The 269,873-nt window shown below is 37.2% G+C and overlaps 21 protein-coding genes, 1 long non-coding RNA gene, 3 other non-coding genes and 1 pseudogene across 41 annotated transcripts; 15 read left to right on the top strand and 11 right to left on the bottom strand.

The window, feature by feature from the left end:
- Positions 1–12,125, top strand: part of LOC113741776 (lysine--tRNA ligase, chloroplastic/mitochondrial-like) — a 12,526-nt pseudogene extending 401 nt beyond the window's left edge.
- A 1,963-nt stretch (positions 12,126–14,088) lies between these two features.
- Positions 14,089–18,367, top strand: LOC113732313 (uncharacterized). 2 transcript variants are annotated; one of them, XM_072083527.1, is made up of 2 exons: positions 14,089–15,775; positions 17,604–18,367. In XM_072083527.1, exons 1-2 carry the CDS (start codon positions 15,402–15,404, stop codon positions 17,719–17,721), a joined length of 492 nt encoding a protein of 163 aa, XP_071939628.1. In that variant the 5' UTR covers positions 14,089–15,401; the 3' UTR covers positions 17,722–18,367. The 2 variants fall into 2 exon arrangements, with proteins under 2 accessions (XP_071939628.1, XP_071939908.1); XM_072083807.1 differs by having other exon boundaries at positions 14,122–15,775; positions 17,661–18,367.
- A 552-nt stretch (positions 18,368–18,919) lies between these two features.
- On the bottom strand, positions 18,920–21,821 carry LOC113741638 (uncharacterized). The gene has a single exon (XM_027269256.2). It carries the CDS (start codon positions 21,622–21,624, stop codon positions 19,132–19,134), a length of 2,493 nt encoding a protein of 830 aa, XP_027125057.2. The 5' UTR covers positions 21,625–21,821; the 3' UTR covers positions 18,920–19,131.
- A 4,601-nt stretch (positions 21,822–26,422) lies between these two features.
- On the top strand, positions 26,423–29,831 carry LOC113732232 (beta-amyrin 28-monooxygenase-like). Its single transcript, XM_072082732.1, has 4 exons — positions 26,423–27,529; positions 28,256–28,711; positions 28,822–29,021; positions 29,221–29,831. The coding sequence occupies exons 1-4, from the start codon at positions 26,950–26,952 to the stop codon at positions 29,536–29,538; spliced, it is 1,554 nt and encodes a 517-aa protein (XP_071938833.1). The 5' UTR covers positions 26,423–26,949; the 3' UTR covers positions 29,539–29,831.
- A 4,707-nt stretch (positions 29,832–34,538) lies between these two features.
- On the top strand, positions 34,539–37,277 carry LOC113741420 (beta-amyrin 28-monooxygenase-like). The gene is made up of 4 exons (XM_072081378.1): positions 34,539–35,319; positions 35,722–36,177; positions 36,464–36,651; positions 36,837–37,277. The coding sequence occupies exons 1-4, from the start codon at positions 34,794–34,796 to the stop codon at positions 37,134–37,136; spliced, it is 1,470 nt and encodes a 489-aa protein (XP_071937479.1). The 5' UTR covers positions 34,539–34,793; the 3' UTR covers positions 37,137–37,277.
- A 230-nt stretch (positions 37,278–37,507) lies between these two features.
- LOC113741513 (protein MET1, chloroplastic) lies at positions 37,508–40,932 on the bottom strand. 2 transcript variants are annotated; one of them, XM_027269147.2, is made up of 8 exons: positions 39,997–40,228; positions 39,839–39,869; positions 39,542–39,648; positions 39,233–39,327; positions 39,075–39,151; positions 38,324–38,444; positions 38,000–38,059; positions 37,686–37,915 (listed from the first exon to the last, which is right to left on the bottom strand). In XM_027269147.2, exons 1-8 carry the CDS (start codon positions 40,085–40,087, stop codon positions 37,772–37,774), a joined length of 726 nt encoding a protein of 241 aa, XP_027124948.1. In that variant the 5' UTR covers positions 40,088–40,228; the 3' UTR covers positions 37,686–37,771. The 2 variants fall into 2 exon arrangements, with proteins under 2 accessions (XP_027124879.1, XP_027124948.1); XM_027269078.2 differs by lacking the exon at positions 39,839–39,869 and having other exon boundaries at positions 37,508–37,915; positions 39,997–40,932.
- Positions 40,933–42,047: 1,115 nt separating this feature from the next.
- Positions 42,048–47,088, bottom strand: LOC113741337 (ruBisCO large subunit-binding protein subunit beta, chloroplastic-like). Of its 2 annotated transcripts, none has more exons than XM_072080902.1 (15): positions 46,651–47,088; positions 45,722–45,979; positions 45,498–45,623; positions 45,056–45,193; positions 44,854–44,949; positions 44,470–44,712; positions 44,138–44,372; positions 43,860–44,029; positions 43,696–43,773; positions 43,462–43,533; positions 43,255–43,359; positions 43,006–43,098; positions 42,746–42,838; positions 42,480–42,603; positions 42,048–42,357 (listed from the first exon to the last, which is right to left on the bottom strand). In XM_072080902.1, the coding sequence occupies exons 2-15, from the start codon at positions 45,962–45,964 to the stop codon at positions 42,344–42,346; spliced, it is 1,830 nt and encodes a 609-aa protein (XP_071937003.1). In that variant the 5' UTR covers positions 45,965–45,979; positions 46,651–47,088; the 3' UTR covers positions 42,048–42,343. The 2 variants fall into 2 exon arrangements, with proteins under 2 accessions (XP_071937003.1, XP_071936637.1); XM_072080536.1 differs by having other exon boundaries at positions 42,203–42,357; positions 46,657–46,834.
- Positions 47,089–49,278: 2,190 nt separating this feature from the next.
- Positions 49,279–54,132, bottom strand: LOC113741252 (probable serine/threonine-protein kinase PBL16). Of its 3 annotated transcripts, none has more exons than XM_072079176.1 (6): positions 53,489–54,132; positions 52,154–52,458; positions 51,924–52,059; positions 50,907–51,043; positions 50,204–50,327; positions 49,279–49,959 (listed from the first exon to the last, which is right to left on the bottom strand). In XM_072079176.1, the coding sequence occupies exons 1-6, from the start codon at positions 53,559–53,561 to the stop codon at positions 49,559–49,561; spliced, it is 1,176 nt and encodes a 391-aa protein (XP_071935277.1). In that variant the 5' UTR covers positions 53,562–54,132; the 3' UTR covers positions 49,279–49,558. The 3 variants fall into 3 exon arrangements, with proteins under 3 accessions (XP_071935277.1, XP_071935663.1, XP_071936109.1); XM_072079562.1 differs by lacking the exon at positions 53,489–54,132 and adding an exon at positions 52,961–53,437; XM_072080008.1 differs by lacking the exon at positions 53,489–54,132 and adding an exon at positions 53,007–53,436.
- A 1,282-nt stretch (positions 54,133–55,414) lies between these two features.
- LOC113732143 (subtilisin-like protease SBT3.18) lies at positions 55,415–63,803 on the top strand. Its single transcript, XM_072078601.1, has 10 exons — positions 55,415–55,738; positions 58,675–58,766; positions 58,889–58,986; positions 59,091–59,255; positions 59,851–60,524; positions 61,674–61,741; positions 61,949–62,197; positions 62,383–62,500; positions 62,602–62,815; positions 62,962–63,803. Exons 1-10 carry the CDS (start codon positions 55,733–55,735, stop codon positions 63,603–63,605), a joined length of 2,328 nt encoding a protein of 775 aa, XP_071934702.1. The 5' UTR covers positions 55,415–55,732; the 3' UTR covers positions 63,606–63,803.
- Positions 63,804–64,422: 619 nt separating this feature from the next.
- LOC113732076 (2-oxoisovalerate dehydrogenase subunit beta 1, mitochondrial-like) lies at positions 64,423–70,394 on the top strand. 2 transcript variants are annotated; one of them, XM_072077643.1, is made up of 13 exons: positions 64,423–65,081; positions 65,536–65,647; positions 65,835–65,870; positions 66,004–66,063; positions 66,140–66,197; positions 66,269–66,366; positions 67,691–67,780; positions 67,879–67,947; positions 68,024–68,110; positions 68,375–68,470; positions 68,558–68,635; positions 69,866–69,965; positions 70,050–70,394. In XM_072077643.1, exons 1-12 carry the CDS (start codon positions 64,795–64,797, stop codon positions 69,962–69,964), a joined length of 1,170 nt encoding a protein of 389 aa, XP_071933744.1. In that variant the 5' UTR covers positions 64,423–64,794; the 3' UTR covers position 69,965; positions 70,050–70,394. The 2 variants fall into 2 exon arrangements, with proteins under 2 accessions (XP_071933744.1, XP_071933472.1); XM_072077371.1 differs by having other exon boundaries at positions 64,427–65,081; positions 69,879–69,965.
- Positions 70,395–70,572: 178 nt separating this feature from the next.
- LOC113741167 (TATA-box-binding protein-like) lies at positions 70,573–76,012 on the bottom strand. Its single transcript, XM_072078058.1, has 9 exons — positions 75,333–76,012; positions 74,715–74,802; positions 73,769–73,840; positions 73,453–73,503; positions 73,227–73,271; positions 72,896–72,988; positions 71,791–71,892; positions 71,582–71,655; positions 70,573–70,742 (listed from the first exon to the last, which is right to left on the bottom strand). Coding segments are annotated over exons 1-9 (612 nt in total). The 5' UTR covers positions 75,419–76,012; the 3' UTR covers positions 70,573–70,741.
- A 7,462-nt stretch (positions 76,013–83,474) lies between these two features.
- On the bottom strand, positions 83,475–89,868 carry LOC113741032 (RGS1-HXK1-interacting protein 1-like). Of its 2 annotated transcripts, XM_027268543.2 has the most exons (8): positions 89,451–89,868; positions 88,649–88,715; positions 88,084–88,161; positions 86,229–86,281; positions 85,898–86,034; positions 85,753–85,817; positions 83,975–84,033; positions 83,475–83,863 (listed from the first exon to the last, which is right to left on the bottom strand). In XM_027268543.2, exons 1-8 carry the CDS (start codon positions 89,682–89,684, stop codon positions 83,774–83,776), a joined length of 783 nt encoding a protein of 260 aa, XP_027124344.1. In that variant the 5' UTR covers positions 89,685–89,868; the 3' UTR covers positions 83,475–83,773. The 2 variants fall into 2 exon arrangements, with proteins under 2 accessions (XP_027124344.1, XP_027124389.1); XM_027268588.2 differs by lacking the exons at positions 83,475–83,863; positions 83,975–84,033 and adding an exon at positions 85,405–85,609.
- A 2,716-nt stretch (positions 89,869–92,584) lies between these two features.
- LOC140035160 (uncharacterized) lies at positions 92,585–102,408 on the top strand. 4 transcript variants are annotated; one of them, XM_072075543.1, is made up of 5 exons: positions 92,586–93,368; positions 93,691–93,884; positions 95,405–95,726; positions 96,569–96,664; positions 102,129–102,408. In XM_072075543.1, exons 1-5 carry the CDS (start codon positions 93,267–93,269, stop codon positions 102,162–102,164), a joined length of 750 nt encoding a protein of 249 aa, XP_071931644.1. In that variant the 5' UTR covers positions 92,586–93,266; the 3' UTR covers positions 102,165–102,408. The 4 variants fall into 4 exon arrangements, with proteins under 4 accessions (XP_071932446.1, XP_071931644.1, XP_071931247.1 ...); XM_072075146.1 differs by having other exon boundaries at positions 93,673–93,884; XM_072076345.1 differs by lacking the exon at positions 96,569–96,664 and having other exon boundaries at positions 92,585–93,368.
- A 7,234-nt stretch (positions 102,409–109,642) lies between these two features.
- Positions 109,643–111,779, top strand: LOC113740601 (E3 ubiquitin-protein ligase SIRP1-like). Its single transcript, XM_072074529.1, has 2 exons — positions 109,643–109,791; positions 110,391–111,779. Exon 2 carries the CDS (start codon positions 110,454–110,456, stop codon positions 111,606–111,608), a length of 1,155 nt encoding a protein of 384 aa, XP_071930630.1. The 5' UTR covers positions 109,643–109,791; positions 110,391–110,453; the 3' UTR covers positions 111,609–111,779.
- A 2,094-nt stretch (positions 111,780–113,873) lies between these two features.
- LOC113740479 (pyruvate kinase, cytosolic isozyme) lies at positions 113,874–118,609 on the bottom strand. Its single transcript, XM_027268097.2, has 3 exons — positions 118,084–118,609; positions 115,514–115,975; positions 113,874–114,959 (listed from the first exon to the last, which is right to left on the bottom strand). Exons 1-3 carry the CDS (start codon positions 118,336–118,338, stop codon positions 114,147–114,149), a joined length of 1,530 nt encoding a protein of 509 aa, XP_027123898.2. The 5' UTR covers positions 118,339–118,609; the 3' UTR covers positions 113,874–114,146.
- Positions 118,610–120,795: 2,186 nt separating this feature from the next.
- LOC113740387 (glucosidase 2 subunit beta-like) lies at positions 120,796–130,327 on the bottom strand. Of its 5 annotated transcripts, none has more exons than XR_011828555.1 (16): positions 129,785–130,277; positions 129,490–129,621; positions 129,274–129,369; positions 128,743–128,982; positions 127,865–128,124; positions 127,284–127,397; positions 127,119–127,184; positions 125,278–125,596; positions 125,062–125,151; positions 124,879–124,980; positions 124,665–124,722; positions 124,517–124,585; positions 121,951–122,067; positions 121,733–121,794; positions 121,563–121,614; positions 120,796–121,448 (listed from the first exon to the last, which is right to left on the bottom strand). XR_011828555.1 is itself a non-coding variant. In XM_027268038.2 (16 exons), the coding sequence occupies exons 1-16, from the start codon at positions 129,936–129,938 to the stop codon at positions 121,386–121,388; spliced, it is 1,965 nt and encodes a 654-aa protein (XP_027123839.2). In that variant the 5' UTR covers positions 129,939–130,292; the 3' UTR covers positions 121,010–121,385. The 5 variants fall into 5 exon arrangements, 2 of the variants coding, with proteins under 2 accessions (XP_027123839.2, XP_071927629.1); XR_011833423.1 differs by having other exon boundaries at positions 121,010–121,448; positions 125,062–125,148; positions 129,785–130,327; XM_027268038.2 differs by having other exon boundaries at positions 121,010–121,448; positions 121,951–122,038; positions 129,785–130,292.
- Positions 130,328–131,534: 1,207 nt separating this feature from the next.
- On the bottom strand, positions 131,535–135,107 carry LOC113740311 (signal peptidase complex subunit 3B). The gene is made up of 6 exons (XM_027267929.2): positions 134,897–135,107; positions 134,690–134,737; positions 133,633–133,695; positions 132,789–132,842; positions 131,899–131,985; positions 131,535–131,812 (listed from the first exon to the last, which is right to left on the bottom strand). The coding sequence occupies exons 1-6, from the start codon at positions 135,020–135,022 to the stop codon at positions 131,687–131,689; spliced, it is 504 nt and encodes a 167-aa protein (XP_027123730.1). The 5' UTR covers positions 135,023–135,107; the 3' UTR covers positions 131,535–131,686.
- A 1,753-nt stretch (positions 135,108–136,860) lies between these two features.
- On the top strand, positions 136,861–138,819 carry LOC140006059 (uncharacterized). The gene is made up of 2 exons (XR_011813640.1): positions 136,861–137,025; positions 138,209–138,819. It is a non-coding gene; the product is annotated as an uncharacterized lncRNA (long non-coding RNA).
- A 2,950-nt stretch (positions 138,820–141,769) lies between these two features.
- LOC113740232 (uncharacterized) lies at positions 141,770–147,517 on the top strand. Its single transcript, XM_027267814.2, has 7 exons — positions 141,770–142,310; positions 142,482–142,558; positions 142,704–142,838; positions 145,047–145,101; positions 145,180–145,267; positions 146,444–146,542; positions 146,854–147,517. The coding sequence occupies exons 1-7, from the start codon at positions 141,919–141,921 to the stop codon at positions 146,968–146,970; spliced, it is 963 nt and encodes a 320-aa protein (XP_027123615.2). The 5' UTR covers positions 141,770–141,918; the 3' UTR covers positions 146,971–147,517.
- A 994-nt stretch (positions 147,518–148,511) lies between these two features.
- LOC113687256 (small nucleolar RNA R12) lies at positions 148,512–148,596 on the top strand. The gene has a single exon (XR_003447728.1). It is a non-coding gene; the product is annotated as a small nucleolar RNA R12 (small nucleolar RNA).
- Positions 148,597–148,729: 133 nt separating this feature from the next.
- On the top strand, positions 148,730–148,822 carry LOC113687412 (small nucleolar RNA SNORD24). The gene has a single exon (XR_003447753.1). It is a non-coding gene; the product is annotated as a small nucleolar RNA SNORD24 (small nucleolar RNA).
- A 2,613-nt stretch (positions 148,823–151,435) lies between these two features.
- On the bottom strand, positions 151,436–170,906 carry LOC140008913 (nuclear pore complex protein NUP214-like). The gene is made up of 17 exons (XM_072055483.1): positions 170,387–170,906; positions 170,014–170,222; positions 168,933–169,101; positions 168,563–168,679; positions 167,995–168,119; positions 165,427–165,539; positions 163,245–163,384; positions 161,045–161,207; positions 159,938–160,934; positions 159,358–159,510; positions 158,479–158,536; positions 156,514–156,647; positions 156,316–156,440; positions 155,748–156,093; positions 153,812–154,013; positions 151,872–153,707; positions 151,436–151,787 (listed from the first exon to the last, which is right to left on the bottom strand). Exons 1-17 carry the CDS (start codon positions 170,616–170,618, stop codon positions 151,675–151,677), a joined length of 5,232 nt encoding a protein of 1,743 aa, XP_071911584.1. The 5' UTR covers positions 170,619–170,906; the 3' UTR covers positions 151,436–151,674.
- Positions 170,907–180,172: 9,266 nt separating this feature from the next.
- On the top strand, positions 180,173–187,922 carry LOC140003795 (transcription factor Pur-alpha 1-like). Of its 2 annotated transcripts, none has more exons than XM_072050579.1 (5): positions 180,173–180,962; positions 181,066–181,113; positions 186,934–187,074; positions 187,175–187,414; positions 187,522–187,922. In XM_072050579.1, exons 1-5 carry the CDS (start codon positions 180,690–180,692, stop codon positions 187,672–187,674), a joined length of 855 nt encoding a protein of 284 aa, XP_071906680.1. In that variant the 5' UTR covers positions 180,173–180,689; the 3' UTR covers positions 187,675–187,922. The 2 variants fall into 2 exon arrangements, with proteins under 2 accessions (XP_071906680.1, XP_071903705.1); XM_072047604.1 differs by having other exon boundaries at positions 180,257–180,962; positions 187,172–187,414.
- A 1,952-nt stretch (positions 187,923–189,874) lies between these two features.
- LOC113688401 (L-ascorbate oxidase homolog) lies at positions 189,875–191,791 on the top strand. The gene has a single exon (XM_027206212.2). It carries the CDS (start codon positions 189,965–189,967, stop codon positions 191,636–191,638), a length of 1,674 nt encoding a protein of 557 aa, XP_027062013.2. The 5' UTR covers positions 189,875–189,964; the 3' UTR covers positions 191,639–191,791.
- Positions 191,792–194,994: 3,203 nt separating this feature from the next.
- Positions 194,995–214,792, top strand: LOC113696942 (uncharacterized). Of its 2 annotated transcripts, none has more exons than XM_027216322.2 (3): positions 194,995–195,364; positions 212,427–212,728; positions 213,210–214,276. In XM_027216322.2, the coding sequence occupies exons 2-3, from the start codon at positions 212,437–212,439 to the stop codon at positions 213,329–213,331; spliced, it is 414 nt and encodes a 137-aa protein (XP_027072123.1). In that variant the 5' UTR covers positions 194,995–195,364; positions 212,427–212,436; the 3' UTR covers positions 213,332–214,276. The 2 variants fall into 2 exon arrangements, 1 of the variants encoding a protein (XP_027072123.1); XR_011840570.1 differs by lacking the exon at positions 213,210–214,276 and adding an exon at positions 214,473–214,792 and having other exon boundaries at positions 195,177–195,364.
- Positions 214,793–227,072: 12,280 nt separating this feature from the next.
- LOC113687214 (small nucleolar RNA R71) lies at positions 227,073–227,179 on the bottom strand. The gene has a single exon (XR_003447720.2). It is a non-coding gene; the product is annotated as a small nucleolar RNA R71 (small nucleolar RNA).
- Positions 227,180–269,873: the final 42,694 nt, after the last annotated feature.

Genomic DNA, 269,873 nt, shown 5'->3' with positions numbered 1-269,873 from the left:
CGCTAACACTTCTGACAGAGATGCCATTCGCGCTATCCGTATAAACAAGGCAATAAAGAGATTCTTTTTTCTTGCCCCCAACAATTGCATTTTCAATATGTTCTTTGACTTGGCTTTGTTGATAGTTTCTGTTTAACTACTTGTATTGAATTGGTGATTTGCTAACTTTAATGGTGTTATTTTGTAAAGGGGTCTGAGTATCTTCCTAATTTTGTTGCACTTCATCAGTCAGTCACTGTGGAACCAGAACCAAAAAAGAAAAGAACTCATAACACAACTATATAAAACAAAGTGATTCTCATGCTATTTACACAAAGCAATAATATTTCGTCTTTGTGGAAAATGCTAGGCCTCTACTAATGGTAAAAGAATTAAAAAAGGAAAAAAAAAGTTAAAACGTTGTGATACTTTCAACTGTGGCGAGTGATTGACGTACTGATATAAACAAAGATACTACTTTTCATTCTTGTGTTCTTAAAAAGGCCCCTTTGAAGTAGTTTCCTTGCTGCTGGAGTAATGAAAAGTTTAGCCTTATATTGGTTGGTCATGCAGCTAATTAATACCTTCAGTACCGGGCAAAGCATTACATGCCCCAAATGCAAAAACATTAAGCAACATCTGAGGTTTTGAGATCCCAGTCCTTGTAAACGAGATGAGTAATCATCCTTTTTTCTCATGGTGGTTTGCCTAAACTTAGTCTATTTTTGATTAACTGAATGTGAGAGAGGGAGACAGAACGAAGTTTGGTGGTAACATAGTGTTTGGATAGCACATTGATTCCAAATAATATTTCGCTTGCATGATAAACACATTTCCCAACCCACTTTTTTATATTCCCAACTACCTTTTTATCTCACATATATCACATCACAAAAAGTACTACAGCAATTATTTCAAATAATACTCTATCTAAACACACTTGCCCGCCTGCCTGCAGGTACAAGAGTTGAGGAGCAAGGGCTTTGAGCCGTATGCTTACCAGTGGGATAGGACTCATACAGCTAATCAGTTACAAGAAACCTATAAAGATCTGGGAAATGGTGAAGAGTCAAATTATGAGGGTGATAATGTCTCAGTGGCTGGAAGAATTGTAGCTCGCAGAACCTTTGGAAAGCTTGCTTTTTTGACTTTGAGGGATGATTCAGGGACAATCCAGGTATGTGTTACTGCAAGGCTCTGGTTAATTTCTCTTAGGACATTTTTTTCCATAGTTTTATAGTCCACAAGAAATATGTCAATGAAATTTTAATCACCAGCCAAGTTTTGAGCCTCCTACACAAGTTGCCCACTTAGTGAGAGTTAAACTCTGTCCTGTGACAAAATCCTGTATGTCTACTGTACGGAAAAAGAGACAACTTCTGAAGCCTTTTTCAAAGCTTAAAGTTTTGTTATGCAAGATGGTCTAGGGACAGTGATGTGAATGAATTATTTCTATATATATATATATATATATATATATATATATATATGATACTTGATAGCACACCTATATCATTGTGACAGCAATTATAGTTTTGTTTTGTCGATTACAGCGGAAACCTTGTCTCTTTGTTCCGCTTGTGCTGACAATTCACTTTCTATTTATTGTTTTCCCGATAGATAGTACATTCTATGAGATCCGTGGGTTTGAAATTGTTAAAATAAAGACTAAGTTTTACTTTGAGGATAATTTTACTGAGAGTTTCTAATAGAGAACCTTGATTTGTGCTCTGGACATTTTAGTCTACTCTTCTTTTTTTCAAGATATTCCTTTTCTTAACAAGTCTTTTTTTGAACATATCTCAAGTTACATTATGTAAACAATTTATTGTTGTTTTAGCTTTACTGTGAGAAGGAAAGACTTGCAAATGAGCAGTTTGAGCAGTTGAAGACAGTTCTTGATATAGGTGATATAGTAGGCGCTAGTGGCTCAATCAAGCGCACAGAAAAGGGTAAGTTTTCACTGATATTCCTCTCTGTTTTTCTTTGCATCATCTTCCAAATTGTTTGTGAATTGTACGCTATGTTCTTTAGGTGTTTAATATTGGCAGAAAACCTTAATCTGTTAGCATAACTCTTTTGGCGATGCTTGTGGTGAGCGAGGGTACTATTGGTAGTCATTTAGCAGTTTCGCATTTCATATGATGTTAAGCAACTAGATAGATGGTATGCTATTAATTTTGTGACCCTAAAGCTTCTAGATTGTTTATATAATCAGAGCTTTCGCCTGCTTACTTGGGAAAGATGTTAAACTGCACTTGCGGTTCATCACCCTACTGGAGAACTCTGGGTATTGATTGAGAGTCTCCAGTAATCCATAGTTTGGAGGGTAACAATGATAAATGAAGAACAATCTTGTTAAATTTAATCTTATTCTGGGTGATGACCTCTGTGGACTATAATTTTTCTAGTTTCCAAGTTATTGTTGAATTCCTTACTATTGATGTACCTATCATTTGGATTCTATGATTCTCAAATTGTTAAAGTCTGAAAGATTTGCTTTTAACACTGTCTTTGGTTTTTCAAATAGTAGTTAGTTAGGATAAGTTATGGCTATAGTTTTTGTTAATGGTATGACATAGGATTACTCAAGGTGCGAGTATCACTCAACTTAGATTACTAAGTTGCTTTATATGCATTGGATTGTGTCCAGTAAATTGTAAAGTTACCTTGCAATTTTATAGTTATCATCCTTATGAAATTTCGAGTTGCTTGGAGCTCCTTTGGAAATACACGCATATATCAAAATGGTGACCTAGCATAAACTCTTACAGATGTGTTTTTTCACATATGATGAACTGCTTTGATTTTTATTATCTGAAATTCAATAGGTATGATCCACTCTAAAATTTAACAACTAATGTTAATTTAGTAAACCCATAGTCTAGTAAGTTACTTGGTGTGGAAAATATGTTGTTTATTTGCTGAATACGGGTTCATCCTTTCTTGTCATTGTTGTTTTTTGTACTAAACAAGCATGTATTTCAAGATTCTTTGCTGTTTCTAGTGATTTCTCTGCCTTTCATAACTTTTTCTTTTCTTTTCTATAGGGGAGTTATCAGTGCGTGTGATCTCATTTTCAATTCTCACCAAGTCGCTGCTGCCACTGCCCGACAAATATCACGGTCTAACTGATGTTGATAAGCGTTACCGCCAACGGTAAGAGTCTTTCCCAAACCCATGTTGAACAATGTAGATATATATATATATTTACGTGGTCATGCATCTATTAAACATTTCCCATTCTGCTGGCGCATGAACATGTTTCGAGATTTTAGTGACAGTTGCATGGTTGGAAAGGACCTGGTGTTGAAGTTCATTCTTCTACCTAAATGTGATGTCATCTGGATGCATGGATATACAGTCTTGCGAGGAAGATATAACAAATTTCCCTCTTAGCATTTGGTTCATTGAACGTCACTCTCTCCCTCACAATATCTGGCAAACACATACATATATAGACACCATTCTCTCTGTCAGTCTGACAAACAGACAAAGAAAGACACATAGAATATTCACACTCTGAGTACATAATCAGTTACATTTGTTGCTACTTCATTCAGTATCTGGTTGTTTACATTATATTTAAGGTGAAAAGTTTTAGTTTCTTGAACTCAACTCGAACATGCTATTTTGTCTCATGTTAAAGTACATTAGGTATGGCAAGGATTAGGATCCAGAAAAAAAAGAGCTCTTTTGATTTAATTTTAAGAAGTTCTAGGGAAATTGAAAGATTAGGAATCAGTTGTTTAAGAAAGTTATGTAGAAATGTTGTTTGGTGAATTTAGTTGGATGTCCATCTCCCTGCAGCCAGGGACATGCTGAAGTTAGACAAGTCAATATTACGTGTTAAGTCCCAAAAATGGCTAGTACTTTCAGAGACCGATATATTGACATAGATTATAGCTTAATATTGCTATATTCATTAACTCAATAGGAGTAAAGGATGTACAGATAGGATGGGGAGATGAACTGCATAACTGCAAGTTCAAAGCTTTCTGCACTCAGTTTAGTCTGTGTGGGGTGTGCAAAAGAATGAACAACTGAGATGTCTCATCTCTAAGGGTTCTTCTTGATGACTTTTGGCCCGTTCAGTTTTTGCTTTTTGGATGCAGGCCAAGTTTTTAGTTTTGGTTAATATTAGTTCTAGTTGAGTAACATCCTTAAAGCTTCTTTAATGGCATGAGGAATGAGATATGTGGCTTCTTTTCTTCTTTATTTGAATAGTGGCTGATGCAGATCTGAACTTTTTGTATAAAGCAATTTATGTTTGTAGAATCAGACACTGTAATTTTCCACAGGTTTGTCAAACAGAGAAGAAAGAGCATGTACATTTATGTTTCCAGGCCCTAAACATATGCTTTGGTCCTATTTACACTGCCATGGGACTGTGTTTGATTGACGCCCAACTCTTTTTATGCTTAGGTATGTGGATATGATAGCAAATCCTGAGGTAGCTGATATATTTCGCAAAAGAGCAAAGGTCAGTTTATCATGAGCTGTTTTCTAATGTCTTAACTGGGTCAATTGGCTTATGGTATTCCTTGCATAATCCAGTATGCCTTTTTTTCTTGTTAGATTGCCCCATCTCCCTTTCCTTTACGTTCTTCATGCTGGCTTTTATTTTATTTTATTTTATATATCTTTCTTTTCAATTTAGTTATCAAAAGTGATATCTTTCCTGTCGCTAAATGATCTGCATTATCTTGGTTAATCATTATTTAGTTGACTTTGAATAATTTGAAAAAAATGATGAACAATATCGATTCGCTTTTTTTTGATTGGAAAGCTTTCAGACAAAATAATAAAAGTGGTGCTCTTACTTCAGAACATGCATTACCATCTTTCTTACTTTTCTCGATATTTTACTTTCTTTATGAAGCAATTTGGCTTCCTAAAATGAGGTTAATCAATTTTTGAACTTCTTCTGGTGAGTTGTTTATTGTTAGCTCTTTCCTTATGGAAAATGGAATGATGCCGGAAATTTGATGCTTTTTGGCACTTGTTAATATGCATATTATTGAGCTGCAAATAATTTGTATTTTTTGGATGCTTCTATTTGAAACATTACATTCTTTTCTTGTTAAACTCTAGCATGCTTTTATGGTTATGATGCTGATATTTACTTTCCTTCAGTAGATTGTCTCAGAGATACGCAACACAGTGGAATCTCTAGGGTTCATTTCAGTTGAAACACCAGTGCTTCAGGTTGATATATTTCTCTCAATGTATCATGGTTTTAAATTAAGAGAAACTTGACTTTCATATGCGCTGGATTTGTTTTCATAGTACGAATTTGATGGATGAGAATTAGTTAACATTCTAGTTATCTTTTGAAGCTTCTTTGGCTTTAATTTCTTGTAAGAATTTTTAATTGCTAAGAGATTCCAATTTTCATCTACTGGAATTGCCTGGTGTAAGTAGTGAGCATAATATATGGCAGGTCACAAACATTGATAATACGATAAATGAACCAGGCACCAATTTATGGTCTGAGTGCAAGTCACAAATTAAGAAATTAATTTGTCTGTTCTGATGGTCGGATGCAATATTCTTGAATAAAAGGTGAATGTAGGACTGCTTTTAGATTGATTAAGCATCATAGATGCTGGAAAATAAGGATAAAAGTTTTTGATGTGTGGATATCAAGTTCTAGTTGAGCACGAAAGGCTGAATTACGAAAATAATAGGCAAAAAGAAAGAGAAATTGTCATACTAGAAGTGCTGGAAGAAAGAGAAATAAAATGGTATTGTTTTTGGTTTCATAATGGGAAATACCTGGTATTATTACAGAGAGAAAAGAAAAGAAGAGAAAGCCAAGAAACTCTATAAAAAGACAGACTGGAGCTAAAAAGAAATATCCTGAGGGACATATAGGGAGGAAATAGGATCTAATTTGATTGACCTGACTTGACTGCATAAGATTTGTGGTTTATGAATGACCTGTTTCCTGCAGTAATGATTACCCTGTGCATTTGACTTGCAGATTTTTCAAGATTCATGTCAAATTATATGACTTCCAAATGTAGTCCATAAAGTGCAATGTTTGGTCTTCAAATTTCCTTTGGGTAAACATGTCCTTTTGTGAATGTGTAGCCATATACTTTGAATGTTGGGCTTCAACAAATATAATCTAGTATGTAATGGGCACACAAGAAATGCATTGAATTCACTCTTTTTTAACGGATCAATGCAATGTAACTTCCACATATTATGTATGAGTTGCATAGGAGACATCTCTATTCCCTGCACCCCTGGAACCTTGAATTCCAATTGCTTAGCTCTCAATTTGCCTCCCAACCATTGAATGAAATGTGAACAATCCATCCTCAGCTCTTTGAAAGAAGGTGCCGCTTCCGGCTATATTGGTGCTTGAAACAATTCTGTCTTCTCCATATAACTATATCTCTAGAGTCAATAATTTTGTAGCAGGAAATAATGAACTTGTCCAAATGGCTAATGTAATGAAATAGGGCATCCTTAATAAAGTTATGGTATCCGAGAAATAAAAACTACTCAGTGTCCACAATACAGAAACCAAGATATAGTTTGAGGATAAGAGAGGCTATTCAAAACTATTTGAGGTACGTGAAGTAGTCAAACGTCTTAAGTTCCTTAAATTTTCATTTTTTGGTACGAAAGTTTCAGAGCGCAGGTTGATATCCAGCTCTTCTGGAGCCATATAATGCTCTATAGGAACACAGCGAGTGGTTGAGGAAGACTGAATTGGGAGGAAACCCTCATACATATGCCCATCATATCCACTGGCAAGTAGTTTTCATGCCATTGTTTCAGTTGCACTCAGTGCATTGCATTTACCTTTTGATTACCTCTATTTGGATTTTACTCTATATTTTCTGCATCAATCTGACATTTGAAGCATTTCGTTGTGTAGAATTACAATTATTAATTCAGCTCTCTAGCAATTTTCTGATGGAGCACCTTTTGTATCCTCTCTCTCAACCAAAGAAATGGTTTACATGTGCCTGCATATAGATAGTATATTCTAATCCTATTATCCAATTTGCATTCGCAATCCATTAAGTAAGAACCAGACAATTATTTGTGCATTTGGATTTTAATTGGTTTCATCTACTAGGGAGCAGCTGGAGGAGCAGAAGCTAGGCCATTCATTACATATCATAACTCTCTTGGAAGGGATCTTTATCTGAGGATTGCGACTGAGCTCCATCTGAAGAGAATGCTAGTAAGCTGTCCATTTTTCTTTACATTTTGTTGTCTGGAAAGCTAGTAGTGTGACAGTTTTTATATTTGACTTGCAATGCAAGAAAGAGAAGTAATGTTTTATTGCTTAAGTCAGAAATTTAACCAGTCAACTAACTTCTAGCGATAGTACAACTTCTCGTACTGTTTGGTTTTGTAATGGATCTCCCAGATTCTTACCTCTTTGCCCTTTTCCAGTTAACCTCATCCAGCACTCTGCTCTCTGCATCTGTCTGTTATTTATGCATGCCACCACTCTTAGCCACTAAATGCATCTTAAATATGCTTTATGAACCCTTTGTACGCTTCTTGCTAGTTTTTCTGCAAGGTAACAGGTTGAGCATGAAATGTTGCTTGGGGCCTTTCATACTTTCTTTTACAGTCTTCTTTCTCTTCCAGATTCTATGTGTTCCTGATAATTGATATAAATCCCCTATAAACTTCTTGTTATGATAAGATATTAATTACCAATGACAGGTAGGGGGGTTTGAAAAAGTATACGAGATTGGTCGTATATTCAGGAATGAAGGCATTTCCACCCGCCATAACCCTGAATTTACCACCATAGAAGTAAGTCTCTCTGTAGCTTGTTTTGATCTCATCTTGTCCCACTTGGTAATGGTCAAGTGGATTTTGTCTATGTACCTATGGGCTTGTTCTGGGTTGATTAATTTTACTGATTATACATTCTGATTTTGGATAATCAGTTTTCGTTATGTTCTCGGTTGCTCTTGTATTTTGATTATAGATTTTTTGATGACCAAAAAGCTAAAATCTATAATCACCCAAAAGGTAGCTTTTGCTGTTTCTGATTATTCTCTATAATCAGATTTTGCAAAATCTAAAGCAATTGAGAACAAGGCCTATGTGCTATTGCCTCCATCATTTAATATTAATCTCCATGAACCTTCATTTTAATTTTGTTGTAGCTTTTGAATGTAGATGTATGAAGCATATTCAGACTACCAAAGTATGATGAATATGACAGAAGAGATCGTGACACGATGTGCTCTTGCAGTTCATGGCACACTTAACATTGAATATCAGGTAAGTACAGTTTGCTGTTGTCTTTTTCCCTCTGATTCAACCTCTTGGTTTTGGGGGGGTTAAAAAGTATATTTTGCTCTTAGCATATGGCTGGATGATGAAAATGGATGAGTTGCCTTCGTTCCTTTTCATCCATGTCAAATACTTTGTGAAGTTTCATTTATTGGGTCATATTTGCTCAAGATGATTCTGACCTGTTAATTTTGGAAACAAAATTGATTGTCGGAGTAGCTTCAAATTAATTGTCAGTTGTGCTCTGGTATTATTGAATCTATTGGGGTTATTGCACTTAGACCAATCCGTGTTGTTTGAAATTGGTGATAGATTAATAACTTTCTTTGCAGGGGATAGGAATATGCTTAGAGAGGCCTTGGAGGCGGGAAACAATGCACAATCTTGTCAAAGAAGCCACTGGGATTGATTTCTTGAAGTTTGGTGATGATCTCAAAGCTGCAAAAGAAGCTACCCTTAAAGCACTTGATTATAGTCATGATAATCATAGACACATTTTCAATTGAAGCATGCCCATCTGTGGGCCATGTGCTAAATGAGGTAGATCTGAAACATCTGTTGGATATTCACTATGAATTTGTGGAGGCATATATTGAAGAATTATTTTATTTTTGTAGTGGGAAATTTCTGACGGAAGCCACTAGAATACTTGACTTGAGTTATGTCAGCATGCTTCTTTCCTTTTTTCTGTGCCATCTTGAGACTTTACAAGTTACTTGTTTCTTCATCTTTTCCAGGTTTTCGAAATTGTGGTAGAACCACAGCTAATACAACCCACTTTTGTTTTGGATTATCCTATTGAAAAATCACCACTAGCCAAACCGCACAGAAGGTACTAAAGCTTTGTTTTGGAAGTGGTATGCTTCAATTACTCAGCAGTGCATTAGGAACAGTTCCTCATTTAATATTTAATGTGGGTTATCTTGCATGGATATGTTATGATTGGTACCTAACGTGTCAGAATTTTGAGGAAGTTCTTTCTATTTTTTCTTCATAGCCTTTTTGTCAGTCTCTGATTTGAGACAAAGTGCAATCTGTTTCTAATCAAGAACCATTATCAACAATGAATATGAAATAGGAATTGTATTCTGTTATGGTGGATGGAGGAGTTAGTCAATATTGTTTTGTTGTCTGGTCATGACTTAATCCACTTTTATACTGTGTTGGACCTTTTCTTAGCAGATGTTTGGTACTTCTTTGGTTTGCACCTTGTGTAACATAAGTCGTGTCCTCCCCTTAGTACCCTATACTAGTATGTCTTCTACATGAAAATACAGTCACGTATCTTAATTTAGCTTCTTTTCTTCTCAGGCATGCTGGCTTGACCGAGAGATTTGAACTCTTCATATGTGGTCGTGAACTGGCAAATGCCTTTTCTGAACTAACTGATCCTTTGGACCAGGTATCCTTGGTAATCCCTTTTTTTTTTTGGGGGGGGGGGGGGGGTGGGAGAATGCAGTAGGCTTTACACCCTTCATCTCCTAGGAAGGAAGCTTTCCGTCTCAGATTGCTATCTATAATTTAATGCCTAATCACGCTTGGAATAGAAATCTTCATTTTCCTTGGACGGTGTAATTGTTTAATTGGTAATGCAAGTGGAGGTGATTGTAAGTTGATTTTTTTTTGAAGTGAATGCATCTTGTTTTTGTTGTATTTTAGCGTCTGGATGTAGAAATATTTGACTGAATGATGTAAGTTCTTTCCTTTTGTTTCATGTCTTTTAAGTTATATTGCATGTTTTGCCATTAAAGAAACTGTCAGAATGAGAATGAGTTTAAAAAGTTTGTAAAACACAGATATGACTGTCCATTGGATCAAGTTATCAACTAAGACACTGCACTATTGTATTGTTATGAGATTGACCATTTCTAAGATTGTCGTTTTCTTTAAACTGATATTCTAAATTCTTTCAGAACAAGTTTTTGATTAGTCATGGAAAGCTGTGCAATTGGGGATGTTCATGTTTCCATTGATGCTTAAGTCTAATGGTTTTGTTTTGCAATGGCCCTGCATTTGAAACACCGACATAAGTATGTGGGTGCCTATGTTGTTGAAGCTGCATTAAATTTATTGATTGTTATCCATGGATTTAGAGAGCACGTCTGGAAGCTCAAGTGAGGCAGCATAATGAGAAGAAAACAGCAATTGATGCAGAATTAGTTGATTGTGAAGAAAATAAAAACAAAAGTGATGATGACTCATATGAAGTAACTCTTGATGAAGACTTTCTGACAGCTCTAGAATATGGGATGCCTCCTGCTTCTGGAATGGTATGCATATCTGATCCCTATTTATAATAGACAATCAAGGGGTAATATTCTAATGCAAAATTCCAGTTCTTGGAATTCTTTGAACATCCACTGGTTCCTCTATGAATTGACCAAGAGGAACTTTCTGACTCCTAAAGTGGGCCACAAGTTGCATGGTCTATAGACAATTAATTTATCCTTGTTAAAACGTGTGAATAGGTATTTCTTTTTGAACTAAAAGCATGCACTTTCTATACTACCATTTTTGAAATATAGCCCCCGTCTTGCTTTGGTTATCTCATGTCAGCTCCTCAATGCCTGGTAGTTCTGACTTCTGACTGATCTGTGACCTGTCAAATGGTTTACTTTCGCCTTTCACTTTCTTTGATTGGGAGAAGAGTCGATGTAAGTATTTTAGGTCTTATTTTGGCTAGTTTGTATACTGTGATTTAATTTAGACCATGTATCAAATTTGTCTTAAGATAAGATGTTCTAAGGCTTGGACGGTACACGAAAGGTTTACAGTAGCATTTCTTTACTTTTTCTGGTTTCTTTTCTTCTTTTGCTGCTACTAGGTAAGCCATATATTCACATTATGAAAATAAAATTATTGTCTACCTTTTTTTTTATTTTTATTTTGTCTGAGTGAGTCTGCTGTCTACCTACAATAAGAAGTTAAATGAGCGCAATTTTCATTTCGTCATTTAGCTCTGCATTACCATTCCATCGTAACTAAGGTACCCTTTGTTAACATGATGTAACAGTAGACATGCTAGTAAAACTTTACTGACCAGTAGTTAGCCTAACACTCAATTCATAAATTTGGTATTCCATACAGAGTAATATATCCAATATATACTCGGTATGCATCTTTAGTCACTATTTACTCAAGCTTGACTGCGTCATAGAAGTTGAGGTTAAGTGAATCAAAGATTAGTTAATTATGTCTTAGCTTTTTACCAGCTGTGCTTTTTAGTAATCATGGTATCTAATGCACATAGACCATTGTTCTTTTCAGGGGCTTGGCATTGATCGGCTAGTGATGCTTCTTACTGACTCTGCAAGTATTCGTGATGTTATTGCTTTTCCTGTCCTTAAGAATCAGCAGTAGTTTATGCAGTTGCTGGCCAATTTGGTTTCTGGCTGTTTGGCTACCTTGTTGATGAAGGTTTCTACTCTAGGATGCTAGCTGTTCTGAAATGAAGTGAAGGTTTGATGCCTTGGCTGTTTGCTATCATTTTCTTCCACAAAATGCTGCAAAAGAAGTGTTTTTTGCCTGCACGGTTAGGCAAGAGCTCTAGTTCTTCATACTCACCTTTGGTGGTCTATACTGCCCTGGCTGCTTGAAACACTCATGTTATGTGTTTCTGTTATATTCTCGATTTCATCCATAAACCCCATTGTACATGTATTAGAGAAGTCTGATGAATCTGTTGACACTGTATACGCGGATTAATATTCTATCCATCATATGGGCAGAATCTTACTTATACAAGTAAATCTAGGTTAATGCCAAGTCATTCTTGATCTGTACTTGACGGTAATGGGTTCAGTTCTGACATTTGAGATATTGATTAGTAGTGTATGATTTTTGGAAAAAGTGATTCTGCTGCATATGTGCTACTAGTGTTGTCTTTTGTTTATTTGGTGATTGGAGACTAGGGAACTATTGTTCCCAACTCGTGAAGGCTGCGGGTGCCCTATTTGATCTTTAAGGTTTGTTGGGGGCTTTTTGCACTTGCCTGTGACAAAATCAACTGGTATGATATCCAGAAGGAAGTTATTCCATTATTGTAATTTATCAATTTTATACATTACCATTTTTTCCTGTTGTGGATAAAGATATATCTTAAACATTGAAGCGTGTAAACCAAATTCTACAGTTCCAGACTAACTGAAGTGGAAGTCTAGCTCTTATGATACCTGTTTGATACTCTTGATAAAGAAAGTAAGGGGTTATAAGTTTTTAGTTCATCTGAACTTCTATTGCATGTATGCAGTTGGAAATTAGACATTTTCTTGACCAGATAATTTTCCCCTGCCTAGCTAAAGGAATTGGGATTGAGTTCTAGTAATCAAGTGACTCGTTGATTGCTCAGTTCGGACAGAGTATATGTTGGAAGATTTGGGAAAGGAACTGATGACATTAGCTTCATGACAGATGCAGTGGGAGGAAGTAGGAATGTAACATGCGGATTGATGTGGGGATAAGGGAAGACAGAGTCAGGAGAGGCAAGGGACACTGCAACCGCAATCAAATACACTAATGCATGCGTCTGTCCCAGCAGTGGGAGGAAAAGGATTTGTAGTAATAGATTGATTGACAAAAACCCTTTTCATAACCAATGATGGTCCTCGCTTTCCTCCTCCACCTGTTTGCATTTGCATAACCATAAACATCAGCTTTGCTTTTCTGCCTTCTGCAATTATTATCTTCGGACGCATCCCAAAGCACTGCATTGCCCTTTGCCAGTCCTACCACAGGACAGGACAGGACCGGCCCTCTTTCTACTCACAATCCAATTCCCATAAAGAAAGTAAATCCACGAACAAGCGCCCTTAACTATCAGCAATAGTTAAGAAGCAAGCGCCCCTTGGTTGGTTCGGAGGGTTTCGAGGAAGACTAGTTAGGTCCGAGGTTGTGTTCGAATTACCTTTTCGTCGCTTGTGTATCTTTGGGGGTGGAGTGTACAGGCACAAGAAAATTAATCTGGCAAAACTGGAATACTCCTTGTGTTTAAAAAAAAAAAGTTAAGAAGCAAGCAGAGACAAATAGGGTAGAGAACCAAGTTTGAAAATGTGCAGATGTTTAAGCCAGAGCATGTTCAAGAGTTAATATAGCATGGAATTGGGGTACCATCAAATCATATCATATGGTAGCACATGACTGAATCACCCTCTCAGAAAAAGTGCTACACATTATAGTGGCAATGGAAAAAGCTCTTTGGCTTCTCTGATGAGCATCAATCAAGTTTTTGTCCGTCTGTTTAGGAAAAGTGCACTACAGCTTCACTTTCACATTTATTTTTTTTATAGTTGAGGAACGAGACACAGACAAACCAACTGGGACTGCTATTGTCTAACGTTGCTTCAAAAGCCACTGAGGGGGGAAAGGAGGTCAAATTCATTTAGGATTTATTTTGCATACCATGACTTGGTAAGAACCAAGAAAAAAAAAAACAAAGGAATAAATGGAAAATTCAAGAAACTTGTTTCTTTAGACTTGGAACTGGATTCTCCTAGGTAATTACTTCCCTAGCTCTCTCCTCCTGAAAATTCATTTATTTTCCTTGGCTTATGCTTGCCAACTTCGAAAGTCAATACTGCAAACTTCTTGTTGAGGATGTGAATAGAATAAAGCACACATGGAAGGCAAATTCGAAGGTCTGATGGCTAATCATTAGAATAATGGCAACCAACGGCACCTCTTCAACTAAGGTTATAACCTACCTACTAAACATTTCCTATGGCTATACCCAAATTGGACGACATTCCACCAAGAGAAAGATTTTTTTTTTTTCAATCTATATAAAAAAAAAAGGGATCTGTAAATACCAAAGCACAAGAGATGTACTACCATAGAAAGCAGAGAAAATCTTCTGCAAGTCCTAACGCAGTAGTTTATTATTTGTTGCTGGTATTGCGTATGTTCCTTCCCTTGTTATACTATATAGCATTATCATCATGCTTGCCAAATCTTCCCACACATTGATCCTGGAAGATCTTATCCTAATTCTCACCTACGTGCACAAATGCATTATTTATACGCCAGATTCCCGATTAGTTGTATGACACATCGTAATGGGTTTTGGTGTTGGCTTCATACTGGCAAGATACATACTGGTATGGGAGCGCAACATGAAGATTTTGCAAGTCGGTTGTTAAATCAGAGCTGAACTTTTAAAAGTTGAAAAAGTTGCTTTTTTTTTTTTCCTTTCACAGCACAATAAAGCCACTTAAATGATTTGCGGTAAAAGTAGAACCTTTTTCTTTTAGTCAAGTAGAACAACTGGATAGTTGCCATGCCATGTTATGGGATGTCGGAGAGTCGGGTAGTTGGTTGAAATTTGTCCATCTTCTCCATGGGCTGCAGCTGAACTTTCCTATCAGCCAAGCTTCCCCTTTTCTTTGTTCTTTACTTGTCCCTGTCCCGCTATTATGCAAGTAATTTACTTGTACGAGTCTTGTTGCTTCCTGTGCCTTCGCATATTCCCGTTCCTATTTTATGAATTACTAACTTACCGGTATGATCAATCATGAGGAATTGAGATTGGTGAGTGGTGGGGAAAAAGCAGTCCAATCATTAGCAACCTGGAAGAGGGTGTAATTGTCATTTCAGATGACCAAGTTACTAATATGCAGTAGGTGCCGGTAAGAAATTTGTCTTGTCTTTCATTAAAATACAAGTCTTAAAAAGGAGAGCAGAGGTTTCTGGATAATTTGTGAGTTTTGTTTTAGAGGTGCCCATTTGCTGTTGATGGTGCACTGCGCTTCCACAAGCCTCCAAAACCCAGAATTATGCTACCTTCCACAGATTGATGGATACGGATTCTTTATTAGTATTTTCTGTAATACTCGTAGATTGAATGTCAAAGCAGTAGTACCGTTTTTCTAAATTGTATGTAAGTGGTGTTGGGGATGCCATATTTTTGGTGGTTAGTTAATATTGGGTGATGAGTACTTTTGCTGCCAACTTTCCAATTTTAGCACTAATGTTCTTCCAAGGTGATTAAAAGGGCATTAAATTCATTAATCATCTATTGAATTGAACCCTTTCTTGACACTCTCCATTCTATGAAGGAGAGGGTGTGGGAGTCAAAAGTTTGAATCTTTACTACTAGGATGGTGTTTGTCAATGGGTTGGTCATAGATAGTTGAGATGTACCGTTGATGAAGCAAAGCATTTTCATGAGGGTTTTGTTCTGCAAGATTCATTGTCCATTCATATGCTTCTGCAAACCTTCAGCTGCTGCTCATCTCTATAATTCTGGGCCATTGAAATTGGAAAGTACCCCACCACAAGCCCCTTACAGAGTTGTTTCCGTTTCTGATAGCTCTGATCAGTCGTCCACCGAAGCCCCTAAGATAAAGAAAGAAGAAGACATTCCAGACGGGAAGGAACAGGGTGAGAATGTCCTTAAGAGCTGTATGAAGAAGGCCCCTACAAGACCTTCTGATCCTTTAAAAGAGGTTGAAAAGAAGAGAGTGCAATGGATGGATAACTTAGGAAAAGAACTTGTTGAGATCAAGGAATTTGAATCCAGGTTAACTCCCTTTGTCTTATTCTGTCTCTCCTCCTCTCTAATGTTTGTTTACCTGATTTAACTATGGATAGAATTTCTGTATATTGTTGTACATGAGATGGCGATGGTTTCTTGTAATTCTGTTTTAATTTCCTTGACTTTGCTGTTTTGAGGAAATAATGATGAACTAGGAAAAGTTTGATTCAAGCGTTTAAAAAACTAGAAGTGGCTTCAGTATGTGAGAATTTAATGAGATCCTGGGATGAATTCTGAAAATTTTTAAATTTCTGATTATTATGCTGTTCAAGCAGATATGGATCAATTATGTTTGATTGCCATTTGTCTGACCAGAAAGATGTGCGAGTTAATTGGAACCTGACCATTGGAAAGAATCAGGAAGTGTAGAGACCAATTAGCAGCTGTGCGCTATAAGTTGCTGATTTGTTCTTGAATTTTAAGCAGAATATCCAAGTCTGTTCGAACATTAGCTTGACATTCCAAAAATGAGTAAAAGTAGTAGTATTTACAAAACTGAGAGTCCTAAGAAAGAGCTATAAGTGTGATAGGTGCTTATATACTGTAAACTTCAGTGGCATTACCGTTATTGCTGCTTTACTCAAAACTGAGAATTTAGGAAGCAAATCTTGCACGGGGTGTCTCAACAGTATAGTGCTTCATTGAGATACTATTATTAAATGTCAAGTTCCTCCATTGCAACCAAAAGTGTGTCTATTGTAGCTCAATTTTTTTAGCATATCGCAAGGACACATAGCTCACAAGTCTTAACTTGATGAGGACTTTGAAAACAAATTATGCCTTTCTACATTCTTGATTCTACAACCTGTGGTGGTATCAAAGAATTGGGCACCTAGAAGTGTGAATGGGAAGCAAATAGTGAACATTGCTAAACATGGATAAATTTTCTTTAAATTTACAGCATTCCTGACGGGACATTAGCCCGAAGCAACATGATACAGAGTTCAGCTTAGACTCACTGGACATATTTTGTACTGAGCAAAGACTTATGATAGAATATTGCAGTAAGCATGGCCTATGTTACCAAAGGGCTTGTCCTGTAAGCATCCTAACACATCTGTTAGGAACTTGGAGTTAGGAGAAAAGAAAGAGGAATGCCATAACCTTAGGAACTAGAAAAGGATTGTCACTGGTGCTTATTTTGGCTGCATCACAGTGGAATCTATGCTCAAACACATAAGGCATGTTGATCATTAACTAATGCAGAACCTTCGATTAACTATTTGATAATAGCTAGCTTTTCTTATAGCAGAATGTTTCATCTTTTTGGTCAATTTAGTACAGCTGAATGTAGTGAAAACAGTTCTGAGTTTTTATATTCTTGTTTTGAAACTAGCAACGGCTATAGAAAATGTCCGACTTATTTCCAGCCACTAGTTTTTGTGACATTGTGCCCTGTCAGTGCGTGCTTGTGCATTGAACCTTCTCCGACGTAACATAATTACGATGCTGAAGAGATAGTTTTGCTTCACCATTTTTATGAGCCTGTGTACTAGTTGACATTGAAGGACACAATATCTCTCTGTTGCAGCATAGATGTTTGCATTGATGTAGTAATCAAATAGCCTGCCCCTCAATCTTAATTACGGATATTATGCTTTTTCTCATCCTTCTTTCACTTTCAAATTCGGATTTGAGCCGCATATTGTTTTGACTTTCCTGATGAATTTTGTAAAATTTGTCCAATTCTCTAATCTTTTTACAGGATGGTAAATAAATAGATAGACTTGATTCAAATAAATAAATAAATAGATGGCGATCCCTTGCAATGTCTTTAATAATGCCTCCACCTCTTTTCCAACTACTGTTTCAGAAAGAAAGAAATTCCAAAATCTCTGAATATGGGGTGTTTTGATGTCATTGGCTGCAGTGAGACAGGGGAAAATGATTTTGAGGAGGAAAACAGAGGTTGTGTCTGTGTCATCCTCTGATGCTGCTTAGCAAACGTCATCCTTAAACCCTCTCTTAGCCAGCTTTTTGGTGCAATTTGGAGGGAAGGGCTGCATCCTGCACGATCAACTCGAAGACGAAGATGAGCTTGAGTTGGTTATTCTAGGACTAGCTTTGAATTAAATCAGAGAAGAGCTATGTCATATCTGTGTTTCATCATCTGAATACAATTTATTTGTCTACTCCTCAATCCTCTGTTCATCTTAAATCAACATTCCATTACTTCTCCAACTTCCGCCTGGGCGCAGTTGCAATTTGCAAATGAATAAGGAATCTCATTTGAGCACCCAGTTGTATTCGCAATTAGCCATTCTTCCAAACAAGCTTTCTCTGTAGTTAGTATGCTTGATTCCCTTGATGACAATGAATATGGAATCCCAGAAAGAAATGTTCATCTTTCTATCTGTTATGACTGACCTGCCTTTCTTTCTTTTGTCGAATTGATTCTTTATTTTATCCTTTCTCGTCCTCCATGTTCCTTCTTGTTTGTCAGTTCCACAGTTGATTGCCTGAATATTAATATGTACAACCCTAACATTTTATTAGTCTAGAAAAGATGATTGTCTCTTCAATCAGCAATTCAGCTTTGAAACGCATCTCCATGTAACCATTCTATTATTCTTCTTCTCTTGCGTTGTTTTACTTGTCTTTTTCTTCTCTTTTTTGTACCCTTTTTTGGCTTCGAATGCTTTCCTGATTCCCAACATCAGGCTATAATTATTATACCAAACTGCAAGGATAAACCTCTTCTTATGTCTACTGGCACAAAAGATAATCTCTGCTGCCGGAATACAAGTAAGCAACGTTTTAATTTACATATAATTGTGCTTAATTGTACTGTATTTTTATGTTTAAGCTTTCCAGAAGGAAACGCTATGGTGAACGTGATTCTGAGTCATTTGTGACGCGACAGCCCATTAACTGAATCAATGGTTTGGTCGAGCTACTTTGGTAACACAAGGAACAGGAGTAGTGGAGCAAAGCATTTGCAGGCAGCTAGCCCCTTGGTAGAAATAAAAAGTCCCCATCATGAATCCTGATTATCAATTGATGTTTAATCACCAAAATATTGGAGGTTGATTTTCATTGCATGTCATCATCCACTTTTTTGACTCGTAGCCAAGAACGAAAATGACAGGCACAATGCGACTAACTTGGGACCATGATCTTGGTCCTTGCTTGCTGAAATCTGCTATCAGAATTGTTATTCCAGAAGGACTGCACTACTTTATTCATGATATCATGTACAGTGCTGCTTTTATTTGATTTTTACTGTCTTTCTTTAGCAGCGGTTTATACTGATGGAGGAACAATACAGAGAAAGAGGCCTCTTAGTCTAAACTTGCTGCGTTGGTTTTGGGGGGTTTTTTTTTTTTTTTTTTGGAAGAATTTTATGATCCTATCCGCCTAACGCTGATCCTGCTTGGTGCGTGCCTTCTCGGGCGGCCGCGGCGAGCCGGGGACGACGCTCGCGCTGGAAACCAGCCAGTTAGAAGTATGACAATAACTGATAAACAAAAACCAAGTGGGAATCCAAACCAGGCTCCTTCCCATGCAAACCTTAGCTCGTTAGTCTCATCACTATTGTCTTCTGAAGTTGGTGCTGATGGCTTTACTGGCTCCGTTGGACATGGCAACCCAATCTGCACTCCGCATAAACCACTGTTGTTAGCAAAATATTTTGGATCGTTCATTGTGTCCATTTGGCCACCTTTTGGAACTGGACCCTCGAGGTGGTTGTTGCTCACATCCAAAATTGCGAGCTGTTGCAGCTTCTCAAAAGATTGTGGGATTTTACCTGAGAGATTGTTGTGTGACAAGTCTAGACTTTCTACATTCTCCAGGCCACAGAAACTGTCTGGTATATTGCCGGACAGGCTATTAGAGGAGATGTTTAATATCTTTAGGCCTTTCAGGTTACCTAATGAAGCTGGAATTTTGCCTGAAAGTTGGTTCTTTGACAAGTCCAGCAAAGAGTAGAGATCGATGCTTGGGTTTGATGACAGCCCTTGTACTGATCTCTTCCAGTTTACAATTAAATCAATATACTGGACTGGAAAGGTGAAGACACTTGAAATTGATGAAAATTTAGTTGGCGTGTCAATCATCCCAACGAGATTTCCAAACCCTGGCGGGATGTTTCCGGTGAGGCTGTTTCCTGACAAATCGAGAATTTGGAGAGCTTTGAGATTGGACATGCTGTTTGGTATAGGACCTTGCAGGGAAGTGTTTCTCAGATTCAAAATCTGCATGCTAGACATTTCAGTGATGAATTCTGGGAATTCCCCCCCAATTTCATTGCCGTGGACATCTAGGTGCTCGAGTTTGATCAAGTTTGTAAGGTTCCGAGGCAATTTCCCTGAGAACTTGTTGTTTCCCAAAGCAAGAATCCTGGTTTCTTGCGAGAAGGACACGGGAATTTCACCGGAGAAGTCATTGTCCGAGAAATCAACGTATGCAAGAAAGGCATCAGGGTCAAATACCGGAAACGTGTCTCCAGACAATCTGTTGTTTGCCAAGTCCAACAGTAACAGCCGATAAATATCAGAGATGGAACTTGGAATTGTCCCAGAAAAACTGTTTCCAGCCAACATGAGAACCATGATCCCATTAGCATCGCCAATATTTTTTGGTAGCTCACCAGAGAAATTGTTTCGTGAAAGGTCAAGGATGGATAAACTCCAGGACTGGAAGAGACGATGGGGGATAGGACCAGTCAGCTCATTATCTGACAGAATAATGGTTCCAAGATCCATCTCTGCTAGCCAGAGCGGGAAGGTTCCTCGAAGCTCATTTTTACTCAAATCCAGATAGACAAGAGCTTTTTGGGCTGAAATCCAGAGTGGAATTTCTCCAGCTAGACCACAAGATTGGAGAGAGAGTTGAGAAAGCATGCATTTGGGAGCTGTCACGGAATTGTTGCTCCAGGCCAACATATTGCCATTCCCTCCAAGAAACAAGATATTGAGGGGCTTGATATCGAAAATCCAGGATGGTATCTCTCCAGCGAGCAAGTTGTTCTCCAGCATAAGAGTTTCCAACTTGCTCAGGTTTTGCATCGAGCGGGGGATTCCACCAGAGAACTTGTTCTTGCCCAAGGCCAGAGTAGAGAGGTTGGACAAGCCCCCAATCTCAGAGGGAATCTGCTCTGACAGAAGATTTTCTCTCAAATCTAAGACCTGAAGCTGTCTTAGATTTGAAACTGACGCCGGGATTCTACCAGAGAAGGAGTTGCTGCTGAGAGACAATTCCTGGAGCTCAGTGAGGTTCCCGATCTCCTCAGGGATGCTTCCGCCAAGAAAATTGTCATCCAATTTCAGCGTTCTCAGGTCTCGAAGATATCCAACTTGCTGACTTAAACCCCCCAAAAGCATGTTCTCGCTCAAGTCGAGATATTGCAGGTATCTCAAGCGAAAGAGCTGCGGAGGAATGCTGCCGCTGAAGTTATTCTGCGTCATGTCGAGATGAACCAGTTTGGTGAGACTAGCCAGGCCGTCACCTGGAATTCCGCCCTGTATGTGATTGGAGGAGACGTCGAGCAGCATCAGGGTAGTCAGGCGAAAGAGGGGAGCGAGGACAGCGGAGGGAACCACAACCGGCTGATCCGTAGATACGAGGGAATCGAGAAGCAATGCGACCACCACGGGTGCTGTTGAGGAGGAGCTGGATTTACAGGTGACCCTGTCCCAGAGGCAACAATCGGACGTTGAATTCCATGATTCTAAGCCAAATGCGGATGAGGAGGAGGAGTCATTGGTGGTGCGAGTGATGTTAAGCAAGGTTGATTTGAACAGGAGAAGGGATTGCTTTTGATGATCAGGACAAGTGGAGGACGACAAAACGAAGAGGCTCAAGAATCCCAGTAGCAACCATAGCGCCGCCATTGCAGTCTCCCTCCGAATGGGAATCAGTTCAATTAAAGCTAATGTGGGTCAGGAGAAATAGAAAGCGCTTTGAGATTTATTAAAAGAGACAGAACTCAGAAGAAGAAGAAGAACAGCAACTGTACAAGTCCACTCTTAAGTCAATGAGTGGGTTGGTGGGTGGAGTAATCTGAGTGATTTTCTACCTTACAGTGTCAACTGCGGTGCGTAAGTTGAAAGCCTGCGACTTTGAGTCTCTTTTTTTTTTAAGCGAAAAGGGTCGGTTTCACCAGAAGTAACATTCCTCAATTAATTAAAAATGGCTCTAAAGACAAAAAAGAAATTACCTAGAAAAAGTCTATCCCAGCAGACTAGTGGAAACTGCAATTCCCCTTGGAAGTTATTACAACTCGGATCCCTGCGCAAAAGAGAAAAATGCAGTTTTGGTACTCAAATTTTGACGGATGAGCGGCTTTAGCCCTCAAACTTGGGACGAAAACAAATTTGGCATTCAAACTTTTACTTTTGAGCACATTTAGTACTCTTGACGAATTTTTTTCCAAATTGTTACTTGAAAGAGTCACATGATAGTCACATGTCTTGCAGCTATTAATAAAAAGTGCCAAAAATGTAAAATATCCTTTTGATAAAATTATTAGTTTTTAAATTTAGTACTTAGTTTCATAAGGTTATTTTACTTGATAAAATTATTCGTCCTTAAACTTAGTATTTAGTGTCAAAAGAATATTTTACATGACACTCACTGTCAGAAGATAATTTTACATTTCTTTCGGCCTTTTTCTTATACAATAGTTACTGGATATATGACTATCACATAATTTTTTTGGGTAGTAATTTGGAAAAAATCCGTCAAGGGTACTAAATATACTCAATAGTTGAAAATTTGGATACTAGATTTGTTTTTGTTTAAAATTTGGAAATTAAAACCACTCATGTGTCAAAATTTGAATATCAAAGCTACATTTTTTTCTCCTGCACAAAATATTGAGCACCCGTGACAAATATTATCCTGTCCCCCAAGAACAAGAACAGCTTCAGCAGGAGGAGGAGGAGAGGTCTGAGCTGCTGAATCACATTCACTGGCAGCAAGTAGCATGCAATTTCGCCCCTCGGGGTCAGCTCAGCGGGTTGTCGGGTGGCCCTCTGGGTCATGTGACGCAGGTTCGAGTCTGGCCTCTCCTATCGCTTGGGTGCTCTTGGGGAGCAGGGTACTCCAAGTCCAAAGAGATTAATCTGGCTAAACTGGATACTCCCTGGAATGACAAAAAAAAAAAAAAAAAAAAAAAGTAGCATGCAATTTCGCTTCGCAGTCTTATTTGACTCAATGTGTGGCTGTTCTGAGGGATGGATTGGAGGCACACTAGACGCACCAAGCCATGGATTGGAGATTGGGACGAGAAGGGACCAGAGAGAAAACCTACCAGGCTTACCTACTAAAAAATGCTTGGTTTAATAGAGGTAACCTTTCCAGGATGCTGATTGTCGTTGCTGAGTCAAATTTTAGATGGTGGATTTTGACTATGACCCCTTTTAGTCCTGTTTCGGGGGATTCACGCTTGTTTTCAATAGTACAACAAATTTCAAATGAATTTGGTGTTAGTTTCAAAAATACCCTACTTCAATTTCTATACATTAACACGCATGCACGACTCTTCTGTACAATTTCTATATATTTAGGGGCATGAGATAGAAATGGGGAAAAAAAATTTTTTTTTGCCAATTTTGATGAGTGATAATAATTTTGAAACAGAAAAAAAAAATGTACGACACTTTCAATGGAACGTAATGAATAATGCTATAGTTCTATTGGGCGGACAAAAAGACTCTCAAATGGAGCAGACAAGGATTCTAACCAAAGTTAAATCATCAAGAGTCAACAATAAATGGATTTAGCAAATCATTTCATGCGAATTTCACCATTCTCTTTTCAAATTTTGTAATGAAGTACTAATTGACTAAGCACTGCATTGGCACTTATAATGCAGCAGCAGTCCCTCACAAATGGAATTAATTAAATAATTGCACTTTGGACCCTAAACTGATGGGCTTTTGCAATTTAATCTGCCAAAAAATTGTCTACTGGAACGTAATGAGTAACATTAAAATTAGTTCCAAAGATTAGTCACAAATGGTATTCCTTTGGTAGCCAGTCCATAGTGCTGCATTGTGTCCCGGTATCACGCAGAAAGATCGGGTTCTATTTCTAATCAGTTGAACAAAGAACAAGGCCGCCTTTGACTACAATTCGTTGGTCTCGATAAACGGAAAGATTTAGTGAAATTGCAGGTCATTTCCTGATGTAATGTGGATTTGATGTCCTGCTCGTGTTTTCACATATAAATAGTTCTTGTGGTTATGAATTTTCTAAGAGGCAGATCATCCAAATCACTTATGACCTCGCCTCTTAGTTAGATTAGACAGCTTAATTTTATCTTAGGGTGTGCGTTGATAAAACTGAATCCTGAAAATTGAAGTTTGAAATCTGAAATCTGAACTTTGAATCCGTTAATTTATTGAACTGTCAAGTATTAAATCTGATACAGTCGAGTATATGTCACGTTCCAGTGACAAGTGAATAGCTTATCACTTAAATTATGGGAGCAAGTTTTGATTAAAAAATTCAGTGCCACTTGATTAATTCGTATATTCAATTTTTGATTATGAAACGGTTGGATTATATTAAGGCCCGATTCCATTAAATTTACAGGTTGAATTGGATTATCAAACACTGGCTTAGCTGTTACGTCAAAAACAAAGAACTTCACTTGGAGAAGGACGTCTTTCATTAAGTAGGATTAGTATCGAGACATTCATACTAGTATTATTTTTGTCTTTTGTACGAGCATATACGTCAATGTCAGTACACTACTGTCCCCCTCTTTCTTGTTAAAATATTTTGTGCCTCCATTAGGGGAACTGTAGCATTTATTACTAATTCATTAATGAGGCATTTCTTTTTCAAAAAGTCTAACTAAAGAATTAGAATTTCCGTCCAACCCCCGCACCCAACCTTTCCATTCTAGGAGCCACCACCGGGCGTATCGCGATTTTAGGCAAGGATCCGTTTGAGTAGAAGAAAAGTTGTACGGCGGGAATGTGAAATGAAGAAATTTCTCCAACCACCAGTATTTAGTTAGGCGGGTGATCACCGTTGATGCATTAAAATTTGATAGAGTGAGTTAATTTGTCATATTAAAGTGGCTTTGCTCAAAAAATTCAGATGGACGCATAATACATCCGTCTGATTTGGGATGATTCAGTTCCTTTCGAGTTATTTTGAGACCTCTTCAGGTCCTCCCTTCCTTCTTATAGTCTAAGATACTCCCTCCATCCCACTTTGATAGTCCTGTATTCCTTTTTCATCCGTCCCAAATTATAGTCCACTTTTCAATGGAAGAATGTAGTTATATTTTAATTTTCCTAAAATACCCTTATTCAATGTAAGTAGTTATTACTATAAACCTACCCCATTTAATGAGAGTTGATTCTTTTTTTACCATCAATTCAAGTTCCCATAAAATTGTACCATATTTAATGTGAGGGTATTTTAGAAAAATAGCAATCTAAATTTACTTTTCCAACAAAGTTAACTACTTTTTTTTAAACTTTGTGAAAAAAGAAACAGGACTATCAAAGTGGGACAAAGTGAGTAATATTTTGTATCGAAAAAAGAAAAAAAGAGAAAAAAAAGACGGAAATATCTCTAAATTTGTGGCGTCATCAGCCCGGGTATGCCACGCGTCCCAAGTACGTTGTTTATGCTCTTTTCTTGATTGGCGTGCAAAATTGCAGATTTCATAATTACCTTCAAATAAATAGATAGGTAAACCTAAGGTTTGTTTCAAGTTTCAACATTGGGTGCTGCTGTCTAAAGTAGTTTGTTCTCACTTTCATGAGTTTCGTCCTATGGTTTACAGTACACCTACCACATCACAACAACAATTCGCTTAGGTCCCTCCCCTCTTTGCTTTCAATTAATGTAACTTTTCTTGTAAATAAAACAAATTCATTCGCTATTAACATAAGCAAATGAAATTACTAGAATGGGTTATCTCCATTCCACCAAATACTCATCATCAATAGAAACTGTGACTTGGGTTTAATCAAATATTGAAGTAAAGCTAAATTCCAATTTAGTAACTTCTTATCCTGTCAATTTTAGCAAATGTAGGTAGCGTTAGGTGTATATGAACTCCTATGCAATGAACTATTAATGCTAAAAATCGCAACGAATCTTTTGTCCCGCTCACTTGACATTTTCTGCCCCACTTTTTATTATATTAATATTTCTCCTTCATAAATATCGTATTTCAATTCTTTTTTATTTCCTCCAAATCCAATAACTATTAATTGAGTAAAAAATAATAATAATAGTCTCAAAAAAGCAATATACAATAGAAAATTAAAAATATAGCAAAAAATGTCATCTTTTGTGTATTTTGATTTTTTGAATTTGTTAAATTTTGTGTATTACTACTACTTAGTTAATAGCTGTTAAATTTTTAAAAAAGTAATAAAAAATAAAATACAATATTTATGAAAAAAAATACCATCAATATAATTAAAAAAAAAGTATAACAGAAGATCCAAGATCTAAGCCACGTGCAAGAAGCCTAACACCACAGAGCTCTGGATGTGAGGTTGAGTCCAAATGTGATGAAGCCATCCTTTTGCCCCAAATGGACACTTGGGGTTGGGGTCTTGTCTGCTGATGCGTTCGCCCAACAGCCAACGGCACATGCATTAGCATGTATTAGAATGTTGCACGTAATACATTACCATAATTAGACCCCTCACTTTCCAAACCAAATGAGCCTAATTTGCAACAAATTCGCTATCATTCACTTTCCTTTGGTTGTTGCTACATCCCTCCCTCTCATCAATTTCCAGAGGCTCAGCAGAGTAAATGAGGCCCTTACTCGTTAGGGTCTCCCCTTGTCTTACTGTTTCTGTTGTCTTTCTTGTTTATCATCATGTCAAGCTAGTTCTCCTTATCCTTTTCCACCATGCATCTCACGCAAGAAAAGCAAAGAGAGGGACCCCTCCTCTTGGCTCCATATGTCAAAATCCCAAAACGCAACACACGATTTTTGTAGTGGAACATGCAAATGCACAGTCGATTACTGCTGCTGCTGCTAGTCTAGTTCTACTACGTGCCTGGTCACAGCTCACAACTCGCTCGCATGTGTTCATACAACATCCATAACTTCTTCCTCCCCCATGTCCATGCATGTATATATATATATATGTGCAGCCGTACTTGAAAACCAAAACCCGGATTCATCGATATAGCTAGAGCTAGAAGTTTATTGCAATTAAGGTCCCATGGCCATCAACAATGATGTCCTCCCCTCCTCCTCCTCCTCCTCCTCCTCCTCCTCCTCTTTCTTTATATTCGCCTCCTCATCAGCTTTCACAGCTCTGGTTGTCCTCCTCCTCCTCCTTTTTCTTTATAGTAATAAAGTTGTCAAGCCCGGGAGACGCGACGTTAAGTCTCGTTTGAAGTTTCCTCCTGGAAGCTATGGATGGCCGATAGTGGGCGAAACGGCGGAATTCTTCCGGAGGTGCATGGAAGGAGCGCCGGAGACATTCATCAATGACAGGGTCGAAAGATACCAGTGTGATCGTGTCTTCAAGACTTCGCTTTTCGGAGAGCGTGTGGCCATACTCTGCGGAGCCTCCGGTAACAAGTTCCTGTTTAGCAATGAGAATAAGCTGGTCCACGTCTGGTGGCCGGCCTCCGTGAGAAGGTTGCTCGGACCTTGTCTGGCCACCAGCGTAGGGGATGAAGCAAAGATGATGAGAAAGATGCTGTCATATTTCGTTAATCCTGATGCATTCATGCGTCTTTACTCTAACACCATTGATTCCGTCACGCGCCAACATATCACCACTCATTGGCAAGGTAAGTACGCCCGCACATGCATATATATATATATATATATATGAGAGTACTAGTACTAACTGATTAACCTATCTGGCTAGGTTACCATCACATCCACCATATCATGTACTTGCTAGTATATATACAGTACAAACATCAATTCAATTCAATGACGTTAGGCTCTATCAGCGGTGCGTTGGAGTCTAGTCAAGCTCGAGTCGTTGTAAAATAATTAAGCTTGAGATCGAGTTGGACCTCGAACTCAATTTCAATTTACATTACTTGATTTTGTATTTGAATTCAAATTTAATTAAATTCAAATTAAACTCAATCGAGTCTGTTCGATCCCACGTAATAAAAATTAATATTTTATATATAATTTTAAATTAAGAATATTATTGATATTTCATAATAATAAATATAAAAAAATTAAAATATATATTATAAAAAATTCGATTAAACTCGCCGAGCCTTTGAATACAAAATATTGAAACTCGAGCTCGAATTTAGCTGCTAACCAAGTAGCTTGTGGCCTTGAGCTCTAAGCTCTCTCTCTCTCTCTCTCTCTATATATATATATATATATATATATATATATATATAGTAGTTTGTCTAGGCTTAATTAGACTCTTCATCAGCTCAATCATGCATTAGCAGTACAGTACAAATACTGCCCATTTTCATTCAACATCGTACAGTACTACTGCTCATTTCTTACACGTACGTATGTGATTTGTGATGATCAAGGCAAAGAGGAGGTTACTGTGTTTCCGGCCGCCAAGTTGTACCTGTTCGAACTTGCTTGTCGCCTATTTTTGAGCCTCGAAGAACCCCAGTGTATTGCAAAATTGGCAGCCGACTTCAATATTTTCCTCAAGGGGCTCGTATCCAACCCCATCAACTTCCCGGGGACTAGATTCTACAAGGCCCGCAGAGCAACAGCTGCTATCAAGAAACAACTTCTAACCCTAGTTAGACAGAGGAAGGTAGCCTTGCAAATGGGTGGAGCTTCGCCTTCCCAGGATCTTCTGTCGCACTTGCTGGTCACTCCCAACCAGAATGGGGCGTTCATGAGTGAAGCCATGATAGTAAACAACATATTGATGCTACTCTTCGCGGGCCACGATACTTCCGCAGCTGCAATAACATCCCTCGTCAAGGCTCTGGGAGAACATCCTCAAGTGTACCACAAAGTATTTCAAGGTTTCCTTAATTTTTCTACGTACCCTCCTTCAATTTAGCTGTCATAGATCCAGTGATTCAATTTAACATGTGTTTTTTTTCCTCTTTTTCTTTTTTGCGTGAATAAACAGAGCAAAGTGAGATTGCGTCATCAAAAGTGGGAGCAGCTGGAGATGATGAGTTGCTTCAATGGGAGGATATACAGAAGATGAAGTACTCGTGGAACGTGGTTTCTGAAGTGATGAGATTGACACCTTCTGGGATCGGGGTTTTTCGAGAAGCCCTGACAGACCTCAAGTACGAAGGTTATGACATCCCCAAAGGATGGAAGGTACATTAATTCATTCACTACTCGCCACTTAGTTTTTTGCATCACATGTTAATTTCTCCCTACCCCACAACAACCAAAAAGAAAAAAAAAAAAAACAAAGAAAAAAGAAGAAGAATTCATATCAATTAATTGATGGCATGAACTTAAATATGTCATTTGTTGTTGGCTTGACGAACCAACGTTGATGGCCCCGAAACAGTTGTATTGGAGTGCTTCTTTCACGCATAGGGATGCAAATTTGTTCCCAGAGCCCACAAAATTCGATCCATCGAGATTTGACGAGGGAGGAGACCATACTTTGATCCCATTTTCTTACGTATCTTTTGGAGGAGGGCCTCGGATGTGCATCGGGAAAGAGTTCGCAAAGATTATCATACTCACATTTTTGCACCACTTGGTTAACAGGTTCAGGTGGGATCTGGTTATTCCTGATGAGAAAGTGGAATATGATCCCACTCCTATCCCTGTCAAAGGACTTCCAGTTCGCGTTTTACCTCACATCCCCAGTGTCCCATAATTCCATTGCTCTGCACTGCACTGCAGCTATATTAGTCCAGCAGCTAGACAAGGAGCTAGCTTGTCACCATATCTACCCGGCCAACACTATCATTTCGTATTAGTTTGGCGTTCGTAATTCCACAGTAAAAGCCACACTTTTCCTTCGAGTAATCTTATGTGCTACTGTTTAGTTTATATGCTGGTTGGCCCCTTACTCCTTGTGTCAATCTAGAATAAAAATTCTCACGCTGCTGGCTGGCTCTTAAATGAGGATACTGTTTGGATTTAGAAAAAAAAAAACAAGAACAAAAAGAGCAGTTGGAAATTGATGCAATTTGCACCTTTTGTGATGTAATGTATATAAAATAAAAAAAAAATTGTAATAAAAGTGTGTTTGGATTGTAAATTATTTGAAATAATTTTATAAAAAAGTACTGTAATACTTTTTTGATGTGATATATGTGAGATAAAAATATGATTGAAAAGTGTGTTGATCATATAAGCAAATCAGTGTGTGTAAATAAGGTGTAAATAAAGTGAACTAGAAGACAATCCAAACACACTCAACAACAAGTGTTTATGATGCAACTTGAATAATATTTAAAAACAAATAATGCTAATTACCAGACGGAATTAGATGGAGACTAAATGGAGAATTTGGCTGGTAGGCAAGTTTCCACGACAGCTTCTAGTCTTGGCTTCTCTTCGATTGGTTTTATAACGTTATTTACTTTCCTTAAATGCAGAATATAAGAGAATATCGAAATTACTCTTTCTTTTTACATATTAACTACTTTGTATTCTCTAAGTAGGGCTGCAAACGAATCGAGCCGTTCGCGAGCGGCTCGAGTCGAAATCGAGCTCAAAATATTAAGCTCGTTAGGCTCGCGAGCTCGAATATATATATATATATATATATATATATATATATATATATATATATATATATATATATATATATATATATATTTTTTATTTTTTATTTTAAGTATATATATATTTTATTTTAAGTGTATATATATATATTTTTTATTTTCTTATTTTAATAGTAAAATTACATATATATCCTTAATATTTTATTATTTATTAAGAAAAAATATTATTTTATTTATTTTTTAAAAAATAAAAATAATTATTTTTATTTTTTTTAAGCTCGAGCTTTAAATTGCCGGCTCGTCGAGCTCGAGCTCGAGTTCGTGCTTGGTAAAATTTAGTCGAGACTTGGCTCGATTAGCCCAAAACTCGACTCGACTCGACTCGTTTGTAGCCCTGTCTCTAAGTGCGAATTTTCCAATTTTTTTTTTCTCAGCCGTTAGTAGGCCTGTATTATAAATGTCAAAAAAGTGGTTTTCAACTGTTTTAAAACGAGTAAATAAAAAAAAATAAGGCCAATGTTTATAATAAATTTGATCTCATCTCTATCAGCCTATCAACGTTGGATAGTTCGGATTTGACAAACCCAATCCCAACCAATCGATTGTTGTTTGTGGTCCAAAATCCATCCAGCCCACTCCGAGCACCCCCAACCCTAATCTCGGCCGAATAATTTATAAATATAATTTTTGTTTTTTAACAACTATAAATCTGTAATTAACAAATACGAAATTAATTCATAAAATTTGGAAATTTTCAATGTGATAAGTATCAAGGTATGAATTCTTTTGATATAATTATCAAGGTCAATCCTCATTCAGGTTGAGCCTAAATTTGGTCTAAACTTTTAACTGCACTCAAAATTTAAATTTAAGCTCTAACTTAAGTAAGACTGTAAACGAATCGAACCGACTCACCAACAGTTCGAATCGAGATCGAACTGATCAAATCGAATTCAAATTCAAAGATATTTATTTCGTTAATTCGTAAAAGTCAGCTCGATTATATATATATACATATATATATATTTAATACTAAAATTACATAGATATCCCTAATATTTTATTATTTGTTAAGAAAATTTATTATTTTATTTATTTTAAAAAATTAAATAATTATTTTTTTATTTTTTAAATTTGAACTCAAATTCGGACCAAACATGCTTGTTTTAAAATGGTATTACGTACAAAACACAAGAAGTATAAGCAGAACACATTAGTTTTCGACGTACCACATACTTGTTTTCACATGTAAACACAACATACATATACATACATACATATATATATATATATATATATATATAAACAAAAAAAAAAACAAGACAAGGGAAATAATAATAATGTGATGGTATCCCACTTTCAACATTTAAAGTGATTGATTACCCAACAAAAGATAATGAATTTGATCCGGCCTGTCGGGGACTCCACATTTTCAAATAACAACAACAACAACAACAACAATACGAGGCTCTAATTTCTCCACGCTGCTCCTAACTATAGTGTCAATATTGGATTTCCACTACATTTTGTTGCATTATACTTTGGCATCTCATCATTGAGGTCTCTTATGATAAAGACATCTTGTTTGCCGCTCGTCCAACTGATGATTCCATCCCAACCACATTTGGCTCTCTAGTCTAGTCTAGCTATGTAATTGGTTTACCTACACAACGACGACGCTCGTCCAATTGATGATTCCAGTAGATTGAAAAAAAAAAAATTTACTGTGTTTATATGAACACTATTGATGATCATTGATATCTTTATGATATGGTTACACAAAATTGATCATATGCAATTGATAATTTACCAATAATGTAGGAGATATGTTTCCATTAAGGAAAAACAGTGGGAAAGGGAGGGGAAGGGTGTAACTATTAACGATGATTCTCATCAGACTTGAATATGTTTCGAGTGAAAGCCAGGTTGTAGATATTCCTCGTAACAAATCGCGTCCATCGTCGAGTGCCCAGTAGCCTTTTTAGTTGAAATCTAATCCTATGGGCCATACAATATAGGGGATATTTCACTCTCCCCATTTTTTTTCATAGAACTTTGCTATCTCATAAAATTAGTCCATTTCCTTTTCCTTTTCCTTTTCTACTCGACTAGGGTTGCAAACGAATCGAGCCGCTCGAGTCAAACTCGAGTCGAGTTCGAGTTGGCTCGAGCTCGAACTCGAGTTCAAAATATTAAACTCGTTAGCTCACGAGCTCGAGTATATATATATATAATATTTTTTATTTTTTTAATTTTAAGTATATATATTTTTTATTTTAAGTATATATATATTTTTATTTTCTTATTTTAATAGTAAAATTACATATATATCCTTAATATTTTATTATTTGCAAGAACAAAAATATTATTTTATTTATTTTTTAAAAAATAAATAATTATTTTTTTTCGAGCTCGAGCTCGAGTTTGAGTTTGGTAAAATTTAGTTGAGACTCGGCTCGATTAGCCAAAAATTCGACTCGACTCGACTCGTTTGCAGCCCTATATCCGACGGACAGACATTATATACCCTTTCCTTTTCCTTCTCTGTCCTGCTATGAGACATTTCACGCTTTCCATTTTTTTAGAACTTTGCTGCCTCTTAAAATGGGGTGCGTTGCAATCCAATTGTTCATTTAGTCATGCACAGATTTTATAGGTGGTTCATATGGAATTCATCTAATATAGACTACAATTGTCTACTTTTTTGCATAGTCGGAACCATAACATCACCCCCATGCAGAGAGATATGGGCTCTAATGATAGCCTCTTGTAGGCTCTAGAGGTGGCCTCCTGCAGAGATCACGAGTTGGTTCAATAAACTTTTGAGTTGAAATCACAAGTTCAAAATGATTAATTCAAAGTTATTAATAACTCGATGGACCGAACATTATATACCCTTTCTTTTTCGTTCTCTACTTGATGGGCAGGGCATTATATACACTTTCCTTTTTCTTCTCTATCCCGATGTAGAACATTTCAATCTCTCTATTTTTTCAGAACTTTCACTCCTTGTAATACTCTCACCATTTTTTTTTAGAACTTTGAGTCCTTTAAAATCTATAGCAATCCAATTGTCCATTCAGTTGATAAGTAAGTTCTAAAACTATCCGGCCATTCAATTAATGGGGAACTTTGAGTCCTTGTAAAATTTGTTGCAATCCAACTGTCCATTTGGATTGCAACAAATGGGTGGCCTCTATGAGAGTTTAGGTGGCCTCCCACAGAGATCGCGAGACTTATTTTGATACCATTTGTAATGTTTCGCATCCAATGGATTGGTATAATAACCTTTTGAACTGAAATCATGGATTCAAAATAGGTAACCCAAAATTATTTCTGCTCGATGTTATATACCCTTTTATTTTCCTTCTCTGTCCCGATGTGGGACATTTCATTTGTGGTTTGATTTTTAATCCGTAACGGATCTTCTGTCTCACATCCTGTGTCATTCTCTGTTTCATTTTTTATTATATTGCTATTTCTTCAGTATAAACACCATGATTTAGTTTTTTTTTTATTTCTTCAAGATCCAATAACTATTAACTGAATAAAAAATAAATACAACAATTTCAAAAAAGCAATATATAATAGCATATTTAAAAATACAGCAGAAAATTCATAAAAAATATCATTTTTTATGCAATTTGATTTTTTGCATTTGTTAAATTTTGTATATTATTCAGTTAATAGTTATTGGATCTTAAGAAAATAAAAAAAAAACTAAAACATGGTGTTTATGTAGGAGAAATGACAATATAATAAAAAATGAGACAGAGAATGGCACAGAGTGTGGGACAGAAGATCCGTTGCGTTTTTAATCTTCCTCCTTTTTCCTCTTTTCCTTTAAAAGGATTGGAGTCTCCTTTGGATTAAAAAAAAATGTATCATTTTGAATTAATCATTGATTACTAATTTTTTTGGAAATTATGCTTTGAGTCTATTTTGTCTTTGACCCAAATAAAGATAACTTTCAGGTGGGAACTTGAAACTTCAAAATTTAAAGCTTAATGTGCAGAAACAAAGCTCCTAAAACACATCGTGTTTGATACAATAAAGTCAATAGTGAGAATAATTTTATCCTTGCAAAATATGAAGAAAAAAAAATGCATTACGGACTTTGCATGGCCTATAGTCAATTAGATAGGAAAAGTCGAGAAGTTGGAAAAGTCGGGAGCAAGAGAGAATGGAAAAGTCGGAAGCACGAAAGAAACCAAGAAGGCACGGCACGGGCACGGGCACGGGCACAGACTGTGTATGCTTTTAAGGTAGAGAGCAACAACAGACTGATTGTTTAGTTGATTCGTTAACTGCAGTTGATGCTACAAAAGCAACTGAAAAACTGGTTCACGCCTGCTGGAACAAACTCAGCTGCAGGCAGTTGTATTGCAGTGATTATTAAATGATGGCGGCAATAGATATATTCGGTGTCTTTGTTAATATTATTGCACCTCTTCTGGTTACTGCTGTTTTCCTCCGATATTTGATCGCCAGAATAAGAAACAAGAAAAAGCAGTCGGGTTTGCGTCTTCCTCCGGGGAGCTTTGGGTGGCCGATTCTCGGGGAAACACTGGAGTTTCTTCAGAGCGGATGGGATGGGGAACCGGGAAGGTTTCTGAAACAAAGAATGGAGAAGCATCAGAATCCTCCAGTCTTCAAGACTTCATTGACCGGTGAGCCTATGGCCGTCTTGTCCGGCCCTGCAGCTCATAAGTTCTTGTTTGGCAACGAAAACAAGCTGGTCCAGGTCTGGTGGCCTCCCTCAGCAAAGAAGCTGCTGGGGAATGGGCTGTCTAACTCCGTTGGGGAGGAAGCCAAGCATACCAGGAAGATGCTGTCTTACTTCCTCACCCCAGATGCCCTGATGCGACTCTACATCAAAACGGTGGATCAGGTCACTCAGCACCACATCGCCATTCACTGGCAAGGTATATGTAATCTAACTTACAAAGCATGCATGCGCAGGCTGCAGCTGCTGCTGTGCCCACCACGAGTACATCATTTCTTGCTTCATCAATTGCCTCCGTGGACATAGGTTAAATTTGTTTTGTTTTACTCCAACAAACGGGGATATATGATGATCTTATCACAATCCAAAAAAGAATCGTGCATGATTCATCTTCAGGAGTAGGAAGCCTTTATTTCTTGATCACTTTGTTTTTTTTTTCCCAGTCACGAACATGATAGTCGATCCTTTTCTCCATTAGTTGCAATACTCAACGGAGCACAACAACCGCTTGACCCGCTAATTTAAGTTTCCTGCATATGCATATATATGATTAGGAAATTAAAACTGAGTTCCAAAATTGCTTCTGAGTTTCTCTTTGAAGGTAAAGAGGAGGTGAAGACATTTCCAGTGGTTAAGTTGTACACCTTTGAACTAGCGTGTCGACTGTTTATGAGCCTAGAAGACCCTCGGCACATTGAAAAGCTTGCTGCCCTCTTCAATGTTTTCTTGAAAGGCGTCATATCCATCCCCCTCAACTTCCCAGGGACAAGATTCTATCGCGCTATCAGAGCTACAGGAGCTGTTAGGAAGGAACTGATGGTGATTCTCAAAGACAGGAGACTCGCCTTGGAACAGAAAACTGCTTCCCCTTCACAAGATCTTTTGTCGCACTTGCTTGCATCTCCGGATGACAACGGAAAGTTCATGTCTGAATCGGAGATCATAAACAACATTTTACTGCTACTCTTCGCTGGCCATGACACTTCGAGTGTTGCCATAACACTAGTCATGAAGGTACTAGGGGAACTTCCACAAGTTTATCAAAAGGTCTTGAGAGGTCAGTTTTCCCAATTGCTTAATTAATTGGTTGACTGCGTGATATGATGTTGATGGTGTTCCTAATGAAGACATATTCTTAAACCTTAAGTGGAAAAAAAATCATGTATGAGCTAACCTTAAGTGGAAAAAAAAAATCATTTTGCATTTGACTGGCCTCCACGAAAGTGAGAAAACACTTTAATGTTATGTTTTGGAGTATGATAGTGACTATATAAAATTGATGCTTGTTTGAATACCTTACTTAGTGCTAATCATGATCACTGATGGCTTGGCTCCAAAAACAGAGCAAACTGAGATTGCTTCATCAAAAGGAGCGGAGGGATTCCTGCAATGGGAGGATATACAGAAGATGAAGTACTCATGGGATGTAGTCTGTGAAGTCATGAGACTCTGGCCACCAATAATGGGAGCTTTTAGAGAAGCACTCGTTGATTTAAATTATGCTGGTTATGACATCCCCAAAGGATGGAAGGTATTCTCATCTTCTGCTAAATTATTTCCGTTAATATCCATTCATTCCCACAAACCAGGCAACTTTTGGCCAAGTTGCACAAAAATGGGAAAAAAATGCAACAGCTTCTTCAGATCACAGTTGATTGCACTGGGTAACATTATTTTCTCCATGAACTGATTAAACATTATTTGCTGCTACAACAGCTATACTGGACTCCCGCTTCGACGCATACAGATCCCAGTTTCTTTCGGGACGCCATGAACTTTGATCCGTCAAGATTCGAAGGAGCAGGACCTACACCTTTTTCTTATGTTCCTTTTGGAGGAGGACCTCGCATGTGCTTAGGGAAGGAGTACGCTCGGGTGGAGATACTGGTCTTTCTCCACAATGTGGTAAACAAATTTAGATGGAACTTATTGGTTCCTGATGAGAAGATAATCTATGATCCCATGCCCACCCCTGTTGAAGGACTTCCAATCTGCCTTCACCCTCACAATCCTTAAATGGGTTTACTTGTATATTACAGTGAGACAATCCGGGCACGTCGTTTAACTACAGTTTGTACCCTGTAAGTGTAAGCTACACTGCTACTGATATCTCCTTCTTGGCATCGGAGAAAAGCAAACGGTGTTTACAGTTTCTGAGTTTTCCATCGCAGATGGCATGAACCAATATTCCACATAACCATGATACAGTCAAATCAAAATAGGAGGAAAAGGAGGAAGTAGGGCGGGAGGGGGGGGGGGCGGCATAATGTTCTTCATCGTCTATATTTCATATATCAGTCTCCATCCATCAGCAGAGTGTTGCTTGTTATGCAAAGTAGTAGGAAATCGTTGGGTCTATGCATGCAAAATAGCAAAGTTGAATAGGGTTATCCCGAGTTCAATATCCAAAGAATTCATTTCTTTCTCCAGATGTTTCCGTACAGATAAATACATATTATGTTTACTCTGAATATAAAATTTTAAAAAAAAAAGTGAAAATTGAATCAGCAGTTAAAGTATCTGAAATATCTGCAATTACCTAGGCTAAATGATGCTATAGACAGATTTTACTAGTAGGAACCTCCTTTCTGCAGATCCAAATTCTTGGTACATGGAGAGCCAGCTTTCAGCAGTTAAACAAATCCATGATTCTATTCCTTCTTGAATATGCCAAATATCGATTTAATGGCATTGAGAGCATTCTCATTTATAAATGATTCGTCAAACCTTTTTAACAGAGACTCAAATTCCTCAGACGTCCTTAAGTTGGCCAAGTCAGGATCTGTCCGGATTCTCTGCAGACATAGGACAACAGTACACTGTATGAACCCAAAACTATGACTCAGTATTCCATGGTGAAATTATTTTCTTTTCTTTACCTTAAAATCCTCAAATCCTGCTTCGAGAGAATCCTCTAGGGCAGATAGTCCAGCTTGTACCTGTCACGGTGAGTCATCAGGTCAAAAGAATTAGAAGGACAGCAAAACATTGGCTCGTGCTGCATACACATTCAAGGCTAAAATATCATAACTGAACTGATGCAGCAGCACCTGTGCCATGTCAAATAGAATAACTAGCACAAGATTTCCATATACAAGTCCCCATCCTCTGGTGGGTTAAGGAAGGGCGATGTGTGATCTAGACGATGCCTAGTATGTTTTCAATCATAGTAGAATGCTGTTTTGTTTAATCTGCTACTCTACCTGATTAAGTTTGGAGTAACAGCATGCAACATTGTAACTTGCAACAGCAGCTTCATTATATTCTGGCCTCGATCCCAGTACCGCCTCAAATTTCTCCAATGCTTCTTCATATTTGCCACTCCTTTATCAGTTAAAAGATCATATGTTAGGCAAGAAATATTTTGCACAAAAATCAACTCTCTAAATTGGTCGGACATTCTCTCTCTCTCTCTCTAACGTACAAATACAAAAAAAAAAAAAAAAAAAGTACTTGTAAGTGCATGACAAGCATAAAAGAAAAACGGATAAAAATGACAAATATGGACAAGATTATTGCAAGTGTTCTCCTTGTTCTAGAATGCAACATTTTAAACCTCATAGTGGGTGTGAATACACAATTGACAGTGAAAAGAACAAGATAAAAAAGTAATTTGGCTAATAAAAAACGAATAATTAAACAAACATCATGAAGCATAACACCCAACAAAAAGCAGATGTAAGTAAATATGATAAGCATAGACTGTAAGAATGGCGGCTACGGAGGTCCGGTTGGTGGTAGCTGTAGTAGTATCTCTAATGTCATTTATTATTAACTACACGATCTTAGCAAATTGAAAAGCAAAGGTCAATAAGCCTTTGTTGAACTGCACAACAGAATTATCGAACATAAAAACAAAAGGCATTGAATTAAAGGAGAAAATAAAAATATATGAACATGGAACTTATTTTCAAAAAGAAAAAAGTACAATTCAGACGGATGGGCTGGCCTTACCTGTAAAGCAGCAAGCCTTCGCGAAGGTCCTTTTCTCTTCGCTCTTTCTGTTCCTTCTTTTTCATGGCATTTGCCAGCTGCATGAATTGTGCGAAGTCATCAGCATGATTTTACTCATACTACAACGAGGAGCAAATTAGTTGTATGCACGCACTTACCTGAATCTCTCTGACTCTGTTACTAATTACACCAGAGTTTCTCTCAGCTTTGATTATTTCTTTTTCAGTTAAATCACCCATATCGGGCACCTTCCCTGCAACATAAGGAGATATTTTGCCAGTGGAGTTAAGGCAAACCTTGAAAATGGAATTACGGGGCAGTGTTTCAGGAAGTTTAGACTTCAAAAATGAACACCATTCGAACTCTTTACAACACAAATGCAGAGCCATTGACTCTAATAAACCAAAATGCTACCGAGGAAGCAGCAGCCAGAAGAAATTAGTGTTGATAAGAATAGAACAACTGACCATATCTCTTCTGCATTTTCATTAATAATGGGCCTATCCTCTGTCGGATGGTATACATTGTTCTTCCATATTCTGCTGCCGGCCAAATCTCATCTCCAAATACTGCACTGCATAAATTTTAGATGATGGGGTTCACAATCTTAATCTTAGTCTTGGTCCTGGTGGTGTGATTGTAACAAATGCCAGCGAATAAAAACTTTCTTCACCTCTTGAAATAATAAATATAAGGAAGACGAAAGACAGCTAGAAGGTACGATTTCAGAAACAGGACAATATTGTAAATAAGCATTCACTCACCGCTGCATCCATCTCAGGCTGAATATAATCCCTGCAATCAATAGGAATACCACTAACTAACTTACTTACTTTGGATGTTGTCGATGTGGTCAAGTATTATGTGGAAGACAATGAAATATGACATCCACTCAGATAATCAGAGAGAGAAAAATTCGCACCTGGTGGCAAGCACCTTATCCCCAACAGAGAACAAGCCGGTCCTGTCAGCCGAGGCACCGGGTGCAATAGCATCAATGTAAGTTCCACCATCTCTGCCCTTGGTAAACCTCAACCCGAATGGCTGGTCCAAGACGACCTCGTACTCTTCATACTCCTCGTCGTCGTCTGCTGGTGGTGCTTCTTCTTCTTCTTCTTCTTGTGTCTTTTTACCCGCCGCAGTCTTGGCTTCGGTTTCGGATGCTTTAGCAGCAAAGAAATTATTATTTGAGTGGTTTGAGCTGTGAAAGAGGGGATCGGAGAAAGTGAGGGAAGCGGAGAGAAAGAGGTGATTCTTGGCCTGACTATGCTTTTTGAGGGATGATGGGCCTTGCTTGGTTAATAATGTTGGGAAAGCTGGTGGTGAGGGGCACAGAGAAGTACAGCCACTGGAAGCGAGCGACATGATGGTTAGTTGATGATTATTCGCGTGGCTCTGCGACGGCGGGTGTTAGTATGATTGCGGAGGGAGGGAAGGAGGGAGAATGGGCGGTGGAGCAACCGCTGCAGCTGCAAATATGCTTCGCGGAAAGGAAGAGATTACGAAGGAAGGAAGGGGAGACTGACACTAGTGGCTCTAATAGGCCGTTGAGTTGAGCTGAGCTAGCATTCAAATCTGTGGTGCCACGTGTCTCGATGATGGCGGCTGGGCTGGAATCGGAATTGCGGGCTAACTCATCGCATCAATGATCAAACTCACAGCGGCGGAAATGGAAAAACTCCCCTCCGCATCCTTCATTCATTCAGGCTGCTTTGGTACGAACCATCCCCTGCCCGCCCCAGTAGCGTAGGACAACAGAAAAGGTTCCCGTTTCTCTCTGGTCTCCACAACCAACCCATTAAAAAAAAAAAAAATTTCCCACCGAGAAGAGAGAGCCCACCCACCACGCTCTCCGGTCCGGTCTTCACTTTTTTTTCCCCCCCCTTTGAATACGACGCCTATTAACCAGCCCGCAAAATTGAAACCGCACCGAGTCGAATCAAGTTGAATTTTAATTTAATTGAGTTAAATCTTAATTTACTTTTATCGAACTCAAACGAAAACTCTGATAATTTCAAACTCGAACTCGAAAAAATAAAGATAATTATTTTAAAATAAATAAAATAATATTTTTTAATAAATAATAAAATATTTATATATAAATATATATATATATATATTCTTATACTATATAAAAATGAGTTTAAGACAAAGATTTCAATCGCAAGGATATGGCTATTTTAAAAATATGAGAGTATTTGAAGTGCAATTAAAGTATTGAATATGAACCATTATAGTTAATTTGATTTTTTTATAATTACTTAAATGTTCTATCAGACATTTAAAGCTATGAGTAAATTTAACATGTGACAATATGCGATATCCAATTAAACATTGGGTACAATTGAATTCAACTTGTGTTTTAGTGAAATTATATAAAAATCCTTTTAATCATTTAATTGAATTAACATCCAAGTCTCTTAATTTCTTAAAGCCTTTCTCATCAATTATTTGCAAACTATTAATACTGATTAGTAAAGAAATTTGATTTCTTGACAGTTACCATAGTAACCTCCATCTATTCAAATTCATTTCATTTATAATAACTAATTTAATATTTTCAACTCCAACTCGAGCTTGGGCTAGCAGCATGAGTTGGCTGAACAAATATGGATTTTTTGTCAAATAGATGTGGTTGTGATCAACGTTAATTGGACGAAGATAACTATGTAAAATTAAAATTTTGAATTCAATTCAATTTTTCTACGTATATCATAAATCACAAATCAAACGATAACAGTATATACACTGTCAGTGTACAGACACGCACTAGCAAATTCAAGCATCGCTGTGCCGTGCCCAGTAGCAGCACGCTAATGGCAATTAGGAACACTTATATACAATGAAACCAGAACAATAAGGAACTAGGCCGCACGGGTCTGGAAATATATTTATCAGCACAAACATTAAACATACGGGCACCGATGGAATGCATTACCATTACCACAAGACAAGTAAAATAGTAGGCAGTAGTAGTATCAATCAAATGTTTTCACCACTCAAATCAAGAATGCAATCCATACATTGAATTTCAACAGATGCCGCATCCCATCCCGGCAGGCCTCTCCAGGATATTAACTTCCTCGTTCAAACAACTAAAACTCAATTTACAAAAAATAAAATTTCACTTGGACTAATTACCATCATTACTTGTGGGTGGGGGGAGGGGGGGGGGGGACTGAGAGGCAGGATTAAACTGCCTTATGCTGTTATGCACCACCAACCGACCTCCTCCTCCTCCTAAGGCTGCACCTCGGCATATTACCTACTTAGTAGCCGTATCCTGGCATAAAAAAAAAAACCCAAGACGGGATTTCAATGCCTCATCTATACTTCATCTGTTCAAATAAATTCAATATATATATATACATATGCATATACAGAGAGAGAGAGCACAGCAGGTACCTGAATTATCCATCGGGTTTCCAGCAGCAACTGGTTCAGGCACTTTAATTTCAACTACTACACAATCTGACATCAAAAATGTCTTTGCAACAGATGCTGCATGCTCTATGCAACATCTAACCACCTGAAACATAACAACAAGTATACAAGCTATTACACCCCAAAAATACTACTGACATCAACACCTTAAAATCATATCAATCTTCTATATAGTACTACTTTTATGATCATTTCCCATTAGCAGGGGGTGGTAAGGAGGAATGTACCTTGGTCGGATCAATTATTCCGGCGGCCATCAAGTCTTCATAATTTCCTGTCGCAGCATTATATCCATATTTAAGGTTGTCACTGGACAGTACCTGAATCAAGCAATCAAAATGAAATCCACAAATTCATGATTTCCAACTCACTCACAACAAGCATCAACAGAACTAGCTGATAATATGAAAGGGGAAAAAAAAAAAATTGAAGCAACAACATATTTCATGTCATTTTTTTTTCTTCCCCAAGTTACGCTGCAACATACCTTCTCGCTGACGACACTTCCATTAACACCAGCGTTTTTAGCAATCAACTTCAAGGGGTAACTCAAAGCTCTCTTTACTATGTCTGCTCCAACCTGTAATCAAAGCAAACATCTTTCTTTCAGCAACATCATCAAACCATTCATTTGTGCTAGAAAAACCCAAAAAAGTCAATCACAACGGAATAATTTTCAAAGTGACCCATCACCAACATGCACAAGTATTCAACCCCAGCACACATTTACATTTACCTTCTCTTCATCATTATCTAGAGTCTCCTTAATATCATCAACCTTAGAAGCAAGCCTCAGAAGAGCGCATCCACCCCCAACAACTATACCTTCCTCAACAGCGGCCTACAAGTCAAACAAAAAAGATTATTCGGTACAAGCTCCAACAATACAGCTAGCATCCCAAGGAATAAAAAGCTTCCCAGCAAATGACTGCTGGCAGCTTACCTTTGTTGCATTTAGAGCATCTTCAACTCTAAGTTTCTTCTCTTTCAACTCAGTTTCTGTTTGTGCACCAACCTTCCAAGAAACATTAAATCAGTAACAAATTTCCACATTATTATTATTATTATTATTCCAACCTGTAACTTGAAAAGGTGTATATATAGATATATATTCAGGAAGTCTTTCTTTCTCCCAAGCGGGGTTCAACAAGTGCAGACGATTCCACAGAAAAATTACCTGAATCACAGCAACCCCTCCTGATAATTTTGCAATTCTTTCATTTAGCTTTTCCTTCTCATATTCTTGTTCTGCAGCCTGTTTGGAGTGTAAAAAAAAATCACAATAATCATTACTGACTGATTAACCAAAAAGACAACACACTAAGCATGAAAGTTACCCACATCTATGAGGTTTCTAATCTGTGCAACACGCTTGTTTACGGCTTCCTGAGTGCTCCCATCACCAACAATTGTTGTTGCATCCTTAGTAAGCACCACCTTAGCAGCATGCCCCAACACTTCCTTATCAGCCCTGTCCAAGGTAAGCCCAACCTCTTCCCTAATCACAGTTCCTGAATGTCAATCGAAGAAGTCTATTAACTATCAAATTGATGATGAGGTACAGAAAATCATAAAAAAAAAAATGGTGTTGGAACAAAGAAGAATGCCGACAAGATTACCTCCAGTCAGAATTGCAATGTCATCAAGATACTGGCTTTTTCGTTCACCAAATCCAGGAGCTTTCAAAGCAGCAACTTTCAGTGCCCCCCTAAGCCTGTTCACCACAAGTGTGGCCAAAGCTTCTTGCTCAATATCTTCAGCTATAATCAACACTGGAAAACCACTTCTAATGGCATCTTCCAAGATGTTAACAAGATCCCTTGCATTCGTTATTTTCTTTTCAACCAATAGCAACTACAGCAACAAAATTAACAGATGAAAATAACATATCGAGTTTCAGAAACATCACATACATATCAATCACCAATATACAGATTTAAAAAGATGATACCTTGCAGTTCTCATACTCAACAGCCATCTTTTCACTGTCAGTGACAAAGTAAGGCGATATGTAACCGCGGTCAAATTGCATTCCTTCAACAACTCTAAGACTATTTTCAGAACTTTTTCCCTCCTCAAGCGTCACAACACCCTTCCGACCAACTTTGCTCAAAGCTTCAGCTATCATGTTTCCCACTTCATAGTTGTTCCCGGCACTTACTGTAGCCACATCAGCTAACTCGCTATCTTCAACCTGCAGATTTTTTCCACATTCAAGCAGGTAACGCACACTGAACACCATAATACATCTCATGTCTCAACACGAATAAAAATGCTACATAAAGGTGACGTTAAAACAATCAAAATGATTTTCAGTTATAAATCGCACTATTACCTCTTTCGACATTTTCTTGAGCTCAGACACCAAGACCTTTGTTGTTTTCTCAATGCCACGCGTAATCAGGACAGGGTTTGCACCAGCTGCCACCACCTACACATAGAATATCAGGAATGTGTCACTCGGCTGAAATCATTAAAATTCCGCACTAGGGAAAGAATATACAAGATCGTGCAGGATGTTAATGACCAAAACACACCTTGACACCTTCAGCAATTAGACCTTGTGCAAGAACAACAGATGTTGTCGTTCCATCTCCAGCCAAGTCATTGGTCTTGGCAGCTGCTTGTCTCACCAATTTAGCACCAATATTCTCTACCGGGTCCTCCAACTCTACCTGAAAGAATATATTGGAAAAGAAATTCATAAAGATTGAACTTCATCATCCATGGGAAACAAGAAACTCAGAAATTAATTTCATGCCAATTAGTTGCAAACTCTGTGCTACTGAAACACATAGAAAAGATACTAGAGGACCCAAATTGCATCCTAAGCCGCTGTATTTCAAAATTTCAAAATTTTGGCACAGAAGAATAGAGACAAAGGAAATACGCACAAGAAACATTGTAACTAGTGACCATATGCCATTGGTAATGAAGGGAAAGATTAGAACTTGAAAAAATTGCAAGTTTTTGCTCTACCTCTCTGGCCACAGTAACACCATCATTCACAATTTTTGGGGAACCATACTTGCTCTCAAGAACAACATTTCTACCCTTTGGACCAAGGGTGACCCCAACTAAATCCGTAAGTTTGTTTACACCAATCTGCCGGCAAAACAATAATTAATTAGAAAATATGACATAAGAACGAGAACAAGTAGAAAGCAGAAAACTTCTTTTTGACACAAAAAAAAACCCCCCACCTGCAGCTTTTTAATGGCTGAGCCATCCTTATTGAAATACAGCTCTTTGGCAGAAGCTGTAATCTGGGAAGAGCGTGCTTTGCGTAGCACAACATTTCTTTTCCTGCCAAACGAAGACAATGATATGCAAGCAAAAGATGACAACTTGTTAGAAGAAGCTGCGAGTTTATTATTGTCGATGATGCAGGTGGAGGGAGCAGCCAAGGAACCGACTGAGGACATGCCAGCAAAAGTTGATGCCATTCCTTGACCCGGAACCTGACAGGAAACAACATTTTAGCTATCAAGCATCCGAAAGAAATCTGGAATCGGATTGTTCGTTAATTTAGCAATCAGACACTGGCAAGCAAGTTTGCAAGTCCGACTATTTGACCGATTTGATTGCTACCGCAATGCAATTCTCAAACACAAATCTTTGTGTTCTGAATCCGGCATATGACAAAGCTAGCAAAATGGATTAGCATCTGTAATTAGGTGGAGCTATAAAACCCAAAAAGTAAATTGCCACTAGCAACGAGGAGCAATATGAGAATAAAGAACAAGTGCTAGTGATAGTATTTTGGACAAGAAACAAGGGGACTGAAAGCAAAAGAAATTAGAGGAAGATAACTGAAAGGCACAAAGTAGTAAGTTAAGTAGTATTACTAGTTTTTCCCATGTTGAATTAATAACTAAGAACCATTATACATACTTATGCAGCAGAAAAGGAAAAGGCAAAAAAAAAAAAAAAATCGTGGTGTACTGTAGAGCAGGTAGACAGCAGCAGATATATTATGCATAAGAATGATAAAAGACTCGAGCTTTCATCCATCCAAATCCCAATGTCCAAATATATAATTAGAGAAACAAAGAAAGAGACCATTTCAGAAAGAAAATAAAGGCACACAGACAACAAGGAGGTAGCGAGAGAGAAAAAGGGTGAAACTCACACTTACAGAGAAAAAGGAGAGACGGCGGGGTGAGGAAAATACTGGGGCCTTTTGGGTCTGCTCTGGGGTTTAGAGATTGCAGGAGAGAAGGGAAGACTGGAAGGCGAAGGGGGTTTATCTCTTTCCTTTGCCTGTCTATCACTGTGTGTGTGGGTAGGTAGTGAGGCTCACCAACAGCGGCAGCAGCTACCCAAATAGACACAATAAATAATAGGACCCCAAGCAATAAATAAAAGAAAGAGGATAGGAGAGTAGGAGTATGAAAGAAAAGGAGTGAAGGGTTTAGGATATCCGGTCGAGTTGGGTCTTGAATCTTCCGCTAAATTACAAGGGAGTGGTATTTTCTTGGTTTCATTTCATCAATTTGGCTCTTGTCCTTGCAGTATCTTTACTAGAACACTCTGGAACTTTTCTCATCTGCCCCCCGCTGTCTTTTGCATTTTCTGCTCCGAGACCCATTGCTCTATAAATGCATCCACCTCTACTCGCAACCGAATCAAGTTCGAATTGATTAAATTGAATTTGAATTTAAAAATATTAAATTCATTAATTTGTGAGTTTATTTGCGAGGTCGAGTATATATGTATATATATATATATATAATTATTTTTATTTTAATAACAAAATTACATATTTTTATTATTATTATATTATTTATTATTTTTTCGGGTTCGAGCTCTACTCGAATTTAAATCAATTTCAAACTGAATAAAACTAAGTCAAGACTCGACTCGACTTGGTTCGTTTGCAATCCTAACCTGTCCAATTTGCTCTTCAATTCAATCCTCCTTTTGTTGGCTTCGAAGGCTAGCTAGCATCAATTCTTTTTTTCCTTTGTTGTGTTTTGTTAATTGTTGGGTCCTGCACAATTACTCCAATTGTGTTTTGGAAAAAAAAAATATAGGTTAAAATAACTTTTTATTAAATGTTACATGCTAGCAAATATTAAATTATTCTGCTTTCTCAAATCATGAATCTTTCATTCAATCTTGCCATTAGATTTATTATTAGTTTCATTTAGTTTTAATAATCTTCAAAATAATTCACAAAAACTTCAGTATATAATTTAGAATTTTTTGTCAAAACTTATGAATCAAAATATATCAAAGAAACTCTTATATATATTCTAAATTTTGTTTTTTTATTAATTGAAAAATCTAAAACACCTTTAAAAAATGTGGAAAACATTGAGAACATAATTAAAGGTTTTGAGCAATGCACAATCTCTTTTATACCTAGATCAGCTAATGTAAAAAGTCATAGGCTAGCACATTTTACGACAAAACTAATTAATGACATAGATTGGGAAAACTAATTAATTTGTCACATTATGTGGCTGGTTTTAGTTGACCATCTCCCCTTACCCCTTTAGGCTAAATTAACTTATAGGACATCTACCGTTGCGAAAAAAAAAAAAAAAAAGACATAGATTGGGAAAACAACTTCTCAACTTGGTTAGTAGAAGCAGCCTACAATTGACTAGAGGACGCCTCTCCAAGACAGCCAAGTTGGTCTCACTAAGGGTTAGTACCACCAGAGATTCAATGTTCGAGCCTTATCATACAAATAGGGAATAACCCAACAACCCGAATAAGGGTTGGGCCTGAAGTGGGTAAGTCCTTTTTTTGAATAGACTGGGGGCTAATAAATATTTGATGGAATGGACGATTTGAAACAAAAAGATCTTTTAATAGCAAAAAATGTACAATTTGAATAGACTAATGGCTAATAAATATCTGACAAAATGACCACTCTTATACTGATTTAAGAGTTTAGTGATTATATCGAAACAAAAAAAAAAATACTTGAATGGCCAAAAGTGTAGGATTTGAACAAATAATTTAGTGGCTGTAGGAATTTTTAAGCCCAGTAAATACTTTTTTCCCCTCTGTGTCGTCAGAAGAATCATCAGGCTATTCTCCTCTCAAAATCGCTACGGGCACTGAGTGGAAATGCACCCCGATACATTATATCTCCTCCTTCCAATCATATCAAATTTTCATTAGCAACAAAAATACTTGAATGCTACTACTAAAGTAAACAACAGTCTGATCACAACTCAACGAGTTAACCCTCCTGTCAAAAGCCTATTTAGTTGCTCAAGGATAGGGCTGCAACGAGCCAAGTCGAACCGAATCGAATTTTGACCTAATCGAACCGAATCTTGACTTATGTTGTGTTTGAATTGCATTTTTCTAGATTTTTTATAAAAAATTACTTTAGCGATTTGATATATGCGAAGTAAAAAGGTGATTTTGAAAAAATTGTTGTCCAAACAAGGCCTTTGTTTTATCGAACTCGAAATCAAATTTGATGAACTAACAATTTTGAAACTCGAACTCGAGTTCGAACTCGAAAAAATAAAAATAATTATTTTATTTTTTTAAAAAGATAAATAAAATAATATTTTTTCTTAATAAATAATAAAATATTAAGAATATATATGTAATTTTACTATTAAAATAAAACATATATATACACACACACATATATATATATATATATATATATATATATACATACTCGAGTTCGCAAATCGGCTTGCGAGCTAACGAGCTTAATATTTTGAGCTCGAGTCGAGTTTGGCGCGCAAGTGGCTCAATTCGTTTGCACACCTTCTTAAAGGGATATGCCAAATCACTTCACTTGGTATGCATTTTTTACTCAAATAACCTGCATTACAAGCTACATCAGGTTTTCGTATTGATACACACTGCAGCCTGCTGCAAAAGCACTAGTCTTACCAAACACAAAACGAGCAGGTGATATGTTAAACCTGCCATCTTATGATTTGAAAACATATAAAACAATTTAAACTAATCTTTGCTTTAAACCTGCATACAACAGTGCAATTCTACATGTCAAAAAACTTCTGATTTCAAATTGCAAAACACTATAGCAAAGAATGTCATGTTAGCAGCGTATCTTTCCTCTGGATCCCTCCATCGGGGTTCTCACAAATCACTGTCAAAGTAGGCTTTTCATTTGGAGGAGTTTGCTCCAAATGGTCCTGGAGAGGCTCCAGGGAATCTACAATGTCTCGCATCAAAGGGCGTGCTTTTGGGTTGCGATTTAAGCAGTGATAAGCCAACATAGCTGCCTTGTGAACACCTTTTACTGGATATTCTCCTTCTAATCTTGGATCTACAATGCTAAGCAACTTTTTCTTCTCGCGGAGCAAGGGCACTGCCCAATCAGTCAGGTTCTGCTCCCGGGCTGGTCTAGATTTGTCCAGAGATTTTCTACCTGTTAGAAGCTCCAGAAGGACTACCCCGAAGCTGTAAACATCACTTCTGGGAGTCAGATGACCTAATACAAAGTCAGAATCAGGGTATAAGCAACAAAAGGAAGGAGGGAAAAAAAAAACCCAGAGATCTCACTAACAGTCTAGTAGGAATATCAAATGAAACCAACCAAAACCTGATGATGCTATCCTACAACTACAGCAAGTAGTGATCTCGCTGATTACACATTTAAAATGACGTACTTTCTTTAAAGTACATTGCTGGCAAGCATCAGATGAGTTCCACCAGGATAGGAATAAGAAACTAACCTGTCATAATATATTCTGGTGCAGCATAACCATACGTGCCCATTATGCGAGTAGAAACATGAGATTTATCGCCAACTGGTCCATCTTTTGCCAGGCCAAAATCAGACAGTTTTGCATTGTAGTCCTGTTTGTAAACACGACAAAGTACACTCGTAAGCCAAACCAGTCATTAAGACATCAAAAGGTGAACAAGATTTGTATCATCTTCTTGCGAATACTAAATTTTGATGACCCCTTTGAAGCATGCATCATCTAATTTCAAACAAATGAGGTCACCAGCTTGGCAGGCCAAAGTATTGCATTCACACAAGCCATTTCGTGATGATTCTGTTTCAGCAATCCTCAATCAGATTATTCTCAAAAGTGGAAAATTATACGTCCTTGGCTGTAACAATTTCCACGTAAAAAAGCTACTTCTCTGACCTCTACTTGGATAGGGTGGCAGCAATGATAGTCAACTGCCGCAGAATTGGCAAACAAGGACAACCAACAATAACTGACACTGATCCAAATAGTGATCAATCGAGAAGCACCAGATTACATCTTTTTGTTGACTTCTCAAGAAATGAATCAATGCAGTTACATTACTCTATACAATTGGCCTAACTTAGCTGCGTCATAACATTTGTATTTTCGCCGTGAACAAGCACATGCTTAATTCAAGAAAAGTTGAGAAACAAGTGAAGGTATTTTGATAACTAACCAGATCTAATAGAATATTAGATGTTTTAAAGTCGCGGTAGATGACAGGTTTCTCAGCTTCATGCAGGAAAGCAAGTCCTTTTGCTGCACCAAATGTAATCTTCATTCTAGTAGACCAAGAAAGAGGAAGCAAGACTCCTGTAACAGTAGGAAACTATAATAGGTATTTGAGCAGCAGAATGTGCAGGAAGAGAAATGCAAATCAAAGGAAACTTGAATCAGGCATATCAACTCTGAAACTTTCAAGTACATATTTGAGCAGACAACTTCGTAGAACCTGCTTGTTTAATCACGGCATACTGCTTACCCAAAATGATCAGACAACAGTTGGAGAATTCATTACTCATCATCATGACAACCAGAAAATACTCATCTAAGGATCAATCCTCCCATTTTCTTATATCCTCCAGAGGCCTGGAGACAGACTGCTGGATATATAAACTTGAGTCATTGAATGCGTTAAATCTATTCTGCTGTAATCGGAACTGTATTAATGAAAAGTTTGTTGCATTAGGGTGTCAGTAACCTAGGAATTTGAAAGTGTTTCAGAATTATGCTAAAATTTCTCTAGAGGTATCAAACGAAGAGAATGTAACCCACAACAAAAAGTCTAAATTAACTCTTTTATTTTTGTATGAATTATCTATATTTAACAATCATTCTCCAAAAACATCATTTTCTTTCAGAAAGGCTATGATATGCCAGGGGAACCAGCACGCTAAAGGAGCACCATATGATTTAATTGGTACCACAATGGGTGGACATACTTTACTTCAAAATGGCTGTGCAACTGAGGCCCTCTCCGATCAATAATCAGGAGTAGCTCACTCAAACTTGAGACTAGTTCCCCTATAACAAGAATGTGGCATTGGGGATATGATATCATAAAGCTACCAAAGGTGATGGCAAAGAAGGCAGGGAGCGTCAATGCACAATAGCATGTCTAAACTTCTTATTCAGCATTTTGAAGAATCTTTCCTTCTTTTTGCTTTGGACAAGACTATTATGAAATACTTACTGGAGAATAGATTATTTTCTACACTTCCCCGAGCCATATACTCATACACTAGCACCCTGTGCTCATCTTCGCAGCAGTAGCCAATAAGTTTCACCAAATTTGGATGAGAAAGCTGCCCCAAGAATACGACTTCAGCCTGAAAAGCACAAACCACTCCAATAATTATTGGAAATGTTACTTGCACATATAAAGAGGTAGAGTAAATCACTATTGACAATTTGAAGAGTTACCAGCCATTCCCTGTGACCTTGAAAACTGTTATCCCCGTCATGAACCTTAACAGCAACTGGAATTGGCCGAAGTCCTTTCTTTAGATCTTCAGCTATGAAACCTTTGAACACACTTCCAAATCCACCTCCACCCAGCATGTGATCTTGTCTAAAGTTGTCAGTGATGGTTTTTAGTTCATTGAATGTGAATACAATCAATGGGTTTGCAGATGAACTACGACGCAGGTCTTCTACTTCTTCAGGATTTGATGGTAGCTTTCTGTCATCCTTCCTTACCATTCCTGATGGGCTATCCTTGGAAGACTCTGAAGAGGAGCATGAAAAGACAAATCTGTTTACCAATATGTCCAATACTACAAGGAGAAGACTTGAGAAAAACTAAAATGACCTCAACAATACACTTGGAGAAGTGTACAAGCTAAGTTTAAATTGGTCAGTCAGTGTAATAGATAAAACAGAATGCATAATATAACGTTGTACTACATGATGGGGCTAAAACTTGCTGTGTAGAAAAATGGAGCGTGTGCAAGGCGACTGGAACAAATTTAGATGCCTAGAGGTCGTTTTCTTTAACTCATACCAGCAATTCATTGGGACAATAGGCAATTAATATAAGGGCTTTCCTGCGTAAAGGAGGAATTTTGGGGTACAACTATTGGAAAACATGTAATTTGCCTATAAAAGGATATACATCCAGACAAGATTCTTTCCTGGCTCAGTACTTAAATCTTGACTGACCCAAATTTGTTACCATATTGTGGTTGAAATTAGTTGCAAAAAGAGAAAGTGACTCCTAAAATTACTTACCGGCATTTGCCATGTTACAAGACCGAAGAAAGAAGACTTCACTTACAAATTTCGACATCCAACCACAGGTGCAGTGCAGCAATTTTGGAATACAGGAAACTCTTATGTAGCTAATTTGGGTGAGGAAAGAACGACCAATCCAGACACTGATGAACAAATGGCCATTCTTTAGTTTTTAAATGGGAAGCTGGAACAATTTGAAAAAACCTCTCTTTCTGAAAAGGACCCCAGATCATGGGAAAATAAGAAGATCTGTTGCAAACTAAAAGGATTAGCACCCTGCAACTTTATCAAGAACCTCCACCTTCTCATTCAGAGAACTTTTAGCATATCCTTTATTTCTCCATTATGTCTTTCCAACTCATGAGTCGTTTACTATGAAAAAGAACACACAACTTCCCAACCTAAAGCAGCAAGTGGAAAACCTGAGTTGAATCCTGGAAAAGTTTTTCTACATTTTCTAGGAAATATTATAGCTAAAGAACATAATCCAAATATCAGCAACGACGGAGAAGAAGAAAGCCAAACCTGACTTTGCATTAGAAGAAACTCTGTAGATTGAAGGCTCCCACCTTCTGCCAAACCACCAGCAGTTTCCCATATTACGATGTGATGATACACCCACTAAATGCCAAGCAGAAGCCACCACCCAACCACCCAACAAAACGCCGCTCTCCACTTACTCACTCATGCAAGGAAACAAAACAACAACAACAACAACACCCGCTCACCAAAAGTACTCCAGAGTTATTATCAGACCCGCCCCAAAAAAATTTTTAAAAAAAAAGACTGAACAAAAAAAGCACTAAAACAAACAAGACATCCTCAAAATGAGAAATTAGGAGTAATGGCCAAAAGTTAAGAAGGTCTTGCTGAATGCTGTTTGTGTTTGTGATGACTGTGCAGTGATAATCGTCTCTAGTTATTCCATTTGGGCTGAAGGCAATGATGCTGATGGGGTCTGAATTGTTGAGGTGGGTTGGACTTGGTTGCCTGCCTGGCTTAGGCTAGAGTGATTACTGTATTCTTGTTTTGAAGCCGTTGGTGCGCTGAGTACTTTTCAATTTTCAGTTGGACTCCTCTACTGGGAGTGGGAGGTTAGTGCGCCCCTGCAGCATTTTCCATCCCCACCAATCACTCCTTTTCCATCATTCTCCTCCTACTCTTCTTTTTCTTGCTCTTTCTCTCTCTCTTCTTTTCACTTGTTAGCGTGCGCCCTGTCCCTTTTATCCTCGTTGTCACGCCTCTTTGACTCCCCAAAGTTGCCATCTCTACTGGTACTATTATAGGTACTTTGTACTTTTTAGCATATGCAGCCACCTGACCTGCCATTTCATACTTCTTCTTCTTCTCATGTATTAATCATTAATGATGAGTCTAGGTACACATACCATCTTCTCATGTATTAGGTAATTGCAGTAATAGTTTCCATTATTACTGCTATTCAAGGGGCCATCTTTAAATAGCTCTGCAGGTGCATGAACATGCTACCATTATTTAGGGATGTAATGTTGGAGGATAACATCTTCGAAAGTCTCCAAAGATTATCAAGCAAGTATATCAAAGATTTGACCACTTGAGAATGTGACAAAGGGCGTCCCTGGAGTCTTCTGGCAGGTTGAAATTGACAAAACATTTGTTTATGTTTTTCTTAAATCAAAACTTTTGGTACACCTCTTGGTTGAAATTGACAGCGCTCAAGATTCACACCCCTGATCTGCTATGAACAGGGGGAAACAAGCCCAGAAAACTATTAAATTTCACTAGCATGTTTAAATATTTAATATGACCATGTGTAGCGTTGACTAGCGTCTGGTGTGATGTTTACCCTGAACCTGGAGGGACAAAGATTGATACTTTGATTGATTAATGGTCCATTATCTCCTTGATAATATATACCATTTCCTGCAGTAACAAGTATTGTGTGTGCACTGGATTGATTGGTTGCCAAAAATTAATGGTCCATTATCTCTTTGATACTTGATTTTCAATTGAATATGTCCACCCACTTCCCTGATGAATCCCAGTCAAGGAGTAATACGTTCACATTGTCACTCATCACTGACATGACTCATTAAACAATCATCCTCAGGACTGGCAACTGAGTGAACAGGGTCCGCGGTAATTAACCACGTCTTGAAGATAAATGCAACTTGGAGCTTCTTCGGATATAATTGGCTACAAGAAATCAAAGTTCATCATTTGTGTGAACAGGGAAGAGCAGCATTGAGTAGAATTTCAGGCGGTCTGCGTTGATAAGTAAGAGGAAGTGGCATACAAAACATAGTGTATGCTCCTTTTAAGTTGGCCGACTTCTTAATCACAAAAAACGTGCAACAAAGTTCGTTTTATATTATTAACATCATTCATTCTTAGGTCTTAGCTGAAAAACTTGCTAATGTATATAGAGAATGCCAAATCACAACACGTATGGCACAAAGACTTTCTACTTCTTCAACCTTTAACTTCAAATGGAAATCGTTTTTTAGTGCAACTGCATAAATCATGTTGCTTTGCATAGGCAGCCCTGGGGGCCTATTTAGCAGCCCCCTCCTTTTCTAGGTCCAGTTTGATTGGAATAAAGTTGTGGCTTATCCCAAAGATGGCTACAAATAGAGAGTGTGCACAGTGGAAACCTGAGCTCAGTGTCCCACTTGATGACTGATAAGCTTCTAATTCTCTTTCTTCCGACAGGCTCTAGGAAGTATCCCAGGTTAAGATTCAATTCGAGAAATCCATGGTGCAAGATGTGTGTGTGGTGGGGCTTTGCTGATGCAGGTAAGGTCCCCTCTTGTTTTACATTCTAGCCCTGGAAAGACCCACAGACAGCCTAATTCCCAACTTACAATTTATCATATGCCAAATACAAAACGTAAGTAAAGACACTGAAATTCTCTAGTTTTATCTTGAGGCAATAGTTTTTGCCATACTCAAAGTTTCACTGACAAATTCCAATCTTGGTGTAAACTAGTGCAACGACTTGTGTTGTCAGCAAATAGGCATATGTCTCCTCAACAACTACCTTGCGAATGTGGATAATCCATCATAAACAGCAAATTTCTCGCCAAAACGGTCAACCTATATTAACAGTTCATACTACACAAAGTTGGCCATTTTCATACCATGTATGACATGGCAGCTTAACCAATACGTTAGGACTGAATGCAAAACAGATGAAGTGCTTACAGATTTTGCTCCAAAGTACTCGTAGGTGACCAAGAAGACTTAGAAATGCAAGATAAAGTCGCTAATTAGATGCCCATGAGAAGGATGATGTTTTGGCATCTCTCATTCCGTTCATGCTGAATGTACCTACATTTCATCACTCAAGTGTATTTCCTGTCCTTTAACTAGGTCTGATAACTCAAGTTGTATCACAGCTGCTGGCAACATTTACTTCTTTATAAAGAAGGCCTTCAGTAACTCTTGTGATTAGTTGATTGTCTAGAGCGATGTTTTTCCTTACCAACAGTTTGAATATCTGGAAAAAGACGAGAGGAACAAATATAAGCAAAAAATTTTAGCTTTTAACCGGTAACTGTTAGCTCTGTTGAACACAGCAAGCAACAAATACAACATTGAGAAATGAAAATAAAAGAACGAACACAGTGGAATATCATTCGAAATTCAAGAATGGCTATGCCAGTAACCAAACATTGGATTCTCGCATGAGGCAGTTTTTTCCATATATTCAGATAGTGGGATACTACTCGTACAAATGCATGCAAAGCTACTGTTTTGTATCATTAGCAAATTGGCAAGAGTTCCAAATTTCCAAGGAGCTTCATGCTTTGGTCCAACACTTGTAGAGATTTGTCTTTCTTTCTGCTAACTATCCAGATTGGCCATACATGCATATTTGGAACTCAATATATTCAATTAGTTCTGCATCTACAGTGTAATATACCATCCTGAAGTATGAATTAAATTTCATTGTCCATCCCAACCATGAATGATATGCTGATTACTACCAGAAACCCTAGATGATGCACTTGAAATCACCACTGATCCAAGCAAACTTACTGCTTCAGTACAATTAAATTTCAGTGAAATTGAAGTCATGAAGCACAAATATGCAATCATATTGAGATGAAAGGAATCAAATACCTTACTAAGCTTGTATCAAAAGTTCATTTGCAAGGTTTAATGATGGGAAGTTTGTTTGGAAGGTAGAATTTTACGTGATTCGAAAGGCTAATGTCCTTATGATAATTCTGCAATTACACAACAGAATTGAGCTCAATTTACGTAACGTATAGAAGAAAGATCATACTAGCTAGGCAATGATTAACCTAGTATGAATTAAAAGAATTGTCGCATCAATTCCTGTATATGTGGTGTAGTTGCAATAGGTACTACATGAGTTACCTATGCCTACGAAGGTTGAGACCTTCCCTGATACTTGTAGTTTAGAAGTATCTTCAAAGATCAATGCTAAATTCACAAGACGTCTAGGGGTAGCTCTACGAATGTATAAATATTAAGTGAAAGGAATAAGTTATTCATCAAATGAGATTCTTTTGATTGCTTATTGACACCGAAAGCTTGTATAGCTTGGACAGCTATAGGTTTTCAGGCATTCATCACTTGATTGATAGATGTGTTTATGCAGGCTAACATAGAACTCTGTGTAATTGGTGTATGCCTAGAAGTTGTTTCTTTGTCTAGCATTCCCCAGTAGAATGTATTGGAAGGTAGGTAATAGACTACTTAACATCCCCATGGCCTCAACCAGGTAGATACCGCATGTATATGCATGGTGGTTGCAAAAGAAAATAAAGCATTACTAAGTCCTTTTTTCCTTGACACAGTCATTTACATGTTATTTCCAATCCATTGTTGAGTAACATTTACTATGGAAATTAGCTAACAAACAAATTAGGTAGCAGTAACTGAATTATGTCACCTCACAGTCAGTATTCTTAATCGTATGTGATTTCTAATGTCTTGCACCCCGCCTGAACAAATTGTGTGACAGATATTGAAAAAAGAGTCCATATCTATGCATGAAAAAAACCTAGCATCAGAAAGCATTCTATTGACCTGATGATTAAGATCTTCCAAAACCATGTAGTCCATCTATGTACTTAATAATGGACCAAAGTTAGCCAAGTTATCAAGTTTATAAGCAAAACAATACCGAAAAATTTTTTTACAGTAAAGAATGATGAGGCTCACATGGTACTTCCTTTTACGGTATTCATATTGTCCATAGTGGAGCTCTATGAAATTGTGCTCTTTTCTGAAATACGGTGAGGCTAGGCTCTATAATACCATGTCTATAGATGCAAGAAGAGAGAGAACCAAAAGGAGGGAAAGGACATTTCCATCTTTTTAACTATATATCTTAAGAAAAAAAAATATCATAATACTACAATAGAGGTGCATCAGTATTCCTGCAGCCTTGAAAATCCTTCAAAGGCACGCACTGACATAACAATCTTTCCTTTAGCAACCATGTATACGAGTCATAGTCTCATAGAGATGAACCTTTTCTACCCTATTTATTCCCAACCTCAAATGTGATTCTCCACTAGGAACAATGTCTCATGCTTTTCAGCACTCTTGGGGCCTATCCCTCTTACTTTCACTCTATTTAATTTCTTCAGTGTCTACTTCTCATGTAACATTCATTATAAAAAGTTTTTAACTTTTTCCAAGCCTCTTCCTGCAATGATCAGTCTCATCCTTATTTTTCCTTCTTGTTGTCACAGGTTTACATAGTCTATTTAGGGCACAATCAGAATAAAGCTCCTGATCTCACTTCAAAACATCATCTCCAACTTCTTAGCACTGTGTTTACAAGGTAAATGAGTATATATATCATCAGCAATATTTCTCCTGGGAGAATTAATACATTGTTCTTCTAGTTGTAGATCGTAGTTTTTCACCCATCTATGTTTGCTTTATAAATTTTACCATGCACAGCAAAAAAGACGCGAAGCAAGCCATGCTGTATAGCTACAAGCATGGATTCTCAGGTTTTTCAGCAACACTAAATTCAACACAAGCACAGGTCTTATCAAGTAAGTAGCTTGCAGCTAAGTGGCTGCTTCAGTGAGGATCGTGGCTGTAAAAGCCTTAGGGAGGTTCAATACATTAGTAACTAATTCCAAAGAAATCATTGCAGATACAAAGGGAGTGATATCAATTTTCAAAAGCAAGACAGTACATTTGCATACGACCAGGAGCTGGGATTTTCTTGGTCTTAGCATGGACTACAGTACTGAAAAGGCAACTCCAATGTGGCAGCAAGCCTATGGTGGTGACGTAATCGTTGGAGTTTTTGATACAGGTGGTCCTTAAATTTGATTACACGACCCACTTAAATCAGAGAGATTCTCAGGATATTCATTTCAGACCTACTTAATTCTGAGTATGCGAACATAATGCAATAATGTTTCAGGTGGGTGGAACCAGGTAAAGAAGATTGACGCATGTAAAAGGAAAACAGGCCTATAAATGTAATTGGAAAATATGCAACACAATTACAGTTAGTTATTAATTGACACTGGAGGAGACTTAGCAAATTCATTAACGAAAAGAAAATTTGTCAGTCTCCTTTTGAGGGGCCGGTTTTACTAATCAATTATTAGGATCGAAAACAGTCAAGGATAGTATAAACCCAAATGTATTGGTTGATTGATGTGGAACATCAGTCTGTCAAATTCTTCAACTTTTGCAACAAAATGTTCATGTAGAAAAGAATAGCAACATTAAACGAGTACAGGAGTATGGTGAAGTAGTGGATTTTGGTAGAATTAGTGGTCCTACTCTAGTTTATCCAAACAGGATACAACCATGCACTAACTGGGCATTAAAAATCCATTCATGCATGGTTCATGATTTATAATTGCCAATGCGGCGGCGGCTGCGGCTGCGGCATGCAGGTATATGGGCAGAGTCACATAGTTTCCGGGAAGAACCTGGGATGGGCCCTGTTCCTGCATCGTGGAAAGGTCAATGTGTATCCGGCGAGCACTTCGACCCGGCCACAGCTTGTAACCGCAAGCTCATTGGGGCAACCTACTACCTCGGAGGATTCGAGCGCCGTTATGGGAAATTGAACAAGACCCGCAACCTGGAATACGAATCCCCTCTGGACGCGGTTGGCCACGGCACCCACGTAGCTTCCACCGCAGTGGGGTCGGTGGTGAAAAACGCCAGCTTCTTGGGTGGTTTTGGACAGGGAACGGCGAGGGGTGGCGCCCCCAGGGCGCGGCTGGCAGTCTACAAAGTCTGCTGGAACGTGAATTTGGAGGGGAGGTGCACAGAAGCGGATATTATGGCGGCCTTCGACCAGGCATTGCGCGATGGGGTGAACGTGATATCGGGATCGTTCGGGCTAAGGCCACCCCTGAGAGCCTTCTTCGCAACGGCGGCTTCAATCGGATCCTTCCACGCCATGCAAATGGGAGTGAGCGTGGTGTTCTCGGCGGGCAACAGCGGTCCGGACCCGTCTCTGGTAGAGAACGTGTTCCCCTGGTCCATCTCCGTAGCTGCTTCAACTATTGATCGAAGTTTTCCAACTCGGATTGTTTTGGACTGCGCTCTTTCTTTTCTGGTAATTTATTCGTTCTCCTGACAAACGATTTCTAACTTTACTGCTCAGAGCTTTCCAGTTTCCTCCTCCATATTCTTTTCACAAAAAAAAAAATCCCATTTTGTAGACAAACGTACTTAGCCCAGGACGATGAGGATCTAGTGGTCTCACTGTTCAGAAGAACAGTTACAACCAAGATTCTATCATACTGCTATTACAACCCCGTAGTGGGAACTTAAATGAATGTCTGTCCAGACTCTAGAATCTTAGGGTAGTGATGGATAGTGATATAAAAAGGATAGATTCGGGGCTCCTCCAAGTGTAACAGACCTTTTCTTTCTTTCTTTTTTTCTTTCACTAATTTTTAGTAGCAGTGAAACTACAAATTTTTTCTTTTTTGTGTAAGAAAAAGTTTGAGCGAGTTGAGTTGGCTCCTATCACCACCACCACGGATTATAGATTGATTTCAAAAATTCTTACAGATCGACACCATTATAGATCGCGATTTTCACACTTTGACAATGATATCAAAGGCTGGTGACCAAAGACTTGGTGGGGTGAGAAGCAAGGGTTCAGATCTTGTCTTCCATCAATTGCCATATTATATGGTTTTCTAAAAAATTCAGATAGATGTGTAATGTACCTGTCTGATCCGATGATGATTCAATTCTCATCGACGCTTCTATTGGTCTAATTGAGCCCTCTTAGAATAGATTAGAGTAAGGAATAAGAATAGGTGTAGGTGTAAAGTAGATTATTATTGCCTGTCAAAAAAAAAAGACAATGATATTCAAATACACACGATCTTTTATAAGAAAAAGTGATTGGTTCTTACTAATTGAACCAACTTGCATTGGCCAGTTGCAAGTGTTTAATGTTGGCTCTCATTGTCCTACTGCCCTGCCCAACCGAGTTATTTCAGTTCGGACTTGTTAATGTAATCCTTTTTTTTTTAAACAAATTATACGAATATATTATGCAAAATCTTTTTTAATGTTAAAAATTATACGAATATACTATGCAAAATCTTGTAAAAATAACACAATTCTACATTGGAAAGACAGAGACCCTTATGCCATATCCGTGTTGAGGAGGAGGAGGTTGCCTATTTATTCCATCATCATTTAATTTATGAGCCTAATTTTTATTAATATATGTATGTATGTGCAGGGTGAAGGCTTCGTGGCCCATCCAATAACAGCAATACTGTCCAACGCCAGCAATTATTTTTCCAGTGGGTAGGGTAACACATACGATATATCCATCCCTCCCTCCTGCAAAAGCCTAAAACTTGGAGCTTACCAGCTTGCTAGTTTTTTTTTTTTTTTTTTGCTTTCTGCAGGAACCTCAAACACAATTTTCTCACGTTGCCCTCATTGTCTAGTTGTATTCTTCCAGCATGGTGAATTTATTGGCATTATTATTATGGTTGGTTTCAATGACAGGGTTTGCAGAACAGAGAGCGTTAAAAATGTAACAGCAAAAGCAGATGGAAAGATAATCCTATGCTTCTCGAGCATGGGATCAGTAAGGAGGGATGAGGCGGAGGCAGCAGCAAGAAACAGAAGTGCAGCAGGGCTCATCTTTGTGGAGCCTTTGAGTAGGCCGTTCCCTGATATTACCATTCTCCCTCTGCTGCTCCTTGACATCATTCAAGGCACCAAAATGGCTCAATATCTGTCTCGGTCTATAGAGTGAGCTCCTGTTAATTATCTCCATCTTATACTAATGATTTACTACTACTACTAGTACATTATCTATATCTTTCTTGAGCACTAATATTTGGTAATTACGAAGCATCTATACATACCATGGTATTAAGATTAATTTCTGGACCTGACTGCGTATGGTGTTTTCCATCGACATGCATGCGAAGTAGTCGTCCTCCCACAATACAGATATTTCCCAGTAAAACGGTTCTGAAAAGGGCTCCAGCACCCATAGTCGCGGACTTCTCTTCTAGAGGGCCAAGTTCTATCTCCCCTGATTTTCTTAAGGTACTAGCAACCTCCAAATCCACCCAACTGTATATAATATACGTACTACTCTGATCATGAGCGTGTAATTGTTACAATTCATGTATCGGCCAATAAAACAGCCAGACATAAGCGCTCCGGGAATCAACATATTGGCAGCATGGCCTCCAATGTCTCCTCCAACTCCGACTCTAGATGACCGGCGTTCCGTTGATTGGAATTTCCAATCTGGGACTTCTATGTCATGTCCTCACGTGTCAGGTGTTGTTGCTCTTCTTAAATCTGCTCATCCTGACTGGTCTCCTGCTGCAATTCGATCTGCTCTCATGACTACTGGTATTTACACTTATCACTTAATAACATGCTATGATGCTACAGGATAAATAACTAAATTTTTGCTTATTCAGTTGAATCATATTTTGTGGTGTTATTTTTCTTGTTTATATGGATCAGTAACTCTTGATAATGCATTGCACTCGTAGCATACACCACTGACACATCAAATGATCAAATTCTTGCCGTTGGATCAATCAAAGCATCTGATCCTTTCGACATTGGTGCTGGCCACATAAATCCACTCAGAGCAATGGATCCGGGACTGGTTTACGAAATGAAGCCAGAAGACTACCTCGTCTTTCTTTGTAACATTGGCTACACCGAGGATCAGATCAGGAGCTTGGTTCTTCATGACATGAATCGTACAAAGACATTCTGCTTCCCCAGTTCCAGTTCAACAACAGGAGGAGGCAGAGGTAGAGGTAGAACAAGCAATGCCAACCTAAACTACCCATCCATCACAGTTCTGAATCTACAGAGGACCACCACGATTACAAGGAAAGTCCGTAACGTGGGTGGTTGGGGGAAGATAGCAGTTTACTTTGTGAGGGTTGTGAATCCTCAGGGGGTGGATGTGGTGGTGTGGCCTAAGCTCTTGATTTTCTCACCTTTTAAGCAAGAACGTACATTTTATGTCACCCTCATACCCAACAAGATATCCCAAGGCAGATATGATTTCGGGGAGATTGTTTGGTCCGACGGATTTCATCACGTTAGGAGCCCGCTGGTTGTCCTTGTTAACACTGCTGCTGTTGGAGGCCATGGATTTCAAGCTATTGCCAACATTTAGACTCCTTTCACATTCATTATTTGTTGTTGCTGTTGTTGTTGTTGTTGTATATCCAACCACATTAATGTTGTTGTTGTTGTTGAATTCCATAAAGACATGCTCTGGATTTCCGATATCATGTACCTTGTTGGGATAAAAGAACAGAATGACGTGCTGCTTAATTAATGAAAGAAGTACTCCAGCAGTAGGTTACAACCATGGTTCAAAGTCTGCGGTTTGGCCCGGACCGATCCACATCGGTCTTAGCATATTGATCACGATTTCGACAAAACGTAAATTTTGAAACATTTAATATTCTAAAATTGTGAATAATATTCAAAAATATGCTTAACAAAAATAATAAAAAAATTAGCAAAAGAAAATCTATAAAATATAAATTTGCAAGTGGATTCGGGATAATTCAAGTCGACTTGACCGAAACCATCCGTATCAGCGACTTCTTGTCCGAGTTCTCGGCGAGTCAAGTATTTCGGAATCATCTTGTCTCGGTATCGTATCAGAGGGATCCGTTCCAGCAATGATTTGGTCGAGTCGTCTCGGTCTCGGCCGAGACTTTGAACCATGTTACCAACCTAACAACTCTTATTTGTTTAGAGAGAGGTTATAAAATGGACAAAGTGATCAAAGAACTTGACGTGCAAATCATGGTAAAACTTGCCAATCAACTTGACGTGCAAATGACGGTTTCATAGCCTAAAATCCAACCCTATTCCGGTAGTAATATTCACTAATTCCATGACAACTTTTTTATGAAATGTATGCATTTTTACGTCCAAAGATAATTGGGTGGGTCTTGATCTGCAATTTTCCTTTAAGGTTCAACATCCTCTTTTTATTTTTTGGGGTGACAAGAACTGACGCAGTTTTCATTTCAGCAGGATCAACTCTTCCTTATCTCCCTCCCCCAGGTGTCCCCACTACAGCACCGATCCTCTTATCCAAAACAAATTACTTAGTACTAGGAAATTGCTGCGGTCAGTCTGGAAAGTGATTGGAGACGAAAGTGAGCAGCAAAGCAATCCACGTCTGCTAATCCGATCCCGTTGAATGAATCACCCAAACCCAACCTACAATCCAAAAATCCGTGCATGAATGATCCCAATTCCCCAGCTTCATTCACAGTTGAGCTAGGAGTAACAAAAAAGGGAGACCCTTTACTTTTTAATTACAAGCTCCCATAATAGAAGGAATGGCAGATGGTTCCCTGAGGAAAATTGGAAGGTTTTGTTTGATTTTTTGCAAGCAGAAGAAGAACCGTACTGAAGGCTGCTGTGTTTGCACTGCCACTAAAATAGGGAGAAGGGGCAGTGGCGGGGGAAGGGAAAGGGGATTCTCAACCACCACAGCCACCACTGAGGAAAAGAGGAGCCCGCAGCAGCAGCACAGCCAAGGGAACGACAACAAGAAGTCGTCTAATATCAACCTCTTCACTGCAATCAATCAAGCCCTCCGCATTGCCTTAGAAACTGATCCTCGGTAAGACCCACAACAATTCGTTCATTCATTGGGGGACTCCCTCTTCTCTCAAATTTTGCATACTTAACTTCTTTTTTTGTGGGTGGGAAAAAAAAGATCAAAAAGGGTTGGTTTGACCCATTTTCAGCTCAGCTTACTAGCATTTTTAGACTGGTGGGATAAAATTTACAATTTTTTTTTAAAAGAAAGATAATATGAAGTACCACTAGGATGTAAGCGGAAAAGTTGTAGAACGATGAAGCGGTCTTTTGTTGATTCATATACTACTAACGGGTGGCTATCTTGATACTAGCATTTGATATATAACATGCATTTCGACTTGTGTGGCAGCACTAGATGTATGAGATTGAGATTGATGCTTGATGTGATTCTTTTATTCTTTCCCTGTCGGCCTGTCTATCTATATTGTACTTGGATGAGGTGCAGTCATTAAAACTCTTACGATCTGTTTCAGTGCTTATGTATTTGGGGAAGATGTCAGCTTTGGTGGTGTCTTTCGTTGCACCACCGGTTTAGCTGATCAATTTGGCAAAAACAGGGTTTTCAACACCCCTCTCTGTGAACAGGTAACCCAGCACCACCTACACTTCTGTCAATGTCCCTTTTTTGGGATCTGCTACTGGAGAACAGAAGAAAAGCAAAGGAAAAATGGTTGTAGCACTAGGATTTCAGATAACTATTATATTTTCAAATACACGTTCTCTTGTTTATGTTGGCTGGCTGACTTTGGTTATACACAAATTTTACTAACAGGGAATTGTTGGATTTGGTATCGGTCTAGCAGCAATGGTAAGTTCAAAGTTTCAAGCTTTTTGGATGTAATATTGAACACGAATTCTATAGAGCATTAACATCCTCTCTTTTTTTTTTTTGTTTTTTTTGGCTTCTTCTCTTTGCCTTGCATTGCCATTTTGAATTCCAGGGAAATCGGGCCATTGCAGAAATTCAATTTGCAGATTATATTTTCCCTGCTTTTGATCAGGTCTGCATCCTCCCTAGAGTCAACACTAGTATATCCTTACAAATAAGTAACTGGGAATTGGTATTTTGCTTCGCAGATTGTGAATGAGGCTGCTAAGTTCAGATATCGAAGTGGTAACCAGTTCAACTGTGGAGGTAATTTACAATTTCTCTTCCTAGTTATTCAAGGTGTACAAGGTTCATCACATTTTTCTTTTCCTTTCCAGGCTTGACTATAAGAGCACCTTATGGAGCTGTAGGTCATGGTGGGCATTACCACTCACAATCTCCTGAAGCTTTTTTCTGTCACGTCCCTGGTATAAAGGTAAACCTTTGGTTGGCATTGCATTGGTGTTTTCAGCCTCTTTTCATGCATCCTTGGTTGATGTAAACAGCATCAGAATAAATGCAAGACTGTATACATTTGCTGCTTTTTCTTCTAATCAGTTTGGATTCCTAATATCTTGTTCAGTATGTGGGACTAAAATATTATTGGTTTCAAATGATTATTCTGAAGATCAATAAATAAATAACTAAGACACAACTGAAGTGAGAAAGAAAAAGTTAATTGGAGGGAGAAATCCTTGTGATGTATCATCACTATTGGTGACATCTGTGATGACAATGTTTTCAGAATTGTCAGATTTGTTGACATGTACATCTTTCCTGAGACAATATAATAACAACTTTATGTACTTCAAAACCTGAAAAGAAGAATTATTTTGACTGATTCTTTGCTCTCTAGTTCTTAAGTTGTCTCAGCTTTATCCTTAATCCATACATAATTTTGTTTTGAGTTGGGAGACACAATTTATATCGTTTCTTGTGCCTCCCAGCTTAAACTTATCGGCAACATTTGATAATGTAAACTTATAGGTCAATAAAGGTAGTATAGGGAAATCATCACAGGTTGCAGTGAGGTTTTTTATGTTACCATGTTGTTCATCATTTTAACAAACTTTAAATAAATAAGATGTGAAGAAATGGTGGTTCACCGGAAACAATGATATTGATATTCTTTTAAGAAGTATAATGAATAGAATACATGTTGGTTTTGTTAAATTTTGTAACTTCATAGACATAATGAACATATAACTCATTATATATATGTTCACTTCGTGAAAGGTCAACTTGCATGAGAATTCGTTAATTGATTGCAATGAGTAAATGTATCTGTTAAGAGAATATAAGTATTATTGTAGATAATAAATTAGTAAGGGTATTTTTGTAAATAGTTTGTTAGGGTTGTACTCCTATAAATACTAGTTGGTCACTCATAATATAGTGACTAGATGTTTTCCTTCCAAGATACCTGTTGACAGTATCATTTACCATCTGAAGTGAGTAAATTTCATGCGATGTAGATATATTTCACTAGGATCATTTCATTAGTACAGTTCTTTGCATCACTGAGCAATCATATTAACTTCCATATACAACATATTACACAGGTCTAGTGCTTCATTTCATGAAAAGTTTCAAGCATGTGATTTATGTTTGGTCTTGAAGGGGAAATAATGGAGGGGAGGTGTATACTTTATGGTTCCTCTTTGTTTCGAAAATTTTTGTCCACTAAACTGGATGAGTTTTTTTTTTTCCCCTAACTGATTGTACCATACTTATCAATTTCTATGTACACACCGCTCTAGGTGGTAGTTCCACGGAGTCCACAGCAAGCAAAAGGGTTGTTGTTATCCTGCATACGAGACCCAAATCCAGTTGTTTTTTTCGAACCAAAGGTATGTGGTATATGCCCGTATTTGATTTCCTTTACAGTCATTAGCATAAAAAATCAATATGGGTTTCAGTACTTACTGTTTCTCTTATCATATTTTAGTGGCTTTACCGTTTAGCTGTGGAAGAGGTTCCAGAAAATGATTACATGTTGCCTCTGTCACAAGCTGAGGTATGTTAATGCCATTTATGTACAGTTTTTTTTTATCTCAGAACTTAATCCAAAGAATCACATGCTTAAAATTCAGGTGATTCGAGAAGGAGCTGATATAACGCTTGTTGGTTGGGGAGCACAGCTAGCAATTATGGAACAGGCCTGCGTTGATGCTGAAAAGGTTAATTCTTCTAATAGTTTCTATTTGGCTTCAAGAAATCGTGACAAGGTGTACTAAGCACTTATTATTGACAACTTTTCAGCTTTCAAGTTGGTAGGGTGGCGACGTACTGTCTATCGTATCTCTGTTGCCCCTTCCATGGCCCTCTTAGTTCATTGGTCAACATGTGCAGTTCTCTCTTGTTTTGAGTCATTTTTTAGCACTAACGTTCTCCCCTAGATTCACTTTTTATTGACCTAATCTGTATGCCATCTGGTGTTTTAGGATGGCATTTCTTGTGAACTAATAGACTTAAAGACGCTGATACCATGGGATAAGGACACTGTAGTAGCCTCTGTTAGGAAGACTGGGAGGCTTCTGGTAAGCATAATCATTACCTTCAACATGCACTCTCCAATACTGGTTATGGTATCCTTGACAAACTATGCGTGGTTTTCTTATATCTAGATAAGCCATGAAGCCCCAATTACAGGTGGATTTGGTGCTGAAATTTCTGCCTCTATTGTTGAACGCTGCTTCTTGAGGGTAGGCTGTTAATTTTTATAACTCTTTCTTCACACCTATTTCTTTTATTTTCAAGAAAAGTGTTGGTTTTCCTTTTCACTCTAAGCTTCTTTATGAAGTGAGATTGGACTCTGAACCACACTTCAGGTTCTTAAGATTTTAGTTTACTCATGAAGGAAATGGAATGGAAAGTTTGTTACATATATACTTCTAGATGTGCTTGAAGATAGAAGTTTACGAGAACCAGTGACAGGAACATCTTTGGGGAGCAGATTGCAAATAACTCTAGATCATGAGAATTTGTGTTGATAATTTCCTGGGGAAGGTATTTTGTGTTAATTTAAGTGACTAAAGTACACTAAATTAGGAATGTCAACTAAGATCTGTTCACATCTGGAGTGCATTTGTAGCGTTACAGGTTCGTTTTTACTTCTCCAGGATTTGTTGCTTTGCCAGTCAAGGTTTTTCTGACATGTCAAAACTGCTACTGATGTTTTTAACATATGTAAGGAACTTCATGCTTGCCTAAAAAAATGTTTGTGTTTGTCTCCATGCTTTGATGAGAATTCTATGGACTTAGAAGACAGTTTTAGGAATTTTGTTTAAATGGACAAATGAGAAAGGATAACCAAGGAGATACTATGAGTGGCATCATGGTAGGTATGACCTAGGAATGCGGAAGTAACTTGTATATTTGGGTGTATCCTTCAGTACTGATTCTGGCATTTTTAACCCCAAAAGCTGTTTTCAGGTGTTCTTGTTTTCTTTTGGTCCAAGTTTTTACTGTTTTCCAAGCTTCAAAAAGTGATTTTGAGTAGTAGTGCTTGATGTCCTTTTGAATATTTGATAGCTTGTGAAAATAAACAAGCTTTCAGTTTCTTAAATAGCTTTTTCAGTAAATAACAGCTTTGAGAAAGTTGAAGTCTACAGGTAAAGAACTCAAACATGACTATGGTTTTTGATGTTTTTGATATGGTGATATTTCATCCCCTTTTGTTGTAAATTCCAGCAGTCCTAGTGACACAAAACTATTATCCTTACAGTGTATTAGGCATATTCTCTATAAGCTTTTCTGGACCTCTTTCATAGAGCAAGGGTAAAGTTTAGCTGCACGGATGTTGCATGTTGTAACTTAACTATTTTGCATTGGTTGAACTGCACGAATGTGCGGATGTGCATTGATCATGCTACAGGGGGCACTAAAGAATTTTACCAGATCATAATATGTGACCCAAGTATTTGATTGACTAGATGGGTTTTGCAGTTGGAAGCACCTGTTACACGAGTATGTGGCCTGGACACCCCTTTTCCTCTTGTTTTCGAACCCTTCTACTTGCCTACAAAGAATAAGGTTTGGCACTTCAGATCTTCCATCAGTTTGAAATGGCATTTTAGGCCTTGTCTAATGAGCTCCTTTTTTTCCTTTGAATTGCAGGTATTGGATGCAATCAAATCCACTGTAAACTATTAGAGAATATGCAGCTCTACTTTATTTAGAAGAGCTGTCAAGTCAGAGCAGTGAACTGCTTGATTTGAATACAATCGGCACCTCACCTGCTGAGATGGGAAGAGCACGTCTACCCCTTTCAATGTAGTTGTGCATTGCAGTCTATTATGGCTCACCCAAGAATGGTTTCTGTTGCTCGCCTCCAATTCAGAGGGTGCAAGATAAGACGCAGAATCACAAGTCTACATGAACATGCATGCTGTTTGTATCCATTTGTTGAAAGAGGAAAATATGCATTGAAAATTTATAGAACATAGCAACCAATTCCTTCCATTCATCATTCCTAACTCTGCACTCCTACCCCACCCCACCCCACCCCAATACTTTGAACTGTGAATAGGGGATATTGAAGCTAATTTCGCACAGTGAAGTAGTTTTGAGTCTAGGCTCAAAATAAAACATCCGGATTCACCAGTTGGTAACTTCCCCTAGTCCGGTTCAAAGACTATCATTTTCTAAGCAGTCTATTATTTTCTAGTCCTGGAACGGTCTTCTTATCACAATTTTATCCATATGTGACATAACGTACTTGAAGGATCTCTCAAATATTTACAGTTACACAGCACATTGGAAGTAAGTCCGTTGTCAACTTGATCAAGAGCACCAATCTCCCAACTGAATCTGCGAGAAAGCATATAAAATTGACAAATATGAATTAACCAATTCACTAAGAATTGACGCAAGAAGCAGAATATGGTGTGGGGGAGCTGCATGACAAATATGGATCAAAGTATATATTGACCATCTGATAAACTACAAAAGCATCCTTGATCTAACATAATCTTTTCCAAGCTTAGAATGGTTCAATCCCAAGACACCCCAGTTCCCTATTTCTTTCTTTTTTTTTTTAATTTCCCCCTTTTTTTTGTAAATGCTTCTCAAAGGAAATTAAAGAATCAGGAGCGAAATGGGTTTGGTTTCACGCTAGCTAACTTAACAAATGCAAAAAGGAAAAAAAGTTGTGCTTGACTTCTACTGAAAAATTTTTCTTTTAGGTTACTGCAGAATTAATTTCTCTACTGTTCCAACAGAGAAAAAAAAAAAAAGAAAAACCCCTCTGTCGACGGGCTATCTTGGATTTCAACTTGTCACCTGTTTCAAATTTTCCTTGTTCAACCATAATCAACATGTCTACATCATCTTCTATGGCATGCAAAACTAACCACAGCCATTTCAGCCCAAACTCGCATTAATTAAAATGTCTGAGTGAAGTTACTAATTTGTCAACCAACCACACAGAAACTTTATGAGTACACAATCAATACTTCAAGCACTCACATCCCCAATCAAATACCATGATTAATGATATTTATCATCTCTTTTTATTTCACAACAAGCTTATCTCAACCATCTAGGGTTTACCACAACAATAATTCATGGCAAAAGCACTTCAGAAACAAATTTAAAGCATTAAAATCTTAAGCTAATAAAGCATAATCGACAAACATCATTGATCATACCATTGCTGATTCTTTCTGAACTCAGTAAGAACAGGATATATGTTCTCAAAGGCAGTGTAAGTCTCATCCCTAACCTGAAAACGAAATGCAGATATCAAATTTAAGAGAGAGAGAGAGAGAGAGGAAGAAGAAGAAGAGGACAGCCAGAATAGAACACCAAAAATGAATGATACCATACGAAAAACATTTTCAAGTAGAGAATACCATACCTTTGCACCAGTGAGAACAATCTTTCCAGAAACAAAGATAAGCAAAACAATTTTTGGTTGTTTCATCCGATAGATTAATCCCGGGAACAGTTCGGGTTCATACTGCAAGAATCAAAACTAGCGCTGCTCAGTACAACAAGTACATAATCAAGATTCTTCCTTTTACGTCTAGATATTCTCAGTGACATTGGATAGACAAGCTTTAAATTCTAATTTCTTTTCAGCAACCAAATTGTAATTATATTAATTTTTTCTACAATATATTTTTTTCCTGCACACATGCTACAATTTGCCAGTGATGAGGTTGTCAAAGTTCAAGTAATCAGTAAAATATCTATGAGCCCGGAAAAATCTTAACTCATGCATGATAAAGACATGATAAAACAATCTCTATTACATACTTTTACCACCACAGGTATGCCATTCAAATTATGTCAATTAGATGATGTCTTGAACGTTTCTGATATAGATTGAAAAGTTCCAAACAAACTTTTCCACCCGAAGTCATACATAGTTTGAAAAGTTCCATAGTTTCCTTGCAAAGACCACAGCAAGTCAGTATCCAGTGAAATGCACAAACTCTTGCCAAAGTTATCAATTTAACCCTTCATATACCATAGAGACCATCCCTTATATCATGTGGGTTGAACAGCTGGGCAAAGCATGGTTAACACAATCCAGGGCCACTATTAACAAACATCTAATCTAGCATTTTTTATGTTCTCAAGCTAATAAACCATTTGAAGGATTTACTAGAATAGGCCAGTAAAGAGTTGCATGCATAATAACCAAAAGTTTCTTTAAACCAAGTATGCTTAAGCACATCTCAGCACTAACATCCCATATCACATTGCCCGTTACAAAGAGCTAAAGATAACTAAGAAGATTATTGACACTAAATTCTCACTTACCTTTCAGCAAGAGAAGTAACGAATCCATACAAAAAAAAAATCCATTAAGATGAACTTATGAGATCCATGTTACTGTTCCTTTTTCCTTTTTCTTCTGGACATGGGGTATAACTAGTTATCCTCGACAAGGTCCCTAAAGCAGCACAAAGAAAATGTGTAAATCATTAGATAAACAAAGGAATCTAGTAACTTACACTTGAAAAAGCACCATGGGCATAGGCAAGGCCTTCAAGTCTAATAGGAAATTTCGCGTCACATGAGCCAACTATGTTCTGAATCTTGAAATCCTAAAAATCAACCACTTTCCAATAAGACAAAGTAGAATAGTACAAACATTGAACTTTCAAAAGCGAAAAGACTCGAAAACATGTACCCAAAGTGCAAAATATTCTCTTTCCATGTCTAGGAATTAGAGAATACCCTTTCAGGTTTTTTTTTCTTTTCCTTTATTTCTTTTTGTGTTTGGTGGGTTGCAAGTGGTGGGGATGGGGGGTTGCAAGAGGGTGCAGAGGAAAATGTCAATACCTTAAACTTTGCTGGAAATCCAAGCTTTTGGATAATTCTAGCATACTGAAAAGAACAACAATAAGAAAGACATATCCTTAAGTATAAACACGGACTGAACGTTTGAAAACAAAGCTCGAGAATGTAACAAAATGCTCAAGGTACCAAATACATTCCAAAGTGCACGGAAATCATCATATTGCCCCCCCCCCCCAAAAAAACAAATGTAATTAGATATTGCATCTACCTTCCGAGCTGCCAATTTTGACTGCTGCTCACTCTTTGCTCCTGTACAGACCTGAGTCAGTGTGACAAGAAATTAATAGTGATGGCCAAAGGACGTGCCGAGCAGAACTTAAGAAGCAGAAAACACAAGAAGAGACTAGACAGGTGTTGTGAAACAAAGGTTTGCAAGCAAATTGACTTGAATCCTAAGAAGGAGAAGAAGAGATTTCACAACAAAAAAAGAACATATCTTGTAATCCAAAATCACTAAATAGGCTGTTTTTAAAATTAAAAGGCAGAAAATGCCATACATGCCTCAACAGCTATTTAGTACTCACCATCTTTCCAGAAGCAAAAATGAGTGCTGTCGTTTTGGGTTCTCTAATCCTCATGATAACAGCAGCAAAACGCTGAAAGCATGTTAAATAGTAAAATATCAGTATATAGAAACATTGTCGATTGCTTCATTGCATAATAAGATAAATATGTTACAATCGAATATCTTTGCAGAAATTAGTATGGAGGATTATTCAAGAAATGCTACCTTGCAGTATAAGCATTTTCCTTTAACTTGAAAAAGACACCTTTACTTTGACAGATTGAAAAAAACAGTAATATCCTATAAGAAACTCCTACTACTCAAAATACTTAACCGTATAAAATAACAGTAATCGAACATACCAAATTAAATACTCAACATTGAGACATTTGTAGAAGTTCCTCATTTGCCAACTTTTTAAAAAGTTGAAACTCGAAACAGGTAGTATAATGATTTATAATGATTTATTCTTCAATGAAATGCTAAGAATCAGCTTCCAAGCAAGTTAGAACTGTGAACCTACAGGTACAGAAAAAAAAATGTTGGAGAGACCGCACATTTTGAATTGGTTAACATGCAACAAAGTCTAGATTTGGTTGGCAGAAAGGAGATACAGCAAAACAAACCAAATAAATATGGCTCTGATGAAGTCGGAAAAAAAGGAAGAAAAGATAAAGCCTGTGGCTGGCACAGAAGATTGAATTGGAGATCTAAAGATATTTTCCAGGGAGACACAGCCTTTTAAAATTACAAAAAGGCAGTAACATAAGGATTTTGTTGGCAGAAAAAGGCAAATAAATTAAAATTTCCTGAACCTAAATTTGTCACATGTAACAAAAGATTTCAACAGGGGATGCATAACATTTGTTTCACTCATCTTACATGAACAAACATCCCAACCCATAAAGCATACTGCTACAAATCTCAACCCGCAAAGTAGAAAGACAGCACAGATTATTACCTACCTTTGGGTTGTACTCTGCATTTCGAGCCTGCAGAGCAATTGCTTTGAGATCCAATTTGCAGTCCAGGTTGACAGTTGACACAATGTTCCTAAATATGTGAAGAATTTGAATCAAAAAGGCATACCAGTGAAAAAATAGCAAGTCTCATTTTGACAAGTAACATATCCAACTAAAAGACCACTGGCAAATGACGAAATAGAGCTCAAAGATATTCATAACATGCAAGGGAATGAAGAGGCAGATATGAATTGTTCAGCTTTTCACCAAATATTAGCTAAAGAAGGGCAATTGGAGAACAATGACGAGTAATTATTACCTACAAGAATCACACCAACTCACAAGATTGATTTTTTATTTTTAATTTCCCACGCATAAAGCACCGACATACACTTACCATATTAAAAAAAAGAAGGAAAAAAATAGAGCTAAAGAAGGGGGGCAATTGGAGAACAATGACGAGTACTTAGTACCCACAAGAATCACACCAACTCACAAGGTTGATTTAAAAATATATATATTTCCCACGCATAAAGCACCTACATACACTTACCATATTAAAAAAAAATATAGAGCTAAAGAAGGGCAAATGGAGAACAGTGACGAGTAATTAGTACTTACTGGAGAGTAGGGACAATTCCAGAAGGGTGCTTGGAGAGATCCACCGGTTGGCTCCCTTCAAAGCCGCCACCCTGAGGATCTGCCATTACCCCCAGCACACAACCCCCCCCCCTCCCTTTCTCTCTATGCGTCGAGTTCCAAACTCACCCCCCCCCCCACGACAAACCAGGGCCCGGTGGCCAGCTACTCCTACCCACCTTTTCCTGGTATAGTAACTGCCTCTTTCTTCTTCTTAGAATGTGAGAATTACAACCTAGAAAAGCTCTGAATTGTATGAATATCAATTCAGTGTTGAAAATTTTTAGTAGTTGGTCAGTAATAATTCAATGATAAAACAAACCCTGGTTCTACACGGTTCAACAGCGGCTTTCCGATTTCAGTATAGAATAGAAAAGAAAACAGTGCGCATATGAGAGAACGCAGCTTTTGGAAGCAAAATGTTAAATTAGGGTTTCAATTACTTTTGCGGGGCAAGAGAGAGGGCTTCCAAAAGAAAGAGAAGAGCGTCTGAATGCTTCGGTTATTGAGAGATTTCAGACGAAAAGAGAGATTCTATACTCCGCAGATAGAAAAGCGGTAAGAATTTGAAAGGAGTCGTCTTTTATATGAAAGATTGAAAGAAGAAAATGACCTTTGTCAGCATCTACGCTTATCAACAATGGATTTATACGAGACGTGAGACTTGAGAGAGGGGGAGAGTTACACCTGTCCTCGAAACATCTGGAAATCGAAAACAGGCCCTCCCCGTTCAGATCATCAATATTTGGGCCTATCTTTTTTTTTACTAGCATTTAAGCCCAACCAGAAAACTCATCAAATTTATCCGAGTCCACCCATTTCAAGCATGTTTCAGGTATAAAACTCCCTCCTTTGTGAGTGTTTCTCTCTTTGGGTACGAGTGCCCATCTCTCAACTTTGGAGTTATCCAAAAGATCTCATAACCATAGAACTAGGACCAAACTTGTTCCAATTCTATATACCACCTCTTGAAGATAGAGAGAGGAATTTAGGGATTGATAACCAATGCTTGTGATGAGTGGATGGTTTGAATGGATTGAGGAGAATGAAACAGTATTCAATTTGGCCTCCTTTGTGGGTTCAAAAATGTAACTTGCCAGTGCACTGAATATCCAATAAGGCAAGAAGAAAAATTGGTGTTGTGTTCCATGAAGTTAAAGATGTTATAGTGCCCCAAATGGTGGGTAAGGAAGGTAGACACCTAAATCTAATAATAGTGGTGGATATCTTTTAACACATGCTAAGGGATACTACTGTCAAGCTGAATGGTGCAATAAAATGGTTGAACTTCAAACATGAAAAATGCAGGATTCGAGTGAAGGTCTAGTTGGGAAAGATTTGTGAAATTAAAAAGAGTCGAAGGAATTGTCTCGCTGAAGTGGTTATTGCTGAGGTCAAAGGAGTGTAGATTGGACAATTGGCCAAGAGTTGGAGGGATGCTGCTAGAAAATCCATTGTAACTCAAGTCTAATTCAAGTAATCTATTCAAATTTCTTATTTCTTCTAAGAGAAATCCTCCAATTTTGGGATTCCATTGAATATGTAGCCGGGGAAGATTTGTCAAATTAAAAAGAGTTGAAAGAATTGTTCCGCTGAATTGGTTATTATTGAAGTCAAGGGAATCTAGATTGGATAATTGGCCAAGAGTGGGAAGGATGGGACCCCCAAAAGATTTGTGACTCAAATATAGAGTAACCAAATTTATCAAGTTTCCGATACCTGGAGGAATTAAGCTTTCAATCAAATTCCAAGAAACATCAAGTTATGCTAGTTGCGTAAGGTTACAAATGTCGAGTGATTGCGCATAGTGAAGATCCTATAAGGCCGTAGTCTCAGCAAGCAAAGGAAAACTAGAAAACCAATATGGGCCTTGGCTCAGGGCAAATTTAGGAAAAGCTTTCTCCAAAGGAAAAGCAAAACAAGTACACAATATAGAGGAGTTATTAGGGCTTTAGGAATGGAGTGCTGATTCTAATTAACTCTAAAAACAAGGATACTCTGTCATAAAATAAGGAAATAAAAGGAAGGAAAGAAGCAACTATGCACAGAGTTGAATAGAAAAGAGGTGAAAAAGAGAATTCAAGAGATTTTGGAACCAATGAGACACAAAACCAAGGATCAGAGGTAGGAAGCCTGATGATCCTGCTCAAGGGAGAATAGAAAATACCAGAATATGAGAAAAATATGTCATTCATCATACTCCTACTCCAGTATCTTTATGAGGGGAATGAGAACTCAGAACTTAGATCAAGAATTCTGAACAAGCAAGGCAACATAAATCAACATAAGATTTTAATGGACTCAGCACATGGAAGAAAGGTCTAGTGATTGCGCCTCAATGTAGATTGATACAAACAATCTAGAAAATGATAAAAACAGCCCAGAAGCATGATAGGAAAATGAAGAAACACTTGAATCTCCAAAGGTTAATAGGCAACCACTGCGGAAGATAAATAGGAATAAAAAACCAGCAACCCAGCAAGAAGAAAAAAAGATAGGACTAGTTGACAAGGAAATGGAAGATATTTTGACGGGTTACTTGGAGCATAAGAGAAATAAATTAGATGATGTTAGGGAAGATTGCAAAAGTGATGAAAAGTGGGTAGGCCAGCCTTAACTAGTCCCTCTATAAAAAAATGTGGTTATTGGTGTGAAACTGTCAAGAAACAGGGAGCCCTTTGATAGTTTCCTAGTTGAGAGAAGCTAATAACCTTCTCTCCCCAAATGTGATATTCTTAATTGAAACTAAAAAACAAACTCAAGTATATAGAAAATGTTTTTTAAAAAAAAATTCTCAAATTCAAGGAGAGCATGATGGTGAAGGCCATGGATAGAGTTGGAGGGATGACCATAATTTGGAACCAGGATATAGTGGTGACAAAAGTGGTCACTATAGCATTTACTATTAAAGCTCAGTGAAGGAGCTGAACAATCACCTAGACTAGCAGTTTATAGGAGTGTACGTTAACTATGATACTCAGGTTAGAAAGGAAACAATGGAAGGTTTTGTCAGAGAGAATAAGGTTGTGGGGAGAAAGATGGCTCTTAGCAGGGGACGTTAACGATATAATATCTAATGAGAAAAAATGGAGTGGCAGAGTGAGGGAGGAATGGAGTTTCAGGGATTTTAGAAACTTCATTGATGACAATAGTTTGGTGGATATAAGGTTTAGTGGCAATCCCTGGACTTGGAGTAATAACTAGGAAGAAAATGAAGAGATAAGGCAGAGATTAGATAAAGGCTAAGCAACTTGGTATGGATTCAAAGCTTTGACAAGGCTAGATGTGAACATATAGAAACTTTTGGGTTATGATCACAATATGTTGCTCATAGACACTTGTCCCTAAAGGGAGAAGGTAAACATTCTTTTTTGATAAAAAGTGGCTTCAAAGGGAGGAAATCACTTAGATTATTGAGAAATCAAGGAAAGAAGAAGGAAAAACAAAATGCTTAATGTTCAAAGAATTAATGGAACATGGATAGCAAGTGAAGAAGAATTGGGTGAGAAAATGGTTGATTATTATATGCATTTTTTTTCTAGATCAGCTCATGGGGGTCTATAAGAGATACTGGATGGCATACCTCTTACAATCATTGCTAAGATGACTGAAAATTTAATTGAAGCTGTAAGGGAAGATAAGATTAAATCAGCCTTATTCTCAATGAACCCCAGTAAATTTCCAAGTAATAATGGCATAGCTTAGCAAAGAAGGGCCAATAGTCGTTCACCTATTCTTTGCTGATGATACACTTATCTTCTACAAAGCCAGTAGGGAAGAGGTAAACAACTTAAAGGAAATTTGAACCAGTATGAAAAAGGGTCTGGCCAGATGATTAACTTGAAGAAATCGTCAATCTTCTTCAGCAAGAATACCTAGGAAAGTTCAAAGGAGGAAACCTGTGCATTATTGGCTGGAGTGCAGGCAGTAAGCCAGGGTAACTACTTGGGCCTTCTTATGGTGATCACTAAAACAAAAGGGTATGCTTTTGAGTTCATAAAAGACAACATCAGTAACAGGTTAAATAGCTAGAAGAACAAATTTCTAAGTGTTGCAGGCAAGAAAGCGATGTTAAAAGCAGGCAGTTACCATGGCCATGCCAATCTTTGCTATGCCATGTTTCAAATTACCAGCTAAGCTATGCAAAGAAATAGTAGGGATGATGGCCAGATACTGATGGGGAGAAACAGATGGGAGAAATAAGATACACTGGTGTTCTTGGGCAAAAATGTCTAAGGAAAAGAAAAATGGAGGATTGGCGTTTAGGGACCTTCAATGCTTTAATACAGTCTTGCTGGGGAAACAAGTTTGGAGGATGATAAGGTTTCCTAATCAGTTGGTAAGCAGAATCCTAAAGGCTAAATATTATCCCAAGGACTTCTTGCTGAGTTGTGAAGTTCCTAAAACTCATCTTGGTTTTTGCAAAGCATTATGGCTACGAGGGATGTAGTTAAGGGGGGAATACTGAGAAGAGTAGGTACAAGGAAGAGCATCAACATCTAGAAGGATAACTGAATTCCAGACAACCCAAATGGAAGACCAACAACCATGAGACCAGAGAATTGGGAGGAGCAAAAAGTGGAAGAACTGATAACTAATTTCAGATGGAATAGGTATGCTATATTCAAGAAATTCAACAAGGCTGATGCTGAGAATATACTGAAAATTTCAATTAGCATTTCAAGAAGGGGTGACAAACACTTCTAGATTCACAGCAGGCAAGAGAAATATACTATGAAGTCATATTACAAAGTACTGATGAAGGAGGAGAGGAGAAGGGAAATAGAAAGAAAAGAGAGGCTGGATCAAGCTATGATGACTCCAATACATAAATCTGGAAGACTCTATGGGGACTAAACATTAAACACAAAATTAAACTTTTCATATGGAAGTGCATTACCAACACACTGATCCCAAAGACTCCTTGCTGGGTTGTGAAGTTCCTAAAAACTCATCTTGATTTTGGCAAAGCATTATGGCTACGAGGGATGTAGTTAAGGGGGGAATACTGAGGAGAGTAAGTACAAGAAAGAGCATCAACATCTAGAAGGATAACTGAATTCCAAACAACCCAAATGGGAGACCAACAACCATGAGACCAAAGAATTGGGAGGAACAGAAAGTGGAAGAACTAATAACTAATTCAGATGGAATAGGAATGCTATATCAAGAAATTCAACATGGCTGATACTGAGAATATACTAAAATTTTCAATTAGCATTTCAAGAAGGGCTGACAAACACTTCTAGATTCATAGCAGGCAAAGGGAGTATACTGTAAAGTCATGTTACAAAGTACTAATGAAGGAGGAAAGGAGACGGGAAATAGAAGGAAAATGAGAGGCCGGATCAAGCTATGATGACTCCAATACACAAATCTGGAAGACTCTATGGGGACTAAACATTAAACACAAAATTAAGCTTTTCATATGGAAGTGCATTACCAACACACTGACAGCCAGAGAAGCAATATTCAAAAGAACCAAGCAAGGCTCTCCAATATGCTCAAGGTGTGGTGATCAAATGGAAACAATAGAACACATATTATTTCATTGTCACTAGACAAAATAGGTTTGGCAGCTAGCACTTGTTCAGTGGGATGGAATCCAGAACCAAACAGGGTGTTTCAAGAAGTGATGGGTAGCATTAGTTCAAGCTAGAAACAGGAAGGCAAGCAACACATAGCCTTGACTGCTAATATCCTTTGGCAATGACGAAAGGACAGGAATGAAATGGAGTTTGAGGGAAAGGATAATGAAAGAATAAGAATAGTTCAGAAAGCTAGCATAGAATGGATGGAGTATGAGGACTCTGGTAAAGGAGAGGGAACTAGAAGTATACTAGAAACAAGTGAAGCAGATGCAAGGGTGAGGGAGGAAGGAAATGGGGAAGGGGAATATGTGGAACTCCAGATAGCTACAAAAAGCTCTAAAAAAGATTATAAGCTAGGAATTGGTATTATAGCCAAGCTAAATGAAGCTCTACCTAGAGCTGAATGAGCTTTGGTGAAGAGAAGCTCACAACAAGAAACTCAACATGAAGGTGAAGCTGTGAGACTGGCCCTGATGAAAGCAAGAGAGATGAGATGGTTACAGATCAAAATTTCAAGTGTGAACAAACATCCCATTGCTTTGATAAAGTCGGGCATAGGAGATGATACCTATATGGTCATACTAGTAGAAGACATTATAGCACTAGCTAACTTGTTTCAATTGTACTCTTTTTGTGTAGGAAATTCCAATAGTATAAATCATTGTAATAGGTTTAGCCTTTATGCATTAAGCATACTTAGAGATGAGGAGAGAACTTTTGCTACTCCTTAAGTGTCATGGTACACTTTGTATAGTTGATTGAGCTATTGCTCAAAAATTGTAAAGCCTAGTTTATCAATAAAATTAGGGTTAAATACAAAAAAATTTCCTGTGGTATACTAAATACATAAAAAAAACACCTCGTAGTTTCAAAACATATAAAACGACACCTCATGTTTTGAACTAAATTGTAAACTGATAGAATTCGTTAAAGTTAACGAAAATGATAGTTTCGGCTGTTAAACTTACCAAATTCTGTTAAATTTACCGGATTTCGTTAAATTTTTAGTTAAATTTACTGGATTTCATTAAATTTAACAAATTTTGTTAGTTTGCAATTTAGTTTAAAACATGAGATATCGTTTTGTATGTTTTGAAACCATGAGAGGCTTTTCTGTATATTATGTATACCACAGGGGACTTTTTGTTTTTAACCCATAAAATTATCTTCCGTTTCTAAAAAAAAGGAACAACAATTGAATGAAGTGCATCTGATAATCGGGGAGCCAATTCAGCAATCGACCTTTGATTAGGACAACTTTGATGAATATTTTATGAAAATGAAGATTTTGGAACCCCATAAATATGAATTATTAGATTATCTTGATACGCTTACTAACCAATTAGGCCTAGTTCAAAATCATTTAACTTTTTAAAGGGGTGAAAAGTCAACAGCATCTCATACCTAATGCTTTCTCTGATGACCCATTATATCTTGGCTATTTCTATTATTACAATAGCATCTAAGGCCACCCTCAATGTTGGGAATAGAATTATTAATCCATATCGAGCTTCAGTGGCTCCAGAAATAGTTCAAGACTTGATGTACATTGGAGATTAGTGTAGAAATCTTTATGGCATCAAGGAGAAAATAAAAGTGAGTTTTACATGGCTAAATTTCACTATTTATTAATAAGTTTTGACTTTCTAATTTTCTAAAATTTTAAATTATGTATATCTGATTCTAGTATATGCATTGAACAATGAAAGAAATTGAGCTTCCAAAAGTTTGATATCCTACATCAAATGTGATTAGATCTACCAAATTTGAAAGGGTAAATTACATTTTACCCTCTGTGATTTACCCTTTTTTTACATAACCCCCTATAGTTTCAAAAGTTATACATAACCCCCTCATGGTTTGAATTAAAGTGTCAAAGTAACGGAAATAGTCACTCGTAACGGAACTTCTAAAAATGTCGAAATTACCCTTATAAATACATGACACATTAACCCCGTATGATTTTTATATTTTACCATATAACCCCCTTATGATTTAATACTTTACCATATAACCACCTTATGATTTTTAAAATATACACTTAACCCCCATTGGTTAATACATAAATTTCAATTTTACATAAGACTATTTTTTACATTTTAGGTGACACCGTTATGAATGATCATTCCCGTCACTTTGACACTTTAATCCAAACCATAAGGGGATTACATATAGCTTTTGAAACCATAGGAGGTTATGTGAAAAAACACTAAATCACAAGGGGGTAAAGTGAAATTTGCCCAATTTGAAATTTTGAGTTGCTTAATGATCTAATTTTGTCTTAATATGTGCTTTGAATTGATACGGATTTGTCATTTTTAGTTATCGAACTTGCTCATGGTTGAATTGGATGGATGTTGGTTTCTATCTTATTGGCATTTTTAGAGCAACTTCTCTTGTCGCTTCTTTTATTCTTGCATCTTCATCCACGGTTGTATTGGTGATGTTGGAGTACTAAGCAATATTGCCATTGTCAAGTTTTGTCTGTCAATTAATAACTGATAAAACTCTCCAAGTAATATTAGAAATTAACTACTAGAAAAAGTGATATAGTACTTTTTTTCACAAAATTATCTTAAATAATTTACAATCCAAACACACTCAAATTTAACCAACCCGAAATATTTGAATGAAATTCAGAGGGGCGAAGTAGCCTCATATTTTACCCCCATTTTGGGGCTAGAGAATGCCAGATGTAAAATAATCAACCCGATCTTCTCTCCTTGTAAGTACAAGGAAATTAGAAGAATATTTCTAAGCTTCTAATATTTTTTTTCCTTTTTTGGTTTTCGGGGAAGAGGGAGGTGGGGATTGTTGGATTAGGATGCAACCTCAGACAGGAAGCCCTGAATCAGAAATTTTCATTATCTTCTTTTCCATGGCGATCCTTTGTTCTCGGAGATGCGATGCCACTGAAGCAACCTAATCCAGGAACAAAAATGAAGAAATATTCACCCCAATCAACTTAGGGATCAGCATCCAATAGGTATACCAACCAGAATAAGGTTGAAAATGCAGTGCAAAATGACTTACTTCTGCTCGAAGTTTCAGAGCCTCCCTTCCAGGAAGTTCCCGCAGTAGATCCATCAAATCTATCAGTCGCGTGTAGAAATTGGATAAGCAATCACATAAAACACATAGCAGAGATCATGCATTTTAAAGGATAAATTATCAATCCATTCACAGCCATAAGGTCCAAGACCATGCCGCGTACTATAAAGGAAGAGGAGAGCGAGGAGATAAAGAAATATGAATCTAATCAGCAGTTTGGTACACATCGAGAACAATAATGCTAATGACTATTAAAGTTCCCCTTAATGACAATGGGTTTACCAACATTCTTGAAATCTTACGTTTGGCATTTGTAGTGTACTGGGAATCAACTTTTTTCTTAATTGTTACTTTTCCTCCTTTTACTTTTTGTCCTTTTCTTTCTCTTTTCTCTTACCTTCCACTTCATGGCTCTTGCTTCCTTCCTCACCCATTTCTCTCAGCACTGCTACCCCCACTGCCACCTCTTGCAGATTACCACCCCTGAACCCCATACTCCAATAAAGGAAAAGCAGAATACCAAATGCATTTCTTGAAACTACAAAACAAATCTCTCATAGCAAATAATTACACAATAAACAAAGGTTCAAACTCAACATAATAGATCCATCAATCTTAATTCAAACTACAACCACCAGTATACCCCAAATTCTGTAAACCAAAATACTATTTAAAAATGGGGGTCGCAAATCTTCTTTAACCTTGGTTTAAGTCGAGCAATATATGGACAACCACCATCTGAGATTAAGGGCTAAGGCCTAGTTTGTGAGTTTAGAAAAGCCAAAAAAAAAAATAATAATAATAAAGGAAGGATAACTTCAATGAGGGGAGACAGGAACAGAAGGGAAGAGAAGTAAGAGGAGAGTTTCTCTCTAAGCTATTTGGCAGTTTTGGAGGGAAATGTCGTTGATATTGAACTACTTCCAATCTGCCATTGTTGTTACCTTTATGCATCATGTTGAAGTTTTCCTTCCATTTCATCCCACTTTTGAAAGGGACAAAAAAGTGGGATTTTATGGGGTTTAAAATCCTTCGATTCCCTTCCCTTCTCTTCCCAAACAGGTGATATATAAATTCTTTCTTGTCCTCCCTTTCCCTTCAATCCAAAAGCACCCTGGGGAGTAAATGGGGTAGGCAGCCTGGGGAGGGGGTGCAGGTGGAGTGATGGCTCTCATGTCTTTCTGCAATACCCTTTTTTTTCTTTTAAGTAAACATGAAAAATGTAATCAAGCTAAACATATCCACTTCATTCGGCAATGACTAAAAGAATAGGATGGGGCAATGAAACCCATAGATTTATCCCCTTGATGCCTCTTCCAAACACCAACAATCACTATGATTCAGGTTGAAAAACTCATTCCTTAGTCCCATAAGCCCCACAATTTGTTGCAGGGCTTGTATACCCAACATACTTTTGCCGCTTCATAGCCCTAGTGTCGGAGTTGCAGCTACAAATGGGGAATCAAGTTATATGCACACACACACACACACATGTACATATATATATATAAATATATACACTTAAGAGCTTTTTTTCTTTTAAAGAGTAAGGAGACTCTTGGCCTTTGCATTTTGACTTCATAAAATTCAGGGTGTAGGCCTAGGGCTTATTCCAATCTGAAGATAGTCATAAATCATAAAAGCGAGCAGAATAAATGAATATACTGTGAGAAATAAATAACCAAAGCAAAGATATACAAAGATTAATATTAGAAATCAGAGACCCCAGAACAAGAAGAAAACAATTCAATGGGACATACCAGTAGCTTTAGTTTCTGCCTTGTGAACAGATCTTGCAAGAGTTTGAATCTGAACTCCAGCATTCCTAACATAATTTTCAATAATCAATGCAGGAAAGAGACTAATCATAGGTATGGACATCTAAACAATCATAACAACTTCTACATGAGGTCAATTTGGCCATGTTTCATTTCCTTTTCAGCAAGAGCTGCCCTTTCAAGTAGCTTTCCACTCTCCTTCTTCATCAAGTCAACAGAAAGGTTCAACTCCTTAACATTCTTTTCAGCTCTAATGAACTGCGCCTATAGAAGAACAGAAACCTAATTAGCCAGTCAAATCTCACTCTGAAGGACTTCAAATAAACTTTCATATGAAGAAAGCAGTTATCCTTCTGCCAATTCAGTTTAAAACTAACAAAAAATGTAAACACTCATTAATTCATTCTAACAGTTTAAAAATATATATCTATTTAAGATTGTCCAGAAAAGAAAAATACCTCCTCACTTTGAAATCGGCCCAATGTATGACGGAAAAGAAACCTTCTCGGTCCTGCAGATAAGACCTATTAGATTTCAAGAACTAAGAATTGTGTAGAAATTTACAGGTAGCATCGTACACTTCACTAACTAGTTAAACTTTATTCTTTTTCCTGCTTGCAGTGAATACTTGACAGGAATGATAATACAGGGTACAGTGATATGATTGTTCAACCAGAGAGTTGACATCTATAAAGAAATATCGAGAAGTGACTCCCAGGGCTCCCCCGTATGCTTGACTCAGGACAGCAAGGATGTGAGCACTTAATGCTAAAATGCCTGTCCTGAGGAGGTTTTCATGCACTACCGTGGCAATACCTTCCTAAAGTAACTAAGACATTAAACTGCTACAGTGACTCATGAATCTTACCTGTCAAGAGTGATTCTTTTTCTCTGTTCATTTTCTCAGATCACTAGCTGTAGAGGAAATCACTAGTTATTCTCCTACTAAATGTTTCTATTAACCAACTTACCATGACCTAAACCCCTTTTGTGTTAGGCCAACTGGAAAACCCAACTAAACCAATAAGCTCCCAGTACAAAAGTTGGTAATGTGACCACAATATGTGGCTTATCAAATGAAACCTGGTTGGCACAACAGGCTTTATATTTCGAAAGCCACGTTAAACAAAAAAAGGAACTTATCTACAAGAAACATTTGATACACTGAAATTGCAGAAAAATAAATAGGGCTGCAAAAAATCAAGCTACTTATGAGTAGCTTGATCAGAAGATGACTTGAGCTCAGTCAGTATTGAGCTCAAACAGTTTGTTAAGCTTGATGAGCCAATCTTAGGCATTCTTGTATTCTGCTAGGGAGCTTGTCAAGCTTTTCAAGCATGCATATGTATACATAGTTTATTTTTAATATACAAGTAAAATTTCCTAAAAGACCCGCCTTCCTTGGATAAATTACTTCTTTGACCTCTCTAGCCTTATATGGCAGGTGGGTAATTTTCTCTAATTATATTAATGCAAAAAAGATTCAGTCTAAAAATTGACAAATTATCACATTGCACATTCCATCACTTCGTTGACCAGAATATCAGGCTTCATATTTCAAATTCCAACCAGAGAAACCCATCTCCCCAGATTACACAGCACCTGGAACCCACTGGAGAACCCTCCCTCTCCACCTCTCACCACTTCTGCTTGAAAAATCCTTGCTTGCCCCTCGCCTCTTTCTTACTCAACCTCATATGACCAGATCTAAGTTGGCCAACAAAAGATCTGAATGGCACGGCGACTACTAGCACCTCTGCTACCACCAAACATTGATCAAACATCCTACTTCCTGATCTAGCAGAGAACGCAATATGAGACGCTCTTTCACTCTCTCGTGCTCAAAAAGAAATTCTATGCTGGCACAGTGAAGTTTAAAATCTGCAATGGCTTTCAATGAGGATCCAGAAAGAACAAAAAGAATTGCAAAGGGCCCTCCTATAAACCAAAGAGAACACAATGCACAACTCTACTGTTATTCACTTTTATTGTATTCTCATTGTTGTGTTAAATCTTTGGTGTTTTTGGAAAGTATGTAAGGTGCATTTGTTGAGAAATCAGAGATGGGGTCAAAATTTCTTCATGTACAGCTTATGTTTGATGAAATTCCTTAATCGGTTGTTTGCAATTTTTTTCTTTAGTCAACTTTACATTACTGAGTTTGAACTCTCTAAAGATTCAAAACATCAAGCACAAGTTCAAGCAGTTTTGTTTTCTGACGAGCTCAAGCTTCTGACTGCTAACTAATAACAAAAGCCAGAAAAACAAAACAAACAACACATGCATAAATACATGTCAAATCCAAATTTTTACCTCTGAATAATAGGAGACCAACAGCAACAGCAATTCCACCAGTCACAGCTGGATTTTCTCTAACTTTAGTCAATTCATCTAATTTACAATAAGAGAAAAAATAAGTTGTCACGAAAAAGGAGAACACACTAACAGAAAATATCTTTTGGTTTAGAAAACCGGCTGAATACCCAGAACCCAATAACTGGCCTTGAGTGATGAAATGAGCCTTGACAGGGCATCTATCCAATTCCAGAAACAATTAATGGACATTAGCTAGCCTTCTACATAGCTGGGAATAGTACAAAGGTAGAACTATGGGCATATTGGCATAGAGCGAGACTGAGAGAGCTTGTGCCCCAGCTCAATAAGTAAGTGTAAAGGAATCTTCAATTTTACATGGGGAAAATCATGTGTATAAAGGACGGTCATTCCTCAATAAAGCATTAAACTAATCACCATGAAGTGCCATACACTTATCTGGATAACATTTATGATAAAACTGTAATGACCCTTTTAGAGTAGTAAGTTATAAAATAAAATTCCAAAGTATATATAGAAATTATATTTAGTTAATCAAATTCACCTTTAATTTTCAGGAAGAATGCATCTTCATAGGTTCTATACTGGCTTCCCAGTTGTGGCATGAAATCCTGCAGAATCAAAGTATTAAGAACATTAATTAAAGAACTAAAATAAATAAATAAGGAAATGCAATAATAAGAAGATGGCAGAAAACAACACCTTAGACAAACAAATATGGAATTCATATCCAAGTATATGTACATCAAAGCCAAAAAAGCACTGACTAAAAATTCACCATCCAATCAGAACATCAATGGTGGTACTTGAAGCAATAGAAGCTGGCAAGAGGACCAAATTAATTGGAGCAAAAATAATAAGACAAACATCACAAAGACCAATCAAGGTCTTACTCAACAAGAACGGAGTTAATTTGTTTTTTTTTCCAACAAATGATGAAATCCATTAGAATCAATTGAAGACCACAGCTTAGTTCCTCCAGCAACCTTTGCAAGGTTTGTCACAATAGAGGCCAACTGTGGCGCAATTGTCACTAACCAGAAATGATACCCAACATACACCTCCAGAAAGAAATATGTACACTAAAAGTAGAATATAGACTCGGAATTAATCAATATCGGGCTAGTTGCATCAGTTTCGGCCAACGGAATTCCTAGACTTCGTTGTCGAATTGTCGAATTTTGACATTGCTAAAATTTAAATCTATGTCAATCCTCACTGCCAATGAAGGTTATGAAAGGCGTGAATCTTGGAATCCTAAAGAGAAACAAGAAACAGGGATGCTAATATCCAGAGCGTTGGGCAGAGTCACGAACAAACAGAGGAGAAAAAAGAAAATCCTATACCCGAAGAGTACGGAAATGGGTAGAAGAGGAGTGGTGGAAGGAACGGGCGGAGCGGAGGGCGGAGTCTGTAGACTGCTGGACTGTACGAGGAAGATCCTCTGAAATGTACGAGTGCCATGTCTTGTCTGCCTTGTCCGACTTGTCCTTGGACGGTGACGCTGAGGTAATTGATGACTCCGGTACTTGTCCCGTCTTCGTCGTCGGTGGCGTCAACGTCTTCTCGTCCTCTGACATCCCTTGAATCCTAATGTCGTCCTTCCCAACCTACCACTGGCTCAGAATCTCCGAACAAAATTGTGCCAGAAGACTGTCTTTGCCACCGTCGGGAGATGGGGGAATTTTGCGACAAATGCCTGCCAGTTACTACTCAGTAAGAACAACAAAGTAGAAGCGTAGGGAGGAGGGGAGGACTAGGCCAAAAAATTGCAAATGCTGAGATCCTACTTAAAAAAAAAAAAAAAAAAAGGATTTTTTCTTCGCTCACTTTTAAAATTATATTTTTATGTACCTTACAAATTCACATTAATTAAATTTGATCCCTACCTACTAGATAGTACCTAGGTTTTGGACTAGTTTTTTGTCGGAATTCATCACGTGTCTTGCGTATGATCATTTTTAATGGCAAAATTATCCAATTAAAATTTACATAATTCCATATATAGTTCCTTACATTTCACAAAATAAATTATTTTATCCCTCATATTTTATAAAATAAATTTTTTAATCTTTTACATTTTACAAAATAAAATTTTTCATCATTTATTGACCATGTGTATGAATAGATTTTTTTTTTTTAAATTCATGTATATAACTATTTGATTTCACATGAAACAGTACGAACAGTATGTAACATATCTCTATTTAATTTTATCTAAACAAACTAATTGTAATTGTATACATGCTATTCAATAGATATATACATAGGTTTTAATCTAACAATTTTGTTATAAACCTATGTATATATATATATATATATTTAATTTTACCATATAAATCTATTCAATATTAACCTTTCTCATTTGATAATAACTCACTTATTGAGTTGTGTAATAAGGCCATCTAATTAATTGGTCTTAATTCGAATTCTATAATCATGCTAACAAATTGCAGTATAAATCTAAAATTTTCACTCGCCACCTTTAAGACCAATAGTTGAATTTTTTGTCTTGTGATTATTTTAAAATTTGAAAGTGTCAATTACTTATTTCTTTTTATCATATTTTCCTTTGTTTATTTTTCTGTCCAAATTTAATTTGACAGAAAAATATATTTGATTTTACCATATGAATCTATTCAATATTAACCTTTCTCAATTGGTAATAATTCACTTATTGAGTTGTGTAATAAGGCCATCTAATTAATCTGTCTTAATTCGAATTCTATAATCATGCTAACAAATTGCAGTTTAAATCTAAAATTTTCACTTGCCACCTTTAAGACCAATAGTTGAATTTTTTGCCTTTTGATTGTTTTAAAATTTGAAAATGTCAATTACTTATTTCTTTTTGTCATATTTTCCTTTGTTTATTTTTTTTTCCAAATTTAATTTGATATAAACACTTGATAATGTTTAGGATTAAGTTTCTTCTTTATTTTCAATTTTCAAGTAAAAGGAAATGGACATGAATGAAAAACTTTTAATAATTGTTTTGAACCCCTATATATGTCTATTTAATTTCACCTAAACAGTACGTTCAAACGAAATCAAATAATGATACATTGCATGCTATTCGTATTATTCAGATAGAATCAAATAGATATATACATGAGTTTAAAAAAAAATTATTCGTACACATGATCAATGAGGGATGAAAAATTTATTTTGTAAAACATGAAGAATGAAAAAATTCATTTTGTGTAATGTGAGGGATGAAACAATTCATTTTATGAAATGTGAGGGACAATAAAATTTATTTTTTGAAATGTGAGAGACTATGAATCGAATTATGTAAATTTTAATTTGATAAATTTGCCCTTAAAAAATGATCACGTGCAATGGCACATGGTGGATTCTCATAAAAAATTAGTCAAAAACCTAGATAGGGACTAAAATTGACCGATGTGAATTTATAAGGGATGTAAAAGTATACTTTTAAAAGTGAAAGACGAAAAAAGTTATTTGTAAAATATGAGGGACGTTTTGAACGATTATTTTTTTAAAAAAGTAAACAACAAATAAACAAGTAAACATTTTCCTTGCGTATTCAAAGTAAACAAATAAATGTAGCAAATGCAATCCTAACCAACCGAAAAAAAAGAGTGAAGCTCTGCAATTAAAATCTATAATTTTCAATATTATATGCTGATGGATAAAAGTGTATGTCAAGGAGTTATTTTATTTTTTGGCAAAAAAAGTTGAAAAATAGATATCATTAATCTAAATTTGTGGAATGTAAGATTTTGAATTTCAAATTAGTAACACAAAAAATTCTAGTAATTTAATTATAATTTTACATAATCTAGAGTCTTACAGTATATTTATAAATATGAATTGTGGAATTGTAAGGTCATAAGAACAGAAACATGAGTTTAATAACTATGAAATTAAACTTTGTGAAGAGTTCAAATAGCCTACTTAAAGTGGACTCGAACTGCATTTGATATAGCTATTAGGTCAATCAAATTCAAATGACATGAGTCAAATATTTATATAATTTAAATAAAAGATATACATTTCACACTAATAAATTGAATTACTTAAACTTGACTAATACGAATTTAAATTAAAGCATTGTTGGATCAAGCTTGCAATTAACTTGATTGGGTTTGAGTCATTTGCACCTTGTTAGAGACTCTTTCCCCCCCCCCCCCCCCCCCCCGAAATGATAGGTTTATAATTGATACACGCGCACGCACACACACATATATAGATATATAGTATTTGGACAAAGATCCTATAAAATAAAAAAAATATGTATAGTGTTTGGACAAAGGTCCAACAGCATAGCACATCAGCACAAAAATACTATTGTCTCTTCTTTTTTTTTTTGACAGATTAATTTTATGCATTAAATTCAATTTTGAAATTAGGCCATTTGTTAGATAATTTTTTTTATTTGACAGATTAATTCTTGTTAAGAGTTGCAACTTGCAAAACATTTACTATAAGAAACTCGAAGGGTCGATGCACAAGCAAGGGATCGATCGATCTTCGATCCCCTGAATTTATGCAAAAGAAAGGTTACGCAGCTTTTAAAAGAAAAAGGGGCAAAAAAGAAAGAAAGAAACAGAACGAGGAAAAGAGCCAAAAAAAGAAAGAGGAAAATGTTGTGAGAGACTGCACAGAAGATGCAGCGAGAGAGAGAGAGAGAGAGAGAGAGTTGTTTCTCTAATTGAACTGATTTGTTGGTTCTGTTAGCCGTCAAACTGACTTAAACGAAGTAGTTTTGCTGCGACTGGAAAAAAACGCCGCCGGCCGGCGATGTTATGAGAGAAAAGGATTCAGAAGAAGATTAATCGGTTTCTTTCAACTTTGAAAAAGGCAAATTCGTTTCAATGTAGGCCGCCTCTGCTTATGCATATGCCTATGCCTGTGTCCTAGTTCTACTGTTCCCTTTTCCCGCGCTTAATCCAATTATCTGTCACTTTCTATTACCTACCGCCTACCATATCCATTATCCCTCCGCCCTTCACCTCCACCCAGGGAAGAGAAAGGAAGGCAGGACAGGGTTTTCCTGTTGGTTCGATTCTGTTTGACCTGTCCGCCCGCGGCCTCGCCTGTTTGAATCAAATCCCATCCAATAGACGAGCTTCTCCATAAATAGGGAAATCCGGTGCTGGAGAGGGGGGGCCGATTGCCTTTGGAGTCCAGAATTTATGATGCGTTGTTGTTGCCCTGCATTGAGAACTCAGATACAGACGTGGCTTCGCGATTATGATAAGATTCAGTCTTCCGCTGTTATTCTCATCTACATTCAAGTATGTAAACTTCTCTTCTAAACTAACTGTTCTCAGATTATCAACCTTGAATTCAATTGATTTTCCTTGCGTATTCTTTCATCTCAATGTTTTGATAGACTGTTATGTATGTTTGTATTGACCCTCGCTAGCAATATTTACATGTATGTGCAGTGTTCTCTCCAATAATGTGCGTGTATATATGTATGCATAGTGTATACGATTAATGTCACATATGAATTGTTCGATTTCTTGGACGGATAGATGATAGTAACAAATTTACTGCTGCTATTGCTCATTAGAGAAGAATAATATCGATGCTCAGTGTTTAGCTGTCTGTCAGATTGGTTGCTCATTGATTGGCTCACTCGGGGCACTCTACAACGGAGTCTTGCTGATCGATTTGGGAATTGCCTTGTTCGCCCTGGTTGCCATTGAGAGTAGCAGTCAGAGCCTTGGGAGAACATATGCCGTGCTTCTTTTCTGTTCCATTTTGCTTGACATCACCTGGTTCATTCTCTTTGCCCGTGAAATCTGGTCCTTTTCTCTCCTTTTTTCCATCTTTTCCCATTTATCTGGTTCCCCCCCCCCCCCCCCCCCACAAAAAAAACAAAAAAAAATCTCCTTTCTTATCATAATAATAGCTTGTTTGAGTTCCTTACCTTCATTTTTTTCATTTTGTTTTCTGAATTTTCATTTTCTGAATTCCGATATTCAGCAAACTTGATCTATTATAATTATGATCATGCATACATTTTTGACCAACTTATATTGCCAACATGTTGAACATATGAGCTATGTGACACTCTTATTTGTGAATCTCTTAATGTGTTCAATTTAGGCAAATCATTTGATTAGATAATGTGGCTCATGCTATCTGTTATTAGTTGTTAGATGCTAATGCTATGTAACACTCATAGATCACAAGTATTACTTTGATGTAAAGCAAGGAATTCTTCTTATAGAGATTGCGAGTCAATGCTGAAGGGCAGACAGTGGCTCTTGTTTTCGTTTCTATAATTCCAGAAGTTTGTAGATTTTGGAATTTGGTATCAAGTGAATGTGAATTTTGTACCAAATTAGTCTTGATTTGGTAAACGATATCTCGGACTTATTAATGGGTTTATTGGCTATCTTACTCTGTGAACGATAAATGTCAATAAATTCTTATTTGTTGGTTGAAATTTCAGCGAGTTGGAACTGCAAGACTAAAGCCTGGTATGTCTAGACATGTTTCTGGATTGAATAGGGAGAGGAGATAAAAATGTTTTGATTACCTTTTTTTTTAAATCTTAAATAATGAATGCTGTGATTACCTTTTTTTTTTTAAAAATCTTAAATAATGAATGCTGTGACTCAGTTTCCCTTAGATTAAGCATGGATATAAAAATTACAGTGCAGGTAATGTATGTGTCACAACTAAATTTACTGGTTAGAAGAGCCAAATGACTCTAAGGCTTTATAATGCTCCGGAAATGCGACTGAAAATATTTTTTTCTCTTCTCATTGTTATAAAACTGTTTCTGGTTTATACATTTTCCTATTAAGTGATTGCTTGGTGGTTTTCTGTTTACTGATTGCCTTGTGAAGTGGTTCATAAATGGTGTCTATGTTGACCTAAATACTTAGTTGATCTTCTATGCTATCCATAACTAAAAATTACTTCTTGAAATATAAGCGATATATTTATTTTACGTCAGAAGGTAGTATGAGGATAGGTTGTAATTTAAGTGTCTACTGATATAATTTAATTATTTTTACTGCACATCTATAGTCAAGTCGACTTTGTTTGCTTATTCTGCAAGTTTCTGCCTGAGCCTGGATATTAGTGCAGTTATCATCCTTGGCCTTACTTTGAGTGCATGATGGGTTTTTTGGTTGAATGTCCTTGTTTAGGATTTACAGAGTTACTTTGTTTGGGTTACCCTTTTGTCATTCTCATGTCTTACTCCTATCCTATTATTGTTGATTTCTTTCTATGCTCTCTCTTTTTGCAGAAAACTAAGACATGAATGTCTAGCACTTTTTTGAATAAAACCATTTTGTGGTATGTGCAGGCACATTTCGTCGGATATATATGGGACTTTTGTTATATTCTCGGTTAAACTCACTCTGTCCATGCAGATTATTGGGTTTTTTGTGAGGTTATCTTCTTCATTCTTATGGATTCAGATGTATAGACTTGGCGTTTCTTATTTAGAGACTTCAGTTCCTCGAGAATCAGATGCTGATTTGAGAAACAGTTTCCTCAATCCGGCAACCCCTTCTATAGATAGACATCCATCTGGCTCTGATGATGTTTTAGGAGGCTCCATATATGATCCTGCTTATTATTCATCTTTATTTGAAGAGGGTAAAGATGATGCACATTTACATGGGGTAAGTTATCCTTCGCTCACTTGTGTTCTGTCAATATACTATTCATGCTTCCCTTTTAGCTTCTAGGTGCATAATTCTTTGGATGTGATCTATTCTTCCAGCTGCTTCAAGTGGTCTGAGAATGCCATTTATGAAAAGACTTAGTTTGTCTTAGTTTTGACTCTGTGGACTTGGTATCTTGCAGAAGACATTTATCGTTATTAATTAGATAATTCTCGAAACTCAGAAAAGTAACTACTTACTATGCACAAGCTGTAGTATTAGCTCACATGAAAAAGAATTATGAAGCACCGGGAGATAACTTCCTGATTGGTATGAAGTTCATAGAAGTGATAAGTTAAGGGAGAGTTTTGATATTCCGGACAATATGGCATCAACTTCCACATGATGCTGATACAGCAATTGTTTGAGAGAATTCTCTTTGCTCTTGAGCTGCATATTTTGAGACATTTGGAGGTCATTTGAGTTCTTTTTTTCTTCTGGTCTTTTTTGGGTTAATTTTTGAGATAATGTATGTGTCAAAGGAGATGCAAACTAAAGGATTGGAAAAAAGTATAGAACTTTCTGCTGTATTCTTCATGAAGCTAGATAAAGAAGAGAAGATGAAGCAGCCAACTATTAGCAAGACAATCACCTATGCTATGGGAATCTTGGGTTAGTTTGGATGAATTTTTGGGGGTGTTTTTGTGAAATTTCTAATGTAGCACCTTTATTGGTAAATGCATCTGCAAGTTCACGTGGCATAAATAATACAAACTTCTAGCAGTTTGTTGGATGCACCATGTGTGCAACTTCTACATATACTATTTTCATTGAGTCATGGTTCTCATATCTTTATGTAGGGTGGTCAAAACCATGGCTTAATCATGGAGTCTACTGCTACTGCTGAGACTTCTCAACTGAAGCAATGCATGAACAAAACTCTCCCCAACAAAGATGTAAGTTGTCAGTGGAACCAATGGTCTTCTAGGTGGTCTGATTGATTTTAACCTGTGAGATTTGTGGATATTCTCTCTAACCTTCACATGAATTAGGTAGAGAATTTAGTGTCACTGGTATGTGATTACACGATGTGATACACTTAGTAGAAAATTTGCGGGCATAAATGTAATGGAGTCAATTTTTGGCGTCTTAATATACAAATTTGCAGGCAAAAATGTAAAGGTCTCATTTTTTGGCATCTTTGTGTCTGTGTCCTCTTATTTTGAACAGATTGAATTATTTAGTGAGAGTAAGAGGTTTTCTCAACTGCTGCTGATTTTACAGAACTGATTCTTGAAAATCCGATTTCTCATAATAACTCTCATGTTCTTGTTTGCTGTTAAACTAGGAATGCATGAATTTTATATAAAAAAAAGGCAAAATCTGATTTTGACTAATTAATGACCAAATTACTCTTATATCTGGCATACATGGGCTTGTGTGCTAATTAAACAATCTTTAGATGTAGCTAATTGCTTTACTCATGGTAGAGGGAAGAGAAGCCTACACATTTGAAAGTGGGATGACAATAGATGAAGAGGGAAAGGCATATGGCAAAATATGTTTTCTGGCCTTTACGTGGTAATTATCTTAAGAGGCACAAAAAGTAGCCCATAGTCGGAATACAAAAGCAACATAAGATCTGCTTCTAATCAGCTTTTTTTGGACCCAAAAAAAATACATTTAAAATATGGAAAGCATTTCACAACACAATAAAATATCTTTTCAAAATGATAAGATAAATTTAGCTCTGCAAAGTCAATTTGGAATAAGGCCTAATACTCCCATATGCAACCTATAGGGTATGAATAGGTTTTGTAAAGGAAGAGTTTTGCAAGGGAACAGTGACAATGTATTTGGTGAACCCAAAACAATCAGGCCATATTGTATTTGAAGGGTTCTTTTTCCAGGCATGGGAAATCCCAGGACATATGGGGTGATAGGAATTAGAATCTTAGGATTTTAGTTTCAACTTTTCTTCTTTAAAGAAAATGTTGTATGAGATTTTCAAAAGCAAATTGAAAAATATGTTAGAAACTGATATTAAGAACGTGGATCTTAATAATTAACAACTTTTGGTGATTTTGAAGCCTCGCATATTGAAAGCTTTAGCATTCCAAGAACTTTCAGAGCTTAAAAAATTGATGCCAAAAGGCATTGGAATTTTAAATGTCCAAGACATTTTCTATTTCTTCCATCAATTGCTGTGTGATGAAGACAAAATGAAATAATGCAAATTTTTTCTTTACGAGGAGAAAAAAGAAATTAAGTGCATCAGGAATCCTGGTGAATAGTAGTATTGTTTCTTTATTGAAGTCTGCATTTGAACAAAATAAATCTGGAAGCTTTATCACCAATTCAAGAACACATCAAACGCTTAGTATGGCAATAAGCAAATAAATGAGTTGGTGCTCTCTGCTACCGGTTTGTGGACAGTTGTTTTAGAAAACAACACTCAGAGTAAAGACCTCTACAACTATTGTCACCGCAGCCCCCGGCATAATAGTTACTCTAAGCTTGGTTGATTTTTAATTGGAATGCATTGGTAGTCTTCGACTCTGTGTGTGTGTGAAGACCATGGAGTGAAGGTAGAACCACACCCTTCAGGATGTCAATTTTCTTCTGCTTCGCCACCATTACTGTTTGTGTGGGTTATAGATACATGTGTGACAGGGGAGTTCCATTGCCAACGGGTAAAGGATCATCTCTGACATTGATGCTCTGCCATTTGCTTTCACTAAGTTCCCTGAGCTGAGGATTGGGATATTTTCCCTGTAGTTGAATGTTAATTTCTTAGATTTGAAGAATCATATTTCTATCCACTATCAATTAAGCAGACCAAACACTGAAATCTGTTTGTCCCAGGTAATCAGACTACTTTTGTTGTGCTGATCCCTTGCCAACCAAACCAATCCTCATTTTTTTTTAATTAAAGAACTCAAAATAACTCAAGATCATTTTAACATTAGAATTTCAAGTAGATGAATAAAAATGTTGACAAAGTCTTTGATTCTTCTATCATTATGGACAATCCGTAAAATGTTTTACGAAGGGGGGTCAGGGCTGATTTGGCTCAGATTTCAGGTTGGATAAATGAGGAAAGAGCTGGTTTTACAGGTATAGTACTCACTAACTGAATTTCAGGATTTAAGAATTGTTCTAGAGCTATACACTGTTGGAAAATATTTTAGACAGTTTTGATTGTGATTTTTCATATTTTCCCCTGATTTGAACTCGCCATTTTGGAAGAGCATAAAGTTATACCTGTGAATGAGATAAAACTCTATTTGCAACGGGAATATGCACAAGAAAATCAGGCAACGGAAGCTTAATCCAAAATGTGGTTAGGCTTGGAATTTGATGATGTCATCTTGAGAACTTTGAATGGGTTTATCACTTGTACACAATCATACCAGTTGAAAGATTTTCTTGTCAGTTTGGAAACTAATGTTGTTCATATTTAGCAATCAAAGAAGATATTGAGTATTTGCAGACATGAAAGAAGATGAAGACTGTGTCTTGCATGTCAGTAAAGGTCCATATTTCTTCGCTTCACCACTTTACAATTGTCGGGCCTTCAGTTCTGGGACTGGACTTGAAATGGGGACTTCAGAAAAAATTTATGCTAAGAAGCTGCTAAATAAGCACCTAGGACGGTAAAGTAGGATCAGAAATGTATTGGTTGAGATGTCTTGATGAAGTAAGTGGAGTGTGGACAGAAATCTCGTCAGTATAATTCTATTACGGGAGTTTCCATAGTCTAGCCCTTGTTGACTTTACTTCTAGCCAATAAATTAAGCCTGGGATTTTTTTGAAGCTTCAGCCACTGACCAATATCAAGAGTATTGTGGTGTTTATGATGGACAAGCTTCAGAATTGTATTACTGCATGAGCTTGACGTATGATTTTATGCTCAGCTGAATTAACATGGTTACTGATTTGAGAATGCTAAGTAGCAAATATATATTTATGTCTTTTGGATTCTCTTTCTATTTGCTTTCTTGCCCTATCCTATTTCAAGTGATAATAATTGATGGCATTTTGATTCCAATGGGGTGTTCCTTTTTTATAATTTTGCAATTTGACTGTTGGTTTAGCTGTGTAAGATTTGCCTATCCATTTGTTAGATTTAGGGAAAATAAGGATAGTGAGTTGAATCCATCTGTTGAATGGGCCGATTTAGATCAAAGTTAAAGAAGAATGGATAGCTGTCATCTAATTTGGCATGTTACCTTACACATGGAGTAGTGGTTCCTTGATGTGCCCTTTCATATGTGCTTGCCTGATCTCAATTTATCATCTATGACAAGTGACGGGATTGTAAATTACTCTAGCAGTAATTTTTTCCCCTCCCCAGTCTCAAATAGACAACATCCAGAAAGTATTTTTGTGCATTGGGGAGGGTTTAGGTCTGTAGGTCAGATGGTGTTCGGGTGATATTACACAAGCAACAACTTGATTTGAGGTGGAAATTGTGAGAAAAGAGACAAAGCAATCTTGAATAGGGAGGGATAATGCTATTATTCTTTAAAAGAAAGGGTACTCTGAAGTGTGTTGAATAAGCTTCTAACTTGGGTGGGTAAAGTTGGCATTTTGGGAACCATGGTGACTTCAGCCATGTACCTGTAGGACATGTTGTTGCTAAATTAGGAATAAACATTATTCAAAAGATAATATATAATATCCTATCAAAACTGATGGCGCAGACGGTTGTCTGCCAACAATATCTCTCTCCTATAAGAAAGGATAGGATTGCCTCTCCTCTTGGCACCCCCCCTCCCCAAAAAAAAAATAAAAATTCCCAGCACACAAATCCCAAAGCTTGTTGGAGTTAAGAATGCCTCCTAGGATGGATCTCTAATGTCTCAAAACTTGTCATGATATGCAACAATATATAAGATTCATATGTAACCATGGGGTTGCTAAATGTAATTTGTTTCAAGTCGCAGCCGGGAGCTGGAGACAAAGATATCTATATCCAGGTTTTGCTAAACAGTAAATTTGATATACACTGACAGTGTATCCAATTTGCTTAAACTTCATGAGTTTGCTATATTGCTTTGCTTATCTTTTATTTAATGTACCAGCTTAGTAGCAGGTAGTCAAACCTAATATACTTGGTCATTACAAAGTTGCTAAAACATCTTAAATTTTCTTTAATTTTGATAAATCTGCATAGACATACCTCTGCTTTGTTTGTCATACTTATGACAGTCTCTCTGCTTGGTTTGAAAGTAACAACATATGAATTAGTTTAAGATTTTATTTATTTGGTATGTTTTGTATGATAAGCTGAGATGCTAACAAATTGTACAGGTTAACGTTATACTTCAATCCTCCACTTGGTTTTTATTCTTTGCATGAGTTTGTTTTCAGGCTTCTTTATTTGAGTAAAGTTGCATTTCGCCTTGCACTTTCAAATTTTGAAGTGATGGTGCTTTGATGTTGAAACATCTGTGCATAGCAATCCAAAAAAAAAAAAAGATTTATTACCTTTCTTTGTTACTCATTTCACAGTAAATTGTGTGAATTTGGATGGGGGATGGGGATATTGCAGTGGATATTAGTGCATGGTCAAAAAAGGCTGAGACTTCTCCCAACACTACTATGGATGATAATCTAGTGTTTTTTTTCCATCAAAGTTCAAAAAGGAAATTGTTCAGAATTGAGTCAAGGTGGAATTCAGGGTGCCACATTGAAGACAAGTAGCAAATGACCAATGCTTGGCACTGACTTCAGAACATGGAATAACTTGTCGTACATTAGTTTTTGTTGCTAATTAAGATAAGTGAAAAGGTAGGAAAAGTATGATAGGAAAATGGAATTGTCCTATTACAGATTAGGGGTATTTACAGGATGGATGTTTTAATTCATAAGTTTAAAAAAAATGCAGAGGTTTTTATTTGGCTTACCAACATTTTTTTTGTTTTGGTGTGTGGGTGCGTTATGCACAAGCTTGCACACACTCACGCACACACAAAATATATTAAAACTGCATGAGCTTGCACATGCTCAGGCACACACAAAAATATATTAAAACAGCATTGCTGAACGAAGTTCTAATCTCTGAAGCTGCAGTTGTTATGGTAAGAGAAAATTACCTCTAGGACTAAAAGGTAACAAAGAAAAAGATGCAAGTTTGTTTTACAACATATAGTGTTCTTTGATGAGATTCTAGTTTTGATGGTTTTGTAGAATCTTTCATGTGTGAGTTTGGTTTGGACCTCTTCATACCATTTCTGAGTACTAATCTATCCACATACTTTGATTGACTTGTCCTCCCTTTGTCGTTGGGATCAATTTGTCTCTCATGAAATCTCAGTATTTGAAATCCTCCGTAATGGATCATCAATAAGCATGGGTGTTTTAGAGAATCAATTCTTGGTACTTAACTTAGCCACTGATTAATCCCATTTGCAGGATGAGAATGGTACGAGAAAGCTCCTGAATGTTTGAATACAAGGACTCTGGTTTGGCAGCATCTATTCCCCCTTGGTTTTTGATCGAGAGTTCTTAATACCCAACTGGTTGTATGCAGCAGCAACATTTGTACAGTAATCATTGATGGCATTCTTTTCCAGGATAAAGTTTTCTGAGATAGTAGCTTCCGAGATTCATTGTGTAAAGCAGAACTCTGATGTCAAAAGTTTTGAGGCTATAGTAAAAGCTCTATTTGGGCTGCGGATGTGGATTTGTCAAAGATGTTCTTAAAATGTTTGTCAGCTCCTTGGCTTGCCCTTATGATTCCTTCCAACTACTTCGGAATTAGATTTGCCTTGGTACATTAGGTTCTGCTACTCTAAACAAATGGTAGTTTAGAGGCAAACACTTTGGTGGATCCGGTCTATGTCAACTCTGTGGCTCCAATTTTTCTACATTATCTCACCAACTCAAGACTTGATGGTGCGATAAAATTTGGACCATAAGGTGTACAAGATCAGATCAGGTCTACCAAGATTTTGCCAAAGATATTTAGATGGTCATTCAAGGCCAATTCTGATTTTGTATTCGGTGAAGGAAATTGCGAAAAAGAATAACAAATTCTCCGTGTTTTACTATCAGCACTAGGGAGCTGTTTTCTCCTTTCTCCTAACAGCCAAGCAAACGAAATTGAAATTTAAAAGAAAGAAAAAGGTGTGATTAAGACGTTTTAGAGAAAGGCAAGGGGCAGGTGAGCAGAAAATAGAGGAGAGGAGGACATGCGCACGTAGTAGTACTTTTCTTTGAGAGGAGAGGGGGGGGGGGGGGGGGGTTGGGGGCTGGTAAAATTGACAATTAATCAAATTCTCTCTCTCTCTGTTAAAAATTCAAAAATCCTTATGAAATTGAAGTACACCTCCATTGTCTAAATCTTTGTTAAACAAACCTAAGAGAGTTAAAAAAAGAAAAACAAAACCTTGATTATAAAAAAAATCTCATGAAATTCATAATATTTCCCATAAATTTTTAGAATCTAAACAAACCCAGTTTAGATTATATCAATCTATCAATCAAAATTTAAAATGGGTAGAAATGGCAAGTTTAGAATATCTCCATTTACAAATCATCTTCGTCTTTCTTTATCTTCTTCCTTTAAACTTTCTTCATCATCCCTCATCTTCTTCTCCAAAATCCCAGAAGTCATGAAGATGTGAGTTAATGATGGCTAGTGAGGATACTTTTGAAGTAGGCAATTTTGATAAGACTTGTATAGTCAAATTAGCTGATAGACATTATTGTGATTGTGGTGAATAACAAGCATGCTGCATTAGAAGTGATGTACAAGAAGGAGACACTTGACAGCTACTGTGAGAAGGCTTTCTCAAAGGATCAGTACTTGAGGACCTACTCCTCAATGATCCATCCAATTCCACATATTCAGCAATGGTTGTCTATGCCTGATGTGCTTCCAAAAACTGTTTTACCACCACCTCTTAGAAAAGCACTGGGTAGACCAAGAACAAATAGCAAAAGGGAAGTTGATAAAGGTGTTCCTTTTTCTCAGACAAAGAGATCAACTACTTTCAAGTGTTCCAACTGTAAGGCATTTGGTCATGACAGAAGGACATGCCAAGGAGCACCTGTGAATGCAAAGAATGGTAGCTCTACTTCTAGAAATCAGGTTAAAAGTAAACAATATTTATACAGATTACCATAGTTTTTAACGTAGAACTAATTTTACTATTATGGCATTACTAGCATTGGTTTAGCGGGATCTGTGCTTTGGGTAAGCGAGGTCAATATTGCATTTAAGTAAAGATTATGGCATTTTAAGTTTTTCTATCTCTCGAATTTTATTCATCCTAGGACCATGCACAAGGAAATGTTCCTGTTGTGGTTTCAAGTCAAGGAAGTAATCAAACTCCGCCAACTAATGTTACTGCTGTGAATGTTCGAGTGAATGTCAAGGCTACTGGAAGTGCTTCCAAGAGAAAGGTAAGTGGTATACAAAGCAATACAAATTATACTGAATTTCTTGTGCTATAGGATATAAGTTTCTTTTGTGTTTTCCAGAGAGGAAAAACTTCTCAAATGGCTAGTCCTTCTACTGCTAAAAGTTCCAAAAAGGAAAGGGAAATGCTTTTGCGAGTGCACAACCAGTTTCTGCAACTAATACCAATTAGAATTCCCAGACTCAAGTCTCTATAAGCATTGAAGCGGCTGCCAATATGGACAGACAAAGCCTTACCAATAGTTTCAGCATGAGATCTGAGTAATCTTGAAAGCTACCTTTTCCAGCTGATCGAATTATTACATATGATAGCGCTTACTAAAACTCAATGTAACTCTTTGTTGAGTGGTGCTTCGTGGATGTCATCTCAAATTTGCTGCCCACTCATTACTTTTGGACATGCATTTGGAACTATGTTAGCAGTTTGCAATCCTCACCATCTAATTGTAGTAGTAAACTTAGATGGTGTTTTGTGCAAGTTTGGATTGCAACAGCTAGTACTTATAATATGATGTTGCATTTTGGATTTGCACTAAATATGCTGTAGCTTCTTATTTACTTTTGACCAATGTTTTGAAACTCGAACCGACCATCGACTAGGTCGAAGTTAGGGGTTAGGGTCGAACCCATCGAAGAACCAGATAACGTCATCATGATGTTGTAATTATATTTAATTTTAAAAATTAATATATTATGTAAATTTTCTAAAAGCATATTAATACTAAGAAATGTATGTTCAATGTATGTTTGATGTTTCTAAAATACTTTATAAGAAAATACAAATAAGGTAGTATAATTAAGTAGCAATTTATGTAATTTACAAATTAATGCATATTCAACAACTTTAGAACTAAATTGGAGGGCTTGTTTGAAAAATACTACAAGAATTTAGGGCTATAGATATACGTTCTAAAATGTTTGTAGGTGTAATAATAGTTTTCTAGTAGTCTAGGGATCAAATAATAAAATTGATAAAATATTTCTAGGTGAATTTTTTACTTTCTTTTTTTTTTTTTTTAATGTTTTATCCCTTTTTTAACTTAGATCTTCCATTAGAGTTGTTTGAGAGAGATTTATCGTAGGATATGTGAAGAGATTTGAGAGTAGTTAAAAGAAAGAATAAAAAAAGGTAAAAAAAGAAAATGCGAAAAAAAAAAACCTGTTCCAAGCTATACTTCCGGTTTTCGGTCAAACCCGATTTTCGACCAAGTTTGACCGAATTTTTGTTTCACGGTTTTTTAAGACAACTCAGATCGGATGTCTACTCGATTTTCGATTTAATCGATTGAACCGATCGGATCGATTCGAGTTTCAAAACAAAGCTTTTGACTACTTCTAGTTTTGTTGATATTTAAATTCGTCATGCATTACTCATTTTGCATTGAATTACATTCTTGGATGACAATGGTAATAGCTGCGTTGAATCACCATTCTTGGAGCGGTACAAATTTTTGGATGACAAATTTCACATACTTCTTCAATTTTCACAAACACCCACACTTTTCGCTCCCTACCACCCAATTACTTAAACATTTATTAAAATAACATTTTGTAGGAAATAAAAAGGGTATTTCTGCCATTAAAATTCTTTCTCTCTCTCTTGATACTAGTATTTTAATCCACCTTTTTCTGATTTGGGCTGACAAGTTACTTAAGTTTCTCAAATAAGAGAGGTAAGTGATATTTCCAGATGTTGAGGGGAGGCAAGTGCAATTGACAAAAACCTCAGGGGAGGTTTTATGAAATTATCCCTTCTTTTTAACTAAAAAACTTGATATTTGCACATGAGTTACTCATAAAAACAGGATAAAAAAATGTTTGAACATGTGATGTGTCTGTCGCTATTTTGGGCAAAAATACGATTAAAAATGTGATTGACCGAAGGAGTAGATTTTAGATTTATGAGGGACTAAAATGCTTTATTTTATATGCAAATGACTAAAATTTACTATCAGTAGAATATGGGGATAATTGGTGTCATCTCCTCTCTATCTTTATAATTAACCATAATCTAACTCCACACTCAGTGATACTCATATTCTATATGTTTATATATACACACACACACACACGAGAGAATTGTAATTTTGGTTCTAGATATTTAAGGCACGAGAGGTTTTTATCCATAAAGTTTGGATGAAAGTAAATGTTATCTCAAATGTTTTCACTAATTTTTGCTAATTGCTACGTGTGATATCATAATAAAAAAAATTGATTGATAAAAAAAAATTCTAGGTTACATAGCAAGTGGGTAATTAGTCCTCTTTTTTAAAAAAAAAAAATTTTCAAAAAATTACTTGCCAACACTAATGTTACATTATAAATTCTAATAGCAATTGGCAAAAATTAGTCAATGAGATTAAATGTACTTAGAAATTGAAAATTTTGAAACTACATTTGTCTCATCCAAATTTTTGGGATTAAAACTTTTTATGCTTTCAACATTTGAGACAAAAACTGCAATTCTCTCACTTGTAACTCCGTTTATATAGTAAAGCTTCTATAAATCAGTATTTGATAAATTAATAATTTGTCAGGTTCCGACTTGGGCTAACAAGCTAAGTTAATAATTTTAATAAAATAACAATATAATAAATTTTTTTGAAAACCTTACCTAACCCGTTGGTTCCCTTCAAATATTAAAGCAATAATTCATTAAAATTACATATATATTTTTTCTAAATTATGAATCTATTATCATTTGTTTTTCAAAATCCATTGCTGCAATTATTTTTGAGTGCATATGTGATGCTCTCTATTATACTCACATAATGCCTTGTGCATTTGAGCATTATACACGTAGTCAATCATGGTCGATTTATGAGCAAATTTTAAATGAGAAGCCATAATTGTTACCAATGAGATTTTAAATAGGAAGTCATAATTGTTAGTGCAATGAGATATGTAAGAAAACTTTCTTTTCATTTATAAACATAATATTGTTAATTTGATTCATTGTACTCCCTCCGTCCCGTTTTGTTAGTCTTGGTTTTTTTTTTCACACAGATTAAGAAAGTGTAATTAATTTAGTTGGAAACATAAATTTAGATTAATAATTTCCTAAAATACCCTTATGCTAATCACGAAGAGTGCCAATTAATATCAGTTACAGCTAATGGGTTAGTATTGGAAAAGCTCAATATATTCAATGTAGTGGGTTAGTATTTAATAACAATGTATTAATAACAAGATATTTAATAAGGGTATTTTAGACAATTTGGAAGATTACTACATTTCTTAATGGGAAAGTGGACTACAATTTGAGACAGACGAAAAAGGAAAACAAAACTATCAAAGTGGGACGAAGGGAGTATGTTTTTTTTCCGGAATCGGAATGAAACACACACACCCAACACGCAGCAGGCATCAGCAAACCGACCCAAAGACAACTTAAGCGGGACTCACGTAGCACACACGTCCAGCCAATTTGATTCATTGTATGTATTTATTAAAATAGAAGCAAACATTTATTATTTGTTATTTCTAAATAGAGGAAATTGCAGCTTATCACTTTAGCAGCCAGCTCACGATCAAATGAAGAGCAAAGCGCCGGCGCACAAAGCACCAGACAATAAAGTAAAATCACACCATGACGCCTGCTATATGCCTAATACAATCCAAGCAATTTCACCCAACACGCTAAACGCGTGCAAGCTACCAATCCACCCCGCACACTTAACGCGTCCATAGTTGATTCTCAAGATTTCAACTTTTTTTTTTTTGACCGGGCCGGTGCGGGCGGAGTTGGGGTCCCCCTCCTGTTGTTGATTATACGTATTCAAACAATGGGCCTATTTGGAAGTGGGTTTTTTGACCAAGTTTTTTACCTATTAGTTTTTTAACAACTTTTGCTACAGGAACCCCAAAAAACTTCTTAAAGTTTTTTCCCTACACATTTCAAAAATCTAATAAACAAAAAATTTTCCAAAAATTTTCTTCTTTTTCTTCCCTCATCCAACCCACCATGCCAGCCACCATCTCCACCACCTGTACCAGCGCCGGTCACCTCAAAAAAAAATTTTTCTGTACCTCACCCTCACCCCCTCTCCACTGCAGAAAAAGGAGTAACACTATCGTTTATGCCGGGGTTGGGCCGACTGTCTCTCTTTATTTTTTTTTTATTTTTATTTTTTTACAAATCACCCAAAGTGGAGTTAGGGTTGGGGGGATCCGTTATTTTCATGGCGGGCATGGAAGGAATTGCAGCGGCGGGAGGAACTGGAATTAGAAGTGGAAGTGGAATAGGGGGAGGAGGAGGAGGTGTCTCAGTCTCAGAGGGTGGGAGAGGAGAAAAGCAAAAAAAAAAAAAGAACAGAGCCAAGCAGGGGCATGGAGGTCGAACGACTGCACGCACATACGACTGGAGTGCGCGGTGGAGAAGGCGCACTAGGAGCTGGGCTGGCTGATGCGCGTGCGGAGGAGGTCGGCGGCGCTGGCGCTCTGGTGCACCTGCGTTTTTGGTCGAAGAGGCGTCGGAGGTGGTGGTCGGCGCTCCAAGAAACAAGGGGAGGGAGAGGGGAGAGGGGGGAAGGGGCAGTGGGGGAGGGGGTGGCAGGGCAGAGGAGGTGGCGGGACAGCGGGGGAAGGGGTTGCGTGCAGAGGGGAGGGGAAGGCGGGGCAGCGGGGGAATGGGTGGCGTGCAGAGGGGAGGGGGAAGAGGGGGAGGGGGTGGCGGAGCAGCGAGGGAATGGGCAGCGGGGAGAGGGGTTGGCGTGCAGAGGGGAGGGGAAAGACAGAGGAGAGGAGAAGGGGAAAGGGAGGAGAAGGGGAAAGGGAGGAGAGGGGTGGCGGGAGGGGGAAGGAAGAAGAAGAAGAAGAAAGAGAGGAAAGAAAAGAAAAAAGAAAGAAAGAAAAAGAAAAAGAAAGAGAAAGAAAAAAAGAAAAGGGAAAAAAATTTCACCTTACAAAAATATCTACAAAAATTTTTATCTTACAAAAACTTCTACAAAAAAATTTTTCACCTTTCAAAAACTTCTACAAAATTTTTTCAAAAACTTCTACAAAATTTTTTCAAAAACTTCTACAGTGCACTACAGTAAAGTTTTAGACAAACTCTCAAAAAACTCAGGTTCCAAACAGGCCCAATGTTTGGTGGGGTTGGACTTGGCTTGGGTCATTTAGTTCCGTAAGCTTCCAGATCCTTACCTTTTTTTTTTCTTTTCTTTTCCTTTTTTTGATAACTAGTAACATTTGTTAAATCAACTGGCTTTGTTTGAATTGCTATTTTTCGTCGAAAAATTACGTCATTTTTCATAATTACAGTTCTCTATTATCTTTTTTTCTCACATACATCAAATTATTATAATAATTTTTTCATGAAAAATGTAATTCAAACACAATCTTAATAAACGCCGAACGTCACATCCCCTCTCTATGGAGTATTTATATTCTACCTCCATTTATTATAATATGCATAATATGGTACTAATAATATTTTTATTAATCATACTACGCGTATATATGTGTGTATACATATATATTTATTTATTTATATCTATAAAGCCCCCACCATTCAACCCTTCAACTCTTTTTTTTTTTTTTTGGGGATCCACAACAACAACCAGAAGAAGAAGAAGAGGAGGAGAAAGCAGCAAGAATTCATCCTTCTTGGGAGTTGGATTTGGATCTTCAACTGCCGCTGAAAGTCTTGAGGTTATCTCCTTTGGTTGCTGTTATTCTCCATTTTGTTTTCTTGTTTTTGCATTTTTTATTGGCCTGAGTCGTGACGAGAAAAGTAAGCAGATGAACGCCCCCAATCCCCGTACCTTCCTCCAACTAATAACTTAGTCATCGCTGAATCTATCTTCTACTTGATCTGTTTACCTTTTTCCCAGATTTCCTGTCTGGTTTTCCTTTGCCAAAAAAGAGAATATTTTGATACGCATTACGTAACCCTTTTTTTTTTTTTTGAAAATAATTCACAGTTTTCTTCTTGATTGTATGCATGTATGTTTTTGTCATTTGGGATCGTCATTTGTATCCGCTTGCTAAGCATGTCAGCATGATTTTGCAGGTTTCTGAAAAATGCATAAGCTTTTGGTATTAGATTTGCGAATTTGACAATTCCCACAGCTAAATTACCTAATGGATTGATTGTTGTTTATTGTTAACCAGGCCCAGTGCTAGGCAATCGATCGTTTTGTTTCGCTGATTCTTTTTGTGTGTGTGTGTGTGTGTGTGTGTTTTTTTTTGGGGTCAATTTTGGTTCTGCCAACACATTCTTATTGAAGATGCTGTTGTTATCGTGACAGATACACAGGGAGAAGCGCAAAAGCCCAAGACTCGATTATTCAAAACGATAATAGGACTACAAAATGGATGAAGCAGAAATGTCAAGATATTGGTGTCACGCCTGCTCTCGAGTTGTGAGTCCGATCATGGAGATTGAGACAATTAAATGCCCCATCTGTCAAGGTGGATTTGTCGAGGAAATGTCCACCGCGGGAAACGAAGCCCCACTTGATTTTGGAGGCTCTGCCTCGGATTCAGATCGCGCTCTCTCCCTCTGGGCTCCAATATTACTTGGCATGATGAGCAACCCACGTCGTCGCCGCAGATTCAGACGTCTAGAGTTTGAGGACGATGATCACGATGACGATTATGATCATGATGGTGAATTAAATAGCAATAACCATCACCATCACCATCACCATCGCAATGAGGGGGAGGAGACAGAGCTGGATCGTGAACTAGAATCAATCATTCGGAGGAGGAGGAGTAGCTCGGCCACTGTTCTGCAGCTTCTCCAGGGTATTCGAGCTGGCATGTTATCCGAGTCAGACAACTCTAGAAATGATGCCAGGCCCCCTAGAGATAGAGAAATCAGGGATGGGGAGCGCGTGATTCTGATCAACCCCTTCAATCAGACCATCATTGTACAGGGTTCATATGATTCCAACAGTAGTGACTCTCAGAACCAACCGTTTGGCTCCTTGGGTGATTATTTTGTTGGTCCTGGTTTAGACTTGTTGCTGCAGCACCTGGCGGAGAACGATCCAAACAGATATGGGACGCCACCAGCTCAGAAAGAGGCTGTGGAAGCCATGCCATCCGTGACAGTTGAGGAAACTTCACAATGTTCTGTTTGTTTGGAAGACTTTGAGATTGGTGCTGAAGCAAAAGAGATGCCTTGTAAGCATAGGTTCCATGTTGGGTGTATTCTACCGTGGTTGGAACTTCATAGCTCGTGCCCTGTTTGTCGCTATCAGTTACCTTCAGATGAATCAAAACTGGAGTCAAGGGTGTCTAGGAATGGTAGCAATAACAATGATGCAGGAGGCAATAATGCTGCCGCTAGTGGAAGTGAAGGTGGAGAAGGGGGTGGAAGGAGTGAAAATACAAGACGCTTCTCTCTACCACTTCCGTGGCCTTTTAGCAGTTTGTTTTCATCCGGCAATGGTAATTCATCTTCAACACCTGAGTCATCCAATAATACATCCCAACGTAGTTCTGAGACAAATGGTAACTAAGTTTGTAATTATAATCTTTATTATCAGATGTATGTCCTATATGTTGCTTGGATTTCTTTGTGTTTTTCCTTTTTGTACATAAACCGCCACCCTGTTAATTAATTGTGAACATGCGCGTATATTTCGTTTTTATATGCTATAGTAATTTATGTGGAGGATTTTTCTTGAGAAGTTCAACCATTTTTTTTTTTTTGGGGTTTGGGTTCTTTTTTGTATCTGTGGTGGAATATTATCTCCAATTTCGTGGATGCGAGATTTCTTCAACTTGATTGATGGATCTTGTGAATTATCTAAAGTTCCGTACGTAAAAATGGATGTCCCATTTGAAGCTAGCTGACAGTGTTCTGTGAAATTTGACATTTATGATTAAAGTAAGTTTTCTTCGTTCCAATTTATGGTTGCTGTAGTTTTATTTTCAGTTGGAAGTTGAACTTCAAGTCATTCTTTTTTGGCTGAAGAAAGGGTACATATTTCGTTTTCAAATTGTCTAATTTCTTTTGTTTCTTTTATTTGCTTTACTTGCACCGTTGTCTTCATTTCGTGTCTGAGAGTAAGTTGCCAAGCAAGTCAGGTACTGATTAAATACCAGACGGAATCTTGTATCTATTATATCTGTCCATTTTTTCTATCCAATGCAAAATTACGTAGTTTCACTTATTAATACTGCCGATATGACACATAACATTGAATGCATATTCAGGACGAGATCCTTGAGTTTGTCAGCGTTGTAGTTACGTGCAGTCATGTTGATTCAGAAAATAGGCCGTTTATGCTAAAATTGAATTTGAAACCCATATGTGTGATATCAGCAGAATTAGTAAGTGGAATTATATAGTTTTGCATTAGAGAGAAAAATAGACAGATATAATGATCAGAGAATGCCGTCTGGATCAAAGCAAGGGAGCAGCAGTGGCAGAAAATTAGAGTTGGTTCTGGAAACAAAGGCTCATCTGGTGAATAGCAAGCCCTTTGCTGTTCCTTTCCTTCTACCCTTTATTTGGCTACTGGTGAATTTGAGTTTCTGCCAGAGGACTAAACGTGGGGCTTATGTTGGTTTAAATTCTGAGAAGTGAGAAGCGATTTTGATACGAGCCTTTAATGCTATGCTTCTTCCGGACACAAACTGACATGCGATATGTTCTGGTTATTCACTACTTACGCAATGGGCGTGTACATAAATACAAAATATTGGCCGCTTACTCCAGCCATTTGCTAGCTGACGAGGATTCTCCAGTTTTGCATCTTCTGAGACCTTTCTTCTTCTTCTTCTTTTTCTTTGTTTTTCATGGACCCAGTTTTGAGTTGCGAAAGAAATTCTGATTGAAGTATAACCGCAGTTGTCAACAAAATACAATTGTATGGTTTGTAGGAACCGCTTAAAAAAGGTGTGGTTCAACCTAGGCCAGCAGGACGAAGGTGATAAATACCAGTCTGCTTAAATGCTATAGCGCAGAGAGAAGGAACGCCATGCATTTCCCCATGCAGATGATACCACGAGGAGATATTACACTTCTATTAGTTTGGCTAATTAAGACGAAATCCTAAAAAATATAATCCTAACAAAAATAGAAAACAATGAGTTTGTTTGGATAAGAGTTTATTTGGATGATTTATTTGAGATATTTACTGTAGCACTTTTTGTGATGTGATGTATGTGAGATAAAAAGGTGATTGGGAAGATAAAAAGGTGATTGGGATTTGTGAAAACAAATTTTGCAAACCAAATTTGGCTTGTCCAAACAAACAATGTGGTTTCATTCACCAGTATATCATAGCTTTAGTGATGTAGAATTCAAACCGGACAGCTCCCAAGCATGGTTCAAAGACTCGGCCAAGCCTCGGCTGAGTCGTCACTTGGAACAGAGCTCTCCGATACGATATCAGAATGAGATGACTTCGAAATAATGGATTCTGATATCTTCGAAATAATGGATCGCCTAAAACTCGATCGAGTCATTAAAAACTCAACTAAGACATCTTCGAAATAGATAAAAATGATCGAATCATCTTGAGTCAACTCGAATTTTTATTATTTTTACTAATTTTTTATTATTTTATTTATCAAATTTTTTAAATTTATTCACAATTTTTAGAATATTAAATATTTTAAAATTTTGCATCTCACTATGACTGCGATTGATATACCAAAATCGATATGGAATGGTTCGAACCATGGCCGCGACTTTGAACTATGCTCCCAAGTGTATTCTCTGACCATACCGTACAGTTCCCAATCTCATAAAGCAAAGATGATTAAATCCTGCATTTGCCACTGGAAAAGACCACAACTCGGTCTCACTTTTATGTCATTTATGTATCAAATAGCCAAAAATTGCGAGGTCCACCTCGTTGGGCTGGCAAAAGTTTTGCTGGACAATGCTTAACAAAGTACTAAAGCAAACATCAGAAAGGATATAACCATCGTCAATAACCCTATTAGAGATGGAGTGGGAAAAAAAAAAGCAGACTCAGAATGGTTTTATTCCTTGACCTTCCAACAGCCAACCCATGAGTTGACACTCGAACGGGATATAAAAATCACTTCACAGTCACAATCTTGATGACCGAAGCAGTTCCAACACGATGCAAGGCCACAACAGGATCTCCTTCCTTGCACAGTCCTTTTATTTTAGCATGTTGAAGTGCAAAGTCCAACGCCTCCTCAGTTGACTCCTCATGAGAAGCTCTAGCAGATCCTGCACACAGAACAGGGATCAACCCCCTGAAGATCAAGCTATGCCTGGCTGGAGATTCATCACTGCATGACCAATCAAAAGAATCAGTCTTAATTTCTGGAACAACCACCGATAGTATTGGCATGCCAGGCCTATACTTGGCAACCAACTTTGCTGTACTCCCTCCTCTGGTTAAAACCAAAATAAGAGCTGCTTTTGCTGAGTTAGCTGTTCGAACAGCTGAAGATGCAAGGCTCTCTAATGGGCTCATAGGGACTGGTGCATTTGCCATTATCCGCTTAAAGACATCCCCATAATCAATTGTGCTTTCAGCTTCTATGCAAATTTTGGCCATAGTCCTGACTGCAAGATCTGGATAAGCTCCAGCAGCCGTCTCACCACTAAGCATCACACAGTCAGTTCCATCAAGTACTGCATTGGCAACATCTGTAGCTTCTGCCCGTGTAGGCCTAGGAGATTTAATCATCGACTCTAACATCTGTGTTGCAGTAACAACTGGCTTCCCTTGGATGTTGCACTTATAAACCATTACTTTTTGAGCCAAAAATATCTTTTCAATAGGAATCTCCATTCCAAGGTCACCTCGTGCTACCATAAACGCGTCAGAATTAGCCAGAATCTCATCAAAATTTGCCACCCCTTCCTGATTTTCCACCTACAAAAGCAGCCAAATGCAAAACATTAGGAAGAATAGGACACTTGTGCCCGTGTTAGAAGCAGTGAACAAAAATCTTGATATGGACTTAAGACCCTTCACTTATCCATGCCTGATGTCCAATTATAACTTCCATCATTTCCAGCTGACTGCTGGATCATATGAAAGTCAAATTCTCTCTTGTTTTATGAAATAAACCCGATTTGTTTACGGCCCACATTGTTAAAACTCAAAGGAGGCCTCACGGAAAAGAAAAAAATGTACACGATAAGACCTCATTCAAGAGCAGCTCAGAGAATAATTATTGGAGAGATAACCACAACTTCCTCTCATTCTTCATTTCTTCTTCTAGATGTTTTACGTGTGCATTCAACTGTTCCTCAAACTAAGCAGACAATATAAAATTGCTTTGGGTCATTCACGTGTGTATAAGTGAGAAGCACAGGTGATAAAAATTGCCAAGTTCCTGTGACACTGGCAAAAATACTCTTAACCTACCTTCTTGAATAAAAATTTATAATGTAACCTTTGCAATGAGTTTAGTCCCGACAAACCTTTGACATAAGAAGGATAGTTTTTGCATGTTCGCCAAGCAACTTTCGGACTTCAATGAGATCTGAACCTTTCCGGACAAATGAAAGAGCAATCATGTCGATTTTATTAGGAACTCCCCATTTCAAGATGTCTTCCTTGTCTTTTTCTGTCATAGTTGGCAAGTCCACGATTACACCAGGGAGATTGACATTCTTTCTCTCACCAAGAACAGCAGTATTTTCACAGCGGCATCGAACAATTCCCTGCTCTTTGTCACAGGACAAAACAGTAAATGAGATTGTGCCATCTGCGCAGAGTATTACACTTCCTGGTTTTACATCCTCAGCCAGCTTTTTGTAGCTCATGCAGATCATATTCTCATCTCCCTTGATGCTGTAATCAGTAGAAATAGTGATCTCCTGGCCCTGTTTCAGTTGGATAGGCTTCCCATCTTTTAAAAACCCAGTTCGAATTTCCGGACCCTGGCCAAGCAAAATATACAAAATTAAACAGTCAAGATCCTTGTCCCAACATTGCGGCATATTACCAAATTATATACGATACTCATAATCAGAATCAAATAATTCTTAGCCCGCATGCAAACTGTCAACTTGCCACTATGCTTGCCAAATACCCAAAAAACTTCCCCAAAAAACTTCTTGAATGTGATTCCTTTTTTTTTTTTAACCCAAAAGCTCATCACATGCTCTCTAGTTATAAGTTTTTCAGAGGTGCGTCAAGCTCTATTATAGACTGACATCACAAATAAGTCCTATAGGGCCACGGTTTGGGAAAGGACAAATGAATGCATCTAACTAAAACTAGAAAAAATTGAATAGTAATGGCAATAGTCAATTTATTATAAATTCCTATCATCCAAAAGGCACAATTCACAATCCTTACAAGCAAATGATTTATTTATGCTTGATGGTTGAAATTTAGATCTGTATACTATCACAAGCCAATAACTTTTCTCCAAACAAGATCTTTTGCAAGCACAAAAAGAAAGGAAGGGAATGATGATGAAATTACTACCCACACTGACAACTCATATTCTCCTGTGAAACAGGTACATCTGTTAAGAGGAATCAAACAATCCATTATCTGGGTTGACACTATTCTCAAACAATGCCTGCATTAGTTCAGCAGTTCAACACAACCAATATGTAAATAAGCTGGACATGCAGAAAAACCAAATTTCAGATTTAACTGAACCATGACATGGGGATTACCATTTTTTTCCCCGTGAAGAATAACAAGAAGAAGAAAATCTCTCATTTTACCATTCTGTAAAACAAACATATACTTACTTTGCCTATTGCAAGTGACATAATACCTCTAAAACAATCTCAGCCTCATAGATAATAACTAAGCCCCTGTTTGATAATCCAATTCAACACTTAAACTTAACGGATTCAGATCTTAACATATTCAGAATGTTTGATAACGAATAATTGAACATTTGAATTAATTAAGTGGCACTGAATTTCCTAGGCAAAACTTGCTCCTAAAATTAAGTGATAAGCTATTCATTTATCATTGAATGTGATATGCACTCAAATGTATTATATTTGATACTTAACAATTCAATAACTAAATGGATTCAGACTTCAGTTTTATCAAACGCACCCTAAGACTCCAGACATCAGTTTGAAGAATGTTAAGTGAAGCAGCAAACCAATTTATGTTGAACAAATTTGATTACGATAGTGGCATCTTCCAATTAACTTTCAGGATGGACGTTCATTAAAAATTGGGACAAGCAATTGTGGATGGATATGATAGAACTACAGGTTGAAGGTCAGCACCACCTTATAAAGTGTCGTTCAGACTTATGGCATGAAAAACAAAGTTTCTGTCAGATATTCTGAATCTGATACGTAAATGTGGAAGGTGGGAGAATGAAGAGTCAAGTCTGAGTAGTAGTAGCTCAACGTAGATACGGTAGACATGGATGACCTGGAAGGTGCATCCTAGTGTGTTTGAAAGAAGCATGAAAACGAGTGGACAGGAAACACCAACGATCCAATCACAGGCATAATAGTGGCTGAATGAATTTCAAGTGCTGGCTTTTTTCTTCTTTATTTTTGGGTCAAAAAATGAAATTGAAAACAACCGAGAACGACAGGGAAAAGGCAAGCAGATACACATAGAGAGAGAGAAGGAAGGAAACAACAATACTAGGGTATATGGTTAAGCAGCTATTGAAGAAGAAAACGCGAAGGGAAAGGGAAACAAAAAAAGGTCGGAGATGGTACTAGTAATTAGTACTAAGCACCACCATCATGAAAAGCGACACAATTCTTCCACGAATTTGTACTTCCTCAAATGTCCATATACAGCAGAGCATGCAGTGAGGAAACGGAAATGGAAGGAAAAGCCTTATAAGTTCCAACAGATCCAAAAAAGGAGAAACACGGTAATGGTAAGAAACCAACCAACCAACCAAACAACCAATCCGATACAAAGAGAAATTCCATGTGCAAGTTTGTGCGGCTATGGTTGTGAGGGTGTGTGCGCGTAGACACAGATTTTTTTTAAAAAAAAAAAAGGGAAGGGAGAAAGGGGAAGGAGGGAGGGAGGGATGGACCTTGGTGTCGAGCATGACGGCACAGAGGATGCCAGTGTTGTCCATGGCGGAGCGGAGATTGTCGAGGGTCTCCTGATGGTAGTCGTGGGATCCATGGGAGAAATTGAAGCGGGCGACGTTCATGCCGGCGAGAAGGAGCTTTTCGATCATGGGAACGGAGCGGGAAGCGGGACCCAGAGTGCAGACGATCTTGGTTTTAGGCCTGTGGTCAGCGGCGGTAACAGCTCCTCCTCCTCCATTGTGGTGGTTATCCATGGTGGGGGTCCGTCCGTCGTCCGTCCCTAAATAGTAATGTTATAAGAGAGGAGTATTGTATTGTATAGTATTGTATGAGTTTTCAACGGGAGAGATTCTAATGATGGTGGGTGGTGATCAAATGTAGAAAAAGAAGGAAAAATGAAGCAGCAGCAGCAATAGCTATGACAATATAATAACGATAATTGGAAACCGAAATCGCCCCCCGCACACACGGCACTGTTAAGCGCCGTTGGAATTGGTGAAATGGAAAGATAGATATTCAAATGGGGCGATGACGCAGGGGGTAAAAGACAAGGAACGAAGGCAGTTAATAATAGTACTACAGATGACCGCCCGAGCCCAGGGACGAGGGAAGGTCAACGGAACCCAAACAAACAATTGTCTTCTCGAATTAGCCTGTAACTTTTTTTTAGAAGCTGTGTCTTTAATTAGTGAATTGAAGTAAATGAAATTAAACGAAGAGTGCGTATATTAATTTCCTTTATCTATTATCTCTTAGCCTAATTTCCCCCACTCCCCCAAAGGCAACACTTCTCCATCCATCTATCCATCTGAGTATACAGCAGTAGCAGCCACGAACATTAAGAGAGATTTAAGACTTTACTTAAGCATAGATCAAATGTTTTCTGAAATATTTTGTCAGTAAATGCATAAACACCAATATGAATCGATAATGGTTCAGTTTCCATCAAATTTTCATTTGATTCCTTTAAATTTCCTACTCCCCCAATATAGAGTAATTTCTGTCTGATTTCCACTTGACCCTTTTAAATCCACTCTTCCCCTAATATAAAGTAGAAATAGCGGTAGGATAAAATATATTCTACAGCACATGGGAGGGAACTCTAATTGTCCCTGCCCCGCTCCTCCTGTTGTGTACTAGTAGTTCTTTTATTCCGCCATGATTCCCTAAGCAACATATATTCCAATTCCATTCTTACTACCCTACTACCAATAATAATACTAATCATCCATCAATCCCATAAAAAGCAGCGGATGATGAGGCTCCCGTCAAGAAAATGGGAGAATATATAGATTAGATGATAAGAAAATTGACACTTAGGCTCCGTTTGATAACACTGAATCTGAATTCTGAATTCTGAATACTGAAATAATTAATTTGCTGAATTTTAAACACTGAAAAGAGATATATGAATATCTGAATTTTAATGCTGAATCTATTTATACTGTGTGATAAATATTCATAACTTAATGCTTAATAAGCTAAATTGTACAATTTTGCCCTTCTATCTTTTAATCCAAAAAGGAAATAGAGCCTATGATTTAATTAACTTAAAATTGTTAGGTATGAAAATGACAATGATTGTGAAGAGCAATGCATACAATGACAATGTTTCTTTGTGTGGGAAAAGGGTATGGTTTCATCGTTTTGAGAATGGAAAAACGAGCTTTTAATACTCCAAAAGCACATTCAATTACATTTCTCAATCTTGCATGTGCTTGGTTAAAGCGTTTTTCTTTTGATCTTGGACGAGAAGCATTTCAAAAATCAGACAATCAATATCTAATATTTCGATAGGGTGTCATAAAGCCAAGTGTGTGTGGATAAACTGCATCACATAAATAATATTTATCTGCACAAAAAAAATATCAAAAATATAAATGTTTGTGGATGAAAATTACTGCAAAAAAATATTATTGTTAAAAAAAATTTTGAATATAGAATATCAGGTTGTTTTGTTTAATTAAATAGGGATTTTGAATAGGGAATATTAGGTTGTTTAATTAAATAAGAATTTTGAATGTAATTAACAAACATGGATATATTTGGTAGATAAGATAAAGTAGTTGAAGTAAATCTTTTGACTCTTATCAAATTAAGCATTCACCTACGATTCTTGTGCTGAAAAAAATACATACAAATTCAGCACCATTTAATAAGTTCAGCAGGTGAATTTTTATTTATCAAACACCCACAACATCTGAATGTCTGAATGAATTCAGTTTCAGCACTTTTTTGTGTTATCAAACAGGCACTTAGCATGCTTCCCCACGGTTTTTTTTTTGCGCATTTTTTTGCAGTCCAAACAGGACGTAAAGGTGGGGTTACCAAGCGTACATCCATTTGACGGGCTAGCCTACGACTGAGAGACGGCGTCTGGACTCGCACAACACTTTTTCATTAAAATTGATTCGCTTTCCAATTCCTCCTGTTTGATACTAATTAAGAATTTAAGATGGCCGCACCGTGGAAGACAAACACCTGCTCGAGCCCCAGACTGACCGACTACAAGAGACGGAAACACAGATCCAACCAACATCTCGTCTCCAAGAACCTCATTCGCATAGAACATGAATACGCCCTTGATCATTAGTTAGCCCTCCAAATGCTTCTACCAATGCAGTTTCATCGCATGACGATTTACCATCCCATTCTAAAAATACTAAAAAATGTAACGTAATCGCCTACTAGTGTACTGATGCACGTGATACTAGCTCCTAAAAATATCCCATTCCATAAGTTACGGATATTTATGCCCGTGATACAATCTGAGTCTGCCTAAAGATGTCCACACAAACTCCACAATCATCTGTTTCTCATTCAGATATTGGATTTGTGGACATCATTAGCAGCTTAAGATGCATCTTCTTTTTAATGTATCCAAAGTTCAAATCATCAACAGTTCCATAACCCAATCTAGAGACATTTTCATCCTGATATTTTTCTTCTAGGTCAATCTTGAAAGACAAGATTGAGACATGGATATACGAAACTGCTACAATATTCAACCTACTCTATTTCCTCCTCCTGTTTATAGCCTCAGTTCATATTTCTCAAAATAAAGACCTGTCTAGTTTAAAAAGGAGCTGCATAACCACCGAAAAAAACAAAAGCCCACTTCAAATCTTTGCTTGGGAATTTGTTTCCCCGGAAACCTGCAATTCAGTGATATCATGTCCCTCCAGACCAACCAAAATCATTATTTCCAAAGAGGAGTAATTACTTCAGATAGGAAGCAAAAGTTCCCGTATCAGCAAAATTTATGAACGTCCAGTATTAGCAAAAATATCATGCAGACGGTTCAGAGTTCATCATGACTTGTTGGTTGTTCCTTGTTCATCATATCTAGTTTATCTTGTAGTTCCTATCACAATTGACAAAAAAAAAAAGGGTTACCACTTTCTCAAAATTAGCAAAATAGCATTAATTAAATGTGAAAAAGCTAACGAGAAACAAAACAAACATAGTGAAAGGGCACCTTAAGTTTTTCTTCTACACACACAGCCGGAGTAGACAACAAAGCCAAGTACCTGTTTTAGACTGTAAATCAGATACAAGGGAGATGGATTCCGAAAAAGGCAAATGGAAAGCACTTCAACAACAGGATAGACAGCTTAAACGAACAATTAAAATAACAGATATTCTTACTCGCAGCGGCTTGGTTCATCCACATCAGTAACTTCGTTGTTTAATCCACATCTTAGTTTGACCTGTAAGACAAAGGTAACACAAAATAAAACAAAATGAAGAAAACCACCCAGTTAGCTCAGAAAGATCAACAAACTTTTACTTATGCAAGGTTACCAGTCTTGAAATAGTTGGTCATCCCAAGAGAAGTCTATTACAATTACCAACAAAATACTTGCCTTCATACTTCTATCTGGCCCATTCCAGCATTTATCACCATTTAAAAATTGCATGACCTTGTATGAATCCTCAAACTTTTCCCAACTCCTGCAAAAGTAGTCCAAAAAATGCTAGAGCTGAAAAGTTACCCATGATAAAGCATTAGGATAAGACAAAACCGATGGTAGATTCATTAACTAACATGATGGTAGTGATACCAAATATACCAATGCCATCCTCAATGAGGTAAAAAATACTTGACAAAATCCTCATCTTGTTCAATTTGATTCCCCACAATCTTAAGTCAAGTGCTTCCATTACAGGGTTTTGACACTGAAATGAACCTAAGCAGAAAATCCACTCTAAAATTATTGAGATCAATACTAACCCAGATTTGTAAATCAATTAAATAAATAAATAAATAAAGAGTATGTCTTACAAACTTCGTACGTTTATTTGCTTAATTTCATCTATGTCAAGAGAAGTATCTTCACCTTTTCTTTTCAAGTCTTATCCATATAAAACAGATATTTTTGTCTTCTTTATCTTAAGTTTTATCCATGGTAAGCCACGTATTTTCGTCTTGCTTTTGTGCTTGCATAGGGGTGCAAATGACCGAACAACAATCAACTTACATAATCACCAAAGGAGAAATGACTTCCCCCAAAAAACTGTCAGTCTACATGGAGGTATCAAGACCAAATTCGACGTATTCCTTTGAATCAGCTAAACTGCGAACCTAACAGAATGAGGCTTCCAAGTATATGCATTCATTTACTGTGAAGGACATGATGCGGTACATCTAACGGAACAAGAAAGAAACGAGTAACCATCACCGCCCGTGTCCATCTGTTTTAATGTGTTTTCTACCACAATCTCTTAAGTTATGGGTATGGGACTTAAGGCACAGCATATGGCTATGAGAAATAATCCTTTTGTCTCAGTTTAATTTGTGGGGAGCGTGAATTTTATGAATAGTGCAGATAACTAAGCTACTTCTGCTGTTTATATATATCTCTACCCTTCAAAATCTTGGTGGGATATGTTTGCAAGGTCGAACTTCATTTCCTTGGCTGATGAACTTGAGCTCAAAAGATCATGGTTGTATTCAAATAATGCCTCGTTTTATTGATTTGTGCATGAGCTAGTGAATTTAATGCTCATATGCATAATATTTGACTTATTGGGCCTGTACAAGTTTATTTCATTTGACAAAATGGAGGGTAAATTTATAAATGGGCTGAAAAGTTATATGGCATTCGAGGTAAGTGACACATATTCTGAGACAAACCAAAAAGAGAAGTCGAAAAGTATCAATGGAGTGGAAGGAGTACCAAAACCAATCATTTTTTTTCCTCAAATTGCATCTTAGACTATTCACAGCTTAAAACTTAGACCTAGTAGGGGCGATCACACCTACTAGGGCTAAGTGGAGGAATGAGAGGATCTTGGGGCTGTTGTAAAGCTGTGAATAGTCTCTGTGAACAGTAACGAGGGGGGTGAAGAAGAGCAAATCAAACAAACAAACGACTCGATCTTATTTATCAATTTCCACATAAAATAACCCAGCAACAAGAGAATTTAAAGGATATAGAGTTGAAAGATAGAATTCTATTTTGAATATAATTCCCATTTCCTATTATGAATGCATAAGCAAAAATACTCGTAGAGCTTGCCTATAAGAACCACGACTCCAATCAAATCACTCAATAAAACAGGACAACACAATTATTGAGACTTTCTTGCATACAAGCAAAGGACCAAAATATCCCAAGACCAAAAACTATTAAATACAAAAACTCCAAGGACAAGTTTCCAACAAGAATAATACTTAATTAACATATGTCACCTGCCAATAGGTTGTAATCGTCGAAGGGTGCCTAATTAAATCTAGGGAAAATTCATGAAAATCTTTGCTGTAAATTTTCTTTAGCTCCTAGTTGACTGTATAAATTATCTTGAATAGATATTATGAGAAGTTTCTGCTGCTTCACCACGTATGTCTTTTTGTTACATCCTCTACAAGAGGAAACAGACACCACCTAAAAATGGGAGTTACATTTATAGAACATTAATGCTACATTCCCCATTTTGAATATTCAGAGGGCTTTTGGAGCCCAGATTCCTAAAGAACCAAATAAGGCACAGCAGGATTTGATATGTAATTCATGACATGAGATGCATGTCATTCCACACAAAAACGATAGTAAAATAAAAATAAAAACTCAGCCCATTTACTAACAGACAACACATAGTAACTATTCATCACGCAAACTTTCTAATGGGTAGAAAGATGGGCTAGACCATATGAGCCTCTGAAGTATGTATGTTCTAAGATAACATTCTACAAGATAAACTTCAACACCTCTTCGGTCCATTTACTTATAGCACAACTTAGAGCCATCTGCAACCAATGTAATTAATGTCATCATCCAGTTTAGTCAAAACGTTCTACCAACAGCTTCAATAAGAGATTACCATCCTAAATATGGCACATTCACCGAACACGTACACACAGAGAGGGATAATCATTGACTGACTGAGTGAGAGACTATATGGAAGTTCTACATATGGGAAAATAATTACCCCAAACGAGTTGTGCTGTGACCCTCCACCTGTGATGCTTGTTTAAACGGGCAGATTTTGTAGACATACCTAAAGCCATATGTTATCAAAGCACAAAAGTCAGAATAGAGTGACACGAGTTAAGCTAAGAAGTAAAAAAGAAGATTACTTGTTTTGCTTGTTCTCAAAACATTGACCATAAAATGAATAGAACTCTTTCTCTCGCCCTGCAAAAAAGAATTCAAAAGTGAGCCCCTTCGACAATGAATGCACATACACCTCTCTTACGAAGATGAAATAATTGACAGCAAAGTAACATGTTTTGTTAGCACTACAAGAAAGCAAACATTAACCCGTATTTGGAATTTTTAAAGCAGACCTACCAAAATCATGTTTTAGCTTGTGCGTCAAACTTGATATCCTTGACTGTAATTTAGAGAGCTTTGCACTAGATTCATCATATTCTTTGCGAACACGTGCAGCCTCTGTAAAGCAAAATACAGCAATATAGTTTCCATTTCCTTCATCCACAAGAGTACAAAAAATGCAAAAAGAGCGCAACTTACCAGATTTGTCAACTGGAGTTTGAAAAAAGGTAACAGCCTGAAAAATTCTACGTACAGACTTTTGTATCTTCTCCAACCATGATGGTTCTGCTGTAATTTTCAATCAGGTTTGAGTTAATGTAACCTATATAAGGTAACTCTAATGCCAGCTGCAATTAGAGAGATAACTGACATATTTTACTTGCTAAGTGAAAAATGAAAGGACTATCTATAAACCTGGTAAGTCCGGTTCATCATCTGACTCAGATTTATATGAAGGGCTTGAATCATCATGATCCTCACCCCCAAAATCATCCATCTGGTCTTCATTATCACCATCATCATTATTATCATACCTATGCTCATCCTCCTCTGAATCATAACCGCTGTATTCTTCTCCATAAGCATCCTCCTCTTCTGTTCCATGATTTTTATCTTTGGCAGAACTAACCTCTTGAGTTTGCGGCTCAGTCTTTTCTCCTGTCCAACGAGAGGCAACAAGACGACCTAACTCTTCCTTAGATAATGATTCGCTATTGTCCTCTTCTACTTCTGCCTGAAAATAGCACACAGAGTTCAAATCTGCTACTTGTACACACAAGTTACACAAGGTACCAAATTCACAACGATGTCAACTTCAATACTCAAAAATCACAAAGTCATCAAGTTCAAGAGTACAACTGGAATGTACCATATTCACAACCTTTCATCTGTTTGGGATGTTATAATTGCTTCAGTTCATCATCTAATGCTTTACCGAAATCTTTTCTTTTACCTTTGGTCAGGGAAAATGTTGTTATTGATACAAACTGCAAAGCATGAGGCTGAGTCAAGTAATTAGCACTTTTAGGCAGTAGAATTAGGATTTCTACAAGTCTAAATAAGCTCAAGTTGCACTTCTGAGTAATGCATGTTTAAAAAGTTCTCTCTAGATTATATGCTTTGTGTAGAACTATGTGATTAATGTGTAATGCCCGATTCCTAAAGTACATAACAATTTCACCTTGATTTCATTACCCTAAAGCACCTAAATAACAGCCCCACATAACCCTAATTCTACTGTTTACGAAATTATTGACCAGCTGCAAAAAGTTCCCTCATTGTGTTCCTTAGTCTTCACCCATTTTGGTGAACTTATCCACATACAAGGCCCGAAATATGCACAAGTTTCTTCCAAGAAAACCACTCAGGTTTGCCACATCAGTCAGGTAGTAGAGCTGTAGACAGGCCATAAACATGGACTTTCCAAGTACTAACAGTGTCCAAAATTGTAGATCATTCAGCAGTTGCCTCGATCACTTGTTGGTTAAATTGATTGTCATAATTTGTCAGATGTTACACAATCAGATTTGCATAGATAAATCCAATTATGCTGGCTAAAACTGGTGGCTTCTTGGAAAGAGATGAAAGAGACGACCTATCAATACTTGGAAAGAGATGAAAGATAAGTTTCTGCAGAAGTATCTCCCTTCATATTACTATGACAAGATAGTGGATCATCTTCATGGTCTAGAACAAGGAAATCTACCAGCTGAAGGCTATCTGTTGAGGTTTAACAAAACAGGATTTGCAAAATCAAGTCGTTCAAGAACATTATCAAAAGATGAATCTGGACATGATCCTGAGACTAAATTGTAGTGTAGTTGCTAATCCTGAGCGTTTTTAAATTCTTTAAGGGTACCAAATGTTAGAATTAAAGCCAATGAAAGGGTAAATATGTGGCCAGCTCCATTTTTACAGGTTTTCCAACAAGGACCATCAAGTTTAAATATTATCAACATTGAAGAATGTCATAATGCTATGCTTCAGTTTGCAGCAAGAGGAGGATCAAAAATTGTGCAAGTACACAATCTACTAATTCCTCTTACAACAAGCAAAAATTCTGAAAAATAAAGGTGCTTTGAAAACCATAGTAAAATTCAAACCTGAACTTTATGCATCAAAACGATCAAGGTGAGCATTTTAAGGCCAAAACACAATCCATTCCTTTTGAACATGGTAAGAAAATGTATCTCGGTAGAATAATTTTCTGACTGAAGAATAATCAGAAGAGCAAAACTCAAGCACAGTGGCCATACCTGATTTCCAGTATCAAGACCGGGTTGACCATCAACTGTCAACTGTTCCTCTTTCTCTGTGGCATGCTATACATTGTGAAAGGACACATCCAGAATAAAGTCAAGCCCTTTATATTCAAGTTTCCAGAAACCCTTAAAGTAATATGTCGTTGGAATAAACTATACCAGCAAAGAATCCTCTTGCAGCGGTTTTACATCACCAATTGGAGATTCTTCCTTAACATCAAATTCACCGTGCTGAGCTTCACTCTCAGAATCTCCATGGCCCTCCATTACATCCTATGAGAAGCCCAAAATGTGAGGGATACAAAAAACTCTCCAATAAACAACATACAAATACCCAAGTCATCATATGCAGTACAAACTGCATCACTTCTCACAAAATAATGACCACAACAAACACCCGTTTAAAAACACATCCATTAATATGCAACACAAACTAGTGCACTTGCAACAAAGATATCACCACCCCAGAGAAAAATAATAACTTCACAGAAAATAATTCCACCAAGAGAATTACTGTTCAAAGGTACAGATATCTAGCATATAACTTGTACTTTATCAACATCTTCTAGACATGACATTATTCATGTCTACCATGTCATGCCTGCTGTAGTTTATCACATAGAAAACAAAAATCGGTTTTCATTGCACAATGTCAATCATTAATGAACTTATTTATGTTTCTCTCTCCACCATGTAACATAATTAATCCATTTAGAGCACAATAGGTTGTTCCTTATGACCTGAGATGAAGAAGAGTCTCCCAATAGGCCAATCTTATCATGCATCTCATTCTTTAGAGCATCTGCTTCCGAACTTTCAACTTGTTCGCCAATCTTATCATGGATGTCATTCTTTAGAGCATCTGCTTCTGAACTTTCAACTTGTTCGCCATTTTGTTTCTCTTTCAGATTAGCCTCCTCAGTTTCTTTTCTTTCTTTGTCCTCTTTTTCCTTTTGTAACCGTTCCTTCTCCTCCGCCTTCTCTATCTGTTCTTTACGCTCTACAGGAAGAGAAGCAAAACTAAATAATCCAAAGCTAGTCCTCCAAAACAGTGAGAAGCAATCTATAAAGTACCGTTATCATTAATTGTGAGATGATAGAAGCTTAATTGAAGATTCCACATGCATACAGGTGATTTCATCTGCCTCTCAGGAAATGAGTGACAAGGGGCTCTTTTTCTCATTCACAATACTTGAAAATATCATGCAGGACCGAATTCAACCCAAAAGGAGTTGCTCAAAAGTCCAAATGTACAAAGAAGCCATACAGCTAAACAAGCGTACTAAAAAATCCAGTAACCATGCATATCCAGTATCTTTGGCTTTGATGTCAATTGTTTCAACTGAGAGGTCTTCATCAAATTGGTTGTAGTGAAAAAATTTTCAAGTTGGACATCCATCGCTCTTTAACTTCAAAGGGGAAAACGCTACAGGTTCCTTAAAGACATGCTTGATTCAATAAATCATGTTTCAAGACTTCAACAAGTAATTACAAGATCAACTACAAAAATGGACGTAACTAGCAGACTCGGTTGAGTATTAGGGGATGTGACTGATAAGAAAGGATAAGTGGATGGGATGATGATAAGCGTATCAGGCGAAAAGGAGAGCATTCATACCCTGAAGTTGTTCAACCAGACCCTTGAGTATCTTCTCTTCGTTTTTTAGTTTGGATAACTCGGCCTCCTCTTTGGCTATTGCTAATTTGGCTTGTTCAACTAGCCGGTTACGTACGGTGACACCTTGCTGATAGGTAGCAATCTTCATCTTCAGCCTTTCTCTAGCTACTTTGCCAGCCTCCCAACAAGTGTTTGGGCACTTAACTTTACCATCATACTCATCACTGCCGTCACAGCAATCTGCTCTAAGGTGGCAATCGTTAGGAGTTGAAACAAGGAATTTAATAGAGTCGTAGGCAAGGATAATGAGGTAGCACAGCAATCATATGGCAGCGACTATGACTGGTAATAACACACTATGGAGATTTTTACATGCCGAATCCATGAGACCTTTCTCACATGGCATCATCCACCATACAACTTACAGAAAATATTGGGTACAACACTGCACTTGGGAACAAATATAACAAGTAGAAAAATCATACTAGTGCAGCATAAACAAGGATAAGAAAAGATAGATAGTCAACTAACCGCAGATGCCATCGTTGACTCTGGAAGAGTACAAAGAGAAAGGAATATGTCCAGCATTCTTACAGTAGAATTTGCCGTTCGGACAAGCAGATGTACCTACAGTTGTGAAAAGCAGCACAGATATTGGTTGTAGTAGCAGTAAGGAAGGAATAAGGGGTGAGATATGAATAATGCAGTAGAACATGTGAAGGAGGAGAAAGGCAAGTAGAGAAAGACCAGGTTCGTCGGAGGCATCAGGACAGTCGCAGAAATCGTCATTGAGCTGAGAGGTGGAGAATTTGAAGGATCCGTCTTTGCATTTGATGGTAGAGGAAGGGGAAGACAACAATCCCTTGTAATAATCCTCATCTGCAACAAACACACGCATCGACACGTTCATACACACACACACACACAGAAAGCCGGGAAATGATAACGTACTAACACAGATGGACAAGTAGTAATTAATTAATCAATCAATCAATCAATTGCGGAAAAGGAAAGGAGGCAGATGAAGTAGAAGACGGCGGACCTTGTGGGGAAACTCCGAGGAGGAGTAGGAATTGGTCGTCCTTGGCGGCGGCAGCAGCAGCGGATCTGGTGATCGCACATATACACCCAATAATTATAACAATACTAATCTCAAACAATCTTCTTAATCCTCCTATCTTCTTCTTCTTGTTCATGTTATTTAATTCGTCACTCCCACTGCGCTGCCCTCACTCACTCACTCTCTCTCTTACTTGTACTATATATATATACACAGAGAGGGATGCTAATCCGGCCAATGGCAGCGCCTAAATTTGGACCGATCCAATTCGCTCTTCGACTAATTACTCGAAAGTACAGATATCACTAGCAGTAGTATTATGTTGCTGTTCCCGTCAACTACTGCAAAGCAGCATACAGTTTGAATTGAAAGGATTTAATTGAAGAATGAAACCTTTCGAGTTCCCGCTCCAAACTCCCTCTGCCTCTCGCGACTGGCCACGACGGTCAAAAACCCCAAGCCACCGTGCACTGTCCGCTCTATTGGTTGTAGCATTTGTCTTGTCTTATAGATTACATAGTATATACTCTACCGGACCCCTCCTTCCCTTCGGATTAGTTATTTTTAGAGTGTTTTTAAAAAATTTTATTGTGGCAGAGTTTTTAGAGTATATTTTAAAATATTTTTAAAAATATTTTAAAAATATTTTAAAATATTTAAGAGTAGAAGAATTTTTAAAATATATTTTGAGATATTTTTTGAAAATTCTCACTTACCACTCTTACTCTAACTTTTTTTGTTTCATTTACAACCCAATTTAAACATAATTTTAAAACGTGAGTATATTAATAACAAATGAAGGTTTATTCTAAGTGGACAGAATATAGTGTATTTTCAAAATACCAAGAGTTAATATTTGAAAGTTTATGTGAAATTTTTGCAAGTTACAAAGATAATATTTTATTTACTGTAAAGTGTTTTGAGTTAATATAAGAAATTTTATAAATTAGTTATATAAATAAGTTACATATTTTTGAATTTTCAAAAGATACAACATGCTAAAAATTATGTATAATCTTGTTTTTATTATTTTTAAGTTGGTGCGAAAAGGTATTCTCATGATTGTAGATTATCGCAAGTTATTTTTTTTTTAAAAAAAAAAAAGTATTGTGAATCATTCAATAATTTTAAGTAATTTAACACTTCTTATCCTAACCAAAGATACAAAGCAACAAATAATTTTTTTTTCATTTTCTTGTAAAGTTGAGATGCTTTCAAGATGAAAATAATTTCAGTGCAACAAAGCAACCAAATTAACTCATTCCCTGTCTCCTCTATCATGGAGCAAACTAGTTTACATCCGGCATGATTTTCCTTCTTGAATTGTTACTACTTCACTTCGCAAGCCCCCCTTTAAAATGCCGTTCGCTCTTTATGGCTTAACCTTGCTATTTAGCAGCCGTTCCAAGATTTGGCTTTTATTGGGTCATGCAATTCGTATCTCATTCATGCTAAGCAGTGAACTCTTTTTTTCTTTTTCTTTTTTTGGCTTTGTTGGTAAGATGGTAATAATCTCTGGTCGAATGTTCGGAATTCGAGATTTTATTTACTTTGATGCTACGGTGCAGAGACTGATCTTAGCATTCTAGCAATGATGTAATACGTCACGTCCTTTTTTTATTTTAATTCTCCCCATAGCCTTACAATTTACTTTTCATTTTCCTTTTTTTTTTTTTACTTTAACAAATAACAAGACCTAAATTGGGTTGCTTACAAGACTATAGAAATCAAATTAAGTCTAACAATCTAGTTTCGATGAAATCAAATTCTAGAAGATTTGTGTTCAAAATCGACCCTGTTTCCCTTTTGTTGATTTGTTTTGGGCACTTGTACCTCCCAATAAGGGAGAGCTAAAGGTACAGCAAGTCAAATAGGAGTAACTCCTCATCTATAAGCCTCCGGCAACCGGTACCCCGACATCACAATTTTTTCAGCAAACATCTTGCCCGTCTTTGGCATCACATGCCAATGCAATGTCAAATTGAAATCCCTACCCCGGAGATTGCTTCCCTAAACATACAAATACGAACAACATTCAGTTAACAAATGATCCGGGAAATAAACTCAAATATCCAATAAAAGTAGCACAACAATACCTGATCAACGAAACGATACTTGTTTGTGGTATGAATCCAGAATTTTGCATGCTCTTTGGAAGGTATGATACCATCCCACAAAGATACCTTCGGTTGTAGCATTCAAATCAGTCATCATCATTCATCATATATATATATATATATATATATATATATATATATATATAAATTTCCAAGCCGGTTAAAGGATTCATATAAGCAAGAATAGTTAAAACACGAAGGCCAGACCCTGTCAGTTTCCAAGAAACAACAGTGGAGATGACTGAGACAAGTTTACATTGAGCCCTGGGGGAAGTGGATGGGTTTATTCATACTCAGGAAAAAGGTGCAGCGGGACAAGAGGCTATATCAGAATACGCACTCACCAGTAGCAAATTTTCGATTTGATGGTTGCAGCAAAACGATTAAGACAATCAAAGTTTAATATTTTTATGGTGCTAATTAGCTCAAAGCAGATAACATGAGAGAGCATGAAAGAGAACTACCACCATCAGTCACAAGGGGCAGCTTTTAAAGTTTTCAGGTTGAACATATAATGCTTGGACGAGCAATGAAGCAGTAGTTTCATCCCATTAAGCTAGATATAGGGTAAGACAAAGAATACTCACAGGAAAGAGTGAAGATAGCAAAAAGATTACTAAAGCAGAAGAATTAGGTGAGGAGATGCACTAAATGGCATTATGACAGATGCAAGAAGCCAGAAATTAACTTATCTTTATGATCATAACACAAATTTGTGGCATTCAAAATTGCTAAAACCAGTTTTGCATGGATATTACTGTTACACGAATTTGTTACAAACATGCAAGGCATACTCCAGATGCCAAATTGCAAGCGCAAGAGAAACATATCGGTACTATTTTGCTTAACATATATATAAACATGGGTACCTGATTCAATGCATTTTTTGAAGTTTCATATTCAGCTGCCACAAACACAAAAACCTGCATATAAACAATAAAGTTTCTTTTTATTTAGGCAATAAAAATCACATGTAGCTGCAGTGTGAAAACACCATCCTGATATATATATACAAGAAACAGGAACTTAACTCAGTATCCATGATGCTAACAGCAACTAAAGATTTTCAAAAATTGCTCAAGCATCTAACTCACAGTGCACTTGATCATAATATAAGAGGCCTTGCTGAAGTCTATTTGAGTAGAAACTTAGCTTTATCATTTTTTAGTCATATTTAAGGAATTCAGTGCACAGACACCTGTTTGATTGCAGTGCTAACTATGTCGTACCTTGTCTGAGAGTCACAGCATGAATCATCTTATGCTTCGAAAAATCTAACTTTTCACAGTAAGAGGAGATTCTAGACAACAATGGAAAACATTTTAAGAAATATGTACATCTTCAAATAGAGATATGTGAATCTGATAAAAGTTGTGAAGGGTTTTTGAGTGCTTTTGAGGTTGGGTCAGATCCACCATTGTGGGTATCCATTAAGTTTACTAAAAGAAATTCCTAGAATTAGTTTTTTTTTTTTTGTCAATATTCCCCCATTCTACTGTGGCTATCCATCCTTTCTACCCCTGATAAATACCTTATTGCAGTCCTCAAGCACAATCCTAACTAAATTATTTTCTCCTCCAAAAATTAGAACCCTTATAATATACTGAAAAAGGCAGAAAAGACACAAGATATGTTGAGAAATAATGCTTGTTGGCTCAATGATGCTAACACCAGATTAAAATTATGGATCTAGAACAAAAAGAGCTGGCAAACCTGCTTTGTATTCCATGTAAACAATGACTGTAAATTTGAAGAGATGTTCAATGTCAAGCTGACCTGCAGAATATGAAAGTGCAAACACATTAGACAGCAGGAACCTAAAGGATTGCCTTCCTTCACATAAGTTTGTTCTGTTAATGATCTCAACAGCTTCCTTAAGATTTATGCTACACCCAAGATCAGATACTTGATGAGACAGGCAACACTGAAGATGTTCTATCTTTTACTTCCATCAGTCATCAATAATGTTAATTCTATTTGCTATTCTCTATTTCATAGGGCTCAAAACTAGTGGCCCATTTAATTTGTCCGACAGAAAAGAAATTTTACTCATCTATGCAACTGTCACTGAATTGTGAAATTGGCTAGTAGCAAACAAAACTTTTCATCGTAAGAAAATAATCAGAAAAAATAACCCGACAATTTTTTCTTTTTGGTTCAAATTTGTATGTAACCTGACAGACAACTCTGTTAAGCATTTATAGGAGCTAGGAGTGAGGACAGGGAAGACGAGTGAGATCACGGTTAACATGTGATCAATTTGGTTTAAACGAAACAATCATTTCCAAGATGATCACCTTAGGGTATTGCTGAAAGATAGAACGAACATTAGATAATATATGGGTTCACAAGCTTGTCTGCACATGTAACCTGCCCACCCCACGTTTATCGATAAATAAAGATATAGATTAAACGTTCATGAAATCCAGTTCAAATGTTCCACAAATTCATTGCCCTGAGAAAAGAGGCCCTCTAAGATAAGATAGCGTTCAATTAGTGTAGTCCAAAACCCTAGCCAAAATTAAAAACCCATCCAATCAGAAAACAAGTTGATGGTAGGAATAGAATACAAGTGGACACTCAAATAAACAAACGAAGTATATTTACGATAATTAATTAAGCAATCGAAAAGATTCAGGTCATTAGGTGACTAGAAATTTAGAACTAAATCCTCAAAAGAATAGAATAGATTTTCCCAATCGACTTGCGCAAACACATATGTAGGGTGAAGAGAACAAGACGAGAGAGGGAAAAATACAAAGAAGAATACCTCGTCATCCCCGTCGGGTTTCTTCTGAAACCAATTAATATTCAATACCTAAAACGCCACAGAATAATCAGATAATCAGAAACGGTGAAATTCGAGGAAAAAAATTATCAATTGCCGTCTTATAACTACAGGATAGATCAGATCTACCCCAAAAAAAACGGCAAAGGTAGAAGTAAAAATCGGAATGATTTGGTAAGCCACAATTACTTGAACTTGGGCGGTGGGAGAGGGAGAGTTGAGATTGTCGGAGAGAGAGACGATAGCGCACATTAGCGCCAGAATGGTGACGGCGAACGTAAGCAGCGCATTGGCCCTATACCCGATTGAATGCATATTTTCCCCACTCTCTCTCTCTCTATCTCTCTCAGTTTCTTCTTCTTCGGTGGTGAATTCTGATGTTACTTCTTTCTCCTTCGTGGGTTTTAGCTGTGGGACCAGCTATTAATCCCAGCGTATTAGCCTGTAGGCGTGCGTACACAGTATCACTGCTTCTTACACTGTTGGTGCAGTGGTGCAACAATTTGGACGAAGCAAACGAAAAACTCTGCTCCCCTTTAATAAGCACAATCTATTACTCTAAAAGGTACTTCAAAAACTAATTTTTCAATTTTTCAATTACTCTAAAAGGTACTACAATTTGGATTCTTCAATTTTTCAAAAACTATTTTTTTAAATATTAAAATTTTTAAAAAGTACTCCAAAAGATACTCTAAAAAATAGTTTAAAATTTTTTTAATATTTAAAAAATATTTCAAAATTATTTTAAAAACTCTATTACTCTTAAATATTTCGAAATATTTTGTAAAAAATATCCCAAAATATACTCTAAAAACTCTGTTATAATAAAATTTTTTAAAAATACCTCAAAAACAACTAATCCAAACGAAAATATTTTATTATAATAATATAGTTGAAAAATTTTTACTGTATATATTTTTAATGATATTTTTGAAATATATTTAAAATTTTATAAAATCTTACAACCATCCACCGTTACCCCAGCACCCATTCCCTCCCCCTCTCTCTCTTTCTTCCTCCTCCCTCATTCCCTCCTCTTACTGCTCTCTTTCTTCCTTTCTCTTCTCTCTCCTCCCTCTTCCTCTCCTAACCATCCCTTCTCTTACTCCTTTCTTCCCACCCTCTCCCGCTACCCTTCTCCCCTTCCTCTCTCTCTAGTCGTGAGTCACGACCAGAAAATGATCCTTGCTCGTGACCAAAATTGGTCGCGATGGGAAAAGGCATCGCTAGGGCGAGGGAGGCAACAAAAGAGGCATGGGAAGGAAGGAGGATGGGAGGGGAGGAAGATGAGGAAAAGGGGAATGGAGGAGGAAGGAGGGAGAGGGAAGGAGCGGTGGGCTGTGAGGACTTGTAAAGTCTCTCATATTTTCTTAAAATTCTCTTTTATTTTAATTTTATTCCTTTAGGGAAAAGGCATCGCTAGGGCGAGGGAGGCAACAAAAGAGGCATGGGAAGGAAGGAGGATGGGAGGGGAGGAAGATGAGGAAAAGGGGAATGGAGGAGGAAGGAGGGAGAGGGAAGGAGCGGTGGGCTGTGAGGACTTGTAAAGTCTCTCATATTTTCTTAAAATTCTCTTTTATTTTAATTTTATTCCTTTATAATAGCCTTACTATTCATTCACTCTCTCAATAATTGCAATCAAACATAAAATCAAGGGTTTTTCCTTTCGTTTTCTTGTTATCGTACATTAGGGTTTTGCGTCTTTTGATAGAGTGAATAATCGGTGTAGAGTGTGTACTCAATTTGGTGATTAAGAGTGGGTTTTAGATAAGAGAAAATGTATGTTTAGAAGTAATAATCATAAATGAGTGAATCATAAGTTAAAACTCTAGTACACGCAATTTAAGAAAAATCAGTTTGAACCGACATGTACCGTTCGCTACCGATTGAATACACCACTTGACCACCACTTTATTACCTTAATATCCTTATTATTATTTCATAAATATCAGCCCCTTAATCAGCGTTGAGAGGGCCGAAATTGTTGACTAAAAATAAAGGAAAAAGAAGACAACTTTAAGACTTAATCTTAGAGTGACAAGTGGCAACCATCCAAGGGTTGTTTGACCAACCAATTTCCTTCATTTTTATCACCAAATTCACTTCATTTCCTCTTCATTTTTGCACATTTTGGCCGAGCTTGAGGAGAGAATAAATCAAGTGAGAAAACTCCAACTTCCACCTTGAATCATCTTAGTTTGAGAGAAATCACCCAATCCAAACCTATTAAACTTTCATTTTAGTACTTATAAAGTTTTGTATGGTAAAAATTGTGGAAGAAAGGGGTGTGATTCTCACCTACAAGCATTTTTTGGAAGGTATCTTAGCTGTCTTTCCTTTTTCTCTTCTTAATCTTGCTAAAGTTTGGATAGAAACTCTTAATCTTGGTTTATAACGGTTAATTATTAAGTTTTGTATGATACGGTGTAATGTTTAGCTAGGGTTTTGATATTTTCAGTTGTGATTATTATTTTTATCTAGTATATGATGTTGATGAGTTTGGATAGGGACTTGGGATAGTGATTCAAGACATAAATGTAATTTTCAAGTATTGAATTATCAAATTCCAGAAATTGTAGGCCAATCTGTCCTGTTTCTGACCTGTATATTCGAGTATGATAGAGGCTGAATCAGATCTAGGTCAAAACATGAAAGTTGTAGGAAATGGAGTTATATAGATGCCTATAAAATTTCAGCTCAATCGAAACACTATAACATGTGAAATGATAGAACTACCCCTAACTGCCAAATGCCCTTTTTGCACACGTAGTGTTCTGTTTTCTCTGAAATTGCATATTTTGACCTTGAAAATAAATGAATTGGCTATCGATGTTTTCATAAGACTTGTAGGTCTATGTCTTAGCTTCGAAATGGCATAAAGTGTATGCCAACCTGATAAGTGTAGCTTCATTTGTGAACAAAATGCTATAAGACTTCAAATCTGCTGTTTAGCTATTTGCCTTTAAAATTGGTTTTCGATCGCATTACTAGACTTGTCTTGTAATTGTATGACATTAAACCTATTTGAAGGGCTATTGTGTTAAGATTGTTTATATGTGAAGTTGGGGTTGAATTGAGGAAATAATGAAGTCATAAAGGGCTGAAAAATAGTGAAATACAAATGATGTACCCAAATTTTCACTCGAGAGTTAGGTGTGTGTACCCGCGACTTGGGCGAAGATTTGAGGACAAATTGAACTTGATTTATTTAGGGTATTCGAGTCTACTTTCGTAGAAATATATAAGTTGAAATTTGGCCGAAACTCGTACCCTTGGAAAAAATGAAAGTAATGACCAATAAAAATATGTTATTCTCGTATTTTCGACTCAAATGGAAATTTCAAAGTTTTACTCACTTTATTATCAAAACTAAAAGAGCGAGCATGAGTTTTCTAGGACATGAAACCAAATGAGTTTCAATTACTTGTTGTTCGTTAAACGAGAAGCTTAAGTTTTGAACTTTAGTTGATTTCAAAGCTCTTAAACGATGTTTTATTGCAGATTTGGACTCCAAACTAGGAGTAACACCTGAACGTAATTCGAAGAAGTACTAAATCTTTGGTGAGTGCTTCCAAATACCTGATTGAACTTAATACTTATTTTCAATATTTGACCAATGTGATCGAATGATATTGCGATTGGTTTGATCGGGTAAGAGTGTACTTTATCGCACTTGTCCTAATGTGCCATATTCTTGTTCATTGATTGAAAGTGACTTGATGTATATGCATATGATTCGTATTTTGTCTGGAATTCCAGAAACCCTGTGGCTAGTTAATCGAGTCGAGCCGGCAAGGGTTTGATCGATTCGATAACGAACCCTGGGTCTTTAATTTTTGTCGAGTGAAGTGTTATCTTCTCGATTAATCGGTATACTCGAGTATTACCACCAGTGTTTATTTTGACGTTCGGCCCTGGTAAGGGATTTGGTTGGTGGATGGAGATTGGAGTTAAATGGTGTACTACTGGACTAGTTACCTTATTTGAAAGTTGACGGAGTGTCAACTACTATATAATCAAGCTATGGTGGACCTAGTTTACAAGAGCAACTGTATCATTTTACATGAAATGCTGAATATTTAATGTTTGATCATCCGAAGTGTTATTGCTCATTTTCTTGATTTGTTAACGCTCGCTACTTTACTATTACGATATTGTCACTTGTACTTATTGGTCAACTTGCTATTTGGGATCTCACTGAGTTTTACTTCACTCTATTAGTTTTATTTTCCTTACAAGGGGTACGAGTTAGGCGTGAGACTTGTACAGACTAACATAGTCTAGTTTTTTAAAATTTTGTAATTGTACTCACACTAGTCGTTCAATCTTTTGATGTATTTGGGATTGTATGAAAATTTGAGACAGAAATAAATGTATTTGTATGTTTCAAATTTGACAACTGTTGATTTATTTATGTTAAGAAGTTGTGAATAATATTATCCCAAATAATGAGTGAGTCCTAACGAGAGTTAGACAGGCGGTCCGTTAAACCCTAGGGTACGCCCTAGGGAAAGGTGGGATCGTCACATGGTGTGTTTTTGGTACTTGGTGATAGTGGTGGTGGTGGTGGTGTATCTTTTTGTATATTTAAAATTATTTTTGATATATTGTATAGATATGTGTTTTTAGGATTGAAAAGTATATAACACCATTGTTCAAAATTTCAGTGTACGTCTCCTATTTGTTCCATTCTTGTTGATATTATAAATTATTTGTTCTTATAAGTTAATTGTTTTGATAGAAAATTCCATATTATGTAAGTTTCAAGTTACAAGAATCCAAGATACCATCTATAGTATTAATAAGCGGAAACGAGATATACAACATTGGAATGACAAAAAAAAAATTTCATCAAAATTGGAATGCTTTGTTGTTGATCATGACCTTCAAGAATGAGGAATCTTTTTCTTCATACCTCAATCTTGTAATTCACTTACTGTTTTGATCTTCGGAACAAATGGGCGTGAAGTCATATATTTGAGGCACCATAAGTTCCACTTTTAATTTATTTATTGTTATAACATATGGAATTTTCTTCCTTTGTTAACCTTTGGAAGAAATGGACTTGAAATGACGTATCAATGGCATCATAGCTTCCGTATTTTGCTTATTTATTGTTATAACATTGCAATTTTCTTTAATTGCCATTATTTCTTTTATTCCCACTTATTACATCCAATAACATCAATTTTTTATTTTTCAAATTATGTATTCACTATATATTTTTTATGGGAATTCATGATAAATTGTTCATAGTTTTAGTTACATTCTTTGTTGTCGTAGTAGACCAGAAGTCCATGTCACGGTAGTAGTTGAACTCAATTTCCATCAAGCCCAATAGCACCCTTGCATACGAGAGTGTCTCGTGTAGGGCTGGAACTGAACCAAGTAGCTCGCCTCGAACTCGCGAACTACTTGGTCAGCAGCTCGAGCTCGAGCTCGGTTGACCAAGCTCGATCTCGAGCTCGAGCTGCTCGTTAGAGCTATCGAGTCGAGCTCGATTTTGGAAATATAATACTCGAGAGCTCGACGAGCTCTATCGAGTTTTTTATAATATATATTTTAATTTTTATTATTGTGAAATGTCAATAATATCATTTATTTAAAATTATATATAAAATATTAATTTTTATTACCTGAGCTTGATTAGACTTGATTGAGTTCGAATAAACTCGATTGATCTTGATTTGAATTAATTACATTTAATTAAATTCGAACTTGAGTTCCATAAATTGAGGTCGAGCTCGAGCTCGAGCTCGAATTTTAAAAGTTTGACGAGCTCGAGCTTAGTTTTTAGCTCGAGTAGTGCACTACTCGAGCTCGACTTGACTCGACAGCACCTCTAGTCTCGTGTTTGCTTCAAGTATATCGATGGAAATGTCATTTTTGCCTCGGGTTTGAGGGATAAAATTGTCTAGTCAATTTTTGTTTTGAAGTTGTTAGAGCCTTTGAGCGGCTGAATTGCAGAATTTGTTTTCTGCAACTCTTAAAAGTTGAAAAATAATTAGCTAAAATATAAAGTTACCAATTTATTTTATTTTTATCTTTAGTAATTTAGTGCAAATAGTTTAAATAATGTGAACGAAATTGAAGCAAAAATTTTAAATACAGCAAAAATAAAACTAAAGAGAGCAAAGTGTGAAAGGGGAAAAACAATGAAACTAATTAAAATTTGCAAAAAAAAAAAATATGCAATTTTGATAAAAGTTAAATTTTTGGTAAACAACACTTATTTCCAATAAGAGGATGCATGGTAACCAAAAGTCATAGTATTATATTACGTGCATTTCCCCTTCAAATTTATTGTGTTCAAGCAAGAGCAAATATCTTTTTCGCCCAGATAGTTCTTCAAAAAAAAAAAAAAGAAGCTCCATTGCAACTCTTAGTGATTGAACCGTTCGAACCATTTACGGGTTTAATAATTGAATTGGCCTAGAAAAACACAGATTTGAGGCAGGCATGGTTGCAGGAAGCAACCGTCCCAAAGGTTGATGGCAAAAATTTGACAAAAAAAAAAAAATGCAAGGTCCAAATTTCATCTTATACATTGTTTCTCATATCATGTGTGAGGTCCATATCATTTTATTTTATACTTATATGTTATGCAAAATAAATTACATCGTATATAAACTAAATTACATATTGTACAAAATGCACAAAATCGATCCCAACAAAGCGTTCATATGCTTCTTGCCTGCTTATTTAGCCAATCAAAAAAATTCAGGACAAAAAATTTCATGAACCAACAATATAATGCTGAATTAGAGAAAATTGTCCGTTCATATACTTCTTGAGTGCTTATTTAGCCAATCAGAAAAAAGGCAGGACAAAAATTTCATGAACCAACAATATAACGCTGAATTAGAGAAAATCGTTCAAAACATTTTTTCATCCTTCACTTTTAAAATTATTGTTTATGTATTTCATTTTAGTAAATTTTCTACACATTTACTATTACAACATAAAACTAATTCTCTTGAAAATGATTTCAAATATTGTCAAAAATTTTGGCATAAATATCTTTTATTAGTTGCACGCACTTGAACACTACCCAATTCCGGCAGAGCCTGTGTCCTGGTTGCAGCGCTTGCACATTTTTAATTTTTTTTAACGGTCCGTTAAGTGTATCCTGCTCAGTCCACACTGTCGAATTCAGGGGAAGAAAACTGAACAAGGAAGCAAGGATAAGGAGGGAAATCGGAGAAATAGAAATGGTGTTAAGCTCCTTCCTGCTCGGCACCTCTGCCACTCCATACTTGTCTTGCTACTCGCCTCCATCCCTCACTACAAATTCCTCCTCCTTCACCCCTATATCATTTCTTAAACCTCATCCCACCTTCAACTACTGCTACTTTCCAGAACTAGTCCGTCTCATCTCCTCAAGCCCCGCCTGCTCCCGAACCCCCAATCCACTTCTTGCGCTTCGCTCCCCTTCCGCCCTCGCTATCGACTTCGACGACCACCAACTCATTCAGGAATCTTCCAACACCTCGCTTTCTCCTTCTGGTACTGCCACCAGTCCCAGGGATACCCATAATATGCTGCCCAAAATTGACAAGAGCGGAAGGTTCTGCAGCCCCAGAGCCGCCAGAGAGCTAGCTCTGTATGCATTTCCTTTTTCATTATTCTTTATCTTCTACAACATTCGTGGTCTTTGTGTTGCAAGCCCCTTTTATTCATTTATTATTTTTTTGTTGCTGTTATTCAAGATTAGGGATATACTACTATGTAGCATACTTGTAGATTAAGTCAATTGTACATTGATTATGCATAGGTTGATCCTTTATGCTTCCTGTTTAGAAGGGTCCGACCCTGTTCGTCTTTTTGAGAAGAGAATTAACGCCAGAAGGGGTAAATCATACGTGCTTTCTTATCTTCAACTCTTTTCGCTACTAATTCCAACTACTTCCCGTAAAATGCTGCTGGCTTTCCTTTGCTTGTTAATTGCCTTTCCTTGATTTATCAACTCCAATTTTGTTACTGTGTTGGTGTTCAGAGCCGGGTTATGATTTTGACAAGGAGTCGTTGGTAGAATACAACCACATGAGCTTTGCAGGGCCACCTGTTACCGCAAACACTCTTGAAGAAGCTGATGAGCTTCTCCTCCACGATCAAAAGGAATCTGAAATTGGTAAGCTCCCCACTTGTCTGATTCTTTGAAAATATAGCTATACTTATTTCATTCTATCCCTTAGCGCTCAGCTGGCTGTCTTTCATCTTGCATTCACAATTTTGGAATGATTTGACTGGTAGTTCCTTTATGTGTGCATTGCACCTACTTGACTATGGGCAACTCCAAATGTCGGATTCATGGCTTCTTCGAGGCCTTTTTCCATGTCTAGTTATTGTGATTCTTCTTCTTTTCTCTCACTTGGGAGTTGTGCACAATTTTGTTTTTCTGGCATTGATGGCTGAGCACATAGTAAACATTTTTCAAACCTGTTTCATCATCACATTTGGGAAGTGGGCATCTAGGACAGTTAGTTTCAAATATCTGACCTTCGTTTCTCGCATTTACTGAGAGATAAAAATGTCAAAAACTATGAAATTAGCGAGAGCAGAAAGATTGGGGAATTTGAAATGTTGAATACATGGATATTATTCTAGATTCATGTAGGTAAATGAGTTTGGTGTGGCACTAGATTTTCGACAAGGATCTTGATCTTGCATGCTTTTGATACGAATTCTCCTATGGGAAAGCCCCAGTTCGTAAGGAGACAGGTTTGAATGAAATTTGGATGGAACTTGGGTGAATATGAAATTGATACAATACTCAATTCACTCAAGAATACGCTCGCTCAAAGTGAATCAAGATTTGAAAGACAAGAGTCTCCACTAGCCCATAGAAAACCTCAAAGGTTCAATGTCATAAAATCATTCAACTGTAGAACTATCATTTTTTACAATGTTATTTAAAGAAGACAGCAACCTAGACTAAGCCCCATGGGCCGGACCCTAACAAACCAAACAAACCACTGACTCAATCATTTGGGCCATTAAGCTCAAAGGCTTAACACAAAATTGGCCTTTTATTAACTAAAACAACTATCTAAATAATTAAGTAGAAAACCAAACAATAAATAAAGGACAGGAAAAAACTGTGGACGTTTAGATTTAAATGCCACTGGTTAAGTCCAGAAATTTAATCTTCTTTCTCAAGATACGCCAATGTCTTCCATGCTCCTTAATCCATTTAGCACGAGCTTTCTTTGACTTGAACGGCTTATCCAACAAGTTCTTGAGTTTGAATTTGAACTTGAACTTGAAGCGAGTTGGCTCTATGATCCTCGAGTCCATCGTGACCTTGATGTCCACATCAGGTTTCTTCTACTCATGAGTCATGACACCTGCAACTTAGTTAGAAGTACTTTGCATAAGGTTTGGCATTAAAAAAAAAAAAAGAAGGTTTGGCATTCAGATCTTTTTAAGTTCTCGGTTCTGGCTTTGTTTAGTAGTTTTTTTTTTTTTTTTTAAAGTCACAGTCGCAAATAAGATGGGGATAGGAGTTTGTAGGCAGTGAATACAGGGCTCAAAATTTCAATTGGTCATACCCTTCAGCAATGTTTTCACCTGTTTAGGTTAATTTTAATTACAGTCATAGGGTAACTGAGTTCATATAAACTTGATCTGAATTGTTGGATTGTATGATAATAGCATTATGTGTTGAGAAACAGATGAAAAGAAAACTTAGTGGTCTCATTCTGATCCTCTGTATGTCATATCTATAATGGGTGGCACGTAAACAGCTCCCAAATTTCCTTGCATGGGCTGAAAAAGTTGTTATCCAGATGCAATAGAGAAACTAAGAGTATTTACCAGGGAAACCTGCAGATACATCTTAAGATCATTATTTTGTATCTCACAACATGTGTATATACTAACATAGCCTGCTCAAAGCTACATTGGCATGAAGTTACCATTTAGTCAACCTCCTAAAGAAAGAAATTACATGGCAGATTTATAGCTTTCCAGTTTAGTCTGAGAAAAATGAACCTGTATCTCAAAGGCTCGAACCTTTAAACTCAGAAGATTGGGTTGAAATCAGGCTATAGCCAAAGCATCAACATCCCTGGTTTTCCTTTTTCTCAAGTTTCTCAAAAAAGATTACTATGACAAGATGAAATCTGTTACACCTCTTAACCATGCAGGCTTCCTTATGAATTAATGTCACTGTTGCAGGATTGTAGTTACATGATACTACCACAAGTTTACTGATGCATTAATTTCATTCTGTTGATGACTATCCCATTTTGTTCCCCTCTTTACCATTCTTCTCACTTTCTGTTTGGCATGAAATTCTTTCCTGGTGCATTGGCTAATCCTGCTCATTATTTCTCAGAAGCAGAAGTTCTTTCAGCACCTCCAAAGTTGGTGTACAGTAAACTAATTCTGCGGTATGCCTCTTAATTTTCTCCTTCTTTAAGTAATCCAGGTAGTTTAAGTTTTCTCTTAATGTGAAAATTCTGTTCCAGCTTCACAAGGAAACTTTTGGTGGCAGTTGCAGAGAAGTGGGATAGTCATGTTTTTGTTATTGATAAAGTTGCACCTCCTAATTGGAAGGTTAGATATACCATTTGTTAGATGATCTTGGAGCTAGCAAGTAGATTGGTGTTTATAAATTCTAAATTCTTTACGAGTTTTCTCCACAGGCAAAAGGGAGCGGTTTTAATTTGCTTAACAATGACTTTTATTGCTGATAGGGCAAGATTGTATTTTATTTGCACAATGAAACTGTACACAGAGAAAGAAAGAGCTGGATAACTGTCATCACTCGAATAAGAAACTTAAAGTTCTAAGATCCCTAAACTCCTGTGAGACGTTGATGTTTGTGTTGCTTGTAAACTGTTATTTCCCAATCCCAATAAAATGCTGGGAGTCAGTTTAAACTGTTTAAATAGATAAGATACTGATCACCTTTTGCAATAACATTCTTTTCCTTTCCCACCTTAAAAGATCAGTCTTTCTTCCCTTATTTTCTCCTAGTTATGGTAGGAGTATCTTGATGACCTTGGAAGATCATGTTTATCTATCCTAGGGACTGTGCAGCAGGGCTGTTGGGTGCCCTGAAAATTAATGGGCCCCCTTAGAGCATCCAACGCTCTGAATAATGCATACTCCCCAGGATATCCGATCCCATGTTGGCCCTCTCCCTCTCTCCGTGCGTTGTTCTTGATGAGTTCTTCCAGTATTGTGATCTCAAATTTCAGCTCATTTAAGCTGTATGTAGTTAATGATCTTCTGCATTTTGTTTTATATCCACTCTCACTGATTAATTTTACAAACTATGTTTGGGTAATAAAAATTTTCAAGGTCCTTTCCTCTAAGCCGTTACTCTTTCCCTTCATAGCCCTGCACTGAAAGAAAACAAACGAGAATAAGTAAGCGTTGTTCCTGGGAGTTGCTTATATCTAGACCCCGTAGGCTTGATGATAAAATTTAGATTCTGGAGACTGATAGGGAATTATGAGATATCACTGTTTATTGAAGCTTGCTTTGGTTTTTTGGGATGGAGGAAGCATGATGATGCCTCTTTAATTTTCCTTATCAGTCCTTATTTAGAAATCTACCTGTTCCTATATTTTAGTTGATTGACATAACTATAGCTTCTCAGAACAGTCAATGTTTATCATCATAATTGTCTTTTGGAATTAGATGCATTTAAATTGATGTTTGACATACTGAGCTGATGGTATTCTCTGTGGCAATGCCATTATATACTTATTCTGTTTTCTCCAGAATGAACCGGCAGCAAGAATTTTGGAGCTTTCAATTCTTCACTTAGCTATGTCAGAAATAGCAGTTCTAGGGACAAGGCATCAGATCGTCATCAACGAGGTATATTCTTGCTCCTTCCGTTGTGGATTAGATATGTATTTCACAGGAAGTAGGTATCTAAACTAAACTGTAGAAGAGATAAGGTGATCTGCTGATTGCCGACTCTCAGAATGATGTATGATACACCTGAGAAAAAAGGGTGGTAAAAGCTATCTAAATGGTTCTCACATCTGAACAATATCCAAAAGTATCTGATGGTTACAGATCTTTCACATTGCTTGTGTGCACTCCTCCTGTAGGATCATTCTTCCTTTAATCTTTTTCTCTGCATCAGTTGCATGAACTCCAGTAATATGTAGCTATTCTTGAAGGCTGTCGATCTAGCAAAACGGTTCTGTGATGGAGCAGCTCCCCGTATCATCAATGGTTGCCTCAGGACTTTCATCAAGGATCTCCAGGGGACTAGTGCAGTGAAACGCAGTAGTTGACGCATTAAAGACGGTCTGCTGCTAGAATGACCATCTTTTCGCCTTCTGCGAGCTGTAAGAACAGTAGTGATAACTGCAGAATCCCAAAGAGGAGAACTTCTCTGTGCCCAAACCATCTGCATTGGAAAGCCATATGGAGAGTATAACTGCCACACAAAATGATCACAACCGGTGGCGAGTTCCACGGACACACAATGTAGTTGAACGGGAGAGCAGACCGACGATTGATGTGTATGTTGTTTTCCGCAGTTGTACCAATATACCACTGCCGTAAGTTGGCATTTGTGCTGTCAAGTCAAGACTATACATTTACACACGCGCGTATATTGGTGGCTTGTCCAGCCATAAAACTTGCTGCCCATCAGAGTTAATCTTTCCTACATTGTTAGTATATGCATCAACGGGGTTAGATAAATGTCAGATCATCTGAATTTGAATTTGAACATCAGATTTTACATATGTGTCATATATCTAGACTCGTTTATGCATACACTGTCAATGTATAAAAAAAATTATCCAAAAAATATATCCTTATGGTTCATGAGAATTGTATTTTTTATTTTATTTGGTAGAAATGAGGACTTCATTTGAATTAGAGTATTAAGACGTAAAATGTGGTATCGCATCATGTTGGGGGGCACATTAAACTAACACTTCAAATTTAATTTGACATTCAATTGTTTACTCAATAATATCAAATGAAACTCAAAAAGCAAAACATTTTTTTAATTTAGAATAAGGAATAGGAACCCAAGTCTTCCATTGGACTCAAAGGTTGGGACTTGGGGGGGAAGAAAAGGAAAAATCCAAAGTACCGGTAGAATTTTGGAAAGTAGAGAGGAGTTACGTTCAAGATGCCTAAAATAAAGGGAGTAAAATGTAATTTAGCATTCGTTGACAGAGTATTTAGCGTGCGGAGAAGGCGTCCTTTAGGCAAATTAGGGTTTTGGGGGAACGGGTTGCCGCTGCGTCTGCCTTTATAAGAGTAATAATAATAGACGACAGACACTCAAAAAAGAGGTTAGGGACTGAGGAGCCGCGGGTTTTGACTGCTTTCTGAGTTTGTTTGTTTGTTTGTTTGTAGATAGACTATTCTCTTCTGGATGATAGATCAGATGCTGAGCCTGAAAGTTTGAAACTATTTATATGTTTGCTGGAAAGTAGTTCTTTGGGATTCAAAGAGCTTCCTATGGCTTCTCTGCCTAATATTGCAATTCCTCGTTCCTCCGACTGCTCTGTGGTATCTCAAGTGAATTGAGGAATCTATCGTTAGGCAAAACTCAACGTTTTTGGCGCACGTAAGTGTGTTGTCTACCTTTAGCTCCGAATCATTCCTCTGATCTTTTAGGATTTTTTGGTGACAAGGTAGATACATTTTTTTTTGGAAAAAAAGTTTTTCTATCTACTAATTTTTGTATCTTTTGATCTGTAGTTTTGAAAAATAACACGTACAAAGCTATCTCTTCCTACTAAAATTGATTTGCAACCATGTGTTGCTTCGGCAAAGATTTGAGTCCGTGGTTGGGTGATGGTAGTGATTTGTGGGAATGATGAAAAAATCAGACGGATTCCCATTGATTACCTTCCGTAAGAATGATAAAAAACAACCACCTATTTCTGACCTCCAAATCACCACCATCGTCTTCTGCGCTTTTTTTTACTTTTTTTTTTTTAATCCCCACTCTATATTAGCGTTGAACAGATGACATGATGCATCTGAGTAGAATATTCTGGCAAATTTTCAGAAATTAAAAGACAAGGCCTGTGATGTGAGAAATAGATATTTGCTACTCTTGATGGGTAATTTATCTACCCACCTGATGATTTTCTATCCACCAAGATCTCTGAGGCCTACTGCTCTTTTAAAATTTGTTTCCCAAAACTTCTGCACCTCAATTAGCTCCTGTTACACTCCTCTTCTGGAAATGTCCTTTATGATGCTGCGGAAAATTTAGGGTGAATGGCTGCCCTTTTTGCAGCTGGTAAGCATCACCCACGTATTGCAAAGCATTCCCTTCAACAGAGTAATTGTGAAACTAGTTCATCTTTGCCAATCAGAAAGAGTGCAAAATATATTTGAGGCAAGAGAAAAACAGGTAACTTGGGTGAATAAAAGCCCTGTAAAACAAATATACCCAAGTTTGATGGCAAGAAAATGTGGGAGGAAATATAAGTTCAAGAAAGAAGAAAAGGAAAAAAGGGTAGAAAAGCATTAGAGAAGATAGAAAGGAGAAGGCAAATTTAGATAACACATTTATCACGGTTAAGAAAATTTAGATTTATGGATTGGGGTACTTTTCCCATAATACAGGAAAATTGGAGCTTGGCGCTGGAGTGTGAGTTTTCCTCTTTTGGATGCTACAGTAAAGTATGGTTTCTTGCAAATTGATAGTGCATGATTATTGTGTAGATATGAGACTTATTCTTTGCGTACAAAGCTTTAGTGCCAGTTCTTAATAAAATCTCAAATTTTGCTAAAAAAAACAAAAAAATCATGTACCAGCAATCCTGGTGGATACAAGCAGAGTTTAGCTAATTTCCCAGGTAATACATTTGTTTATTGGTGAAAAAAATTCACACAAATGCCGATAGGGGAATGTTTAAGCACGGCAGGTTGGCAATTTTTTTTTTTCTTAAAAAAATTGGCCGTCGAGCTAAGTCACCTCAGCAGCCTGCTGGTTTTTTTTTTTTTTTTTTTTTATAAAAAAAATGGAAGACTTTCAGGCTAACTAAGCTCGATAGCAATGATACGAAAAAATGCTATTGTCCTTGTCGGACTGACTAAGCTCGTCAAGGGTGATTGTTTTTTTGAAAAAAAAAAAAGAAATTGTGCTAAGGACATTTAATGCTGTGCTAAACAAAGTATTTTACCCAGCTTTTATATCATCAAAATTAGAACCATGAGGAAATTTTATAGCAATTCTTTCGCATTTTATTCCTCAAACGTTTAGCAGGTAGATTATGTAATTGGTTCAAAACATTCCTTTTTCTTCAATTGGTTCAAAACACTACCCTTGGAATTAACACTGAATTTGGACGGAATTGCCACTAATGTATACATTTGTAAGTTGAGTGGCCATTTTGAATCAACAAAATAATTGAGAGGCTTAAAGTATATGAATATAATAGTTTAATGGTTGTTGGAACTTTTTACCTTCAAGTTGAGAAGTTTAGTGGGCGTGTTTATTCTTGGATTTTGACAAGTGAGTAGCATGTGTGTGATTTATTTTGTAAATTGAGAGCAAAATTTGATCAAATGACTAGGGGTCTACTGATTAGTTAATTGAATAACTTAATTAGAACAAAAAATAGTTTGATGGTCAAGAAATAGCTCAATGGTAAATTTGGTGGTTTACACTATATAATTTTTGCTCTATATAATTTGTGGTTTACACTATAACTTTGGCAAACCAATAAAGAGTAAATTTAATTTCTATTAACAGGTCATAAAGATGCCTTCAAGGCCTTAACCACTACTAACTTACTTTCCTCACCATTGAAGTAGACGATTCCGAATGATTATTTGTGATGACAAACCCCAACATTAAGGTCTTATTTGGCAAAGGAGTTTTTGATCTAGTTTGTCTCCCACTAATTTTTTTACAATTTTAATTACAATAATCTCAAAAAACTATTCAAAAATTTTAAATTACACATTTCAAAATACCCAAAATACATTAAAAAAATTCCCTTTATTCCTTTTTCTTCCACCACAGCCGCCGACCACCTCTTTTTTTTTTTTTTTTTTTCCTTTTTCTTCATTTCTCTTCTCCCTCTCTCTCTCCTTCTCCCCTCCCCTCTCTCCTGCCACCCTCCCCCTCCCTCTCTACCGGATTTGGTCTCGCAACCAGATAGTGCCAACCGGGCGGGGAGGGAGAGTGGGGGAGAGAGAGAGAGAGGAGAAGATGGAGAGAGAGAAAACAGCAAAAAAAATGATTCTATTGCTACTTGGTTCCGACAGGAAGGGAGAAGTGGCAGTGGAGGAAGAAGGGGAGGGGGAAGGGAGAAGAAGAAGAAGATAGGAAAGAAAAGAAAAAAGAAAGAAACAAAAAGAAAAAGAAAAGAAACAAAATTTTCCTACAACTTTTACAATAAAATTTTAAACGAATATCCAAAAAATTCTTTTGCCAAACAGGACCTAGGTACTGATGCTAGATTAATAGCCATAACTTTGTTCCACCTTTCTGCAGCCAAAGCTACAGCCAAGAAAATTTGAGGATCTCCACCTATCTATAATTAGAGCTGTCCAGGTTTCGGTGCGACGTCGAGATATTGATTTAGAACTTACGGTTATCACAGCTTTGCTTTTTCCTGTTAAGAGGAATGCCACTTAAAACACATTCCGAGAACTTTCTTCGTCTGAATTTTGATCGACTGCATGATTATTTAACATCTCAAACTTTGGATTGATCTCTATGCCTCGCTTTGGCTCTGAGTAAATAATTGACACCTTAAAACACTACCCTGAATATGCAAGACCTCTCCTTTTCAACCAAAGGGCCTCAACAATGATTAGTTACAACTCTCTTGCACAAACCGCAACCGCGCACACACACATTCATCAGCAGAGGCTGTTGCGAAAAGTAGGAGCAAAAGAAAATTAACCAATAATACTATATGCAACGCATCCCCATGTCACAGTATCTAAAATGAAAAAGCAGACACCGGCCAGAGAAACTGGACCTAGTACGACCTTTGTAACAGTTATTTTCTCATTTGCGTGAAGAGTTCAGACGGAGGTCTTCCAGCTCCAGAACTAGTAGCAAATGTAGAAAAGCCTCCACCGCCTTGGGTACTAAAAGCTCCAAACCCTCCACCTGAAAATTTTGCTTAAAAAAATCATAAAGGTCCTGGGAGAACCACGCAAACCAGTGAAAACTATATGTAGTTAGGTAACTTACTTGCAAAACCAGAACCAGCTGGGGCAGCTGCAGCAAATCCACCTCCAGCTGTAGCAGCAGCGGCAAACCCACCCCCACCCCCAGTCATTGCAGCAGCTGCAAATCCACCACCTGTGGCCAGACTAGCAAATCCACCGCCAGCTGAGGCAACGCTTGAAAAACCACCTCCAAAACCACCGGTGGACATGCCAGTTAAACCACTTGGAGGTGGAATACCACTTCTAGGTGGGCTAGCACCCAACTGTCTTGACTGTCCAAAGGCACCAAGCACCGATCCTAGAGCTTGCTGACCTGACCCAAATTGTCCTGGCTGGCCAAATCCACTTGCTGTAGCACCTTGACTGGTGTTTCCAGTATTAAATGCACTCGAGAAAGCACCAATATTTGCTGACTGAGATGGCTGGGAATATAATGGAGACTGGAAGTTAAAGGATGCGGGTCGGAACAACTCACCACTTGGAGTTGGCAATGTAAATGGTGAACTTGGCGAAGTTGCAGCTTTATGCAGCATTTCCCCACCAAATGGATTTGGTCTCCCGAGAGTTGAATTTGGAGTTGATCCGATACCAAACCCACCTAGATTTCCCAGTGCCAGTTCAGTTGTCAGACTACCCTCAGGGGCTTCCTCCTCCATCTCATCCTCATCACTAACAGCAGAACTCCCATTTTTCCCATCATTTGGCATCCCAGAAACTGTGGCAGCTGGTGAATTTGTTGTGGAGGGCCAAGGCTGTTGAAGTTTACCATATGGTGCCATTTCTGTGGTAGCATCTGACATGCTACTGATACTGGGCTGATTCTCAGATTTTAAACTGGGAGACAATTCAGTAACTGGTGTTGATTGTGTGGTACGTTCAGTACCAAAATTGGATGTGTCATTAGCAAGCCCAAGCTGAGAAACTGAAACCGGTAATTCAAAAGCTTCTCCTATTGCTGAACTAGAATTGGATAGCCTAGTTCCCTTAGTGGAATCTCCATCTCTTTTTGAACCAAATACAGAAACAAGAGGCTGAGATCCAGTTTCTAGAGTACCAGCATTCCCATTTTTAAAAAGCAGGGTAGTAGATGAAAATCCGTCCAGTTTTGGAATTGAAAAAGGCAGGGAAGATGCGGATGTTAGAGAGGAAGAAACTATAAGGTTAGATGCGTTCTGATGTGTTTCGGTTCTGAATTCAGATGGTGAAAATTTACCAGATAACATGGCAGATGATGAGGTAGCTGCGCTTGCTTTAGACAATGAAGATGAGGTTGTTGATGATAAGTTAACTTGAGGAGTCAAACTTGCAGGAGAAAGCAATGTTGTTTCACCAGGACTACTTTTGCTTTTTGCAATTTCAGTGTCTACACTCTTTTGAGAGAAACTGGGGGATAAAGCAATGGGCTCTGCTGGGGATACTGAACCTTTATAACTGCTATTGGAATCAGATAGTGAGCTTTTGGTGGTGGTTAAAGTATTTTTCACTTCTTTTCTTGGAACTTCATTGTTAGGAATCTCAACATCATTCTTACTTGATGTCATAGACACACCAGGAAGCCTCTCAGGGATGGATGGAGCATCAAAGCAGGGTAATTTAGACTGCTGAATGCATCTAGAATCACTTCCTGACAGTGACTCTGAAGTTCTAACCAATGGTAAGCCACTTTTAGATTTCCACAATGAAGTATGATTTTCCCTTGTACCATTTAGATTTGCAGAAGCTGTTGATGCAGACAGTTGCCACACTGCAGGCGAACCTTCTCTTGATACTTGCTTTGCAGGGTCTGCAAGAGCATCAGCTGACTGAGATGGAGCCATGGAATATTCAATAGATTGCTTTACGTGTTTTTCAGCAACAACTGCAAAAATTTGGTCCAAGAAAAGCCATCACTAATTGAATTGAATAACTGAAACTGAAAAAATGCTGCTGAGAAAATTCTTTTCAATCATCTAAGGTTCATACTTGGGCTTTTGGATTGGAGGGTGGATGTTGCAGAGCTATCAGAAAGTATTGAATGAGCAGCTGCGGATCCCTTTGGTGGACGTAGTTTGAGATGTTTCTCTTCCGCTTTACTGGGCAATCTATTTGTACTACTATTTTCATGTTCTCCTTGCACGATTATCCTTTTCAGAGTTGTTTTTGGAGCCTCGGAGCTAGACCATTTCTGCATTAGCCCATGCAAATTGGTGGGACTCAGGCACACTGAATAAACAGATAAACCCAGAAAGAGCCTTTCATACACATTTCTTCACAATATGTTTTCTAGTCTCGGAGGAGCATTTGATAAAAGCATTAGCTCCTCTTAATGTTCCAGATTACTTCACATAGATGTGTCTGCCTCCACCTATGTTGGCTATCATCTAATTTACATACACATGGAAACAGTGTATTGGAAAGTTTAGTTGCTGCCAGTGCAAAAGGGAAAAAACCGGAAGAAGAATGCAAACTCTAACTCTGCAATGCCAGTCAACCCGCTGGCTGTTGCTGCCTACTAAGCTATCATATCAACCTACCTTTTTCATGTTTTTTAGTAGCTCCAATCCTTTAAACTACACTGTATTGCTTCTCTGGTTGTTTATATTGAACATAGCACAATAGCACATTCAAAAATTCCTCCACATTCAGAACAGTTCACAAGAAATTGGAGCTGTAGTATACTCAAGTGCAATATTTCTACTAGAAAGAAACCAAAAATAGAATGATCCACTGGCATTGACGCCCTACAGCTCTCAATCTCTCTCTATTGGATAGTGAAAATAGAGAGGGAAAATATAATGCATGAAATAGCTGCCGATCTCCTCAAAGAAGCATGACAGCATACATACCTTGCATGAATGAAATTCACAATGAACACAAGAGGAAGGAGATTGATTATGGCCCATTGTCAGCAACAAGACATTTGGGTAAAGTAAATGCATGATTGAATTTAGGACAGTGTTTTGGACCTTTTACTCTGCTATGTAAGATTGAAAACAAAAGCAGTGAAGAAATTCAGACGTACAAATAGTTTGACTAAAAATAAAAAAAAATGGTGTCAAATTCAATAAAGATATGCACTCTCTTCGCAGATCTATAACCAAGGCATCAGAATAAAGCATCAGCTGGTATCCTCAGATACCCAAAATGCATTATTTACAAGGATCGTGAGTAAACAACAATTGTTACATATACCTAAATAAATATGTTCTCAATTACTACACTCCTATTGCCTAGCCAGACAGACAAATATATGCAAATGCACACTGGCACAAGGACATTTGATAAAGAACACTACTATGTTATTGCAAAGTAAGTGGTTGGCAGCAATATAACAAGTACTGTGAGAGCTAAAAATTTTGCAAACGATGCAGCAGAAAACTCCATATAAATTGTTAGCACATGAGTAAATACACAATACTACTAATAATAAAAGCCAATATACTGTGCATTTAAAAACCAGTTTGTGAACTTCAGCTTTTTAGAGGCCAGCTTTCAACTCCAAATACACTTCTGAATTCCCAATTCCTTCAACCATTGCATATGCATGTTAAACTAACTTCAGGCCATATGGATAGAGCTCCTACTCAGGTAAATTACCCATACTACAACAACTATTTGTGAGATTGAGGTGGTAAAGAGCACAAATTTGTAAAAAATTCCTTTTCTTCCCTAAATGATATACAGAATGTTGAAACAGAAACTCAATTCTTCCACTATGCACATCTTCACGTCACATTTTACCTTTCATACTGCACATCGTTCTTACTGTCCATGTCACCACACTTACTACCACCTTCTATCGAAAAAAAAAAAAAAAAGCAAACGAAAAGGAGAGCCTCAAGACAAAAGTGGAAGAAACATATCAGCAGGGCCCTGCAAGCATTATGCTCAGACACATCCAAAGGCACAAGGTTATTACCTGGTCCAATGAGTCTCGACGCCGCCTCAAACTTTCTGATTCAGAAGCCTTCACAGGAGTATATTGATTTCTACAAGACAGTTCCTTAGCAGAGACAGAAGAACATGACGTTTTCAGAAGTTGCTTTGTTAGGGTGTCTGATGCCTTTTGGTTACTTGGAGAGTTGTAAGAGGCACCATCATATGTAAGCCCAAGTGTTTCAAACAGCTCCCTTCTTAGATTCTGTTTTTTAGCTGGGCACTGCACATTAAGTGCAGCCATCTGTTTCCGGAGGCATTCTGAGAGCTTCTCTGCAGCAGCTAACTGTGCACCCATTGTATTCTGTAAGCTATAAAAAGACTGTTGCCTGCAGCACCGAACAATTTGACATTATAGATCACTCTATCTTCAATAACAAATCCATGGTAATCACTACTACAACTAAACAGTTAAATTACCAGAGGTTGGCTTCCACATAACAAACTTTCATGTGGCACAGTTGGGAGTTTGCATGAACAGTATAAGCAGAAACAAAAAGGAACAAATTACTCTGGCTTAAAAAAAAAAAAATTATAGCCATTCAGAATACCTTGATTTCCCATGACTCCTTTGAATAGCCCTTGGATTTGTTTGAGCTACTTCACTTTTACCAAACCTATTAAACTCGATGGTATTGAAATGTCTTTCCAGTTCAACCAGCTGACTGGTTAAATCCTGAAAATAGAAATAAAATCCAGGTAACTTGCAAGAGTAAAAGAGAGAATTCATGAACCCAATAGGTGCTAACCTGATCAACTTCTATTATATGCTTTCTCTTCAACTCCAATTCAGAACTCAGCTTCTGACAATTCCAAAGATCCCAATACCATTTATCAGTAGCTTGCTGGAAAATGCCCTGCATACATATTCTCTTTGCCGAAACTGAAATATCATCGCAAAAACTGTCTCAATAAGACTGCATCAAATGATGATGAGGAACTGATAACAGATATTGCTCAAACATCAGGAGTGCTTAGCTCTGTGAACATGGACATTCAAGGGCACTTAAAGTAGTTAAGGTTTGGTAGATACCAAGAAAATAGTAAAATGTTTCTTTCTGCATTTTAGGGTCTGAAAGCTGACGTCTGAAAACTGAAAACTGAAAATTAAGTGTCGAACTCTTGATTTGCTGAGCTCATAAAAGTCATGTGATTGATAATCAGCTGATTTTGAGCACTGAACTGAAATATTCTAATTTTATGTGTATCATATAGTTTAATAGCAATACTTATGTTTTATTTTCCTATGAAATTAGTTTTTTAAGTATCACCTTTTAACATTGATAAACTACTAAGATGGAAAGTGTGCTTGTGTATGTGTGAGAGAGTGCGTTTTGTGCAATACTCCATGTTTGAGCAAAGAAAGATGTAGTTCTTGTGTTTGTACAAGAGAGATTATGTTTTAAGTGTGTGTTAGTGAAAAATATGTATTTCTGTGCAAGAGAGGGAGAGGGAGAGAGAGACAAATAGCGAAAGAGAGAGAGAGAGAGAGAGAGAGAGAGATGTGTATGTTTGAAACTGTGTGTGTATATGTATGTAAAGTGTGTACATGAAAGTGTAAGTTTATAAAAATTCAACAAATTAAGTTATAAAACTTTCACTCAAAATTTTGTACACAAACTAAGTGGCTCTCAATGTACTCAGAGATAGGAGAATTCTGTAACCAAACAAACTTAATAGTATAAGCACTTGATTCGTCAAGTACTTCATGGGGTTATCAAACACCCAAGTTTACGAGGTACCTGATGGACTGGGAAATTGATGAGATGCAAAAAATTAATGCAGTGCAGTTTCCTGACTTCGTAATTTATTCTACTAATCATAAAACATGTTCTTTTCTCAGTCAAAAGAGAGAACAAAAACATTGTGAGTGCAAATGTGAAGCTGGAGTTGGCACTCTTGTAGGGGTATAAGTGCTGTTCTGAGGGAGCAATCAGAAAGAGAAGTTTCTAGTGAAGACCGCTAGTATATAATGAGGAAACAAAATCAAGGCCCATTCCTTAGAAGCAGAGCTGCAAGATGTTGAACCTAAATACCGTTATACATAAAAAGGAGCACATGAATCTGAACAAGAGGAGGAAAGTATAGGTAAACTATCCCATCTCTAACATTGCAACTCAAAGCCCTTTATCTCCATCCTATCATTCTTTAATTGTCCGACTTCCAACATCCATTACTGAATCTACATGTCCATCCTGGTCGGGAACCTTGTACCCATTGTCTTAGAAAAAACTGTTATAGGTCATTGATTGGTGTATACAGCAACCCTCTTTGATCTTGTACCATAACTATTGATATAGGAAAGTTACCCAAATCAGTTAGAATGAGATTTCCTTCCTAGTCCGTTGAAAAATACATCAGAAACAGTAGTTGTCCAATGCAAGTTGTGCCTGGAGTATCTTAGTTTCAATAAATTGGATGGTTCATTAAACAATCAAGTTGTATGCAAAATATTCAAAAAGGAATAGGGTTGCTGAGGAGTTTGCATCCCAAAGGAAGGTAACAATCAACTCAAAAGCAACATGGGTGGTACTTTGTCTTTCAACTCATTTGACAAAGACAAGAAAAATGTCCGGGTAACATGATATAAATGACACAGATAATCCAAGATTGATCAGAAACTTACTATAAACCGATGGATGAGAGTTTGACTCATGGGTTAACAGCAATTTCCAAGTTCTCAATTATAGCAACAGTATAAAATCAAAATATACCTTGCACTGTTTTATCCAGGAGCAGCTGGATCTCCCTCAATCGCTCTTCCAGTACTCCCTAGAAAGAATATGAAAATGGAGATTTATTCCAGGGTACATGTGGTAAAAGGAACCAGCAAACCAAAGCTTTCAACGTTTTAATGGTCAATAATGTAAAGAATGCACTAAAGACCAGAGTAAGCACTGCTGCTAAAAGATAACAAAGCAAGAATGAGATAGTTCCCTCTCCCCACTTTCCCTCATTCGAAAAGTTATTTAATAAAAATTACCTTTAGATAAGAACATGAAGTGTTTGCATGATATGCTATTTCATGAATCAAAATAACATCACCCTAGATGCACATTTTTAAAGGAATAAATAAGATCTAGGAAGCCCATATATTAAAAACAATCTTTAAAATTAGGACCCAAATATTGGTCGTAGCATTCTCCTGGGCAGAGAACACCACTAGACCTTAAAAATTCACAAAAACTCAAAAGAAAAGATATAAAAATGTCAAGTTCTCATAAAATGCCAAGTCAGCTCACTGAAACAAACCAAATGAAGGGCTTCGATAAGGCAAGTACATGAAAGCATAGCATCTTCTTTCAATATTGAACCATACCTCCTCCAGTTCACCTCCAAGGTATACTACTATCCTTAAATCTACATGTCAATGTACCACATCCATCTGACACCAATACTTCAATTAAAAAAATTTTTAAATCAAGGCAAGACTTTGGTAGGCCTAAATACAGCCAAGGAGCTGTAAGATAAAGACGCTTCATACAGCAAAAACGATAAGCTCGCCAAACAAGATGTGTGGATCCAGACAAGTGCATAGGTATACAAAATAGAGAGAGAGAGAGAGAGAGATGTGACCGATTACAAAGGCTTACCCTCCACATTCTGCATCTTTCTGAAATTGTCCATAAGCCTTCCTCCAATGCTACTACTGAGTCTTCCTGTGAAGTAGTTGAAGCATCTCTGAAACCGCCTGCTCCTCCAATAGCTTCTAGAAGGCTATCCATTTTTCTGGCCATTACTTCAACCTGTAGGACATTATACACTTAGATCTCCATTTACATGATAACTACAAAGCTGCAAGAGAAATTTTTCTATTTTTTCTTCAAGGACACAGAACAAAAAAAAATGTCCAATTAGGATTTAGTATTAGACTAAAGCACTTTCCTAATACATGAGAATAATTTGACAGCACTTGGAGTCTAAACCGTATGGTCAATGTGAATAATTTTAAACCATCAGAAAACAAGCGTAAAAGCACTTATGCGAGCCATCCCTCTGCCCGTTATCTAGGGTGTTCATGCATTTCGTGAAGCATAATTTTGAAAGTTTTCAAACCATTCCAAGAAAAGTATGTGACTATAAATATGAATCATCTTACAACAGAAAAGGTGTGCAAGAACCTTTGCAAAAAGGAAAAAGGAAAACTATGCAGTATTTAATAAAAAGATTTACATTGCAGATCTGTTTTGATAACTTTTGCTCATTATTGGGCCATTGGGAGGAAGCAGACAAATGTTCTTCATAGATTCGAGGCACCGAAGACAATCCTGAAGCAAAGCTTTCCTGCAAAATAACTTGTGAGTTGCCAAAGGCAGATACCGAGCCTATATCTCCCATCTTGGCCATAGGTCTCTGTCCTGAAGAATCTATTGTAACTGCAGGGGCAGCAGTCTCCTTTGACTTTGGAGGAGATTGAAATAGACATCCAGTAGAATGTAACGTGTTTCTATCTGGAATTCCGGGTGATTTCTTATCGATAATGCCAATAGATGATAATAATGACTTTTCATCAGAAGTTTCCAACAGAGTCGATTTAGCAATTGAGAAGGAAGGTGATGCAGTCCTTAGATCAGTTAGTACATAATTTTCTCGGAATTCCAGACTGCCAGATGCTTGTAGATTTTTGCTAATAGACTGGCTGGACAAATCAGTTGAAACCGAAAAGGAATTTACATGAGGTTTGGCTACAGAAAATGCTTCTGTCTTGCAGAAATCTCTATCCCTAATTCCAGGAGCCTCAAGGTGGCAAGTCTTGGAAGGCAAATCTTCTGATTTAGGACCTGGCTTTTCTGCTGATAAAAGCTCCTGGTTACCTCCATCTTGGTTTGGCATTGGAATAGTAAATGTCTCCTCATTGTCACCATTTAGTTTCTCAAAACTTATAGGAGGTTTCTGCTCCAGGTTGTCAAAACTACTTTGTTTATCAGGCTTTTTGCTCTCCCAGGATGCAGATAGTTTGCTGTTTCCTGTAACAACATCATCAACTGTATGAGGTTCAACCATCCCAGAATCATCAGGTTCCAAGCGAAGAGATACATGCTGCACATTTTGCTCCCTGACTTCCGAAGAAATCTCAGACAAGCCATGTTCTGGAAGCATGACGGCATAACCATCCTCTTTTCCATCTGAGTCAGCAATAACCTCAGGAGAACCCAAAGCACCTGTAGCACTACATGACAAATTGTTCAAATTCTTGAATGCCCCTTGGGAATATGGTAGGTATCAGCAGTAAATAAGTGGATGCCTCTTGGGAGATCACACAATATAAAATCAAGATACCTGAAAAAGTGGAATAGGGAAAGCTTCCCATCAATGGTGAGGCAAAGAAGAATGCAACAAGGAGAGAGTTCAGTCTCTGCTTCTCCAACAATGCATCTAATTTCATGATTCTGGGAAACCTTGTCAACATACGATGCCAAGATCAAATTATCATCACCATTCCCTGAAGCAAAATGATCAATGCTGTCAGACGAACCACTGTCAGGATGTTACAAACAAAAACACAAATATTTAAGTAAATAAATTTTCTGTCTTCCCTAACAATAATGGTTACTGACAAGTTTAATACAAAACTCCAAAAGTGTATATTTGTATTCACAGGAAACCATTTAGAACTCCACTTGCAAGGAGAAGTGGAGCTGGTCCTCTTTATTTTTCTTTGGATCATTTTATACTTCATTCTTCATTCTGTTGAGAAAGATAAGCCTTCGAACAAGAAAGACAGTCCCATAGTTACTCTTAGTACAGCTTGGTCTATAAATCTAGAATAGCTAGTTACCACTTGGAAACAGGGCTTCAATGGTTGCTATACTGCTCAAAATAAAATGAAACCCTTTCAAAACTTATACTCTCCCGCACAACCGTTTTACACCTTTGTCCATGAGATTTGACACTTGTCCACTTCTAAGCAAAACCAGTACAACACATGGGAAACTGAAGGAATTCAAACACTTAATGATCTCAAACAATCACAGGATCACAGTATGTGCTTGTTGAGGTCCCTGTTACAGAGAAGCCATCTTACAACCAATCTTGACCCTGGCTTTTCAAGCCTTAGAACCATCAGCCTCAGCCATCAAATAATCCTCACCAGCTGAAATACCAATTCCATCTTAAACTGTACTAACGTGATCTCATTCCCTTGTCTTAACTCTAAACGCCAGGACCATTTAACAAAAAAGAAATAATAGCCAAAGACTCATGGAACAACAGCAGTAAGAATTTAATACTAACAATAGTGATATGTTGGTAAGTACATGCATCAAAACATACATACAGTAGTGATCAGAATTTTTGAAAAATGCCATCATATCTTTCTATATATAAAGCAAGAGGAGGGGTTTGTGTTAAAATTCTGTGTCACTTTTTAGATTTTCCAATTTCACCCCTATAAAAAGTAAAAATTTACTAAGGATAACTACTTAAGTTAGTAACTTCTAATAAGTTCCACACCCAATAACTTCTATTCGTTTTTATTTATTTGTCAAAAAAAGTCATAACTTTTCTTTTTTTTTTGTGAAAAAAATAATAATTTCTATTGATTTTAATTAAAACAACATTCTTTCTTAATTTGCACCCCCTTTCTTCCGACTAGTGTATATAATGCAAAAGGAAAGCATCGGAAGACTCTTTCACTTTTTGTTGGTACTATAAATGAAATTAGAGCACCAACAACAGCGAATCAAAATAAAAAAGACACAGAAGATTGATTTTTCCTTTCCACAATACAATTGAAGATGCAGAATCAATTATTTGTATCTCTATATCAACCTCCTATGTAACATCTATATTATGCCAAGCAATTAGGCAAAGGGCTAATGGTAAGCAACTCAATAGGTATGGAACCTCTAATCCCAGACCCAAAAAAATTAAATTTACTTAGATCCAGATTTATTAGTTAATACAGTAAAATAAGAAAAATATTTCTAAACACAAGCAAACCTTATTAAGTATAATTACACTAAACTGGTTTTGCAGTGTTCTAGATTATATAGACCAGGCCTTAACCAGATCCATACTGCTCTTGCATGGTCTGGTCTCAGCAGGGTCTGGGTCCCCAACAATGAAGCCAAACCCACATATATGAGGACTCTGGGTAAAACCAGCCCATTCACATTTCCTAGATAAAGAGATATACACTGTAGCCTGAAACTATTAGATCCTTATAAATTTTAGCGCTTCTAAATACAACAAATTGTCACAGCATGAATGTTAAAATTTACTCTTACTCTCCCCTAGGTCTCCAAGAATGAAGTTCTGGCTAACTCAAATATCTACTTAGATGGCAAACAGAAATAAATGGGTTTGTTGTACATATACACGTCTGCAGAAAGATAAGAAACGCATAACCCATATATCAGCACAGGATACATGCATAGAAAAACTGAAAAAACAAATTCATACATGCAAATAGGAAGCAGGCAAAAAGTAAAGCGGAAAATCATGGCACAATTGTAATGTAAATGAGAAATTTGTGCACCTTGAGATTCAATGTATGCACGCCAAGCATCATTTAATAGCTCAACTATTGCAGGTTCATTTTTATTGCCATCTTGTGACCAATCAAGTATCACAATGTGTTGAGAGAGATTCTTCCTGTTAGCAATGAACGCAAGCTTCCTGGAAACAAAAACAAATAAAACTTGATCAGTAAGACCATCCAATGCCACCATCTAGATGCATCAAGCAATTCAGAAAGTAAAAGTCAATAATACAGTTGCCACAAGTTTGATTTAAAATATAAAATTAAATGAGTAACATGGGAAAGTCAATAATATAAAATAAAATAGTAAAAGTCAATACTAATTACTGAACTTTCTTTGGAAAGAATAGAATGCATGGGATGTCCAATGCCATGGAAGATTAAAATGACTGCATTAGTTAAAGAATATCATATCAATTACTACATAGAGGAAAAGAGAGGGGTTTTTCTCAACAGTTACAAAATTAGTGTGTATTAGTTCAGGCGTAAGGCTATATAACACATTTATCAGCAGCAAAACTTACAAACTCTGATAATAGATTGATTGGATGCAAACAGGCTTATCATCTATAAGTGGACAGCTACAAGCAAATATCATGAGCATTTTGGCAAAGGACAAGGATGCTAATGCGCTAAAAGTAAATTCTCTATCAGGAATAGAATTCATGTCAATTCCAAAAGAATAGACTGGATGCATTTGGTTCCCGATGTAGAAGAAATGAGAGGGACTTTCTCTTCAATGGATAAAAAATGAGAGTTTACTAATGGAAGCCAAAACTTGAACCTATATTGCGAGGCTTAACATGTTGTGCAAAGAGATCCTCTCCATATTCCTTCTGATAGACAGAAATTTATGAAGCCCTTAACTCCACTCCTGGTAACAATGCTCTGGGTCCAGATATATACAAAGTGCCAGTCTTATAGAAACCATGGGGTATAAGAATAAGATGAGGTGTTGACTGATGAGGTGATGATAGCGATGCATTAGTTTCAATACAACAACACAATTATAAAGAAAATGATCTTTGGTCATCCCAGTTATCAGATCCAGGCACTTGTTCCCAAATTAAATTACTAAATAACATTGGTTTGAGAATTTAGAAGGCATTTGTACTAGGCAGACAAAATTTTCAATGCTGCTCTTCCAGGAAAATAAACAGATGTTCGAAAGAGTGGTCTAATTGCTTCTGCGGCCATACAGCACTAAAAGAGCTTGGGCATTGCTTAAAATGCAGAAGTAGCATCCTAATCAAGCACCTGGCACCTAACTTCTTTTTTTGGCTTTGCAATCTTCAATGCCCCAGAAGCAATTGTGGGAAAGAGTGAACACATTCAAATATATGCTTTTGGTAAGGAGACAAGAAAAAATGACTAAAAAATTGTTTAATTGTCTGGATTTTTATGCATGTCGGTTAAGAGGAAGTCACATAACAGGAAATAATGGAAATCTAACAAGAAATGAAGCAAAAATAGTTGTATACCAAAGAGGTGCAGAGAAACAGTAAATAGCAAGTGTGGCTGCTAAGGACGATCAATCACTAATAGGTTATAGATACCTTTGCGTTGGTACGCTGAGAAGCCACCAAAATATTGGAATGATTTTGGGAAAAAACGAGTTTTGATTTGCAAAATCTCTTCGGTGGGATACATAATGCAACATTTCCTATTAAATATAATTACTTCTGGGACTTTATGATTACGGAAATGCAAGAATCAAATGATATTCTGGAGTAATTGCAAATAGTGAGCCCGCAATAATCTAGTATCTGACAGAAAGAAGAATGATAAAGAGTTAAGTAAGCAGAGAGCTACAACTGGCAATAACTCTATGAAAATACTATATAACACCTTCAATCCTGCTTCAAATGGACTTCCCTTGATAACAAATGTGGCAAGCTGGGATTTTTTAAATAAAAGATAAAAGTTAATGTCAATCACACTGCTTAAGAGAAGGCTGAAGAAATCACAAACCATTTCAATTCACATTCCCAACTGGCAAAACATTTCACGGAGCGATAAATTTCAAATCCATGGGTTACACAATACTGCAAAGCACTTATTCTCAGTTTGGAGTTTGTAAAGGTAACCAGGACAAAAACACAAACAGCCATAGCATGTACATCAAACCAAACTGATCAATAAGGGCGGAACCACTTGTAATGCAGTTAAAGGCACATACTGATGATCTAGATAACTCACGAACAGATTTGGTCCAGTCGCACCGGGCACAACGTTGTCCTGGTAATCTAGAAATGCATCACTGAATGACAGCACAACTGGCTTTGAACAGGCCTAAGCGACATAAAAGGAGATAACAGCATTCAAGATCAGTCGATGACACTAGAAACAATTAAAATACAATATTACAATTCAATGACTTCTATAGATTTTATATCACTAGAATTCAAAATCATGGAAACGCCAAACCACGTGATAATTGGAGAACATCTACAAGAAAGTTAAAATGCTTGTAAAACCTTTATCTACAAAGTCATATTTCAACCTAATGAAGATAAAACTTGTTACTTTTCTAAACTCCCAATACAGGGATAAAAGGCACAAGCTGTTAGAAATTTGAGAATTTTCCATCAAGCTTCCTCCAATCACTCTCAGATCTGAATTAAGTTCAGTGCGTATGCCAACACAGAATCCAATGCATAATGAGATGAACACCTTTTTTTCACTTATCACAAGAAAAATAAATCAAGCACTAACTTGATCAACTAGTCAAACTAGAAATATTAACCTCAATCACTATGGAACTTAAACAAGATACTTGAGCAAAATATTGGCAAGCATCAGATAGCCATCAAGGGTGGTTTTGAAACAGTAAAGAGACAGAGCACCCTAGATATTTTCCATTTCCCCACATGAACCCCTTTCACTTAATCGTCAGATGAAAGAAGAAGTAGACCTCAAGATGTTTGCACAAATCTCAACATCAATGTAACAGACACAGCCACAACTCAAAGACTGACTATCAAATCAATGACCAACTTGGTAAGACCATTTAGGAGCCATGCTGCATAAAAAGGAGTATGTATTAAGGTGATATCACAAACTTGCAGAGTGGGGAGGAAGTGAATATGCAGATTAAACTGCTCACTGGTCTTTGACATGAGGAGATTCAGCCTCATACTATATTGTACGAAGCCTCAATTAGAGAGAAACTTCTTCTTAGAATTGGGACATGGCATGATTCCCAGTCTAATTGTTTGTGCTCACATGTTACAGAAACAAAAGCAACCCCATCACATGTAAATCTACTCACCCAAATGTAACTCCAAATGAAATTCTTGCAATAGTTGCATAAATATTGATTGTCCCCCCTCCCGCTTTTCATTTTCACCATCTTTAATTACCAGATTCTTCATACCTCCTCTTTTTATTTATTATGGCTTTTTTTCAAGATTCAAGAATGGAAGACTATAAGATATCTTGATTCAAATTTAAATAGAACTGAAACGAAACATACTAACCTAATCATCCTTTGAAGACAATGAAAAGGCTAGATGAGTAAATGAAAAGTCAAAACAAATTACTTCATAGAAAAGAGGAAATAGACATTCTGGTGTCGCATGATACTCATCCAAGTTCATGAAATATGGACACACCTGTAACAAACTATCATTGTTGTACTTATTTGCATTTTCTTTTCCCAGCTTACTCATAGTGATTATAAATGTTATGCTTTCAAAATAATGCCAAACCGATGACATGAGATGATCTCTCACCATATGCTTGAAATAATCAGTCATACGAATGACCTCCCAAAAGTGTGTGATGTATCTTGAATAACTCATCAGACATATCTTCTTTTCAGTCTCAGAAAGATAAATCGTCCTCCGCTACTTATGAACCATACTTCATAAACTTGAGGAGAATTTCATAATCATGGTTCAGTTTCTGCATTAAAATATATTCACCACGTTTTCAAAATAACTATCCTCTATCAGATTAATGGCCTCTTAAAAACAAAGCACAAGGCTTTGGAAAAAATTATAGGTGATGGCAATCCACGTCTCAAAAAGTTAAAAGAATTAATCCCCAAATTAATAAATCAATGGCTCAAGACGAGACACTCCAATGGTACAACACAAAGCACCATTACAGAATAAATGAAGAACAACTAACCACCCAAAGTTGAACCTACACTCTGTGTTGTCAGGGAACAGCCAATGTAACCAAAATACCATGCACATACACTTGGCATCAAAGGAACTCTAATAATAGATATTGGGCTTAAGGTAGATGAAACAAGACTGCTGTTAGCAAGACATTAAAGACGAAGGCAAGTTTGACAATAGAAATTAATATCTCAGGACCCAGTGACCTAGGGAAGATTTGATGGTAGATCCTGACTCTAATAGGATACAAGATCTTACAAGCTTTTAGGGATTATATGCACCTTTGGGTATGAAGAGAAGAAAATTTACTTCTTGTAGTCCCTCTGAATGATAAAGCAGCTAATTAACAACAGCACCTAACAATGTTAACAAGGTAAAAGTATCTTCCATATGTCGAGTATGGCACTTTGAATCCATTTTATTTTACCAAAATGATAGAAACCAGTTATGACAAATATAAAGTTTGGGACCACAAGTTAGTAAAAATGAGAAAGAGTAAAAAAGGCACAGCTCACAACCCAAGCAACAATTTGTACTAAAATGTGCATCAACAAGAAAATATCCACAAAATAAGAGCATAAGAAAAGTTCAAGTCAACTGTATGGAAATTGTTTACTGACATCTGTAATTTCCAAGCTCTGGGTCGCGATGACTTGAATAAAGTAACTTCCCTGCTCAGACTCATCACCTCCTTCCAAGCATCCTAAAACGATACTATCTGTACGAAGCCATCTGATAGAATCCACTGATAGGAAAATATCCAGCAAAAGGAGATAATAGAGATATAGATTAGTTTTGCATTCTTCCAACCCTAAATCAGCAAATTTATCTCCTACTATTGCACATAAACATAAACATGTAAGACGCCACTAACTGCAGTAACTGACTAAATTTGTTAAAATGTTTTTCATGCCAGATCAAGTAATGTCATGATAATACAAACCGAAGATCTTAACTAATGAATAGTTAAAAAAGCACATTCAAGAACAATCACCCAATGAAACACAAACTATTAGTTCATCGATATTAAAAGCCAAACCTTAGTATTGAAAAGGTCAATGACTCAAAAATATTGAACTGACAATGAATAAGACTCCAAAGTATAGATCTGCTTAGCCTTGCTGATTGTCTAGTATATCTTCTACATTAATCAAGTCAGTTAAGACAGAATAAAGTTATACAAAGTACCTATAATCGATGTGGAAGATAGTGAAAAGCTGAGCTTTTCAGTGAACTGGGATGACATGATACCCAGAACATTCTTTCTTGCCACAGCCACAAAAGCACCGTCCGGGCTCCATTCCACTATGTCAGAAAACAAAGTCTTTATATAGATTGTAAAAGCAATAAATGGAGGGACTACTCCAACTCCAGAATTAAGATAGGTTTAGCAGACAACATAATATTCAATCTATTCATAGGAATAAAAAAGATGCCAAGGACCAAGAAAACAGCATAGTTTCTTCTGCAAATTAGCAGACATACTGAATCTTTGTGAGATCAAGCAATTATAAGTGGAATAGAAGATGAAAGGATACTCTGAAGAACAGAATCATACCAGCATCAACATTGTCCATCACATTCATAGGAGAACCTTGACCAATTCCCTGGTGTAACTTTCCATCACTTGATAGAACAACATAATTCTTTTCCGCTTTTCTAGCCCATTTCATGTCCTTGATGCAACTGAAGTCATCGAGGCAAACTGAAAAAGCTGGTTTTTGTTCCTGTTAAAGTGCATGTGTGATAGAGTGAGGGAGAGTTGAAACACCTCAAAACTCATGCTGTTAATCAGAGGGGAAAAAAATGAAGTTTCATATGGTAAAACTGCAAGTGATTTAACAGCTTAAAGAACTCACAGACCATATGATGCAGCCGACAAATAGTAAAAGAAGCAGGAACTCGAGCAGAGGTATTAAGCTTCCCGAAATTTTAGCTATGGCAGGTACTCAGTTAATTTAAGCTTGTTCCGTGCAACTATATGACATAAGGAATAAAGAGACGAAGCAACAAAGGTAGAAGTGGAAATGTGTGGAATATGAGCAAGCTGGGTCACACCATGGCAAAAGGTCCTTAAAAATCTATTATAAAAAAATTCAAAAGATATTTTAGTTTGGAAAAGGAAAAACGGGGATTGTGACAACCCCTTTTGCCATGTTTCAAAAGCAATTCACTCTTAAAGTGACGTCACTTGGTAAAATGAATTCTGCTGAAAGTGAGCCTAAATTCTCAGCAAACCTAAATTCCACTTAAACGAGAATTGTGAGCCCGCTAGGAATAAGGTTCTACAATTTTACCTACTTCACTTATTGCCCTCATAAACAAAGCTCCCATTACCCCTACACCATTGGAATTACCCCAATTTCCATCTTCCATCAAGTTCCCCTTGGTAAGAATTCTATTAGAAGCAAAAACTTTAAAGTTCATCTTCATGTGAAAAATCATGACGGAGGTCTAAGACTGTGCTTAGGTACATGATAAGAGCCACACACGGTTCACAAGTAACAAATAAATATATTTTTCATATATAATATCACGCACGAAGTGTGCAATGTGGTAGTATGCTACATCAAAAGCATTAAGACCGAAATAAGAACAATGCCATAATGACTATACAGAATGAATGCTACAGCTTTTACCTTATGAAGTAGAGCGCTAATGGAAAAGAAATGGAGTTGGTTTGCTACAGAAGCAGCGAGCAAGGAATCACCCGAAGACAGTGCCAATATGGAAACTCTTCCAATAGATAGGTTCAGGATGCTCAACTCGTCAATCGATTGGCTACTCCCGTTGTCTTTGATTTCCTCTGCCAAACCCATGACTTCCTTTGTCCTTGCTACATAAAAACCTAACCGACCACCCATATGAGAGAGAGAGAGAGAGAGAATCGTGATGAGTAAACATGCACCAAAAATTAAATAAGTAATTGCCAATACGAGTACTGGTCGACCAAAAAATAATACTAGTGAAAGAGCAATTGAAAAATAAAAGAAAATTAAAAAAAAAATAGACCATTAGAGTGCGCGATGAAGAGTAGGCGAAATCGTTCCGAGACAGCCAAAGGCTTCGACGGAGGATTATGGGAATCGTACAGGGAATCATCTTTTCCAGGAGGTTTAATCGGCACAGATTCTCCAACTTTCACGAAGCGGTAGTTTCTGGAGCCAATAGTGTCTCCTTCGATTTCTTGGTCCAACTGAATAGCTGGCTTTCCCGGACCTTCCGAATTCTTCTCCGTCGTCATCTCTAAAGCAGAAGACACTGGAGGTACGCCACCCTATCTCCACAGCTCCGAAGTAAATAAACGAATGATCCTCTCCTCTTGATGATGAGTAGCTTAGAGACTATTTTGGGGCTCTTATTTGAGTCTGGGTTGAAGACGGCGAAATTTTTGGGCGGGAATGTTCCCCAGAGAGCAGAGTATCACTTCCCAGATGACAAGCAAAATATGTACCCGCTGTGTTAAGAGAAATGGTGGCTCTGTTTGAATTCCCCGTTTTCTGGGCGGCGACGGTGGCGGGTGTCGGTGGGTGATAGTGTGTGAATTTTTAAAAAATATATTAAAAATTTTAAAAATACACTAAAATATATTTTTAAAATATCATCAAAAATATATACAATAAAAGTTTTTTATATATATTATTACAGTAAAATATTTTTAAAACAGCTAATTCAAACGGAACCGGTGTTTGTTTAGTATTTTCAATTTTACTTAGTGTCAGAATTTGTAATAAAACTTTTTAGGAGAGCAAATTGCGCGAAATGTCATTCAACTATTGCGAGGTGCCGGTTTTGATCACTAAATCTTTTTATTAGTCAAAAATATCACTAAACTAGTAAATATGTACCGTTTTGGTTACTCCGTGATTTTGTGTCGTTAGGAGAGACGAAAAACAACTTTTTGAGGGACAATTTCATCTGCACAGCTTTTGTGGAAAAAATTTCGTCTGGTAAATGAAGGGACAATATTGCAACTTTTGAGGGTGTTTTCTTCGTTTAGGAGGATCATTTCGACAAGTTGAAGGGAGAATTAGAAGTAGTGAGAAAATTTTTTCTGACTACAAGGAAATTGGAGAATTCCTTTAAAAGAATTGTATATTTTGTTCATGAAATAGGGGAGACTTTACTCTTCTTCTGAATTAGATCAGGCAACGTCCAGCTTCGACTCAATTTCGAAGATATTTTGTAAATTCTCTAAAACCTCCAAAACAAATGGAAGTTTTGAGACACCGCAACATGGGCATCTGTATTCCGTCGCTATTATCACCGTCACTGTTGCCGCTACTGATCACCAGAAAGCTCCCAAAACTCAATGCTATCAGCGGTAGCACCAACACCAGCAGTATCCCAAATAGCTTCTCCTCCGCCACCAATAAATGGGCCGAACGACTTTTCGCCGACTTCCAATTTCTCCTTTCCACCATCGTCACTGCCGACCATTCCGACAACAATTCTGCCACCGCCACTCTCACTCCTCCATTTACTATTCCTACATTGGCCCCGACCGAGCGCTCCGTAAAAATGCCCATTGATTTTTACAGGATTCTCGGCATTGAGGCTCATTTCCTCGGCGATGGAATCAGAAGAGCTTACGAAGCTAAGGTTTCCAGACCGCCCCATTATGGCTATAGCCAAGATGCTTTAGTCAGCCGAAGGATGATCCTTCAAGTTGCTTGTCAAACCCTAGCAAATGCTAGTTCTCAAAGAGAGTATAATCAAGGGCTTGCAGATGATGAATTTGGTACTATTATCACTCAAGTACCTTGGGATAAGGTGAACTTTCCCTTCATTTACCAGACGAAATTTTTCACACAAAAGTTGTTAGACGAAATTGCCTTTCAAAAAGTTATTTTCCGCCTCTCCTAATGGAATAAGATCACGGAGTGACCAAAACGGTATAGATTTACTAGTTCAGTGACATTTTTTGCTAATAAAAAGTTTAGTGATCAAAATCGGTATCTCGCAATAGTTTAATGATATTTCGCACAATTTGCTCAACTTTTTAGGATGGGTTAAACTTTTTCTTTTTATTTATTTCTTTTTCTTTTTCCTTTTCTTTTTTGTTCTCTTATTTTCTTCCACTCAACTACTTATTTTCATCATCGCTCCCTTCCTACTACTGGCTGCTGGTCTCGGCACCTCCATCGACGACCATTTTTGATAATACTCGTTTTTTCCTTTTTTTCTCTATCTTTCCCATGTCCTCTTCTCCTTCCTTTCTCTCTTTCCCTTACCCTCTCTCTTGCTACCTCTTTCTTTCACTTCTTCCCCATGTGTGATTTGGTTGTAGAGATGGTAAGAGCAAAAAGAGGAGAATGAGAGAGAAGAGGGGAAGAGGAGATAGAGAGACAATAAAGAATGAAAGGAAAAAAAAGGAGGCTGGCATTGGCACCGATAAAGGTACTAACCAGTGATGGTTAGTGGTAGTGGGTAGAGATAGAGAGAGGAAGAAGAAGAAAAGAAAGAACAGAAAATTTTTTGTATGTTTTTTAGTATTTGGAAGTGTATATTTTAAATATTTTGAGAACTTTTGAAGCTAGTATAATTAAAGTTGTTAAAAAACTTAGAAAAGAAAAATTTGGCAGAACAACCATTTGCAAACAGACCAATAATCACAATTAGTAACTCAAGGACAATTTTAGACAGCTAGTTAGATTTTAAGGGGAAAAGCGTATCGACTTGTCTGGTAAATTTTGCAACCCTAACCTTGTACTGAATAAAGGTAATGAGGGAAGAATGGAGGGCATGAAAGTGGAAAGACTAAAAAATAGGGGTTTTGTTCCAATGAAGTATGTGACAAATTTCTTTTTTCTCTCACCCTTCTCTATGAAACTGGTTGGAGAGAATAAATGTGACAATTTATGAGGCCATTTGGTAAAAAGGTATGAGTCTAACTAAGGAATGGGTTACATTCTTAATCACTATGAATAGGCTTTGTCACTTTTTGTAGGATGTCACGTATGTGAGATAAAAATGTAATTAGAAGATGTGTAGAAGAAACAATCTAAATAAGGCCTTATTAGAGAGTGTCTCAAAAATTTTTTTAAGGAATGCTAGTATCTTTAAAATTAAACTTATATACACTAACAGTTTATACACTATCACCATTAATTGCATAATACCTAATTTGAATTTGAACTTGAAATTCAAATTTTACAAATATGTTATATATCTAATCGTGATAGTGTATATATTATTAGTATACAAGATTAATTCATATATCTGACCTTATTTATCTACTAAGGTTGGGGCTTGTTTGATAACTGTACTTAATGCTGAAAACTAATTCATTTACAACTTTATGAATTCAACATGTGATAAGTGTTTATTTTACATCTTTTTAATGTGTTTTATTATTTAGTTTTTAGTGTGTTTTAGTCATTATAGGAACTAAATAACTAGGTTTCAAGTTGAATTTTGCATTTTTATGGTTAAGTATGGAATGTTGCTTTTCAATGGACTAAAGTGTAGAAACTTCATATTTTTATCGGTTTTAATAATTTAATCATCAATTAAAGTGAAGTGCGAAGGTACTTGCATGATTGTTGATGATTTCAAGTGGATTTCATGTGACATGAAAGGATCAAAGAATAAAATGCAATCAAGAAACAAGGCAGAAAAGTATTGGTAGCAATGACACATTTCGAATTTTTGGCTATAACTTGAGTTACACAGTTTGGATTGAAATGATTCTTGAACAGTTTCAAAGCTAATAGAGGCATTAAAGTCTAATTCTCACATTTTCATAGCAAAATATCTAAATTATTGAAACGTTTTTCTACTGCAATGATCTTTTGACCAGTTATCAGTATTTTAACCATAATTTTGCACTTGACTAGTTATCATGTTTTGCACGAAAAGCTGATTCGAACATCTTTCAAAGTACGGCTTGCAAGTAACCAATCCAAGGTTGCATTATGCGCCGGATTGCAATCAAAAAGTACGGCTCAACTTGTGTAATTTGCTCAATTATTTTACTTCTTTTGAGGGACGAGTTGTAGAACTTATGGCTGAAGATTGGAAACTCTATAATTCTCTTTTGGATCATTTTCTCTCTATATAAATACAATTTGCTTTAAGAATCAAAGAGAGAAGAGGAGATGGGAAGAATCAAAGAGAGAAGAGAATAGGGGAAGAAGCACCACTAAAAATATAGAACCAAACCAGCTTCCTAGTTCTTTAATTTAGGTTAGTGTAGAACAGTTTAAATTAGTTAGATTCATCGTCTCTTATTTATAGCTAAACTTAGATGAAAATTGAGGAGCAAAGAGGAAGATTTTGAACTAATGTAACAATGGTGATATTGCTACTACCACTTTCTTTCTTGTATTGGATTTCATATTTAGAGAATTTTATGTTCATTATGTGTTTCTAAAGTTTTATGCGCAGAATTATGAATGAACTTTTTATATTTTATTTGTGATGTTTACTCTATTATTTGATATTATTATTTTAAGCAATATATCTAGCAGTTTTGCTTTTATAATTATGATTAACTGATCATTAATTATAATAATCTCAAAGTGTTAAATTTGCAATGAAAATTAAAATTTAACATTTGTTTAAAGAAGTACTAAATCTAGAGAATACACTCAGAGAGTAAATATGCACATATGTGGCTTTGGTAGCTTGTTGCATATAATTTTATAGAATTTAATAAACTTATAGTTAATTTTATAATCACGAGAGTAGATATGGACTAGATATAGGCATGGTGGTATGGTTGGTACAATGGCGAGAACGGGTATTAGATATATTAGAAAATTACGTCATAAATTAACTAAGATAATAATATTCAATTAATTCATAATTTTACTTGTAAGAGTAGTTAGGAATTTCATAATCATAAGACCTTTTTATTGTCATTTTTCCTTCATCTTATTTCATGTTTGCAGTTTAGATACACTTGCTTTAGCTTGTGGTTGTCTAAATAATGAAGAAATTAAAAATTCACTAATAATTGACAATTTTCTTTATGGGATCGACACATAATATCTCATATACTCAATAAATGATCTGTGTAATTGTAAAAAAAATAGAGAATTAGGTTTTTAAAATTTGGTACGAAAGAAAAACCTTGTCAGAATGTTTGATAATAGGAACGTATTACTACGTGATATATTAATCACTACTTAATTTGTGTATAAACTATTAAGCGAAAATTTTTCATATAACTATGGCTCTTACATATATAGTACATTATGATACATGCTCTTGCACACAATACACATTAGTTCTCTTTTTGTCCACACCTATACACACACACACATGCAAATATACATTGTCACATATAAATATGCACACCTAATCACCACCTCTAATTTGTTTCATTATTCTCTATCACAAACATACAAACACATACACAAACTTTCAACCTGTTAACGCATTTAGTATCCTTGATGATTTTTCCGAAATTACTACCAGAAAGAGTTACGTAATAGTCACATGTTTGGCAATTATTATATAAAAAAATGTCAAAAAATGTAAAATATGCTTTTTGTTAAAATTAGTCTTTACACTTAGTGATAGAAAGATATTTTACTTGATAAAATTATTAGTCCTTAAATTTAATACTTAGTGTCAGAAGGATATTTATGTTTTTTTGACATTTTTTTTTATACAATAGTTGTTAGACATGTGACTGTCACGTGACTTTTTTCGATAGTAATTTAGGAAAAATCAATCAAAGGTACTAAATGTGAGAACTCGAAAATTTTCACATTTTCTAAGTATTATTTTATTTCCTTGCCTACATTTTTATATTGTCATTTAAAATATTAAAATTTCTATACATTTTTATAAGTAAATACAATTTTAAATTATTTTTCTAGTATAAATTAGTGTACGTTAAATTTGAAGTGCATTATAGATGTGGGACCCGCTAATGCTATAAAATTTTGGTGACTAAGTGATTTTTGTATTAAGTGATATTATTATACAAGATGCTAGAGGATAATTAGAGGTTTGTTATATGATGTAACCATTGGAAGACAAAAAATTTGAGAAAACACTAGAAAGGCCAAGTGTCACTACATCATTGGAGGTTGGATTTTGACCTAATTTTCTTCACTTTACTAAAACAAATTTTGATCCAAAATTCCTTCATTTTTCCTTTTCTTGGCTGGTTGTTTTGAGGAGAAAAACAAGAGAGAGTTCTTTAATTTTTATCTTCCAAATTTGTTCAAATCTTGAGTTTTAGCCAACCAAATTTGAAACTATTCCATACAAGTGTTCACTAAGGAAGTTTAAAGGTTTTGGTGGAATTATTTTGGAGGGGGAAAAACTAAGCTACCATCTTTCTTGAGGTTACAAGGTATATTTGGCTAGTAACTTTTCCCTCATTTCAATATGTGCAAACTAGTAGCTTATGGTTGAGATTTTGATAATTTTATGCAATATTTCATGAGTTTAGATAGTGATATGAAAATTTTCAGTTTTATGGTGTAATTTCTGCTCACATGTGAAGTGTAACGGTTGGCCATGATTTACTAGATTTGATGTATAGAAAATCTTGTATTTAGGTACTAGTGTACTTTGCCTAAAGAAATTTCTGGTTGGTGTGCATAAATTTCAGTTTAGGGTTTCCATTTGGTAGTAATATACCCTGTTCTGACTAGTTTCATTCGGCTATTATGGAAGACGAATTGGGCTTAGTTTAAAGCATGAAAGTTGTAGAAAATTATGTTTTATAGTTGCTTGTAAAATTTCAACTCAATCCGAGTATTGCATCACGTGAAATGATAAAAATACCCTTGACTGCCATAGGTAGAGTTTTGCAGACAGTTTTGACATTTCATCATTCTTGTTTCATTTTTCACCTTGATCCGTATTAAATTAGCAGTTGGCCAAAACATAAAAGTTGTATTCTTATGTTTTAGCTTTCCAACGCATCTGAAAATGCCTCAATCGGACTTGTGTAGCCTGAATTGTTGTCATTTGAACCCAGTGCTGTTATCCAGTTTGACAGTGAAATTTTGGTTCTGTAATCCGTAAATTCGACCTGGATAAACTGTGAATCAGGCTGAGTTGTCTTCATGAAAGTTGTAGCCTTTTGACTTAGTTTCGAAACGGTATAAATTTTACCCCAATTCTATAAGCGTAGTTTCGGTTGTGACCGATACGCTAAGAAACGTCAAACCTGTCATTTTGTTATTTATCTTAAACCTTATTTCCAGTCACTTTTCTAGCTTGATTTTGTAATGGAATGACTTTTAACCTATTGAGTGGCTATTGTAATGAGATTATTTATGTGTGATTTTCGGGGCTGATTGAGAAAAATAATAAAGTTATAAATGGTTGGAAAATAGGTAAATACAAAGGACTGCCCAAATTTGCACTCGAGGGTTAGGTAGATGTACTCGCGACTTGAGTAAGGGTTGATGATGAAACTAACTTGAATCATCTAAGATATTCAAGTTTTCTTTCTTAGAGGTATATAAGTTAGAATCTGACCGAAACTTGTATCCTTAGAAAAATGAAATTTACGACTAATAGAAATACGTTTTCTTCGTTTCTTCGACTCAAATGGAGATTTCAAAGTTTTACGAGTGAGCATAAGTTTTACAAATATTTTACTCATGTCCTTTGGTTTAAATGTATTCTTTTCACTTCCAAAACTATGCTTATACTTTGTACTAGTAGTTATTCAGATTTTCTTTGATTCACCTAAATTTTTGATGGTTTAATTGTAATATTTTCTCTTGGTTATTATTAGGGTTCTTTGGTGATTAAAGGTATTATTCGGAAAGAAACTTTGGACGTTATTTTATTTAAATAGGTGAGTGTTCTTTGTACGTTATGTTTTCAATAACTATGTGGATTGTTGTGACTATATGACTATTTGTGCATATTTGATTAAATGTTAAATATTTTTAAAGATTTCTAAAATGAATTTTGCTAGGTGAGTGTGTATTTTATCGCACTCGACCTAAATTAACGTGGAATTTATAATGATTAAATGATTAAATGCTACTTTTACATGAATGTAAGCCGTTTGGCTGAACTGGACCCTTGCCCTTCATTGCCGGTTGACTTGAGTCAGAAGCGGACTCGGTCGGGCAATTGGTAACCTTGAAAAAAATGTTTGGTATACTCGAGTATGACCACGAAAATTGGTGAAGACTGGCCAATGTCCAGTAGGAGGAAATGAAATGAATAAATTAATGGCAGGAACAGTGGAGGGGTTTTTACTAACAAATGAAATTATTTTAATGCTGGAGGAATAAGAAAATTATTGGTGGAATGAATGAACGAAGGGATCCATATGAGCATGTATTCTTTTAATGAGTGTGTTATCATTGCTTTATATTGTAAATATTTTCTGGATTACTTGTTATTACATGATTAATGTCTTTGTTTAATTACTTGGCTATGTGTATGGAACCTCACTGGATTTTTAATTCATTCTATTAGTTTTGTTTTCCTTACAGGGGTTGCGAGCGAGGGCGTGAGATTTGTACAGACTAACCTAGACTAGTTCTTTTGAATTTTGTTTTTTCAAATTTTCTCGCGCTAGTGCTCGGATAGGATTGGATGTATTGAGAATTTAAAACTTTTGTTATATCTGGGACTGTATATTTGGTTAAAATTGAAATGAATGTAAGTATATGTTTCAAGTTTGGGAATTGTTATTTCACTTTTTCTCGAGATTATATCTTATTTCACTTGATGAGAGCGATCGAGTCCTAGCGAGAGTTGGGCAGGCGGTCCGCCAAACCCTTTGGTTCGCCTTAGGGGAAGGTGGGGTTGTCACACTAAATATGTTCAAAAGTTGAAAGATAGGATACCAGATTTATTATTGTCCAAAAGTTGGGGATTTAAATCGTACACATGTCAAAGCTTGAATACCAAAACTGCAATTTTCTCTTTTATATATTTTAAAGGGAAAGTGATCTGTTTCATCCCTCACATTTTGCAAAAATATTCTTTTCACCTCTCACTTTTAAAATGGAGCAAATTCGATCATGACATTTAGAAATTAAAATTATTATATCCCTGAACCTAATTTTCAATCTGAATCAAACCATCCAATAATTCAGTAATAAATTTCGAAAATAGAATTGATAGATCATTCGATCAACTTCATCATAATTCACATGACATTTATTAAACCAAAAAAAATAAAAATTATAACATAAAAGGTCATTCTTTGTATTGGAATAGTAGAGTTTTTTTTTTTGTTTTGATAAATCTTTTCATGCATTGTTAGTATATCCGCTTGTGAATCTAGATGTGTATCATAAATATAAAATTTGGTGTTTAAATTAAAATTAAAATGATATGGCGGTACATAAAACTGTCAGTGTATACAATGATAATGTAGAAAAGATTAATTTTTCTTTTTTTATGTTATAATTTTTTTTTCTTTTTAGATTCATTAAATTTCACATGAATATCAAGTTATTAACTAAGTAATCTACCAATTATACCCCCAAAATTTGTAATTAAGTTAATTAGTGATTTGATTTAGATTGAAATTTGGGTTCAGAGATATAATAATTTCAATTTTTAAATATGAAGGATGAAATTTCTTCATTTTAAAAGTGAGGGACGAAAAGAATATTTTTGTGAAATGTGAATAATGAAACGATCATTTTTCCTATTTGAAAAAAAAGAAACTTACCATTCGAACGGGCCTACGGGGGGAGAGTTGTAGAATTTCGAGTCGCGTTCCGGCCTTATGGAGAGTGCTAATGGGCTCGACTGGACTTGGATGGAATCCCTCGGCGACACGAGTCCATTGGCGATTAGGTCCGGTGTGGGATTTTAAAAATTAGAAGGCTGGGCGAGGAGGAGAGTAACGTAAAAATGATGACAGGACTTGGTCAAAGTACTGATTATGTACTTACTGTAGTAGTTCTTCCTTACCCGACGACCTCTTCTCTCGTCATGCCCTAAGTTGCAGAAGCGCAGAACCGCTTCCTGCTGTGCTACCCATCGCACTATTTCATCTTTTGTACCCTAAACATCTTCTATACGCTTGCCTACCATTCCTTGCAATTACCAGATAACATTCCTCGGTTACGATTGCCAGCAATTTCAGTTGACTCGTCGGTAGCAATTTGATAATTCTTGTTGCTAACACTAGTATTTGGTACATAATTGCTAGTGCATAGTGGTGGTGTATCATACCACAGCGTTCACTACAGGCAGTGGGACGCCCTTCATTTTCTTTCTCACTCGCATTCCCCCCGCCCCCTCTCTCCAAAAAACCCCTGGGGCCAAAAACAGGCCCTTTTTCTGCAAATTAAGGTAGTAATTTTGTTGGTGAGATAAAAGTAAAACAAAATTCAGGTGCCAAAGTGAGGTCAGGTTGATGGAAGGCAATTCAGGCGGCACCGGCGGCGGCGGTGGTAATGATGTTGAGCTTCTCTGCAAGACTTTACAGGTGGAGCACAAGCTGTTCTACTTTGATCTCAAGGAGAATCCACGGGGACGCTACCTCAAGATCTCTGAAAAGACGTCAGCCACTAGGTCCACTATTATCGTCCCCTTCGACGGCATCTCTTGGTTCCTCGATCTTTTTAATTACTACGTCAATTCTGACAAACAGGACGTCTTCAGCAAAGAGCTCCAGCTCGATTCCAAGGCAGATACACCGTTCTTTAATAACTCTTTCTCTTTTCTTTGTTATTTTATGTCTCATTTTCCCTATTTTATCTTTCCGGATTCTTTGCAATGTTTGTTTGTAGGTGTTTTACTTCGATGTTGGAGAAAACAGGAGGGGACGCTTTCTCAAGGTTACTTTCTTTCTTCTGGACCTCCATTTTTGTTTCTTTTACATGTCATTTTCCTCTCCTCGCATCCTCTCTTCCTTTTTTCAAGGGGATAGCAATGAATTTAGAGGTGCGGCTGGTTTACCTGCCTTGTTTAGCCTGTCTCTACTACTTCCTTGAATTCTCTTTTTTGTTGCAAGCATGAGCTTTGGCAGTTACATTATTCTTTTGCCTTTGAACATGAATCTTTAGTATATCCGAATTAGAATTGGGATTGCTGATGCCTTTGTTTGCCTAGAAGTCACCTTTGATAATCATTATGTAGCTTTATATATTATAGCACCATGAGTGGTTCGAAAATCATTTTCCGTCCATAAAGAGTTGCTGCAAGTCTTTCCTGATAATTACTACTCTAACTAGCTGTATGTATAGCAATTGCTAAGCAAGGATCTTCAGCAATTCAGCTTTGTTTTTATATGTTTTCTTGGAGTAGGCAGATTCTTCTTACCTGCATAGCACCCTGGATGAACTTTTTATGTGGACTTAAGCTCTAAATGTACATCTCTTCTAAAAGGAATCAGCCTTTTGTTAATCCTACTCTTATGTTACTTGTCCCAAAATTATAAAACCCAGCTAAAACAGCAAACTAGATGAAATTGTGATAGTGGAGATTGCTACATTGTGGAATGTTGCCAAATTCAGGTTTCTTCCCCTGTTTTGTTTGATAATTTTCAAGCAGCAAATGGTTTATTTTGCTCTCTCACTGTTTAACTGCAATAGATTCAATCCTCCAGCTTGAATTTTTTTCACTAAATTGGTACTTATACTTCTAGTCCTTCTACAGTTGTGCTGTCCGGAAAATTAACATCGCCACCATTGTCAAATGATTTCTCAATTCAAAAGGAGAAAAATGGACCTTCACAATTCATTTGTTCTCTCCGCTTTCTTGGGTCCTCTTAGACCCCTCCTCTGTGCCTTCTTCCCCAATGGGCCCAAATGATTTCATGCTCCCATCAGCGACCACACAACCCCATTATTTACTCTTCTTCCGTATTAAATAGCAATCATATAGACATGGGTCGTAAATGTGCACAGCTATTTCAGCATACATGGTGAAAGATTTAGAGATTTAAAGTTATCTAGAGCTCTGCTTCTCCTCGAAAATTCATCATATGGTGAGCCTTTCTTAATTACAAAAGCAAAAGCATATACATCATATTGCAGAACACTTTTTCCCTAATCTGGAAACCAAGGGTTGTTCTATTAAGTATTCACTCATGCACTTTGCAGGTGATAGGAAATGGGAGGCAAAGGGGTTTAAGATTGTGGCAATGATGGAGGGTGAAAGTTAGGGAAGAGAGCATTTAGTGTTTGATTAATGCATTTTGTGCGTTTTGAAAATGTGAGTTATGTGTTTGTGGAGTGAATGGGATGGCAAAGGGAGGTGATTGTGATTGTGCTGAAAAGAATAACGGGCATTGGAAATGTTTGAATTTGTGAATCTGGATTGCAATTTTGTAACAAAATGGGTTAACACAATCAGGAAAAAGAATATCAAATTATATTTTTGAACAGCACAACCCCATAATGACAAAGTAAGTGCTAAAACATAAGTATGAGGATCAATTTGTTGAAAAAAAATTGTGGGATTAACTGTCTTTTAGTAATTAATCCTTTTTGCCATTTTCAGGTTTAAACTGTAGACCTCCAAAACTTTTTGCTTTTCAAAGCTCTTACTGTAGATCTCCAAAATTTGACATCTCAAGTTTGGTTAGAGCCACTATTTTCTTGTTAGCCAACAAACATGAGTCCAGTCACCCCTGAGAAACCTCTTTGTTGTTGCCTGCATGTGCTTCTGGATCAGCTCTCTTGCAGTATTTTCTTTCAGTGTGTACTCCTCTCATATACCATTTCATAATTGAAGTGAGAGTTTATCTTTCTGATGTGGAGCAGAACTGTTCATTTAGGTGTTTTTGCTCAGAAGTGTGTAATGCATTCATGAAGAACAGTCATGATTGATTCTCATTTTAAATCAGTTCATCAGCATCGATAATCAAGTAATAAATTTTAAACTAATATCATCAAGATTCAACTTCCGAGGTACTTAAATGTAAGCCATGAACTAGATCATTTTTCGAATGCGTCCTAAAGAATTGATCCCATTTTTTTATTTTATCTGCTGATGCTTGGATGTAATGCGAAAAAAAAATATCTGTTTATTTTTAATTGAAAAGCTGAGTAGTTGAGGAGTTGTTATAAAACTTCCACATTCTTTGACTAGTTTGGTAGGCAGTTGGAATCTAATGTATTATTAGGTTTTGATTATCTGGGGCCTTGGTTAAATCTAGAAGCCGCTCCAACACAAAAAATTTCTAGGCGCCTGCAAACTTTTGGAGATTGATTGAGATAGGAAGATGACTACAAATTGATTGTGGTCATAAGTTTACCGTATTAGCAAAATCCTCCAAGGTGTCTGTGGTTAGATAGTGACAAAAGCAGTTCAAAATTGTGAAATCAAGCTTTTAGTTCTTCCTACATGACAAATGAGCCAAGCTCGAAAAAATTTAATGCAATTCAAGAAACCTTTTACCTTTCAAGCTTTGCTGATGCTTGCAAAAGAAGCTGATGAGTTCCAAACTTTCTAAGTTCGACTTCAGTTTATCTCTTAAGAATTGACTTGAGATTGACTCCATGATGTAGGACAACATAGGGGTGATTTTGCCTAAACTAGTGGAAGGAATTAAATGAGCCGAGGTCTGAAACATGTTGAAAGGAGGACCGAAACCCTAAAACTGCTCTTGCTGTTCACACGACAGAGCAACAAGTACAGCTGGGACTTCATAGGTTGAATATTGCGAAGCTGTCTATGTACAATGTAATTCTGAGCCAAATAGAATAGATTGCCATCCTTGGCTTCTCCTGAAGTCGCTCAATCGTTCATGCTACCACCACCTCTTTCCTGTGTTCTGTTCCATCAATTTCATCCTCCTTTGCTGAAACAAGGCCTTTTGCTGGCGTAGTTTCCCTTCGCTAAAGGATCCTATTCTTTGTTGAAATTTTTGAAATCCACTTCAGTGTTACCCTTGCAGATTTGGGAAATTCCACAATCAATTCTGAAAGTTCAGGCTTTCATTATTGATTCAAAACCAGCAGCCAAAAGTTTAGAATTCTCAGCTTCTACAGGAGGATCATTAACCAAATTTGCACAGTCTGCCCTTTCTGCTTGTTGAATGATTGGGAAAAGTGCTCTTGTTGTTATGTTAATGGCATCACAACCTAGTTTGGCACAATGGACTGCAAAACTGCGAGCTTGATGACATTCCTGAACAACTTGGGTTGAGTGTAGTAGTGGAGTAAACCTTGGTACATAGCTTTTTAGTCAGCATATTCTGTCCTGTGAGATCATAAAACTCTTCTGATAGATTTCGATGAGGATGAGAAGGCAGATACTCTCTGAGAGTAGTTTTTCTTAGTACATGTATGATTATATTGTCTGCTTTGCATTACATCTTGTTTGATGGCAAACCACCAGATCTTAGCCCTTCCAACCAGTTTTGTATTAGCAATTAGTTGTCATAATCTGTGAGATTATCGCATTTGAAGTAATATTCCAGAAAAGTGAGCCACTTAATAGAATGTTTTAGGATGACTTAATTCATCAAAAGATGAAAAAATCATGATGATGTGCTAGAAGAAAAATCAGGATATTCACAAGCATATTTGTATAGGAAGAAGAAATATGGTGGATGAAGAGGAAGAAATTTTGGGCTGTCGGTACAAACTGATGTAGGACAAGATAGGGGTGAGAAGATATTCAGAAGATGTTGGGGCTATTTCAGGGCTGTTAACAGTGCCCTTGGATAGTAATATGCATGTAATGTTGGGGGTGGGGACACTGGAAGTAAGGAATGTAAGGGAATCTCAAGGAAGAAAAACAAATCAAACTTCTAAGCAAACAACTGAATTCTTATTGACTTGTCTGTCTGCAAACTTAGTAACAAGAGTATATAAGCTATAAGCTTCCCTACAATATATAATGCTGTTATGTATAAATTTTTACCTCCTACTCTAAATACATAGCAAAGTACTTTTTGAATTTTGCTAACAATTAAAAAACCTAAATAACCTTTTAGACCTAAAATTCTAGAAGGTAATAATTTCAACTTCTCTCGCTTTGAGTATCCATTCACTTGAAATTGATCTGTGTCCATTTCCACTTTCTGTAAGCAGGCCCAGGCTTTTTTCCAACCGTCCAATGGCCCCTATTTCTTGATCTCTTTGTTGACTGCATCACTTAAATCTCACATCAGACAAACCAAGTCAAGCTTGAACTGGATGTATGGTTTCTCTAAGATTGCAATTACTTTATGAAAGGATGATGTCCACTGTATCATTTGTCAGTGATGTATGTGCAGAAGAGTAGAAGGGCTAGTGGTAGAACTATTAAGAGGATGCATGGTAATTGGGTATCGAAATAGAACATTACCGATGCCTTTCATTTGTTTGTGCCTGTAAGTGACATATGGCAATCAGTTGTCATTTGGTAGAGCTCAGGGATCCCCAGCTTTTAGTTGGGTCCCAAATTGTATTCACTTTTATGGCTAATTTTATGTGACAAGGAAAAGGAATGAATTTTTCAAAGTAAGAGACAAGGAAATCAACTTTCTTGTCCTTCTCCTCCTCAGTTTTCTCCCCGAAGTTGTGGGGATTTGGCGGTTGTCACAGTGTTGTGTGTTGGGTTCGATTTTGAATGAATCAAAGGGGAAAATTATCAGGTTCATGAAGGGCTTAACACTATGAATACTCTGACATGTTTGAGATGAGTTTTCTGGTTGAAAATTCAATATTCATGAATTCTTATTAGTTTTAAGCAAATCTGAAGTTGCAAGAAATTCAGGACATTAAGGCGCGCGTTATAATATGAATTTTCTTATTGATTTAATTAAGGGATTCAGTTAAGGTGCAGTTAAGGGGAATGTGGAAGAAGGAAGAAAGAAAAATTAACTTAACCCCCCCTATTCTGAAGTCAATACAATGTCTGTTCCTAGTCATAGATAAAAGTGTACTGAACTCGGAGGAATTGACTTTTCTTGTCTTTTATCATACTCATGTAGGGTTTTGGCTCTTACATTTCTCTAACATATGGTTTTTATTCAAAATCCCATTCCCAACTATGAATCATATGGTCCCTAAGCTATCTATACAAACATATTTCTGTGTCAAGGGTATTGTACTGGTAGGGTAAATTTTGTGTAATGGTTTTGCTATATCAGGATGTTGAAGTCACTATGTATCCTTCTAATGACTCTTGACATGATGGAATTTAATCTAATCACTGTGATTGACTTATTTGATAATGTATCAGTTACCAAGGATAGCCTAAGCATCCAATCTATGGATTTTTTGCTGAATTTGTTTTTTTATCTTAATATTCTATATTAGCAAGGACCCAGGTTTTTGTTTCCTGCTCTGTTGGACACAAGTAACTTATTCTGTTAGCCCTGTTATCTCTCTTACTAAAGTATGATACTTTAGTTGTTACTTTTGTTAGTGCCTCAAATTACAATTTTTTTGTGTGCCTAGTTTTTGGACGAGAACTCTAGGTCATTCTCATGTAACATGTGTAGTTTTTGCTTTCCTTTCGGCTGCATGGTTGTTATTGCTGCCTTCAGTAATTGTAATGGGTAATGTAATGTCTATGTTGTGTGCTTTTGGAATTTAGATCACACTTTTGTTCGTAAGTTGGCTGGTACTGTTGTGAATATGTTGTAACTAAAAGTACAAGTTATTTTTCTGGATGTCATGTTGCCCAAACTTTCTTGCTTTATGGGAGTATATCTGCAGGTTTCTGAAGCCTCTGTAAGCAGAAACCGTAGTACTATAATTGTTCCTGCTGGAAGTGCTCGAGATGAAGGCTGGGCGGCTTTTAGGAACATTTTAGCTGAGATAAATGAAGCATCAAGGCTTTTTATCCTGCCGAATCAGGTGGTTTTCACGCATGGGTGCTTTTCTTAGCAAGATGTTATTGCATTATTGGGTGTTGAGAAACTTACCTTTTGTCTTTCGGTGGCACGTCTTAAAGCAGCAAAATTCTGAAGCCTCAGAACGTCTTGTTGGGCTGTCAGATGATGTTGGGGCTGGCTTTATATCTGGCCACAGTTCTCAACCTACGGCATCTGATTTGACTGTGGACCGCACCATAGATTTGCCACCACCTGATGAAATTGGTAATCTAGGTGTCTCAAAAGTGATCAGGGCTGATCAAAAGAGATTCTTTTTTGATCTTGGAAGCAACAACAGAGGCCATTTTTTAAGAATATCTGAGGTATTGCTTTTGAAGTTTCTCCGCTTGCCTGAAAAGTTTGAGTCTTACATTCAGGAGGTCTGATTTGTTTGTCTTGTGCCTTTCCATTACTGGTTTTTAAACCGCAGGTGGCAGGTTCTGATCGCTCCTCAATCATCCTCCCTCTGTCAGGATTGAAACAATTTTATGAAATGGTTGGTCACTTTGTGGAGATCACAAAGGATCGCATTGAAGGTATGGCTGGGGCAAACGTTCGGACAGTTGACCCACCTCAAAGATAATGAAGATTGCTTGAGGATTTCAGAATGAAGCTGGCGAGTCCCGATAAACTGGGGATTCTGTGTGATCTCATCTTGTGGTTAGGTAGGGTTGCATTGTGATGTCTTTGTTGAATTCTTCTTTCATTTTATGTCATAAAATTTCTGAATAATTGGGTATCTATTGCAAATAGAGCTCATTTGCACTTGTAATGAGGTTGATTTTGATGGGGAATAACAAAGAAAGAACCGTAAACTTGTTATTTACTACACACACATTTAGCCACTTTGTAAGTCAAAGCGCTTCATTGTCCTCCTAGTTTGTTCGACCTCAAATTGACCCATCGGGTTGGAAGGATTTTAGATGTTAAAGCAAGTGAATTTTAAATCCCTTCTTCAAGCGCGTATGACGCTGTTGTTTTCCGTGAAAGGATTTTAGATGTTAGAACCATGGTATAGCTGAGTATTTCCCTGTCGTGAGAGTTTTACCTGCTCTGTGAAAAAAAAAAAAGTTTATATGTAGACAAAACTGGGGGGCCGTGCGATAACTTTTTATGATTAATCAAACACATTTACTCCAATTTGTTGCGAAATGATACACCGATACAAACACACTTTTGTTCCGCTTTTGACAACGAAGAAAACGTTCTATTATTATCAAGCAAAAAGGGGAACTAAGAAATATGGACGTTACCAAACGGCCCTTCATTTTCAAAACTGCCAGCTTATCAAACCATTTCTTCATATGACAAATGTGGTTCTAAAGAAAGAACGTGAGAGAAAATTACTTGCTACAAAGCATGACAAAGCTCTTGCATGGCTAAATGTGATTTTATTGCTTATAAGTGTAACAGCATGAATCCATATATTCCTTGTTTTTAAAATTCAAGCCATTAAATTCCTAAATTGAGGATAGTTTGATGAAACAACAATTTTGGATTCAAAGCAACATTTTCCAATGCCAAATACAGGAAGATTGGATAGTAAAAAATTACACTTTATTTACACTTTATTTATACACACTGATTTGCTTGCATCATTAACACATTTTCCAATCGCCTTTTTATCTCATATACAACATATCAAAAAAGTGCTACAGTACTTTTTTCACAAAATTATCTCAAATAATTTACAATCCAGACACACTGCCTATGTCAATAGTTTTAAACAAGTGGTAGCAAAATTTACTTTGCATAAATGCAAAAAAGAAATAGATGGATACTTTTCTTTATTTTGTCTAGTTTCTTCTTGGGTGAAATTTTAATTTCCAGAAAATTTTCTATCTTAAAAATCCAAAGCAACACATGAGTCATTAATGCAGTTAGTCAACATGTTGCTTGCTAAAATTAAAGGCCATAGATACCTTTTCTTCCATCAAATTTGAGGAGATTGTATTTTTCTAAGTAAGGTATATTTTAATGCAAATATCTGCTGTTTATAGAGATTTACATTTTCTGTTATCTCTCGCCAATTTAGTTTAATGCAAACATGTATGTATGTATGTATATATAAAATGCCAAATTTAAGACTAACCATGCAAAAGAAAGGCAACATATGATATATTAATACAATGAATAAATGAAATAAAAATTAAAAAAATGAAGAGAAGAAGTTTAATTATAATTCTTATTATCCATTTAATACTATCACTATTTAAATATTATGAAAATATAACAATTTGAAATCAAAATATCGGAGACCAAAAGTGCAAAATCAAAGTTGTTAACTAATGGCAACTTGATTATTGACCGTTAGTCATTGTTATATTTTCGTTAGTTGTCCTAAATCTTCCTAAAATGACAAACTTTAGAAACTAAATTTATTTTGATCGAAACGAAACATTGGGGCTAATTTATTACACGGTCTAAACATTAGAGACCACAACTACAATTCACAAAAATTCGAGGAAGAAGGCGAGCAATGTTACCAAAGTTGGTTATAGACCCAGTCCATTCGCGCGAAAGTTAGAGAAAAGACGCAAAGGTGAGAGATTAATGATTTTGTGTGAAGGAGAGTAATTTTAGGGTGAAAGAAGGAATGGAAATTTTACCCAAAAAAGGAAGAAAGAACGGAAAAAGTGAAAGGCAAGGCGTGACATTCGGAAACAGTATGAGTCTGGACCAAGAGATTTATTTTTACGTAAAACTTCAACGGTTTTAACTTGTGCATTGGTCTCTATATAAGGCATTATTGTTTACTTGCAAATCAAAACATTCCAAGCTGTAGCAGGAAGAAGAAATATCTCATTCTTCTTCCTAATACAAAAAATAAAAAAAAAAGGAGTGTACAAGAGTCGGGAGAGCAGAGAGAAGCCATGGAAAGAGTGACCTTGGTGGCTTTGTTGCTCTGCCTCTCTGCTGGGGCCTTGTTGGTGCAAGCAGAAGATCCGTATCTTTTCTTCGATTGGAAGGTCACATACGGCACGATAGCTCCTTTGGGTGTCCCTCAACAGGGTATCCTTATCAATGGACAGTTCCCAGGGCCTAGGATAAATTGCACTTCCAACAACAACATTGTCGTCAATGTCTTCAATCAACTAGACGAGCCATTGCTTTTGACCTGGGCAGGAGTCCAGCAGAGGAAGAACTCTTGGCAGGATGGCACCTTGGGTACAATGTGCCCAATTTTGCCCGGACAGAACTACACCTATCATTTCCAAGTCAAGGATCAGATTGGAAGCTATTTCTACTACCCTACTGTAGGCTTGCAAAAGGCGGCCGGTGGCATGGGTCCTCTGAACGTCCACAGTCGTGACCTCATCCCCGTTCCTTTTGACTGGCCTGCAGATGAGTACAACGTTCTAGTTGGCGACTGGTACACCAAAGGCCACAAGGCCTTGAAGAACATGTTGGACAGCGGTCGATCACTTGGCAGGCCCGACGGCATTCAAATCAATGGCAAATCTGCCAAGGTGGGTGACAATGTTGAGCCCCTTTTCACCATGGAGCCTGGAAAGACCTACAGATATCGGGTGTGCAACGTAGGGTTGAAAACCTCCATCAACTTCAGGATCCAAGGCCACCCCTTGAAACTCGTAGAGATAGAGGGTTCTCACACCGTCCAGTATGATTTCGATTCCCTTGACGTTCACGTTGGCCAGTGCCTTTCTGTCTTGGTCACCGCCGACAAAGAGCCCAAGGACTACTATTTTGTAGCTTCCAGCAGGTTCATCCAGGCGCCACTCTCCTCGGTAGGCATCATCCGTTACACCAACGGGAAAGGCCCTGCCTCTCCTGAGCTCCCACCTTCCCCACCGGTAGGCTCAGCAGGCATTGCATGGTCCATGAATCAGTTCCGCTCATTCCGATGGAATCTCACTGCCAGTGCTGCTCGTCCCAATCCTCAAGGCTCCTACCATTATGGCCAAATCAACATCACTCGCACCATTAAGCTCGTCAACTCTGAGTCTCGTGTTGGGGGAAAGCTTCGTTATGCGATCAACGGTGTCTCCCACATAGACACCCCAACTCCATTGAAGCATGCAGAGTATTTTGGTGTCGCTGACAAGCTGTTCCAATATAACCTTGTCAAGGATGACGGATCGGCAGTCAACACCCCAGCGCCGATCATCGCCCCAAGTGTGGTGAACGCTACTTTCCGCAACTTCGTGGAGATCATCTTTGAGAACCACGAGAAGACCATCCAGACATACAATCTTGATGGCTACTCCTTCTTTGCAGTGGCAGTTGAACCGGGAACATGGAGCCCGGAGAAGAGGAAAAACTACAACCTCCTTGATGCCATAAGCAGGCACAACGTTCAAGTTTACCCAGGATCCTGGGCAGCCATCATGACAACTCTTGATAATGCTGGAATGTGGAACTTGAGGTCAGAAATGCAGCATAGAGCTTACCTAGGCCAGCAACTCTATTTCAGTGTCTTATCCCCTGCACGCTCCTTGAGAGATGAATACAACCTTCCTGACAACCAGCCGTTGTGCGGTGGAATTGTGGAGAAGTTGCCATTGCCCGCTCCATACACAGCTTAATCTCGTTATGAATAGAAATAGGCATTCATTGATTTGAATAGGGAGAGCGTTCAAGAGGACCACAGGATTTGTAATACTGGGGATGGAACAGGAGAGATCGGCAGTTAAATGCATGTATTAACATTGGCCTCGAATAAATTTTTCCCTTTTTCATTTGTGATCTGTTTCCTATGTTGCTTTTTTTCATCTTTTGCCTTCCATTTAGATCATTTTCACGGCAACTATTAACCAATGTGATCATATGCAGGCTCTTTTTCCCGAATTTATCTTCCATTTAGATACTTTTCACAACAAATGTTAACCAATGTTATCATAGAATATGTGCACTTTTTTTTTTGGCTACTATTTTATTTATACTAAAAAATTTGAAAGCCTTCAACTCCGTTTATTATCACAAGTCAAGATATGCCCTAAAACTATCAATCGTATTTATAGATTACCTACCAACGCAATTCTCACATTTGCAATACTACACTATGCGAGAGAGGACAGACCCAATTGCATTATTAGGAATCGGAGGGAACTAAAACACTCATGGGTCATACATCTTATTCATTACATGGAATTATAGAACCAAAGGTCTAGAAATTGTGCAAGTTATCCCCCCATAAAATTTCCTGCCACATCTTAGCTTAGCTTTGACGAACTTAAATGCTGAGCACACATTTGTTTTGCAGTGTGTGCTCACTAGGTAAGGAAGGAGGGTTTTGCTAGGTTATTGGAAAGAGTTACTACACCTCGGCTCTGTTGGGCGTGTCCTGTGGTCAGCTGGATGCAACTAAGTTGATCGATATGGTCATTGATAGCAACCTCTAATAAGATTAATATCGAATTCTCCAGTATTAGGCTCCTTGTGGCTTTTACATGCCTTCGATAAATTTGGAAAAGTACAACACCAAAAGCTACCTACAAGGTACCCGGCCACAGCTCCATAGTTCACACAAAGTGGTCAATCCCACAAACTAATTCATATTACTACAGTAGAACGGCTCCAAGCATAACAACTGAACAACATACTGCAAACCAAGGCTGAACAATATCCAACAATCAGAATTTGGGCACCTGCAGGGTCGAAGTCATATGGTCAACTACATCAACCAACTACTAGTGCAGCCAACTTGCCCTCAGAGATTCTACATAATAACATAAAACATAAAATAAATACATCACTCCATGGAACTATGTTTAAAACCCCTCATCATCTCTGCATTGTTCACCAAAACACAGTTTCACGAGCTTGGTGCAACATTCATCCCACAAAAATCGTCGTACTGCCTCTTTATATGAAAAGGCCAAGTCAACCACCTGATCTCGTAGAGAAATCTTAGGAGTTGATGTACTAGGGTTCTCTACGCCTCGTTTGATTTCTTGCTAAGAGGCTCTAGCCTCCCCTGTGCACTAGTTCAATTAACGGTCCGAGTTTTAAAATATTGGTTACAAGAGAGCTAACGTGATTATGGTATTGAATTGAACGAAGAAGGCTGATTCGATGACGAAGGCACCACCATGGATGTAGATGAAGAGGGGACATTTCTCATTTGGTTTGATTGTTTTGGGAAGGAATAGCCATGCTCCTACCTTGTTTTCTAGTGAGATGACGACATCTTTTGATCAGACACTACTGGTGACAGCGTTAGGATATTCCGAATCTGACAAAGGGAGTTTGACAGAACTTTTTGACGGGGCTATCTTTGAATACACAAAAGAAAGGAAGAAAATTTGGTCCTTTTTTTTTCATAGAAGTAAAATTGAGGTAAAATTGTAGTCGATTTTACGTGTAATCACATTGCAGGCTCCAACAGGGGTAAAGATACAATTCAAGCCAGAGTTCAAACTCACCATCTTGAATTAATCAACCACTTTAATGACTTGAACATGAACCATGGATCCTATGGTTGCATCAGGTGTGTTTTTCAGTGAATAGAAAAATTGCAGAATTTTGCTGTGGTTGATGCACTATGATCACAATCATTTTCTTCTTCTAGGTTTAGCTTTAATTATGACATAAATGCTGACACCAGAGGCAAGAGCAATGCCATCAGTTCTCACTGCTTCAGGTGCCTTGCTTATGGGCAATGCTATTTGGCACCAACAATGCAACAAACGAAACGTGCAATTTAGCTAGCGTGACACCACTCCTATATTTATTACTATTTAATTGTTAATATCGTATAGGTGAGGGGGCTTTTTTGCCCCTCTTTAAGTGATTTTGCTTGTAGGTGATCTGACAATAAGGAGTAAAATTTAAATTAGGGAAATGTTACTTTGCTGATGGAACCAGCCAGAAAGCAGAACCAACGGAATTTTAGATGAGGAGACTTTCTTAAATTGAGAACGCAGAGAGCAAAATAATACATGACAAATCTAAGAGGATTCTTCATGGAAGACTCCCTAAACACATCTATTTTAGCACCAAATGTTAAGCATTGTAGAAGATATCCTCAATACATGTTTACTTTCTCACATCAACCCATTTTGTAATTTAATTGGACAAATCTGACCTTGCACTTCTCGACTTTGCCTGATGTAGTACAACCAATTTGACAATTGCAAATCAATTTGAATTTTGTCACATGAGATGGTAGAAGAAGAGGAAAGACATGCCCTATTGAAAATAATGATTTGATTATAAACGTAATTGCCACTTTTAGAAAATTGAAATGATGAATACTATATGCTTCCGAGAAAATCAATGATTTATAAGCAAATATGACCCATGTGCATATTTTTCCAAACCACGTTGCAAATAAATACTTTTACTGAGTGTATATTTGTGTTTTCAGTTAAAATCTCCATGTAAAATGACAAAATCATAATAAATTTCAGACTGCTTGATTAATTGTTTCATGTCCAGAAATATTGAAAAATTTAAGAGATAGATTGATCAAATTACACAATGAGAAAGACATAATAACAAAGGGACATTTTTAATGGAGGTATTTTGGAACTAATATTCATTTGTGCACACGAATTAGTAGATCCTAATTATTATAACTTAAGTTGTACATGCACTAGTTGGCGAAAATTTTGATTCTTCATCCTACTAGGAATGTAGTTTTTTTTTAAAAAAAAATATTATTTGAGTTGCATCATAAACAAAAATGTCAACCAATTTTTTATATTCTCAACTATTCTTTTTATCTCACATACATTATATTACAAAAAAAAAAAAATACTACAATGTTATTCTAAATAATTTGTCCAAATGTTATACTACAGTGTTACAAGCACCAATTAGACAAATCAAATTCAAAATATATCATTGACCATAATTAATAACTGTGATAAACGAATTACAAGTAACTCAACCCAAGTTGCCAAATTGTGACGACTAATCCTTCCCATATTTGGTTTCCCAATTCACATTTTCCAACCGACCCGTTCCAATTTACCGTTGGAACTCGGGTCACACTCGCAAGCCAAGACTAGCCGTTTGCCAGGAATCAGTAGACGCTATATATATGCTCGTGTCTGTATTCTTACTTTCCAAAAATTCAAGAGAGATAGAGAGAGCGGGATAGGAGAGGGAGAGGGAGAGGGAGAGGGAGAGGGAGAGGGGAAGGGGAAGGGGAAGGGGAAGGGAAAGTGAGGAGAAAGATCAGAAAATTGGGGACGCATTTGTTTCTTGGGAAAAGAGTTGCCTTTTTTTTTTGGGGCTTGATTCTGTCCAGAGTTGGCTGTTTTCTGGAGCTGTGAAGAAAGCTTTTTGAGGAGAAACGATTTCAGGCAAGTATTATTTCTCTTCTCCTTTCTATTTTTTGTTTCCTTTCCCTGGAGATGAGATTCTTCAAATTCCGTGCTTTCTTGCTATGCATATTTGCTTTCAATATCCATTATTTGCTTTCAATTTTGACCTAATGGCAAATTTTCAGCGAATTTGTCCGATTCATGTCTTTGCTTTCAGTGGGGTTTAGACCTAGTTATATTGAATTATGCTTCCAATTTAGTACTGATGGTGTAGATTGTTTATTATTTTTTTTCAAATTTGTTTGAACACTCATAATTATTGCGTCTACTTTTTACATGTTAGAAACTGAAGGTCTTAGAGTGTTGATGCAAATTGAAATTTAAAAAAAGAGAAATAAAACGAAATTAGTGAGCAGTTGTTTCTCCATGGTTGTTTCAAGCACTTTTGTACCCCTACAAAGATTTCATATCCATATCAGTAGGCCAAGAATTCACAAAGTGATATACAAAGGCTGTTAGTTGACCTATGAATGAATGAACTCCTGAGATCAAATTTGCATTCTTGATTCTTCGAATTTAAATTTTGGCTCTAGAGAAAGCCCTTCAGTTTATTACTATCCGTTGCACCTTCTTAAGTGCAAGAGGAGCCAATTATGCATGCCTAACTCCTTTTTTCTGAAAATTGAAATCTAGTGCTTTTTTAGGCGCACACTACTATAGGCATCACCCCCACTTAATTCCAGTAATTTCATTAGTCTATATCAACAATCTGCAGCCATCTCCCAATTAGATTTCAAATTGTCTTGTGTGATTTTTTGTTGCCTTCGTTGGGTTTTAGCCTTTAATGTTATGTGGCATAACTCAAAAACATGAACTGATCTCATGGATTGATTGTTCACTTTGTTTCATAATTCAGTGTCAAAATGACTAAAATCAATACCAGTATTAATCAAAGCATTTAAAGCAGGCTGCATGTAATTTTTTACTAACCATTTTGGCCTCAGATAGTGTAGTTGCTTGACTCAAAACACCTTGTGGTTTAAATGACGTGCCGTTTGCCCTATATGGCTTATTTCATCGACTCATATACCTTTCTATTCGATAAGGAATGGGTTCTTTTTTTTGTAAGCCAAAAGGGGATAGATGGTACCATATGGAGTTTTTTAGTCTTTCAAGTACACTATCAGTGGCCAGAATTCTTTAGTGAATAATTTCTTTGTTGCCTACATTAAAATCTTTGGCTAATACTTTTAATGATTTTAGGCATATTGAGACTGAAATCTGAAACGTTACTGCGCGATTAGTACTTGTGTCAGTTTATATTTTTGAACTATACTGCTTATCAGTAGAGATTGAAACCCCATAGAGAGAATAATGAATCACACTAGAAAATTTTAGTTCTGATTTAGAAATGGCTGTAGATTTTGTCAGAGACAAATGAAATTTTTGGAATGAAATGGCTGTTGATTGCTTTTTTTTTTTTTTTTTCAAGTTTGTTTGAAGACTAATAATTGTAGTGTCTACGTTTTACATTGTATGTTAGAAACTGAAGGTCTTAGAGTGTTCTGTCTACCTCTCTGTTTTGGTTCTGGTTTAAGCAAAATTACCATAATCTTTTATGTTGATGCAATTTGAAATTTAAAAAAAGAGAAAATAAAATGATATTAGTTAGCAGCTGTTTCTCCATGGTTGTTTCATGCTTGAAGGGTAGTCATATGGGATTCCGTATGGTGGTTCTTTATTCTCTCATTTGGGTTTTGATATCTCATGGTAAACGGCATAATGCAGAAACATAAATTTAGCTCGTAGACTGCTTGTTAATGTATTTTTTTTTGGTATTTATAATATCAAGACAATTAACAAAATCCAGTGAAATATGAATTAAGGAATATAGTGTTGGCAACTAGTAAAAGATTGACTAGATTTTATGGCCCCAGATGGTGGAGGTGCTCCAATCACAAAGCTCCGATGGTTTAAATACTATACCATCTGCCCTTCATGGCTTATTTTATCTACTCGTAAATCTATCCATTTGGTGGGTTAATGGGTACTTTTTTTTCGTAAGCTGCAAAAGGGTAGAAGGTATATTTTTAAACCAAATGGAGCTTTTGAGTCCCGCAACTAGACTATCCAGGGCCGAAAAGTTAACTTAATACATATTGCTTACTTTTAACACTTTGGTTAGTTTGACTACTGCTAATCATTTTTAGATTGAAGTATGGAGAACTTTGGATTTTCTGTTGCATGGTCTGTTCTCACTGTTGAATTGTACAATTTGTCATTTCTTGCTTTATTTTTGCATCAGCTGTCGTTTGTTCTGCTTAGTACACTTACTGAAAGACATGTAGCTTGATTACAATAGTGCTGCCCAGGCATGTTCTGTAGTAATTTGTCTTGTGAATGATGGTATTCCTTTGTCATATTGCATTTGATATTTAACTGATCTTGGTGATTGTATGGGGATTCTAGGAAAAAAAAATGAAAAAGATTTGTTTGAGTAAGTAAAGGCTTAGAATGGATTGCTAATAATTTCTTTAGTTGTTAACTGGCAACAAGACTGTTGCTGTCTTTCATTTAGGCTTTGAATTTTTCCTTGTGACAATACGCATGAGCCACTTTTGGTTTCACTGTATACCATCTGCCCAATTGTTAGGTAAAAAGTATTCTTTTGGTTTCGTTTTTGGTTTTACCCAATTGTTGGGTAAAAAGTATATGTTTGCCAGTCAACAGTATCTCTACTTATTTCTATCTTCCCTCTTTTGTCAATGTGGAACTCTGAATGGAAATCCTACTGCCATTCTTAAATGAATAGGCCTCTCTCTTCCCTCCAGGTTTCTTTTCAGATGACTTAACAGATTTTAGCTTTGTTGCTGATTTCTCCATTTGCTCCTACTTTTTCCTTGCAGGAAGTTATTTTAACAAACTTGTTTCCTTCCTTTTTCCTTTTCTTTTTTTTTTTTTTTTGTAATCCTTGCTTTCTTCACTGTCATACTTTCAATTCCGTTCATCTGATGCCCATTTATTCTTCATACTTAAATAGGAGTCAATCTGGGTATACCCTCTTGCTGAAAAGTGTAATTTCATAGTATAGTTGTATATGCATGGTTGTCTTCTACTTTAAGGCAGGAGTTGGGCTTCTTTTGTATTTAATTGTCCATGCTCAATAAATACATGTTAGAAACTGAAATAGAAAGATATACTCCTCGGAGGACCTGATTTTTGAACTCTTCTTGTAGGTTTAGAATTTATTTTACCCATTTTTCTAAATATCCATATATCTTTCTAGTTATTGTGAAATCATTTAAAGAAAAAAAAAAAAAAGAAACTTCCAGGTCTCTTAATATGGGCATAAGTGATTTATTATTCATTTACTGGCAAATAGGATGGTCAGTTATTACTGTTAAGTTCTGCAATTTCGACTTTCAAATTCCTGCACGATCTGTTCCCTCCTACAGGAGTCCTTGTTTCTTAGAATTCCTTTACAACTTGAATTCAGAAGACATGTTGGAGGCAAAAAAGTATCATGATATAACTGGTGCTTCGATATGACTTATCAATTCTCTATGCTGTTCATTTGGACTCTTGGACATTGTTGTGCTTTCTTTGACATAGCTTCTGAAAGTCATATCTCAGGGAAGAACTTTCAGCTTCCTGACAGCCCAGTGGGATGGGCCTTTCTATCCATCATGACTTGTCTTCTACTCTGATTTTCCTCTTCAATTTTCTTCAAATTTTTTAATGGACTAATTACTTTTCCCAAGGCCCTGTCTTTTGGTTTAATGTCTTAGGTAAAGCCCCCACTATTTAGTAGGTGATATCCCATTTTCCTATTTATGGCTTTTCTTCTTGTAAACCTCTGAGTATTTCCTAGAGACATAATGGAATAGAATAGCATATCACAAGCACTTTTGTACCCCTACAAAGATTTCATATCCGTATCAGTAGGTCAAGAATTCACAAAGTGATATACAAAGGCTGTTAGTTGACCTAAGAATGAATGAACTCCTGAGATTAAAACAACATCAACCTCAAATTTGCATTCTTGATTCTTCGAATTTAAATTTTGGCTCTAGTGAAAGCCCTTCAGTTTATTACTATCCGTTGCACCTTGTTAAGTGCAAGAGGAGCCAATTATGCATGCATAACTCCTTTTTTCTGAAAATTGAAATCTAGTGCTTTTTTAGGCGCACACTACTATAGGCATCACCCCCACTTAATTCCAGTAATTTCATTAGTCTATATCAACAATCTGCAGCCATCTCCCAATTAGATTTCAAATTGTCTTGTGTGATTTTTTGTTGCCTTCGTTGGGTTTTAGCCTTTAATGTTATGTGGCATAATTCAAAAACATGAACTGATCTCATGGACTGATTGTTCACTTTGTTTCATAATTCAGTGTCAACATGATTAAAAACAGTACCAGTATTAATCAAAGCATTTAAAGCAGGTTGCATGTAATTATTTACTAAATATTTTGGCCTCAGATAGTGTAGTTGCTTGACTCAAAACACCTTGTGGTTTAAATGACGTGCCGTTTGCCCTATATGGCTTATTTCATCTACTCATATACCCTTCTACTATTAGATAGGGAATGGGTTCTTTTTTTTGTAAGCCAAAAAGGGATAGATGGTACCATATTGAGTTTTTGAGTCTTCCAAATACACTATTTGCGGCCAGAATTCTTTAGTGAATAATTTCTTTATTGCCTACATTAAAATCTTTGGCTAATACTTTTAATGATTTTAGACATTTTGAGACTGAAATATGAAAGCTAACTGCCCAATTAGTACTTGTGTCAATGAAATGGGTAATGCCTAGAGCAGTGAGGGCCTAAGATGGCTGGATTTTAATTTCTAGAAAAGAGGAGATAGGTGCGCATTTGACTTCTCCAGAAATGATGGTGCCATGGATACAGACAAAGGTTTTCATTAGAACCAAAGTTTCAATTTTAAGAATCAACAATGCAAATTTGTTTTTGATATTATTTGGGTCTAAAGAGTTTGCTTTTGTGTGTTCCAATTCTTGGGAGGATTTCACTGGTCAACTAGACAGGGCTTTGAATACCTCTTAGGTGAGGATGTTGTAGTTTAGTGTTTAAGTTGAATATGCACGAGGAACTAAGTAGCGCATCATTTTGTATTTCTGAGATTTTTGTGGCTTTTGTCTTGTCTAGATGAGTTGCTTTGAATATATCTGTGGATTTGTTACAATTTTGAGGTTTGTGGTCAAATAAATGGTTAAGAAATAAAATTTAATTAGAAACTCTGAAACTCAGGTTTTAGAAATTGTAGACATTTGCAAGAAAGCATATTGCGCTTAGATTCAAGTGGAGGATGTTTTTGACCATTCCACCAGGTTTCTGGCAAAAAAGTGCTCAGAATATACTAGGTTAGTAAGAAGTTAGGTAGATTTGTAGAGTTTTGCCCTTTGCATGCAAATATAGGATTCATAGGTAAGGACATTGCACTTTAGGGTGTCAATTGGATATTCAAACGGAGAAAGAAGGAACAAGGTATATCTGCATGTTGTTAGATTCTAATTAGTGTAGGTGGGTTACTTAAGGGGGTTGATGAATATTTGGAACATTGCCAATTAATTTTTTGATAAATGGGCTGTGTTCTGGTCAAACAAATGGAGAAAAGAAAAAAGGCATATTGAACAGAAAGATTGGTTTAAGAAATCCCAAGAATTGCTAGTCAGCAAGGTTCATTTGGAGTCTTTTTAACCATTCTACAAGGCTTAAGACAATGATTAACCAAATAATACTAGGTGAATTAACCATTCTAATTTAGGTGAATTAATTGGGATTTATCTGTGGGTTTTCCTATTACAAATTTTGAGCATTGTTAATGATTTTATGGTAAATAAGTAGCACTGGGGTGAAGAAAACAGAGAAAGTTAAAATGGTATAGGGGATCTGAGGCTCGACTTCTAGAAATTTCAGAGATTTAGAAAAAACCATATTCCATCAAGGTCCATTTAGAGGTTGATTTTGACCATTCTTCAAGGTTTAAGGCAAAAGTAACCAGGCATACTAGGCTTAGTAAGAAGTTAGGTGAATTGTGTAGACTTGTCCTTTGTGAGCATTTACAGGATTTTCATGCAGTGATGTTGCACTTTAGCGTGTGATTTGAGTATTGAAATGGACGACGAGCTGAAAATAGTATATGCATGTTTTCTTCGATGTTGAGATTTTGTTGGACTAATTTATCTAGATGGGTTACTTGGAATCTGTTTGGGTTTATTAAAAATCTTCAATATTGTTAATGAATTTTATGGTGATAACTACTGTTCTGGAGAAAAGAAAATAGGTGAATTAGAAACTAAAACTTAGGTTTTAGAAATCCCAACAATTATGAAAAAGCATTTGCAGGAAGGTTCATTTGGAGGTTGTATTTTCATCATTATACAAGGCTTAAGGTAGAGAGTTACCAGTTTGCACCGAGTTTGCTGCTAAGGAAACAATTATGCTTAGAAATTTGCTGGTTTTGTACTGAGTTTGGTTCCTTAGCAGATGAGTTACTTGGGATGTAAATTGAAAATCCTGATGGTGACACAAGGAACTAAGTATTGCATCTTCTTGATTCTATCTAATTTAGATGAATTACTTGGGGTTTATCTGTGGGCGTGTGACTAATTTTTAAGTGTTGTCAATGATATTATGGTAAGTGATTATGTGGTGAAATTGGTGGAGAAAATGATGATGGTATTCAAATCTGAGTCTCAGCTTCTAGAAATTATGGAGATTTACAAGAAAGCATATTGTAACAGGGTCCATTAGGGGTTGGTTTTGGCTATTCTACAAGGTTTAAGCAAAGAGTACTGGTACATATTAGGCTGAGTAAGAAGGTGGTGAATTGTGCAGAACTTTGTCCTTTGTATGCAAATATTGGACTCTCATTTAACGACTTTGTACTTTATAGCATTTGATTTGAATTTTCTAATGGGCCACCAGTTGAAAAAAGTATATGTGCAATCTCATTGAATTTGGGGATTTTGTTGGACTCTCTTTCTTTAATCTTGGTGAGTCACTTGGAATGTATTTGGGCTTGTTAAAAGTCTGGAATATTGTCAATAGATTTCAGATAATTACTGTACAGGAGAAAAAAATGTCAATTAGAAACTCAACCTTCAGTTTCTGAAATCCCAAAAATTGCAAGAAAAAGGTAATTTTTTTTTTGGAGGGGGGGTTTTCTTGCCCTTACCATTTTACAAGGCTTAAGGCAATGATTACATAGAACATAGTAAGTTTGGTTAGAAGTTTGCTAGTGTTGTTACAAGTATTAAGGCAGTGATCAAATAGAGCTTAGTGCAGAGTTTTCTCACCATTTTACAAGGATTAAGGCAATGATCAAATAGAACAGACAAAGTTTAGTCAGAAGTTTGTTAGTGTTGTGTAGAGTTTGGATCCTTTGCAGGCGATTAGAGGACTGATACACAAGGACATTGCTCTTCAGGATTTATATTGAACGTCTAGATGGTGACTAAGGAACTATGTATTGCATCTTTAGGGATTCTATCCAAGTTTCTTGGGATATATATGGGGGTTTATTACAACTTTTGAATACTGGCAATGATTTTATGGTTGATAAGTAGTACAATGGTGAAATAAATAGAGAAAATAATTATGGCATTTCGAATATGAAACTCAGCTTCTAGAAATTCCAGAGATTACAAGAAAGCATATTATACCAAGGTCTATTCAGGAGATTTTTTTTAACAAGGTTTTAGGCAAAGGGTAACCAGAACTTAGTAGGCTTAGTAAGAAGTTAGGTGAACCATGCAGAGTTTTGTCCTTGGTCGGCAAGTATAGGACTCATATGCAATGATGTTAGCTTAAGCATTTGATTTGAGTATTCATATAGGCGACAGTTGAAACAAAGTGTATGGTGCATCTTGTTGGATTCTAAAATTTTATTGGACTCTAATTGGTCTAGGTGAATGACTTGGAATCTATTTGAATTCATAAAAAATCTGGAATACTGTCAAGGAATTTTATGGTAGATGAGTAGTCTACTGGAGAAAAGAAAAATAGGTCAATTAGAAACTGAAAGTTAAAGGTTTAGAAATTTTAAAGAATCACAAGATAGCATATTGTAGCACAGTTCATTTGGAGGTTGTCTTTTTACCATTCTACAAGGCTTAAGATAGTTTTTAGAGCATACTGAGTTTGATTATAAGTTTGCTGGTGTTGTGTAGAGTTTGGTCCTTTTACAAGCAATTAGAGGACTTGGAGGCAAGGAAACTGCACTTTAGGATTTAACTTGAATGTCCAGATGGTGACATGAGGAACTAGTATTGCATCTTTTTGGATTCTATGTAATTTAGGTGAGTTACTTGGCATTTATCTGTGGGTTTGTACAAATTTCAAGTATTGTCAATGACTTATTGCAGATAACTAGTATCGTGCTGGAATTAACGGATAAAATAAAACTGGTATTTCAAATTTGGGACTCAGCTTCTATAAATGCTAGAGATTTACAATAGCAAGCTATTCCAAGGTCCATTTAGAGGTTGTTTTCAGTTTAAGGCAGTGAGCAAACCTTAACATACTAGGCTTGCTAAAAACTTAGGTAAATTGTGCAGAGTTTCTTCCTATATTGGACTCTTATGCATTGTTGTTGAAGTTTAGCATTTGATTTGAGCAGTCAAATGGATGGAAGGTGGAATAAAGTATATGCACATCTTGTTGGATTCTTAAACATTTTTGGACTCTAATTAATCTAAGTGAGTTACTCAGAATCTATTTGGGTTGTTAAAGACTTGAAATATTGTTAAAAACATAGTAGTGTTCTGCAGGAAAGACGAAAGGTCAATTTGAAACTGATATTTAGGTTCTAGATGTCCCAAGAATTAGAAGAAAGCATATTTCAGCAAGGTTCTATTATAGGTTGTTTTTTAACATTCCACAGCCTTTATGGCAAAGTGTAACAAGAACATACTAACTTTACTAAGAAGTTGGTAGATTTATCTAGAGTTGAGTTCCTTTATGGCAAATATAGGACTCTTATGTAAGGGCATTGCACTTTTAGGGTTTAACTTGAATATTCAGATGGTTTATATGTGCTTGTTAGATTCTGAGATTTAGTTGGATTCTATCTCATGATGGCGAATTACATCTATTTGGGTTGTTAAGTATCTGGAATATTGTCAGTTTGTTTTATGGTTGATAAGTAGTGTTATGGAGAAAAGAAAAAAAGGTCTTCTAGAAACTGGCTCTTGGTTTCTAAAATCCCAAGAATTACCAGAAAGCATATAACACCCAAGGTTCATTTGGAGGTTATTTTTTACCATTCTACCGGGTTTATCGCAATAAGTAACAAGAACATACTAATTTTATTAAAAAGTCTGTTTGATTGTGCAGAGCTTAGTTCATTTGATTGCAAATATAGGATCCTTATGTAAATGCATTGGATTTTAGGATTTAAATTGAATATTCAGATCAGGATACTAGGAATCATGTATTGCATCTTTTTGGATATTGAGATTATGTTGGATTGTATGTAATGAAAATGAGTTATTTGGAATTTATTTGTGGGTTTGTTATAATGTTGGACTATTGTAAATAGTTTTATGGTAGATAAGTAGTGCTCTGGTGAAACAAATGCAGAAAAGAAAGAAATGTTAATCAGAAACCGAAACTCAGGGTCTAGATAATTTGAAGAGTTACAAGAAAGCATATTGCATCCCATGGTTCATTTGGAAGTTGTTTTTTGGACCAGTCTACATGGTTTAAGGCAAAGAGTAATAAGAAATTAGTGGAATCATGCAGAGTTTTGTTCCTTTGCAGGCAGAAATTTGACTATTGTCTAAGGAGGTCACAGTGTGGGTTTTAAATTGACTATTTAGATGGTGACAATAAGGAAGAAAAGTATTTTGCATCTTGCTGGATTTTGGTAGAGTATTACGGAATTAAAGTTAATCTGGTTGAGTAACCTGGAATTTATTTGTGGGCTCATTACGAATTTGGGAGATTGTTTAACAAATTTTTATGTGAAATAAGTGGTCTTCTGATGAAATAAATTGGTGATAAAAAGGGTGTCATTAGAAATTGATGCTCAGGTTTTGGAAATTCTTTATTTTTTTTTGTCAAAACGATATTGTATTAATAAAACTTGGTACTACAAAAGTTCTAAGCTTCCAAACTTGGTACTGCCCATCAGATCATCTTGTGCCATCTGTTTGAGCCACAGGGGAAAGCTAAGCTTCCACATTATATTCTTCACTAATGTTGATGCAAATTTTGCTACATAATGACTCAGACAATTCCTTTTCCCACTAACAAACTTGAACTTGCAAACAGAAAACCAATCTGCTAACGAAATGATGCCTTCCACTATAGTTGTCACTGTGTGGTTCTCGGTTCTTCTTTCTTTTATCATGTTTACCACATTTTTACAGTCAGATTGCAATTCAATTTTCGCCTATCCTGCATCTTTTGCCATCAGCAGAGCTTGTTTAATTGCTGCCGCTTCTTCCACTATTGCTCTTCCTTTCTTTAGTTCCTGCACTGCCCTCACTTCTACTAGTTCCCCTTTCCAGTTTCTTGCAACTATCCCAAGTCCTGTTCTGATCTTCTTTGTAGACACAGCAGCATCCTGTTAATTCTTATTGTATCACACTGGAGAGGAAGTCCATCTTCGGTTCATCATTTGTTGTCTTGGTTGGTCCTCCATTTTCTCCAGATTCCCCTTGTTTACCTCTGTGTATTCCGTCCATTTTTTCTGAGCTCTCCTGATGGTTGAGTTGCTGTCCATTCTCTTGCCCTCAAACATGAATTTGTTTCTTGTTTTCCATATTTGCCAACGTATATTGAGTGTGAGTTCCAAGTGCCCCTCTCTATTCTCCACTTTGCATGCATCTATAAGACATTCCCACTATCTCCAAAAATTAAACCTTAGATCATTCAAGCCTTCAATGGTGCTAATTTCCATGTCTGTTGCACATTGGTGCAAGAAAAGAACACGTGTTCAAGAGTTTCTACTTCCTCTCCACAACATCTGCACATAGGATCACCCATTTTTGTTCTATGGAATATGCATTCTTGAATCGGGAGTACTCTTGTAAGCATTTCCAGAAAAATTGTTTATGCTTATGTTTAATGTTCAGGTTCCACAAACCTTTTCAAACTTTATCCTTCCTAGGTCGAGTACTAGCCTCCTCATGCTTTCCTTTTTCACACTGGGGTTTCTTCTTCCTCTGCTTAGCTAGAGCATAGCCTGTTTTCACAGTATACACCCCAGATTTGGAATGTCTCCAGTACATCCGGTTCTTTCTTTGGAAGCAACTGATATGAATGCTTTGTATTTGCTCTACATCTTCCTGACAGAAAGTTTCCTTCAGTAACTCCATATTCCATTTGCCACCTGATAAAAGCCGATAAACTGTTTTCACTCTACAAACTGTAGGTTTTCCGTTCTAACCTTGCCCTCTTCTGTATTAGGTGGCCACTTATTATTCCATTTATCCACTGTATTCCCGTCTCCAATCCTTTTCATTATTCCTTTGGCTAGCAATTCTCTTGCATTGGATATACTTTTCCATACCCAAGAATCACTGTTCTTTACCTTGCTTTCAAAAAGGTTTCTATCTCTCAAATACCTGGCTCTGATTACTTTGCTCATCAGCAGGTTTGGTTGAATTAAAATCCTCCAGCATTGTTTGGCCAGGAGAGCTTCATTAAAGTTTTCTAGGTCCCTGAACCCAAGTCCACCATTTCCTTTAGTTTCAGTGATCTTGTTCCAACTCACCCAGTGCATTCTTTGTCCGTATTCACCATTTCCCCACTAAAAATTTGCAATTCTTTTACAGATCTCCTTACACAGGCTCCTTGGAAGCTTGAAGCATGACATAGTATAGGAGGGTAAGGCCATGATGATTGACTTGATTAACACTTCGTTTCCTGCTTGACTTAGAAATTCTGAGAAGTTACATTTAGCACTTTGATTAGTTTGACTAAGTATGAAAAAATTTAGATTTTCTTCAAAGTATGTTTTTGCATCAGCTGTCTTTCATTATGCTTAGAATGTTTAGTGATAGACGTGTAGCTTAATTCAGTTATGCTGCTCAGGCATGTTCTATTTTAATTTGTTTTGTGAATGATGGTATTCTCTGTCATATTGTAGTTGATACCTAATTGATGTTGATGCTTGTATAGGGATTCTAGTAAAGAAAAAAGGACTTGCCTAAGTCACTAAATACTTAAAATTGATGGCTAACAATTTCTTCAGTTATTAACTGGCAACAATTATTACTGTCCCTTATTTAGGCTTTGATTTTTTCCTAATGACAAGACGCATAACCTGCTTTTAGTTTCACTGTATACCATCTGCCTTCATTTGGAGGTCTGGGTCATTTCTATTTTCTTTTTGTTTATTAGAATTGTTGGTTTAACAGTGTGTGTTTGCAAGTCAACAGTGTCTCTACTCATTTGTCTCTTATATCTTTTATCACTTAGGAACTTTTGAATGAAAATCTTACTGCCTATCTTAAATGAGTAGGCCGCTCTTTTCCCTCCAGATTTCCTTTCAGATGGTCACACAGATTCTGGCTTTATTGCTAATTCTAACATTTTCTCCCACTTTTTCCTTACATGGAATTATGTTGATAAACTTGTGTCATTTGCTTTTCTTTATAATTTTTGGAATCCTTGCTTTCTTGACTATTATACCTTGATTTCCGTTCATCTGCTACCCATTTGTTCTTCATTTGCTACCCATTTGTTCTTCATACATAAATAGGAGTTAATCTAGGTATGCCCTGTTTCTGAAAATTGTAACTTCATAGTATAGTGGTTCTATATGCATGGTTGTCTTCTACTTCAAGGTAGGAGTAGGTCTTCTTATGGCTTTGTTTTTTGTCCTGCTTTTCCTTCTCATATTCGATTGTCCATGGTCAATAAATACATGTTAGAAACTGAAATAGAAAGATATAATCCTTGGAGAACATGATTTTTGAACTCTTCTTGTAGGTTTAGAATGTGTTTTACCCATTTTTCTGGATATCCATATATCTTTCTGGTTATGCCGAAATCATTTAAACAGAACAAAAGAAACTTCTGGATCTCTTAAAATGGACATAGTTGATTTATTATTCATTTACTGGTAAATAGGATAAACAGTTATTACTGGTAAGTTCTTCAATTTCAACTTTCAATGATATAACTAATGCTTTGATCTGACTTAGCGATTTTCTATGCTGTTCATTTGGACTATTGGACATTGTTGTACTTTCTTTGACATAGCGTCTGCAAATCATATCTCGGGGAAGAACTTTCAGCTTCCTGACAGCCCAGAGGGATGGGCCTTTCTATCCATCACGACTTGTCTACTAGTCCTATTTTCTTCTTCAATTTTCTTCAAATTTTTTCATGGACCAAGAACTCATTTCATGGCCCTGTCGTTTGGTTTCATGTTTTAGGTAAAGCTCCCACTATTTAGGTGATATCCCATTCTCCCATTTATGTCTCATCTCCATATTAGTGGGCCAAGAATTCACAAAGCTGCATACAAAGGCTGTTAGTTGATCTATGAGGTCCCTCCAATCCTCTAAGCGCATAAGAATGAACTCCTAAGATTAAAACATCATCAATCTCAAATTTGCATTCTTGATTCTTGTAATTTAAATTTTGGCTCTATTGAAAACCCTTCATTTTGTTACTATCCATTGCACCCTCTTAAGTGCTGGAGGAGCCAATAGCGCATGCCTATCTCCTTTTTTTTTTTTTTTTTTTCTGGAAATTGAAATCTAGAAATTTTTTGGGCCCTCACTACTGTAGACATCATCCGCTTAATTCTAGTAAGTTCATTAGTCTTTATCAACAATCTACAGCTAACTCCCAATCAGATTTCAAATTGTCTAGTGTGATTTTTTATTGCCTTCGTTGGGTTTTGGCCTTTAATGTTGTGTGGCATAGTTTGAAAACATAAATTGATCTCATGGACCGAGTGTGCACTTTGTTTCATAGTTCAGTATCAAAATGATTAAAATCAATTCAAGTATTAATCAAAGCATTTAAAATGGGCTTCATGTAATTATTTACTAAATATTTGGGCCTCAGACAGTGTAGTTGCTTAACTCAAGACACCTTATGGTTTAAATGACCTGCCGTTTGCCCTATATGGCTTATTTCATCTACTCATATACATTTCTATTATATAGGGAATGGGTTTTTTTTTTGTAAGCCAAAAAGGGATAGATGGTACCATATGGAGTCTTTAAGTCTTTCAAGTATGCTATCTGCGGCCAAAATTCTTCAGTGAATAATTTCTTTATTGCCTACATTAAAATCTTTTGTTATACTTTTAATGATTTTAGACATATTGAAACTGAAACATGAAAGCTAACTACACAATCAGTACTAGGGTCAGTTTATATTTTTTGAACTATGCTGCTCATCAGTAGAGATTGAGACCCGATAGAGAGAATAATGACATAGTAGAAAGTTTTAGTTCTGATTTAGAAATGGCTGTAGATTGTTGTCAGAGACAAATGAACTTTTGAAATGAAGTAGGTGATGCTTGGGGTAGTGAGAGCCTAAAAATGCTGGATTTTAATTCTAGAAAAGAGGAGATAGGTGCACAATTGACTTCTCTAAAAATGAGGGTGCCATGGATACAGGCAAAGGCTTTCGTTTTTTATATTGTTTGGGTCTAAAGAGTTTGCTCTTGTGTGTTCTGATTCTTGGAAGGACTTCACTGGTCAACTGGACAGGCCTTTGATACCTCTTAGGCGAGCACGTTGCACTTTAGTGTTTAAGTTGAATATGATATGAGGAACTAAGTAGAGCATTATTTTGGATTTCTGAGATTTTTATATCTGTGAGTTTGTTACAGTTTTGTGGCATTGCGGTCAAATAAATGGAGAAGAAATAAATTTTAATTAGAACTGAAACTCAGGTTTTAGAAATTGCAGACATTTGCAAGAAAACATATTGCGCTTAGATTCAAGTGGAGGATATTTTTGACCATTCCACAAGGTTTCTGGCAAAGAGTGCTCAGAATATACTAGGTTAGTAAGAAGTTAGGTGGATTTGTAGAGTTTTGCCCTTTTGCATGCAAATATAGGATTCATAGGTAAGGATGTTGCACTTTAGGATTCATAGGTAAGGATGCTGGACTTTAGGGTGTCTATTGGATATTCAAATGGTGAAAGAAGCAACAGAGTATCTGCATGTTGTTGTGATTCTAATTAGTATAGGTGGGTTACTTAGAGTTTAATTGTGGGTTGTTGAATACTTGGAATATTGCCAATTGATTTTGTGATAAATGAGCTGTGTTCTGGTCAAACAAATGGGGAAAAGAAAAAAGGCATTTAAAATAGAAACTTAGGTTTAAGAAATCCCAAGAATTGCAAGTAAGCGAGGTTCATTTGGAGGTGGTTTTTTGTTTTTTTGTTTTTAACCACTCTACAGTGCTTAATGCAATGATTAACCATTTAATACTAAGTTTGTTTAGAAGTTTGCTGGTGCTGCGCAGAGCTTGGTTCCTTTGCCGGTATTAGAGGACTTGTATACAAGGACGTATTGCACCTTTTTGGATTCTATCTAATTTTAGGTGAATTACTTGGGATATATCTGTGGCTTTTTCTTTTACAAATTTTGGGCAATTGTCAATGATTTTATGGTAAATAAGTAGCCCTGGGGTGAAATAAACAGAGAAAGTAAAATGGTATGGGGGATATTGAGTATAAAAGAATTCCTTTTGCGGGAGTTTTATTTGAGTATTCAAATGGATGGCGGGCCAAAAATATTATACGCATGTCTTCTTGAATATTGAGATTTGGTTGGATTTTAATTAATCTAGATGGGTTACTTGGAATCTGTTTTGGTTTTATTAAAAATCTTCAATATTGTTAATGTATATTATGGTGGATAAGTACCTTTCCAGAGAAAAGAAAATAGGCCAATTAGTAACTAAAACCTAGGTTCTAGAAATCCCAAGACTTACAAGAAAGCCTTTTGCAGGAAGATTCACTCGGAGGTTGTATTTTCACCATTATACAAGGCTTTAGGCAAAGGGTAACCAGAATATACTAAATTATGCTTAGAAATTTGCTGGTTTTGTGCAGAGTATGGTTCCTTTGCAGGCAATTAGATGACTCATATACAAGGATGTTGTACTTTGGGATTTAAGTTCTATCTAATTTAGACGAGTTACTTGGGATTTATCTATGGGCTTGTTACTAATTTTTGAGTGTTGCATGGTAGATAATTAATTTTGTGGTGAAATTATAGGAAATGATGCTGGTATTCAAATCTGAGTCTCAGCTTCTAGAAATTATAGAGATTTACAAGAAAGGTTCATTAGGGGTTGCTTTTGGTAATTCTACAAGGTTTAAGCAAAGAGTACCAGTACATACAAGGCTTAGAAGTTAGGTGAATTGTGTAGAGTTTTGTCCTTTGCGTGCAAATATTGGACTCTCATGTACTGTAGCATTTGATTTGAATAGTGTAATGGGCCACCAGTTGAACAAACTATATGCGCATCTCATTGGTTTTAGAGATTTTCTTGGACTCTGGTTAATCTTGTGAGTCACTTGGAATAGATCTAGGCTTGTTAAAAATCTGGAATATTGTGAGTGGATTTCAGATAAGTACTGTACAGGAGCAAAAAGGTCAAGTAGAAACTCAACCTTCCGTTCCTGAAAAATTGTTCATTTTGAGGGGTTTTCCCCTTACCATTTTACAAGGCTTAAGGCAATGATTAAATAGAACACATACTAAGTTTGGTTAGAAGTTTGCTACTAGCAGTGTGCGGAGTTTTCTTACCATTTTTCAAGGATTACGGCAATGATCATATAGAACATACTACGTTTAGTTAGAAGTTTGCTGGTGTTGTGCACTTTTGTACGTTAAATAGAACATCACTTTTGTACGTTAAATAGAACATACTACGCTTAGTTCTGGTTTTCCAAGAGGAAAAAAAAAGAAATTCAAGGAAAAAAGAGACCTTAGATATTCAAGTATCCATTTTCTATTACTTGTTTGTTAAACAAGTAACAAATTACGTAATATATAAGCCATTCATAAATATAACAAGAACTTTATATAAATTTCAAAAACTCATCTTATTTAATTTGCATGTTGATCATGTCCTAGCAGGTAACATTAAATGAAAACTGGAATTAACCAGGCACAATTCAATCATGGATGCCACTTCAAGAACAATCTAAGAGCAGGATATTTGACTGCTAATAGGTTTAAAGGGGTATTGATTATCAGCTGCATAATTGAAACTGAAATTGCCGTGTGTAACACCATAATAGATTGGTTGGCCACCGTTAACGAGGCAAGACCCGCCGCCATTTTGAGACAAGACAGCAGGATTAATCTTTTCAGCGCTTTGAAAGCCGGAGCAGGACAGCTTGACCTGGGTCTGAGTGCAAGTGCAATCGTTAAAGATGGTGAGTTTGAACTCCGGCTTGGATTGTACCTTTGCTCCTGTTGGAGCCTGCAATATGATTAGACTTGATAGAGAGCATCCTTGAGCATTTGCAGTGCCTGCAAGTTAAAATGAATTACTACTACCAATTAACAACATAACACATATTAATATTAATTCTAAAGAAAAACACATTATACACATACATATTATTATTAAACTAAGGATGAAATGCATGCATCAAAAACATGTAAATACATGCATTGTATGTCTAAAGTGGACCAGCCAAAAGTTTTGAAGTTGATAACACTATTATTTTATCTCCTACTTGAATAAAAAAAAAAGATGTTTTCAAGTATAGATTTTAATGAAAATTTATCAATACACATATCTAATTTTTTTTTTTTCAAAATTAAACGTGCACCTGCTCGACACAGCGTGCACACGTGTATATATATATGTATATGTACAGTTTCTATGATTCTTTTTGAAATCTACTGCAGTTGATATAGTGATGCATTTAGAAACTGTACCTGCGCTCAATAGACCAAGAAAGAGAGGCAAGCAAAGGATCTTGAAAATGGCTGCCATCTTCTTTGTTCTCGTCTCTTTTCAAAGATTCTGAATCTTAAAGTGTGCTACTTTTATCTGCATATGCATAAGAGAACTTCGGAATTTATACATGCAAGACTTTCAAATGTATATGGAAAAACGAGCATTGGAGGGTAAGAATTAATTTGCATGCGAAGGGGAATCCATATACATGGGATGGTATATTCATAGTGGACTAGCTTCAAAGATGTCTGTCTCGTTATCAATGAAACAATTAAGACGCCAAAGATTTTTGCTAAAAAACAAAGAAAGAATCTCTCCATGCATATAAACCTGATTATATTTCATTAAATTAGAGATTTTATTATATCAACGGTGTATTTGACACATTCCATTTATTTTTCTTTAATAAGAAAAATAAACCCGATATAATTTTTTCTTAACGGGAGGACTCGTTAAGAGAGGCATTAGGTGATCAATTTGGTGTTTTTTTTTTTTTTTTTCTATGTATGTTAAAGTGACTAAACGCAGATAGTGGAATTAATGTGATTGCGTGCATTTATATAGCAAATGAGATACAATTGTCAGGAAAATCCTTTAAAAGATGGAGAGTTATTAATGTACCTTTGATTGACATCCCAAAATTCCAGTTCTTGTGATTTCATATCATTTCTATTTAAAATGTCCCAGATTGAATTGTTTTAAATGTTAAAAGAAGATTCTCATTAGCACATTAATTCCCTTGATTTTTGTATTTAAAAGGCAATCGCTTTCTGTTTATATTTGATTCTCATTAATTTGTTTCCCGCAATGATTTGTATCCTCATTTGCAGATCTCTTTTCATTTCCCAATTTTTCCCTATATTTTAACCTAAGTTCTTCTAGACAGCAAGTTTGGCCATATTTCAGACTGGACATTTTTTGCTATCACAACATGGGATGTTTTTGGCCCACCCATTTTTTGAAACGGCTTTTACAACATCCAGTTCCGTTTTAACAAGCCCAAAATCCATCCAAAGCTACCCATTTGTTGCTGTAGCAATAGATTAAATGGTCAATTTCGTTCATAAACTTCTTTTTAATGTCAATGTGGTCCCTATGTAATTTTTTGGCCAACTTAATTCCTATACTTATTTAGCGGTTCCAATTACCATGTAATTTTGATCAAATTTTTAATTGAGCTTGATCAAATTTCTAATTGAGCAACTAAGCAGGGTAGTTCGTGTACTTCACTGTTGGGGGGCCATAAGATAAGAAGAAAAATTGAAGGGAAAAAAAAAACTCAAGAAGCAGTGACATAACACTCTAAAAGCTTGATGGTTGTTAGAGCATCCAAAATAATTTCTCATTGCCACTATCATCTGCCACCACCACCGCCGCATATCTTTCTTGGATATGCGAATCAGAATCTTGCTTCAAACAAGGCTCGAGAACGAACCCGGATGAGCCATCGGATTCAGCCTTGGATCATCCCATCCCTTAAAGTTTGGACAAATAAGCTCCCAAAGTTTACCGAAAAAGGGCTGCATCAAAATCATTCCCTTGAGCTTTACGCCGTCGCCTAGCCCATCTCGACTTGCTCTCACTGCGATGTCATGGCAATGTTACCTCCAGTGCTATTGCCGAAGAAGAAGACCTTGGTGAAGTCGGCATGATTGTTATTTGTTTATCCATGAATGGGGGGCCTTGTTTATCTTTGGCGTGAGATGTGACCCAATTGCATATGAGTTCAATACTTGCCGATTAAGGACAAAACTCTGCATGGTTCACCAGAAGAAAGCAGAATAGGAGATAGTTTGTAATTTGACTCCAGAACATATTTTTGGCAGTTTGAATTAAGGCCTTAGGACTAGATTAGGTGACTATTAATTAATTAATGCTTCAACTTGTCAAGGTTTTTTTTTTTTTTTTTTTGAAAAAGATCCAATTTGTCGAGTTGCAATTTACTTTATTTTCTCTTATTAGAAGTGATGTAACCTATATGGGACATAGGGGCATTTGAGTTTTGTAATTCTCTTTTTCCTTTTCCTTTTAATTTTAATTACTTTTTATTTTGTTGCATGTGATCGAGTGGGCTAAGAGTGCACTATTCCTTGGTTTTTCCAATGGAAATCTTGGAATTAATTATCGCGTTTTGATTCCCATTTATGTGTTGCGCACGTTTTATGTGTTCAGATATTAATAATGCTTAGTTTAAATTAACTCAATTTTGGCCTTAAAATTAAAAGAATAAAATTAAACTCACAACTAGTTTTGCTGGGTGTAAGGAGGTGCTTAAGGGTAAAACCTCGAACTTTTCCAGTCACAAATGTAGCTCTAGAATACGTTTCTTTGATTTCAAAAGATCTAGAGCTATCTAGTTAAAGGGTTTTAATTTTGTATTTTGGCATCAAAAAATTACTTTTTTAGGTGATTAGGTATACTAAATTCAATATCCAATATTGACTTCAAATTTTTAGAAGCCCTTCTCCTAGACTTGTGCATCCAAATTCTTCACCTTGATTAAGTCCCATTATAGGTCCTTTTTTAAATTTTTCTTATTTTAATTTTGAAAAGCCCAAAAAATCATCTTAAATAAAATTCTTAAATATCTTTTTTATTTTTTTTTAAGAAAAATGGGGTGTGATGTACAGGAAGTTAGAGCTCCACAAAATAAATAAATAAAAGAATAAAAAAAATTTTGTACTTCAATTCTTCAAGTGAGACTCTAAGGTTGCGTTGGGTTCCATAGAATTGGAATTGAAATTTTATAGAATCTGAATGCTATGAATTAGAATTGCAAATTTTTTTGTTTGGGAAATGCTTAAAATTGATACATAATTCATTTGAAATTCTAAATTCTTTGTTTGAATGAGAGAAGAATTCATTAGGAGTTAGAATTGTTTCCATGTAACATTTGTTTTTATAAAAATTTTCTTTTTTGCTTTTTCGCTATATAATAATTTATTTTTTCTTACATTTAGCTAATTGTTACTAAAGTTTTAAAGGAAAAAAAACCAATGAGTGCCTTTAATAATTTATTTTTTTCTTCGATTTAGCTAATTGTTACCAAAGCTTTAAAGCAAAACACCAAATAGTTCCTTTTTTGCAAAAAAAGAAAAAGAAAAAGAAATCGATATATTATGGTTGCTTCCTTTTTTTCTTACTTAAATTATGTTAGTAAAAAACTAATTATATATTCTAACTTAAAAGTAGCCAATATTTATCAAGTTAAATCCTAATACTTTTTTTAAGTTAAAAATTTTAAAGTTTACAAAACCAAAAGACTACTTTGTTATACGAAGGGGGAGGAAAGTCATAATTTGTACCTATTATAAATGTTCGAGCGTTGCATCTTACAAGAAAGTTCTACAAACGTTTTTGAAAAAAAAAATCTTACAAGAAAGTTCCAGTAGATGAATATGCAAATAAAGTAATTTAAGCACAAAGAAAATGGGAAAGAAAGCATAATTATATATTGCTACCATTCTTCAGTAAATGGCCATTCTAACATTAAATTAAGTTTGAATAATTTCCTATCAAACTTCAATTTCCACGATGGCCTCGTATAATTTCATAGTCGACAAACATTGCTCATGCTAGAGCATTTCTAAATTGTGTCCGCTCCCTGGTAGGTCGCATTGTTTGAAATTGATTCTCATTAATAGCATATTCACCACCATCATTATTTGAAACATCATCTTCCATTTCATCTTCCAATCTTAATCTTCCATTTAGGGGTGTGCAAAGTCGAAAAATTCCGATTTAACGACCGATTTCGAATTGAATTCGGAATTTTAAATTCGATAATTCCGAATGGAATTCGGTAATTATGATTTTAAATTGATCGAAATTGGGTCAAATTCGAAGATATAATTTTTGAAATCGGAATTTCCAATTTCGAATTCCAATTTGAAATCGATAATCGAATTCGAAAATATAATTTCGATTTCGTTTTATAATATTTATATATATAATATAATATTTTTAACAATATATTATATGTAATATATAATTTATATTATATAACATAATAAGTTAATAACAATAATACATTAATACTGAATCACTGATACATCTAACAATTAACAAAAATCACAAAACAACCTTCAAAAGGACAAAAAAGCAAAAGTGCAAATTGAAAAACCTAATCTGTTCTTCCGTCCGCCTCTTCCTCAATTCGTCTCTCCAGTCTCAGTGTCTCACCTTCAGACCTTCCTATTCTCTGCTTCCACCTCTCTCTTCAGTCGAGAGTAAAGACTTGAGAAGGAACTCAACTATTTTGCCTTCAGTTTTCCTACTTCTAGGGCTTTCATCTTCACTCTCTCTCACTCTCGATTTTGATAGGTTGCAATTTTATCATTTATTTTATTATTAATTTCCTCTATTACCTGACCCGATGTGAATTAATTGTTAGATTCTACTCACTTTTAGTATTTTGCATTTGTTTCAGGGAGTAGAACGAAAATATGATAACAGGTGCCAATTTGTCAGGAAAGGAGTCCAAGTCATAGAGCTTAGCCCAAGGGCATTGTTGGCAAAGAAAAAAATCTTTTGCCCTTTGTTTTGGCAATGGCTGAACCGAAGAGGGGTTGTTCCTTTCCCTTGGGGGGAGCCGCCGCACAGCCTTGAGAGCATTAGATACGAAATAGAGCAAACAATGGCAGATAACTTTTTAGCTTAGTCTTTTTGACTTTTCCTTGTGGGCTCAAGTAGCTTACCTCTCGTATGTCAGAGGCAAATATGAGCAATTGAATGATTCCTTGTAGTTTTTTTCCTTTTGACTTTTCCTTGTGGTCTGTGGTGAATTGCTCCTGCCGCATGATGGCCGCGAGTATTGCTTCAGCTTTACATGGGTTTTTTTGCATCGAACATGAACTAATTTTCTCACTCTAGTCAAGGGATAATGGAGGCTTTGATTCGCCTAAAAATTGTGAGATCGATTTAATTTTACCTTTTTCCTTTTATTTATTGGTATTCACATATTCCTTGATTGCAGTGCTTATGATTGTTCAATTAATTGATTGTCTTGGATCCGGATAATTAGTTAATTTGAGAATCTATTGTCAATCAGGGCGTTAGATCCGTAATTGTCTAATTGCTCTGAATTAGTGACAACTGGCATAATTAGATTTGTGTCAGAGGGATACGTGGGCTAATTTAAAATAACCCTGGTAGTGCGTTATTTGGTTAGAATAGGACTTCTCTAATACGTAAGGCAATTGGGAAATTAAATCCTATGGGCGTACCTAGGATTATTTTTCAATTAGAGTAGTGGTTAACGGGCGTGCCTTAATCACCGACACAGTAAGGAGGAGTTGACTGTCATCGCTTGTTTGGCAGTTATAACATATTTATTGATAAATAATTGGCATTGCCTTTGCTTCGATGATTAATTAGGTGCACCAATACTGAAGTTATTTCTTGGCTAGATTCTTAATTATCACTCATTTGATTTTAGTAAATTGTTATTTAATTTCTAGTTGGCTATTTTATTTTTATTATTTTACTTTTAGTTGAATTGCTTAAATTGTCACCCCTGAGATAAAAACACCCCTCTTGTCGCTGTGAACTTGAAAAAAAACAACTACTCCCAGTTCCTGTAGATTTGACCCTACTCACCGCTATTTACAGAAATTACTTTTAGTTTGAGTAGGTTTTTTATTATTGCACAGGCTTCGACAACCTGTCAGATTTCACCTTCATCTTCAAGCCGTCTTCAAGCCCGACAGTCTTCATCTTCAAGCCATCATCAGCCTTCATCTTCAAGGACAAATTGAGGTACGCAGGTGATTTTACTTAACCTTCATCTATGTTTCTAGTTTATTTTTCTTAGGCATTTCATCAAACAGCTTCTGAGTAGGAGAATTGAGGGAGTTTCCACATATAGGAATGTATGGAAATTGGCATCTGTTCTTCAGTTCGTAAAAGATGCAAATTGTGATTAAACCCACAAACTAGAGAGGTTAATTTAAAAATGCACCCTCAAAGTTATAGAGATTAGAGAGTTTCTATTTTGACCCTGCTTCTGCTTAAACTCGGATGATGACCGTATTGACGGCCACAACTTGGAACACTCGCAAGCACTGAGCTTTCCGGACATTGTTATTTCAATCCAAGAAGCTGCGAGCCTTCTCCTTATTTATGTTTCATGGCCTGTTGATTTGCCTTTCTGGATGGAAGAAAGATGGGATCCGTAGGAACAAATGCCTGGTGGTGGGCTGGTAGCACCAACTGGGGTTCCCCCATTGTTGGTTTTGTATTCTAGTATGAAGTAGCAGACTTGTGAGAAGACATTAAAACAAGAAAAAAAAGGTAAAACAGGTGAATTTGGAATTGAATTCGAAATCGGAATTGACCATTTCGAATTCGAAAGCGGTCGGAAAAATACATGTCCAAATTTCAAAATTTCTGATTTCAGCTTCCGATTTACCGATTTTGAATTCGATGCACAGGCCTAGTTCCGTTTCATCTTCATCATCAACCTCAACCTCTGTCCCAAAATGGAAGCTTTGAACAATTGTATAAAAGCTAAATGCAAGATAATCATATTATCAACTATCATCTAACATATAACTATGACAAACCATCATTTAGGCCTCAAAATGGACTAATTATTCGACTGACAACTCCTAATTTTGATGAGAACGGTTAACAATTAGAAAAGATTAGCTTAGTATATAAGCATGAAAAGAAATACCTAGAAAGCAAATCAATTAAACACAATTTCCAGGAGCAAAACTGCTCCCAAATAAGATCCAATGAATACCAGACATGGTTCTGTTCTGTACAACCCAAATCCCACAAAAATTTTCCCAAAGATCTCTTCCCAACTCTATCAAGTGATGTACGTTGAGTCTAATGAAACCAAAAGAGTAAGAAATCTAAGGAGCCCTTAAACTATATCAATGAATACTAGACAAGGTATTCATTGATGCCATAAATACCAGACATGGTTTTGTTGTATACAACCCAAATCCCATAAAAATTTCCCAAAAGATCTCTTCCCTACTATATCAAGTGATGCACATTGAGTCCAATGAAACCAAAAGAGTAAAAAAACTAGGGAGCCCTTAAACTATTGCTGTTATTTACTTTTGGCCTTTAATCTAAATTTTGTTTCCGATTAGTCCTTGAACAATTAAAATTGCACGCTTTAAGGATTTTCGGTGACTTTATGCATAAATTTGGTTTGATTTGAAAGGCATATTTGTCCATTTGTAATTGAAGTTTCAGAATCAACTTCAAAAACCCTCAAAAAGGTAACCCTTCAATTTCTTAAACACATCATTAGATTTTTCTTTACAAATCCTCTAAAAATCAAGTTTTACCCAAAAGATTTTGACAGTAAAGCTTTTAAATGATTGAAAAAAACACCACATGCGAGGCATGGTACAAAACTTTATTCTTATGGGTAAAACTCGATTTTCAGAAGATTTATGAAGAAAAATCTAATGATGTGCTTAAGAAATTGAAGGGTTACCTTTTTTTAGAGTTTTCGATGCTAGTCTCGATGCTTCAGTTATGAATGGATAAAAATGCCCTTTAAATTCAGCTAAATTTATGTCTAAAGTCACTGGAAGTCCTTAAAGTGTATAGATTTAATTATTTAAAGGCCAATCAAAAATAAAATTTAGATGAGGGGTCAAAATAGGCAACCACAATAGTTTAAAGGTTCCATAGGTTTTTTATCCAAACCAAAAACACCATGTTCAGTTTCACTGACGTACCAATTCCTCTGAATTACTAGACACCACATCTAATCAGCAAAGCTAGCAACATTCTCAACCAATTAAGAAAAAGATGCTCCCTTGTTTCATTTCAAGGCTTACATTTTTAAAGCTTTCAAGATCAGTGCACTGATAACATGCCATTATTAAGCTTTCACAGACCAAACCGGAGCCCTTCTGATACTTGTGGGATAGGATGAGCTCCGCCAAGGAATTCTCCATGCTGCTTTGGGGCATTTTCGGTTGGTGGGGGTGGTGCCTGAGGACAAATGTGGTGCGATAGCTGGGGCCTAAGCGTAGTAGGGCTCTTATGTGACCTGCGGTTATGCAGTGATAGATGGTGACTACTTCTGCTGCTGAAGCTACTGCTATGAAGCAAATGATCAATTTGGGAATGAGGATTTCTAACACCTCTAACCAATATTGTCCCACAGTTAGCCGTCCCATTGGGCCGTGAGGTTTGTTCCTAGCAGTGCTGGATAACACAACAGACTAATGCCTCAGCGAAAGGCCTCGGCTACGTAGGGGACACCACAACAGGTTATTAAAGCAGCCCAGGGCTTCCTCTCTAGCCGATGTAAAATCATTACAGGGTTGAGCTATCATCCTCCGCCATGAATTAATATATGAGAATTCTGAATTCAATACCAACGAAAGGTTGGCAACTTTGATATACGTATATATATATATATATATATATATATATATATATATATATATATATATATATATATTGCCCAAGAAGAAGAAAGTGTCGGATACTACGAGATGAAGTTGTTGTTTGACAATGGTTCTATTTTGACATGGAAGACTTGGGTTTTTGTTGTTAGGACTCGTCTCTATTGCTTGGATTACTATTTTTAAGAGATATATTTTGAAATAAAATTTTTTTTTGTGAAAACTAACAATCGAAACATGATGACATAATTGGTACATGATTGCAACATTTTATGTTCGCCCCAATCAAAGCGTAGCACTTTCGGATAGCCCAACAAAATGGGTTTATTTATTCTGGAGCAGATCATCTCAACTGTAAGGCTTATATTCTAAACAGACCCGTCGACATTTGGTACACAGGTTACAAGTTTGCTAGTGTTGTACAGTTTTGTACGTTAAATACAACATACTACGTTTAGTTCTGGTTTTCCAAAAGGAAAAAAAAAAGAAAAAAAAAAGAAATTCAAGGAAAAAAGAGACCTTAGATATTCAAGTATCCATTTTCTATTACTTGTTTGTTAAACAAGTAATAGATTACGTAATATATAAGCCATTCATATATATAACAAGAACTTTATATAATTTTAAAAAACTTATCTTATTTAATTTGCATGTTGATCATGTCCTACCAGTTAACATTAAATGAAAACTGGAATTAACCAGGCACAATTCAATCATGGATTCCACTTCAAGAACAATCTAAGAGCAGGATATTTGACTGCTAATAGGTTTAAAGGGATATTGATTATCTGCTGCATAATTGAAACTGAAATTGCCGTGTGTAACACCATAATAGATTGGTTGGCCACCGTTAACGAGGCAAGACCCACCGCTATTTTGAGACAAGACAGCGGGATTAATCTTTTCAACGCTTTGAAAGCCGGAGCAGGACAGCTTGACCTGGGTCTGAGTGCAAGTGCAATCGTTAAAGATGGTGAGTTTGAACTCCGGCTTGGATTGTACCTTTGCTGCTGTTGGAGCCTGCAATATGATCAGACTTGATAGAGAGCATCCTTGAGCATTTGCAGTGCCTGCAAGTTAAAATGAATTACTACTACCAATTAACAACATAACATATATTATTTATTAATTCCAAAGAAAAACACATTATACACATACATATTATTATTAAACTAAGGATGAAATGCATGCATCAAAAAACATGTAAACACATGCATTGTATGTCTAAAGTGGACCAGCCAAAAGTTTTGAAGTTGATAACACTATTATTTTATCTCCTACTTGAAAAAAAAAAGATGTTTTCAAGTATAGATTTTAATGAAAATTTATCAATACACATATCTAATTTCTTTTTTTTTTCAAAATTAAACGTGCACCTGTTCAACACAGCGTGCATGCGCGTATATGTGAGGCCCCAGTCCGTTCGTAAGTTGATATTAGGGTTATTCATTATTTTGTACGGTTAAATTAAGGTTTTAGAGCTAAGGAGAAACCCTAATCTCGGCTAAGATTGAAAACCCTAATTTGCTTATGATAAAACCCTAGTTTATGTATTATTCGTAAGTTCGAGCTATAGTTTATATGCAGTATTCTAGTGTGTGTTTTGGCACAAGTAAAAATAGGATTCGTTATAGTTTACAGAGGTTTAACAAGTTTGAAAATGGTTGGCAAACTCTGGATTAGCAAACCTCTAGTGTTACAATATTAGAAAGCTTAAGTGGAGTTTTATTTATCGCCCGCCTTTTTTCACATTTTCTTTATTAGAAAAATTCCCCAAATAATTTTTATAAATAAATATAGGTTTTAGATGATTTTTCTAGTATCGGTTAGTTTTTGAGAAATTAAGAACGTATATCGGACGTGGGACCCACTAGTGCGGTAAGTTCGGAAAAATTCGGCCAGTTAGGTTAAGTTTTGGATACTGAATTTAATTTATCGGGTGTTATGAGATAATTAAAGGTTGTTATATGGATGAGAGTGGAGAGAGACAAAAGGATATGTATGTATTAAATAGGGTGACAAGTGTCACCATAAGAATAGGTCTTACAATTTTGACCACTATTCATGCCTTCACCAAATTAATATCAAAATTGACCACAAAATTCACCATTTCTTCCCTCTCCTTGGCCGACCTTCTCCAAGCAAAAAAAGAAAAGAAACTCTCCACAATCTTGTCTTCAATCTTGCCCAATTTCTCAATTAAACCGATTAATCTTCAAGTTACTCCATAAAATCCCTTAAGTGAGTGGTTGTGAGGTGTTTAGTGAAGTTGTTTGGAAGCTTAAGGTGCTAAGTGGTCTCTCTTCTTTGGTTCTAAGGTGAGTGACTATGGAACCTCTCTCTTCTATCTAAAGATGCTTAATTAATGACTTGTGGTTGTTACAAGTGTGATTTGGTGGACTATTTCTTGATTTTGTTAAGATTGATGAAGTTTTCTATTTATTTGGGATTTTTGCTGTTTGCATATGATTAATATTATGTGGCTATGTATGATGATTGGAAATGATTGAGAATGAAGCTAGTTGGTGTGAATGGTAGTTAATTGCAGCAAATTTCTCGTTTGGAAGATAAATTAGCAAGTTAGGGTTTCATTGTTCTTCATTCTGTCCGGTTCTGTAGCACATAGTTAGAGGTCGATTTGGCCTTAGATTAAAACATAAAAATTGTAGAGAATGATATTTTAGAGGTGCCTACAAAATTTCAGGTCGATCGGAGTAGCGTAGCTTGTGAAAAGATGGAATTACCCTTGCTGTCCTGTTTCTACCCGAACCTGAGAACTGCGATTGTAATTGGTTATTTTGGTTTGGAATGTTTCAGAATGGGTTGTTTAGGTCTTCTGATGAAATGTAGCCCTGTTTCTAAGCTTTCGTATGGCTTTGGAATTTCTGGATTTGGACTTATGTAGGCTGTTTTATGATGTTTGTACTAGAATACGGTTTGTGAACCTATTTTGCGATTCTGGTGTAGTATGTTACATTTTTGATGTAGTTACACTCAAAATTGGATGGAGTGGCCTTCTACAATATTGTAGCCCCTTAAGTCCTGAATATGCCTATGAAATTTCAGGTCAAACGGATTAGTGTATCCTGAGTTATAGACAAACACTCAAGCCTGTTTTGAACATCAGATTCTGTGCGTTTTTAGTTTAGCTTCTGCCCGTGACTTTTTCGGTTTTGATACCGTACGATATGTGATAGAGCCGTTATTTGGCACGTTTTGCATTGTTATCTTGTCCTAATTTTGGCCATTCATGGTGCTAAGAAAGGGGATTTCACTCATATTTGACATTTGTGTGAATTGTAGGTGGTTAGCATTAAAATGATATCGCGGGGAAAATTTTCCAGAAGACTTTTCATTTCAGAGCGTGGCCACGCCTTGGAAGGTGGACGAAACCGAAAGACGGACCGTGGTCCATGTGGACCAGGCGCATCGGATCAAAGCTCCAAAAGGGAAATAGCTTTTACGTTGCTTTGAAGAGAGAATTTTCCTGCGGCGGCTATAAGAGAGAAAGAAAAGCAAGATTCAGAAACAGTACTTTTTAGCCTAGGCTCTCTTTTTCTACTTTTTGGGAAAAGACTTGTCAGACACTTTTGTTTTCTCTTTTGTTTTCTTCTGCGGCTCTGGGTCAGACATTGGAGACTTTCTCCTTGGCTGTAGCTTTTGCTATTGGCTTCTGTACAATTTTTCCTATTCGAGTTTTGCTTCTACTTTCGCCCCAGAGATACGAACGCGTAACCCAACAAAGGGAAGCGAAGGTCTTTCAGCCGTTCCTTCATTAATTCATCTTTTCCAATTCTTCGGCAATTAATTGAATGAATTCAATTAAATCACGCGGGACTGACACGATGAGGAGCGGCTAATTTCCTCCTCTACCCAAAGGTTGACGCGAGGGCGCGGTCCATAATATCTGTGAGATCTAATCGAATCTTCATTATTTCTTCCAATTTATTGCTATTCGTGTGTTTCCTGAATTAATTGTTCATGGGTATTTTATTAATTGAATATCAACGGCCGGGTATTTGATTTAATTTACTAGCCTACTGCCACGTTAATTAAATAGAATCCGTAATTGTTCATTTAATTGACACCCCGTGGCAACCACCATAATTGGCTTTATGATGGGGAAACGCATGATCTAATTTAAATAAACCCTCTTAGCGTGTTTATTGGTTAGGGTTGGGTTCTTCTAACTTTAATGCAATTGGGTAATTAAATTCCTATGGTCATACCTAGGGTTGTTATCTGGTTAGGGAAGCAGTTAATGGTCGTATCTTGACTGTCGAAAAGGTAAGGAAGAACTGGTTGTCAGAGCTTATTGATAACTATAACCAACCTAGTGATGAATGGGTGTAATATCTTTGTATCGATGAACATTTACTTGGACCGTGCCTGAGCAGTTGATCCTTTGGGTAGAACTTTTGTTAATTGCTATTTTTAGTGAATTGTGCTTTGTGAGTTAGTTTTGAATTTAGTTCGCTTTGTTTTTATTTTACTTTTATTTTATTTATTTCTCTCTCATTGAAAATCCCCCAATTTTGTTCTGCTGATTTGGAAAGAAATAATTTCCTACCTGCTCCCTGTGGAATCGACCCTACTTGCCATTGTACGCAAAATTAGTATTTTTATAGACAAACCCGGTATATCGGATCAAGCAAACTCTTCGGGAACAGGGTGAATCAAGTAACCCATTGCACACCTAGGGTCCCTGCTCCAGTACTTGGATTTGTTCTATAATTATTTAATTGAGGTGGTAATTAGGACTTTTTAAGTAATTATTATTGCACAGGTTCGACACCTGTCAATTTTTGGCGCCGTTGCCGGGGAGCTGACGTTTGGATTATTTGTTTCTTTTCAAATTCAATTTTTATTTTTATTTTTATTTTATTCTGTTCTTCTTGGTATTTTTGCTAGTTTATGCCCCGTTCTTCTCGCACAGGTGAATTAGTATACGACCCTGAGGTTGAGAAGGCAGCGCGTAGGCGGAGGCAAGAGACCAAGAGGCAAAAAGGAGGGCACTTATTTACTGCAAACGAGTCAGCGGAAGACGAAGTAAGCATGGCCAACACCCAAACATTGAGGGAGCTGGCTGCCCCGGAGCTGACTCACCATCCGTTATGCATCACATTCCCCGCCTTGGCTGAGAATACTGCTTTCGAACTGAAGTCGGGGTTGATTCACCTCCTACCTTCTTTCCATGGTCTCTCTGGCGAAGAACCCCACAAGCACGTAAAGGAGTTCGAGGTGGTTTGCTCTAGTATGAAACCTCCTGGGGTCACTGAAGAGCAAATTAGACTGAGAGCCTTTCCGTTCTCTCTCAAGGATGCAGCCAAAGATTGGTTGTACTACCTACCAGCAGGTAGTATTACCACATGGGCGCAGCTGAAAAAGAAATTCTTGGAAAAATTCTTCCCTGCATCCCGAGCTGCGAGTTTGAGGAAGGAGATTTGCGGCATTAAGCAATATCCCGGTGAGTCCTTGTATGAATATTGGGAAAGGTTTAACAAGTTGTGCACTAGATGCCCGCAGCATCAAATTAGTGAGCAACTGTTAATCCAATACTTCTATGAAGGGCTCCAACCAACAGATAGGAGTATCATTGATGCTGCGAGTGGGGGAGCACTTGCAAACAAGACACCGAGGGAAGCGTGGGAGCTCATCGAAGCCATGGCAGAGAACTCCCAACAATTTGGCTTACGTGAGAGCAACCCTCCCCGTAGAGTCAACGAGGTGGAGACGTCATCCCTCCAGCAGCAGATATCGGAGCTAACATCCGTTGTTCGACAATTAGTGGTGGGAAATGTGCCCCAAATAAAGGCCTGTGGAATCTGCACAAATATGGGCCACCATACTGACTCATGCCCTATATTGCAAGAGGATGGGGCTGAGCAAGTGAATATGGCTGGAGGCGTGCCCGCGCCTCGTAGGCAATACGATCCGTATTCCAACACGTACAATCCGGGTTGGAGAGATCACCCCAATCTCAGCTATGGTAGTAGGCCACAAAATGCATTCTCCAATCGGCTTCCAGGATTTCAGCAACCTTGGCAACATAAGTCTCAACCCTCGTCCTCAAGCTCAGGGAGTTCTTTGGAAGAAATTGTCAAGAGTTTGGCCAACACTACCACTCAACTCGTCACGACCACCACTCAGTTCCAACAGGACACCAAAGCAGGCATGAAGGACATGGAGATTCGAATGAGTCAAATGACAACTGCCATTAACCGCCTGGAGTCCCACGTCTATGGGAAATTGCCATCACAACCCGAGGTAAATCCCAGGAATGTAAGTGCCATGACATTAAGGAGTGGCAAAGAGGTGGATGGACCTAAAGTGGTAAATTCGAAAAGCAAAAGTGAGGAGGAGATAGAAAAGGAGATTGAAGAGGAATGGCGCATTCGCGAAGAGCCTAAGGTAACATCTATTCCTTCGATCCCTATTAAATCTAATATAGCTCCTTTTCCTTGCAGGTTGGAAAAGACAAAGAGGGCAGAAAAGGAAAAAGAAATCCTGGATGTGTTCCGCAAAGTTCAAGTAAACATCCCCCTATTGGACGCGATCAAGCAGGTACCCAAGTACGCAAAGTTCTTGAAAGACTTGTGCGTTAACAAAAGAAAACTAAGGGGTGATGAAAGAGTGATGGTAGGAGAGAATGTATCAGCTGTACTTCAAAGGAAACTCCCACCCAAATGCGGAGATCCAGGTATGTTTGCTATCCCCTGTAAGATTGGTCATTATAGTATCAAGAATGCCATGATAGATTTAGGGGCTTCTATTAATGTGATGCCTAAATCAATCTATGATTCCCTAAATTTAGGACCTTTAAAAGAAACGGGGATAATAATTCAATTGGCTGATCGTACATGTGCTTATCCGGATGGGATAGTTGAGGATGTTTTAGTGCAAGTAGATGGATTAATTTTTCCTGCTGATTTTTATGTGCTTTAGGGTTTAGGGTTTAGGGTTTAGGGTTTAGGGTTTAGGGTTTAGGGTTTAGGGTTTTTAGGGTTTAGGGTTTTTAGGGTTTAGGGTTTTTAGGGTTTAGGGTTTAGGGTTTAGGGTTTAGGGTTTAGGGTTTAGGGTTTAGGGTTTAGGGTTTAGGGTTTAGGGTTTAGGGTTTAGGGTTTAGGGTTTAGGGTTTAGGGTTTAGGGTTTAGGGTTTAGGGTTTAGGGTTTAGGGTTTAGGGTTTAGGGTTTAGGGTTTAGGGTTTAGGGTTTAGGGTTTAGGGTTTAGGGTTTAGGGTTTAGGGTTTAGGGTTTAGGGTTTAGGGTTTAGGGTTTAGGGTTTAGGGTTTAGGGTTTAGGGTTTAGGGTTTAGGGTTTAGGGTTTAGGGTTTAGGGTTTAGGGTTTAGGGTTTAGGGTTTAGGGTTTAGGGTTTAGGGTTTAGGGTTTAGGGTTTAGGGTTTAGGGTTTAGGGTTTAGGGTTTAGGGTTTAGGGTTTAGGGTTTAGGGTTTAGGGTTTAGGGTTTAGGGTTTAGGGTTTAGGGTTTAGGGTTTAGGGTTTAGGGTTTAGGGTTTAGGGTTTAGGGTTTAGGGTTTAGGGTTTAGGGTTTAGGGTTTAGGGTTTAGGGTTTAGGGTTTAGGGTTTAGGGTTTAGGGTTTAGGGTTTAGGGTTTAGGGTTTAGGGTTTAGGGTTTAGGGTTTAGGGTTTAGGGTTTAGGGTTTAGGGTTTAGGGTTTAGGGTTTAGGGTTTAGGGTTTAGGGTTTAGGGTTTAGGGTTTAGGGTTTAGGGTTTAGGGTTTAGGGTTTAGGGTTTAGGGTTTAGGGTTTAGGGTTTAGGGTTTAGGGTTTAGGGTTTAGGGTTTAGGGTTTAGGGTTTAGGGTTTAGGGTTTAGGGTTTAGGGTTTAGGGTTTAGGGTTTAGGGTTTAGGGTTTAGGGTTTAGGGTTTAGGGTTTAGGGTTTAGGGTTTAGGGTTTAGGGTTTAGGGTTTAGGGTTTAGGGTTTAGGGTTTAGGGTTTAGGGTTTAGGGTTTAGGGTTTAGGGTTTAGGGTTTAGGGTTTAGGGTTTAGGGTTTAGGGTTTAGGGTTTAGGGTTTAGGGTTTAGGGTTTAGGGTTTAGGGTTTAGGGTTTAGGGTTTAGGGTTTAGGGTTTAGGGTTTAGGGTTTAGGGTTTAGGGTTTAGGGTTTAGGGTTTAGGGTTTAGGGTTTAGGGTTTAGGGTTTAGGGTTTAGGGTTTAGGGTTTAGGGTTTAGGGTTTAGGGTTTAGGGTTTAGGGTTTAGGGTTTAGGGTTTAGGGTTTAGGGTTTAGGGTTTAGGGTTTAGGGTTTAGGGTTTAGGGTTTAGGGTTTAGGGTTTAGGGTTTAGGGTTTAGGGTTTAGGGTTTAGGGTTTAGGGTTTAGGGTTTAGGGTTTAGGGTTTAGGGTTTAGGGTTTAGGGTTTAGGGTTTAGGGTTTAGGGTTTAGGGTTTAGGGTTTAGGGTTTAGGGTTTAGGGTTTAGGGTTTAGGGTTTAGGGTTTAGGGTTTAGGGTTTAGGGTTTAGGGTTTAGGGTTTAGGGTTTAGGGTTTAGGGTTTAGGGTTTAGGGTTTAGGGTTTAGGGTTTAGGGTTTAGGGTTTAGGGTTTAGGGTTTAGGGTTTAGGGTTTAGGGTTTAGGGTTTAGGGTTTAGGGTTTAGGGTTTAGGGTTTAGGGTTTAGGGTTTAGGGTTTAGGGTTTAGGGTTTAGGGTTTAGGGTTTAGGGTTTAGGGTTTAGGGTTTAGGGTTTAGGGTTTAGGGTTTAGGGTTTAGGGTTTAGGGTTTAGGGTTTAGGGTTTAGGGTTTAGGGTTTAGGGTTTAGGGTTTAGGGTTTAGGGTTTAGGGTTTAGGGTTTAGGGTTTAGGGTTTAGGGTTTAGGGTTTAGGGTTTAGGGTTTAGGGTTTAGGGTTTAGGGTTTAGGGTTTAGGGTTTAGGGTTTAGGGTTTAGGGTTTAGGGTTTAGGGTTTAGGGTTTAGGGTTTAGGGTTTAGGGTTTAGGGTTTAGGGTTTAGGGTTTAGGGTTTAGGGTTTAGGGTTTAGGGTTTAGGGTTTAGGGTTTAGGGTTTAGGGTTTAGGGTTTAGGGTTTAGGGTTTAGGGTTTAGGGTTTAGGGTTTAGGGTTTAGGGTTTAGGGTTTAGGGTTTAGGGTTTAGGGTTTAGGGTTTAGGGTTTAGGGTTTAGGGTTTAGGGTTTAGGGTTTAGGGTTTAGGGTTTAGGGTTTAGGGTTTAGGGTTTAGGGTTTAGGGTTTAGGGTTTAGGGTTTAGGGTTTAGGGTTTAGGGTTTAGGGTTTAGGGTTTAGGGTTTAGGGTTTAGGGTTTAGGGTTTAGGGTTTAGGGTTTAGGGTTTAGGGTTTAGGGTTTAGGGTTTAGGGTTTAGGGTTTAGGGTTTAGGGTTTAGGGTTTAGGGTTTAGGGTTTAGGGTTTAGGGTTTAGGGTTTAGGGTTTAGGGTTTAGGGTTTAGGGTTTAGGGTTTAGGGTTTAGGGTTTAGGGTTTAGGGTTTAGGGTTTAGGGTTTAGGGTTTAGGGTTTAGGGTTTAGGGTTTAGGGTTTAGGGTTTAGGGTTTAGGGTTTAGGGTTTAGGGTTTAGGGTTTAGGGTTTAGGGTTTAGGGTTTAGGGTTTAGGGTTTAGGGTTTAGGGTTTAGGGTTTAGGGTTTAGGGTTTAGGGTTTAGGGTTTAGGGTTTAGGGTTTAGGGTTTAGGGTTTAGGGTTTAGGGTTTAGGGTTTAGGGTTTAGGGTTTAGGGTTTAGGGTTTAGGGTTTAGGGTTTAGGGTTTAGGGTTTAGGGTTTAGGGTTTAGGGTTTAGGGTTTAGGGTTTAGGGTTTAGGGTTTAGGGTTTAGGGTTTAGGGTTTAGGGTTTAGGGTTTAGGGTTTAGGGTTTAGGGTTTAGGGTTTAGGGTTTAGGGTTTAGGGTTTAGGGTTTAGGGTTTAGGGTTTAGGGTTTAGGGTTTAGGGTTTAGGGTTTAGGGTTTAGGGTTTAGGGTTTAGGGTTTAGGGTTTAGGGTTTAGGGTTTAGGGTTTAGGGTTTAGGGTTTAGGGTTTAGGGTTTAGGGTTTAGGGTTTAGGGTTTAGGGTTTAGGGTTTAGGGTTTAGGGTTTAGGGTTTAGGGTTTAGGGTTTAGGGTTTAGGGTTTAGGGTTTAGGGTTTAGGGTTTAGGGTTTAGGGTTTAGGGTTTAGGGTTTAGGGTTTAGGGTTTAGGGTTTAGGGTTTAGGGTTTAGGGTTTAGGGTTTAGGGTTTAGGGTTTAGGGTTTAGGGTTTAGGGTTTAGGGTTTAGGGTTTAGGGTTTAGGGTTTAGGGTTTAGGGTTTAGGGTTTAGGGTTTAGGGTTTAGGGTTTAGGGTTTAGGGTTTAGGGTTTAGGGTTTAGGGTTTAGGGTTTAGGGTTTAGGGTTTAGGGTTTAGGGTTTAGGGTTTAGGGTTTAGGGTTTAGGGTTTAGGGTTTAGGGTTTAGGGTTTAGGGTTTAGGGTTTAGGGTTTAGGGTTTAGGGTTTAGGGTTTAGGGTTTAGGGTTTAGGGTTTAGGGTTTAGGGTTTAGGGTTTAGGGTTTAGGGTTTAGGGTTTAGGGTTTAGGGTTTAGGGTTTAGGGTTTAGGGTTTAGGGTTTAGGGTTTAGGGTTTAGGGTTTAGGGTTTAGGGTTTAGGGTTTAGGGTTTAGGGTTTAGGGTTTAGGGTTTAGGGTTTAGGGTTTAGGGTTTAGGGTTTAGGGTTTAGGGTTTAGGGTTTAGGGTTTAGGGTTTAGGGTTTAGGGTTTAGGGTTTAGGGTTTAGGGTTTAGGGTTTAGGGTTTAGGGTTTAGGGTTTAGGGTTTAGGGTTTAGGGTTTAGGGTTTAGGGTTTAGGGTTTAGGGTTTAGGGTTTAGGGTTTAGGGTTTAGGGTTTAGGGTTTAGGGTTTAGGGTTTAGGGTTTAGGGTTTAGGGTTTAGGGTTTAGGGTTTAGGGTTTAGGGTTTAGGGTTTAGGGTTTAGGGTTTAGGGTTTAGGGTTTAGGGTTTAGGGTTTAGGGTTTAGGGTTTAGGGTTTAGGGTTTAGGGTTTAGGGTTTAGGGTTTAGGGTTTAGGGTTTAGGGTTTAGGGTTTAGGGTTTAGGGTTTAGGGTTTAGGGTTTAGGGTTTAGGGTTTAGGGTTTAGGGTTTAGGGTTTAGGGTTTAGGGTTTAGGGTTTAGGGTTTAGGGTTTAGGGTTTAGGGTTTAGGGTTTAGGGTTTAGGGTTTAGGGTTTAGGGTTTAGGGTTTAGGGTTTAGGGTTTAGGGTTTAGGGTTTAGGGTTTAGGGTTTAGGGTTTAGGGTTTAGGGTTTAGGGTTTAGGGTTTAGGGTTTAGGGTTTAGGGTTTAGGGTTTAGGGTTTAGGGTTTAGGGTTTAGGGTTTAGGGTTTAGGGTTTAGGGTTTAGGGTTTAGGGTTTAGGGTTTAGGGTTTAGGGTTTAGGGTTTAGGGTTTAGGGTTTAGGGTTTAGGGTTTAGGGTTTAGGGTTTAGGGTTTAGGGTTTAGGGTTTAGGGTTTAGGGTTTAGGGTTTAGGGTTTAGGGTTTAGGGTTTAGGGTTTAGGGTTTAGGGTTTAGGGTTTAGGGTTTAGGGTTTAGGGTTTAGGGTTTAGGGTTTAGGGTTTAGGGTTTAGGGTTTAGGGTTTAGGGTTTAGGGTTTAGGGTTTAGGGTTTAGGGTTTAGGGTTTAGGGTTTAGGGTTTAGGGTTTAGGGTTTAGGGTTTAGGGTTTAGGGTTTAGGGTTTAGGGTTTAGGGTTTAGGGTTTAGGGTTTAGGGTTTAGGGTTTAGGGTTTAGGGTTTAGGGTTTAGGGTTTAGGGTTTAGGGTTTAGGGTTTAGGGTTTAGGGTTTAGGGTTTAGGGTTTAGGGTTTAGGGTTTAGGGTTTAGGGTTTAGGGTTTAGGGTTTAGGGTTTAGGGTTTAGGGTTTAGGGTTTAGGGTTTAGGGTTTAGGGTTTAGGGTTTAGGGTTTAGGGTTTAGGGTTTAGGGTTTAGGGTTTAGGGTTTAGGGTTTAGGGTTTAGGGTTTAGGGTTTAGGGTTTAGGGTTTAGGGTTTAGGGTTTAGGGTTTAGGGTTTAGGGTTTAGGGTTTAGGGTTTAGGGTTTAGGGTTTAGGGTTTAGGGTTTAGGGTTTAGGGTTTAGGGTTTAGGGTTTAGGGTTTAGGGTTTAGGGTTTAGGGTTTAGGGTTTAGGGTTTAGGGTTTAGGGTTTAGGGTTTAGGGTTTAGGGTTTAGGGTTTAGGGTTTAGGGTTTAGGGTTTAGGGTTTAGGGTTTAGGGTTTAGGGTTTAGGGTTTAGGGTTTAGGGTTTAGGGTTTAGGGTTTAGGGTTTAGGGTTTAGGGTTTAGGGTTTAGGGTTTAGGGTTTAGGGTTTAGGGTTTAGGGTTTAGGGTTTAGGGTTTAGGGTTTAGGGTTTAGGGTTTAGGGTTTAGGGTTTAGGGTTTAAAGTTTAAAGTTTAAAAGTTTAAAGTTTAAAGTTTAAAGTTTAAAGTTTAAAGTTTAAAGTTTAAAGTTTAAAGTTTAAAGTTTAAAGTTTAAAGTTTAAAGTTTAAAGTTTAAAGTTTAAAGTTTAAAGTTTAAAGTTTAAAGTTTAAAGTTTAAAGTTTAAAGTTTAAAGTTTAAAGTTTAAAGTTTAAAGTTTAAAAAGTTTAAAGTTTAAAGTTTAAAGTTTAAAGTTTAAAGTTTAAAGTTTAAAGTTTAAAGTTTAAAGTTTAAAGTTTAAAGTTTAAAGTTTAAAGTTTAAAGTTTAAAGTTTAAAGTTTAAAGTTTAAAGTTTAAAGTTTAAAGTTTAAAGTTTAAAGTTTAAAGTTTAAAGTTTAAAGTTTAAAGTTTAAAGTTTAAAGTTTAAAGTTTAAAGTTTAAAGTTTAAAGTTTAAAGTTTAAAGTTTAAAGTTTAAAGTTTAAAGTTTAAAGTTTAAAGTTTAAAGTTTAAAGTTTAAAGTTTAAAGTTTAAAGTTTAAAGTTTAAAGTTTAAAGTTTAAAGTTTAAAGTTTAAAGTTTAAAGTTTAAAGTTTAAAGTTTAAAGTTTAAAGTTTAAAGTTTAAAGTTTAAAGTTTAAAGTTTAAAGTTTAAAGTTTAAAGTTTAAAGTTTAAAGTTTAAAGTTTAAAGTTTAAAGTTTAAAGTTTAAAGTTTAAAGTTTAAAGTTTAAAGTTTAAAGTTTAAAGTTTAAAGTTTAAAGTTTAAAGTTTAAAGTTTAAAGTTTAAAGTTTAAAGTTTAAAGTTTAAAGTTTAAAGTTTAAAGTTTAAAGTTTAAAGTTTAAAGTTTAAAGTTTAAAGTTTAAAGTTTAAAGTTTAAAGTTTAAAGTTTAAAGTTTAAAGTTTAAAGTTTAAAGTTTAAAGTTTAAAGTTTAAAGTTTAAAGTTTAAAGTTTAAAGTTTAAAGTTTAAAGTTTAAAGTTTAAAGTTTAAAGTTTAAAGTTTAAAGTTTAAAGTTTAAAGTTTAAAGTTTAAAGTTTAAAGTTTAAAGTTTAAAGTTTAAAGTTTAAAGTTTAAAGTTTAAAGTTTAAAGTTTAAAGTTTAAAGTTTAAAGTTTAAAGTTTAAAGTTTAAAGTTTAAAGTTTAAAGTTTAAAGTTTAAAGTTTAAAGTTTAAAGTTTAAAGTTTAAAGTTTAAAGTTTAAAGTTTAAAGTTTAAAGTTTAAAGTTTAAAGTTTAAAGTTTAAAGTTTAAAAAGTTTAAAGTTTAAAGTTTAAAGTTTAAAGTTTAAAGTTTAAAGTTTAAAGTTTAAAGTTTAAAGTTTAAAGTTTTTAAAGTTTAAAGTTTAAAGTTTAAAGTTTAAAGTTTAAAGTTTAAAGTTTAAAGTTTAAAGTTTAAAGTTTAAAGTTTAAAGTTTAAAGTTTAAAGTTTAAAGTTTAAAGTTTAAAGTTTAAAGTTTAAAGTTTAAAGTTTAAAGTTTAAAGTTTAAAGTTTAAAGTTTAAAGTTTAAAGTTTAAAAAGTTAAAGTTTAAAGTTTAAAGTTTAAAGTTTAAAGTTTAAAGTTTAAAGTTTAAAAGTTTAAAGTTTAAAGTTTAAAGTTTAAAGTTTAAAGTTTAAAGTTTAAAGTTTAAAGTTTAAAGTTTAAAGTTTAAAGTTTTTAAAGTTTAAAGTTTAAAGTTTAAAGTTTAAAGTTTAAAGTTTAAAGTTTAAAGTTTAAAGTTTAAAGTTTAAAGTTTAAAGTTTAAAACAAAGTGATGAAACCGACTTGTAAGCTGTTGCCGAATGGAACATTAAACTAATGCAGCAAAAATGATGTGAGAAACGTTTCTGCAATTTTCTTATTCAGCCTTCAGCAACTAAACAAAGCCCAACACACAACTTGTTTTCCAGTTCAGATTTCAAACCCAAGCACAAGGCTTTAAACTAGGCAGCAAGCCATCATCCAAACAAATAGAAAAAAAAAAACTGAGCAAAATCCAGTGCAAACAAAAATAAAATACGTTCAGCAAGTTGAAAAATCTGGAACATATAAAACTGATTTGGCAAATTGAAATGCATTTTCCAGCAAGTGCTTAGGCATGATTCAAATACTTTTTCCTCTTATTCAATTCATCATCCGAACGCCTAAACTTCACATGCATGGCCATAAACAATTTAATCTACCTCTGATCAAGTTATCTTAGCTCGGAAATTACCTTAAATTGAAGCTTATACACGCGACAAGAAAGCTGTCAACTTCTCCTCCTCTCGGCTCGCGCAAGGACTGCAGGTGTTGGTCCTGGTTGCGGATGGTTGCAGCTGTGGTTTTGATGGCTGGAGCTCATGAAGGTGGTGATGATCAGCAGCTCCCGCAACTGCCTTTTGCTTTCTCTCTCTCTCTCTCCCTCTCTCTCTCTCTATCTCTCTCACTTAACTTGCTCGGACAGAATATAAAGGTTGCAGCTCGCGCGGCTTCCTTTGGTCGATACTCACGAGGAGCAGCTCTCACTCACTTGCTCTCGGACGCTACAATGAAGGTGAGGTGCAGCTGTGGTTTGATATGTGAAGTGGAATGAATGAAGTGGTGCCGTGGTTATGGAGATGTTTTTTTTTATTTTATTTTTTTTTCACCTTAATTATTTAACAAAAATAATAGTAAAACTAAATAATAATAAAAACAACAATTTTAATTACAAACACATCGAAATAAACAAACTAAAAATAACAAAATTACCATTTTCGATCTTTTCTTTCATTTTTCATCATTTCTCATCATTTTTTTTCTTTTTTTTTTTTTCAAAATAAATTAACAAAAATAAACCAAAATGCCAAAAAATTAAATTTGAACGTATTTTTGTGAACAATTTTCCTTTTTTTCTCTTTTTCCATGATTTTTCTACGTTAAAACTTAAAAATTAAAATAGAAACTAGAAACTAAAAAAACTAAAAGCAACCACGACAAATGAGAATAAAAAGTAAAAGAAATTACACCAAAAATTTGGTGTCTACAGTTTGCCCCTCTTTGTCTGAGTTTTGGAAAAACTTGAGACAAAGAAGTAGACACCAAATACTTACCTGCTTTATTCGGTGGCAAACGTCACGAACGGTGGACGTTTTAGAGATAAGGACTGACCCCTTTTGGCAAAACTTTTAAAATGGAATTGACTTAGACAGGAGATTTAAAGTGGGATTGACCCGAACGAAATTTAAAGACGGGACTGGCCCAAACAGGAACTTAAAGCGGGACTGACCCGAACAGGAATTTAAAAATTGGGACTGACTAGAGAAGGAAATTCAAATCATGGGACTGGCCCGAACAAGCTTTAATCGCGGGACTGACCCGAAAATGCTTTTGATCATGGGACTGACCCGAAAATGCTTTTGATCGTGGGACTGACCCGAATAAGCTTTTGATCGTGGGACTGACCCGAAAATGCTTTTGATCGTGGGACTGACCCGAATAAACTTTTGATCATGGGACTGACCCGAATAAGCTTTTGATCGTGGGACTGACCCGAAAATGCTTTTGATCGTGGGACTGACCCGAATAAACTTTTGATCGTGGGACTGACCCGAATAAGCTTTTGATCGTGGGACTGACCCGAATAAGCTTTTGATCGTGGGACTGACCCGAAAATGCTTTTGATCATGGGACTGACCCGAAAATGCTTTTGATCGCGGGACTGACCAAAAGCATTTTGATCGTGGGACTGACCCGAAAATGCTTTTGATCATGGGACTGACCCGAAAATGCTTTTGATCGCGGGACTGACCCGAAAATGCTTTTGGTCATGGGACTGACCCGAAAATCCTTTTGATCGTGGGACTGACCCGAATAAGCTTTTGATCGTGGGACTGACCCGAAAATGCTTTTGATCGCGGGACTGACCCGAAAATGCTTTTGGTCATGGGACTGACCCGAAAATCCTTTTGATCATGGGACTGACCCGAAAATGCTCTTGATCATGGGACTGACCCGAAAATGCTTTTGATCGCGGGACTGACCCGAAAATGCTTTTGGTCATGGGACTGACCCGAAAATCCTTTTGATCATGGGACTGACCCGAATAAGCTCTTGATCATGGGACTGACCCGAAAATGCTTTTGACAATCGGTCAGTGGGATTAAACCCGAGCCTGCCGTGATAAAATCTGTGTTGATTTTTTGATTGATGATTTTTCCCTTTTTTTTTTTTTTTTTTTTTTGACTTTTGAAAATCTTTCCAAAAAATTAATTTGCCTCAGTATGATGAATTTTTGCAATGTGAGTCCAGAGTTGATTCTGTATCGCCATGCTGTTGCATTTTTTGATGAAATTTGCTTGCGACATTTTCAATCTGCCTTTGTTCACCGGAGGACTCTTTCCGACACCTATTCCAGTGCGAGGTGTGCTTACTTTCATCTGTGTATGCAATTTTTCTGCAAAAGAGAAAAAAACAAAGAAATTGCCACCATCATTTGATCCGTTTTCCTTTGAGAATCGTGTAAACATGAGTCTTTCAACGCCTTTATCAACTTTTGCTGCGGCAGTCGATTGAGTTGGATTTTTCACCCTAAGGCTTTTTCGATTTACAAACTGATCAGGTATGTGCTTTGCCATATTGTGAAGTCTGCGTAACTGACTTTGTTGAACCTTAACCCTTTTCAAAAGATGACTGAACCCAAGTATGCTTCGAATAAACCACGGGGATTGTTATTCACCAAAATTCAAAGATAAAGAATGAAGTATGCAAGAAAATTCACATGTCATGAAAGAATAAATATGCACAAGAATGCACACATAACCATTTGTGCTTAAATTCTACAAAAATGCCATGAATTCAAGTAATTTGGAAAAATGAGCTTCCTAAGAATGTATTTGCAAAAGAATGTTTTACAAAATGACACAGTTTTGGCCAACAAATGTCATATTCAATTCTCTGGATATCTTTGTTCTGGAATTCAAAATTGACAGAAGTATGACAAAATGAGGAGAAATCCAAATGAACCAAATCACAAGCTGTTCTTCCTCGTGCTCGCTCGCTGCAAAATCCTACCTTGGTGCCCTTTCGGGTTTTTACCAAGGTTGCCCCCCCTTTTTTGTTTCGTTTTGTCTTTTCTCTTTTTTTCTTTTTTTTTCTTTTTTTTTTTTTTTTTGAGGTGCCCTTTCGAGTTTTCACCTAAAGACGCAAATGAAAGAGCTCAACCATGATCGACTCAGGAGTATGAGTTGAAGATTTCTGGCATCAGTAAAATGCACTTCCCTTAGAAGTTTAGGCGAAGGCATTATGGACATCACTTGTCAGTTGATTAGCAAACTTTCCAATAGAAATACTGCAAGTGACGAAAGCCAGGACTTTGGGCTTTTGTAATGGGGTCAGGTGGGGTATGTCAAGAAAAGTTAAGGCTTGAAAACAATTTGCTCTTATGAGAGGTGAAATAACCTGAGATTGCATCATTTGAAATCATCTTCAATTTCGAACGAAACTGAGGGAAATTTGCCCCAGTTCGATTGAATCCTCTCTCCTTGCATTTTCATTGCATTTTCCTCACTTTTTGCATTTTTCTTCAAAGCTAAATTTGCCCCAGTGTGGGGTTCTTTCTTTTCTCTTTTCCTCTTTTTCCTTTATCCTTTTTTTTCAAAATGAATTTGCCCCAGTATGGGGATTTTTCCTTTTCCCTCTCTGATAATCTCGTTTCAAAATGAATTTGCCCCAGTGTGGGGTTTGCAATTCTCAGGGGCTGCCAAACGAAAATTATTGTTCTGATAGCTCAAAAGGGATGACTAGGGATGAAATGTTTTGATTGGAAAGGAAGATGGCCTGACCTTTGCCTCGTCCCTTGCATGATTTCCAAAAGAAATTTGCATAATCAAAAATAAAACTTCTTACACATGTCTGAGTTGATAGGTTGAGAGACTGTTTGTCCGTCCATCTCTTCAAGGATAAGTGCTTCACTCGGTAGCACCTTTTTGAATGACAAATGGCCTTACCAGTTTAGGCCAAATTCGTCTTTGATTTCATCTTGCATTGGCAAATCTCGCTTTAACTCATTGTCCTTCTTCTCTAAAGGACCGGTGGCGGACCTTTTTGTTATGAATACAGGCCATACGACATTCAACTGCTTTTCATCCATCAAAATCAATCGTCGGTGACGCTGCTTTAACCAATCAGCTTAGAACTTGGCAGAGGAGGGATTTCTTGATGAAAGGCTTTCTTAACGAAAAGATTTTCAATGAAGAGCTTTCTTAATGAAGGGATTTTTCAATGAAGGATTTTTAATGAAGGGATTTTTGGCCTTCTCAAAGAAGGGATTTTTCAACGAAGGGATTTCTGACCTTCTCAAAGAAGGGATTTTTCAACGAAGGGATTTCTGACCTTCTCAAAGAAGGGATTTTTCAATGAAAGGATTTCTTAATGAAGGGATTTTTAGATGAATGGTATTATCGGAATCCAGAACAGTGATATTCAAAGGGTCAAATAATTTCATCTTTGGCCATTTAAAAGAATTAAAATTCAGGACAATAATCAAATAAACAAATTGTGCATTTAATGGAAAAACTAATCAAAGCGAAAACAAGACAAAAACTTAATTGCGAAAGATGTTTTCATGAAGCTATTCACATATGCAAGAAATGGTTTTTGTGAACTTTAGTAAATAACAACCCCTAGATTTACCGAAATTCCCTTCGTGAGAGAAGATACTCGGCCATCCAAATTGTGCAAAGCTCCTTCAGGATTTTCAAATTTCGTCGTTGGAGGTGGATGCCTCGAAGGTGTCCTGGTGTTCAGGAAAAGGATTTGTACTTATGATCGGCCCTTGTTCACCTCTTTTCCTTAGCACTATTTCTCCTGCCTCGATCATGTCTTGGACTTTGTGCTTAAGTGCCCTGCAATCGGCGGTTGAGTGGCCAGGTACTCCCGAATGATAGGCACAAATAGCATGTGGATTGTACCCAGCAGGCATGCCATGAAGGTAAGTTGGAGGGGGAATCACGCCTATTTTGTTGGCAACCTTCAATTGCTCATACAATTGGTCCAAAGGCCTGCCTAGGTTGGTGAAGGTTCGAGTACGGCTTTGATTGTAGGTTTCAGTGGGTCGGGGATAGTTGTAGGTGGGTCTATTTGGTGGGGGAAATCTTTGGTGGTAAGGAGGCCGAGGACGAGCTTGTTGAAAGCTTGGTTGAGATATTTGGAAAGGGGTTGTAGGCGGGTTGGCATAATTTGGGCGAGGTCGAGGATGAGTGATATTGGTGTGGTAAACAGGATGAGGATTTGAGTAGTAGGGGTAAGGGTTTGAGTAGGTAGGGTATTGTCGAGGTCTGGATCTTGGGACAGGGTTTTGATTCCAGGTGAAGGCAGTTTCCCCCTCTTTCTTTTTAAATTGCGGGTTCTTCTCACTAGTCCCCTGTCCTTGCAAAGCATCCAACTGGGATTTGAGGGCAGAGACATTAACAATCTTCCCAGCTTTCACGAAGTCATCGTACTCCTCAAGTTTATTGACAATGGCGGCGAACGAGCATCCAGTCATGCGGAAAATTTCTTCAAAATACGGGGGATCATGTGCTTTAATGAAAGTGTGTATGATTTCGTCCTCAGTCATCGGTGGCTCGACTTTGGCAGCTATTTTCCTCCACCTCTTGGCATAAGTCTTGTGATCCTCGGAGGGTTTTCTTTTTGTTCCTTCCAACGTGGTTCGTGTCGGAGCCAGCTCGCAGTTATACTCATATTGCCTTACAAAAGCATTGGACAAGTCAATCCAGGTTTTTATTTCTTCGGACTTCAAATTTGAGTACCAGTCGAGGGCATCCCCCTCCAGACTTTCCGGGAACAACCTTAGAGGCAGGTTCTCGTCGTCTACAGGCTTTCCCAACTTGTTAACAAATAGTCGGAGGTGTGTCTTGGGATTACCCGTCCCATCATACTTGTTAAATTTAGGGGTTTTGAACCCTTCAGGCAATTTCACATTGGGAAAAAGGCAAAGCTCATCGTAATCCAGGACTCCTTGCTTGTTCAACCCCTGACTCTTCCTCATAAACTCATCGAAACGATCAAGGCGTTTGAGCAGCTTTATATCAACGGGAGCAGAAGATTCCCCCATTTCTGCCTTGGTTTGAACAATATGGTCTGGTAGGAATGGCTCAGCAACAGGGTAATAAAAGGTATGTGGCTCAGGTGGTACATTTGAAGTGATTTGGGGTGGTGGACCTCGCGTGTGAGTAAGAAAAAATGAAGGATGAGGAGGGTAAGTGTATGGCAAATTTGTGGTGGGATAGGTGAAAGTTTCTTCGGGTGCAATAGGAAATGATGGAGTAACAGTGGCATGGGCCGAAGGTAGGACAAACGGCTCTTGCTCAGGCTGTCTGGCGGGTACAGGTTCGGGTTGAACTCCGCTGCTAATTAGCTCATCATTCAACTTCCTTTGGGCGGCCATCTCAGACGCCATCTCTCCAAACTTGGTAAGCATCTCAGTCAACTGAATCCCCGAACTTGCAGTCTCGGGTTGAGCGGTAGTAGCAGACCTATCTGACTGTTCCGGTTGTGAACTCATGTTTACACGACTCCTCTGGGCTTGACTACGGGACCGCGTTATGATGGGGCTTCGACGAGAAGCTATATTTAAATATTACCTGAGAATTTTGAAAGGAATTGTCTTTAGATTCAACCCTTGCTTAGTTATTCCAATAAAAATAAAGAAAAGGAAAAGAAAAAGGCAAGAGTTAGTAACTATCCAAAAAATTCGGATGCATGTCCTATTGGGGAGCCCTTTTTATGCCAAGGGTAGGCCTAGCATGAAAATGCAATCCTCTAGGGTAAGCACTATACCATACCTGACGGATCTGATCAATTCATTGAGTGAAAAATAATTTGAAAAATTTGACCATTGGAGTGACGAGGGATTTGTCAAAATGAGGACAAGTCCGAATAGATTGATCACCTTTGATTTGCAAAACGCATGGGTTTGACCTTGACGAACTCCTATCGAAGAGATTGGAATTTGTCGACAAATTTCCTCAGTGAAGCATGAGTCAAAAACCCAACTGATTAAATAGTTGGATATAATGGATGGTTTTCTCAAAAATTGACTAGATTTCCCAATTTGGAATTTGATATCGAAACCCTAATTGGTCAATTGACAATTTATTAAAAATTGACTGGATTACCCTAAAAGGGAAACAGGTCAAATGAATTAAATGAAATTTAATTTATCCAAAATTAATCAAATCACCCTAACAAGGGTAAATCGATCAAATAGATTGAACGAAACTTGATCTATTCAAAAATCGGCTCGGTTGCCCTAAAAATGGGTAAATTGGCCAAAAGACCCTAAAAAGGGTAATTTGGTCAAATGAATTGATAATTTATTCAAAAGCGACCGAATGACCCTAAAAAGGGTAAATTGGTCAAAAGACCCTAAAAAGGGTAATTTGGTCAAATGAATTGACGATTTATTCAAAATCGACCGAATGACCCTAAAAAAGGGTAAATTGGTCAAAAGACCCTAAAAAGGGTAAATTGGTCAAATGAATTGGATGAAATGAATTTATTCAAAAATGATTAGATTGTACTAAAATTGAATGAATTGAAAAAAATGGATTGGATAAGATGGATGATTTGTTCAAAAATCGATTGAATTATTCGCCCACTGGGTGGTTTCAAGAAATCATTACAATGCCTTGGTCTATGAGCCTCTAAAATCAAAATTTGGCCTCTATATTTATCGTCTCAACAATGAGGAATCATTTGTGAATTTTCTTCGAATTAATGTCCTTTTACGCAAGGGAATTTTACCAATTTTGAGAAAATGGCCAAAAAGTGATTATTAGATGCTCATATTCCAAAAATTGCTTCATGAAAATGATCGGATCTTACCTTACCTTGTGCACTACCCCTTCGGATGGTACGAGAAAGGTAAACGTGCAAGTCTCATTTGGATTATATATCCGAGACATGGGGTGGTTTATTCCTAACACGGGATCCCCTAAATGGCATTCCCTTCCTAGGGTTTATGCATGATGCCAGTTTATTAAAGCGATATAAATATGTGACAAATATGGCCTAAAGGATATAAATAATGCAACGGGGGAAAAGGTCTAAACATGAAATGTATTTACTGAAAGGTAAGTGCAAAGACTGAAATTTAGACATGTGAGCTATCTAGTGGATGAGTCACTAAAAGAGTGCCAAAGAGGCCCCTTATTGCTATGGCACATGAATGCAGGCCAAGAAAACAAAAAAAATGGTTAGTGCAGTTGATAGTACACATAACACATTGTAACAACAAGATAAAGCAATCAAAGCAATAAAAAGGAAAAAAAGGTTGGACCCCTCCCCTCGTGAATAGTGTCCCTAGCTTAGGATAAGGCCGACTCTACCCTAGGCAAGCTATCATGGATGCATGAGGTTGGGGTTCACTAATGCATCTAGACTCGATGAGCTCAGGTCCCCGAGCCTTCAGACTTAGAAACCAAGGGTCACCAATCCCAAGGTTCTTTGTCGGTGGCTCGAGCGATTCCCCAAACACCGCTACGCACACATCGTGTCACGGCTACGTGTTTGAGTGAATCTATCAAAACCTCAATCTTCGACCAAAAGCTAAAGGCTATCAACCAATAGCTTTAAGCGGAAGATTGAGTGACCCATTGGAACATGCTACACACACATCGTGTCGTGATCACATGCCCAAGTGAGTCACCTAATCCTAATAGGGTGGAGTGGCGTGACAAGCCACTAAAGAAAAATAAAAGGGATAAAAGAAGTAAAGCGTATGCTCGTATGCTAGTGCTCGTTTGGAGGGGAAGGGTCAAGAACCAGCGCGAGGCTCTAGGGTGACCCATACCTCCCAAAATGCAATGCAAGCGCGAGATAACAAGTAAACACACATCCAATCAACCAATCACACATACGTGAGTGAGGGAATAGTTGGATACGCGCGCGAGGCAAAAAGGCCCTAAAAATGGAAAATGCAAGCCTAATATCCAAATGCAATGCATAAAAAGGGTAGAAAAAGGAAACGAATGGCTAAGTCAAATGCTTGGACCCACTTAGGAAGTCCCCAGTGGAGTCGCCAACTGTCGCGCCCCACTTTTTTTGGAAAAAATAAAATAATTGTTTTTTTGTTGAATTTTATTGATTTGGGAAAAATGAATTTTGTTGATAAAAACAAAAATGGGTCTAAATGGGACTTTTGAAAATGCGACGATTTGACCCAAGAAAAATAATTCAAAAAGGGTTTTTATATGAAAAATGGAGTCGCCACTTGGTATAGAGTTAGGGTGTACCAAGTCACCCAAAAAATGAATTTTTTAAAGAAAAAAGTAAGAAAACCCTTTTTAAACGACTCCTAGTCCACGTAAAACAAAGAAAAAGGTTCGGGAGTCACATTTGACGAAGGGGAAGGCAAGGATAAAAATCCAAGGCACCCCTTCGACCTAACCAAGGCTAGTTGCGTGATTTAACCCTTATTTTCCTATATTTTCTACCCAAAGTATGTATTGCAAATTGGATTTGACTAATGAATGAGAAATGCAATCCTAAGTCTAAGAAATGTTTCTTATGAGGCTTTTGGTCCCATTCACACGAGTCGTGACGGCCAATAAGGAAAGTCCTCATAGAAAATCATGAATGATGCAAATGAGGACTCAAATGAGAGTGTAAGTGTGCAAAGTGTAGAAAAAAGTGCATGTGTGCAATTTGAAAGTGTTTGTGTGCAAATGAATGAAATATAAATGCTCGTGTGCAAGTGAATGAAAATAGTAAATATATAAGTAAAATAGGTGCAATGTGTGAAGTGAAAAGTAAAGAAAGTGAATAAGTGTGTGAATATGACATGTGGATTTAAAATATATAATTAGTGAGGAAAATATAACTTAGAGGAATGCATCAGGTCGGGTACGGGAATGACCTCTAGTTTTTGTGATTTTAATTTTCCCTTTGATTAGAAGGAAAAACTAGCGTGCTAAGGCTATTTTGAAGCCACACTCGCTCGTTTCCCTTACCCAAGGGGGTTTCTCAGGCAAATGGACCCTATAACTAGCATGAAATGCAAAGGCCTAAAATGAAGGGAAAGGGAATCGGGGGCATGCAAAAAATGACAAAACTAAAAAGAATGCATGACATGTAATGAACATACAAACATGTACTAACGAGGGGAAACCCCTAAGGGTCTAGCGTTGGACTAGCCCATTCTATGAATTCCGACTAGCGTTGGACTAGTGGAAACGTACATTCGTCCATCACATTCATTCATGACCATGGAAAGCGAGTAGACATGCCAAACACTTATAAACACGTAGCACATAACATTTAGCATGCATATCTAGATGCCAAAACCTAAGAAGGCGATGAAACATATAGCACATAGACATGCAAGACACATAAGGCAACTAAGGCCCTAACTATCACATTTTTAGGGGAAGAAGGCCTATACAATCTAGGAGGGGGAACGGAATAAAAATAAAAATAATAACCTAGCTATTACAACTTGGCATTCAAGTGCCTTCAAATCACTTGCAAATTAAGAAAAATGAAATAAAAAGAAAGCGAAATAGGCAATTAAACATGAAATGAAAAGCGAATTAAAGCATGCATATTCACACATAACACATAGGAGCACGTAGAGTCAAAATCAAGTAAGAAATGAAGGATTAGGGTGTACCTCCCTTGAGTTGGGCCCAAATGGAATGGAACCACTTATTTACCCTCAAAAATAATAAAAGAGTCAAAGCATCACTTTAATCAAGAAATAATCACAAAAGATAAAAGTAAACATGAAATTGAATCAATCCAAGGCATTTAAAGGAAGGTGAACAGCCCATGTAAAATTTAAAACAAGTAGTGACTTGATTGCAAAAACTAAAGAAATTTGAGGGGTCAATTTGATTGATTTTCCCAATTTTTTGGGTCATACTGGCATAAGGGGAAACTTGAGGGGGTTAAGAGGCAATTTTGAAACAATTTTTCCATGCAAATTCATGCAAGCTACGTGAGACTTAAACTACTGCAACTAAAATGCAACATGCTCTCTTTTGCTTCCAAGACAAAACCAAACGCACAGCTTATTGTTCAAGCTCGGATTTCAAACCCAAACACACAACTTTAATCTAGACCCAAACTTCATACTCACCACCATCCAATCAGGTAGAAAATTTAGAAATATTTCATGCCAAACTCTGGAAAATCATGCAAAACATGTCAAGGGAAAAAAAAAAAAAAAAAAAAAAACAAAACAAAAGGCTGCTGCAATCTCTTTGCGATTTCTACACCATTTCAGTCGAGATTTCATCATGCAAACGAGTTCACCAAACCCAGATTTTAACTATCAATTATCAACTAAATCAAACCCAAGATTTAAATGTACAAACAAAGTGATGAAACCGACTTGTAAGCTGTTGCCGAATGGAACATTAAACTAATGCAGCAAAAATGATGTGAGAAACGTTTCTGCAATTTTCTTATTCAGCCTTCAGCAACTAAACAAAGCCCAACACACAACTTGTTTTCCAGTTCAGATTTCAAACCCAAGCACAAGGCTTTAAACTAGGCAGCAAGCCATCATCCAAACAAATAGAAAAAAAAAAACTGAGCAAAATCCAGTGCAAACAAAAATAAAATACGTTCAGCAAGTTGAAAAATCTGGAACATATAAAACTGATTTGGCAAATTGAAATGCATTTTCCAGCAAGTGCTTAGGCATGATTCAAATACTTTTTTGACCCAAAGACATGAACTCAACACTAAACTTTCCACTTCTTCCCTTCCACACAGAATTAAGCATGCAAGCTCAGAAAACAACCATGGAAAGAAACAGTAAGAAGAAAGATGCAGCAATTTTTATTTGCGTGCAAACACTCCAACAAGCTCTACCAATATGTCATTTACAGACCAAATGCAAGGAATTTGCCCTCCATTACCATCGAATGTCCCCAAACATGAAATTTCTTATAGACGCAAGCAAAGCCAATGAACAAAACAGGAGCAATGAAGCGCAGCTTTTCTTATTTCAGACAAGACTTCCGGATATCATCTTAACAGTAATCGCATGCATGACCCTCTTAAAATATTCTAGAGTGAAATCAACAAGTGTGGAATATTTTACAGCTTGTCAAACTTTAAATGGAACAATTTGGAATCCCAAAATTCCTAAAGAAAACTGGAAAAATCTTTTCTTCTTCACTCGGCTATACTGGAAAAATTCCAGCAGTTTCATTTAACTATTTCCAGTTCAATCTCCCAGCATATCAAGAGTTTCACATCTATATAGCTTACAAGACTTAAGACACACATATTTCAGGCATTTCTAAACATCATTTCCAAAGAAAATTTCCAAAAACAAGCTGCAATTCCAGCTTCACTCCCTCGGCACAACAGAAATTTTTCCAGCACTTAGTTGGTCATAATCCAGCTTTTTTTTCGGCCAAAGCCTTGTATTTGGCACTCAAATCCAGCATGCAACTCCTTAACTAATTAATTAACGTTTCTAGTTCAAAAATCAGATTCGGACAACAGCCACATTCATCCAAAATTCCAGAAATTTGTCCAGCTCTTCTCGGCTAATCTTGCATGCAACAGAATCCATTTCATTCTTATTTTTCTGGCTTAATCCGAGCTAACTAACCTCATGCAAGACTTAATCATTTAGTTTTTTAGTTAACTAATCACATTTATGAGCTTAGATTACTTCAGAGAAACAAGATTAAGCGGCAGTTCCATTTCAGCTTCTCAGCAAACCCATTTCCTTCAAAATCAGATTTTCCCTCTTATTCAATTCATCATCCGAACGCCTAAACTTCACATGCATGGCCATAAACAATTTAATCTACCTCTGATCAAGTTATCTTAGCTCGGAAATTACCTTAAATTGAAGCTTATACACGCGACAAGAAAGCTGTCAACTTCTCCTCCTCTCGGCTCGCGCAAGGACTGCAGGTGTTGGTCCTGGTTGCGGATGGTTGCAGCTGTGGTTTTGATGGCTGGAGCTCATGAAGGTGGTGATGATCAGCAGCTCCCGCAACTGCCTTTTGCTTTCTCTCTCTCTCTCTCTCTATCTCTCTCACTTAACTTGCTCGGACAGAATATAAAGGTTGCAGCTCGCGCGGCTTCCTTTGGTCGATACTCACGAGGAGCAGCTCTCACTCACTTGCTCTCGGACGCTACAATGAAGGTGAGGTGCAGCTGTGGTTTGATATGTGAAGTGGAATGAATGAAGTGGTGCCGTGGTTATGGAGATGTTTTTTTTATTTTATTTTTTTTTCACCTTAATTATTTAACAAAAATAATAGTAAAACTAAATAATAATAAAAACAACAATTTTAATTACAAACACATCGAAATAAACAAACTAAAAATAACAAAATTACCATTTTCGATCTTTTCTTTCATTTTTCATCATTTCTCATCATTTTTTTTTCTTTTTTTTTTTCAAAATAAATTAACAAAAATAAACCAAAATGCCAAAAAATTAAATTTGAACGTATTTTTGTGAACAATTTTCCTTTTTTTCTCTTTTTCCATGATTTTTCTACGTTAAAACTTAAAAATTAAAATAGAAACTAGAAACTAAAAAAACTAAAAGCAACCACGACAAATGAGAATAAAAAGTAAAAGAAATTACACCAAAAATTTGGTGTCTACAATATCCTTTTTCTTTTCTTGTTTTACTCATTATTTTTCTACCAAACCCTACCCAATACAAAATAAAAAAAAGGGGTTTGCACCTTAGGGTTTGAATCTCCATAGTTTTATCCATGTGTCTAGTTATTCGAAATTCTGTTTGTGTTTCTAATCTTGCCGCATATTTGTCAAATTCTGGTCGTGTCTGGGTCGTGTCTTCTTGTTACGTTTGTGTTGTTTGAGGCTGCCGAAAAAAAATAATAATAATACCGCAGCCCCTAGGGTTTCTCTCTCTTCTTGTCGCAAATAGGAGTTGTTCCTGTCCGCAAGTTTCCAGAATTGTTTTAGTATTTTCGTGGGTTGTTTCTGTCCAAGTTTCATCCATAAGTCTGTTGGTGTTGTGTTCCAATCATCAGAGTCAAAAAGAAAAAGAAAAAGTCACGCACCTTAGTTTTGTTTCCGTGTCAAGTTGCTGGAATTTCGCTTTGAGTATTGCTGAATTTCTGTTTGCCTATTGTCGTGAGTTTTGGTTGATGTTAGTGCAAACCTTGGTGCCATAACATAATTAGGGAAGTCCTTGAATTTCTTGAACCAGATTCTTCACGTTCTTGCACAAAAAAAAAAAACAAAAAATGCTGAAACCTGGAAAAGCTTACCTTTGGTCTTGATTGGCACAAGTACCAACCGGCTCTTGCTCTTGGAATCTTGAAACCAAGGCTGACCACCGCTTGAACCAAGTCTTGTTGTGCAGCTGCCTTGGAACTTGCTGTCTTGGACACAAGGTTGGCTTGGAACTTGCGGCTGTCTTGCAAGGTTAATTAGCGACTGCCCAATCATTCTTGTTCTTGAAACCTTGATCCGAATTGACAAAAGAAAGACAAGGTTTCTTGATATAAGTTCTTGTTTCTTGAAACCAAATTAGCGGCTGGCTTGCACAAGTCCCAACCATTGTTTGATCTTGAGTTCTTGATCCAAAGTTAAAAAAACAAAAGAAAGAAACGCACAGAAAAAAAAAAGAGAAAGCAGATTCGGATCGAGAAGTTGCTTGGGCTTGGGAATCCTAGTTGGTTTGGGATTATAAACAACTCTAACAACCCCAAATCCCAATCCACCCAAATCTGATTGTGGCAGTAGAAACCCTTCAAAACAGCCACCATTCTTGTCCCAAAATCCCAAAGAAACCTGGAAATTTCGCCGCTACACTGCTACACCTTGGAACGCCCAACCCAGCCCACAATTTGAGTCGGTTGAGTATCACTTCGTGAACCGAATTGGCTGGAAATTGAGGGCCAATTCTCACGTCATTTGAGCTTCCCAAAAGCACCATCTACCATCCAAAATACTGACCAGAACTCGGTAACAACAGCAGCCCAAAATCCAAGTTTGTCGGGTAGGAGTCTTTCTAGGCTTCCAAAATTTCAGCTTTTTTTTGAGTTTTGAGTTGTCTTTTGTGTCGATCATCTTAGAGTTGTCTCCTACAGTATTTGAGTCATTTAAATCTTTCTAAGTCAGTTTGCTCTAATCCTTCAAAATCCATGAACTTCTTGCTACCTTCGTGACTTTTAATTGACTAGTTGGTTGCGATTCTTGAGTAAATTTTAATTTATTCAAGGAACGTGAATAAGAGGCCTTGAGAAATTTGGTGAGATTATTAAAGTATTATACACTTGAATGATACACGAGAGTTGAGTGTACATACGTGAGCTTGTGTGTTGTGAGGAAATTCTTTTCTTTGCTAACCATTTTTGCAGGACACGTAATCATGCCTAGCGGAGTTGTGCCTTGCTCATATAATCAAGAAGTTATAGAGAACGAGCCTCTTAAGAGGAGGGGTTCCAAGAGAGCTACTTCCAAGTACTCTAGTTCCATGCAATCTAGTTCACAACATGAGTTTCGTTCCCTTCGGGAGGAGATGGAACGTGACCGTGCTTTGTGTGTATATGAAAGATATAAGCGCACTTGTAATGAGTATGAGGAGGAGCAAAGAAGTTTGTGCCGAGCATCCAAGTCAAGGTCATCCTCAAGTAATCGAGATTCATCTAAGGAGTGTCATGACAATCGAGTCAAGGAGTCTAAGAATTCTCGGATTGATTCAAAGCCTCGTGGACCAAAGGAAGATTTTTGAAGTCAGACTAAAGAATTGGTCGATTCTATGATGGGAGAAATCAGGAAAGTGATGAGGTCATATTTTGAGCAACTTAATCAAGTGTCAACCGAAGGCAATAGTGTGGGAAAAGGGGGGAGTGATTCGGCCTTAGTGAAGAATAAAGAGGGAGAGTTGGCCATGTTTGCAAAAGTCAAGAGTGTGAACGTTTTGTTTTCTAACAAGCTAACATGTGTTTTGTTTAGTATTTCTTCTTTGGTGCAGATTAAACAAAGTCAAGTAGAGTTGGTCATGGCATGTTCCATTCCAAAGTCACTTGGACACTTTGCGAGTTTCCATGGAGTTTGTCATCTAGGAGTTAAATCTCTTTGGTATCAATTCATGGAACAATGTCACTTCAAATCTGTCCGCACCAGCAGAGGATTGACTCGAGTTTATCTTAAAGGAGGAATTCCAGATTTTACTTCCCATTCTTCACCTATGGTTCATTCATCCTCTTTGCCTTATTTTGAGCGTGTGACTAGTCCTCATTCTTGTTATCCTTATGTAGATTTTGATGGAAAGTGTAAAGAGCCAGCAATGACTTGTCTAGTTGAATTGGTTGAAGGAAGGGATAATGAAGTGTCAAAGGGAGTTTTCACATTTAAATCTCGTTCTATACCTTCTTACCATTTAGCTAATGATATTCCATTGCTTCTTTATCCAATTGCTGGTTCAAAACAAGATGAAACTTATTTGATTTTTGTAGGTTGTAAAGCTGTCCGAAATTTTCCAGCATTGATTAAAGGAATACAACCAGATTTTGTGCTTGTTCCAGCCAAGTTTGATGTTCCAAAACCAGCATCAGTCCACGACTTTTTCAGTTTCCATTCATCCATGGTTTCCAACCAATCGATGCTCTTACGTTCTTCGTTGCCATCATCTCCTTGCCTACATAAAGACACGATTGCTGACTCCATCACGTTGCTACCACCGAAAGTTGAGTTTTATGCATCATTGGAGTTGGTGAGCATCAAGAGGTTATCCAAACACCATGCCACTAGGATTGTGATCATCCACGTGTTTCCATCATTATTGCAATTTAAGCGGTCCGACGATTTGAGGACAAATCTATTTAAGAGGAGGGGAATGATACAAATCCTAGGAGGTGTTCATGCTCTATTTCTAGATCCAACAAAGATTCATTGGGGGCCAATGAATAGAGTCAAAAACAAGGAATTCATGTTGCAAATCCAATGCATCTGGAACGTTCACAAGCCTTACACACGTTCCTTCTTACCTTGGCGAATGTCCTTGTTCGAGAGGCCCTTGAAGCTGACTAAGAGACATGTGCACCGAATTATATTAATCATAACATGTGCAGGTGTTATTCAATCAAAGAGGGCCAATATGTGGAGATTTGAGGCGTCATACCAGCAACTCTTGTTAGTATCATTCATCTCCATCCAGATTTGAGGACAAATCCTTCTTAAGAGGAGGGGACTGATGTGTGCACGGATGGCGAGATGGATAGCGGCTTTAACTCGAGACTCTCATAGAGACCTCGAAGCCTTGAAGGATTTTAATCGAGTTATCTACACCATGACCCAAGCCCATGAAGAGTCAAGTGGGCTTCCAAATGAGTTGGCCGAATAGGGCCTTAGGCCTTAGTAGTTATTTAGCAATTAATTAGTGTTTAAGTAAGAGCATGGGCCGGCCCATCTTGTCCCAAGACCATGGGCCGACTTTTCCCTTTCCTAGTCCCTTTAGGGTTTCAGTCACTTTAGCCTATAAATAGGCTTGCTTTGTAAGGTTTTAGGGAGACATTTTATGAATTAAAAATTGAGAGTTTTCTCTTGGCTTCTTTGAAGCGACTTTGAATACCTTAGAGTTGGTCTCGAGGGTTCAAACCGGCTTATCAATTCAAGACCATGTTGAATTGTGGCGCCTTCTACCCTTCTAATCAATCTCGAGTTGTCCTTGATTGGTTTAGAATCCACCAATTTTGTCCACAGCCTGATCAAGATAGATCCTTCCGCTGCCTGTGCAATTCGTTTCTTCAAGAGCGGGAGCTTGGGGATTCGGGTTCGCATCAATTTGGGAAGCAAACAAAAATTTCCTTTAAACCAAAGAAGTGTGTATCAACTTCTAAACCTTTGGAACTCTTGCATCTTGATTTATTTGGTCCTACTCAGATTACTAGCTTGGGAGGTAAGAGATATTGTTTTGTGATTGTTGATGATTATTCTAGATATACTTGGGTGATATTCCTTGCTCATAAAGATGATGCCTTCAAGAATTTTACTTCATTGTTTGCTAAAGTGCAAAATCTGCTTGGTTTAAAAATTGTTAGGATTAGAAGTGATAATGGGACGGAATTCAAGTTTTGTGATTTTTCAGAATTTTGTGATCATAATGGCATAACACATGAGTTTTCTATTGCAAGGACTCCACAGCAAAATGGTGTTGTAGAAAGGAAAAATAGGACACTCCAAGAGGCTGTTAGAACTATGTTGAGTGAATGTAGTTTGCCAAAATATCTTTGGGCTGAAGCGGTAAACACCGCATGTTATGTGATGAATAGAGTCCTCTTGAGACCTATTTTGAATAAAACATCTTATGAACTGATTTTTGATAAGAAACCTACGGTTGGATATTTCAAAGTTTTTGGTTGTAAATGCTTTATTTTAAATTTAAAGGAGCATCTTGGTAAGTTTGAGAAAAAATCTGATGAAGGAATATTTTTGGGCTATTGTGAGAACAAAAGAGGATATAGAGTCTTTAATAGAAGAACTGTTGTGATAGAAGAAGCTATACACATAACATTTGATGAAACTAATGATGATAATTCCAAAAGTTCGTATGAGGATGATGATGTAGGTGTTCGTGAAGGAATGAAAAAGATAACAATTGAAGATGAAGGAAACTCTAATCCGGAAGCAAAGGAAATAGAGGATGAAGCTCATGAAGATCAAGAAAAGGAAGATAAAGACAATAATGATGATTCATTCAAAGACCTTCCCAAAGCTTGAAATTTTAGCCAAAATCATCCAAGAGAGCTTATAATTGGTGATCCATCCGAGAAGGTAAAGACTCGTTCCTCATCTAAGAATTTGATAGATAACTTTGCTTTAGTCTCTCTTTTTGAACCTAAAAGTATCAATGATGCCTTAAAGGATGAAAACTGGATTTTGCCAATGCAAGAGGAACTCAATCAATTTGAAAGAAATGAGGTTTGGACACTAGTTGATAGACCTCAAAATCACCCTATCATTGGCACTAAGTGGGTATTTAGAAATAAGCTGGATGATAAAGGTGTAGTTGTAAGAAATAAAGCCAGATTAGTTGCAAAAGGGTATGCTCAAGAAGAAGGTATTGATTTTGATGAAACATTTGCTCCCGTAGCTAGATTAGAATCAATTAGAATGCTCCTTGCTTTTCCTTGCTTCAAAGGTTTCAAACTGTTTCAAATGGATGTTAAAAGTGCCTTCTTAAACGGTTTTATTGATCAACAAGTATCCCTCAACTTTTGTGTTTTGGCTAAAAGCTAGTTCAGTACGTATCAAGTTGAAAAGATACGATCAGTTTGGTGAAACGTTGCAAATGTCCACTGGTCCAAACCTATGGTAGTCAGGGGTATTTCCGTCTTTTCATAGGCTACGTTGCTCCGATTGAGCTGAAGTTTTACAGGCAACTATAAAACGTCATTCCTTACAACTTTCATGTTTTGAACTAAGGCTAATTCGATCTCTAACATATTCAAACAGAAACGGGCAGAACTGAACCATAAGAAGTCTCAATTCTGGAATTTTCTCAAACCACCATAGAAATCACCAAATCCTCCACACAAACCCACAAAAGTGATATATAAACCATCATTAACCCTTATTAGCATCTTACAATATTAAAATCAACATTTCTACTCAATTGCTATAAGCTTTTACAAGAGTTCAAGGCTGCTTTACCTTCCAAAGGTGGGTTCACAAGGTTGCACTTCAAGAACCAAGTTCCTTAGCTTTCTTTTGCTCTAACTCCCAAGCTTGTTGGATGGGTTGCACAAAACCAGAATTTTTCTCTTGTTTTTCCTCTTGTTTCTCTCGGTTTTTCCTTTCTTCTTTTCTCCCAAGTGTTGGCCGAAACTTAACTTGTTTCTTTGGCTTTGGTCTTGCTAAGAAGATGAATACTAAGTCCCTTGGTCAAAGTCCACTACCTTTTTGATTAGCCAATCACAATTAAGCTTAGGAATATCATGGAACCTTTAGGAAGTCTAGCAACTTGTAATTAACCAAAAGTCACACTATGGCCCAATTAAATTCACAATCCTACCAATTTACTCCACAATTTACATACTTGACATATTCCAAAAACCTAATTACACCTCAATTACTCCACTAATCACTCAATCACTATAATTGCCTATAATAAAATATGTATTGTCATACATAAACTCAATTACATAAAAACCTTTTAGTCACAAGTAAAACTAGGGTTTTGATTTAAATTTAAATTGTCCAATTAAAAAAAAATGTGTTAAAACAAGACAAAGGAAAGAAATTGAAATTTTAAAAGAACGAGGGAAAAACATTGTCCTAAAAGTCGGGGTATCATAATCTACTCTCCTTAAAAGAATGTCGTCCTCGACATTCCAACTTGTACGAATCATGTGACAGCCCCACCTCCCCCTAAGGCGAACCAGAGGGTTCGGCGGGCCGCCTGCCCAGCTCTCGCCGGGACTCAGTCGTTCACTACATTCCTCAAACAGATTACAAGATAAAACTCAAATATTACAATATAAATCTCCAATATACATCAAATTCTCCAAAAATTACATTTCATAAGCGATGCGGAAACAATTCCCAACTATACATAAAATGATTCCAAATCCAAACTGTACAAGATATAGGCCATCCAGACACATGAATAAGCACAACAAGTCCTTCCTTCGCTTTGAACCCTGTGGAGGGGAATAAAATATTTTTGGGGTGAGCTAGAAGCTCAGCGAGTAACCAGTAAAATCAGTAATCAAATCGGTTTAACAATAGTTCATTTCAATGATGTCATAAATCAAATGATAAGTCCAGAAACAATTACAACATTTACAAAACATTAAATATGGAGTATCAATAATTCAAGAAACATGTACAATGGAAAGCGATAGTAACATTCATGAAAAGGATACGTTCGTTCTCCTGCCATTTCCTTATTTTTTTTTCATTTGAAATTGCATTTTTTTCATTCAACCTTTCCCGAACATCGTCCAAGCTCCACCAACCTCCACCAACCTACAAAGGTAATACTCGAGTATACCAAACGTTCATCCAGGTCCCTAATCGCCCGACCGAGTCCGCTTCTGGCTCGAGACGACCGGTAACAAGGGGCAATGGCCAGTTCAGCCCAAAAGGCTTACATTCATGCGCAAGTAGCATTTAATCATTAAGCATGAAAATTTCACATTTATTTAGGTCGAGTGCGATAAAGTACACACTCACCCAGAAAACTCGTTTTAACAATCATTGAAAGCACTTAACACATTATCAATCCATAATAACAAGCCAATAAGTCAAGGAAATATATCAAACAAGGAACACTCTCATATAAGCACGCATGATATGCAAGAAAACAGTTCAAAAATAACTTTGGAAACAGTTCAAAAGTAACTTTGGAAACAGTTCAAAAGTAAATAATGCAGGAAACGGTTCATAAATAACTTTAGAAATAGTTTGAGGTCACTCACCTTCACGGCTCAGAAATCATCCATCATATAACATTGCCTTGCTCAAATCCAAGTCTTAGATCACAAACTCAATGCAAACAAATCCCTTCAAAGTTCGGACAGCACTTCCCCTGAATTTGCTAACTTTTCCAGCCATCATGGCTTCATTATTTCCTCATTCCAACCCAAAGGTACACACACAACAACAAGTTCATCCAATAGCCATTCAGCAAGCTCCAAGTTCCCAAGTTTCCACAGGTCTCTCACGATTTCTCCTTCGGCTTAGTCTAAGTTGGTCCCACCAAATGGAGGCGTAGTCAGTGAATTCTACGGCTGCTAGTTTCACCTTTTGCTCCTCCGTATAGGTGTGGCATTCATAGACTAACTCAATTTTTCGTTCGCATTCCAAGTACGCCTCGGGGTCCGACTTGCCTTGGAATGAGGGAATCTTGAGTTTGACACCTTTAATGGTGTCATCTCCTCGACGTTGGAACCTTTGATCATTTTGGTACCTTCCCTCAAACGCTTCCTCTTCATCGTTTGAGTATGCCGATTCTTTGCCCTTACTCGGGGTAGGTGGAGGTCTCGAGTTCTCCAACTGATCAATTCGATCATGCAATGGTTCAATTTCATTCTTAAGCAATCGTTTGAACTCCCCCATCATGGCTTCCAACTGTAGTTTGATGTCCATGGTTTGGCTACCCACTCCACTAGACATATTTAGTTCACCTGCAAAACAAATAAACAAAAACGATTTCCTCTCTTTTTTTTTTTTTTTTTTTTTAATACGATGTATAGGTCACTCACACTCGTGTTTCACTCAAGTGTATCACTCTCTAATAATCTTACCAAGCAATTCCTTGGCTTGCTAGTTGCTCGAGTTGAACAAACGAGGCGTCACCGCAGTGTACGTTCTTGACTAGTCAACAAGTGACACACAAGCTAGTAGCAATAAGTGGAGGTGAATGACTGAAGACCTAGACACGACTCAAGACTCAGAATATAGCTGGACAATAACTAACGACTCAAAAGAAAGTAAGACAATTAACTTGAATGCTGAAATTTTGAAAATCCTAGAAAACTCTACCCGAAACCCAAATTTCTGGAATGTGTTGAGCTGCTGGTCCGTGGTCTTTTTGGTCCGTGATCTGATTTGGACACTTGGGGTTGCCAAGATTAGAAACCTTGGAGTTTGGTCAGATTTGGGAGTCCCAAGTGGTCCAAATTCGAAATTTTGGGGCTGGTCAGATTTGGAAGTCAGATTTTGCACAAAATTTGGTAAACTTGTAGGCTGTCAAGAATTGGATGTTGTTCAGATTTGGAAGTCCAAGTTTGAATCAGATTTGGTGGCTTGAATGCTGACCAAGACTAGGGCTGTTCAGATTTGAAAGTCCAAGTTTGAATCAGATTTGGTAAAACTTGAAGGCTGGTCAAGAATTGGAAACTAGAGCCGTCTTTCTTGAAATTTTTTTTTGACTTCTGTTGGGGTGTTTTCACACAATAGCCAGCTAGCTTAGACCACAATTTCACAGCAATTAACGTAAACAACTTGGACAGATTTGGTTTCAAGATCAAAGTTCCATGAAAACAAGAACACGGTTGAAGGTTTATTTCAGGTTTCAAGACTGCCAAGATTAACCTCTTTGATCCAAGAAGCTCAAGACTTCCCCAATAAGGTTTTGATGTTCGAGTTTTGCAAAGCAACAACACAAAGGTTCAAGAAACAAGTGCAAACAGATTCGGCAACCCAGCAATTAATTCCAGCAACGACTCAAGGGAATGACAATAAGGTATGCAACACAAGAGATTTTTTTTTTTTTCTGGATTTAAACAGAACATAAACACAAGACAAAACTGGACAGAAAATTTCGGACAACAACTAAACAACAAAGACAGATTTCTGACAAGGAAACAACCAAGACAGATTTCTGACAAGGAAACAACAAAGACAGATTTCGGACTTGACAAACCCGAGCACTTGAGCTACGAATTTAGAAGACTAAAATAGATCTAAAAACGATAAAAAGGATATTCGTGATACCTCTAACTAGCTCTGATACCAGCTGATACGAGACGCGGAAGCTACTTCGGATCTAGAGGAACACGATGAAGATTTGACGGAGTTGAACCCGAACTTGGACCACTCAAGAACAGATTTAACGGTAGAGGACGCCACAATCAAGTATGTGTGCTTGATTGATAAGTCAAGAACAGCCTAGGATCAACTCTAGGATGTTCAACTTAGCTTTTACAAGCTAAGGGAATTTCCCACAAGGAATGGACGAAATTCTGGAAATTTTATTCAATACTCTCAAAAACTGAATGTAACATGCGGCTTGAGGCTATTAATAGCCGTGACTAAGACCTAATAAACTGGAAAAATAACAAGGAAAGTTCGGCCAGCCCCTTGGGCCTTCACTTGACCGAAAGCTAGCCCAACTAACTATAGATCATAAGCTTCGGTGGCGTTGCCCCCGAACCCCCACCGGGGGCTTCGCTGCGCCCCCGGGCCCCCAAGCCAGGGGCGCGTCGCCCCCTTGGACCCCCGACTCGCTGATCGGACAGCGAGACCCCCGTACGGCTCAGCGAGGGTACTTAACTGCGGCTAAGCCCGCCGTTTGGAGCTTGAACATTTGCATCTTCAATTGTAAGCAGCATTTTAGTAGTCGTGCAAGGATATTCCAACTCAATTCCTTCAATGACCGGTTTCTCTTGGGTTTGGACTGCACGTACCAAGGCTTGAAGGGACTCCTTGAATCTCTTGGCTCGTGCTCGTGTCACTGGGCCTTGGGGCACCTTCACAGGGTCTACTTGTACACTTTGGGCCTCGTGCTCAACCGCATCATTCCCCTCCTCTTGAAAAGGATTTGCCCTCAAATCGTACTCGTCCCCTGCAATAAATGGACTTAGATCAGCAACATTGAATGTAGCACTAACAGTATACTCACCAGGCAGATCTAAGCGGTATGCATTGTCGTTGATGCGCTCAATAACTTGAAAAGGCCCATCTCCTCTTGGTGACAGCTTGCTTTGCCGTTGTTTTGGAAACCTCTCCTTGCGCAAATGTAACCAGACCCAATCACCTGGTTCAAAGACAAGCTTGCGCCTGTGCTTATTAGCTTGTTGGACATATTGGGCCGTCCTCCTCTCGATGTTGGTACGAACCTTGTCGTGTAATGATCTCACGAACTCAGCTTTCTTCTTGCCATCTAAGTTCATATGCTCAGAAGAAGGTAATGGCAACAAATCTAAGGGAGTTAAGGGGTTCAAACCATACACAACTTCAAAAGGCGAGAATTGTGTAGCACTATGCACAACCCTATTGTATGCAAACTCAACATGAGGTAGACACTCCTCCCATGACTTGATATTTTTCTTTATGATTGCACGTAGGAGTGTGGATAAAGTCCTATTGACTACCTCAGTTTGTCCGTCCGTTTGAGGATGACTAGAGGTAGAGAACAACAGTTTGGTTCCCAACCGACCCCATAAAGATTTCCAGAAATAGCTCAAAAACTTGACATCTCTATCGGATACTATTGTCCTAGGTATGCCATGCAAACGAACAACCTCTTTAAAGAATAAATCAGCAATGTGTAAAGCATCATCCGTCTTATGACATGCAATAAAGTGAGCCATTTTGGAGAACCTATCTACCACAACAAATATAGAGTCATGACCACGCTTTGAACGAGGTAAACCAAGCACGAAATCCATGGAGATGTCAACCCAAGGGTGGTGAGGTATGGGTAAAGGAGTATACAAACCGTTTGGGTTGACCCGAGACTTAGCTTTGTGGCACACACCACATCTTTCAACAATCCTCTCCACGTCCTTGCGCATGCGAGGCCAATGGAAGTGTTCCTGCAATACAGCTAATGTCTTGGTGACACCAAAGTGTCCCATTAGTCCACCACTATGTGACTCCTGAATAAGTAAGTCACGTATGGACCCTCGAGGAATGCACAGCTTGGTAAGATAAAATAAGAACCCATCATGTACAAAGAACTTTTCAAAGTCAGATTTTCCCCAATTCGCATAAGCGTTGGCAAAATCCAAGCCATCCTTATACAACTCCTTCATGAGTTCAAAGCCTAGGAGTTTAGCATCTAAGGCAGTGAGCAAAATGTGTCTCCGAGATAAAGCGTCAGCTACTACATTAGACTTACCTGTTTTGTATTTGATGACGTATGGAAAAGACTCGATGAAGGCTACCCATCGGGCATGCCGTTTGCTCAGCTTTTGTTGTCCTTTTAGGTGCTTGAGAGACTCATGGTCAGTTTTGATGACGAATTCCCGGGCACGTAGGTAGTGTTGCCATGTCTCCAAAGCACGTACGAGGGCAAACATCTCCTTGTCATAAGTTGAATAGTTGAGGACCGCGCCATTTAATTTCTCACTAAAGTAGGCAATCGGTCTCCCTCCTTGCATGAGTACGGCTCCTACTCCTACACCTGATGCATCACATTCCACTTCAAAAGTGAGATCAAAGTTAGGTATTGCAAGGAGTGGTGCATGTGTGAGTTTGTGTTTCAGCAATTGGAAAGCCTTATCTTGGGCTTCCCCCCAAAAGAACTTCTCGTTCTTCTTTATGACCGCGGTAAGAGGTGCAGCAATGGTGCTAAAATCCTTCACAAAGCGACGGTAGAAGCTTGCTAATCCATGAAAGCTGCGCACATCACTTACAGAGGTAGGTGTTGGCCACTCTTGGATGGACTTAATCTTCTCTTCATCTACATGAATGCCCTGCGCACTTACAACATATCCTAGAAACACAACACGATCAGTGCAAAATGTGCACTTCTTAAGGTTGGCATATAGCCTTTCCCTTCGAAGTACTGCAAAGATGGCTTTGAGGTGCTCAAAGTGTTCCTCTAAGCTTCTACTATAAATCAGAATATCATCAAAGTAAACCACTACAAATTTCCCAAGAAAAGGTCTCAAAACATGGTTCATCAAACGCATGAAGGTACTAGGTGCATTAGTTAAGCCAAATGGCATTACTAACCACTCATATAGACCATGTTTAGTTTTGAAAGCGGTTTTCCACTCATCTCCCTCTTTCATTCTTATTTGGTGGTAACCACTTTTCAAATCAATTTTAGTGAATATAATGGCACCATGCAATTCATCTAACATATCATCTAACCTAGGGATAGGGTGACGATATTTTACCGTGATTGCATTGACTGCTCGACAGTCGGTGCACATTCTCCACGCTCCATCTTTCTTTGGCACGAGAATCACTGGTACAGCGCATGGACTTAGACTTTCTCTAGCCCAACCTTTCCTTAGCAATTCCTCCACTTGCCTTTGCAATTCCTTTGTTTCCTCAGGACCCATTCTATAGGCTGGTTTGTTAGGCAATGGTGCTCCAGGAATGAGATCGATTTGGTGCTCGATTCCCCTTAGCGGTGGTAGTCCATCAGGTACATCCTCAGGAAATATGTCCTCAAATTCCTGCAAGAGAGGTAAAATAGTATAAGGCAAGGAGTCAGTGGGTATGGATGAAGTGACCAACTCTTCTTTGCACACAAGCACAAGTAAGAGTTGGTTGGAAGACAAAGCTCGCCTTACATCTTTGGCTTTTGCTAGCAAGCTTAGCTTCCCCTTATTTTCTTCTCTCATAGCCGACCCACTTGTTGCCTTTTTCTTCCCTAGGGTTTCGGCCCTACTCTCTCCTTTTTCTTCCTCACTTTTCTCTCGCTTTTTCCTCTCAAGTTCTAGCTCATACTCCCTTTGGAGCCTCATTTGATCTTCATACACTTGTTTTGGGGTGAGAGGTACAAGTGTCACCTTTCTATTGCAATGAGTAAAGACATATTTATTAGCTCTTCCCTTGAATTCGACATCGCGATCATATTGCCAAGGCCGTCCAAGAATGAGGTGACTTGCTTGCATTGGCACGACATCACAAGTAACCTCGTCTTCATACTTGCCAATTCGGAATGGCACTTTTACTTGTCTAAACACGCGGACTTCCCCTTCATTGTTCAACCATTGAAGGCGATAAGGTCTTGGATGTTTGATAACTTGGAGCCCTAGCATTTCTACCATGAGTAGACTAGCGACATTGGCACAACTCTCACTATCAATAACAACACTACACACCTTATCCTTGATATGACACCTTGTGTAGAAAAGGTTGTCCCGTTGTACCTCCAGTTCCTCCTCTTTGGCGCGGGTAGTGAGGACCTTTCGAACCACTAGGCATCCAATCTCCTCATGCGTAGGTATCTCCTCACTCGATTCATTCTCTTCCTCTTCTAGAGGCGGTATCCCCTCGTACTCCTCTTCCTCATCTGATACAATTTCCCCATTTGGCAACATCAGCATGGTCCTTTGGCTGGGGCATTGAGAAGCGATATGGCCAAATCCTTGACACTTAAAACACTTGGTGTCTCGACCACGCGGTTTGGTAGCTGCATTATTAGCCTTAAAGTCAGGCTTGGGCGTTGCCTTGGAAGGGAGGCCATTCGGCCTTGGAGGGTAAGAAGGAGCTGCGGCTTTCTCCTCCCTTTTTGGTTGAGAAGTGCGCCAATTTCCAGCTGGATAAGTAGTGCTTTGTCGCGCAGTACCCCTCCTCTTGAGGCGTCGTTCAATTGTAACCGCCTTCTCGAGCATTTCATTCATGTCGAGGTAGTGTTGGAGTTCCACTACTTCGGCAATCTCGGGCCTCAATCCATGTAGAAAACGAGCCATAGTGGCCTCTCCATCTTCACGCAAATCCGCCTTCATGATGGCCATTTCCATCTCCTTGTAATAATCCTCAACTGACATGGACCCTTGGTTGAGAGCTTGTAGCCGACGGTGTAGATCTCAACTATAGTAGCTCGGAACAAACCTTTTTCTCATCAGACTCCTCATTTCCTCCCAAGTTTCCACAGGTCTCTCACGATTTCTCCTTCGGCTTAGTCTAAGTTGGTCCCACCAAATGGAGGCGTAGTCAGTGAATTCTACGGCTGCTAGTTTCACCTTTTGCTCCTCCGTATAGGTGTGGCATTCATAGACTAACTCAATTTTTCGTTCGCATTCCAAGTACGCCTCGGGGTCCGACTTGCCTTGGAATGAGGGAATCTTGAGTTTGACACCTTTAATGGTGTCATCTCCTCGACGTTGGAACCTTTGATCATTTTGGTACCTTCCCTCAAACGCTTCCTCTTCATCGTTTGAGTATGCCGATTCTTTGCCCTTACTCGGGGTAGGTGGAGGTCTCGAGTTCTCCAACTGATCAATTCGATCATGCAATGGTTCAATTTCATTCTTAAGCAATCGTTTGAACTCCCCCATCATGGCTTCCAACTGTAGTTTGATGTCCATGGTTTGGCTACCCACTCCACTAGACATATTTAGTTCACCTGCAAAACAAATAAACAAAAACGATTTCCTCTCTTTTTTTTTTTTTTTTTTTTTAATACGATGTATAGGTCACTCACACTCGTGTTTCACTCAAGTGTATCACTCTCTAATAATCTTACCAAGCAATTCCTTGGCTTGCTAGTTGCTCGAGTTGAACAAACGAGGCGTCACCGCAGTGTACGTTCTTGACTAGTCAACAAGTGACACACAAGCTAGTAGCAATAAGTGGAGGTGAATGACTGAAGACCTAGACACGACTCAAGACTCAGAATATAGCTGGACAATAACTAACGACTCAAAAGAAAGTAAGACAATTAACTTGAATGCTGAAATTTTGAAAATCCTAGAAAACTCTACCCGAAACCCAAATTTCTGGAATGTGTTGAGCTGCTGGTCCGTGGTCTTTTTGGTCCGTGATCTGATTTGGACACTTGGGGTTGCCAAGATTAGAAACCTTGGAGTTTGGTCAGATTTGGGAGTCCCAAGTGGTCCAAATTCGAAATTTTGGGGCTGGTCAGATTTGGAAGTCAGATTTTGCACAAAATTTGGTAAACTTGTAGGCTGTCAAGAATTGGATGTTGTTCAGATTTGGAAGTCCAAGTTTGAATCAGATTTGGTGGCTTGAATGCTGACCAAGACTAGGGCTGTTCAGATTTGAAAGTCCAAGTTTGAATCAGATTTGGTAAAACTTGAAGGCTGGTCAAGAATTGGAAACTAGAGCCGTCTTTCTTGAAATTTTTTTTTGACTTCTGTTGGGGTGTTTTCACACAATAGCCAGCTAGCTTAGACCACAATTTCACAGCAATTAACGTAAACAACTTGGACAGATTTGGTTTCAAGATCAAAGTTCCATGAAAACAAGAACACGGTTGAAGGTTTATTTCAGGTTTCAAGACTGCCAAGATTAACCTCTTTGATCCAAGAAGCTCAAGACTTCCCCAATAAGGTTTTGATGTTCGAGTTTTGCAAAGCAACAACACAAAGGTTCAAGAAACAAGTGCAAACAGATTCGGCAACCCAGCAATTAATTCCAGCAACGACTCAAGTGAATGACAATAAGGTATGCAACACAAGAGATTTTTTTTTTTTTCTGGATTTAAACAGAACATAAACACAAGACAAAACTGGACAGAAAATTTCGGACAACAACTAAACAACAAAGACAGATTTCTGACAAGGAAACAACCAAGACAGATTTCTGACAAGGAAACAACAAAGACAGATTTCGGACTTGACAAACCCGAGCACTTGAGCTACGAATTTAGAAGACTAAAATAGATCTAAAAACGATAAAAAGGATATTCGTGATACCTCTAACTAGCTCTGATACCAGCTGATACGAGACGCGGAAGCTACTTCGGATCTAGAGGAACACGATGAAGATTTGACGGAGTTGAACCCGAACTTGGACCACTCAAGAACAGATTTAACGGTAGAGGACGCCACAATCAAGTATGTGTGCTTGATTGATAAGTCAAGAACAGCCTAGGATCAACTCTAGGATGTTCAACTTAGCTTTTACAAGCTAAGGGAATTTCCCACAAGGAATGGACGAAATTCTGGAAATTTTATTCAATACTCTCAAAAACTGAATGTAACATGCGGCTTGAGGCTATTAATAGCCGTGACTAAGACCTAATAAACTGGAAAAATAACAAGGAAAGTTCGGCCAGCCCCTTGGGCCTTCACTTGACCGAAAGCTAGCCCAACTAACTATAGATCATAAGCTTCGGTGGCGTTGCCCCCGAACCCCCACCGGGGGCTTCGCTGCGCCCCCGGGCCCCCAAGCCAGGGGCGCGTCGCCCCCTTGGACCCCCGACTCGCTGATCGGACAGCGAGACCCCCGTACGGCTCAGCGAGGGTACTTAACTGCGGCTAAGCCCGCCGTTTGGAGCTTGAACATTTGCATCTTCAATTGTAAGCAGCATTTTAGTAGTCGTGCAAGGATATTCCAACTCAATTCCTTCAATGACCGGTTTCTCTTGGGTTTGGACTGCACGTACCAAGGCTTGAAGGGACTCCTTGAATCTCTTGGCTCGTGCTCGTGTCACTGGGCCTTGGGGCACCTTCACAGGGTCTACTTGTACACTTTGGGCCTCGTGCTCAACCGCATCATTCCCCTCCTCTTGAAAAGGATTTGCCCTCAAATCGTACTCGTCCCCTGCAATAAATGGACTTAGATCAGCAACATTGAATGTAGCACTAACAGTATACTCACCAGGCAGATCTAAGCGGTATGCATTGTCGTTGATGCGCTCAATAACTTGAAAAGGCCCATCTCCTCTTGGTGACAGCTTGCTTTGCCGTTGTTTTGGAAACCTCTCCTTGCGCAAATGTAACCAGACCCAATCACCTGGTTCAAAGACAAGCTTGCGCCTGTGCTTATTAGCTTGTTGGACATATTGGGCCGTCCTCCTCTCGATGTTGGTACGAACCTTGTCGTGTAATGATCTCACGAACTCAGCTTTCTTCTTGCCATCTAAGTTCATATGCTCAGAAGAAGGTAATGGCAACAAATCTAAGGGAGTTAAGGGGTTCAAACCATACACAACTTCAAAAGGCGAGAATTGTGTAGCACTATGCACAACCCTATTGTATGCAAACTCAACATGAGGTAGACACTCCTCCCATGACTTGATATTTTTCTTTATGATTGCACGTAGGAGTGTGGATAAAGTCCTATTGACTACCTCAGTTTGTCCGTCCGTTTGAGGATGACTAGAGGTAGAGAACAACAGTTTGGTTCCCAACCGACCCCATAAAGATTTCCAGAAATAGCTCAAAAACTTGACATCTCTATCGGATACTATTGTCCTAGGTATGCCATGCAAACGAACAACCTCTTTAAAGAATAAATCAGCAATGTGTAAAGCATCATCCGTCTTATGACATGCAATAAAGTGAGCCATTTTGGAGAACCTATCTACCACAACAAATATAGAGTCATGACCACGCTTTGAACGAGGTAAACCAAGCACGAAATCCATGGAGATGTCAACCCAAGGGTGGTGAGGTATGGGTAAAGGAGTATACAAACCGTTTGGGTTGACCCGAGACTTAGCTTTGTGGCACACACCACATCTTTCAACAATCCTCTCCACGTCCTTGCGCATGCGAGGCCAATGGAAGTGTTCCTGCAATACAGCTAATGTCTTGGTGACACCAAAGTGTCCCATTAGTCCACCACTATGTGACTCCTGAATAAGTAAGTCACGTATGGACCCTCGAGGAATGCACAGCTTGGTAAGATAAAATAAGAACCCATCATGTACAAAGAACTTTTCAAAGTCAGATTTTCCCCAATTCGCATAAGCGTTGGCAAAATCCAAGCCATCCTTATACAACTCCTTCATGAGTTCAAAGCCTAGGAGTTTAGCATCTAAGGCAGTGAGCAAAATGTGTCTCCGAGATAAAGCGTCAGCTACTACATTAGACTTACCTGTTTTGTATTTGATGACGTATGGAAAAGACTCGATGAAGGCTACCCATCGGGCATGCCGTTTGCTCAGCTTTTGTTGTCCTTTTAGGTGCTTGAGAGACTCATGGTCAGTTTTGATGACGAATTCCCGGGCACGTAGGTAGTGTTGCCATGTCTCCAAAGCACGTACGAGGGCAAACATCTCCTTGTCATAAGTTGAATAGTTGAGGACCGCGCCATTTAATTTCTCACTAAAGTAGGCAATCGGTCTCCCTCCTTGCATGAGTACGGCTCCTACTCCTACACCTGATGCATCACATTCCACTTCAAAAGTGAGATCAAAGTTAGGTATTGCAAGGAGTGGTGCATGTGTGAGTTTGTGTTTCAGCAATTGGAAAGCCTTATCTTGGGCTTCCCCCCAAAAGAACTTCTCGTTCTTCTTTATGACCGCGGTAAGAGGTGCAGCAATGGTGCTAAAATCCTTCACAAAGCGACGGTAGAAGCTTGCTAATCCATGAAAGCTGCGCACATCACTTACAGAGGTAGGTGTTGGCCACTCTTGGATGGACTTAATCTTCTCTTCATCTACATGAATGCCCTGCGCACTTACAACATATCCTAGAAACACAACACGATCAGTGCAAAATGTGCACTTCTTAAGGTTGGCATATAGCCTTTCCCTTCGAAGTACTGCAAAGATGGCTTTGAGGTGCTCAAAGTGTTCCTCTAAGCTTCTACTATAAATCAGAATATCATCAAAGTAAACCACTACAAATTTCCCAAGAAAAGGTCTCAAAACATGGTTCATCAAACGCATGAAGGTACTAGGTGCATTAGTTAAGCCAAATGGCATTACTAACCACTCATATAGACCATGTTTAGTTTTGAAAGCGGTTTTCCACTCATCTCCCTCTTTCATTCTTATTTGGTGGTAACCACTTTTCAAATCAATTTTAGTGAATATAATGGCACCATGCAATTCATCTAACATATCATCTAACCTAGGGATAGGGTGACGATATTTTACCGTGATTGCATTGACTGCTCGACAGTCGGTGCACATTCTCCACGCTCCATCTTTCTTTGGCACGAGAATCACTGGTACAGCGCATGGACTTAGACTTTCTCTAGCCCAACCTTTCCTTAGCAATTCCTCCACTTGCCTTTGCAATTCCTTTGTTTCCTCAGGACCCATTCTATAGGCTGGTTTGTTAGGCAATGGTGCTCCAGGAATGAGATCGATTTGGTGCTCGATTCCCCTTAGCGGTGGTAGTCCATCAGGTACATCCTCAGGAAATATGTCCTCAAATTCCTGCAAGAGAGGTAAAATAGTATAAGGCAAGGAGTCAGTGGGTATGGATGAAGTGACCAACTCTTCTTTGCACACAAGCACAAGTAAGAGTTGGTTGGAAGACAAAGCTCGCCTTACATCTTTGGCTTTTGCTAGCAAGCTTAGCTTCCCCTTATTTTCTTCTCTCATAGCCGACCCACTTGTTGCCTTTTTCTTCCCTAGGGTTTCGGCCCTACTCTCTCCTTTTTCTTCCTCACTTTTCTCTCGCTTTTTCCTCTCAAGTTCTAGCTCATACTCCCTTTGGAGCCTCATTTGATCTTCATACACTTGTTTTGGGGTGAGAGGTACAAGTGTCACCTTTCTATTGCAATGAGTAAAGACATATTTATTAGCTCTTCCCTTGAATTCGACATCGCGATCATATTGCCAAGGCCGTCCAAGAATGAGGTGACTTGCTTGCATTGGCACGACATC

This window comes from Coffea arabica, chromosome 1c (genome assembly GCF_036785885.1).
Source record: "Coffea arabica cultivar ET-39 chromosome 1c, Coffea Arabica ET-39 HiFi, whole genome shotgun sequence".
NCBI lineage: Eukaryota > Viridiplantae > Streptophyta > Magnoliopsida > Gentianales > Rubiaceae > Coffea > Coffea arabica.
The sequence above is the reverse complement of the archived record's forward strand: the minus strand, read 5'-3'. Positions and strand labels throughout refer to the sequence as shown.

What these genes read in the sequence shown, in the direction of transcription:
- LOC113732313 (XM_072083527.1), top strand. Translation starts at nt 15,402, where the DNA reads ATGAAGCAAAGCATTTTCATGAGGGTTTTGTTCTGCAAGATTCATTGT. An exon ending in ATCAAGGAATTTGAATCCAG is followed by an intron (nt 15,776 to 17,603) that starts GTTAACTCCCTT and finishes CTACTGTTTCAG; the next exon opens with AAAGAAAGAAATTCCAAAAT.
- LOC113741638 (XM_027269256.2), bottom strand. Translation starts at nt 21,624, where the DNA reads ATGGCGGCGCTATGGTTGCTACTGGGATTCTTGAGCCTCTTCGTTTTG.
- LOC113732232 (XM_072082732.1), top strand. Translation starts at nt 26,950, where the DNA reads ATGGCCATCAACAATGATGTCCTCCCCTCCTCCTCCTCCTCCTCCTCC. An exon ending in TATCACCACTCATTGGCAAG is followed by an intron (nt 27,530 to 28,255) that starts GTAAGTACGCCC and finishes GTGATGATCAAG; the next exon opens with GCAAAGAGGAGGTTACTGTG. An exon ending in GTACCACAAAGTATTTCAAG is followed by an intron (nt 28,712 to 28,821) that starts GTTTCCTTAATT and finishes GTGAATAAACAG; the next exon opens with AGCAAAGTGAGATTGCGTCA.
- LOC113741420 (XM_072081378.1), top strand. Translation starts at nt 34,794, where the DNA reads ATGATGGCGGCAATAGATATATTCGGTGTCTTTGTTAATATTATTGCA. An exon ending in CATCGCCATTCACTGGCAAG is followed by an intron (nt 35,320 to 35,721) that starts GTATATGTAATC and finishes TTCTCTTTGAAG; the next exon opens with GTAAAGAGGAGGTGAAGACA. An exon ending in ACATCCCCAAAGGATGGAAG is followed by an intron (nt 36,652 to 36,836) that starts GTATTCTCATCT and finishes CTGCTACAACAG; the next exon opens with CTATACTGGACTCCCGCTTC.
- LOC113741513 (XM_027269078.2), bottom strand. Translation starts at nt 40,439, where the DNA reads ATGTCGCTCGCTTCCAGTGGCTGTACTTCTCTGTGCCCCTCACCACCA. An exon ending in GAAAATGCAGAAGAGATATG is followed by an intron (nt 39,328 to 39,541) that starts GTCAGTTGTTCT and finishes CTTATGTTGCAG; the next exon opens with GGAAGGTGCCCGATATGGGT. An exon ending in CAGGATTTGAGGATTTTAAG is followed by an intron (nt 37,916 to 37,999) that starts GTAAAGAAAAGA and finishes CTATGTCTGCAG; the next exon opens with AGAATCCGGACAGATCCTGA.
- LOC113741337 (XM_072080902.1), bottom strand. Translation starts at nt 45,964, where the DNA reads ATGGCATCAACTTTTGCTGGCATGTCCTCAGTCGGTTCCTTGGCTGCT. An exon ending in TTGAGTATGAGAACTGCAAG is followed by an intron (nt 44,373 to 44,469) that starts GTATCATCTTTT and finishes TTGTTGCTGTAG; the next exon opens with TTGCTATTGGTTGAAAAGAA. An exon ending in CATTGCAATTCTGACTGGAG is followed by an intron (nt 44,030 to 44,137) that starts GTAATCTTGTCG and finishes ATTGACATTCAG; the next exon opens with GAACTGTGATTAGGGAAGAG.
- LOC113741252 (XM_072079176.1), bottom strand. Translation starts at nt 53,561, where the DNA reads ATGGGAAACTGCTGGTGGTTTGGCAGAAGGTGGGAGCCTTCAATCTAC. An exon ending in AAGGTCACAGGGAATGGCTG is followed by an intron (nt 52,060 to 52,153) that starts GTAACTCTTCAA and finishes TGTGCTTTTCAG; the next exon opens with GCTGAAGTCGTATTCTTGGG. An exon ending in ACCAGAATATATTATGACAG is followed by an intron (nt 49,960 to 50,203) that starts GTTAGTTTCTTA and finishes ACTTTGTATTAG; the next exon opens with GTCATCTGACTCCCAGAAGT.
- LOC113732143 (XM_072078601.1), top strand. An exon ending in CGTTGGAGTTTTTGATACAG is followed by an intron (nt 59,256 to 59,850) that starts GTGGTCCTTAAA and finishes TGCGGCATGCAG; the next exon opens with GTATATGGGCAGAGTCACAT. An exon ending in TCTCCCCTGATTTTCTTAAG is followed by an intron (nt 62,501 to 62,601) that starts GTACTAGCAACC and finishes CCAATAAAACAG; the next exon opens with CCAGACATAAGCGCTCCGGG.
- LOC113732076 (XM_072077371.1), top strand. Translation starts at nt 64,795, where the DNA reads ATGGCAGATGGTTCCCTGAGGAAAATTGGAAGGTTTTGTTTGATTTTT. An exon ending in TGCCTCTGTCACAAGCTGAG is followed by an intron (nt 67,948 to 68,023) that starts GTATGTTAATGC and finishes CTTAAAATTCAG; the next exon opens with GTGATTCGAGAAGGAGCTGA. An exon ending in GGAAGACTGGGAGGCTTCTG is followed by an intron (nt 68,471 to 68,557) that starts GTAAGCATAATC and finishes TCTTATATCTAG; the next exon opens with ATAAGCCATGAAGCCCCAAT.
- LOC113741167 (XM_072078058.1), bottom strand. Translation starts at nt 75,418, where the DNA reads ATGGCAGATCCTCAGGGTGGCGGCTTTGAAGGGAGCCAACCGGTGGAT. An exon ending in ATGCAGAGTACAACCCAAAG is followed by an intron (nt 73,841 to 74,714) that starts GTAGGTAATAAT and finishes ACATGCTTTCAG; the next exon opens with CGTTTTGCTGCTGTTATCAT. An exon ending in GATTTCCAGCAAAGTTTAAG is followed by an intron (nt 72,989 to 73,226) that starts GTATTGACATTT and finishes GTTGATTTTTAG; the next exon opens with GATTTCAAGATTCAGAACAT.
- LOC113741032 (XM_027268543.2), bottom strand. Translation starts at nt 89,684, where the DNA reads ATGTCAGAGGACGAGAAGACGTTGACGCCACCGACGACGAAGACGGGA. An exon ending in TGGTCTCCTATTATTCAGAG is followed by an intron (nt 86,282 to 88,083) that starts GTAAAAATTTGG and finishes TCTTATCTGCAG; the next exon opens with GACCGAGAAGGTTTCTTTTC. An exon ending in GGCAGAAACTAAAGCTACTG is followed by an intron (nt 84,034 to 85,752) that starts GTATGTCCCATT and finishes CGCGACTGATAG; the next exon opens with ATTTGATGGATCTACTGCGG.
- LOC140035160 (XM_072075146.1), top strand. Translation starts at nt 93,267, where the DNA reads ATGATGCGTTGTTGTTGCCCTGCATTGAGAACTCAGATACAGACGTGG. An exon ending in TTATTCTCATCTACATTCAA is followed by an intron (nt 93,369 to 93,672) that starts GTATGTAAACTT and finishes ATCGATGCTCAG; the next exon opens with TGTTTAGCTGTCTGTCAGAT. An exon ending in AAACTCTCCCCAACAAAGAT is followed by an intron (nt 96,665 to 102,128) that starts GTAAGTTGTCAG and finishes TCCCATTTGCAG; the next exon opens with GATGAGAATGGTACGAGAAA.
- LOC113740601 (XM_072074529.1), top strand. Translation starts at nt 110,454, where the DNA reads ATGGATGAAGCAGAAATGTCAAGATATTGGTGTCACGCCTGCTCTCGA.
- LOC113740479 (XM_027268097.2), bottom strand. Translation starts at nt 118,338, where the DNA reads ATGGATAACCACCACAATGGAGGAGGAGGAGCTGTTACCGCCGCTGAC. An exon ending in CCGTCATGCTCGACACCAAG is followed by an intron (nt 115,976 to 118,083) that starts GTCCATCCCTCC and finishes TTGCTTGGCCAG; the next exon opens with GGTCCGGAAATTCGAACTGG. An exon ending in CTATCCTTCTTATGTCAAAG is followed by an intron (nt 114,960 to 115,513) that starts GTTTGTCGGGAC and finishes CTGCTTTTGTAG; the next exon opens with GTGGAAAATCAGGAAGGGGT.
- LOC113740387 (XM_027268038.2), bottom strand. Translation starts at nt 129,938, where the DNA reads ATGAACAAGAAGAAGAAGATAGGAGGATTAAGAAGATTGTTTGAGATT. An exon ending in AACTCCAGTTGACAAATCTG is followed by an intron (nt 124,981 to 125,061) that starts GTAAGTTGCGCT and finishes TTTGCTTTACAG; the next exon opens with AGGCTGCACGTGTTCGCAAA. An exon ending in GGCCAGATAGAAGTATGAAG is followed by an intron (nt 121,795 to 121,950) that starts GCAAGTATTTTG and finishes TTTGTCTTACAG; the next exon opens with GTCAAACTAAGATGTGGATT.
- LOC113740311 (XM_027267929.2), bottom strand. Translation starts at nt 135,022, where the DNA reads ATGCATTCAATCGGGTATAGGGCCAATGCGCTGCTTACGTTCGCCGTC. An exon ending in TTACATGGAATACAAAGCAG is followed by an intron (nt 132,843 to 133,632) that starts GTTTGCCAGCTC and finishes GTTTATATGCAG; the next exon opens with GTTTTTGTGTTTGTGGCAGC. An exon ending in AGTATCGTTTCGTTGATCAG is followed by an intron (nt 131,813 to 131,898) that starts GTATTGTTGTGC and finishes TTGTATGTTTAG; the next exon opens with GGAAGCAATCTCCGGGGTAG.
- LOC113740232 (XM_027267814.2), top strand. Translation starts at nt 141,919, where the DNA reads ATGGTGTTAAGCTCCTTCCTGCTCGGCACCTCTGCCACTCCATACTTG. An exon ending in TCAAAAGGAATCTGAAATTG is followed by an intron (nt 142,839 to 145,046) that starts GTAAGCTCCCCA and finishes ATTATTTCTCAG; the next exon opens with AAGCAGAAGTTCTTTCAGCA. An exon ending in TACAGTAAACTAATTCTGCG is followed by an intron (nt 145,102 to 145,179) that starts GTATGCCTCTTA and finishes ATTCTGTTCCAG; the next exon opens with CTTCACAAGGAAACTTTTGG.
- LOC140008913 (XM_072055483.1), bottom strand. Translation starts at nt 170,618, where the DNA reads ATGACGACGGAGAAGAATTCGGAAGGTCCGGGAAAGCCAGCTATTCAG. An exon ending in CTTCATCGCGCACTCTAATG is followed by an intron (nt 170,223 to 170,386) that starts GTCTATTTTTTT and finishes GTGGTCGGTTAG; the next exon opens with GTTTTTATGTAGCAAGGACA. An exon ending in ATCTTCCACATCGATTATAG is followed by an intron (nt 168,120 to 168,562) that starts GTACTTTGTATA and finishes TTTTCCTATCAG; the next exon opens with TGGATTCTATCAGATGGCTT.
- LOC140003795 (XM_072047604.1), top strand. Translation starts at nt 180,690, where the DNA reads ATGGAAGGCAATTCAGGCGGCACCGGCGGCGGCGGTGGTAATGATGTT. An exon ending in AGCTCCAGCTCGATTCCAAG is followed by an intron (nt 180,963 to 181,065) that starts GCAGATACACCG and finishes GTTTGTTTGTAG; the next exon opens with GTGTTTTACTTCGATGTTGG. An exon ending in ATTTTTTAAGAATATCTGAG is followed by an intron (nt 187,415 to 187,521) that starts GTATTGCTTTTG and finishes TTTAAACCGCAG; the next exon opens with GTGGCAGGTTCTGATCGCTC.
- LOC113688401 (XM_027206212.2), top strand. Translation starts at nt 189,965, where the DNA reads ATGGAAAGAGTGACCTTGGTGGCTTTGTTGCTCTGCCTCTCTGCTGGG.
- LOC113696942 (XM_027216322.2), top strand. Translation starts at nt 212,437, where the DNA reads ATGAAAACTGGAATTAACCAGGCACAATTCAATCATGGATGCCACTTC. An exon ending in AAGTGCAATCGTTAAAGATG is followed by an intron (nt 212,729 to 213,209) that starts GTGAGTTTGAAC and finishes AATCTACTGCAG; the next exon opens with TTGATATAGTGATGCATTTA.